This window comes from Cydia strobilella, chromosome 2 (genome assembly GCF_947568885.1).
Source record: "Cydia strobilella chromosome 2, ilCydStro3.1, whole genome shotgun sequence".
Lineage (NCBI taxonomy): Eukaryota > Metazoa > Arthropoda > Insecta > Lepidoptera > Tortricidae > Cydia > Cydia strobilella.
The window spans coordinates 29,782,401-30,001,777 of NC_086042.1; the positions used below are offsets into that span (position 1 = coordinate 29,782,401).

General features: G+C 38.8%; 4 protein-coding genes, 1 long non-coding RNA gene and 7 other non-coding genes across 16 annotated transcripts; 3 read left to right on the plus strand and 9 right to left on the minus strand.

The window, feature by feature from the left end:
• The first annotated feature begins 29,171 nt into the window (after positions 1-29,171).
• On the plus strand, positions 29,172-48,175 carry LOC134754711 (uncharacterized). 2 transcript variants are annotated; one of them, XM_063691048.1, is made up of 15 exons: positions 29,172-29,325; positions 30,355-30,505; positions 32,304-32,391; positions 36,366-36,547; positions 37,287-37,639; positions 38,075-38,190; positions 38,619-38,787; positions 39,548-39,858; positions 42,364-42,492; positions 43,401-43,515; positions 44,225-44,343; positions 44,697-44,926; positions 45,631-45,726; positions 46,552-46,639; positions 47,573-48,174. In XM_063691048.1, exons 1-15 carry the CDS (start codon positions 29,211-29,213, stop codon positions 47,717-47,719), a joined length of 2,409 nt encoding a protein of 802 aa, XP_063547118.1. In that variant the 5' UTR covers positions 29,172-29,210; the 3' UTR covers positions 47,720-48,174. The 2 variants fall into 2 exon arrangements, with proteins under 2 accessions (XP_063547118.1, XP_063547122.1); XM_063691052.1 differs by lacking the exons at positions 29,172-29,325; positions 30,355-30,505 and adding an exon at positions 30,536-30,644 and having other exon boundaries at positions 47,573-48,175.
• Positions 48,176-57,466: 9,291 nt separating this feature from the next.
• On the minus strand, positions 57,467-61,218 carry LOC134754721 (ovalbumin-related protein X-like). Its single transcript, XM_063691057.1, has one exon. It carries the CDS (start codon positions 60,778-60,780, stop codon positions 59,602-59,604), a length of 1,179 nt encoding a protein of 392 aa, XP_063547127.1. The 5' UTR covers positions 60,781-61,218; the 3' UTR covers positions 57,467-59,601.
• Positions 61,219-64,982: 3,764 nt separating this feature from the next.
• On the plus strand, positions 64,983-75,640 carry LOC134754729 (serpin B3-like). Its single transcript, XM_063691071.1, has 9 exons — positions 64,983-66,203; positions 66,319-66,320; positions 70,018-70,137; positions 70,411-70,522; positions 70,941-71,096; positions 72,434-72,580; positions 73,081-73,224; positions 74,685-74,810; positions 75,492-75,640. The coding sequence occupies exons 1-9, from the start codon at positions 65,013-65,015 to the stop codon at positions 75,540-75,542; spliced, it is 2,049 nt and encodes a 682-aa protein (XP_063547141.1). The 5' UTR covers positions 64,983-65,012; the 3' UTR covers positions 75,543-75,640.
• Positions 75,641-78,652: 3,012 nt separating this feature from the next.
• LOC134754755 (uncharacterized) lies at positions 78,653-183,339 on the minus strand. 4 transcript variants are annotated; one of them, XM_063691104.1, is made up of 25 exons: positions 183,023-183,332; positions 147,553-147,583; positions 109,851-110,117; positions 103,517-103,587; positions 103,238-103,335; positions 102,795-102,928; positions 100,533-100,754; positions 99,253-99,396; positions 98,047-98,124; positions 97,389-97,733; positions 96,926-96,955; positions 94,828-95,829; positions 92,704-92,827; positions 92,163-92,271; positions 91,420-91,624; positions 90,731-90,957; positions 90,187-90,378; positions 89,759-89,906; positions 88,906-89,122; positions 87,639-87,862; positions 85,627-85,799; positions 84,619-84,793; positions 84,077-84,257; positions 80,659-80,771; positions 78,653-78,986 (listed from the first exon to the last, which is right to left on the minus strand). In XM_063691104.1, the coding sequence occupies exons 3-25, from the start codon at positions 109,996-109,998 to the stop codon at positions 78,979-78,981; spliced, it is 4,368 nt and encodes a 1,455-aa protein (XP_063547174.1). In that variant the 5' UTR covers positions 109,999-110,117; positions 147,553-147,583; positions 183,023-183,332; the 3' UTR covers positions 78,653-78,978. The 4 variants fall into 4 exon arrangements, with proteins under 4 accessions (XP_063547174.1, XP_063547182.1, XP_063547167.1 ...); XM_063691112.1 differs by lacking the exon at positions 80,659-80,771 and having other exon boundaries at positions 78,655-78,986; positions 183,023-183,331; XM_063691097.1 differs by lacking the exon at positions 78,653-78,986 and having other exon boundaries at positions 80,615-80,771.
• Trnar-ucg (transfer RNA arginine (anticodon UCG)) lies at positions 82,182-82,254 on the minus strand. Its single transcript has one exon. It is a non-coding gene; the product is annotated as a tRNA-Arg (tRNA).
• On the minus strand, positions 103,409-103,481 carry Trnak-cuu (transfer RNA lysine (anticodon CUU)). The gene has a single exon. It is a non-coding gene; the product is annotated as a tRNA-Lys (tRNA).
• Trnar-ucg (transfer RNA arginine (anticodon UCG)) lies at positions 104,073-104,145 on the minus strand. The gene has a single exon. It is a non-coding gene; the product is annotated as a tRNA-Arg (tRNA).
• On the minus strand, positions 105,830-105,911 carry Trnas-cga (transfer RNA serine (anticodon CGA)). Its single transcript has one exon. It is a non-coding gene; the product is annotated as a tRNA-Ser (tRNA).
• Trnae-cuc (transfer RNA glutamic acid (anticodon CUC)) lies at positions 115,869-115,940 on the plus strand. Its single transcript has one exon. It is a non-coding gene; the product is annotated as a tRNA-Glu (tRNA).
• Trnam-cau (transfer RNA methionine (anticodon CAU)) lies at positions 147,945-148,017 on the minus strand. The gene has a single exon. It is a non-coding gene; the product is annotated as a tRNA-Met (tRNA).
• Positions 183,340-185,916: 2,577 nt separating the features above from the next.
• Positions 185,917-186,035, minus strand: LOC134755517 (5S ribosomal RNA). The gene has a single exon (XR_010129063.1). It is a non-coding gene; the product is annotated as a 5S ribosomal RNA (ribosomal RNA).
• A 551-nt stretch (positions 186,036-186,586) lies between these two features.
• Positions 186,587-189,169, minus strand: LOC134755247 (uncharacterized). The gene is made up of 2 exons (XR_010129023.1): positions 188,637-189,169; positions 186,587-188,427 (listed from the first exon to the last, which is right to left on the minus strand). It is a non-coding gene; the product is annotated as an uncharacterized LOC134755247 (long non-coding RNA).
• Between the last annotated feature and the right edge of the window lie 30,208 nt (positions 189,170-219,377).

The window sequence follows — 219,377 nt, forward strand, 5'->3', positions numbered from 1 at the left end:
ATTTGCTTCTTTTTAAGAATAAAAGAATGTTTCCTTTAAGTAAAATGAGCTAATTTAAGGGGATCCCTTGCCCCAATGACCTTCGATTTGAATCCCTTAGTTTTCTAATGTTTTTTGTAGCTTATCATATTAACAGCAACGAATTTTAGCAATATAGTATCCCATATTTACTTCAAAGTTCATTGTTTTCGAAATATTTGGCATCAAAGTTCAACAATTTTAGGCCAAAAAACTGGTTTTCTGGCCATAGCTTTTGTGTTAATTAGTTTAAAATTAAAACCTTAGACAAACTTTTAGAGACGTCTAAGACGAACCCAAATATGTAGATTTCGTATAAGTAAGATCTTTCACAGCAATCGAGATACGAAAAAAGTGTTTTTTTAGACAATGTTTAAAACAATCATAAATAAATAAGTATTCATTTTTTTCACAAACCGGTAGACAAAAATGGAGATAAAAGATTGAAGAACCGATAGCCGCTTGTCTTATAATTCTATATGTAGTGCAAAAGTAGGAGATACGATTCAAAACTTGTTAAAAATCGATGAAAACCTCAGGTAGCCCCTTAAGGTTCTTTCCCTCCAGGGCCCATTAATTTTTTTCACACCGTATATATTAACAATGACACAGTCGTTCTTCTAATCGCACGATAAGATTATTTCAAACAGGCTATTTACAGGCTAGATAATATATTTCTAATTCTTTGTGCTAATTCGTGCAGTCACTCGTCATTCAGATCTGTCATTAGGAAAACTGTCTTAGCGCCACTTGCACCAATTCACTAACCCGGGGTTAACCGGTTAAACCTGGGGTTACCATGGTTACCAGTATAATTTGACACTGAGTTAACGATTAAAACGGTTAACCCCGGATATCGGATGTCGGAAGGAAGTAAAATGTAAGATATAAGTGTTTCTCTCTATTTATTTATACTAAGTACATTTATAAATAATTATGACTAAAAAACTAATAACGCAAAAAGGCGGACTTAATGCCAATGGCACTCTCCTGCAGCTGTTTTTGTCATAGGCGCCTTCCGACATCTGATATCGGAAAGGCGCTTCCGATAAATTCAGCCATGTCGGAGCCCCCCGTCAGCTGTCGGACCGATAATATTTGTTTGTGTGTGTATGTGTAAGCATAATGCTTGTTGTAGTGTGCTTGACCGCTATAGAAGGCGCCCGGGCGCGCCCCCGCGGCCTGACTACGCGGATGTCGGATCCTACATCCGATATCGGATCGGACAATGTGAAAACGCTCTAAGGTTCAAGGAACATTTTTAACTCCTATGGGCCGATATTAATTTCTTGTCACTTTTTTCATGTTTTGATACAATTTGGTAAGTTTGGAGAGCTCCTTGTTCTGATCAAAACAAACACCGGACCCGGGTATGTCCTTAAACTGCGTCCGGACCCGGATATGTCCTTAAACTACGTCCAAAAGAGAGGTATGGGCACTGTGAATGACATCTCGCTTTGTGTGGTAGGGCACAGGACAGCGGATGTCATTCCAGATCTAGAGCAGACCCCAACTGGGGAAGGACCTCCACCTTACAGAAAACCGCAGCCAAATAACACTAGACCCTACTCATAGTGTTGTGTTCCTGCCGGTAAGTAAGGTTGCCAAAGCTCAACGAGGGAGAGGAGTGTTAGGGTCGGCAACGCGCGTGTAATATCTCCGGTGTTGCAGGCGTCCATAGGCTACGGTAACTGCTTACCATCAGGCGGGCCGTATGCTTGATTGCCACCGACGTGGTATAAAAAAAACACGAAATCACAATTTGGGACAAAAAAATGTATGTATATAAAATATCCTTTGAGTTACGAAAATTCGATACGCTTTCGTAACTCAGTGGATGATTTTATTGCTAAGCTTGTGGTACAATTACTTATTACTTACTCGGATATCAATATGTGACGTTTTCAACCAAAAGGTACCACATTGTCGCTCGTCGATAAGGTTGATTTCGAATTGAAACTATATGGAAATAGCGCCTTATTGACAACCGACAATACACATACATATGAACTTAATTATTTTATTATCAATTGCTGGGACTGTATTGTAATTTGTATTGAATTGTAAAGTTAACTTAAATAGTGCATCCTATTCTAGTTTAATTTAAGTTAATGTAGTTAGTAATTAATTAAGTTAATTTAAGGTAGTCTTCTGCTGGACATAGGCCTCCCCCAAGGCTCGCCACTCCGACCGATCCTGTGCCGCTCGCAACCACCGAATTCCCGCGACCTTCACCAGGTCGTTGCTCCACCTCGTTGGAGGCCTACCGGCAGTTCGTCTTCCGGTACGCGGACGCCACTCCAGAACCTTCCGGCCCCACCGGCCATCAGTTCTGCGAGCAATGTGCCCCGCCCACTGCCACTTAAGGTTCTAGTTTAATTTAAGTTAATGTAGTTAGTAATTAATTAAGTTAATTTAAGGTAGTCTTCTGCTGGACATAGGCCTCCCCCAAGGCTCGCCACTCCGACCGATCCTGTGCCGCTCGCAACCACCGAATTCCCGCGACCTTCACCAGGTCGTCGCTCCACCTCGTTGGAGGCCTACCGGCAGTTCGTCTTCCGGTACGCGGACGCCACTCCAGAACCTTCCGGCCCCACCGGCCATCAGTTCTGCGAGCAATGTGCCCCGCCCACTGCCACTTAAGGTTCTAGTTTAATTTAAGTTAATGTAGTTAGTAATTAATTAAGTTAATTTAAGGTAGTCTTATGTAATACAAATTTAATGTATTATAAGGACCCATTTGCATGCTGCCAAATAAAAACAGCTAAAAACACGACTGCAGTTTAAAAGCGAACTGAAAAGCTAAAAAATATTTTGTAAATTCTTACTTTCTCAAAATTAGACTTAAGGTGACAGTCCATTTCTGACCGCAGCTGCGCGACTGCACCGACACTACTGCAGCGGCCTGAACGCGTCGGTGTTATTGTCAATTTCCATAGTAAAATGAATGACGATATCGACTGCACGTAATATGGTGATTTTAACGTTTTCCCGACCGCAGCTGCACTACTGCTCCGACACGTCGGTGTTATTGTCAATTTCCATAGTAAAATGAATGACAAGACCGACCGCACGTAGCATGGCCATTTTTGCGTATTTGGTGTATTATTGCAACTGCGGCTGCAGACCGCACGTCAAATCTATCACCTGCACTGAAATGTCTTTGGTCACAGATATTAGTAGTTCTAAGCAAAGAGGATATAACCACTACGTTCTAAGGAGCTTATTACACCCACGGACAAAGAATCCCGATGGTACAGTCGCCATATATCGCAGATATATCGGGGCGGCCAAGGAGGTCACACATATCTAAACACGCCTTTATTGTCAAGGCGCTAGAGTGCATGTTCAGATATTTTTAGCACCTCGGTCGCTCCGATATATCCGATGGCGACTGTACCTACTGTAAACTTTTTTGCTAATCTATATTGAGCCCTAGGAGGATATAACAAAACGGAGTAGCCATTGGCATTCCCCTCTGTCGAAAATAGTCGGCCAATGGTCATACACAATGTATGGACTGACGTTTATCTGACATGGCTATTTTGACGTTACGTATACATTTGACGTTCCCCTCCCCCGCAAAAATTGGCAGACGTTTTTGTACCGCAAATTACAGACGTGGCGGCTCCGTTTGGTAGTATCCTCCTAGATTGAGCCATGTCACAGAGCCAGTCAGGAAACTATAATGATAGGTCCGAAAAGAGAGCGTCAAATTCAGAAGTTAACTATAGTCTGGCAAACACTTCGAGCAACACCGGCTTCCGACACGTCGGAAGGGAGGAGCCCAAGCGATATCTTACCGTACAAATCGTTCTGCCATTTTTTACGGAGGAAAACGTGCACACAGTCGCACTTCTCACTCACTACTTACAAAATCCAATCTCTAATGATGACACAAATACATAGAAAATGACACACGTCAAAGACAAGTCTTGCACACCTCGATCTCTTTATAATAAAGAGCGCATTACACAATTATTGTGTGCAACACGAGGTGTGTGTTGTACGTACCGCGCTGGTTGTATGCATGCACAATTGATCTTGTACCTCGACAGAGGGGAAATAGTGCGAATGCCGACTCCCTTCCGTGTTGCTCGAAGGGCAAACCAAATCTGTCAGTAAATAAGAACAACCAAAAATCTACTCATCCATTTCCTTTGGGTGCTATAGTATACTAGCCCAAGACAAAGATAGTATATGATTCTCTCTGTCTGTTTCAATTGAGACAGTCCCTATATTTTCCTATGTGATTTTTTTAACATTTCATGATAAATTCATTATATAAACTGTTCTTATATTTTTTCGTAGTTTTGCGAAGATAGCCATAAGGCCTATAAGCTCGACAGGGCACGAGCGATAGAGAGGCAAATAGAATACCGAATATTCGGCAAAGTGGCCGAATAGGCCGAATACCGAATAGTTGCGAATATTCCTGGCAACTCTAGTCGTAATATCATAGTATAGTTGGTCATCTAATGTTTGAAATGAGACAGTCCTTTGACAAACTATAATTATATAATGTCGTTTATGGTGACACTTTCTCATTTTGTCATTGCAAAGCCATTCCTGAGCTAAATAAAAGAAGCAATCATTAATTTTTATTACAAGGGGCAAAGATGTTGTTTAATATCTCATGGTATTGATACCCAAACGTACGAAAGGATACAAAATTGAACTACGAGAGAAGCGAATGCTTTAAAATTTAGAATATTGACAGTTGCGGGGATCTCAAGGCATGAGGGTTAAACAAACTTTGTTACAGTGCAACACGTAATTTTTCATTACACCAACACGAGGAAACCATTTATTATTCAAATTAATTTATTTAAAGTTCTTTCTATCGGCCAAGGTGAGGGAAATAGCTTAAGGATTTCTTGTCTCGCCCGTCAAGTTTTATATGGATGGTGCGGTCATATCATGAAGAGTGGGACACCTGCAACACGAGAGGAATTATAAGATTTAAATTTGTGTTTCAGTTTGAAATACGAAACTGGACAATATGAAGTGTAAATTGCGCAATTACTTATAGCTCTTACAAATTATTTTATTCATCATACTTCATTGTTAGGTACCTAAAGAAAGTAAAATTGGCTTAATATGAATACTTAGAAAGATAAATCTGTAATACTTTGCTAATACGGAACGACTGTCTGCCCACCATTGGATAATTTATTGTTACGTGTCGCATCGCCATCTCCGGAACCCACGAATCACTGCAGAAATCAATGAAAGACCTGATAAAGAGCCTACCTGGCATGGTTTTGAGGGGACGTTTATCACAGACTTCTAAATCCAGCCGCACGTTTCTGACGGCCGAGTAGGTACCTATACTTGATGCAGGTGGATTAAGTAGTATATATCACGAACTACATGAGTCCCGTTTGCGTCGGCTTGCTGTGTGCGGTGGTCACGCATTCAGGCAAGAGGATGGGGAAGAAAATTTCACAATGTGATCTTACCTTAATGTTAAGAATAATATTTTTCTTCTGCATTAATTTCATTTGAGGAATTTGGTTGTATTTCGTCAATTATTAAGTCTCATTCAATGTTGAATTGCTTTTCATTTAATCGGCAATATTCCCTGAATAAACGATCACCATTAAATATCAGATTTTATATTAATATTGCGTAGCTGCCTTCGTCGGACTCTGACTATTGTACTATTGTAGAAAGGCAAACTGGTCTTCTTTTTCATGTAACATGTAGCATTATCGTCACTCGCTTCTTCTCGTAAAAAATACAAAACTAAAATAAGTATTTTATTTGTACGTCTGACATTATATGACTTGACATTGACAAGCCATCAACGAACGCTGTCGCGACTGCACGCCGCAACAGCAGCAGTCGTGCTGCTACAGTAGTGCTGGACCGCGTAACGTCGCAACTGCAGTGCAGCGGCAGTCACAAATGGACAGTCACCTTTCGTCTCCATTTTCCGAAACAGCTAAGTTAGTATGTCTCACGATAGTTTAAATTCGATTGCTACAATCTACTTAAATATTTCATGTTTAATATTTTTGCTAGATTCAACATTTTTTCTAGATTTTATTGTCAATGCATCCCTTTGTGTGTACTTGTCTTAAAGAAGCAGTAGCGCGATGCGTCAGAATCTGCTTTACTGTTTCAATTTGTCGGAGTGAGGGGTACGGCGCCGCAAGCCAGGGATACAAACAGTTTTGCCAAATTTAGGTTATCGGGGTTTGCTTCTTCTAAAAGAATGGGAATGTGGTCAGTTATTTATGTCGATGTTGCTTGGAAATGTTTGGTTTTATTGAGAACTATTATTGTTTGTACACCACACATCTTTTTTTAATTAATTTGGATTTTTAACTTCATCTCTACTTAGAATCACAAGCTTTTCCTATCTTAAGAGAAAGAAATAATAAGAGAAAGAAAGTTTTCCAAGTCATAATTTCTATTCCGTCACTATTTTTCATAGACTTTGTATGATAAGGAACGAAAAATGTATGGATATGTATGACAGGTTTTTTCTCCTATTAAGATTGATGGCGTTTTGGGTAAAAATAACAAAATAAAACGTAATTCTAAAAATGTATAATGTACATAACTTTTAATAAAATAACCCATTATGTTGTGAACGAACTTTATTAGAAATCAGTGTCGAACATGTCTACATTATCTACAACAATATGAACGATAAGTGTTTCATCGTTCATATTGTTGTAGATAATCCATATTAATATTATAAATGCGAAATAGTGTCGTTCTGTCTGTCTGTTACCTGTTTACGCTTAAACCGCTGAACCGATTCAGTTGAAATTTGGTATAGAGATAGTTTAAGTCCCGGGGCCTTACATAGGATAGTTTTTATCCCAGAAGTCATCCTTTAAGGGGGTGAAAAGGGGGGTGGAGTGGAAGTTTGTATAGGGAATCGGTAAAAAGCAGATTGGATAAAAATTAAGCTACCCAAATTACTCACTTCACGCAGACGAAGACGCGGGCAAAAGCTAGTGTGATAATTCAAGAATTAAAATAAGATTATAAAAAATATTCCGTATCAAAATAAGACCAAAACCGTAACAAGTTGTTTAATCTGAATCGGGCACCTTGTATTGCATCGGTTATTTAAATTTTAATTCGGGTTTATTCTACAGTATATTTGCACATTTTAGGACATAAAAAGGCAGATACGGCTATGTCCAAAAAAAGCAATCGAAATTAAAAATTACAGACAAAACCAAACTGCGCAGTGTGGGCCCAGTTGCAAAATAAAACTACACCAGTAAGTTAGTAAAGTCTTCCAAAATACAGTGAGTTCACTTAAAAATTACACACTCATATTTAAACTTCGCGGGTGATGCAATATTGTAGACGCGTGCGGAATGACAAATGATAGTTATGCGGGGAAGTCACCAAACATTTAAGAGATGATGAATCTTAAACTATTTCGGTACATATTCAACATTCAACACAAAGGCGAACTTATTATAATTGAAGGATTTTTCCCTAACTATTAAACCACAGATAGGAACTTGCCATGCCTAAAATGCAAGCAAGAATAACTAACTACATTGATTTTTGCCTGTGAAAGAAAAAAAGAGCTTGAAAACGGCTCTGTGGTCTGCCTACAGAGTGACGACCGCCATACGGAGGACAAGATAAGATTCCTCACAAGTTGGATCGATGGTCTGGTAAACATCACAGGGATCCTTTGATAGCAACACATGTGGTTAATCTATGTAACTTAAGAAACTAAAGCGACTGACATTTTACTCAAAATCCAGAAGAGAATAGGGCTTGTGAATTAGTCTTCCCTCACGATATCGAGCGAGACTACAAAAATGTATCGGACACGGCGTAATTTCAACAAGTGCTCCTTCTTCCCCTACACTCTCCCCGTATCTGGGCGCATGCCAACATTTGGGAATAACACTGTCGTTTAGATTGATAAAGCCTGGAACAATGGAGGGACACAAGCGGAACTGGAAAAATTGCGACTCTCCGACGTTGACACTGAAATTTTTGTCCGTAATCGAGATAGGAGCGTTTATGTAGCCATATTGCTTTTTCTGTTTCGCTATTCTTTCTGTGTATTATTTTGGAGTTTTATTTATGGGACGTTTTGTATGGGAAAGTGGGGTAAAACCGGGATCTTAACGGAAATGTTAAATAAAAAATATGTTTTCATTAAAATCTACGAACTTTACTAGTAACATACTATTAAATAATAAATAATAAAATTAAAATTAAAAGCCTTTTATTTCCTACATAAGTATGTAACATGGATTTGTGTTTGGTTAGTTAGATATTAGCTTTTAATTAATTTGTTTTTTTTTTAAATTGTAATAGAAATTCAAAATATTTAATAAAATAATTTAATTTGTTCCCAAACTTGTTGTTCCGAAACAGGAAACACGCATGACCTATAAATGGGCCTAAGGCTGATTTTCAATTATATATCTTTAAGGGGGAAGAAATGTAGGGTATGCTTGTAACTAAGATGAGGGTAGCTTTAAGTTATTATTAAGTTGTACCCAACTAATGTGTTAGGTAGGTACCTATAGGTATAATTTGTTTTGAGTATGTATATTATCTAAGGTGAAGGGTTTTCTTATTATAAGTTAGGTGAAGGCCTTAGGTGAAGGAAGATTTTTTCCTGTAATTTCTAAGAACTTTTCTAACTAATTTATAATCCGTTTTCATAGTTTTATTTCATGAGTAACTATCGCGGTAACCGAAGACAATATTTTCTAACTTCGTTAGTTATTTTTTCGTCTGCTATTTTGACTCCTACATATATCATAAAAAAAATTTTTAAAACTTCCCGTAACTTGCATCTTTGTACCTATGGTGTAGGCAATCAAGTTTTGAAAATAAAATTAAAAAATTAGTTGCAGTTTTGAGATCATTTCACTATCCTGCGACCCATTCTTGTGAGTTTTTTTCTTCTTCTTTCATTATTCATTCATGCCATGAAAATATAATCTAGTGCTACATTTCGACGCTTATCAGTCCACCTCCGTGCCTGCGTTGCTACCTGCGTTCGGAGCGCTTACCGCCGGTCGAACGGATAATTAAGTGTCTTTTTGCGGATTCCCAAGTTTTAGTTAGGCTGTTCAATACTGTTGCGAACGCAACCTTTATTTGTATAATGCAGTAGCTAAACGCAGCCGTCGGGCTCGCTTACTATGCGGAGGCTTTTTTTAAAGCACCAATAGGAGCGCTCCACATAACTTATATCGCGGCCAATTAGAGGCACCTAAATTTAGACTACCTTTTTACCATTCAAAATTAGCTTAATCACTCTTGCATCAGCCTCCATACTATTACCACCACTTCTACACCTTTAACCGTTTTCGTCAACGGTACCTTGTTGTAACGTAACCAGCACCTATTAATTATAAGTTTACTTCAAATCGAAGTCTTTTTATTTGTCGTCGAGACCTGCACGGCGGCTACAAATACGAATTTAGTAGACTCGCGATCCGTAGTTTTTTTTATATTATTGATAATAAACGTAGGTAATGTTTAAAGTTAATGTTGTTTTTAATTAATCCGTTATACTAAGAAAAGTAATAACGCGACAGTGGCGCCCAACGTGGGGCCCGATACTTTCTCGCAAATAAATTCCGCATTGCCATATGGAAAACCGCAGAACAAGCATTCAAATTTGAAAATCAATTCAATAGACAAATCCTAGTGCCACTGATTCAGCTGCGGCTAAAAAAATATATATTCCACACATTTTCGCGAGCTCTCAAATTAGAGCTCCGTTAGTTTAGTTCGCGATTAAAACCCGTTAAATTAATCCGTTATACTAAGAAAAGTAATAACGCGACAGTGGCGCCCAACGTGGGGCCCGATACTTTCTCGCATATAAATTCCGAATTGCCATGTGGAAAACCGCAGAATAAGCATTCAAATTTGAAAATCAATTCAATAGACAAATCCTAGTGCCACTGATTCAGCTGCGGCCAAAAAAATATATATTCCACACATTTTCGCGAGCTCTCAAATTAGAGCTCCGTTAGTTTAGTTCGCGATTAAAACCCGTTAAATTAATCCGTTATACTAAGAAAAGTAATAACGCGACAGTGGCGCCCAACGTGGGGCCCGATACTTTCTTGCAAATAAATTCCGCATTGCCATATGGAAAACCGCAGAACAAGCATTCAAATTTGAAAATCAATTCAATAGACAAATCCTAGTGCCACTGATTCAGCTGCGGCTAAAAAAATATATATTCCACACATTTTCGCGAGCTCTCAAATTAGAGCTCCGTTAGTTTAGTTCGCGATGCAAGGCATGAGATGATAGCGGTTTTGTTACAATGCCATCCTACCTACTCTGCTGTCGCAGTGACCCAAAATGAGACTTGGCCTCCGACACAAGACAGCTTTTCTCCGTCCTGCGCTACTTCTCGCCAATTGTTGACTCGGAGTTGGGAGACTAAGACCCACAGTAAGCTCAATAAGGCCTGTCTTATCGATACGTAGACAACGACATACATAATAATTATAATAAATGTCCGGTTTTATATCCCATAGACCAGAATTTAGTTTATCGCTTTCACACAAACGGCCTAGTTCATTTTAGATTCCATCACCTCCCAATATAGATTCTGTATAAATCTTTACACCCTGCGTATCCTATGACACGGGTAAGGGCAGCATCCGCTTGATGTACCCCTTACATTTCATTAAAGTGTCAAAAGGGCCTCTATATCTTTGCTTTGGCTCCGCGCACGCCTCCCAAAGGTCCGGAACACCACTGTTCCGTGATGGGAAAGACATATAAGATAAGATTTCTTTATTGTAAAGCTGTGTTGGTACATAGGTATAATAAATATTATGTACCTATAATATTGTCTTCGGTTACCGCGATAGTTACTCATGAAATAAAACTATGACATAGACTGTGAGACCTTAGTGTTGGATGATGCTGGACATTCTGATGTTTTGAAAAGATGTGTCCCGCCGAGTTTGTTGCCGGTCCCATATTGGGATACCCTCCTACAATTTAGGAGGGAATTAAATCTTCTCGGGTCCGTGGTGTAGGGTTGGAGCCGGCGTAGTTTTTATCGCGTATATATATATCTACTTGAAAATAATTGTAGTGTATAACTAGCCTTATGAACCGATTTTGCATGTACAACCAGCCTTAAAGTTTGTAGTCTATGATTGTTCATTATTTTAGTATGTGGGTATTTTTGCACTTTGTAATTTTTTCCTCAGTCACCCGTTGACCACGAACGCTGTAAAGGGTTCGAAACGTCGGGATGTATTATAAATTCAATATACGCGATATAATCCGTTTTCATAGTTTTATTTATTATGTACCTATTTAACATAGAATCGGCTAGGCTTATTACTTAATACTATATTAATGGCTTCCATGCCATCAGACGCAAGAGGGTAGCCTCTTTCAGTGGCGGATTTCCAGTGTTGGCCGCCCTAGGCCCCAAGCCTTGTAGTAACTACTAGCCGCCCCTTTCTCAGCACGCATCATATAGACTGCCGCCTTGCTGCCGCCCCTAATGTCTTGCCGCCCTAGGGCCGGGCTTACTGGGCCTTAGGGCAAAACCGCCACTGGCCTCTTTGCTGAGATGAGTGTGCAGACAGTGATATCAATATCCTGAGGATGGTGGCTTGAAACCTTGACTATCCAATTGAGTCAGTATTGTGACGCGTAGGGAAGTGTAGTACCTAAATTGTTATCCCTTTTTCTTTTTCGTTTAAATTATGTATTTACACATGTACTAACATCTAGTTTTTTAAGTTTCGATATAAGTAAACTAATAAACTGATTACCAGTCCACTGGACGATATCGGCCTGTCAGTTATTCGGAACTGTCAAATTTTTAATCTGACAGGCTGATTATCGTCCGGCGGACTGATAACCAGTAGGCCCCTTAACACAACTATGGATTTTTAGATGTGAAATAATCCGTTATTTTACTATGGACTAGGCTAGAAAAGTTATAGAATATCCTATAACTTGCACTTCACATTTAGACAGTGAGAGCAATGCCGCCTGATACAAGACTTGGATGCTGGACCACCGCCAATCCACATAAACTGTTATTTTGTTACGTACAGTCGGAAAAATACGCGGCTATTAAAACAAAAGGACATATTTAATATGGTACTAAGCTAATGAGGACAAATGATATGTCTAATTGCTGTTCATGTTACTTATGCGGCGAATAAATATTAAAGAGATGCTTTGTTTCATGCTTATTGTATGTCATAATAGGAATATGGTTATTAAAATAGAAAAGATACACGATCGATTTAGCCTTAATGTCATAATATTTATTTATTTATTAATATTTGTTTAAGAAGTAAAAGAATCGCAGCGAAATTCTAATAGCCACGCGTACTCACTCGTTTTGTGAATAAAACTACCTATCTGCATTTACTTATTGATTCAGATTCATACGTAAATAAATATTTATCGACCGAATCAAAGTGCAAAAAAAAAAGATATTATCTAAGTAGGAAAGATTTCATGTAAGATGTGTTTTGTATTCATCCGAAACACGTTTTAAATTCTGAACAGGTGTTGGAGAGCACATTGTTTCCCAGGAGGAGTTCCACACAAAAAGCCTACTGAACTTTCGAATATTCTTACCTCGTGGCAAAACTAATGTATAATGTAAATAATACTTATACCATAACTACATTAGTATAGCACGTACTTGGTACGGTGACTTATACGAACGTCGTGAATCTCATAAAATAACTAAAAACCGGCCAAGTGCGAGTCAAACTCGCGCACGAAGGGTTCCTTACGTAAATTAAATTCGTTACCCCTCGTCCAGGCTCAGATCTTCGCTCTTCCCATAGCCTAAAGCTCATTGTCCCCCAACGTCGAACGGGTTTCATGTCCAATTATTTCACTGTCCAGGCTATCAGACTTTGGAACGATCTCCAACTCTCTATCAGACAAGCGCAGACCAAATTCACATTCAAGCGCATGTTGCGCAAGTATTTCCTTGGCAAACTTTCTTCTTTGTCAACTTAATGATTCACACTAGGTATATAAATAATTATGAATGTATGTTTATTTGTAAGTATATGTGTAAGTTTATCAACATAGTTTATATTCATTTATATAGTCTTGGTTACAAATTCATTTACTTTAAAAGACACTGCACAAACAAACAATAAATTAAATAAACAATACTTATTTAATTAAACTAATTTATATTGTAATTTAATATGAGAATAACAACCAAAATCTCCGGTGGCGGTGGAGACTGCAGGATCTTGGGGTGCGGAGGCTAAGGAGTTTGTGTGGCAATTGGGTCGGCGACTGAGGGAAAGGGGTTGCGATCCTCGCTCCGGATCGTATCTGGTCCAACAGATCTCCTTGGCAATTCAACGGGGCAACGCTGCCAGTGTCATGGGGACTTTTGGACTGCCTACGGTCCGAAGTGGGGACTTGGCCTAGTTTAATTTAGTGTTTAAGATTGACAAAGCCTGTTGCGGATTATATCATTTGTTAGTAGGTGACGAAGCCTGTAGCTGATTTATTGTTGTAAGCACTTGACGAAGCCTGCGTTGCTGATCATGAACTATGTATTGTATATAATAAAAATTTCACACCAAAATCTACATTTTACAAATCAATATCACCAGCACAATATAAGTTGTATTATATTGTAACCAATTGTAGCTACTATACAAATAATACAAACCTTTTCCCCGCTTGAATTTACCGATAAACAAGCTAAGAAACTGGTGAACAATTAACTCCTCGCCTAACAGCCATAAAACAATGTGCCTAAACTTTTTCAATAAGTCCGCCGAAAGGTAAATAGTTCGGAGACGCCGGTTGAAACATTCTAGCTTTTTGGTACAGCGGAGAAAACAGTATGGCGTAAAAAAAACACGAACAACGGACATGTATTGCGTCGCGAAGTGTGCCATGTGGCTCATACCGTGACACCAAGCTGAGTAATAATGACCATTTAGCGCAACTTCATTATATTTATGTAATTATTTTTAGTTTTAGTTTTATGTAATATGTTGTGCTAATAAATGCTTTTTTTTTTTTTTTTTTAATACCACGTCGGTGGCAATCAAGCATACGGCCCGCCTGATGGTAAGCATATGCTTATGGTAAGCATATATATGGTATGCTTTTCCTTTCTTTTTTTTTCTTTTTTTCTTTCTATTGTGTGATATTCATTAATTTTCAGTTGTATAAGTAGGTTAGTTAGTTAGTTTTGCTGGGCATTTTCCGCAACTCGACATCCAGTGTGCCTATTTTGCGTGAAACGAGGTAGCGCTACTCTAACCACCCCAGCTCCTCCACGAAGCCTAGCAAGGTCTTCAGGTTGCTAGTTGCCTCCTTTAGTGTGCATGGATTCCCTAGGTATTTGCTCCTATATACTTCTGTATAAGTAGGTATCGTTACCCTGCATATTATAGCAGTATAATTTTAGTACGTACTTAACGTCCCTTTCTTAATACAAGATAATACCTGTGGTAAAAAATAAAACCTCAAAAAATCATCACCTCACCTCACCTCACCTCACCTCATTTTTACAAAAAATACTTTTACTTACATCTGTAAAGGTTCAACCAGATGACCTCAAAGTTGAAGCAACGCGTTTAATTACTTTTCCCAATTATTTGTTCCTCGATATCAATCCTTCTGGATTTTCTCCCCTACAGACGAGAAGCAGGCATGTAATTATTTCTGTAAATGTGAAAACTTGGGCGCGGAAGAGTCGTGCAGATTAGCAGCAAGTTCGAGATAATTGCCGATACTCCCTTCGTTATTCAGTCGATTTAGGAAATTATTTTAAATTATCATAGACACTCATCTTAAAATATATTATGCATTTAACAGGTTTCCCTGCTAATTTCTAACGATTTGTTAAAGTTAAAAGTTTTGTGACATACGTGACCAGGATGAAACTATGACAGTTGTCACTGTCATATTGCGTAGTAAAATTTATGATTGAAGTCACTTAATTTAAAAGAATTGGTCGCTATTAGTCAGACCAAGCTAACTCTATTAGTACAAACTAAAATTCACAAAAAATACTTTACGTCCAAAAATATTACCACACTTTTTTTTACAAAAACTGACTCTAAAGGTCGAGTTCAGCCTACACCAGCATTATATAGTAATGTCGCGCTGCAATACTGCTGCAGTAATGCTGGTGTAGTCTGAATTCGAACAGTACCTTATGCCTTAAGGTCCTTACCACGCAGCGTCTTACGTAAGCGAACAACTTTACTCGCGAACGCGAAGCGAAGCGGCGCGGCGCGGCGGGCCCACGGCGTTCGCGTTCGCAACGAGGTCGCCCACGTAGGACACTTCTAAAGGTATCAAAGGATTGATTCACCCCGCGCCGCATCGCTTCGCTTCGCGTTCGCGTGTTATTCGCCTACGTAGTACGCTGCGTAAGGAAGGAAGCTCAGCGTAATGCCGCGCTATAGTGTGATATAGTGGCGCTACCACAAGTCCATCACAGGCCAATTTGAGTTTTAGTTATTCGATAGGTATGTTTCCGATATGATACTGATCGGCCAGTGTTAAAAGTGACATTTTTCTCAAACAAAAACGTCTCTTTTGACACTGACCGATCAGTATGATATCGGAAATAGATCGAATAACTAAAACTCGGATTGGCCTGTCAGTCAAGGATAGTATAGAATTAGAAAAATAATTAAAAACCCATCGCATGAAAATCACAGTTTTTATTGTTGTGTAAGACAATATTAAATGAAGGGGCCCTGGTCCTGACTGTGTCTCCACATGAAAACAACTCACTGCAACTCTTAATAAATTTATTTTATCTCCACAAAAACTAATACATATCTTCCATCTTGACGACTCAAATCCCTTCTACTGTTTTATTCACATGTTTCTACCATAGACAAAAGTATAACAAAAAACCTAGAGTTTTGATAACTTGTGTTCGGTTATGAACAATTGTCATACCTGAGCTTGTATCCATACTTTTGGCCTGGAGTGTAACACAAAATATTACCTACGTAAATCATTTTAATTCAGTGCAAAACATCTTATAAATTACACTTTTTGTGCCGTGGCACAAACTGCACATAATTGTTGCGCTCAAGTGCACGAAGTTTCATAATGGGAAGAAATTGCAAATTAAAACATGAAATTGCACTAGAATTAAGTTCTAGCAGTTAAACGTATACTACACGCAATTTTCAATTTAAGGTTAATGCGTGATTAACCAACAGTCAGCCATTTATCGTGGCGACCCAAATAGTCAACAGTATGTTAGGTGAATAAAATTACAGTATACACACTACACAGTCGTTTCTTACCCAGCGCCCAGCGTACTACGTAGGCGAACAACAGGCGAACGCGAAGCGAAGTGATGCGGCGCGGGGTGAATGAATCCTTTGATACCTATAGATAGAAGTGTCCTACGTCCTACATTTTGATATCAAAGTGATATCTAAATGATGTAAGTCGCGCGTGCATTTCATTCGCACTTTCTCGTACATGTATTGGCGCGAGCGAGACGCACGGGCGCCTGACATCGTTTAGATATCATTTTGATGTCACGATGTATGTTTGAATTGACCTCCATATTAAATTAAGGGTGTAATGTGTGTCTATCGTGCCACCATGCAATTTTGTAACCAAACCCATAAACGATGTGAAGTACCTACTTGAAACCATTTTTGATATACTGTTACCTATTTCCGTGGTTATTATAATGGATCACGTGAAACAGTTATTATTACTAGGAAAAAATGAAATATAATATTTGTTTTTTTTTTTTTTACCACGACGGTGGCAAACAAGCATACGGCCCGCCTGATGGTAAGCAGTCACCGTAGCCTATGGACGCCTGCGACACCAGAGATATTACATGCGCGTTGCCGACCCTTTAAAAACCTTGACACTCCTTTTTTGAAGAACCCCATACTGTAGCCCCTCGGGAAATCCTCGGCAGGGAGCTCATTCCACAGCCGAAGCGTACGCGGGAGGAAATTCCTCTTAAACCGCACAGTACGTGACCATTTAGGTGCTAGGGTGTGTGGATGAACGAACTGCCGATGGCGAGCGGTGCGGTGATAGAAAGCGGCCGTTGGCATCATGTCAAACAATTCTTCAGACCACAGCCCATTGTACAGGCGGTAGAAAACACACGAGGAGGCAAAGTCTCTCCTTAGACTTAAAGGTTCAATACCGCTTGTGAGTTTGGGATCGTCGACATGGATTTGTGTTATGGAACTTTTAATTTCATTTTCTGCCAAATAAACACCACTCGGTGAGACGCTTTTTTTTTCTTTTTCTTTGTGTCTTTTTATGAAATTGGTGTTTTAGTTTATCTGTTATTTTATTTTTCTAATATTTGGACTAAAATTGGATGAGATTGAAGATCTGGGGTAGATACCTGGTGTAGGTAGGAAAATATGTAGATTAAAAAGAAAAAACCATTCTGCACAACTTAACTAGACGGAGCTCCGCGAAGCGGGGCTCCTGTTTCAGATGCCTGAAGGGCGGCTTGCCCTTCAGGCATCTAAAGCTACCTAACAAAACTAACCTACCTACCTACCTACCTAATTAAGTTTTACATTTATATTTTAGTTTTTTCTCTACATATTTAAAAGAAGCTTTATTCAAAGGAGCCTTTCCGTCTAAGTTAAGTTGTGAAGGAAATGTTTTTTGAAAATAAACAGTCCGACGAACTCCAGATTTGATGAACACCCCAGCGTTTTTCATAGTTTTGATGTGCAGCGCCACGCGTGGTAAATTAATGAACTAATTTGACCAAAATGCCGCGGCAAAATGCAAACGGCGCCGTTAATGCCATAATGTATTTTACATGCCGACTTTTTATAAACTGCCTTCGGCAATTTGCAAACCGCTTCGTGTTTATAAAATGACGGCGCCGTTTGTAAACAGCGGATTCTTACAAAATGCCTGCGACATATACATAGTACACATACCATGATTTAACTTGGTCATTACTCCTAGTAGGTACTATATTAGTAATAATAACGAAAAAGAGTATCTGGTTACAGTTGATCGGTTCATTCGGACCTACACAATACACTTACAAACATTAGGTACATACTAAATTCTAAACCCTCCACCGCACTAGCCAAAACGATAAAAAGAAAACTAAACCTTTTATTTACCGCTTGCATCCACAAACTCGCTAAACGTTCACTTCAAGAAACCACAACGTACAAGTTTTCACTGCTGTATCTCGTATCCACCCAGGCATTCCTTTTTGTAGAAAATTTTTGGCAAAACAAGAGCCACATGTGACATAAATATTCGTAATGTCTAAAGGTGACTGTCCATTTTCAACCGCAGCTGCGTTACTGCTCCGACACTACTGCAGCGGCCTGGACGCGTCGGTGTTATTGTCAATTTCCATAGTAAAATGAATGACGATATCGACTGCACGTAATATGGTGATTTTAACGTTTTCACGTAGCATGGCCATTTTTGCGTATTTAGTGTATTATTGCAACTGCGGCTGCAGACCGCACGTCAAATCTGTCACCTGCACTGAAATGTCTTTGGGTCACAGATATGAGTAGTTCTAAGCAAAGAGGATATAACCACTACGTTCTAATAAGGAGCTTATTACACCCAAGGATATACAACCCCGATGGTACAGTCGCCATATATCGCAGATATATCGGGTCGGCCCAGGAGCTCACAAATATCTGAACACACCTTTATTGTCAAGGCGCTAGTGTTCAGATATTTTTAGCACCTCGGTCGCTCCGATATATCAGATGGCGACTGTCCCTACTGTAAACTTTTTTGCTAATCTATATTGAGCCATATCACAGAGCCAGTCAGGAACAATAATTGTGTACAACACGCACCGCGCTAGTTGTATGCATGCACAATTAGGATTGTTCATTTTTTTTTAAATGTTCTATTTCGAAAACCATTTCGAGATATGAGGTTTTTAAACAGTTTCCGACATTTGCTGCGATATAATAATCGAAGATTGAAGATATTTCAACAAATATACTGATGACCTTAGTTTGACCTTCTCGCGAGGCTGAATATAATAAAGTCATCGTATAATAAAAGTTATCGAACCATAGTAAATAAATCCATCACTCACGTCAAAGTTGTCATTGTCATCAATTGTCATAATGAAAATTTTCAGTTAAACCGCTAGTTTTTTACGATTTGATTTATAATTTTGATACCTAAACCACCCTAAACAGTAGATTCTGATTGTTTAATATATCAAAAACGTTGTTCCCATTCGTGGGAATCATTTACAAAAATAATAGTCCGCGAAGACCTACGTGAAAGACGGTGTTGTCGTTAAGTAAATGTGGAATGGAATACTTCAAGTTGTTACCACATTATTGCTGTGAGGATCACGTCGATGTAAGTATAAAATTAATATTATTTTACTACGAATATTTAAAAGTCCATTTTTGTGGTCGGATCACTATTACCTATTTATTTTCTGTGATGATGTGGCCAGAATATCTAAAGACAAACCGTTTAACACAGCTTGTGCCCTACTAGCTCCGTTTTACTGCTTTGAAGTTAAATTCAATAAACAGACATACATATACGAGTATGTAACTTATTTGATGAAACTGAAAAGATAATTTCTAATTTCCAGGTACAAGTTGCAGTTCAAGGTTCAAGCTGCTGATATCATGATCATGGCGGACAAAACTAAAGTTAATAAAGAGTTGTGAAAAATAAAACAGTCTTATTTTTTACTTTTTTATTAATTTAGGAAAAACCTGTTTCCCAAAAAAGTGTATACAACATGTTAAACATGGGTTAAACAAACTTTGTTACAGTGCAACACGCAATTTTTCATCACACCAACACGAGGAAACCATTTATTATTCAAATTAATTTATTTGAAGTTCTTTCTATCGGCCAAGGTGAGGGCAATAGCTTTCTTCATAAAGGATTTCTTGTCTCGCCCGTCAAGTTTTATATGGATGCACGGTCATATCATAAAGAGTGCCGTGCCGCCCATGGACACCTGCAACACAAGAGGGATTTTAATTTGTGTTTCAGTTTCAAATAGGAAACTTGACAATATGAAGTGTAAATTGCGCAATTACTTATAGCTCTTACAAATAATTTTATTTATCGCATCGGATTGTTGTGTGCGGTGGTCACCTGGTGGTCACGCATTTAGGCAAGAGGATGGGGAAGAAAATTTCACATTGTGAACTTACCTTAATGTTAAGAATAATTTTTCCTCTGCATTAATTTTATTTGAGTAATTTGGTTGTATTTCGTCAATTATTAAGTCTCATTCAATGTTGAATTGCTTTTCATTTAATCGGCAATATTATCTGAATAAAGGATCACCATTAAATATCAGATTTTTTATTAATATTGCGTAGCTGCCTTCGTCGGACTCTGACTATTGTAGAAAGGCAAACTGGTCTTCTTTTTCATGTAGCATGTAGCATTATCGTCACTCGCTTCTTCACGTAAAAAATACAAAAGTAAATTAGTATTTTATTTGTACGTCTGACATTATATGACTTGACATTGACAAGCCATCAACGAACGCTGTCGCGACTGCACGCCGCAACAGCCGCAGTCGTGCTGCTACAGTAGTGCGGCACCGCGTAACGTCGCAACTGCAGTGCAGCGGCAGTTACAATTGGACAGTCACCTTTAAACCCACATGTTGCATATATATTATTAATCGTCTTTCAAAGCTCTTCATTTTGATATCCCACTCGATAGGGTTTCAAGATATTTTTTTCTAAAGGTGGCGTAATATGGCGTATTAAGTCCGCCATGTTGTTTATATAATGACGTCACATAGCCTATGTCACCCGGGATGACGTAAGGATTCCAATGATATATCATACATCTAAATCGGTTAAGGCATTCAGAAGTTATGGTGGAATAAAGAAACTCACATACATACAAACATGAACGCTGAAAACAATACACTCCTTTTTTGGGCAGTCGTGTAAAAAGGCTAGACCGTGTAACTTGTATAATATCTATATAAAACCCTTTTTATGTGTAAATAAATGATTATGATTATGAATAAGTACCCTTTTGGTTGAAAATGGCACATAAATATAAGCACGAGCGGTAGAACAACAATTTTGCCCCTTGGCCCCATGTAAAATAAATAACAATTTTCTTAATCTGTTCAATAATGGTAGATAGTTTTGCCGCGTACTCTGATCCGCTACTTTTGGGACTACTTTTCAAGTAAACAGTGATATTAATAATATTGAAACGTACAAAGCAAATCCGTATTAAAACGCCTGCAACATAGGTACGTAATATATAGGGCATTTTCTATGAAAAGGGACCTTATTGTCGATGGCGCTTACACCGCACAGCATCGCGCGGCATTGTATTTATATCGGAGCATCGTTTATAATGGCGTAAGCGCCATCGACAATAAGGTCCCTTTTTATAGATAATACCACAATAGGCAAAATATCGAATAAATTCACAAATGATTGAAACATTTCTAAAATGATTTATTGAACTGCTAACCGCAAGCCGCATGTGGCTCTTTTGAAGTAGAATTTCAGCTATTATTAAATTAAAATGATTTAAAACAGCCAATGATTATGTATTTGAAATTTAATATTTGAATGTCAAAAGAAAGCAGAATAAAATCGCTTTAAGTTAACTAATTTACTTAAATCAATATCGTTTAAAAATTGTTGTATTGTAATATATATTTTTTTATTAATAATAATTTCAGCTCTTTCGTAGGCACAATAGGCAAAATATCGAATAAATTCACAAATGATTGAAACATTTCAAAAATGATTTATTGAACTGCTAACCGCAAGCCGCATGTGGCTCTTTTGAAGTAGAATTTCAGCTATTATTAAATTAAAATGATTTAAAACAGCCAATGATTATGTATTTGAAATTTAATATTTGAATGTCAAAAGAAAGCAGAATAAAATCGCTTTAAGTTAACTAATTTACTTAAATCAATATCGTTTAAAAATTGTTGTATTGTAATATATATTTTTTTATTAATAATAATTTCAGCTCTTTCGTAGGCACAATAGGCAAAATATCGAATAAATTCACAAATGATTGAAACATTTCAAAAATGATTTATTGAACTGCTAACCGCAAGCCGCATGTGGCTCTTTTGAAGTAGAATTTCAGCTATTATTAAATTAAAATGATTTCAAATAGCCAATGATTATGTATTTGAAATTTAATATTTGAATGTCAAAAGAAAGCAGAATAAAATCGCTTTAAGTTAACTAATATACTTAAATCAATATCGTTTAAAAATTGTTGTATTGTAATAATAATTTTTTTTTATTAATTCCAGTTCTTTCGTAAATTTTTAAATTTTTAGTGTCTGGAATTGTTTATACTTAACTAGTCGTGCCGTTCTCGAGAACGTTCTACGTTTCCTATGGGACCTATTTTCGAGCTAGAACATTTCTCATAAAAACCAGAGAACATAACATTTAAAACTTTCGCGGTTTAAACACATATTAAATCAGTAACTGAGGCAGTTAGCCGCGACCACGACCACCAGTGAAACCTGTGTCGAAACGTCGCGTCGGTAAATAAAGGTAACAAAATAAATTCGCGAATTTCGCGATCCGTTTCTAAATGTGATTTAAACCAGAGAAAGTTCTCGAGAAAGGAACTCTATGTGTACCTAACTACCTAAGTTTACTCAGTGTTAATTACTTTTAAATCTTTAAACGCGAACGCGAGAACGCGAATAATATTTGTAATGTCTATTTACATTACGCCGCTTACTTACTCAACCTCGTATCTGCAATACTCATTTGATGACAAAAACACCCGTATTCCGAATGAAAGAAAAGCGACATTTCCATCAAATGATTGTTGCAGATATGAGGTTGAGTAAGTATAGCGACGATTACTCCTAATAGTCCTAATGTTAAGATAAAATTATCATCGTCGATTCGATAGCGAGTAGTTGCCCCCAAACCGCCGACAGAGTCAGTCAATTCTTTTCGAAGTTTGTTAATATGAACTCTATTATAACTGAATAAGGTGTATAATCCGTGTTACAACTTGAGATTGTGTAGTGAGTTCCCGTGAACGAAAATAATCGGTAAAAAGGGATTTTAATCGCTATTTCGTGTGAGCAAAGCTGGGATTTGAATGGTTTTTGTTTTTATTTGTGTTTATTTACATTCGATTGCCGCGTGTTTCGGATACGAGTTTATTTTTGTGAGAAACGTCGTTTTGTACGTGGTTTTGTATTTGTATACAAATTATATATGCGTAGTAATTCGGTGTGTATGTTTAATTCTTGAGCACATTTATAAGTAATCATATAAAAGACAGTATAAATAATGGAAGAAACCATTAGAATACAATGTTATATTGATTACTCATTAAAAATAAATTGAAAAGAATGTTTATTCATCTCAATCATTCTTAAACAAACGCCACAGTTATGTACTTTGACCAAATATTTAAATAACAAATGAATAACAGATTTTAAAATTTGAACGACACTCTTTTTCTTACTATCAAACAGTCCCTAATAATTTAGAAGTCTACAAATGTCTGAAATAAAATAGTTGTAAGTACTTTTTGATACGGAAGTTGTTTCTTGCTTTTCATTAATTAAATTAAAATAAATAATATGGGGCATTTTCTGAAAAGGGACCTAATTGTCGATGGCGCTTACGCCACACAGCTTCGCGCGGCATTGTGTCTATATCGGAGCATCGTTAATAATGGCGTAAGCGCCATCGACAACAAGGTCCCTTTTTATAGAAAATACCACATATTAATGACCCAATTAGCTATTTCTTAACAAGCCTATGTACTAAACACTTACAAGGAAAACACTTCAAAACCGGTTTATTATTCGAGATTAAGGTTTTATCTTTCACTCTATTAAGTGTCACTTTGTACACCATATTACAAAGATAGGTCCGCCAATGGCCGAATTAAGTTGCTGTTGGTACAGCTTGGCAAAAAAGAGTAGAAACTAGAAAATAATAGGGGCGCCACTGTCTACGTAAAACGTCTTGCATATGGCAACTATTGAGTCAATTTGACGTCTCTTTTATATGAAAACAGTAAATGTTGCTATGATAAAAAAATTAGTTCCATTTCTACTCTTTTTTGCCAAGCTGTACATAAAGGTATTGTAAACCCACTCAAGTATACCTAGCCCAAAATGCTCTCAGAATCCCTAGTGTATAGCGTAGCATATCATTCTATAGCGTCACAAGCGTTCGCGTTTGCGTTATGTTTTTGTATGGGTTTTTGAACAGCGCACCAAGCGGGACGTTTTGGAAACTCAAAATCCCATACAAAATGACACTTAATACGGAAACGTCACGTCACGTTGTCGAATGAAATTTACACTAGCTGTGGTCCAAAATTAACTCGATAATTCACACATTTGAATGAATGAAGATAGGAAGAAAAAACTCAAGTCGTAGTAGGTATATACTGGACTGTTGGGTGGGTTTACGTATATGTTGCTTTCCATTTGTGAAGACCTTTATGCTTCATCTACAATAGGGGCCTTTTTATCAGAATTTCTATTGGAATTTCAGATAGAAACGCCCTTATTACACTTGGAGCACAAGGACCCTTTCGAAAGACATATAAGGAGACAACAAACATTCTGGATGCTGTTGATGTTTTGAGTTCAAAGTTTATCGACTTTATCGTATCAAAAACGTCTCGACACAACAGACTCTCTACATAGTGTCCAGTGTCCACATATCACATCTACTTTCAAATAATTCATAACTATAAACACAATTACTACATCTTCATGTAGATTTTATCAGCGAACGTAGTATCTCTATAGCTATTTGTGCAACAAGAGAGGAAAGTTGGTTTTTCTTGCGAGTGTTCATTTTGAGTCCCGAGAACGCGAAAAATTAGAATCTTGGGCATAGCGAGGGACGTAGGAAGTCAAAAACACGAGATGTAAAATAACTTTGCTCTCTTGTTGCACATATAATTTTTCACCTCAGTAGTAAAAACATATTAAGGTTTAAAACGTATTTCGAATTACACAGAATAATACAGAAACAAAAAAAAAGAATTTGTAATAGAAGTATATGAAGTGGCAGTTCATGGCCTTCATTAAATTAAAAAGCTACCTTGTTTCACTCCAGGGAGTGAGGAAAGTAGGCTTGTTCGAGCTGCTGAGGTGAAAAAATATGTTACACTACACAAAACACGACTTTCGTCGCAAACAATGCACGACATCGCGTCGCGTCGTGTGTGTCGGCTCATATTGGTTGTTTGCTTGAAATTGGCTCCCCTATAGCGGCTATGAGCATTTTTCTTGGCCGCTGCCAAGTAGTATAAACAGGGGCGTAACTAGAGGGTATGGCGCCCGGGGCAGTCACCAAATTTGCGCCCCCTGACGACTGGCAAAAGTTTCCCTGCTGCTGCCTTTTTCCCATTTTGGCGCCCCCCCTTGGATGGCGCCCGGGGCACTTGCCCCCTCTGCCCCCCCCCCCCCCACCCTAGTTACGCCACTGAGTATAAACATTGGGGACCGGAACCTCGAAAAATATCATTTTCGCAATGTCAAGCGCAATCACTTTTAATTGCTCTAATAAAGTTAATACAACATTGCACTTAAAATAATGAACAAACTTATCTAAGGCCGAGTTCTCACTGTCAAGTTTTAGCAACTTACTAGTTAGAGTATTATATAATCTGTGGTATCAGATATATATATATTATATATGTAGGTATGTTATGTAAAATGTTCATATTATCAAAGAGGATATAATAGGATAGAGCGGTACTGTCATAGTAAATTTTGTAACCACAGTAAATTCACTGCCATCTATCGACACGCTTTAAAACTAAAAATGAAGATTTATAAAAATACTATAAAATGTATTAAAATATGGATAAATGTTTTTTTTTTAATTTGCATTAATTATTTTTATGATTTTACCCATGTTCTTTCACTGATATGCGTTAAAATTGTTAAATAACAAACGAAACCGTCAACGCCCTCTATACGAGAGTAGGCCAAAGGTAGTGGCGCCATCTGAACGAGAATTAAATTTTCGTGATTTTCGAGGCATGTTTTTTCCTTAGACTGTATCCATCTATTACGGAGTTATCTTTAATATTATTCATGCCAAGTTTAATGTAATTTAAGCATGTCGTTTTCGATTGTATGGTGGCGACGTAGTTCGTGTGCACGGACACAAAACCTTGACAAATTATACACTAAACCTTCCTAAAGAATCACTATAGACAAGTGAAAACCGCATGAAAATCCGTTCAGTACTTTTTGAGATTATCTCCAACATACATACAAGCGAGCGTGTATGATGTATGAGGACTGTTATGAAAGTGAAGGAAGCGAAAGAGGTGTCAGGATCGTAGCAAGTGGAAATCCGTGGTAACTGCCTACCCCTCCGGGAAATAGGCTTGATGTATGTACATAAAAACACACAGACGCGGTGGGTGACTTTGTTTTATAATTGATATTCTATTGTATTCTATAAGGTGTAGTGATAGACAACCACACACATATCACGCACCCAGACACCGGCCTCTTTTACTTATCGTGTCAGATACGATGTTTAAACATCAAGAACCTAATCACAAACCACTCCAGTTGACATATAATCAGACCACATATCACACTAGTATCAAACATTTCAAACTGCTTGGATGCACTTTGATATCGCCTATAGGTACCGTTCTGATTCAGACTGCACCAGCGACTGCTGCAGTACTACGGCGCGACGTTGCGGCCGCAAATATCAATAAAAATCAGCCAAGTGCGAGTCGGACTCGCGCACCGAGGCTTCCGTACCATCTATTGTCTAACTGCCTATACAATTTTACAACAAATTTAACTGTCTAGCTATCACAGTTCATGAGATACAGCCTGGTAACAGACAGACGGACAGCGGAGTCTTAGTAATAGGGTCCCGTTTTTACCCTTTGGGTACGGAAGCCTAAAAATCCGGGCTGCAACATCGATTGTAACATTTGAGGCCGCAATGCAGTCGGCAGTATCCGCAGTGCCTGTGGTAATGCCGCTGACTGCATTACTGTAGGAAACGTCAAATTAAATGTCTCGATAAAATGACCTTTTAAAAAGAAAGGAAATGCCAAAAAATCTCTGACATATAATCCACGATGACATTCATCATCATAACTCTTAAGAGCCTGGCTCTTGTCGGTGGAGTTGCCGCCGCTCCGTTCTTCTTTCTGCCACTGTTTTGAGCTCCTGATAGGTCACTACGTTGATTTTCTCTTTGGCTTGGTCCAAAAACGCACGTCTCGGTCTTCCTCCGCCTCTCCTTTCTTCTATTCTTCCATTATAGACTTTATGTAAGCATAGAGTAACTTATACTAGAGCGGTAACTACTGTCATAGTAAATTTTGTAACCCCAGTAAATTCACTGCCATCTGTCGACACACTTTAAAACTAAAAATGAAGATTTATAAAAATACGACAGAATGTATTTAAATATGGATAAATGATTTTTTTTATTTGCATTAATTATTTTTATGATTTTGACCCATGTTCTTTCACTGATATGCGTTAAAATTGTTAAATAACAAACGAAACCGTCAACGCCATCTATACGCCTGTAGGCCAAAACTAGTAGCGCCCTCTGAACGAGAATCAAATTTTCTTGATTTTCGAGGCACGTTTTTTCCTTAGACTGTATCCATCTATTACGGAGTTATATCTATCTTTGATGTAAGTATCGTGCCGTATCAAGTGCCCCAACGTTGCGCTCCCGGGTCGGCCGTAGCAAGAACATGGTGAAGTAGGGCGCCCTAAGCGGCTCAGACACCCAATGCTCATATGGGACGGCTCCACAAACGATGGAGCACATGATATCCTGTCCAGCGTGCCCGCAGGCCTGCTCTGAGCGGGACCTCCGTGATGACCTTCTGGTCCCGCACAGTCTGAAACCATCGACACGAGAAGAAGAAGAATTGCCCCAACATGTTTCCCCTATGGGTACGGACTACGGAACCCTAAAAAGCGATCACCTTATCGCCTTAGCTTGCAACTCTAGAGATGTCGCGTGTTATATATTATATATAGGTAAATGGGCTTAAACAAATTTTCGCTACTATTCAGTCCTAAAAGCTATCCGTAGAAGGAACTGTTTTTGTTCCTAAAAAACTTTTACAAAAAAGTATTTTTGCTACAAAACATCCTCTACCGGTTGACCTTAGACAAATCGGATCCACGGAAACAGTCGTCTAACGATACGATAAATAAATAGATCATTACATCATCATTAACTAATGTGACGCATTATCTGTCTACTCCAGATCCCTCTCTATACACGCTTCATATAAACAAAATAAACATTTGAGAACGTAAACAGTGCTTGTATGTAATTTAAATAGATACTAATATTCCGTTTGTAGGAAAACAAATTATATTTTATACTAGCTTTTGCCCGCGACTTCGTCTGCGTGGACTTAGTAACCCCAGCTAGAGTAAGAATAGCGCCTGGAGAAAATCTTATAGCAATTATTCAATTTGAGCATATTATGCACACAAATTAGCAGACACTTCATTAATTATCTCAATTCCATCCCGCTTTTTACTTTCTTAAGGGATGACTTTCGGGATAAAAACTATCCTATGTCCTTCTCAGGGACTCAACCTATCTCTATGCCAAATTTTATCTAAATCGATTCAGCGGTTTAAGCGTGAAGAGGGAACACACAGACAGACAGACTTTCGCATTTATAATATTAGTATGGATTAGGTAACTGACCAGTCAAAGTAATCGAAATGAGAACACGAATTCACGATGATACGATCTTGATGGGATTCCTAGTGCATCTCACGCGCATCTACCTATAGGTATAGGTATAGGAGCGAGATGTTTAATGACTTTCTCATTGCATTTATCGCGCACCAATCATCGTGAATAATTGTCAAGATCGTGTCATAACAAGATCGAAACCTCCTCAGTCACCCGTTGACCACGAACGCTGTAAAGGGTTCGAAACGTCAGGATGAATTATAAATTCAATATACGCGATATAATCCGTTTTCATAGTTTTATTTCATGAGTAACTATCGCGGTAACCGAAGACAATATTAAGATCAAAGCCTTAAAAAATAGTTAATCATAATCGGCCTTCGGAATAAAATTCATAATTTATTTGTCTTCTTAGAAATAGACCAAGAGTTAGAAATATGTTATTTTAAAAACAAATAAGTGATTATGTGATTTGTGTATAATTTACCCGTAATTAGTGAAAACAAAATGCATCGTCAAACTACAGTAACAAGCGACTCAAGTGAGAAAGACAGTGCCAGTTCTGTGGTTGTGAGTGACAGTGATGTTATAATGGATCTGCCCGAGTTGGAGCCCTTGGAAGGTAAGTTTCCATTATTCTACATCTATAGAACAATAAACTTATTGTATGAGTAGGTTTTGCCCGCGACTTCGTCTGCGTGGAATTAGTTCCATAGACATAGTATATACAAGTAGTTATAGACATGAAACCGAGCGACCAGGGGTAAGAGAAAGACGTTGTATTGACAGTTTCATGTATGTCAGCATAATCCTTTTTCTCTTTCACTTATAAATTTCGGTATTTCGCCATCGCCTTGCTATGATGCCAAAACCCGACCATGACAAAATGCCCGGTCGGTGATAAAGACAAAGCATGGCACTATTTTTTCTTTCCTCTTATAAGAATCGCAATAAGACTATCTTTCTTTATCAAAGAGTTCAGGCCTTTGGTTCCAGCAGTTAGAGTAAGTATAGCGCCTGGATAAAATGTAGGCAATAATGTTGAGCATACGCGTTCACCCTCTTTAGGGAGGACTTCCGACATAAAAACTATCCTATGTCCTTCCCCGCCCGGGACTCAAACTATCTCTATGCCAAATTTTAAGCGTGAAGAGGTAACAGACAGACAGACAGACACTTTCGCATTTATAATATTAGTATGGATGTTAGTATGGATTTGTGTTATTTTGAGTAGAAAAAAAGTTGTAAAAGTTGTCGAAAATCTCTGGAAAATCGGAAAATAAAAGGAGTTTCCAATTTACAAATAGAATTGATCATTCCTCTTAGAAAACATTGAGAAGTCTCCCATGCTTCATGTGTATTATCCAGCAATTTTGGAAACTTTCCTAGGCGATATAATATGCACTTATGCAGCCACTTTCTAGCTAGACCATGACCCACGATCCAAGTCACAAAAGTTTGCCGCAATTTCAAAAAGCCGTACCGTGCCTGGGAATATACATATGTATTGTAATTACTATGAAATAAAATGGTCGCTTATTTTGATAAGCAAAACTATTGCCATATTTAAAAGATTAAAAAAAACTTTTGACGCCATTCGCTGACCACTTAAGTTCTCCACTTTTAGTAAACCTCCATTTCTTTATTCCAGCGGGCGTCCCCCCTCGCCCCTACAAACCCACTCGGTACTGCAGCAACCTCGCCAGCAGAGGTTTCTTCAGAGGCCCACTCCGCATTTGCAAACTACTGGCCTTCCTGATCTTGTTGCCTAGCTTGTTCATCTTTATACCTCTTTACATGAGGTAAGTTTATTACAATCTATCTTCACTGCAGTAATTTTGCCGGTAGATGTTTCTGCAGAGGCCCACACCGCATCTGCAAACTGCTGGCCTTTCTGATCTTACTGCCTAGCTTGTTCATCTTTATACCTCTTTACATGAGGTAAGTTTATTACAATCTATCTTCACTGCAGTAATTTTGCCGGTAGATGTTTCTGCAGAGGCCCACACCGCATCTGCAAACTGCTGGCCTTTCTGATCTTACTGCCTAGCCTGCTCATCTTTATACCAATTTACATGAGGCTAGTTTCTAAATGAATTACCTTCAGCAGTCTTATCAATGGAGATTTCTTCAGAGGCCCTCCCCGCATCTACAAACGACTGGCCTTCCTGGTCCTATTGCCTAGATTGTTCATCTTCATACCGCTTTATATAAGGTAAGGTTCTGAACAAATATTATTAATTTCATACTGCAACAATCTTGCCAGGAAATTTTCTTCCGAGAGATTCGCGTTTGTAAGGTGTTTGCTTAGGTACCTCACGTATATACCTAGCCTGTTCGTCTTCTAGGTGTGATTTGAATGGCGACTATTGCAGTGCTACTGCTGCAGCGTTGTTACAGTCAATTTCTTTAATAAATTGAGTGATGGATTGAACAATTGCGACAGCCATGCGGCAACGGCTGCGACACAACTTATCTGGGAAATTGATTGTAACAATATCTCGCTTCCCGCTACTGCAACGCTCCCAGCGACACTACTGCAGTCGCCCTCATAAAGATAACTTTATATCACTTTATATCACTTATCATCATAAACTTAAGATCTGTGCTCTAATGGTCTTGTCTGTGAAACAATCTCTATGCAGTTATATCCTTAGCATTTTCCTTAACAGCCTCATCGACACAACGTTCACTTTTTCCTTCACTTGATCCATGTATGTTCTTGACTTCCCTGAATTCATCGTGTCGTAACATATTTATGTCCCAACACATTCCCTCTTCTATCTTCGATAGTTCTTAAGCAACGCTTTTCTTGGACTCTCTATTTAAGACCTCCTCGTTAGTTACTTTTTCTGTCCAACCTACCATCTACTAAATTAATCAGCATATATTGACTACTGCCGTCTACTTAGTCGCCAGCTTTTATACCTCTTTCTCTCTCAACGTTTACCTTTCCATTTCCATTAATAAGGCCCACTGCTACCATCGCGCAGCCATACTGGCGACATCGACATGGGTAGGGTAGATGATAAGAAGATGTAGATAAAATCACAGTGTTATTCTCCTTATCATAATCTCGTAGCATGATTATTAGAAAACGTATTATTTCATAGATAATTGATGAATACACTAGATATGTCTCTTGAGGGTCCGGTAAGCAACGTTTAAAATATGCTCTAAAAACTCGGTGCCAACGAGACATTTAAGTAATCGCATGTGTTGCTGAAATGAAAAGCCTTTGCTGACTTGGCAGTAAATAATCAGTTGGATATCACTGGTAAAAGACTGGCGAGGGAGGTTTACTCCTATCCCGCGCCTTTGCGAACATCATGAAGAAATACCGCTTGCTGCATCGATTCAGCACCTCAAACAGATCTCCGTCAGACATCTAATTCCCACCACACTTCTACAAGACAAAACAGACGGACTAATCTAAGGACCTACCACGAAAAACGAAAATAGAGATTTCTTTATCTGCCTCTATCGTTCGAATATGCAGAGCGCTAGAGAGACAGATTGACATTTCGATTTTCGCTCTTCGCGGTAGGCCCGCTTGAGTCTGGACGTATATACTTAGCTAGTAAAGCCCTCATGTTTCAGATATCGAGTGTTCCAGGCACAGATGTATCCCATGAGCATGACGGACATGAGGCTGATCGACAGCAAGATTTCGCCTACGTGGTGCCAGGTAACAACTTATGTAGTTATGTATACAAGGTTTTTGTCTGAAATTTTTTTGTTTGTTGGTTTTGGCAAATGAAACACCATTTGCTTGATTTTAATTTATTTTATTTGTATAACCGTAATCTCTGATTTTGCAAATTTTTGATAAAGGCAATAAAGTTTGAACAAAAGCACAACGGTTAAATTCAGTTGAATTTTCTACCATTCTAAAAGTTTGATAGCTTTTAAAAAATAATGAATTTTGACAAATCTAATATTGTCTTCGGTTACCGCGATAGTTACTCATGAAATAAAACTATGAAAACGGATTATATCGCGTATATTGAATTTATAATACATCCCGACGTTTCGATCATAGTTTTAAATAAAGATAATATTTACTTTACTTGAAAATAATTGTAGTGTATAACTGGCCTTATGAACCGATTTTGCATGTACAACCAGCCTTAAAGTTTGTAGTCTATGATTGTTCATTATTTTAGTATGTGGGTATTTTTGCACTTTGTAATTTTTCCTCAGTCACCCGTTGACCACGAACGCTGTAAAGAGTTCGAAACGTCGGGATGTATTATAAATTCAATATACGCGATATAATCCGTTTTCATAGTTTTATTTCATGAGTAACTATCGCGGTAACCGAAGACAATATTATTAAATAAAGATCTCATAAAAAAAACCACAGGTACCTAATAGCATTTTAACATCATATATATAATACTAATATTGCAACTAGAGTCAACAGACGCTGTTTCTTGACAACCTTGAATTAGGGCAGTCTTATAAAATGATAAGTTTAAAACCGATCTTCGTTAGGGTAAAGCACTCAGTTTGTGACTATTGCCGCGACTATTGACATTTACATGACCGAATAACTAATAACACTTAATTTGGAGTTGAAACTCTAGGTCCATGGGGTCCCAGCGCGCATAAGTTGTTTGCAGAAATCGCGAAGCGTCTGGTTGACGTAACTGGTGACCGAAGAGCTGGCGGCTTTCTCGCACAACGTATCAGCATTGCGATACAGCGGGGAAATGCCGCCAGCATCCTTGGTATAATGCCTCAAGGGCCTATTTTAGATTTAAGCTAGTTATTAATTTCGTTTACGTAGTACCACTGTATATATCTTGTATGTAAATAAATGTTTATAAGGATAACACTTAATAGATAAGTTTGTATAGGTAATGAAAGTTTATTATATAAATTTTCCCATAAAATACATACGTAAAAAAATGCAACCCAAATATCTTAAGATCTGATGGGGGATATAGGAATAACACAAATCAATTAGATTATTCTGTACATCTATGGAATCATCCTTTCAAAAACTTTGATAATATAGTTTAGGTAGATTGTTAATAGGTAAGTAGAGGTACCATCGGAGTGTTGCTGTTTGTACATAAACATAATATATTTAAATTTAACTCTATTTTCTTGCTGAAAATAATTGTACATACATACATATAATCACGCCTATTTCCCGGAGGGGTAGGCAGAGACCACGGATTTCCACTTGCTACGATCCTGACATACCTCTTTCGCTTCCTTCACTTTCATAACATTCCTCATAAACGCTCGCCGGTTTAGGGTGCTCTTGACCTGGCCTTTCTTCAGGATTTCCCCGATCTGATCAGAGAAAGTCCGCCGAGGTCTGCCCCTTCCAACTCCCGTTTCTACCTCTCCCTTATACACTCTCTTTGTTAGCCTTCTTTCACTCATTCTTTCCACGTGTCCAAACCATCTCAACATACCTTTCTCAATTTTTGTCACTACATCTTCAAAATAATTGTATTGTAGGTAATTGTTTTATTTTCGAAAGTATAGCTGCATTACGTTCAACTGTCATACTCATATTAAAATACGAAAATTTGGGTAAATACAGTCGTATGTATATGTATTCAATTCAATTCAATTTATTTATTTCGCTTGAACATACACAGTTGTTATGGTTACATGTCATTGGGATGTTATAGGTACATAGTGTAGTTATTAAGTGTTACATGCATGTATGGTCTACCACAATATGGCATGCAAAATCTTAGACTAACTTAAAATAATAATCTTAATAATCTAATGTTGCTACTATTGGACTACTTGTGATATTTATCGACAAATTATTAAAAGGGGCAATAACTGTGAAATTTACCCTACCCTAACAAGCCATACAATCCATACATTACACAAGTCAGCTATCTGTCGTTATCGCCATGTCTGGCATTACATATTGTATAAGATAAAAACGTGTACATAATATAATATTATATTATTTATATTAGACATGAGTCAAGATTATAGGGGGCCCACTGATTACCAGTCCGCCGGACGATATTGGCCTGTCAGTTGTTCGGAACTGTCAAATTGTTGTTCTAACTGACAGGCCGATATCGTCCGGCGGACTGATAATCAGTGAGCCCCTTTAAGTGGCACATGTAATTTTGATATGTTTTCATACACCATACGATAAAATTTACTGGTTACATAGTGATTGTTTTTTTTAATATTTTATATACTTAAAATGTATTATGTATACTGAAATAGATTTTTGTTTTTATACTTACCAATGTCAATAACTGTAAATGAAGAATTTAAATAACATTTTAAATAAGCAAATAAGAGAGAGAGAAGACACGCAAAAAAGGCGCCAGTCGTCGAGTTGCGGAAAATCGCCCGAACTACAATACAATACAATAGGCAAATAAGAACAATCCCGATCTTTAAATTAAACAGCACTTAAAACCTGTTTGGTTTTTTTTACTTGAAACATATCAGTTACTAGCACATATAAAAGGGAGGAGGGATGGGCAGGGGGGAGTGGTATTTTATTTATCGTTTTCGTAGTCGGTTTTTCTTTTTTTTAACAAACATTTTTTTGCGCATAATGGCGTGGAAGGGTGTCGGCGAACATGCCAGACGCACTGCAGAATCTAGGGAGCCCCATCAGCACACTAAACATGTCATTATAGAGGACTCTCTGAGTATAACTAATCCACAGGCCGCTGGTGGAGAACGATTGAGAGAAGGACTTGAACAAGCGATTTACTTACCCTGTACAATGCGCGAACCTGCGAGCCAGCATATTCCCCCAAACCGCCAACGCCCTACGTTCCCTCTCAATATCACTGTCGTCCTTTAGGTCACTCGTGATAATTTATTTATTTATTTATTTTATTTTATTTATGCTACATAAGCGTTTAAAAAAACATTTATTTACATACAAGATATATACAGTGGTACTACGTAAACGAAATTAATAACTAGCTTTAATCTAAAATAGGCCCTTGAGGCATTGTACCAAGGATGCTGGCGGCATTTCCCCGCTGTATCGCAATGCTGATACGTTGTGCGAGAAAGCCGCCAGCTCTTCGGTCACCTGACCAGTTACGTCAACCAGACGCTTCGCGATTTCTGCAACTTATGCGCGCTGGGACCCCATGGACCTAGAGTTTCAACTCCAAATGGAACGAAATGATACTGTCTTTTATTTATTAAATAGAGCAACTATTTTTACAGGTAAATCCTAATACAATAGTGCCTTAAATGAACCTTATTACTACTTACTTAACTAAATTATGTCAATTTTAATTTCAATATATTTACACAATCATTCCAATCTATTTAATTACACAATAGTCAAAAAAAATTATTTACCTATATATATTTCAATATTACCTTTCTTATAGATTACACAATTATTTAAATTAAATTTCAATATTTTATATTACACATACACAATACATACAAACATGTTTTTGATAATTCCCACATAGGACAATAAAAAAGGTTTGTTTTGTCGGCCACGAGATTCAGTATGTGCAAGGCACGGCTGATATTGTGACCTAAATATTTGAACTGGTCAACCTTCTCCAGCTCCTTTTCATACAGCTTGATGAGCGGCATAAAATAATTACCTGCGATACAGTTTTAAGCATTGTTTTGATTACATCGCTTTACCGTGATTGAATTGACATTTGTTTGTTACAGCGACAAGTAGTAAAGTCCAACACGACCTTCAACGCCTTCGTGATGCCTGGACACCCGGAGATTTCTGAAGAGCTGGTGCCAGTCTCTATGACCAGAGAACTGGAGCTGGAAGACGACATGAAGGAGTACTGGGGGTTCTATCTACTCAAAGGGTCTACGGTCACCGTTTCAGCTTGTGTCAAGTAAAAATACTTTTGATTTTATCATTATACCAGCTTTTGTCGCGACTTCGTTTGCGTGGAGTTAGTAATTAGGGTAGCTTATTTTTTATCCAATCTGCTGTTTATCGATTCCCCATTCAAACTTCCACCTCCTTTTCACCCCCTTAAAGGATGACTTCTGGGATAAAAACTACCCTATGTCCTTCCCCGGGACTCAAACTATCTCTATACCAAATTTCAACTAAATCGGTTCAGCGGTTTAAGCGTGAAGAGGTAACAGACAGACAGACAGACACATTTTCGCATTTATAATATTAGTATGGATTTAATTAAGTCTCAAACAGATATAGGTAGATCTGCTTCGTAATTTCTGAAAAAACTCCAAACATGTTCTTAAGACACATTTGACTGTTGCATTAATTTGTTTTGGGAATTAACTCCAATCGGTGTCACGCTTACGAAAACGAACGATACTCTTTCTGAGAATGGAGGGCTCAACTTTGTTATCTTTAAAGCCACTGAAACTATATATACTTAAATTTAGTTTATATTAGGCTGTACCTCTAAACTTAAATTTTGATAACAAACATGCATCTCCAATATACTCGTATCTTTCACGAAGATTCACGAAAACATATTTGACGCAATTTTACTTATAAAGCCATAACAGCGTGTGATACATGTATTTTTCCACGCAAGATTATTACGTAAATAGCACAACTTCTTCAGAAACAATTTTAACAGACAATATCTTCCTCAGCCACCCCGGAGCCTCTCTCATCATGATCAAAGGCTACAAGCACCTAAAAGACTGCGCGTACATCGGTGACGACTCGTCAGAAGAAGTAGACGAACTTCTAGAAGCAAACAAGCTAGGCCTACTGCCAGACTCCATTCTGGCTGAGAAAATACTGAAGTTACTTGATAAAGACCTCCCGATGACCGGAACACGTTTGCCTAGGAAGATTCAAGAAGACCTAAAACTGTCTAACACAAACTTGCTTGAGAAGATTCTAGAGCTGCTGGAAGCCAAAAAGTCAGGACAACTTTCTGATAAGATTTTGGTGGAGAGGATGCAGGAGTTGACAAGTAATGGAAAAACTAATCATCCTGGTAAATATAATCGTTATTAGGTACCAAAAAATTGCCTCAGTTCATTCAAATAAACATATAAATGTTGAGTTTGAGACCAAACTTGTCGTTGATAGTTTCTAATCTAAATACAGACGCAAATAAAATAAAAGTAAAGACAAATACATTTTTAAACTATAAGAACCAGAGAGTGGAGTCATGAGTTTGAGCTTTACCAGAGTTTTTTTTTAATTTTACTTTGATTTCCTGATTTAGTTTAGCAGCTGCTCAGAAAGTCAGAACACATTTAATGTACCTAACTATTTCTGGGTCTCCCGACACAAGAACCTTTATACTTAATGGGAGATTTCAGCCTTTAATGTTTTCTGCATACATACTATTTTGTATACCTACGTAAGTAAACATTTGTGGGCTACCTACCTATATACCTACTTAAAAATTCCCTCTACCGACCAGGCACAATGAAGCGCCACAAGGCAGGCGTCAGCTTCCTGGACCGCGATCGACACACCAATAACGTGACATCATCCGAATCCGTGCCCGCTGCCGACGTTACTGACCACGATCCCAAGGTAGTGTCCTATCCTCTTACACTTGAACATTGCAGTGTCCTCACCTCTTATACATTTAAAACATTTATAATTGAGCAGGCTCTCACAAGACTAAAATGCGAATCATGATCCCGAGATGCAGTGTCATATCTTCTTCCATTTGTAACACAACTGACCATCAGGAATGACGTTAATGACAAATTCACATCCGCAACGCAAACTTCGTCAAGAGGGTACAACCATAAATCAGGCGTCGTCATTGCACACAAACAATAAAGCTATCGTAGAAAATGGTTGTAATAAGCTGCTTTACAACACTCGTGTGTATTTATTGATCGTGGTTGCATCGAGAAAACCCTCTACTTCTGTAATCCTGCTACCCCTGTGCCCATCCAACTCCCATTTTCTCCAACTTCCAAGTCTAAAAAATTATTACTTTTAACCTCCAGGAACTCCGTGAAATCCTGGAAAGTCTGCACGCACAACGCCAAGCAGCGAAAACGGAATCGTTCAAGAACTACCGGCCTCCGGATAATCTGATATCGCTGAAGACTGCGAAACAACGGCATCGGGACACCAACGTTGATAAGGAGGAGAGAAAATGGATTTCATTCAATGGTATGTAAACCGGCATCTTTCCTTATACACCACAATGCTATACAATGCTGCTTACAACCCCTCTGGTGTTGCGGGTGTGCATGTGGTGATCGCTTACCATCAGGTGATCCGTCTGCTTGTTTGCCTCCTATATCATAAAAGTGTTATTTACCTACTCTTCTCCATGTTGGTATGAAAAGGCACAGAATTTAGAAGTACCTTAAGTACTTTTACAGAGGTCCTGTTACTCCAAGTAATCAAAATCCTAGCTATCATGCTCAAGAAACAAAATGTTCAACGTAGAATTTATTTATTTTATGGGTATTCGAGTGAATTGAATAATTTTATTTTTATACCAAAAGACTAAAGGGCCTCCGGCAAGCTCGGTTCTCTATACAAACGTAGTTCCGCTCTCATTTTAAAACGACTAGCTAGATTGCTCTGAAACTTTGTACTTACAATAGGATAAGGTATATCTATGTCTGTTATTAGTTTATGTAGCATCAGATACCATAGTTAAAAAAATACAGCGAATATAAGTTTTTCATACAAAACTTGTTTTTGCTCTATTTCGTTTGTTTTAACTTATTTCAGGCCTAGTTATAGCTCATGTCATTGTATGTGCAAAGTTTCATTACAATCCAACACGTAGTTTTAAAATGAGAGCGGAACTACGTTTGTATGGGAAGGTGCAATTCGGCCGAGCTTGCCGGGGACTCTTAAACCAATACAAAAACATATAGTGAACATTAATCAACACATTTTGTAACACGCGTTTCAGATCTCAATGCAAACATCAGCGACCAGAACTCTAACATTACAAATACAAAAACAGAAAGCAAAACATCTAGAATTGGTGAAACGACCCCACAAAAATCTACCACGCCATATTTAATAAACACACCCACTAAGAAAGAAGTAATCGAAGTAACAACAACAGAAGAGTATACAGAGGACAAAAATACATTTCAAACAGAAACAAAGAATGTGGTAACAACAAATCAGCCTTATGTAAGAGTTGATAATACAATTGAAGTGAAAAATGGAGAATATTTGAAAGATGGTGCAAACATTGACGTGGAACATACAGCCGTAAGTAAATATGTATAGGTATTAGAATACTCGTTTAAATGTTTGCATTTAGAGTGCAAAATATATGAAAGTTGATGGTAGCAACATTGTCGTGGAACGCACCGCTGTAAGTAAACAGGTATTATAAATGTTTAATTAGCTTTGAAAATTTAACGACCCTTATTTGCATTATCCGTTATCTAGTAAATGTAATTGTATCACATGACTAAACAATAATTAAAGTTGTCTTTGTAAGGCAGGTAATACATATGTGTGATGTGTTTAAAATTTTATGACATTGTATAAAAAACAAAAAAAAACTGATTAATAAGTAAAACGGGGTAAATCAACAAGGATATAGTACACCCCAACCTAAGTTAACCCAAGACTAAGTTAACATTAAAAAAATGAAAAATGAAAAAATATTTATTTAAGATAAGTAAGTACAATAAACTTATTAAGTAACCTATATTTACAAACTTATTCACTAATTTACTATGTAAGAAACTTATCTTAACATGCGATGCAAACTCGGTATCGGTGGTCCCCGCACTAGGCAAGCCTGTATTGCGGAGGCCAGTACTCGGTGTGGTACAGATAGGGTAAGGTTGGTTGACACAACAGTCAAGTAAAAAAAAAACTAGTATTTTGGAAAACATGTAGGAGAAAAACAAAAATTATAAAACAAATAGAAATAATTAAATGTGGGCTACGAAATACTTACGGCAAAATACTAAACATGTTACTATTAACTTTTAACTACAAACAAAAGGTTAAAGAAGCATAGGGGAATTAAAATTAAAGTAGATAATTGATAACCAAGTTCCAATTTAGTAATAGTAGATTGTTAACCAAGGGATGAAAGGCACTCATTCCTGCCGAGGTATTTTGGCGCTCGAACGCAGAGAGTAGTCCGAGGCTGAAATGATGCGTTTCACCCGAGTTAAACACTCTACTTTTCATTTCGAATACGAGGAAAGTAAAATGCATTTTTTTTTTTAAACATGACCAAGTATAAACTTTCATAGTACTTTTTAAGTGTATTTTCAGTTAACAATTTAGCCTAAAGTGTCGTAATTTATGTAATAGAGAGTCAAATATCAAAATGGAAATTGTACAACAAATCCATTTGAACTCAAATTTCAATTGCTTATCGTAAAAAAAAATTAAAAATCGTACTTCGAACGTAAAATGCTCTAGTGCAGACACGTATCATTTTCTGCACACCTTTTAGAACAACTATGATCCTTTTTCAGAGCATGAGATGTGAAAAATTACTTTAGTGACTCCTCCGTTTCGTCGTACGACAATCCATTTGACATAACATTGTTAAATATTTAGTAAAGCTAGTTAGATAATAATTTATTTCCAAAATTATGCGAACATTATTTGCACGATGTAGGCGTGATTTTATTAAAAACAAACTTCATTATATAGTCTTATCTTGTGCAAATTCAGCTAAAATAAATATTACTAAACTGAAATAGTTTTAAAACATCATAAGAGAAGAACAAACGTAGCGCAGCAGAACGTACTTAATGTACTGGAAGATTCCTTGAACCTTATCTTTGAGATTATTGTGTACTTGGTAACTTGTCAGCTATGTATAGTATGTATGAATGGGGTTAGTGCATATACGAGTACGAGTATATATGGAACAAAGTGTAGAGGCATTATCCTCTTCAAAATCAGTAATAAAGCAGAGCGAGAATAAGTAATAAGGCTATCTTAAGCGGTTGTTAGATCTTTCTGCTTTATTTCTACTAAGATCGACAGGGAAATAGCATATACTTTTCTCTATTCCTCTGAGAAGGAAGTTTGCGGCGACCGAATAGATTTATTTAACCCTTTAGAATATAAAATAAAAAAATAAATCATTTATTCTGGCGAAATAAACCCTATTTTTACATTAATTCTTCTGCCAAACCGCAAGACAGTTTGTTGGCAGAGAGGACTCCCTTAAAACACAAATGGGTAGTCTTAGCTAATTAGTTTAGTTGCCTAGTTAATTATTAAGTACATAGCCTACTTGCGTACATCTTATTGCTTACGGTGGTAACTTTAATTTAATTTTGTTTAATAGAAACATTTTCATTTTAAACTTACCGTCCTAAATGATTTATATTCAGTAAACGGAAATAAAATGTTTACATTCCCTTTCATCATTATCAAATATGTAAGTTGTGACTTTTTAATTGACTTCAAATTCAAAAAGGAGATCAGTTCCGGATCATCATCGCGGGTCGGTTCATTTTCATGTCCTCGGTCATTCTCAAAAAATATGTCTGCGGTCTTATTGCCGAGACCCATGCAAAATGTATGAAAAAAGTCGTGGCAATTAGAGGCAACCGCAGATATATTCTCAGAGAATGACCCTCCTATGCGTTTGCGACCATTGCATCTCCCCTCTCACCTCTCTCCAGGGCCTCCATAGAATTTGGGTGATTCTTGGTTAATCCGGCTAGAGATAGAGATAGATTTACTACGATTTTACCTTAAAACTTAGAAAGTGTGTTTAAATTCCAGGACACTCAAGAGCCTAGTTCTCGGGAAGTATTCGAGAACATTCTGCATCAGCTTCAGGGCCTGGGTTCGCGAGGCACCAGGGTCCTTAAACGGCTCCACAAAACCATGGGCGTGGATTATCCGCAACAGGTATGTTGAACTAAAGTAACCATACATCATCATCATCATCATCATATCAGCCTTTTATCGCCCACAGCTGAGCTTAGGCCTCTCTTAGAGTACGCCACTTATCCCGGTCCTGAGCCAATCTCATCCAGAAGTGACTTTCGAATGTCGTCCACCCAACGAGCCAACGGACGCCAGGCACTCCTTTAGTCTGAAAGCGGCCACCATTCCGTTAACATTTTGGCCCACCTGCCATCACTCTGTCTGGCAACATGTCCCGCCCAGCTCAATTTAAGTTTGGTAATGACGTATCCGACGTCTTGCACCTTGGTGCGGCGTCGGATCTCGACATTTCTCACTCGGTCTTGAAGTTTGATACCGAGCATGGCGCGCTCCATGGCTCTATACATACATACTATACATAAATACAAGATATATACAGTGGTACTACGTAAACGAAATTAATAACTAGCTTAAATCTAAAATAGGCCCTTGAGGCATTGTACCAAGGATGCTGGCGGCATTTCCTCGATGTATCGCAATGATGAATACGTCGTGCGAGGAAGCCGCCAGCTCTCTGGTCACCAGTTACATAAAATATAGCTTGAAAAGACCCTGGCACCTTATTGAGTCTCATGAGTGTCACCAAGAAGGAAAGAGGGAAGGGTAACGGATTGAATAAAAATGTATTTTATGGACTTTTGTTCGAAATAAATGATTATTGATACGCTTACAGACTGCTTGGCAGTAAGCGTCTTCCCCAAAGAAACCACAAGCGCGATTGATATGTTATATTTTTGAAAAACCTCCTCCTCCTCCGCAGGGAGTTCATTACACAGCCAAAGCGTTCGCAGGAGAAAGTTAGTAGACCATTGATAACCAAAATCAGTTAAAAGGTTAATACCTTTTTAATACGTTTAATTGTTTTCTAGGGTCATGTGGCCAATATAATGGGGGCTGTGAAAGGCAGCGACGAGGAGCTGGACCATCTCAGGAAGGTGCTGGTGGAAGCAATTGATGAGGAGAATACGCGACCTCAGAGACGGCGTAAGTACCCTTTTTATACATCATTAAAAAACACAAAACAACACCGGACTGTACTAACTACTTAGAACAAATTATTAGAATAGAATTGTTTATTGTTTTTAGAATAGAATTGAATAGAATAGAATTGTATTACATCGCAGTGTAAAGAATTTTCTCTAAATTAGTACGTCTACGAACGGTGCTATTAAGCTTTGAATAGATTTAAAAGTGGATAAATTACTTGGGTGAGACTTGAACTCGAGAGACCCAAAATAAAAGAACCACTACCAACTGTAATAACTCCCACTTTTGACTTGTTATGTGGTATAGTGGTGGTAGGTATTAAGTTGCTTGTATTGAGGTTTATCTATTCGAATACAAATTGTTTTTTATTACAAATTTATTTACATACAAGATATATACAGTGGTACTACGTAAACGAAATTAATAACTAGCTTAAATCTCTAGCCCTTGAGGCATTGTACCAAGGATGCTGGCGGCATTTCCCCGCTGTATCGCAATGCTGATACGTTGTGCGAGAAAGCCGCCAGCTCTTCGGTAACCAGTTACGTCAACCAGACGCTTCGCGATTTCTGCAAACAACTTATGCGCGCTGGGACCCCATGGACCTAGAGTTTCAACTCCAAATGGAACGAAATGATACTCTCTACCGAGGCTCTTATATTTATTACGTTTTAAAATATTTATTAAATTGTTTTTAATTTTTCAGAAAAGAGGCATAACGCGAGAGAAGAGGCTCGAGCGAAGCGAGATCTCATGTTGGGGCAGATCGAAATACAGAAGGAATTCAACGAGGATGATGAAGCACGAAACAATGCTGCTGAGGAGGTATGATTACGTTATTAGTATTATACTCATCTGCGCATATGGTGTGTTAGTGAAAAGCAACTGGCAAGGATCGAGCAACTGTTTTTGGGGGTCTTCTATGCGTCAGTGTTTTGATTAGTGGAGAGGGTTTGCAATCCCGATCGAAAAGCCACGAAATATGGAATGATCTGGATATTTCCTACATAGTTCCGCGACTTCCGCTACTTACCGGCTCCTTAGCTCGATTTAGAATGGAGCTATGGTCCCATCCGGCAGAAAGCACGAAACTTGGCTTGCATACAGCTTTCAGGTTTATAAGAATAAACAGAAGTAGAAACATGCCGAGAAATTATAGTCGCTTACAAAATTTCCAGGACGTACAACCAGACGGGTACGCGGACCACCACGAGGTCATCAACGAGACGACTCCCTTCGACATGAGCAACTCTGAGTACTGGTCCTCGTTCTCCAGCTCCGAGGAACGGCTGCTGCAGTGCGACGGCCTGATCCTGAACCTGCCCATGACTCCTCATAGATCCTGCATGAAGAATGCTGATGAGACGCAGAGCGCGACTGCTGCTAAAGCTAACGCGCTTACATACAGGTAAACATTTTTATTTAGTCGCACTCATCTTCCATTTTTCTTGATCACGTGCATACATTTTTACGCTTTGATAGTAAGTAGGTACATACATGAGATATTGTATAAGATGATCATGAGATGTGAGAAGTTGGTATAAAACTGGTCTTTCCGCCAGGTAGCAAAGTGACGTCAGCGACGTACAAGTGACGTCATTTATAGGTCATAATGACGTAACGGACGTCATAATGACGTATAAATGCTACCAGGGCACCTTTATAGCACTTCACCTATTGGTGAAGGCAGGTAGCTTGGATGGAGTGAAAACGCTCCAAGTGAATCAGTTAATAAGTAAGCGCTTGATGTATGTTAACTCAGTTTTGCTTCAGGCTCAGAATACTAAAAGGCAGTCAAGTAAGAGCTTCCCTAAGTGTCCCGAGCTACTCAAAAATCTCCCTACTATTTGTCCTTTTCTATTCGTACCAAAAGGCATCGAGGTAATCTCACCGTCAGCCCGTAACGGTTTTCCGTGAGGCTGGATTCAATTTTGTGAGGCCTGAGTTGTTGCCGGACAGAACATGTCTGCCGTAAGTGCTTGTACGTATGGGCAAAAACAAACACTGATTTACGAAAAAACTTCCGATAAATAGTTCAAATTGGGAATAAGAAGTTTGTAAAAATTTTCGTAATAAAACATCAACTATAAACCAGTTCTTTTGATTATTCAGGGTGCCAGCTAATGGCTACTACTTTTTCGTGTTTAACTCCGAGAACGAGCGGCAGAAGAACTTCATCCGAGCCAAATTTGACCTGCAGAAGACCAGGTGAGTCATATATACTCGTACATGCGGATAAAAATATGTTTAATCCCAACTTATTTCTGCTTCTGACTCAATATTGCCTACAATGCCTAAATCTGGTCCCGGTTTAGGACTGAATACTGTGAACACTTGTACATCCATATTTGTATCCATCAAAATCTTTGCTCGGTGTTTTAGGTTTTAATTCTTTAGAAGTGAGGCGTAACTTTGAGCTGTTGACTGCTGCTAGTGCTGCTTGTTCCATTTTGCGAGGAAACTCGGACTGCCCTGAACTAACTGCACAGCTTTAACGCCTGTTCGCCCCGCCAATGTCTAAGGCTAAATTTAATTTCCGACCAAAAAGTCATCAACTTGTCGCGATTCCTAAAATTCGTACCGCCCCCCACGTCCCCCACAGTAAATCACCTTTCATTCGCGCTCTTCAATATCGTAACGCGCTCTGCGTATTATCAGCACCGGAATGCGATGTATTTCTATGCAGCTGGATGAAAGAAGAGTGTATGAGGTTCTGTGAGGCGATGGATAAACGGGACTAGTGGTACTTTGTGTATACTTTAATTGAACTTCACAGTGAATTAATACTAACTGTATAGGTAATGCTGTGTAAATTTTGAAAAATAATAATAAATAAAATCAACAATGGTCACACCACACCACTTGCCGTCACCGAACGCTCCGGCAGTGGAACCTTGAGTGAAACCTGCCGAGGTTTTCTCTAAGCTCCACAGTATGGGCATCTTCAAAAAACGGGTTTTAAGGTTTCGAAAAGGTCTGCAATAAATAAATTTTAGGAACAGCATAAACTAAAATCTTAACGCTGTGATCCAGGTACGAGGTGGCGCAGACGGCGCTGCGGGAGTGCCGAAACAGCACGCAGCGCTGCGACCTGCTGCTCGATATCTTCTCCAGCCAGAAGGTACGTTCTACAATTTTTATATTAAAGAAAAAATGAAAAAATTCACCGCTTCGGGCAAGAATTGCGACCTTTCTGAACACCGGTAAGATCGCTCTTAACCAACTGAGCTACGGAAGCTTATCAGAAGCGTGCGAATCTTTCCATTCCTTCCTGTTTTCAGGGTTTCGTACCCAAAGGGTAAAAAAAACGGGACCCTATTACTAAGACTCCGCTGTCCGTCTGTCTGTCCGTTTGTCCGTCTGTCTGTCCATCTGTCTGTCACCAGGCTGTATCTCATGAACCGTGATAGCTAGACAGTTGAAATTTTCACAGATGATGTATTTCTGTTGCCGCGATAACAACAAATACTAAAAAGTACGGAGCCGTCGGTGGGCGACTCCGACTCGCACTTGTCCACTTGTTACATGCCATAGGGAGGCACATAGCGACATCTACCATCAGAATGTGTCCCGTCGTCTTGATCGAAACGGTGAATTTGTTCTTTAATTTAAGAATTTAGACGCAAACGTATTTACTTGATAAAAAGTTAGTTTAGCTATGTTCTAGATGCCATTTAGAGAACATAAAAAATGTATATGTACCTAGAGCAATGAAATCCCATTTAGTTGCCATACTCTACTTAAATTACAAGATCTGGGCACCTGGCATCTGTTTATCAATGGCTTTTAAATAGATGCTTGAGGCCATGAACTTCATACTACGGTACGGTACGGTACGGTACGGTACGCTTTCTCGGGACTCAAAATAAACACTCGCAAGAAAAACCAACTTTCCTCTCTTGTTGCACAAATAACTATTGCACTTTTCTGTGTTCTTTGTCTATTATTTGATAGGTATTTCTTTTGTGTCCAATTTCAATAAAAGCCAGTCTTTAAAAAATGCAAATTGAAGAAAACCTTTAACTATTTAACAAGCATCTATTTCTACTTCCAGGTAGTTCTAGAAGTCCCCCTACGCAACAACGACTCCCTCTGGAACGAGCAATTTGTGATTGTGTCAGAATGCGAACCCCGGACCTCCATATACCTGGCCTGCGTCGTAGCGGTGCCTCTGCTTTTCATGATATTTGCCTTCCAATGAGGCCAAGAAATAAAAGTTAAGAAGTCTGTGATCTGTGATGTTGTCCGGATGTGAACCTCGCTTGGTCTCTGTTTGTGGTTTTCCAATGACTGGGTTCATATATCAGTTGGTTAAAATTTGTGATCATGTGAGGATGTGAACACCTCACATGGTCACCTCATCTTGGCCTGCGTCGTAGCTATCCCTCTGGTTATTTGTATGATGTTATTCTTATATAATATGATCTTTATTGCCTTAAAATGACTGTACCCTCTGCACAAGTTCTGAAGAATTTTAAAGAAGCCCTGCTTCTTTCGATCGAAATTGCACGTAATTAGAGCTAAGATTTCTTAATTACCCAAAATTCAGATCGTCTGATATGTCTATATTGTATATCAAATCAAATATCAATTGCGATGATCAGATTCAAACTTTTGTACTATTTTGTTGAACCTAAACATTTAAAAAACTGCAATTCAGGACACCAGGATTATTTAAATTTTTTGTACTGGTCGAAAAAAATTGAGGTCATAATTTTAAATGTTTCAGCCAAGGGGCGATACGGTACTGTTTATTGATTGTTAACTATGTGTATGGTACATTCGTTAGATACATTAACTATCTATTCTGCTTTTACTTCATTATCATATACTTTGACATTCATTATTGTAACCAGCTGACCGGACACGATGCAACGGAAATTAATATCCTCAATAACTTATATTATATAAAGAACGTGAAGTTCAAGCGAAAATGTGATAATTGTTTATTCGTAATAATTTCAAATTTCAAGGTTGTCTGTTGATAAGGAATTTGTGTCAAAATCCATATTTTTGTGACTTTTATCTATCTTAAATCACATTTACAAACGGGTCTATCGCGAATTTATTTTGTTACCTTTATTTACCGACGTTTCGACACAGGTTTCACTGGTCGTGGTCGAGTCACTCGCGCCTATTTTATCTATCTGAAATTGATAATTATTGTTTTTTTTTCTAATTTGATAATTGTTTTTTTATAGTTTAATAAGAAAGATCACAGACCACTATGGAACGAACATAAATAAGCGTCAAATTTTATTGTTTTTATTTTATTATTGAGCAAATTAAATGGTGCTATTAAAATATATTAGTCAGTTATAGAAACAACTGTATATTGAAATATATTTTAAGGATTATTTGATATAATTGAATTGTTGATTATTAATATAACTAGTACGTTAAGTTTTTTTTTTGCATTATTATCAAACATGTTATAAATTTTAATCCTTACTTTTTTTTTATATACAGTGGTACTACGTAAACGAAATTAATAACTAGCTTAAATCTAAAATAGGCCCTTGAGGCATTGTACCAAGGATGCTGGCGGCATTTCCCCGCTGTATCGCAATGCTGATACGTTGTGCGAGAAAGCCGCCAGCTCTTCGGTCACCAGTTACGTCAACCAGACGCTTCGCGATTTCTGCAAACAACTTATGCGCGCTGGGACCCCATGGACCTAGAGTTTCAACTCCAAATGGAATGAAATGATACTCTCTACCGAGGCTCTTATATTTATTACGTTTTAAAATTTCGGCGCTTTCCGCCGCTCCGCCCGCTTTTACATTAGTCCGTTGGAGGTGGGACGGTGCCAGTGTGTCTACGCAGGTAGCATCCCACACCAACATCCGTCCCAAGCTCCAAGGAACCAAGGACATCCCATCGGGCCTCTTGCCATCATCTCTGTTAATGCCAGTCGGCTCAAGAAGAGCGGGAATCCTTACTTAGTTTAAATCATTTACGAGTTGTAACATGTAGGTATTCGATGCTATATACCCATGCATATGTTTACTTTATTAATTATATCACAATTATAATAAATCAAAACCAATTAGTTTTAATAACATACCTATTGTGTTTCCACTATTAAGTTATTTTTATAACATCTATTCTGTTTTATGTTAACACATATTTCATTTAATAATGTTACCCTCGTGTTTTTTTAATATGCCCGTTATACATACATAATTATAATATGCCTGCAGCTTGGATGATATAACCAAATGGAGACGCCATGTCTGTAATTTTCTGTACAAAACAGTCTGCCGATTTTTGCGGGGGAGCGGCACGTCAAATGTATACGTAACGTAAAAATAGCCATGTCAGATAAACGTCAGTCCATACAATGTGTATGATAAAAAAACCATGGTCATAGAGTTTCGAAAGAGGGGAACGCCTGTTAATGACTATTCCGTTTATAACGAAATATCAGGGACAGGGAATTTTTTAATACCCGACTGCATGGCGCAAAGTAGCGCAATGTGTTTATATAATTGTTTTATGTAGAGGCTACTACTGTGATACTAGTCGTAAGGCAACTGTATACTTTACAAGTATTCATACTGTTAAACAAATAAAGTTATCATTAACAAATGTATTTTATTTTTTACATTCATACCTAGTACCTAGGTCAATACCCACTGCCCACCGGCACTGCTTACTATAGTTTGCAACTTTGCACCATTCCACTATCCCGGGGTTAACCGGTTAAACTTGGAGTTACACCTGGAGGAATAACACCTGCACTGCGTGTGCTGTCAAAGTCTCTGCAGACTTTTAGAAGCGGGTATTTAGGGTTCTCAAGGGTCGGCAATGCTTAAGTGGCTCCTGTGATGTTGCTTACGTCCATGGGCGACGATGACTGCTTCCCATCAGGCGGCTCGTTTGCTGAACATCACATAAAAAAAAAAAAAAAAAAAAAAACTTTTCTTAGTCCAACTCTAGGAGGATATTCCAAACGGAGACGCCATGTCTGTAATTTTCTGTACAAAAAAGTCTACCGATTTTTGCGGGGGAGAGGAACGTCAAATGTATACGTAACGTAAAAGCCATGGAGACTGTATAAAGGAGCCAAATATCTATGTATAAAAAGTGTCCATCAAAAAACAGTAATTAGGCGGCGCCACCATGCACCGAAATACTACCAAAAACAACCTACGTAATTTGGTCGGGTTATTTGTTGCCTTATATGGTTCATGTTATAATCATGTCCCAGAGCCTAACTAGCGCCACCGGAGAGATTAGGAACTATTATTTAAAGCTTAACGCAGTCGCTTTTACAACAATTCTGCCATAAGAGATTGCGATCCTTTCTATACCATCCATAGTAAAAGCCATAGCCATGTCAGATAGACCTCAGTCCATACATTGTGTATGACTATTGGCAGACTATTTTCAACAGAGGGGAACGCCTGTTAATGGCTACTCCGTTTGGTTATATCCTCTATAAATCTTTCGCATTTACCATAATAAAGTGAATGAGCCTTTCTAAGCTTTCTTTTTACATACGTTTACTACATGCGTTTACTCGTACTCAAAGTAGTAAAGTTGTACATAAATACTACTGCACGTAATTACAGGGCGGACACGCTATACATCAAGAATCACTTGATGTATAGCGGCAAACGGCCGTCAATCTGCTGTCGCGGGGCGAGGTAATTCGAGTCATTGCGGGGCGGTGCGTGGCCGTTCTGTGTGATAATACTATTATTTATTCTGTGACGTAATTACGTAGTAACATACATAGATGCATACAAAGCCCATTGAATTAACATAGACTTCTCTATAATCTCCGATTACATAGTGAGCTATAATTAAATGTGTCAGACATGTTGGTATCGTAGCGAATCAATCTGTATGCTCGATGTACCTAGTAAATGAGTCTCTGTTACAAGTATTCTACGAACTGTGAATCACAAGTCGAAGGTTTGTTTCCATCAGAGCTGAGCTGTGTTTTCGGTCCTTAGCTCTCTTCGATTACTTGGAATTGGCACTAGAAAAGTGATATTTTCATAGAAATTTGTCGAAACTGTGTACACACCAATGTCAATCACACGAACGCCGCCAAAAAGCCGCTCCAATACAATCGAAGTCAAGCTCGCATTTTAAAACTGTATGCTTAAATTATAACCTGAATAGATATCATATACTAAAAAAAAAACCGGTCAAGTGCGAGTCGGACTCGCGCACGAAGGGTTCCGTACCATTACGGAAAAAAAAACAGCAAAAAAAATCACGTTTATTGTATGGGAGCCCCATTTAAATATTTATATTATTCTGTTTTTAGTATTTGTTGTTATAGCGGCAACAGAAATACATCATCTGTGAAAATTTCAACTGTCTAGCTATCACGGTTCATGAGATACAGCCTGGTGACAGACAGACAGACGGACAGCGGAGTCTTAGTAATAGGGTCCCGTTTTTACCCTTTGGGTACGGAACCTTAAAAAATGTGACCAAGTTTTTAATTATTTATATTGTATAGTAGTGTGTAGTCGGTGAAGGCAAACATCGTGAGGAAACCGGACTAATCCCAACAAGGCCTAGTTTCCCCTCTGGGTTGGAAGGTCAGATGGCAGTCGCTTTCGTAAAAACTAGTGCCTACGCCAATTCTTGGGATTAGTTGCCAAGCGGACCCCAGGCTCCCATGAGCCGTGGCAAAAATGCCGGGACAACGCGAGGAAGATGATGATGATATTGTATAGTAGTGTGACTACTTAAAAAATATACGCCACTGCCTTCGAGAAAAGAGCGTACGCACTTGTAACCCCCTCTGGTGTTGCAGGTGTTCGTTGACGACGGTAATTATTTACCGACAGGCAATTCGACTGCTCGTTTGCCACCTATATCATCCATACTTAATATTATAAATGCGAAAGTCTGTCTGTCTGTCTGTTTGTTACCTCTTCACGCTTATACCGATGAACCGATTTAGTTGAAATTTGGCATAGAGATAGTTTGAGTCCCGGAGAAGGACATAGGATAGTTTTAATACCGAAAATCATCCTTTAAGAGTCAAAAGCGGGGTGGAATTGAGATAATTAATACAAATAGTTTATTTCCAGAAACATTAGAGCATATACAATTTATACTGACCCCCACACTAGGCAAAGCCTGTCCCGTAAGGGAAATCATGCGATTTACTTAAAGATATACAATATACATAAGCGGCTATACCAACCATGTAGAACAGAAAAATTAATGAATTGCCTGATAATTTGTGTCAGCAATTAAGCATATGCTCAAATTGAATGATTGCCATTAGACTTTATCCAGGCGCTATTCTTTAGCTGCGGTTACTAAGTCCACGCAGACAGGCAAAGGCAAAAGCTAGTAAAAAATAGATAGAAGATAGAATAGAGACCGTTAGATGGGCGTAAGTTAAATGAACGTTGTTTTGTCAGTCATAATGAACATTGCTAAAATAGTGCCAATGACCTGAAGAAGTAGCATAGCGGCAAATAGTTCTATTGGCATAAAGTCCGTTATTTTCTCGCACAGAAACGATCACTACGTACACAGCGGCAGAGTCTCTGATGTTTAATGACCGAGCGTGTGCATGCGAAAATAATACGTGAGAGAAGCGTCTCGGTTTAAAAAATATCATATGCAATGTAACGACTCAATAATTACCCAAATACATTGTAGTTAATTAACAAGTAAATATTATTTATTATAGAGCAATTTAAGATAAATCAACCTATAAGGCCTGTGTTGTAACTTGGTTGAACAATATATCGATAAATACTAAGCTTAGAACCCACTGCGGTTTTTTCAAAAGCGGTTCCGCAACCTCAAAAAATGTAACGTACGGCATGCTTTATAAGCGCACGCACTTAAAATACTGAAACCGCAAGAAATTAGACTGAAACCGCAAGACAAGTGAGTCTGATATTTACCTATATTCTATTTTTTAGGGATCGAATAAGACCCAAATTGAGCTTATTCAATCCAGTATCTAATGTTAAAACATCAGTTGAAATCGTCTTTTTTCCCACGTAAATAACGCCTTTGTCATGCAATGAATCCAATGCAACTGCCTGACTATTGGACCCGGCTATGTCCTTAAACTACGTCCAAAAGAGAGGTATGGGCACTGTGAATGACATCTCACTTTGTGTGGTAGGGCATAGGACAACGGATGTCATTCCAGATCTAGAGCAGAGCCCAACTGGGGAGGTACCTCCACCTTACAGAAAACCGCAGCCCCCGCAGCCAAATAACACTAGACCCTACTAATAGTAATAGTAGTATTTATATAAGTCACATGGTTTTCATACTATTTTTTAGGAAACTGTAGGTCTATAAGTCTATTACCCTATATTGTAACAACTTATTAATATAAGAGACTGTTTGTTTCTAAATAAACAAAAAAAATAATAATAGTGTTGTGTACCTGCCGGTGAGTAAGGTTGCCAGAGCTCGAGGGAGAGGAGTGTTAGGGTCGGCAACGCGCATGTAACTCCTCTGGAGTTGCAGGCGTACATAGGCTACGGAGACTGCTTAACATAAGGCGGGCCGTATGCTTGTTTGCCACCGACGTAGTATAAAAAAAAATTCACAAAACGTTATATTGACTGGCTCATCTTTTATAGGTCTCGGCGGTCGGATTGTCTAGTAGGTGAGATTTGGGACAAAAACTTCATTTATTACACCTTTTCTTACCTACACATAACCACAGGGCGGACACGCTATACATCAAAAATCACTTGCGTTTCTATAAGTGTGAACGGCACGTCTGTACACGCGTCATGCGTCATTGTGTAAGTTGCTTAAAAATAGTACTGAGCGGCGGCAAACGGCCGTCAATCTGCTGTCGCGGGGAGGTAACTCGAGTCGGGGCGGGGCGGTGCGTGGCCATTCTGTATGATAATACCACAGATAATATTACTTATTCTGTGACATAACACAATCAGCTTCGTGCCCTAAAAGGTATATATTATAGGACCTTTTAATAATAATAAAGTATATTTACAGTACAGAATTGAATTGATTCAGATAAAGTTGGTAAATAGCCGTGAACAATAGGTAGACTTTTATGAGCCGTGACGAGGCCTGGCCTTAGTACCAACAGCACTATAACTGACCATATTGAAAGCTTACCTCATTGCAATAAGGTCGTTAAATGGTCTAATTGATTTAGAACAATGATACCTATCGCAATAAAGTCAGACAAGTAACGAGAATGCATTCTTGCACCGTGATCTCAGCCCGCAATTCTACCGTCCAGAAAAATGGACATAAAGGTCTCTGCCTACTACACCGTATCATCCATGATCATAGTAGGTAGGATTACATTTGGGGTCTCTATTGTTTGACATAATTATTGAAACATCAAACACCAAACATTTATTCAGCAAATAGGCCACAGGGGCACTTTTACATGTCAATTTTTACAAACAATAAGTTAGCGTAAGAAAGTCATAATGTGTAAAAGTAATAATTTGTTTTTTCTCAGAATCGCGTAACTTTTCAGGATTGCCATAAAACAAACCTAACCTAACCTAAGCTGTCTATAGGATAACCCGAGGAAAATCCTGAAAAGTTAACGGTTTCAGAATTATGACTAATGGTAATATGACAATCATTACATTATGACTTTCAATAATTATGTCAAACAAAGGGACCCCATTACATTTGATTTTTAGCTAAAGATTAGAATGGACTGTCGCCCCCTATATCAACCTTTACCTTCAAGAAAAGAGCATACCTCTGCCAGTGCCCTCTGGTATTGCATTGTCCATGGGCGGTTAATAAGGCAATTTGTCTCCTCGTTTGCCTCCTAAAATATAAAAATTGTTCGATACTGCAAGCATGAACCTAGGTTTTTATATAGGTATATAGATCTTGAGCTTGACCCAGGAGACGTGACTAATGACGTGCGGCCATTCTTTGCGTTAATACTCATCAAAGATACATTGATTGAGTAAGATGCGTAAAATCTAAGACAATTTCGTGATTCGAACTTGACAGGTGAACGAGATGGCGCTGTACAGCTACATACATTTTACGGTAACAGATTGTTAAAATTTATGAATACAACGAGAATTGACTGTAATATAAAAATACGTGCCCCTTAGTTTGCCCCATATGTTTTGCGGTAGTACCAACTCGTATCGAACATACAGTTAATAATATCAAAGATAGATATAACTCCGTAATAGATAGATACAGTCTAAGGAAAAAACGTGCCTCGAAAATCAAGAAAATTTGATTCTCGTTCAGAGGGCGCTACTAGTTTTGGCCTACAGTCGAATAGATGGCGTTGACTGGCGTTAGTTAACAATTTTAACGCATATCAGTAAAAGAACATGGGTCAAAATCATAAAAATAATTAATGCAAATAAAAAAAATCATTTATCTATATTTAAATACATTCTATCGTATTTTTATAAATCTTCATTTTTAGTTTTAAAGTGTGTCGACAGATGGCAGTGAATTTACTGTGGTTACAAAATTTACTATGACAGTACCGCTCTAGTATAAGTTACTCTATGATAATATTTAATACAATTTTGCTTGCAACAACCGTCGGGTCGACCTCGACGTGTCCTTTTGACACAAAGGCCTCCTCCATTGCCTCCCATGCCTCTGTCTCTGGCTATAGTCGTGTCCATAGTAGACCAGCAGATTCATCATCATCTGACCATCTTTTGTATTGTCTGCCTCTTTTTCTTTTTTGTGTTGTAGCGTGGGGTCCACTCAGTCAGTATGTTGGACCACTTCTGCTTTTCCCTGAGCATGTGGCCCGCCCACTTCCATTTTAGTTTTTGATTTTAGAGTAACATCTTCTAATTTTGTGACTTCTTATTTCCGTCGCCCGTTTTCTGTCTCTTAGGTATATTGATATTCAAATGGATTATAAACAGTGTCGCTGACATCAGCCATCAGGTTTATGTCTATTTGATTACCTGCACCGCACACTATTAATATGTATATTTAAGACTGAATCTGAATAACATGTTTAGCATAATTACATACTTCTATCGTAGCAGTCTTTTATTTACGTAACTATACGAGTAGTATCTGAATATAAGTTTTTTTATTTCCTTTATAAGACTTTTAACAAAATATAACATGATTTTACTATGTAGTTAAAAGTGTCATGTTTTGCTTTTGATTTATTCATCACGAATTACTATATAAAACACCAAAATCACTTTAAAAGGTGTGCAGAAAATGATACGTTTCTGCTTTAGAGCACTGTAGTAGGTACGTACTAAGTACGTTTTCTTTTCTCTTTTTTTACGATAAGCAATTTAAATTTTGGTTGTGAATTGATTTGTTGTACAATTTCCATTCTGACCGTTAACTTCCCATTCCTCAAGAAACACCAAAGAAGTTTTTTTTTTATTTTTTATTAGCCTATTTTGGTGTCCCACTGCTGGGCAAAGGCCTCCCCTCGTTTTCTCCACTCGACCCTGTCATCGCCATTTTCCCACCATTTGGGGTAGAATGCGTCCAAGTCGTCCCGCCATCTTCTTTTTGGTCTGCCTGAACCCCGGCCTGCACCGTCTATGGTGCTCCGTGGGTCCCACTCAGTAACCATTTTGGCCCATCTTTCCGGGTGCATGCGACAGACATGTCCCGCCCAGTCCCACTTAAGCTTAGCGGTCTTGACGCCTACATCTGCAACTAGTTCTGGAGCGTAGTTCCGTGTTTCTGATTCGATCAGTTCTACGAACACCTAATATACTACGCTCCATAGCTCGCTGGCAAACCTTGAGTTTCGATTTTAGGGCCTCAGTTAATGACCAAGTTTGTGCACCGTAAGTTAGGATGGGCAGGATGCACATGTCAAGAAGTTTATAACATGTCTTTAAATGCACATGTATTTTACTTTCCTCGTATTCGAAATGAAAAGTAGAGCGCCAAACTACCTCGAGTAAATAAAATAAAACAATTTAACTACATTTATTTTATTTAGATTTTTACGAAAAATACAGCTATAATAAATAAGCGTTATTGTAACTAAAATTACTTAAACTATTAGCGTTGGTAACATGTAGTGATTTTATTTACTAATAAGTGATTTGATTGAGGTGATGTTAACCAAGGTAATATTCATATACCACAATATTTTCTATCATAAATGGGACAATAGTTATTTGTGCAACAAGAGAGGAAAGTTGGTTTTTCTTGCGAGTGTTTATTTCGAGTCCCGAGAAAGTGAAAGATCCTATAATTGAGTCACGAGCGAAGCGAGTGATTCTAAGGTAGAATCTTGAGCGTAGCGAGGGACTCAAAAACACGAGATGTAAAATAACTTTGCTCTCGTGTTGCACACATAATTTTTCACCTTAGTAATGAGAACATATTAAAGGTTAAATTGTATTTCGAATTACACAGAATAAACAGAAAAAAAAAGTATTATAATATGTACGATACAATAAGATACGATACGATACGAGACGAGACCGGACCGGACCGCACCGGACCGGACTCCAGGGAGTGACGAAAGTAGGCTTGTTCGAGCTGCTGAGGTGAAAAATTATTATTTATCGTTGTCTTGTTACGTATGTCTTTCTAGCTACAGATTACATTTTACATGAGAAAAATTATAATCTAAATTTTGTCTCATCTCATGCAAAAACCGGCCAAGTGCGAGTCGGACTCGCGCACCAAGGGTTCCGTACCATTACGCAAAAAACGGCAAAAAAAATCACGTTTGTTGTATGGGCGCCCCACTTAAATATTAATTTTGTTCTGTTTTTAGTATTTTTTGTTATAGCGGCAACAGAAATACATCATCTGTGAAAATTTCGACTGTCTAGCTATCACGGTTCATGAGATACGGCCTGGTGACAGACGGACAGACAGACAGCGGAGTTAGGTTTTCGCGGGCTTGGTTTGATTCAATTACACATAAAATATTTTTAATATTTAGACAAAAACGTGTACAGATGTAGTGCAGAATTATTTTCTATCGTATTCTCACGGAAACGTACGAGGACGTTTTCTAAAATAAATACTGAAAACCTTTTTTTTTATGATGAATAGGCAGGCGTTTGACCACGATCCCACCTGATGGTGGTCTACGGTGGAGCACGCTTACCTATGAGATACCTATTAACTCTTGCCTTAAAGAGCCCCAAATTGTACTCATGCGGAAACACAGACTCGGGCAGGGCGTTCCACTCCTTGGCAGTTCGCATAAGAAATGTGGAAGCAAAACGCTTCGCGTATTTTTGGACCTGATTGTTTCAAATCTGGAAATTCTTGGGCTCATGGGAAATGTTGTGATTTCTTATTTATTACGCCCAGAATGAGCTCTTCAACCAGCCAAAGTTTATGCAAACGTAACGAAAAAATAAAAAATAAATAAAATATCTGCCCAAAATTTTGGATGAAAGCACCTAATCATAAAAATGCAAATTTTCTGTACCTATTTCGTTATATTTTACACCGTAAGGTAAATAAATACTATTAACATAGAGATTCACTGGTAAATACCTGCTCAAGGTAAAGTTGTAGCCTAAAAACAAGACCTGAATAGTAAAGTAATAAACTTTTAGGTCATTACAAAGACCTTGAAGTGTCGTCGGAACACGACATTAACTTCACACGACTAGGAAATTAACGTTCCATATTGTAACACACTCGAAAATCACACATTATTTGCGTCGTTCTCAAGTAAAAGGTACCACATTGTCGCTTGCCATAAGGGTTAAATTTGCTTGCATCTACGAATAACCTGTCAGAGCGACAATGTGGTACCTTCGACTTGAGAACGACACATTTCTCTACAGTCTACACACATTATCATTAAACTCTATGACCTGTTTAAAACCCGCAAATTTCTGCCAGCGTGAAAATACTGTTATAATACAACAAAATGTATCTGTGAAAATGTTGTTATTGCGTAATAATAACGTCGATATCAATATAATGACGTTTTATTCGAAATTAAATATCAATTTCAAAATGTGATCAAAATGCCGTAATGGTGGTCGTAACATGCGTCTTCATAATGTATTATAGAGAGCTTATAATATGTGTATAAATAAAGCAGTGTATGTACACAATTAGACATTAAAACACTTGTGTGATGTTTTTTATGAAACGGCCGCAGTCACAAACTACTAATTAGAACACTGAGGGGATAGAGTATACTCCAGCAAATAATACAATTTCTGTCGGTTTATCTACCAACATAAAGGCAAACGGTCTGTCCGCCGCAAACTTAATCGGTTCCACTTCTGGATCAATTAGATTTTGAACTATCTCAGCGGCAACACCCTCCTCCGTCACCTCTATCTCCACCACTTGCTTCATCCTATTCACTCGTATCGGAAAATCACTTATACCCTTAAGATTACCGTTAGACTTGAAAATATATGACACACCCATATCGCTGATCAGTTCTGGTAAGTTCACAATTTCACTGCTTATCTTAAACCTAGGCAATCTTAAGACGACCAGTTTGTTTTTGGATTTCTTAAAAAGGTTGAAGATAGTCGGTATCCTTATTCGTTTCATGTGGAAAAATAAATCTTTGATAGTCCCGTTTGTTGGCAGAAATATGAGCATAGAACGCCTTTCGTCAATGCATGGAAGCTCCAAAACTTCGGCATTAATAGCTGTTAAGTTAATGTAGTTGAAGTATCCTATGCTGGACATCATATTAACTTCACCCGCTTTTCTGCTTCCGTGATAGAAATAGAAAGGCTCTCGAGCGGTGAATCCAGGATCGAAAGGTTGCCGCCAAGCTGCTTTGAATGTTGCCACATCAGCCAACATCAGAGAGGTCAGCATAAACTCGAACGGGTCTATACTATTCCGAATTCCAGTAGCTCTTTTTATAATCTCACTGGCTTGATCTGCAGACTCATAAGCAGTATCCCTGTCTAACGATACCACTTTAACTGTTTTCGATCGTTCAACTCTTCTTTTAAAATTCTTTTTCACTGCTAAATATTTATCCACTATCACTAAACTCTGGCTTTTATAGTTCTTCACATTCCCGTAAAAGCTGTTGAGGGTTTTTCTTAAAGTCCGTTGCATACAGGGCTTCCCATGTCCGGTCACCTTCCAGATCTGCTTCAGGGTAGCTCCATGGGCGCCTTGTGCTAGGTTCACGAGCTGCATCCACGAATTTATCGGTGAACAGACGAAATGACCATCAGTTTCTTGGGAAACTCTATCTAAAAGCCCGGTTGAAAACTCATAGATAGGTTTTTTGTAGTACGCGGTAACGGATCTCTCGTCGCAGTTCTTCGCTAACGAATAACAGCAAAAACTTAGCAAAAAAACGGCGCGTCTCATTTTTGACCGCTGCAGTGAAGGCACCGTTGTTGACTGACTCGAGCACTGTTGTTATTGTGTTTTATATCAGGATGCGATAACGTTATTAGAAGCTCTACGCACAGTGAATTCTTTCGCCGCTTGTTTGCTTGTTGCTTAATTTTCTGTGATAAACTTGTCCTTTGGTTTATTAGTGGAGATTAGATAGTGTCTGTTGCAAGGAGCCAGCAGCAAACTGGTCGTAAAGACGAGAGTAAACAGTTAGATACTGTAGGACGTTTCTGTGTCGAGGCGTGGGGCAGACTGGAATAGCAAGTAGCTCTGAAGCGCGCCCCGTTAGCCGCACGTCTAATCAATTTCACAGCTCGGTGCGGCTGAGAGACACCACGCCCTGAGATGGCTGCGATTGTTGATGTTTGGCTCCTGATATGCTAAACGATTGAGAGGTTATCACAGGGCTGCCATCCGTCCGGCTTTCTACGGATTGTCCTAGTTTGGAGCTTTTCGGGTTTTACCCACAAGCACATTTTGTGTTAAGTAGTTATCTTAATTGTGACTAATATTAAATAGAGACACTATTTAGTATGTAATATAAACCGATTCTAACTAAACATGGAATAAAATATTCCGACTGGAAGGGTTGGATGTAATCAGCAGCAGAAGCTGAGCAGACGAGGTGTTCAAAATGATCTACACTCGCTCTTTTCTCCCTGAACAATGAAGGTATATAATTTAAGTCATTTTGTATATCAGGCTCACATAAGTTCCTCGCCAAGCTCGGTTCTCCATACAAACGTAGTTCCGCTCTCATTTTTAAACGACTAGCTAGATTGCTCCAAAACTTTGTACTAACAATAGGATAAGGTATATCTATGTCTGTAATTAGTTTATGTAGCTTCAGATACCATAGTTAAAAAAATAACAGCGAATGTTAGGTAAACTTGTTTTTGCTCTATTTCGTTTGCTTTATGAACTGGAGCAATATAAACTAATTACAGACCTAGATGTACCTCATGTCATTGTATGTGCAAAGTTTCATTATAATCCAACACGTAGTTTTAAAATGAGAGCGGAACTACGTTTGTATGAAAAGGTGCAATTTGGCCAAGCTTGCCGGGGACTCTTAACTATATCTGATGCTGATTGTAATACATAAATAAGAATACATTCCAAAGAAACTCCTAATTTAAAAATCGCAGTGCGTGATGGCAGTAGCAACCCGGTTTATTGACACATGAATGCTAATAACTTTAAATGACAGATCAATTCGACAGAACTTATTCGCGAATACATTTTACAATCATACACTCAATAACAAATCGTGACCCCCAGACATAAGGTTCAAATTTATAATTCACACTGACATCACATATGATCTAATGAATACAATTTCAGCACCAAACAAAGCAATAGAATTTGAAAACAGAACATGATATCCGATTACAATTTAACAAAGAACTATCGTATGACTATTTACAATAAAGTTAATTTCAGATTGCATAATAATATTGAAACTTCGTAGGACCTTGTCAAAATGAACAACTTTATGCACTAACGCTTGCACCATCCCACTAACCCGGGGTTAAGCGGTTAAACCGTTAACCTAGTGTCAAATTGTGCTGGTAACCATGGTAACTCCAGGTTACCATCTCGTGTAAAATTTTAATTCTTTCGCCAGATCTTAAATATTTTGATAATGCCTACATTTGAACAAAATTTCGCGCGAGTCCATATATGAAGTCGCGCTAGATGTATGGAGTGTAGTCTTAAATATTTTGATAATGCCTACATTTGAACAAAATTTCGCGCGAGTCCATATATGAAGTCGCGCTAGATGTATGGAGTGTAGTCTTAAATATTTTGATAATACCTACATTTGAACAAAATTTCGCGCGAGTCCATATTTGAAGTCGCGCTAGATGTATGGAGTGTAGTCGCGCGCGAAAACGCAACTCATGCTAGCGTCTGATAGTTATAACACTCGTGTTTCAATGATAAGTTTGGCGATATAAAGTTTAAAGAAAAAAAAACTGTTATTTGGTAGTTTAAAGAAATTAGACTTATATTGACCGGGATATAGACCGTGATTACCTTTTGTATTATTTGTGAGCTCCCGATATTTCGACGCAGTTACATGCATTATGTACATCACAAATAATACAAAAGGTAATCACGGTCTATATCCCGGTCAATATAAGTCTAGAGAAACTAACCGTGAATCATTCAAAACTTTAAAGAAATTTATTATATTTGCCACTATCCGTGTTTGATGTGTATTAAATGAAAGGGTAGCTAGGGCTATTATTATTATTATTGATTTATATTTAGAACAATGGTATAATCGTATTATATAATCTGTGGTATAATGCAATGCTCTGCTTTTCTCGGATTACGATACCTACTTGGAAATAATGTACAATACATATAATAATAAATAACATAGCGAAGTCTCGACCAACACCTTGAGAGACTCGCTAGGTGGTTGGATCAGGGGTCAGATGCAGAAGGCGGTGATCTCGGACACGGCGCGGATAGTCCGCCGGTTCCTCTCTCTGCGGCCCTGACCACCGGCAGCTTGGGCCCTGCCCCGCTGCTGGCGGCACACTAGGTTAGGTTTTTAGGGTTCCGTACCCAAAGGGTAAAAACGGGACCCTATTACTAAGACTCCGCTGTCCGTCTGTCCGTCTGCCACTACTATGGATATCAGCAATCAATCTGAATGTGACATGGTTCAAACCATTGTTTCCTGTAGCATCTTCCGTTTTATGTCCAGTACCCCTAGTGTAAATTTCATTCGATTAGTGTGTCATTTGGTACGGGATTTTGACTTTCCAAGATGTCCCGCTTGGCGCGTTGTTCAAAATCCTATACTTACAAAAATAGACATAACGTGGACATAACGTCACGCTATTTAATGAAATTTACACTAGGAGTTCTGGACTTTCCAGCGTTGAATTTAGTATGAGCTCATATGAATTAACAACGATTTTTTCACGAGTCATAGCTTGTTCCATATAATTAAATATCTTATCTGTTTACAATTAAATTCTGGCATTCCTAGAACTGTTTACGTTCCTCATCTGGTTTTATGTAAATATTTCTTTCTTTTAAAACAGCTGTTTCGCGAAAATCAGGTCTTGTATAACATAGTGCTTTTAGAAATTACTCATTCGCTGTAAAATTTGATATTTTCAACATTTGCTACTACTGCTACGAGTTAACAACAATAAACTAATTTCAGCTGGACCATTTACAAGAATAACTAGGAATCAAAATATTTTTCCCCTCACTAGCTCGGAAAGTTGTCTTTTATCCTTTAAAACAAGCGGGGAAAAACGCATTTTATCCACTAGTGGGGAAAGTAATTTGAACTTGGATGGAGCGTGTTTAAGTAGCTTGACAGATAACAAAACCTAAAACGCTCATAATAATGATTCGTTTGATATTAATTATCATTAAACAAATGGTTTGAGAATCTAATAAAAAATACCAAATTTAGCTTTATTTAATGTTTTTATGTCATAAACCTTAAAGTTCCATAAGAAACGTTTGTTTTTTAATAATGATGTTAAATATAATTCTGAACGCACAAGTTGAGTCGATGCAATTTCAAAACGCATCATTGACATTTCATACGTCAGAAATGTCAACATTGTCAACAAAATTTTTACTTAAAATTTCTCACGTAAAAATAGAGAATTTCCAGAGTTTTTTGTTATAATATCGTAAAAAATGAGTGATTTCAGTGATGAAGATGATCTAACGCCTGTGGATGTGGCACTTTCCTCGCTATAGTGAGGTGAAAAGTTTTGTGTTACACACGGGTGCAAATGTATTTTACTTCTCGTGTGTTGAAACACTTGCTGCGCTTAGGATTCTATTTTAGAACTCATTTCAACTATAGAATCCTTTCGCTTGCCCGTGTTTCAATTCCACACTCGCAGGTAAAATACAACTTTGCACCCTTGTATAACAAATAACTATTCCTGTCGTAAAGCTGAACACAGGTAATAAGTATTGCTAACTGTACCTTACCTTACTTTTTAATATGCATCAAAATCGGCCTGTTCCTAGATTCCTAAATCCAAGTTTTGACCCACATTAAAAATAATGCAAAAGTAAGATAAAGATAAAAAAACATCTCGCGCACAAACACTGCACAATCGGAATTCATGCCAAACTCCGTGACCTTTTATCAAAGTTCACCAGATAAAAACATTGTAGTTCCATTCATTCGTCCGCTGCCGACCAAAATGGCCACTTATTTATACTTGCTGGCCATCTTTCTGCCATCGATATTAGGGCAGTGTACGGTAGAAAAGGCCGGTCCTAGTTTCAGCCGCGCGGTTTACGAGTTTTCTCTGGATTTAATACAAAGAGTGGGGCAAGAAAACGACAACCACTTCGTGACGTCACCATTCTCGCTATGGACTGTTCTAACAACAGCATCTTTAGGAGCAGACGACGAGACCCTTGCAGAAATGAAACGAGTACTCCATCTTCACCATTACCCGTGCTTCAACGACAGGTACTTAGAAATCGTGAAAGGGATCACAGTGTCCAACTCCAAGACCACACTGGAGAGAAGTTCTGCTCTCTTCGTTGACAAGACTGTTTCTCTTCTCGAATCTTTCCATAGAAAACTGTCCGGAACCGGCGTGTGCGACGTCATGATCTTGCCTTTCGATAACTACAACCACGTAGCTGCGACTATAAATAATTACGTGAGCCAAGCGACCCACAACACTATTCAAGAAATCGTGAGCTCAAATGATATCGAAGGAGTCTATCTGCTTCTGCTTGACGCTGTGTACTTTAAAGGAATGTGGAATATTCCCTTTGAGCCCTCAGAAACTGAGATCACCTCTTTCTACGACGAGAAAAACAACCCCGCTGGAGATGTAAACATGATGTTCTCCATGATGCAATATAATTTAGCATCCATTGATCAGCTACAAGCGAAAGTCTTAGAACTGCCATATGGAGATGGAGACCGTTTTTCTATGCTCATATTCCTTCCCTACCAGTCAAGTTCTGTAGCTAAAGTCACAGATCAGCTAAAGAGAGTGACTTTAAAGTCCATATTTTACATTTTCCAGCGTAATGGACGCGACACAGTTCAAGTTCAGATCCCGAGATTCAAGATAACTTCCCAACTGGACAACCTGAAGGAACTTTTAATGGACATGGGTTTGAAGTTGATGTTCGACAGCAGTGCTCAGTTCCCGCATATATCCGACTACAGTTTCTACATATCGAATGTGGTGCAGAAGGCTGATGTGGAGGTGACAGAGGAAGGGACGGTGGCGGCGGCGGCGTCGGCGGCGGAGTTTGAGGCAAGACGGTTACCTGACTCCTTCCAAGCTAACAGGCCATTCGTGTTCATGATTGTGGATAAGTTAAACTATATTCCGCTGTTCACTGGAGCGTATTCAAAGCCGTCCGTCTTTTAAATAAATTGATGGACGTATTTTATGTTTTTCTTTCTATCTGTGTATTGTTATTGGGCTTTCCTCCCTCCGTATGTTTTAGATATATATATAACTACAATATGTACAGCTGTCAAAAAGACATATTTATTTATTTAAATATTGTAAGCTTAAGTCCGCCTTTGTACCTTTATTTCTTAAGAATATATTATTTATTACAACTGAAGCTATTGTGTGCAATAAAGTGCTTATTACTACAAATAATTTAAACACATACAACTTTATAGACCAATAAAACACGATTTTCATAAATTCCAAGTATGGATATTTGCATAGCAATTAAACTGTTGGTGACTACATTTTGCTTACTATAACATAACCTGCTCAGAATCAAAATGTCCTAATCCCTCTTTAAGTTCCATTCTCATATGACTTTTTTCTTGAAACACCAAAACATTTGTATTCAGTTCCGACGTACAAACGTATTGAACAATGTCCTTTTGTAAATAACTTGATAGCCTTAAAGATTGACTTGACAAAGTATAATTAGACATGAGGTCATGTCCTGAATTAATCAATCCAATCAAACCTTACTTTTACTATTGAACTCTGCTTCCTTACTTTATTACGGTTCCGTACCCACAGGGTAAAAACGGGACCCTATTACTAAGACTCCACTGTCCGTCTGTCCGTCTGTCCGCCTATCCGTCTGTCTGTCTATCCGTCTGTCTGTCACCAGGCTGTCTCATGAACCGTAATAGCTAGACGGTTTAAATTTTCACAGATGATAATGTATTTCTGTTGCCGCTATAACAAATACTAAAAAGTACGGAACCCTCGGTGGGCGAGTCCGACTCGCACTTGGCCGGTTTTTGAGTAATACAACACTGTAGATAAAAAATAGAATTGTCAGGTACCTGGTTACCTATCGGTCACTGGGTGTCACTACGTTAGTATACCTACACCAAAAACCTAGTTACATGAAGCCGAATCCATAATTAACACCCCTCGAGTTGCAGGCGTTAATTTACTATTCTATTACCTATTAATAGGCTATTGTGGCCGCTTACTATCAAACGGGCCGTTGGCTTGTTTGCCAGCGACGTGATAAAAAAATACTGAAGTGTCCAATTGAAATGTATCTTATGGACATTTAAAATCCTGTACACTTGAAGAATCCCTTACTGTAGTCACAGGCGGCACACGCCATACATCAAAAATCATTTCCGTTTCTATGTGTGAACGGCACATCTGTATAGTTAACGCTGTCTTTACTGAGCTCGTTCACTTACCTGTACTAACAATGGCATTCTGTTAAACAAAAGCCATTAATTCTTCTGTGTGAGCGCGTGGCCTTTGTGCCTGAGGCTCACACACAATGGCCACGCGCTCAGGCACAAAGGCCACGCGCTCTCCCAAAAGAAATAATGGCTTTTGTTTAACAGAATGCTATTGTTAGTACAGGTAAGTGAACGAGCTCAGTAGAGATAGCGTTAACTATACTATACACGCGTCATGCGTCATTGTGTAAGTTGCTTCTGAGCGGTCGGCAAACGGCCGTCAATCTGCTGTCGCGGGGCGCGGTAATTCGCATCGGGGCGGGGCGGTGCATGGCCGTTCTGTATGATAATTATTATTATAAACCTACTTTATTCCTTAAGTAAACTTAGTCTATTTGTTACATATTGTTATATCTTTTATAATACTTTCATAACCAGTTGTTATTAAAGTTTGTTGAAGATAATAGTTGTTTTTTATTTTATTTAAGGCCCTTTTCGGGTAAAGGTCTCCTCCTACTTTATCCAGCAACTTCGGTCTTTGGCTGTCTCCATCCAGTTTTTACCGGCCTTCGATATTTCGTCTGCCCACCGTTCTTTTGGTCTTCCTGCTTCCCTTTTGCCTACTGGGCCTTTTCAAGTTGTACCTTTTATTGTCCACCTATTGTCTGTGTAGAGGGCTATGTGGCCTGCCCATTTCCATTTTAGGCGTTTGGCATATTGTAGAGCGTCTATAATATTCGTTTTTTTTCAAATATCAGTGTTTCTTCTGTATAATAATACTATTACTTATTTATATTTGTGCTGTAGTTCCACATGTTTCAAATATCTTCGAAACGACTGACGGTGGTGGTCGGATCCTTTCGCATTCCTTGAAGTTGATGTAACTGACAGTTATACCGTATTATTAGGGTCGTAAAGTTATCATTACACCGCCGGGATCGCGTATAAAAAACAAAAGTGAAACCGGTTGAGCGATTATTTTTACTACCGCTGTTTGTAGTAGACACAACACAAAGAACATGTTCTTATTTCCTAGTTTTTTAGGGTTCCGTACCCAAAGGGTAAAAACGGGACCCTATTACTAAGACTCCGCTGTCCGTCTGTCTGTCTGTCTGTCACCAAGCTGTATACCATAAACCGTGATAGCTAGACAGTTGAAATTTTCACAGACGATGTATTTCTGTTGCCGCTATAACAACAAATACTAAAAACAGAATAAAATAAATATTTAAGGGGGGCTCTCATACAACAAACGTGATTTTTTTGCCGTTTTTTGCGTAATGGTACGAAACTCTTCGTGCGCGAGTCCGACTAGCACTTGCCCGGTTTTTTTTTTAAGTAACTACCTATCTAAATTGGTTGTTCAATACTTGCTCTATAGGAAGTCCAGTTTAGCTAGAGCCCTAAATGGCTCAACCATCACGGAGCGTGGCTGTACCTACATAAATATTAATTAAACTACAGTCTGGCAAAAAGGAGTAGATATTAAAAAGTGGGAACACTGTAGTGTCGTCCCTTTCAAATCAATCTAAGAAAAACGGGACGACACTACAGTGTTGCCACTTTTTAATTTCTACTTTTTTTTGCCAGACTATAGTGTCTCTGTGAGCTGCAGACCTCGCGACCATAGCTTATAAGTTTTTCCGCAGACTCCGCCATGCCATTTAGAAAAAAATATAAAAAGATCTTGATCAAAAAATATATATTTGATCATCGAACCGGCTCCCAAAATTTTACGAGTCGGTTGTCAATTATAACCGGTAGAGATACCTGTCAATAACAATTTTCGCGAGAAAATCATTTGAATCTACAGTTTGGAAGCACGTCTTACTAAATATTTACCATTCACCAATTCTATTTCCTATTGTGTTCTTCAAAATGCGATATTTATACGATAGTCTCAAAAAAAATTGTAATTTTGGAACGCTACCGTGTATAAAATTATCGTACAAAATTTACTATTTCCGAACGTACCCGCGCAGGCGCAGCCAAACGTCAACGTCAAATTGTAAACGTCAAGTTTGTTTTGCGAATTCTGGTTTTTACTCTGCTTGCAAAATAATTGTCCCTGTCACATATATATTTTGTGTTAAATGTTCAATAGATAATTTATTTGTTTTGATAACAATGATAACAGTGTATTAATAAGTAATTTACACAAAGAACTGATTAGTGGAAGAACCCTTTGCAAAACTTCTGATTGAGACGGAGACTGCTTGAGAAAGTGCGAAGTTTTGAATTTTTGGAGAATATTGCAAAATGATCATTTGATTATAAGCTTGCAATAATATGGAATATACAAGAGCTCATTCAAAAGTTATCCCAAAGAAGTGAGTAGCAAATTCTTCGTTACTTTTCTTTGATTATGTTTATTTTCATTTTTCTGTTTCTCAAATCTCAGGGCTCTTTTTTTCCGTACATTTAATCTTTAAAATTAATCTATTTAGAGAACAGTAGTAAACGCTAATTGACTGTAAAATTTCTTAACAATAGTCGAAACTAAGAAATTCTCATGTATTTCTAAGTTTTCTATTTGCCTATTTTTACAGTGTACTTGCGGAACTTCCAGAAACTTACACATTGTCAGAGGAAGAAAAGAGCTATTTATCTAAACATGGCTTCCTTGTGATAAAGGGACTAATTGATTTCACTACATTGTACAGTTGCAAGTAAGTATACTAATGATTACTGTAAACTCAGGTAACTTTATTTGAATAAATATTTATTTGACGAATCCTTCATATATTTAACCAAAGAATATGCACCTTATTACATAGACAAGAGGGGTTATTTTTCAATAGCCTCTATATTTCCACATTCTTTGGGAGCTTTCATGAATACAACTCTTTTAACAATGCCTGCCTGAAAATGCTAGATAGTAGATTTTTGTATAAGTCACTGGTATTTTATAAACAGGATTTAATAACTTGTATGAATCACAGACAGCAGTTCTCGAAGATCTGCAAAGGGCTGCAAGATCCCGGCAACATCATGGTGGTGAAGGAACCCTCGCTGGTCAACACCGGAGCCAAGGGTGAGGACCTCATCAACAAGGTATGAAGACTGCAGCTATAATCACAGTCAAATTATAACTTGGAAGGATTTGTAACAACCTTTACGTAGTAATTCAAGTTATGATAACTGTCCGAAATGGGCATCTGGGACTTTGTTTGAATTTTGAATACTTGTATGACTACAATAAGTAATGAGGTAGTTTTAATACTTTTAATACAATTCAATTCACAATCACCCATTTGTAAGCTGATGTGAAAAAAGAAGGGAAACATTTATTGGTCATATTTTTTTGTCAATACTGTACCATTTAGGTTCAATAACGAGAACTGTTTAAATTAGTTTCTCATATCGATTATAATTCAGTTACGCAAAAAAATCTTATTGGATTCGGATTAAATTCAGTAGTACACAGATAGTTTTTAACTTAAGTTAATATGGGAGAAACGCCTCCCTACAGCTGCAAGAAATCCACCACGACGAAGTGTTCATCAACTACACGGAGCACCCGCGTCTCCTCCATGTCGTCTCACAGCTGATCGGAGCTGACATGTCGGTGATGCACAGCATGCTTATCAACAAACCACCGGGCACGTCGCGCCACCCGCCGCACCAGGTACCACTTATTATGCTTACTTATTTCTTTTTACTGCTTTAGTTGGGAACCAACATTTAAGAAAAGTTAACCTTTATTATCTTGGATAATTACGATGACGTGGATATTAAATGAATGGTGGTTAGAGCTAGTCAGGTATTAATTCAGCAAGTCATTTACCTAGTTCAGTGAGAAAAAGCAATGTCATTCATTGTCATACATTGTTCTTAAACGATCACATGACCAATTTAAAGAAATGAAGACGTTCGTATTCAATTGGTTAAATACATACACAGTTAATTAAAAGACTATTAGAGCCCATGGTTACTAAATAATCAATTTTTCTTTTGATATTTTCTTCTTTTTTATTGTTCTTTGATATTGGTAATTTAAAACAGGAAACTTAGTATAACTACGATATGACGGCACATATATACGAGTATCTATATCCCAACATCATCATCATATCAGCCCTTTATCGCCCACTGCTGAGCATAGGCCTCTCTTCCAGTACGCCACTTGTCCCGGTCCTGAGCTAATCTCATCCAGAAGTGACCCGCAATCTTCCGGATGTCGTCCACCCAACGAGCCGATGGACGCCAGGGGCTTCTTTCATTTGAAAGCGGCCACCATTCCGTTAACATTTTAGTCCGCCTGCCATCACTCTGCCTAGCAACATATGGGATATAAATTGTATAGAAGCAGTTTAAGTAGTGGTATTACTTACTAAACTGTTTCTATAGGTATCTTAGATACTTATCTATCATAAATAGTTATCTTTTTGTCACCATACAAATTTTAGTCAGGACAGTCGTTACTATAGGTACACACCTTTGTTACCATAGAAATAAGGATGTGTTTCGACATACAAGGTAGCCCTAAAAGACGTAGATAGAAAATTAATATCTGGGAGACCGAGCTTTGCTCGGAAAACATATAAAAATGCGCGTTTTCCCAGAGATAAGACCTAGATCGATTTTTCGCCCCCGAAAACCCCCATATAGCAAATTTCATCGAAATCGTTAGAGCCATTTCCGAGATCCCCGAAATATATATACAAGAATTGCTCGTTTAAAGGTATAAGATTAAGAATATTTTTCTTACATGTATTTCACAAAATATCATTAAAAATTTAAACTATAATCAGTTAACTAAAGTAAAACGTTTTATGCTCAAAAACGAGCTTTCCGTTAGCTTCGATACACAAACCCAAAACTTTGTTAAAATTATCAACAATAAGCCACAGTATTTTTTTTAACAACATACCTATTTTTGGGCCATCCTGTAATTGAACACATTGGTCCTCACTATTTGGTGCTGACTGTACAGTAACCAACTTAATGACATTTGTTTTCAAGGACCTGTTCTACTTCCCATTCCGTCCTGTAGAGTGGATCATGGCGGCCTGGACGGCTATAGATGACGTCAATGTCGAGAACGGCTGTCTGTACGTAATACCCGGCTCACACTTGAAGAACAAGCTACATGACCACGGGACTGTGCCGGTAAGTAACCATGGATAAATACTTACTAACTTACTGCTGTGGCGCGACGATCGGAAGTGGATCTTGGCCTCCGACACCAAAGACCGCCATGATACTCTGTCCAAAGCCGTTTCTGTCCAGTCAACGGCGCCGAGTTCGCTGAGGTCTTCTGCACTTCGTCTCTCCAGCGGATGGATAAATATTTATCTCTATCTATTTGCCTATATATCCACAATTCCACATCAGTGTGGTAACCGCCTTAGAGTGTTTTGACATTGTGCGACCCAATATCGGATGTAGGACCATTCACTTCCGCAGTATCGGATCCTACATCCGATAATGTCGGTCCAACAGCTGACGGGGGTCTGACATGGCTGAAATTATCGGAAGTTACTCTCTGATATCAGATGTCGGATTCGGATGGTGCCTATGAGAAAAACATCTGCCAGTGTGTATCAGATCAGATATGATCAGCCGTAAAAGTTGTTGTAGTCGTTAATTTAGCAAAATTAATGTTTCAGAACTCCAACCGTCTGTACCACGGTATCTTGGATGAGGCAGGCACTGCTCCAGAACAGAAGCGGGTCTATTTAGAAATGAGTCCCGGCGACACGGTGTTCTTCCATCCTCTACTAGTTCACGGCTCAGGGCCAAATGTTTCTAAGGTACTTGTCAAACCTTAACAGTGTTACAACCATACAGCTGAGAACATTGTATCTGGGATCAGGGAGGCACCGCTCCAAAGCAGAAGCGGGTCTATTTGGAAATGAGTCCCGGCGACACGGTGTTCTTCCATCTCTACTAGTTCACGGCTCAGGGCCAAATGTTTCTAAGGTACTTGTCAAACCTTAACAGTGTTACAACCATACAGCTGAGAACATTGTATCTGGGATCAGGGAGGCACCGCTCCAAAACAGAAGCGGGTCTATTTGGAAATGAGTCCCGGCGACACGGTGTTCTTCCATCTCTACTAGTTCACGGTTCAGGGCCTAATGTTTCTAAGGTACTTGTCAAACCTACGCGCAAAAATCGCACAAGTTTTAGCATAGAGAGAGAAAAAACAGTTTCTAACTCCACTATCCCACCCGGGGCAGTAGTCAATCCAACTGCCAACGATAACAATGATAATCAGGAAAGAAGTGTACGGATTGTGGCCTTCCTGGTTAGGGTGGGTAATTAAATCTCTTCGGCGAAGACAGGATAATTATGATCGAACTTCACTTCAGGTAAGTTCCTTTGATCTTAACAGTGTTACAACCATACAGCTGAGAACGATGTATCTTGACAGGGAAATGAGTCCCGGCGACACGGTGTTTTTCCATCCTGAACTAGTCCACGGCTCAGGGCCTAATGTGTTCAAGGTAATTGATCATTTCAGACAGTATAATGAAGGATTTGGTGATCGAAAAATATAATATTCAATGCGCAACGATTTACAAAACTATGATAATTATTATGCAACATGTATTACCTGTATAATATAGAGTGTAACAAAAATAGTGGGGATCCGAATATTTTTTACAGCTTGAATGTAAACAAATTAACGACATCAACGCTCTTCTCAACTCTTCAAACTGCAAGCTCCAATTTTATTTCGAATCTCGTACCTTTTTTAGGCCGCTCATAAAATAGCATGGCATAAACTTAAAAGCTCTTTATTATGCCACGATTGCATAAAATTCTAATTCCTTCGCCATGTTCCGAATTAAGCCCACAGCGTTCACAACGCTTACAGTGCTGGCTGCCGGTCCAAATCAGTTAGCGCGCTCAAGGCCGCGTGAGTGGAGTTTTGTTTCGGACCGGTCATGAGCGTGTTTACTGTCATGTTTATGTCAAAGTCAACTGAATTTGAATTTTGTTCGTTAATCGTAGTAGTGCTATGTTCCGAATTACGATTACAGCGCTCGTAGCACGCTCGCGATCGGACCGATTCACTCATTCAGTCATTGTCAAACGTCACCTTGACGTTTGCGCTCAAGGTGCTTACGCCTGGGAGTGTAAGCGCCGTCCATTGACGTCATCAATGTCGTCACGATATCTGATGTAAGCGCTATGAGCGTGAATCGGTCCCATCGTGAGCGTGCTATGTAATTCGGAACATAGCCCTTATCTAATCCTGTTGCAGAGGTACCGCAAAGCGATCACAGCTCACTACGCTAACAGCGGTTGTCATTTCCATGACGAGAAAGGAGAATTGGCGAAACAGGTTGAAGCTGAGGCTAAGAAGAAGGGATACACGCTCTCTTACACGGTAACTATAGGCACAGGGCGGACACGTTATACATCAAAAATCACTTGCGTTTATATGTGTGAACGGTACGTCTGTACACGCGTCATGCGTCATTGTGTAAGTTGCTTCTGAGCGGCTGGCAAACGGCCGTCAATCTGGTGTCGCGGGGCGAGGGCACTCGAGTAGGGGCGGGGCGGTGCGTGGCCGTTCTGTATGATAATACTGTTACTTATTCTGTGCTATGGGTGTCAGAAATTTGGCACAAATTTTACCCTATCACATTGTAACAAAGTTCAAAATCATGTGGGAAATATAATATATTCCCTCTGCCTTTTATCGACCAGCGTTAATCTCCTATCATTAGTTTCTTGATATTTCCCGCAATTAATAAAATAATAAACAATTAAATCTAAAACAGAAAATATCGCACCTAAATGAGGGCTAACGCGTATGAATTCGCCGCTAGGGGCGCTAGTGTAGATGGTGGTCTTTTCCATAGTTCGAAATGTCAAATGTCACTTGTCACTTCAATGACTGACAGCTGTTCTTTAGTGTTTTGGACCACCATCAACAGAGGCGCCAACTGGTGAGCAAAAAAACGATAGCCCTCATTATTTTATTTTATTTAAAATTAGTTTAAGATATCTACCTAAGACCTAAGTATGTACTTACCCTTTAATGTAATGATTTTTTTGTTTACAGGACGTGTGGAAATTTAAAAGCAAGCAAATAACTATTAAGAGTCGTCTGTAAGAAACTTGCAGTTTATTACAGGAGAGGGTTCTACCATAGAGTAACTTATACTAGAGCGGTACTGTCATAGTAAATTTTGTAACCCCAGTAAATTCACTGCCATCTGTCGACACACTTTAAAACTAAAAATGAAGATTTATAAAAATACGATAGAATGTATTTAAATATAGCTAAATGATTTTTTTTATTTGCATTAATTATTTTTTATGATTTTGACCCATGTTCTTTCACTGATATGCGTTAAAATTGTTAAATAACAAACGAAACCGTCAACGCCATCTATACGACTGTAGGCCAAAACTAGTAGCGCCCTCTGAACGAGAATCAAATTTTCTTGATTTTCGAGGCACGTTTTTTCCTTAGACTGTATCCATCTATTACGGAGTTATATCTATCTTTGGTTATATCTATCTATGGAACTAGGTACCTGGGTATGGTGAATGTTATTATAAGGCTATATGAAATGTGATATATTATTGATTGACATTATAAATTGTATTATATTGAATATATTTAATAGTTACACAGTTTGTCTTCTTATTATAATTATGAATCTACCTGGAGTCTAACTTGAGTCAGAAATCCAACTAACGTAGGACTTAGAGGTATCTATCTACTGGTACTTACCTTGTCAATTGTCACAATTATTGAGTAAACTGACAGCAGTTAAAATATAGTTATTTGTTATACAAGGGTGCAAAGTTGTATTTTACCCGCGAGTGTAGAATTACTCGCTACGCTCAGGATTCTATTTTAGAACCACTCGCTTTGCTCGTGGTTCAATTATAGAATCCTTTCGCTTGCTCGTGTTTCAAGACACGAGAAGTAAAATACATTTGCACCCGTGTGTAACACAAAACTTTTCACCTCACTATAGCGAGGAAAGTGCAACATCCACAGGCGTTAGATCATCTTCATCACTGGAATCACTAATTTTTTTACGATATTATAACAGAAAAGTCTGAAGTTGTGTATTTTTACGCGAGTCGGTGAGAAAAGTTTTTAAGTAAAAAATTTGTTGACTGTTGACATTTCTGACGTATGAAATGTCAACGATGCGTTTTAAAATTGCATCGACTCAACTTGTGCGTTCAGAATTATATTTAACATCATTATAAAAAAAAACACCGTTTCTTATGAAATTTTAAGGTGTATGACTTAAAATCATTAAATAAAGCTAAATCTGGTATTTTTTATTAGATTCTCAAACCATTTATTTAATGATAATTAATATCGAACGAACCATTATCATGAGCGTTTTACGTTTTGTTATCTGTCAAGCTACTTAAACACGCTCCATCCAAGGTCAAATTACTTTCCCCACTAGTGGATAAAACGCGTTTTTCCCCGCTTGTTTTGAAGGATAAAAGACAACTTTCCGAGCTAGTGAGGGGAAAAATGCTTTTTAGGGTTCCGTACCCAAAGGAAAACGGGACCCTATTACTAAGACTCCGCTGTCCGTCTGTCTGTCACCAGGCTGTATCTCATTCATGAACCGTGATAGCTAGACAGTTGAAATTTGTAATGTATTTCTGTTGCCGCTATATAATATATACTAAAACAGAATAAAATAAATATTTAACTGGGGCTCCCATACACCAAACGTGATTTTTTTGCCGTTTTTGCGTAATGGTACGGAACCCTTTGGCCGGTTTTTTGTAAACTTACGAAAAAATTGTCAAGTGTTTAATCCTCAGAATAGGTTTCAGAAGCTATAAAACCTCCGAAAATAAAAAAGAATTATAATAAAATACATAATATCACGCCCGGTATATGAATTTTTAGAAGCTAACTTGGTTTCCTTATTCTTCCAAATAAAACATAATATTATGTTCTATAGACAACGAATTTATTCCAATGTTATAATCTTAGGTCCAGTATATCTTTAAACATTGTGAACAAAAATGCTTTTTACACGTTATTCAACCTAAAGATTGATTTCATGTCAAATTAGAGATTCACCAATAATATCAATAATCTGTTCCTTGTAATGAGTAGTTGTGAACTCAATAATGGCATACAGTACAATCTCACTAATCAGGCACTAATGCTGACACGAGAGAGCCGGATTACTGGAAGTAAGAGCAAATCTGCATATTATTGATGTTTTATAGTAATGCCGTAGAAATACATTTTACTAAAATACTAAATTAAAGAAAATTCCACTCTTATCTGGTACTTAACCATTTATAAAGATTGAAGAGAGAAAATGTAAGCGCACAATGGCGCACATAGTAAATTAGGACATAAAGTGATCATTTGTTCGTAATTTTAGTGCCGGATTATTGGGTATCCATCGAAGTGCCGGATTATCGAGATTACACTCTAATTGTAAGCAAATCGCAATAATGTAATTAATACACATATAATGGAAAATTCATCAATTGTTGTTGTTTAGTACTACGAGCGCAGTGATACTATTTCATAACATAAGATTCTTTTTTATTAGGTTAAATCTGTGAATAAAACCTTTGTAAACAATTCATTAGTTACACAAATAATAGTTTCCGTAATAAATGTGAGCAGTTTTAATTTTCTGATTACTAATCTAGAATCTCTTTGTAAAACACTTATCTAGTTTACATTTATATTAGTTAATTTATTATTTAAAAAAATATTATTTTTAAACGCTATATGTACAAAACTTATTATATAATCTTACAAAAACACTTATTAATATTTTTAAGTACAAATTTGAATTATATTCATTGAACCTTTTAACCTCATGCTCATGTTCTGTGAATCCTCAAAAATTATAATTAAAATAACACAATCACAAAATATTCGTCAATAATGTAATGATAACGTCACGTCTTATAAATTGTCAATTTTCTTAAGATTTCCGAAATTATAAATTACTCTCAAGTTACGAAAACGGGTAACTTTGTATAGAGATTACACAGTAACCTGTTTCCACTGTTTTTAGGGTCCTTTAAGTTGACATTTCAATCTTAACTTTAATTACTGGTTAATTAACCTGGTTAATTTTATAATTTGTATATTTTTGAAGAGAAAATGAATAATGTATATAAATTAAGATTATTCTTTAAAACATTTGATCGAAGTCCTAAGTTAAAATCAGCAATACGGTCCAGTATTATTTCAACATTTATATAAGTACTAATATAATAAACATAACATTTTATAATATTACTTTTTATCGAAGGTACATTCATGTTAAAATTAATTATATTTAAAGAACCCGCCACTTGCTCCGTATATATATATATATAGATATATCGCAATATACAGCAATTATTTACAATATGTCGCCTTAAGAGTAAAGAGGTGAATAAAATAACTTATTTTAAAACTGTGACACGAGACTAGATCTGGTTTGGGAGTAATAAAAAAAAGTGGGAATGTCCTAATGTAACATAAAAAGTTCGGTGCAAAAGAATTATTGGTAACTAGAAATTATCGCCCGTCAACTCCGTCAAAAATCTGGAAAAAATAAATAGTTCAAATAAATATCGAGATTTTTTTTACAGAAAGTTATTTTTGTTAATGTTAAAGATGTGTGCTGATTTTAAAGGATTTAAATGTATTATTATTATTTTATGTGCAATACACCAAACCATTTTCTACTCAAAATTAGCTACTTTTTAAAGCATTAGTTAGTAATATTCACTGTTAAAATAAGAAGATACGTTATTAAAATCATATTATATTTTTAACAATAAAAAGTACTCTAGTTTCTTGCTCTGTAATTTCATAATAAGTTATTATAAAATAACATGCCAAATAATATGTACAATTACATATTCTAGTGCAAAAATAAAATTAGTGCATTGCTATAAAACTTCTAAGAAAGCCACATTAACAACCAAAATCACAATTCCTTACTTGCCATTAATTTGATGTTTATAAAAAATATACACGCAAATATTTAAAATACAATATGAATACATACTCGTATACTTATAGTATGTAACAATACACGCATTATAATATTGGAATTTTTGTTTTGTTTGTCTCAACGTTCAAATTTATATATTTTCATGCAATTTAGATTTTTTTTATACATAAATAACGGAGATATTTTTCCATGCAATATTAAAGCTCTTTAAGACGCATATACTCTCTATTATGTTAGCAAGCATTATCATACGTATAATATAAGTTTATTAAACATAAGTACAATATCAGCAGATTTTAATATTATTTTACTCCGAGCAATACAAATTAAAATATTATGTGTTTATACTACATTATTTAAACATCTAGATTTATTTTTCGTTACTAGATAAATTTTTGATAAAAGAAAAAATGCTACAAAAATAATATAGTATTTACACAACCCCAACTACTAAATACACTGGCACATTTTTAAATACAACCAACTAAATAAACTACACTACACTACCTATACATTAAAGCTGTTCACCTGTCTAAAACTTAAAATAATAATATTGCTAAGTAGTCTAAGTACGTAACCAGAAACCAAAATGTGATGCTCAGTAGAAAACGGGATCTTATCAAAAGCATAGACAATTTTTTTTTCGTTCAACTAGACAAATGTAATTAAATCCAATCAATTTTCCCACATATATGTAACTACTTACTTCAAAAAAGAATCTAGAATTATCAAATAAAATGCAAGTTCTTTACTTTTAGTCGAAATCCGTAGTTATGTGAAAAAGTATTATGTCGTATTTGAATAAAGAGGTATCGTTTAATGTTTAATACTAATACCCCGTCCCTCTATTTTTATCATCCTTCAAGTACTATGCATGTTAAGCTAGTATACCCATAAGGCATTATCTTATGGAGTACTACTTATCCCTCGTTTTGATATAAATACATATTGTATATGACATCATTGTGCGGTATAACTGCGCCTCTGTGTTCGTTATATTAAGCATAGGATTTTTTTTTATAAGGGCCTAATATTAAAGAGACTACCCTATACTGCCCTGTCCCTATACTCAATTGTAACAACCTTCAAATACTATGCATATGTTAGATTTGCCTACCCGTACGGCATTGCTCTATGGGGCAATACTACTACCTCATTTTCGTTAAGCATTATGATATTTGCTACAGGGGTACAATATTAAAGCATAGTTAAGTTATTCCCTGTCCCTATAGTCGACGTAGACCCTAACGACTTCACCTTCGTACTTGCGCTGCGACGGCATGAAGTAGAAGTCCGGCTGCGCCGCGTCGCGCCCGCGCGGCAGCGAGTACGTCGCGCGCGAGCGCGAGCGGTCCGCCCCACTAGAGTACCTGCACGAGGAAACAATACCATAACAACACTTACGAACCTTAGCTTTGTTATAAACATTGCTAGAGAAATTAATGTGGTGGGCTTATTTATTAAAAAAATACAGCCGTAATATACAGTCATTACGGTTACAATATACATAATTATAAATATAGCGCTAAAATTTGTGACACCTCGACGCGAAGACGACCACGGTTGCAATTCCCAAAGCATCGACTCGCTAAGTCTCGACAATCGCTCGACGTCATGGGACCGATTGCCTACAACTCCGTACCTAATGTCATTAAAGACTCGACTAGCGATGCGATATTCAAAAAGAAACTTAAATCATTTCTTATAGATCAGGCATACTATCGTATTGCTGACTTTACGAGTGCGCCGGTAAGTAATTGACCCAGCACCGTTCGAAAACAGGTTCTAGTACCTACCTACCTACTAATAATGTTAGAATGTTACTTGTTTGTTACTTATATCTAATGATAAGGTTATAATTAAGTACTCAATAGTGTTTATGACGTGTAAAATGTACTGTTTATATTTACCAATAAAGTCTGTATTTCTGGTTATAGAGTCCTTCTAAACAAGCCAAACTCAAAGTTCGGCCCGCCGGGTTTACGTGGCCCGCCAGGTAATCCTGGTACTAATTATTGTAAGACCTTGCCGATCTTGCCATCCGAACGTCACCTTTAAGCAAATTCATCTTGCGGCCCGGGGCTACAACGAGACAAAACCGTTTCGTCTTTGTGGCCCTCATAAAAAAGGTTGAGTATGGCACTGGTTTAAATTAACTCTGCACCGACTTTGACAGAACAAAGTGCGATTAAAAACTTCATATTTTCATGTGAAATTTTATTATTTTCTTTAGTTGCCTGGTTCCCACTTGAGACATGGACATGACCAATGGACAATTCATAAAAAAAGTTATAGCTATAGCACTGTATAGTTGTCGTTCTCGACTTCTCGCTCGTTGAGAAATACACGATTTATTAGACTTTACATTATCGCTCCCTAAAAATAAAATAAATTCATTTATTTCAGATAAACTGCAGCAAATTTTAAATAATTAAGTTTGCATAATTTGCCGTAAAAAATTCTTTATAATCAGTATAATCACCATTCACTATGTTTTTAATCACCTTTTTTTTATTATAAGAGTTTAATTATTCTTTTCTCTATCATATTCATGGGATGACGCCGGGTCCCGAAGGGACATCCCGGGGTTTTAATCGCCGTAATTATTATTAGTGTCAGTACAGAAAATAAAACGAACGCGTGTATAAAAAAATAAGCTACCGATAAAACTTATGCTCAATTTACGTCATATTTTTAATGTGCCAAATCAGACCAAAAATTACACAACTAAAATAAACAACAGCTTTAAATAAAAACTAAAAAACACAAAAAGAATCATTCGACCGTGACAGGACTCGAACCTGCAATCTTCGGATCCGAAGTCCGACGCCTTATCCATTAGGCCACACGGTCGCACAGAAAACCTGGTGAAATTCCTTGCTGCTTGGCAAACCGCTTTTTTACCCCAATTGATCCACCCTTATTGACTTTGACACTATAAAAATAAGGGTGGAAATATAATGGGTTGTTACCCACTGTGGCTTTGGAAACAAAAATTATTGATTTTTAGGGTTCGTTCATTCCTTTATTGCCGTACCCAAAGGGTAGACGGGACCCTATTACTAAGTAAGACTCCGGTGCCCGTCCGTCCGTCTGTCTGTCTTTCTGTCCGTCTGTCACCAGGCCGTATCTCATGAACCGTGATAGCTAGACAGTCGAAATTTTCACAGAAGATGTATTTCTGTTTGCCGATATAACAACAAATACTAAAAACGGAATAAAATAAATATTTAAGTGGGGCTCTCATACAACAAACGAGATTTTTTGCCGTTTTTGCGTAATGGTACGGAAACCTTCGTGTGCGAGTCCGACTCGCACTTGACCGATTTTAATTTATTAAATTATTTAGGTAGGTACGTTTAAAAAGCTTTAGACTGTGATTTGATTGTTTTAGGTTAGAATATTAGATCGACATTGTGACTTTAACAACTGGTTTTAACCTAAATAGTTTATTTATTAGGTTTTACTTGGTTTTACCATATTTACCCCGACGCAAAATTCGCAAAAAGAGGGGTGTTATAACTGTTATATGTTTGACGCTAATATCTGTCTGTCTGTCTGTGTCAAGGTAGCTCTCCGAAGGACCGATTTCGATGCGGTTTTTTTTACGTGAAAGCGAGTTTTCTTGCGATGCTTCTTAGCTATGTTTGATAAAAATCGATGCAGCAGTTTGAAGAGTATCCGCTCTTTTCCAAAATGATGATTTTTGACAAAATTTATTTTTTTGCCATAATAAATAAATAAATAAATAAATTTTATTTATTTCAAGTAACATGACTCATAAAATTTGTTAGTTTACAATATTAATTCTTATCCCTAATGTTAGTACATAATTAATAAGTTACACAAAATATGGGCTGCAAGAAACATGCATCTCACAGCAGTGCCTCAAGTATGGACAGTCAAACCTGTCCGCAATAGAGCGCAGGATGGGGTTGGGGCTGGCCCGCACCCGGCGCACCAGGGATGAGCATCGCTTGCGTATGGTCGCGTAAAAGCAATCCATACGCGCCATCGCAAACATCCCAGATGCGCTACAGAAGCGGGGCAGCCCCACCAGCACCCGGAACGCGTTGTTATATTGGACCCGGAGGGCTCCATAGGCTCTCTGCGTATAGCACACCCATAAGCTGCACGTGTACAAAGATGTACAATAGGCAATAATGCGTAGGTATTTTTTTTTAATTTGTAATTTTTTTTTTTTTTTTTTTTTTTCGTTTTGATTTTCTCTACCGGTCTTTTGTCCTCAAATAGTGTTAAAAAGGTACACTACGTCGTATATCAATATCACAGAATATTTTTGATGACTAACAACTAACGCGGTTTCACACTTATCTAATGCGAATCCGTATGCCACTGGTGTGCGAGTGGGACATTATATATACGTGAATAGCGCTGTCTCACGCAATTGAGCGGAGCGGAAGGTACAGATGTATAGTGCATATTTGTTTTCCATCGTATTTTCTCGGAATTCGTATTTGTCATGCTACTTCAGTAACCTCAGTACTTTTTGTACCGAGACTGATTGAAACAGCAAGACATGTTCGTACGTTTCCGTGAAAACACTGTTCGAGTGCTTGGGCGCCACCTTGTCGTTTCCGTTGGCGGCCATCTTGTTTCCTTAGCCGTTGGCGGCCATCTTGTTCAGCTACAAGCTGCAGTACACAGCACTCACCCGTATTGTGGTTGCGGCGGCCGGGGCCGCTGCAGCGAGCGCGTCTCGTGGTAATATTGCGCGGCGCTGTTCGGGTGCTTGGGCTTAACGTTTCCGTTTCCGTTGGCAGCCATCTTGTTTCCGTTGCCGTTGACCGCCATTTTGCCGTTCTTGCCGTTGGGCGCCATTTTGTTGTTGCTTCCTGAAATGTTTACATTAACAGTAAAATAAATGGAACAAGTTAGGCAATAACTACTTATAACGTTTTTGATGGGATTTGCACGTTATATTATTTTTCAAACACTATACGGTGACATTTCAATAAAAAAATTCAAGACTGCGTTTTAGGGTTATAAATTGTGTAACTATAATTGAGTGACATCGTTAATACGAAAACTTTAAGCCAAAATAATCAATGGCAAATTAATAGGATGAAATTAAGTTACAATCGAAAAGCCAGTAAAAGACCCACAGAATACCTAGGTAACCTAACAATTTGGAATAGATGAATTGTGCTGTAGGTGTAGACAAGGTACTGTTGTAATTTTCAAAGTGTTAGTTACCTGGCCTCGGTGGAGGTGGGTTCGTAGGCCTCAAAGGAGCGGACGTAGGCCTCTCTCTCAGCGGAGCGGTAGATGTGGTACTGTTGTATTTGTCGTCGTTTTCAAACGGCTCGAATGCGTAGTTGGTGTTGGCCGTGGAATAGTCCTTCCAGGCTGCGTTCGGGATCAGTTGCTCCTGAAAAACATATAAAATTACAAATATTAGCTTTTTTTCATAATAATTACATATTATAGGACAATCTTCCAAAAAACAACTTGGCTAGGACAGCTCATACGAGTATGACTATAATTGTGGATACTAGGCGAGGATATATAGGTGGCTAAAAAATAAGTGCATTCCCGTTGCCTGGGAGGTTTTGGGATTATACTGAGCAACTTTTACTATGGGACCAACCAAGAAATCGCGAAAAAAAAATTATACAAATAGGTATTTGCGAGGCCTACGAATAAACCATCATACTCACTTTCCGTTTCCCACTGCTGCTCCTATACAAGGTGCACCCGGCTTGTAATAACGCTACTAATATAAGCGCTACTACACAACCCACTTATACAAATAGGTCTTTACGAGGCCTACGAATAAAAACCATCATACTCACTTTCCGTTTCCCACTGCTGCTCCTATACAAGGTGCACCCGGCTTGTAATAACGCTACTAATATAAGCGCTACTACACAACCCACTTATACAAAAATAGGTCTTTACGAGGCCTACGAATAAAAACCATCATACTCACTTTCCGTTTCCCACTGCTGCTTCTATACAAGGTGCACCCGGCTTGTAATAACGCTACTAATAGAAGCGCTACTACACAACCCACTTATACAAATAGGTCTTTACGAGGCCTACGAATAAAAACCATCATACTCACTTTCCGTTTCCCACTGCTGCTTCTATACAAGGTGCACCCGGCTTGTAATAACGCTACTAATATAAGCGCTACTACACAACCCACTTATACAAAAATAGGTCTTTACGAGGCCTACGAATAAAAACCATCATACTCACTTTCCGTTTCCCACTGCTGCTCCTATACAAGGTGCACCCGGCTTGTAATAACGCTACTAATATAAGCGCTACTAAACAACCGACGACGACGTATAGTTTGGTCTCGGCGAGGCCGAAGAATGAGCGAGCGTTGTCGCTTTCGTCCTCGTCGGGGATGGACTGGGTTGATAGTACTGGAAATAAAAAATACAAGTGTCATATGACACCTGTATAACATTTATTTTCTGTATGTATATACATACAGGAAATAAATGTTATACATAAAAAAAAGAACTCAGCCTATATACATGCGTCCCACTGCTGGGCACAGGGCTCCTCTCATGAAGGCTTGGGTTATGGTCCCCACGCTGGCCCAATGCGGGTTGGGGACTACACATACCTTTACCACCTACCTACCTTTACCTTTCTACATACCTTTGAATTTTTTCGCAGATGTATGCAGGTTTCCTCACGATGTTTTCCTTCACCGAAAAGCTAGTGGTAAATGTCAAATGATATTTCGTACATAAGTTCCGAAAAACACATTGGTACGAGCCGGGGTTTGAACCCGCGACCTCCGAAATGAAAGTCGGCCGTCAGATCCACTGGGCTGCCAATGCTTGTAAATTTTGTATCAAAAATAGTAGATTGTGTCACAAGGGAGCAAAATTACATATTTACGGCGAGGGCATACATTGAATCCTACACGAAGCGATGGATATTCTATAATAAAATCCCGAGAGTAGCGAGGGATTCTAAAGTAGAACCCTGAGCGTAGTGAGGGATTCAAGTGTGTTACGACCAAGATGGAAATAATTTTGCTATAATGTGACACATACTGCATTTTACATCATTTGAGGTAATTATGTTTTAAAATATTATTTAAGCTAAAAAATAATATGCATAAAATGTAAAAATAGTGTCCTAGAACAGAAAAGTGTTGCTCTGATTCCTCCTATAATCCCTTTCAAACAGCTTGAGCTCTGTGACACATGTCATTTAACAATCAAAGGGTTGTGACAATGTTAAGTCGAATCGATTTTTTACGATTTTCGATTAAATGTGCTAAGGGAACGTAATCGGTTGATATATTTTTTAAACAAACATTACAGGCAGGGGTCGGAAACCGGTATTTGCTCCATACAAAAATACCGGTATTATTACGTTCTTTTTCGTTCTTTTGTTTATAATTTAATTTTTAATGGGACGTTTTAATAATGCAAAATTGTTTCCTAAATACATGATTCAGTCCTACGTAATGAGCATAAAAAAATTCAAAATATTGGGCTATTTCGGGGTTTAAAAAAAATACCGGTTCCGAGCCCTGATTACAGGAGATGACGCGAGCTAAACGATTTGACAAGATGGCGGAATCGATTCGGTCGATAGACAAAGTAAAGCTCTATTGTAATTGAGTTTCGTTTTACACAATGAGACTTGACGATATTAAAATTTATCTTTTTAGTTTTGTAACATAATCATATGTTTTAAATGATTTGTATTTATTTTTACGAAATATTTTAAACTATGGTAATATACATTTTTATTTGTTTTTTGCGATTCAATTATATTTTTTTATGACCTGAAACGTTCATGGCGTGGAGTGGAATAAGCTCAAGTGTCACAGAGCTCAAGCTATTTGAAAAGGATTATAGCAGGCATGGAGACTATATATAGGAGCCAAATCTCTATGTATGAAAAGTGTCCATCAAAAAACAGTAATTAGGCGGCGCCACCATACACCGAAATACTACCAAAAACAACCTACGTAATTTGGTCGGGTTATTTGTTGCCTTATATGGGTCATGTTATACTCATGTCCCAGAGTCTAACTAGCGCCACCGGAGAGATTAGGAACTATTATTTAAAGCTGAAAGCGGTCACTTTTGCAACAATTCTGCCATAAGAGATTGGCATCCTTTCTGTACCATCCATAATAGCAGGGAAGAAAAGTGCCACTTTGATCCCTACTAGCACTACTAGCAGGGAAGAAAACGGCCTTTTTCGAATTGGCGATTTGAAAAAGTACTTACGACTCTGCGGCACCAGCACCAAGAACTCTGGGTCCACGTTAAGGTTCCCAACCTTCCCCGGCGCCAGCGTATCTCTAACAGCCCTCTCCCACCGTTGTCTATCGCCGTCCTTGTCGCTCTCATTGCGCGGCGCCGCGCCGAGCGAGCGCGCGCTAGAGCCCTCGATAAAGTTGCTTTCCATCGATTTTAGGGTCAGCTCTGCTATTATGGCTTTGGTTTCGTTCCTGAAAAAAAATACATAACCTTGATTTTCCATTCGTATGAGAATTGAAATATTTAAATAAGAATTCGAACTTATCGCTGGAGGAAACCGAACTAATAAAAAAAGGCCTAGTTTACCCTCTGGGTTGGTAGTTCAGATCGCTCTCGTAAAAACTAGTGCCTACGCCAATTCTTGGAATTAGTTGCCAAGCAGACCCCGGCCGTCAAAAAGACGGGACAACTCGAGAAAGAAGAAAGAAAGAATTAAACTCAATTTAGTTCAAAATTCTTAAAGAGAACCATAACAAATTTCTAAAGGTAAAGTAACTTTTCTTCACTGCGAACATCAAAAAGCAATGTAACCTTTTGTGCTCAGTTTAAAACTTGTTTCTAGATATATGAGGCATTTTCTATGAAAAGGGACCTTATTGTCGATGGCGCTTACGCCGCACAGCGTCGCGCAGCGTTGTATTTATATCGGAGCATCGTTAATAATGGCGTAAGCGCCATCGACAACAAGGTCCCTTTTCATAGAAAATACCACATATTATTACACTTCCTGTTAGGTCACAAGCTAGGCCTGTGATGCTGATCACAATGGAATGAATTAAACTACTTTCTACGTTCACTTACTGAGTCTTACTGCATAAATACATTTAGTTGCGGCCCCTGAAGGGCCTAAACGGTATCCTTTATTCTTGGAGACCTACCGTTTTTGTGCTCAACTGTTGGCGCCACTGTAAAATGAGGTCCAAAAAAACAGATCTCAAAATTCTGCTGCTTATTATAAAAAAAACTATACGTTATAATACACTAAAAGGTATTTTAACGTCTAAATTTGGCATTTTTTAAATTTTGTACATATTTTAGTTGGCACTTTTTTAAAACCTTTACCATGATTAATCAAAGATGGAAAAAGATTTACCACAATTATGAATGAGGAGTGAAAATTCGCGATAAAAAAGCTTGTAACCCCCAAAAATTCTATGCATTTGACATTTTGAAAGACCTTCGTCTACACTACAAATTAAACGCGATAGCCCTCATTTCTAGGATTTTTACTTACTGCATAAATCCATTGAGCTGCAGACCCCGGTACCCCTTATTCTTGGAGACCTCTCGAATAAGGCTGTCCTCGACCTGTCTCTTCAGTTCTGCGAACTCCTGGGACCCTTCGGCTGGTGGCTTGAAGCTGTCAGCTAAGCCTGTGATGCGGATCAGCATGGTGTATGCTGCTTGGCCGGGGATGATAGCTTCTGTTGTTACTTCGTCTTCGGCCGGTTCTGGAAACGAAAAAATAATAATAATAATAACGTCGGGATGTATTATAAATTCAATATACGCGATATAATCCGTTTTCATAGTTTTATTTCAATAATAATAAAATTAAATAAAATGGGCACTGTGATGGTGTACAATTTACATAAATAAACATAAACATCATCATTATTGTAACCCAATTTATTATCATGTAATCTGTTGGATATTGAGGCGAAATAACGAAATTTTAGAAACGAATGATTTGTATATACTGTTTTATTATGGCTCGCACTTTTTCTTAAAAGTTTGCCATCCTCCCACCATATCTACAGCATAATAAATACTATTCTGAGAATTCCGTGAACAAAATCTTAGCCGGCATCTAGGCTTTTTTAATCTGGGATCAGCTCTTTCGAATCGCTTAAACCAAATTATAATAAATTAAGACAATGAAGACAGTTCAAAAAGATTACATTATTATGGTATCTTGCTAGAACTTACATACAATGCTGCAACAATGGTTGTACCATACCGTCTGTCACCGTTAAAGCCTTTGCTTTCATAGTTCTCTGTTGAGTGATGTTGATCCGTCTGTTAAGTGTGGTTTATGCAACAGGCCCTAAGTATTTATCGGCTAGTTTCTTCGCTCGGAAACTCACCAGGTCCACACGGTTTGATGCAGACTCTGTTCTCAGAGACAATCGGAGTCTGCGCGTGCTTGCTTGTCCGCTTGTTGACGGGGTCGAAGCCGCCGCCGTGGGGGATGAACATCATGTAGAGGCACTGGCTATCGGTGAACGCCAAGTCCTAAAAAGTCAAGAAATGAATGTTAAATTAGGTCACTTTTCAAGAACGCGGGTTAACTAGATGATAATCGCTCCTACGAAGCTAAGAGTTGTGTTTAATGAACGATGACACTAAATCTTATGCAAACCCTTGAGGTCTTTTGCGTGTCAACACCTGGTAAGTTTTTATTATAACGAGTGTGTCGTAGTCCATCAATCTATAATAGCGTTCCAACATGCAACTACTTAGGTACGCGTTGTGTTTGACGCAACTAAGTAGTGACAGGTAAAGGAAGACCTACCTTAGAATCCTTAGTGTCCCGCTTCCTCACGAAGCTGAGGGTTGTCACTCCGTCCACGAGACTGCCGAACTCCTTGGTAATGTCCTGCTGAGTGTCAACCCTGGGAGCAGCATATCCGGACACCCAGGTGTCCATGATGAAGGGGCGCGTGGAGCGAGGGTCCACCCAACCAATGATGGCATCCGTCTGGGACTGACGAGGAAAACATGACATAAGTATTCATGAATAAAATCATCATCATTCAAGCGTCAAAAGAAAACGTATCTCAATGGGTTCCATACCAAGTCACCAACAAACCAACATACAATCATTCGCCAAACATTTAACAACCAACTAAACACCCTTCCTGCTTCCTAACGCTAACCTTTTTGCTTCAGTCCTGAAGCAAAATTATGATTGACAGATAGACTAATGAGATCGAGGAAAACATCGCATCATGAGAAAATCTTCATATATCTGCGAATAAATGAAAAGGTGTGATGTGTGCAATATCTTAGTCCGTGGAATATAGCCAAAACTCTTTTGCGACGCTTTGAAAACTTACCATTCTCTTGTCGTTGCTGAACCCAATGCCAGTCCAGAGCTTGCTCTCCTTGGTAACAATCGTAAACTTCACAGAGTCCTTCCCCCTCTTCTGTCCGAGGTACTCCCAACTGGCGTGGTAATCGCAAGTGCCGTTGGCGAGGGAACAGTCAGCCGGTAGCTTGAAGTAGCCCCCGCATTTGTTCGCGAGGGGTAGAATGCCGCCCAGTGCCGCAGATCTGGTCTCTTCTGCAAATATTACATATTATTATTTACAATTCTTTCTTTTTGTTAGAAAAAGATGGTAAATACAAAAATTTAAGTGTGTGAATTCTGTGCAATGAAAATGTATGACTAAATTTCAATTCGCATTCTTATATCTGCTTATAGCGCGTTTCGTTTTTGCACCGTAAGTAAGTATTTAATTTTACAATCATTTTTAATTAGATTTTTACTGCGTCACTTACCTGAATAAAATTCTCTTTTGTAGTTTATTTGTTTATTGCTTATTAATATAACTGTAGTTGATGAGTTAGTTATCTAATCGATTAAATTTCTCCGTCTCCTTTTCAAGTTCACCCAAAGAAAGAACTAATATCTCGATTTTGGAGTGGCAGTACTTTTCCCAGTTCTTGTCTAGAGAATGAAAAGGTGTATCGTAACTCACCCTTGCCTAGAGAATGAAGTAAAAAATTGTGTTTCGTCACTCACCGAAGAAGTTGAGTTTAGTAACGCCTCTCTGCCCCCCATGACCGTGATACTTCAATTCATCCTGTCTGTAGAAATCCTTGACGGACGCAGTTCCCTGTTCGATTCCTGAGGGTGGCGAGTGTCGGTATTTGCCGGGCTCTTGCCCGCGCGCCCATATCAAGTGCATTGCGTCGTCCACGATCGAGTGATCCGTGGGCTCTTTAGCCTGACAAATACATAATAACATCGTTTTCTAAAAGAATGCTTAAAAAATATCGTCGCTATACTTACTCAACCTCGTATCTGCAACAATAATTTGACGGAAATGTCGCTTTTCTTTCATTCGGAATACGGGTGTTTTTGTCATCAAATGAGTGTTGCAGATACGAGGTTGAGTAAGTATAGCGGCGATATTAAGTAAAATCTTCAGCTCGTTAATACTTTGAGGGTTGCTGCTTTAAGAAACATGCTTTGCAGGTTACGCAGAAATCAAAGTTTTGGTCGGGTTGTTTTTACATTTCGCATCTGTCCAATACTGCTGTAGCTTTTTTCTATCCAAATGGAAAATCTACATACGAATTAAAAAATAAAATAATTCATGCCCACGACTACGATACAACGACGACCAAGTTTGGTACGAGTAGGTATAGGAACTATTAGAAGAATCTGTTTTACAATCTGTTTTTATATAATTATTACATATTACTAAACAAACTTTCAGTTTCTAAGTAACGAATTGAATGAGCAACTGAATATCAAAGTACCTGAAGCTTCTTTCTAAACATGATGGTGGTGACGCCATTTTCCTCAAAGCCGGAAGACGCCGTGATGTCGTCGTGCCCGCCCCAGAACGTGTCCACGCGGGGAGTCGACCTGACAACCAATACATTTACATTCAAACATACTGTAATAATATTTTAAATGTAAAATAGTTCCGACGAATCCGAAAAATGTTGCCAAAAGCGATTAAAAACAATAGTGAGTGAAACCGTACTGATCGAAATATTTTGTAAAATTGTTGTTTACAATTTGGTGCCGTGACCAGGATTTATAAAACTTAGTGAACAAACGATTGATTTTATTTACATAAGTTTTATGGGTTGAAGACGTAGCCCAGCACGTAAGCGTGAGCGGGTAAGTAGCCTTTTTTTTGTTAACGGAGTGGGCGAATGCTGTTACGCACCGTCCCCCCGGCCGCGAGAAGGCCATTGATGGGGGGGGGGGGGTGTGGGACTCGCCGCTCCTGTCCCCTCTCAACTGGCGAGAGGGGAGGGAGAACGGTTAGTTTTGTCATTTTTGTCTTACCTGTCCCTAGTGTAATAGTCCAGAACTCTGTGGTAGTTGCCGCGCGCTGTGCCGATGACTATATCCGTGCAGTCCATGGGGTTGAAGTCGTAGCCCGGCACGTACTCGTGAGCGGGGAAATAACCTGAAAACGGTGTATTTTAAGAAAAAAATAGTCAATTTAATAAGCATAAACTGGAAATACAGGTCTGTGTCTCAAACGCCTGTCAAATGCATTTGATAATGTTGATTTACACTAAAAGAAAATCACTGTCAAAAAAAATTGTGACAACTTTTATTGCTGACTGTCTTTCATCTCATTTGCATGTATCTAAGGTTACCTTTTGTGTTTGTGTTTTCGCATCGAAGAGTTCCGTTGGCAACCTTCCGACTGCATCATCAGATCATCACCATTTTAGCGATTACATACATATATTTGGTCAAGCAAATCTTGTCAGTAAATAAGAACAAAAAATCTATACTTATCCTTTTCTTTTGGGTGCTAGTACTAGTGTAAGACAAAGATAGTATGATTCTCTCTCATCTCTCTGTCTATGTTTGAAATGAGACAGTCCTTTGACAAGTTTGCCAAACTATATATGCCACCATTGCCACCTACTAGTACTTCAGGATAATGAGATTTCTTTAGTAACAGGTAGGTAATATATCTTTAATCACATACGCTTCAAATTAAAATGATAAAAAATACGTACATCGCAACACAACTTGTACGAAAACGAATTTTTATACACAATCGAAATTAAAACAAACAAAAAATACATATTTAGTCATAACAAGTAAATACTTAAAGATAAACTTAATCCTAAAATACATGAATTATTTATAGAAATGTAAAAGATTAAGATAAAATAGAAGAAAATGGCCACATCCGTATTATTACCATCCACTTGTATTAGACACAAATCGTTAAAGATCACACCCGAGTAAGACTGAAAAGGTAAGAAAAGAGGTGAGAGGAGGGAGAGAAGAGGTAATAGGAAAAGCATAGGCCAAGCTCGGCAAAGCGAAGCACAAAAAAAGCTGACTAGAAGGTAACAAACTAACAGTTTTAAAATGCCGAATATCTGAATTTGTTATATCTGTTAAACATGTTTGGAAATTATGTATGTACCTACCCTAGTACCCTATAACTAGTTAGGTAGGTAAATATATAATCAGATCGAGCACATTGCATTAAAATATCTAAACACGACTCTGTTATTATCACGTTAGAGTTCATTTCATGTTCAATGTTTATAACATCTTAATTTCATGGTGACATATCAGTAAAGAAACAAATACGTACTCCATAAAGTTTAAAACTGGCAATCAAACAAGTAGAATTATATCGGCAATCCAAAACTGTTTGTTTGTTTGTTGGTTTGACTTTAAGAAAAATGTACTACCTAATGATGATAATACATACTTACACTTTGATGCCGACCGCATATGATGTGGCGTAGTTTTATATAAGAGGGATATATATAAAAAATCAATATTTTTTTGCATGACTGAAGCTTGAGGTATGCGATTTAAGAATACAAAAATGAATGCAGTTTAGTTACCTCCAACCAGTAATAATATGGTGATATTGGTGATAAATGCTGTACAAAAGAAACGCATTTAATAACAAATTTCTCCATTTACAACGCAAATTGGATTGTTTTTATCTTTCAAAAAATTATTTATTTTTGTGACCAAACTAGAATAGTTTATATCAAGACTTGGTAAAATAGGAAATTAGTTAACCTACCGTCAGTCAGAGTAAGTGCCTCCATAGGGTAACTTTGCTTAAACTAAAATACAAATTAATTAAGGCATTTTCTATGAAAAGGGACCTTATTGTCGATGGCGCTTACGCCGCACAGCGTCTCGCGGCATTGTATTTATATCGGAGCATCGTTAATAATGGAGTAAGCGCCATCGACAATAAGGTCCCTTTTTATAGAAAATACCACAATTATAGCGTAAAGGTCATCCCAATACCAAGGATGTCTGATCACGGTGGAAGGATCTAGCTCCTACACCATACTTGTATGCACGGGTAGGCTCATTAGTATTGGGCACTTGCCTCAACTGATTACTTTACTTTACATTATTTTGGTATTAAATGCGTTTTAAAAATGTGCAAAGCAAGTGCGTTACCTGTTTCTTCTTTAAGTCCTTTCACTAGCAAAGTCTCGCGTTCTGGTTCCGCTTTGGGTTCTGGGGAGGGTTCGGGTTCTGATTTAGGTTCAGGAGAAGGTTCAGGCTCTGATTTAGGTTCAGGGGAAGGTTCTGGTTCTGACTTAGGTTCAGGGGAAGGTTCGGGTTCTGACTTAGGTTCAGGGGAAGGTTCTGGTTCCGACTTAGGTTCGGGAGAAGGTTCAGGTTCCGATTTTGGCTCTGGGGACGGCTCAGGCTCAGATTTGGGTTCTGGTGATGGCTCAGGTTCTGATTTAGGTTCAGGCGAAGGTTCGGGTTCTGACTTAGGTTCGGGAGAAGGCTCCGGTTCTGACTTGGGTTCTGGGGAAGGCTCGGGTTCTGATTTAGGTTCAGAGGAAGGTTCGGGTTCTGACTTGGGTTCTGGAGTTGGCTCGGGTTCTGATTTTGGTTCTGGGGAAGGCTCAGGTTCCGACTTTGGTTCTGGAGTAGGTTCTGGCTCTGATTTAGGTTCAGGACTAGGTTTTGGCTTAGCTTTAAGTTTTGATAATGTTTTAGGACTAGGTACACGCTCTTTCGGTTTAGGTTCAGCAGTCGGTTCGGGTTCTGATTTAGGTTCTGGAGTTGGCTCTGGTTCAGCCTTCGGTTCCGCTGTAGGTTCAGGTTCAGATTTAGGTTCAGGCGAAGGTTCTGGTTCTGCTTTAGGCTCAGCAGTTGGTTCTGGGGTGGCATTTGGTTCAGGGGTGGGTTCAGTAGTTGGTTCCGGTTCAGAGGTAGGTTCTGCAGTAGGTTCCGGTTCAGATTTAGGTTCTGGGGTTGGTTCTGGGGTGGGTGGATCAGTAGGTACCGGTGTGGTTGGTACTGGAGTTGTAACAGTGGTAGTAGTAGTTCGTTTAGATTTAGGGACAAATTTAGTTCTAGACTTAGGTAATGGTTTGGGTTCTGAGGATGGTACGGAATGGTCATGGTTGTCATGGCTATGGTCATGGGTTGAGGTTTCCACATCTGTAAACATAAGTGACCATGCGGTATTGTGCGGGGCAGATAGCTTATTTTTACATACTTTTGGGAATTTTACTAAAAAGGGGAAAACTACCTAAATCAGGTTTTTTTTTATAATTCATTTCATCGCGGAAACTTATAGGTCCTTTATAGAGCACTATTAGTTTTTATACGGCAAAAATGACCAACCTCATAATTTTTTTTTTTTGGTATTTTTTTATAATGCAGAATTATTAGGTCTTTAAGAGGCGATGAGGCCTGAATCGTGTATTTTTCTGATCCGATAAAGAAATAAAGTCTAATGATATTTATGCTTTCATATTTTATATCGTTTTCTCTTCTTCCTCGCGACAAATAAAATATTAATCTGGTTTAAAAAAATGAATATAATTTAATTCTGAAACCAGTGAAAATTCCCAAAAGAATAAGAATAGGTATGTGCACGAGTTAAAACATTCAATGTTGTTTTCTTAAATTGAAATATGTACAGTAAATAGCGTATTTTAGTGAGTGCTTTGCGTGTGCTTGCACTGTGTTCTGTGCTGTGTCCAATTAAAATTTAGTTTTTATGTGTTTTCATGGGCAAGTAATTTTGTATAATGTTAAAAATGTGGCATTATATCGATTTATCGTATTAGGAATTCAATAATTATCGGATAGGGAATTCAAAATTTAAATGATTTGGCTTATGAATTTTTATAAGCACATTTTTAAATTAAATGGGTGAATTTAATTTTTTTTTTCTAGGATTCCGACACATTGTCTTATCTTTATAGTTTAATTATTTCTATATCTTTCGCAAGTTATAGGACCTTATTTAAAAAGAAACATATTTTAAAATAACAATTAAAATGACTATTTGACTATTATATCTTTACATTTCGATAGAACACCACAAGAACCATTATTTGTGAAGTTTTCAATCAAAAGGTACCACATTGTCGCTTAGCATAATGATGAAAATTGCTTGTATCTTTATACGAAAAACCTGTCACATTTTCCTTATGGCAAGCGACAATGTGGTACCTTTTGCTTGAAAATGACACATTTATTAATGTGTATTTTAGTCCATCAAGCCTTAACTAAACCAAATACTCACTTTCATTCGCAGCGGCTCGTTTCCGACGACCTTTAACATAATAAAAACATTATACTTAATACACACAATAATCTTGACAACGATTTTCATTCGGCAAAGTAAATTGTCCTAAATACTGTTCTATTTATTGACCCTTTAAATTTTTTGAGATTTAATTGATAGCAATGGAAGTGAAAAATCTAGAAGTAATTCCCGAAAATGAGAGTCATACCATCTTAAAAGTATCTATAGGACAAGATCTGTTTTTTTTTTAATGTAAAATTCTGTAGAAATTATTCCTAACAATCAGATAAAAAACGTCATAGTTGGTTGTAATAGTATAAAATTATAACACTTTAAACTCTCGCGTTTTGAACACATATCAACTCATTGTTTTTACATTTAATTCCGACGTTTCAGCTGAGTCAATGAAATTAAATCGCGGTAGACCCGTTCGTATAATTAATTATGATTTTAAAATTACCTTTAGAACTTGACACTTTATAAGACACGCTAGTCTTCACTTGAACATCATTTCCAAGATTCTTGAAGTCAATTCCATCCAACGAATGCATAGCAACTCTCTTATTCCTATTGTCATATTCCGATAACTTTGTCGTCGTTTCTGGCTCCGGTTCTGCCGTGGGTTCTGCGGACGGTTCTGGCTCTGAAGTGGGTTCTGGTGCGGGTTCTGCCTTCGGCTCGGCGGTGGGTTCTGGCTCCGCTTTCGGTTCTGCGCTCGGTTCGGGTTCTGGGCTCGGTTCTGGGGACGCCGCTGGTTCCGCTTCGGGTTCTGGTTTTGGTAATGGTTCCGGCTTTGGTGTGCTTGCTGAAAAGTGGATAAAATAATTTTAGTCCCCTGAGACTGAAATGTAATTGTTTTCGAATTTACAAATACGTGAGTGAAACCGCTAAGTTAGCTAAGTTTAATTGTTTTATTTTGAGAACCTTCTATTAGGTACGTAACGAATGTAAAGAATGTTGTTTTTGGAAAATATACAAAATTATGTACCTACTTTTACTTAATCTAGTCACAATATTAGAAATTTGTTGCGCAAGAGTAATGTTTACAATTTAATGAGTTTTCAAATGAATAGGTACTTACTTAATTTTGTTTAGATTTTTTAATGAAGATGACTTACTTTTATCAGCTAGCGGGGCTCCTATGACAGGGAAATTTTTGCATTCTTTTGTCAACCCGCTTGGCCTCCAACCGATTCCTGAAAAACATCAAGAAATGTAAGTTCTCATTGTCCTCACTTCTAAATGACAAGTATCATGATTTCTATGAAAGTCACGTCAATCCAAGGCTCGGAAACGGTTTTTTTAAAAAACCCTGAAATAAGCCAATATTTTGAATTATTTTATGCTCATTACGTAGGACTGAATCACGTATTTAGAAAACAATTTTGCATTATTAAAATGTCCCATTAAAGATGAAATTATAAACAAAAGAACGAAAAAGAACGTAATAATAACGGTATTTTTGTATGGAGCAAATACCGGTTTCCGACCCCTGCGTCAATCAAATAAGAGCAATTAACGAAACGGCAGATTTAACGCTTTATTCATTACATAACTTATATTATTACATTTTTAACCCTCTCAGAACGCACGAAGGTACCTATTGGGCTGTGGCCGCGCGCGTAAGTTGACGACTTTGGCGGTTAAAGTGTTAATAAAATGTGCCATTTTCAACCATAAGGGTACTTATTGTCGCTTGTCAGTAAGGCGCTATTTCCATATAGCTTCAATTAGAAATCAACCTTATCAACAAGCGACAATGTGGTACCTTTTGGTTGAAAACGTCACAAATACGCGCAAACAACACACCGTTCACAGCGGCAAATAGTGGTGACAGTGTTTGAATCGTTTTCTAATACGACCGACCTAGTAATTGACGACCGGTTTGGCCTAGTGGGTAGTGACCCTGCCTGTGAAGCCGATGGTCCTGGGTTCGAATCCCGGTAAGGGCATTTATTTGTGTGATGAGCACAGATATTTGTTCCTGAGTCATGGGTGTTTTCTATGTATTTAAGTATTTATATACTATATATGTCGTTGTCTGAGTACCCATAACACAAGCCTCCTTGGGCTTACCGTGGGACTTAGTCAATCTGTGTAAGAATGTCCTATAATATTTATATTTATTTTTTATTTATTTATACACCTCCGTCAAGAAGAGTTCTCCGTCAACAGAACGCAAGTACAACTAATGCACAATGCCTTTCTCACACTGAGCAATCTACGAATGACTAGTTATCAACTTTGACTGTGACGCAACTAAACGTTGGCACGCGTTGATCACGGGTTTATCCTTATGAGGAAGGGCTAAAAGATTTACTAACCAGCATAAGAGGTTCCGTTGACGATCATGACAACTTCCAGCTCTTGTTCATGTGGAATGACCCGCCAGTATAAGTTGAAGTCGGGCGAGAGCTCCCGGCGGCTGTACCGGTCCAGGCTCAGGTTCTTGTCCTTCCAGGGGGATTCTGGAATTATATAAAGAATAAATAATCTTTGCTATAGAACCCGTGCGGGCAATACCACATTTTGTTGGGGGACTTCGTGGCCCTGACATCCACGCACTGTCCTCGCAACCCGCAGTCTGTATATTTAGCACACTCATCACTAAACTTACAACGAATTTCTGAGGACATCTTATTGACCTTACATTATCGCCATATAGGCACACTTTCCAGGCATAACTACTCGTAATAAAACTAAACCTACTTTAATTACACCCTTTCCCATAGAACCCGTGCGGGCAATAGCATATCTTGCTGGGGTACTCCGTGGCCCTGACATCGACGCACTGTCCTACTCGCAGCCCGCAGTCCGTAACTTCAGCACACTCATCACTAAACTAACGATTTCCTGAGTACATTTCATTGGAGTTACAGTTCCCTTGGGTTTATACATATAGGCACACTGGCCCAAAGATAAGTAAAACTAAACTTACTTTTATTACATCCTTTCCCATAGAAACCGTGCGGGCAATAGCACATTTTGCTAGGGGACTCCGTGGCCCTGACTTCCACGCATTGCCCTCGCAACCCGCAGTCCGTATCTATAGCACACTCATCACTAAACTGACGAGTTCCTGAGTACATTTCATTGGAATTACAGTTCCCTTGGGTCTATATAGACACACTGACCCAAAGATAAGTAAAACTAAACTTACTTTTATTACACCCTTTCCCATAGAACCCGTGCGGGCAATAGCACATTTTGCTGGGGGACTCCGTGGCCCTGACTTCCACGCATTGCCCTCGCAACCCGCAGTCTGTATCTTTAGCACACTCATCACTAAACTGACGAGTTCCTGAGTACATTTCATTGGAATTGCAGTTCCCTTGGGTCTATATAGACACACTGACCCAAAGATAAGTAAAACTAAACTTACTTTTATTACACCCTTTCCCATAGAACCCGTGCGGGCAATAGCACATTTTGCTGGGGGACTCCGTGGCCCTGACTTCCACGCACTGCCCTCGCAGCCCGCAGTACGTATCTTCAGCACACTCATCACTAAACTGACGAGTTCCTGAGTACATTTCATTGGAATTACAGTTCCCTTGGGTCTATATAGGCACACTGGCCCAAAGATAAGTAAAACTAAACTTACTTTTATTACATCCTTTTCCGTAGAACCCGTGCGGGCAATAGCACATTTTGCTGGGGGACTCCGTGGCCCTCACATCGACGCACTGCCCTCGTAGCCCACAGTCTGTATCCTCAGCACACTCGTCGCTGAACTGACAGCGACTGCCTGAGTACATCTTGTTGCACTTGCAGCGACCGAGGATGTGGAAGCCGTGGCCGGAGCAGGTTTCGTGGTACTCTTTGCCTGGAAAAAAGTGTTATGGATATGAGTGCGTGATGAACAACTATTTAATGATAACAATAATGCTACCGCGCTAAGCATAAGAGCAGTAACTCATTTTGGAATCTCGTTCAAAATTGGCTGTTTCATACATTTTGGCTGGTCCATTTTCTATGAGAGGGTAAATTTTTTTTTCGCGATTTCGTGGTTGGTCCCATAGTAAAAGTTGCTCAGTATAATCCCAAAACCTCCCTGGCAACGGGAATGCACATATTTTTGGCCACCCTGTATATGTATTGAGCGCCGAGCCGGCTCGCTTAAAATGAGCGCATTTGCGCCCAACAATAAGTCCCGCAACAAGGTCGATTTCCGCATAATTTATACAATTACTGCATTACGATGCAATGCTCAGATGTTTATGTTAATGCCGGCTCAAGGCATCAAACAATGCCAGCTGTCAGCTGTCAAAACGTTTACATTTACATTATCTCTGAAACCGGCTACATTCTAAACACCGACCTTGGTATCGAGATAGTTGTAATCGATGCTTAATTATACCTATCCGGTCCATAAACGAGTTGTCACTACTGAGAACAATAGCTAGAAGCTTGTATTTAAATGATTAAAACCGGCCAAGTGCGAGTCGGACTCGCGCACCGAGGGTTCCGTACTTTTTAGTATTTGTTGTTATAGCGGCAACAGAAATACATCATCTGTGAAAATTTCAACTGTCTAGCTATCACGGTTCATGAGATACAGCCTGGTGACAGACAGACAGACGGAGAGACGGACGGACAGCGGAGTCTTAGTAATAGCATAGAGTAACTTATACTAGAGCGGTACTGTCATAGTAAATTTTGTAACCCCAGTAAATTCACTGCCATCTGTTGACACACTTTAAAACTAAAAATGAAGATTTATAAAAATACGATAGAATGTATTTTAATATAGATAAATGATTTTTTTTATTTGCATTAATTATTTTTATGATTTTGACCCATGTTCTTTCACTGATATGCGTTAAAATTGTTAAATAACAAACGAAACCGTCAACGCCATCTATACGACTGTAGGCCAAAACTAGTAGCGCCCTCTGAACGAGAATCAAATTTTCTTGATTTTCGAGGCACGTTTTTTCCTTAGACTGTATCCATCTATTACGGAGTTATATCTATCTTTGGTAATAGGGTCCCGTTTTTACCCTTTGGGTACGGAACCCTAATTACTAATTATTTTATCACATACCTACTCGTATGTTAATAGAGGAGTATCAAGTACAACGCATGTTGTTGTACAGTCGCCATCAGATATATCGGAGCGGCCGAGGTGCTCACAAATATCTGAACACGCCTCTATTGTCATGGCGCTAGGTGCGTGTTCAGATATTTTTGAGTCCCTCGGCCGCTCCGATATATCTGATGGCGACTGTACAACGCATGAGATTTGTCTGTCACAACCTACGAAGTTCTACGAAACCCCTAACTGAAAAAAATTGTTCTCGATATAATCTCTCTCAACCCCCCTTAGAAGATTTTCAAGTTAAAGATAAAAATATTAGCTCCCGATACAAACTTTCAACTCATTTTACTCCTTTAGGGAATAAATTTCTAAAAATTAGTTCTCCTCTTTTAATTAAAGACCTTTTTAAGAAAGTTTCAAGTTCCTAGGTGAAACTAAAATTTGATCTCCATACAAACTTTGAACCCCTTTTTTACCACCTTAGGGGATGAATTTTCAAAAACGTTGAAATTGTTTTTCTTTTCTTTCAATCAAATACCTTTCTAAATTGGACCCCATACAAACTTTCATCCCATTTTTAACCCCCTTAGGAGTGGAATTTCTTAAAATCGCTTCGTATCACTTGTACACATAGTATATATATATATACTATGTGGTATTTTCTATAAAATGGGACCTTATTGTCGATGGCGCTTACGCCATTATTAACGATGCTCCGATATAAATACAATGCCGCGCGACGCTATGCGGCGTAAGTGCCATCGACAATTAGGTCCTTTTTCATAGAAAACGCCCCATATGTCTACAATACATATGTCTACATACGTGGTAATATGTCGATGTCAGCACAGGACCAGAAGCGGTAACCGCTCCCCCATTCTCCCGCTTCCCTCTGGAGTTGAAGCGTGCAGTTTTCGCAGGTGAAGTCGCTCGGTAGCCGCACTTCATACTTCTGAGCACTGAAAATGTATTTCTTAATAACATAGTCTAGTCACCTTACAAAATAGACTACAAATACTTCAAGGTAAATACTTTAATTCTGTAAAATTAAAAATTATTTACAATGAATATGCCAAAAAAATAGCGTACCTATTGATCTCTGTTTGGCCCGAGGGTTAACTGGTAGAGAATGCCTTATAGCATTAAGTTCGCCTTTTGTACAATTTGTTACTGTGCAATAAATTTATTTAATAACTAATTGAGACTTGTAGCACGTTTCTGAATAACACCATTAATTATTCAAATATAAATATAAATAAAATACTTACGTAACGTCATCTCTAACCCACTCGGATCCTCCGGCTCTCGGAGTCAAGTCCAAAACGGGCCTTTCGAGGTAGTCCAAAATTCGTAAACTAAATCCTCCCTAAAATAAAATAAAAGGTATTATACTGAATCTTCACTAAAATAAAATCTAAAAATTAAATGCAAAAATATTTCGCCCAACGTGGGGCTCGAACCCACGACCCTGAGATTAAGAGTCTCATGCTCTACCGACTGAGCTAGCCGGGCTGGTGACAGAGCCATCCAAATTATGAGTCACTTACTCTGTGCGCGTAGGCCAAGTGCCAATGTACTGTAAAAGTTGAGCCCGCAAGGAATGAAGTCTTCGAAGAACCTGTAACAATAGATAAATACTTTTAACATTTCAAATCGCAGACAACAATCTTAATTACGTACTAATCTGCTTGTGATTAATTTTGATATCAGCGCCATCTGGCGTTGAGTAGTACGAACTATCAAAGTGTCGACATGTTTTGAGAGCTCGCGCATAGATGTCGCAACGCGTCGCAAAACATTATTTAATACGTGAGAACTTGTCTATCGGTTACCGGCGAAAACACAATTCCTTACATAATGAATTTATTCCCACAGTTGATTAGTATTTCGCTCTGGCAAATAAAGTTAGTGGCCAAATTAACTTGTTGTATAACAATGACCTATTTTAAGTTTTCTATGATTTAGCCTTTGATTTAGCGCATTCGATACAATCTTAAAAATCAATAAGAATATTGTTTCACTAACATTGGCTTTTATTTTACCTGTGGCCGCCAGCAAAAATAAAAATATTATTCTCCTATTGTTACCAAAAAGGAAATATTTCGACCGTGACAGGACTCGAACCTGCAATCTTCGGATCCGAAGTCCGACGCCTTATCCATTAGGCCACACGGTCTCATGACGTGGTGGGCGACAGAGCTCATGACTTGCTGTGAACGTATTGCGCGCGCAAGTTGCCATGATCAATAATGTTCTATGGGAGACCGTTGTTGCACAGATTTAATCGATCGATTTGGTTTCTAGGGCTGCGCTCCGGTTTTTTGACAAAACCGAATCATATTTTTGTGGCTTTAGCGAATGTGTTTTTATTTTGCTTCGTAAAGTCACCAACAGTCACCAATGTCACCATCAGATATATCGGAGCGGCCAAGGTGCTCACAAATATCTGAAAACGCCTCCAGGCGCCGCTCCGATATACTATATCAGATGGCGACTGTAGGTAAGTAGTGCAGGTACAATAAAAAAATCGTAAAACAAGCAAATATAATCATGTGGGCCACTATAATGGTCCATCGTGTAGAGGATTTGACTCGCCGCGCCGCGCCGCTTCGCGCGTGTTGTTCGCCTACGTAGGACCATGTAGTACGTAGTGGCAAAGATAGATATAACTCCGTAATAGATGGATACAGTCTAAGGAAAAAACGTGCCTCCAAAATCACGAAAATTTGATTCTCGATCAGATGGCACCACTACCTTTGGCCTACTCTCGTATAGAGGGCGTTGACGGTTTCGTTTGTTATTTAACAATTTTAACCACGATTTTAACGCATATCAGTGAAAGGACATGGGTCAAATCATATAAAAATAATTAATGCAAAGAAAGAAAAACATTTATCCATATTTAAATACATTTTATCGTATTTTTATAAATCTTAATTTTTAGTTTTAAAGGGTGTGGATAGATGACAGTGAATTTACTGTGGTTACAAAATTCTCTATGACAGTACCACTATCTTATTATATCCTCTTTGGTAGTGGTGGCTGATAATGAGGATGAGTCATCGGCCGCAAGCCGCAGGATCCGCCAACTTGTTTGGCTAATAGCTAAAACTAATTATGATTACAACCATAGTGATGCCATGATTGCCATGCCTTCCACAGTCTACAAGGTCGTTTGGAAGTGGAATTTGTTAACATTAAACATTACATTGAATGCCTACTTAATGCCTAATAATATATCGGCATTGGTACCTAAGTCAGATGTTTGAGGGGACAATAGCGACGACAAAGCACTAGTGTCCGATCGAAACTTGATTTTTTTACCGAAGGTTCGGTTTGTTCTAGTTTCGACCAAAAGCCGGCCGAAATATAACGTGATTTAATGCCGAGACCTGTCGAAACCGAAACCTACCTAAAGAGAATACAGTTTCGGTTCGGCAGTTTTTTGGCCGAAACCGAACCTTCGGCCGAGACATGATTTTTAAGCCGAAACCGAAACTTTACTCAAGAAAGTTAAAGTTTCGTGGAATACAATTTATTATACACTGTTAAGGCAGATTTGTCAAATGTGTTTCAAAGACGATAGCACAACACCACAGTCAAGGAAATACCCGAGTATAAGCCGTGTGGTGGTGATATTAGTTATTAGTATTACATAAGTAGGTACAAACTTTTTGTCAGAAGGTGGTATAGGTAGATAAACTATACAAAATACTAAACAAAACAAAATCATTAAACATTTTTTTAATTAAAATATTTCAATGATAAATAAAGTATCTTTATCTTTAGCTCCATAATACATCAAAGCTGTTTAATCAGCATAAAGATGATTTTAGTAAGATAAAAAAAAAAAAAAGATTCGCAGCCGGTAGGATTCGAACCTACGCTCCCAGAGGGAATCTGATTTCGAGTCAGACGCCTTAACCACTCGGCCACGACTGCCTTGCGAAATGCTGCGAAAATTGGGGTCCCCAGCCACAGTAAGCTTTTTGATTACTTAAGGGGTAGTTGTGCTTACAAAAGCTTAAGAACATGTTTCAGAAACTATCGATTAATTCCTAATTAACGATAATAGGTGCGTTACATTAGTGATGGTCGAGTTTGATGCACCATAAATCCATCCTAACATTAGTATGTTACATATTAGTATATGTAATGCGAAAGTGTGTCTGTCTGTCTGTCTGTCTGTCTGTCTGTCTGTCTGTCTGTCTGTCTGTTACCTCTTTACCTCTTCACGCTTAAACAGCTGAACCGATTTACATAGTTGAAATTTGGTGTAGAGAGAGTTCGAGTCCCGGGGAAGGACATAGGGTAGTTTTTATCCCAGAAGTCATCGTTTAAGGGGGTGAAGAGGGGGTGAAAGTTTTTATGGGGAATCGATAAAAAGCAAATTGGATAAAAAATAAGCTACCCAAATTACTAACTCCACGCAGACGAAGTCGCGGGCAAAAGCTGGTTCAACATAAAACGATTGTAGGTATCTTTTATGTTATATTATTTTTATGTCGTCATAAATTTTACTGGGATAATATCTGTGACGTCTGTGCAGTCAGTGTGCACCAATGAGAACATCAACATAAGAAGAACAAAAATTATTTAATGTGACAACAGAGAAATAAAAGATAAGCACCTATTGCATGGAAAGATAACTTCACCTTTGTACCAAAGATAGATATAACTCCGTAATAGATGGATACAGTCTAAGGAAAAAACGTGCCTCGTTTCGTTTGTTATTTAACAATTTTAACGCATATCAGTGAAAGAACATGGGTCAAAATCATAAAAATAATTAATGCAAATAAAAAAAAAAAACATTTATCTATATTTAAATACATTCTATCGTATTTTTATAAATCTTCATTTTTAGTTTTAAAGTGTGTCGACAGATGGCAGTGAATTTACTGGGGTTACAAAATTTACTATGATAGTACCGCTCTAGTATAAGTTACTCTATGTTTGTACAAAGGTTAGGTGTCTTAATTTTAAGATGTCGCGTTCTGTTTTCGATATTTGAACAATACAGTGTACCTACTACTTCTACTGCTACTAGTTGTGCCGTTCCCGGTAACATTCCTCATTTTGTATGGGGAATGTTACCAGGAGCGGCACAACTCTAACTGTTACACATAGAAAGATATAAAACCAGTGACAAAAAAATAGTATATTGTATAGTCTGCCTAGGGGTCCTATGATATGAATGAACCATGAACACCTTCATAGAATAGTCAAAGCCTAAGTAACCCTAGTGCAGTTGTACAGTTATTAGTCACCGCCGAGGTCAGTGCCCCCGCCGCAAGCGCATCATTATCTGCACTATCTCTGCTGTTTGTTTACAGGGCCTAATCTAATCCTAGTCTCTTGTCGAGTAAGAGTTAGGTGAACCATTTAAGCGTAATATTTAAGTAGACTAGTCGCTTATTGCTTTTTTTGTTTTCTATTTTATTTTATTTAGATAGGTATGCTTCTATTCACGTTTTAGTACTATTGGTTTACTTTGCTAGAACTATTATACAGCGTGACCTTAGCCATTGGACAAACCCTGAAATCCCACGTAGGGTTACTTCTCAGGAATGCTCTAACGTTAATATATTTTTAATTAGAACAAAAGATAATAAAATAAATTTTCAAACAAAAATTAATTCCAATGATCGACAACAAAAAGAAACATAGTGTATTGATCATTGGCAGTGTTTTTGACAATTTGTTCGAAAATGTGCGGCAATGGTGACATTTGTCAAAAGTCAGAATCTTATTAATGTCATAAATAAAAAAGATAATCAATAAGGTCGAAGAAGGTATCATACTTTTTATTACCCCAGAGGTACTAACACTGCGCTGCGCTCCTCCAAAGTAATAAATCGTAATTTGTTAATTTCTTCGTAACCACTACACCGGTTGTTATGATACTTTGTATACTGGTTCTAAATACCCTAATGCATATGTACGTTTCGGCCTTGATGTCTAATGGGTAAGGACACCATGTATAATCTGTGCTTGGTGAAATATCTTATTTTTCTTTGAGGCTGTGGCAAAGTAGGTAAGCATCAGCGCAAGTTGGTCATTGCAAATTTAAACCTATATTTGTACATATGTTACATGTATTCCTCATTACACTTCGACCGCATTTAGCAAGGCAAAAGTAAAACCCATGTGCAAATTGTGCATTTCATTCAGGTTGAATTACTTACAGAATTTACAGATGAAAAAGTAGACATATATTAAATCACATTTAAAATCGGGTTTATCGCGAATTTATTTTGTTACCTTTATTTACCGACGTTTCGACACAGGTTTCACTGGTCGTGGTCGCGGCTAACTGATGTCCCAGCAAAATGTCAAAACAGAGATTTGTGTGACTACCCAACGAAAAGTGTATTTAAAGTCGGTAAATAAAGGTAACAAAATAAATTCGCGATAGACCCGATTTTAAATATGATTTAATATATGTTCAAAACGCGATATATAAATAGGTAAGTTTTAAATGTTACATTGAAAGTAGACATTCCTTATAACGGAGTTCACAGTTACATCGTTTCACTAATCTAAACATCACATCACAATCACACTAGTTAGCAAAAGCTCTAGCGCAACCAATTCTGGTTTACAGTACCTGCGCCTGCGCTCTGTTTACAGTTGTACATTGTTACTTTTAATGTGATGACGGTACATAATTGCCTTTATTACACATGTTTGCTTAGCTGTAAACGGATAGTACTAAATCGTGGTAGCTTAAGTAAAATTTAATTGCCACCAGCCACTAGCCACCACTCAATATTCCTTCCTTCTTCCTTCCTTCTTCCTGCCCTTATCCCACGTTATGTGGGGTCGGCACAACAAGTTTTTCTCTTCCATTCTCCTCTATCTTTCGTCACCTCAGCACTCACTCCTTTCTTTCTCATATCCTCTTTCACACAATCCATCCATCGCTTTTTGGGTCTACCATACGCTCTCCGTCCATCAACATTCATCCCTAACATTCTTTTGCCTATATGGCATTCATCCCTCCTCATCACATGCCCATACCACGCTAACCTACTACTTCTTATCTTCTCCGTTACTGGTGCTACTTTCAAACTTCCCCTAATATACTCATTCTTGATCCGATCCTTTCTCGTCACTCCACACATCCATCTCAACATTCTCATTTCCGCTGCGTGCACTCTTCTTTCATCCGTCACTTTCATTTATTATTAGCACTTAACTATGCACGTACTTTTTGTGCCGCGTGCCGGATACATTAGCTCGAAATTTCTATTCATTGGGTACCTAGGTGCTCCTTTAATAATGTAACTAATTAGCAAAAAGGGTTAGTAAGATATACCTATAAACGCGATCATGACATAATATATTAAAGATAAAGATAAAAGATAAAAGACATTTATTCGTGACGAATACACTGGTTTTTGCTACGAATACACTATTTCTGTGTAGGTAGTTTAACAATTGAATTTGACAAAGACATTGTCAACCAAACATATTTTATACATTTTAAATAAGTCGAAGAAATTAGTGGTTTGGAAACCGCTGAATTCACGTTCAATGCATTTATGGCAACACTGGTGTGGCGACTGCAACATTCATAACATACTGCTGCAGTGTTTCAGCAGTGGAAAGCCGGCGATGGCACCAGCAAGTTCAGCAACGCTTTAAATACATAAGCAGTAACGCTGCTGCAGTCACCATCTGACTGTCATCTTTACTCTCGTATCTACGAAGCGGGCTCAATGCCCATAAATAGTGAAGAACTATGTCAAGCACTGGACTAAATAAAAAAAACCGGACTAGACAAGTGCGAGTCGGACTCGCCCACCGAGAGTTTTATACTTTTTAGTATTTGTTGTTATAGCTATAGAGGCAACAGAAATATATCAAGTACTTTACCTTTCGGCATCCCACATGGCGGCTTCGTCCTCGTATTATCCAAAAAGTCCAGATCATACCGCCTCGCCGGCGGGAACGTCAGGGCCACGTGCGCCCACGCGCTCCCCAAGCCACACAACACACACAACAATGTCACTAACGACGCCATCTTGGATTTATGCACTTTTCACGTCACTCATTTTTGTTCACACTAACTTGGGGTTTCTTCACTTTCACTGACTGGTTTTTACGTCATTTTGGTCGATATTTGGTTTCGTTGAAGCGTATCTGTAACAAAAGGAGACATTTGTTATAATAAGAATCATGAAATGTTCATTTTTATCGCAAAAATTGTGCCATTTTCAACCAAAAGGGTACTTATTGTCGCTTGTCAGTAAGACGCTATTTCCTATTAGAAATCAACCTTATCGACAAGCGACAATGTGGTACTTTTTGGTTGAAAACGTCACAATTATACAAAAGTAATGTTTTATAATAGATAAATTAACTTAATATAGCCCAATAATCTCATTACCATTAATGACATTTTTATATACGACAACTTATACGAAATGCTTGAACAAAAGAAGTCCGTGTAAGCTAACTTTGCACCGACATGGACAGAACAAAGTGAGGTAGTGTTTTGTTATATAAACGGCATATTTTCGTAGAAATTTGACATTATTAATGACATTCCCACACTTGGCATTGCAAAAGTTATGCATAGTTAGCCTGGTCCGATTTGAGCGCCTTTTCGTCTATATATTTTAATTTTTTTAATTTAATTTTTTTATTCATAGACCAACTGAGATCATTGTTGTTAGTACACATAAAGCTTAAATATATGGTTAGTATTATACACTATATAACGAATGTCAATAAACTAAATAATAAATTAATTAATTAAAAATTGAAAAGAAGTGAAATTAAATCAAACGAAATACAATAAAAATAAAATTCAATAAAATTAATATCAATGTCACTAAAATTTGTTTAAAAATTAAAATTTAAAAAAGTATAATAGGTATTATCATTAAGTAATTAGAATTATATAGAACACTTCACTAATCTTATATCAAATCTTGCAAAATTCAACCTAAAATACATGTAAATGAGTCTAGCTCTAACCTAATCTACTTACATAGAAATATTCACAAGTGGGCTTACTATATTTCCTATTTAGTCCATAGCAAAGATAGATATAACTCCGTAATAGATATTTACAGTCTAAGGAAAAAACGTGCCTCGAAAATCAAGAAAATTTGATTCTCGTTCAGAGGGCGTCACTAGTTTTGGCCCACTGTCGTATAGATGGCGTTGACTGTTTCGTTTGTTATTTAACAATTTTAACGCATATCAGTGAAAGAACATGGGTCAAAATCATATAAAAATAATTAATGCAAATAAAAAAATCATTTATCTATATTTAAATACATTCTATCGCATTTTTATAAATCTTCATTTTTAGTTTTAAAGTGTGTCGACAGATGGCAGTGAATTTACTAGGGTTACAAAATTTACTATGACAGTACCGCTCTAGTATAAGTTACTCTATGGTCCATAGTAATGAACTAGAATTATAGCGCTAACCATATCGCTTTAGAAATAGCAATAACATTTTAAGATCCAATAAATAGTTCCTATATATCCCAGGGGTTTCCAGATCATAGATCATTAACTTGTAGCAAACTTTCTAAGAAAGTCCAAACAATTTGTTGTAACATTGTATGTAGTAAGATTGAATTGGACCAATTTTCCAACGACAGGTTGTTAGACTTGTTAAAACAACCCGCCAATCTCCGTCAATCACAGCGGCTAATTTGAGGTTGACGACGTTAAAGAAAAGGGAAACGGAAATGCGAGTGACAGAGTAACATGTCCGTATAAAAAAATGATTAAGGTATCATCAATGAGGATATAATAAGAACTGTAAATTCACTGCCATCTATCGACATACTTTAAAACTAAAAATGAAGATTTATAAAAAATACGTTAAAATGTATTTAAATATGGATAAAAAAAAAATTATTTGCATTAATTATTTTTATATGATTTTGACCCATGTTCTTTCACTGGTATGCGTTAAAATTATAAATATCAAACGAATCAGTCAACGCCCTCTATACGAGAGTAGGCCAAAACTAGTGGCGCCATCTGATCGAGAATCAAATTTTCGTGATTTTCGAGGCACGTTTTTTCCTTAGACTGTATCCATCTATTACGGAGTTATATCTATCTTTGGTTTCATATAACACTTTAAACTCTCGCGTTTTGTGCTCACATAGAGTAACTTATACTAGAGCGGTACTGTCATAGTAAATTTTGTAACCCCAGTAAATTCACTGCCATCTGTCGACACACTTTAAAACTAAAAATGAAGATTTATAAAAATACGATAGAATGTATTTAAATATAGCTAAATGATTTTTTTTATTTGCATTAATTATTTTTTTATGATTTTGACCCATGTTCTTTCACTGATATGCGTTAAAATTGTTAAATAACAAACGAAACCGTCAACGCCATCTATACGACTGTAGGCCAAAACTAGTAGCGCCCTCTGAACGAGAATCAAATTTTCGTGATTTTCGAGGCACGTTTTTTCCTTAGACTGTATCCATCTATTACGGAGTTATATCTATCTTTGGTGCTCATAATTAATGTCCTTACCGGGTCTCGCGATTAAATTTCATTATTTTACTTTTTCCCGACGTTTCAGCTAGGTTGCACTAGCTGTGGTCACGGGGAAGACTGACGTCCCACAGCTAGTGCAACCTAGCTGAAACGTCGGAAAAAGGTAATATAATAAAATTTTATCGCGTTAGACATTCATGAAATTATTAAGTTTTTGCATAAATATTGAAGGAACAAACGGACGAACAGTCAAGACAGCGTTAAAGTAATCCATAATCCGTTTGTAAAGTTGGTCGGGTGAATACAAATAAGTATAAATCACCTCTAATATGGCTTTGTCTTAAACCAACCAATCGTGAATTCCATTAACAGGCCTTATGGATTTTAGGACCTGTTTTTATGTTCCATCCAGGTACTACAATGATACTATAACCGTTGTATTGGCCAATTGAGTCATCCTGATTTTGTACAAAATGTGTACAACTTTTCAATAGAACCGTTGTTTTAGGCTTTGAAATATGAACGTTTTAATTCAAACAATCGCCTATCGCCTAAACTCGCCTATCCACAGTCTGTCAGCAGCGCATATTGTCCTACTTCGGCCACATAATGAGGAGGGGAGATGAAAGCCTTGAAAAGCTGATCATCGTTGGAAACACGGAGGGCAAACGAGGCCGGGGACGGTCTCCAACTAGATGGAGCGATCAAGTAAAAGGGGCCCCATCCTCAACCAGTTTTTGCTCGGTCGTCAGAGACGCGATGGACAGGCACCGATGGAGGCAGATTAAAAGAACCAGGTGTGGAGCATCCACATCCACTGATGACCACGATCCTCAGTCATGAGGGAGCGACCACAGAGAGAGAGAGAATTCAAACAAATCATAAGTCTACATGTTATAAGTGTTATAACAATGGCCAATTCACTATTCAATCATCGATCGTTCGGTTTTCGGTTACTTCGGTTGGACAAATTAGTGCAATCAATCATTTCACATTCATTTAAAATTCTGATCATACGTTGCATAAACTTGGCAGTAAAAATGCACATGTCGTGGCCAGATAATTCTAAAATGGCATTCCATGAAATAATCAGTCTATGAACTGACCATGACACATAAGTACATGTCCCGATAAGCTCCATATTTGACGTAACACTTGGCATGAAAACTTAGCGTAGTCCGACTCTACCATTTTTCTCTTCAGCGCAAATGCCTAAACTGGTAACCATTGTCTAGTTCAGCCATTCACAAAGTGTGATCCGTGGACCCCTAGGGCTCCGCAAAGCGTCTGGGGGCTTCGCGAGAAAAAGCGAAAACAAATCAATAACCAGCTCATGTTAGAGATACCAGAGGGTCCACAGTTAAATAGTGACGATTTTTTCTTTTATTTAGGGCTCCGTCAAATATTTCTCTTTTGAGAACCGCTGGTCTAGTTATTTGGTTGAAAATAAAAATCCAACTATACCCTAATAAGGTGTTCCAGCTAAACAGCTAACACTCGGCAAGCCGCAAGCTATCTTTGCAAGCTATAACATAATGGCGCAAGTATCATGGCAATGGCAATGTAGCTGATTATCTGTCCATCACTTTCATCACTTTCTCTGCACAATGGCGTTTGTAAGTATATAATGATTGTAATGTGTATCATTACGACTTATCTTATTGTTTTCTGTTAGTCTTAAATGGTTAGAAATTTAATAATTCGTTACGATTTGTCATTGACACAGTAGCATATGATTTAGTTATTGTAGGACACAGATTTGTACGAAAATGTCTCTTAAGAGATTTGAAATAAAACTATTTGAACGGATTATATCGCGTGTGATGCTTTTAAAAGGATTTTTAAATGTTTTGAGTTCATGAAACATAATTTAAATTTAGTATTAGTTCAGTTTCTCGGAAACTATAGGTCTACATTGTAAGAAATTTTAACTGTGAGCTTATTTACCTACATGTTTTATAAGACTGTTTGTTTCTATATAAATAAAAAAAAATGAAAAAAGTTTCATTTTACATTAAAGTGAAGTATGAAGGTTGGTACTAAGGAATGTTCCTAATTTTAACGCAAAATTATGTTTAATTTGATTACATGACTTCAATCATTAGCAGTTTAATTTATCTATATGGATATAGCGAATTAGCAATATAATCCAACATCCCGACTACCTCCACTTTCGCAATTGAGTTGCTATTTCTAATGAGGCTAAAAACCTACTGATTATTTTTAACCAATCTAGTCTGTAGATTATAATATATCTTTCGCTCAGGTCGTTTTTTAGGGTTCCGTACCCGGGTAAAAACGGGACCGTATTACTAAGACTCCTCTGTCCGCCTGTCCGTCTGTCTGTCTGTCCGTCTGTCTGTCACCAGGCTGTATATCATCATTATCATCAACTGTGATAGACAGTTGAAATTTTAACAGATGATGTATTTCTGTTGCCACTATAACAACAAATACTAAAAAGTACGGAACCCTCGGTGCGCGAGTCCGACTCGCACTTGGCCGGTTTTTTATTATTATTTTATTAGATTAATTCTTTGCAACATTGATTACGCTCGGGAGACGCTGTGGGGGGGTCTCTCTAAAACTAAATATAAACTTTTCTTTGGTTCCAATTTGGACCCAATTTATAATCTGTAGGTTTTTAACTCATTATTTTTCTCCGATTACAGCGCCATCTGAGCCAAGTTTTGCGCTATCCTCATTGGCCATCCCGGGCGTCGACCGGCCGAGGCCGACCGCTCGCGTGCGCGTACGCCGCGTACAGGTGGACACTTTCCCCGCATTCCGCGCACGCGCCATCGCCGCCATCGGCCACTAATACGGTACGTAATACTCGTAATAGTATGTCCAGTGTATACAATGACGATGACAGTGCAAATTTTTACGCACTGGAATTTAAAATTGATTCAAACAGTCTGTCTAAGCCAAAGAGGATATAATAGAATAGAGCGGTACTGTCATAGTAAATTTTGTAGCCCCACTAGCCCCAGTAAATTCACTGCCATCTATCGACACACGATTAAAACTAAAAATTAAAAAATATATATTTATATATGGTATGGATAAATGTTTTTTTTTATTTGCAATATTTGCATTAATTATTTTTATATTATTTTTACCCATGTTCTTTCACTGATATGCGTTAAAATTGTTAAATAACAAACGAAACCGTCAACGCCATCTATATGACAGTAAGCCAAAGCTAGTAGCGCCCTCTGAACGAGAATCAAATTTTCTTGATTTTCGAGGCACGTTTTTTCCTTAGACTGTATCCATCTATTACGGAGTTATATCTATCTTTGATTATGTACATATTTTACCAAATAAAAGACCCCGCCTTAACTTATTAATAATCCTACCGAATTATCCATCGGTACAAGTATTTCGCCAAGACAACTAATATCCGATATGGTCTAGTGGCTAGGATACCTGGCTCTCACCCAGGAGGCTCGGGTTCGATTCCCGGTATCGGAATATCTTTTTGCATTTTTATTTTTATTTACGAAATGACTACACTACTTTCATAGAATTTTTTAACTCGATTATGGTTTCCGCTTACAACAGAGCAAGAAAAATAAAAAGTACACCTTTTTATTCGCTTTTAACGGTATCATGTTCATTCGCTTCTTCTTATACCTGACATAACCACTCTATTACAAGAATGTAACTAACAACCGATTATTAAACATTATTCAATCAAGTCGCCACGCTCTATAAGCAAATTAATAACTTTTCATAATGAGCTAAGGAAGGACGCCATCTAGCGGATCAACTTCCCAACCCCATTATTTAAATAACAACCTAATTACGCAAGGAATAAAAACCAAAATTAATCGTTCAAGTTCTTAAATTGCTATGTCATTGAAATGTCAACGTAATTACCATAAGCATACGACTTGAAATCGATTATAGCATGACATTGCGCCACCTAGCGTGGAGTAGCGGGACTTAATTAGGGCTTATCGAACTAAATCTGGTTGAGATTGCAATTGCATGGGAATCTTTGCAATGCACGTTTATTGTTAGTGCAATGGCGTTTTCTGTTGAAACAGTGGTGTTATTGTTTAGTTTTTGTTATGAACATAGTATTTGGTATTTGGAATAGATGCCATAACAGTAATTTTTAATGCCAATCAGCAATGTATACCATAGAGTAACTTATACTAGAGCGGTACTGACATAGCAAAGATAGATATAACTCCGTAATAGATGGATACAGTCTAAGGAAAAAACGTGCCTTGAAAATCAAGAAAATTTGATTCTCGTTCAGAGGGCGCTACTAGTTTTGGCCTACAGTCGTATAGATGGCGTTGACGGTTTCGTTTGTTATTTAACAATTTTAACGCATATCAGTGAAAGAACATGGGTCAAAATCATAAAAATAATTAATGCAAATAAAAACTATCATTTATCTATATTTAAATACATTCTATCGTATTTTTATAAATCTTCATTTTTAGTTTTAAAGTGTGTCGACAGATGGCAGTGAATTTACTGGGGTTACAAAATTTACTATGACAGTACCGCTCTAGTATAAGTTACTCTATGGTCATAGTAAATTTTGTAACCCCAGTAAATTCACTGCCATCTGTCGACACACTTTAAAACTAAAAATAAATATTTATAAAAATACGATAAAATGTTTTTAAATATGGATAAATGATTTTTTTATTTGCAGTAATTATTTTTATATGATTTTGACCCATGTTCTTTCACTGGTATGCGTTAAAATTATAAATAACACCCTAAATTAGGCTTTTCATAATTATGTTTACATCAAGTTTACATACCTGTAGGTATTATCAGTTTGTATGTGCCTTTGTATTTTATGTACATATATATATGGGTATATTATACATATCGCCTAACAATATAAATAAATAAAAGATAGATTAAATAGGTAAATATGATTGATCATTAATTCAGAATAATAAACTTATTTACAACAGAATAAGGAAGAGGAATATTTTAAGAAGGAGGTAAAGGAAAATTTCAAATCAACAAAAATAAATATGTTCTTGGTGTTGTGGTTATTTTTATGTCTTAAGACTGGTTCTAAACTGAAAGTATTGTTCAAATTTTATATTTTATTGCTATTTATTCCGTAACCTTACTTTTCTCAGGCAACCTCAAATCACCGATAACATCCATTTCCTACTAATTAAATAAATTCCGTAAACCAAGACAATTACGGAAGCAGTTGGTTCCAAGTGTTCCAACTCATAATAAACAAAATTAACACTAAATCATTATTAGCCAAAGTAAACTTTATTATCATAGCAATAAGACGACATTGGCACACAAAAGCTAATTCTGTGAGAACTTTTCGAATACCCAATACTAGCTTATTTGTATTCGAATTTAACCCTTATTATAATAGAGTAAAGTTGATACAAACTGTATTTTTATATTGGTTTTGTATAATTTTTTTAAACAAACTTGCAGATCTACAAATCATTAGAATATAGTTCTTATAGTTAAAGAGTTAAAGTTGAAAGGGAGTGCAGGTTTAATGTAAAAGTAACAACCATGAAGCCGGCAGATAATGACGAATCGGTTGGCGACGTTTCACAGCTGTTACGGTTTACGGTCATTTTATGCAATTTTCGAACTGCATCAGCAATATCAGCATCTGCTTTTGTGCTTGTTTACCTTTTGCTTGCATTTTTCCTGACGAGGTTAAATTAAATACATACATTTTTAATGCATAATTATGTGAAGTAAATGCTATTGTACCTAACACTTTCGTGGGCTATATTTACACTCAAGCAAAGAACAAATTTCGTTATCGACCGCTCTATTACATATTCCATTGATAGAGAGGAGGGAAGTAGATAACGAAATTACGTATTTTTTTGTCAGTAGGTCGTTAGTGTCGTTACGTCGTTAGCTTTGTCGTCAGTAGGTAAAACATTGGTACTTACTAAATCAAATAGAATTTACCAGTAAATTGGCCAATCGAACTGTTCATTTAGTCAAAAGTAAAAACCTGGAAATGACGAATGATGGAATGGTTAATGACGCATCATAAAATTAAAAGAATTGTGTAAAAACAATCGTTTATGCCCTGACTCTAATTTAGAAATGCCAATAAAAAGTCCATTGTTTCACAAAACCTTAGCCATTCGCAGAGCAATTGATAAACCAGCAGTTACTGAAAAATAATCATAGAAAGTATTAACGCAAAAACAGTCATTATGTAATTGTCATTGTGTAGGGCCGTGGAAGACAACTGGGCTATAACCTCATTCGTTCTTGCCTCTATCAATCGAAGCAAGAGCGATAGAGACAGATAACGAAATTTCGATTTTCGGTAGGCCCTGTTCCAATAATGGAATAGTTATCGCAATAGGTCAGTCACCGGAGTTTTTGTGGACACTACATTCTGTGGTTAAAAATAAAAAGACGGTAGTGAATTTGGCTTCTGTTATACTTTAGGACCTTTTAAAATGATTGGCTTGCTTGTGGTTGGGCCAGTTATTATGGTGTCACGGTTAAGTGCTTGTGATCAAAACAAAAGGCAGATAACTTAACGTTTTGTTTATGGAGAACGGACAAAAATTTTGGACTTTCGTGTCAACGGATTACATTAGATTTTTTTTTTTTTTTTAATAACCTGTAGTATCCCACTGCTGGGCAAAGTTGTTGAGCTGTTTCCGGCCAGTTATTAGTGAAGGTGTCTAAGTCGTCCCGCCATCTCCGCCTGGGCCTGCCACGTCCGCGCTTCTTTTGCGGCATCCACTTACATTAGATTAGTAAAGTTTATATTTCCTCTTTTATTATTAGTTTATAACATACAATCAGAACTTCATAATACGTATCTCAATCCAGTCAAGCTTCACATTGAACCCATGAAGGAACTAGAATCACCTTTCCCACGCAATTGATTCTTCAAATACATGCCACTGCAGTCTCACGAAGAATTTGCATTTTACAATGTTATTCAATACTTGTCACTGTTACAAAACGCTTCAATTACTTACTTCGTTAAATTATTACTTATAATGGACAAAAGGCACGCACTTCCTAAAACAGCGGAATTGATTATTGCAATGAAATGGGGACATTTCTACAACATCGTCCGAAACCTCTCGATTATCAATTTGCATATAACGTAATCTATTGGTCAATGGATTCGTAAAGAAGTTTTTTTCAGTTATATCATCACAAATCACAAGTTGCGGTGATCATTTTCGCCAAGGAGCAACTAATACAGTGAAAGCTTAAGAAGATTCTGAAGCACTAAGTGAAAAGTTGTATGAAAACCACACACATAGAGAGAAGCACCGATAATTAAGTTTATGGATATAGGAACTTCCTACCTGTCGATAAATTCTGCCCCATAGAATCCGATGTCTGCACAAGTGCGGAAATGGTGTTTTAGATGAGAAATAGTATTAAACATGATGACGTAATCGTATTAAGTGCCAGTTGCACCATCCGCAGTTAAGATAATATGTACATATTATTCACCATTCAAAAGTGCTTGCTGCTAGGCCTACATGAATAAAGTATATTTTGAACTTTGAATTTGATAGACTGATCAACGTCACCCAGCGCGCCGCGGCGGTTTACTATGAAACTTTCCGTACAATAAAAAGCGAACTCTTTAGCGATGACAAACAGTTTGGTGCAACCGACCCTAAGCAGGCCCTCAGGTTCTACTGTAGATCCCCTTCACATGACTAAGCTTGTGATTAACTAGTTATTCTCTTATCAGAAATAAAATCATCAACCCGACGAGACGATTATCTGAGACCATTAATCAGTTGTCGTGGTCGTAGTTAATTAAGAAGCTGATTGGCGAGATTGATGAAGATTACAAAACATTTATAAATTCTTAAAACCGGTCCTTCATAAGATAAACGATATACGAAGCTGGACATTTGCAAAGGAAAATCCAATCTTTCTGAAACAATTTTGTTAGGTTTTTTCACCGTACAATGAATATTTAATAATCTTCACTTACGTATACCTTGTCAGGCGGAAGTGGAACTCGTCAATCCCAGCCCATAGACACAGATATTCATAATTTTTACATTTATGTGCCAGTGGAGGTTAAAGTTATATTGAAGAGTAGATAAATAACTGCACATTTCATTATTCCTAATTAAACGTTCTCTTCCGGAGAGACAATCAAATCTTCCAAATAATTGAATGTGGCATAACATTGCAAAAACTGGCGAAATCAGATTTGTTCTAGTCTTGAGCAAAGGATGATATCGTTACAACATGAAGAAACAGAGCTGTAACGATGCAAATAATTGCAGTCTTTGTTCATCTTCGGAAATATAAGACGTGTATCAATTTTGAAACGTATAATTCCAATGTTACGGCTACCTGCCGAAGTAGTATATAAGTTTGATTTTAGACTTAAATACAGCACCAAAAGTAGACGTTAATTAAGCTTTAATACACGAGGTATAATCTTTAATTAGTTGTGAAGACCTTTATTAACAAAATTATTACAGTTACAGTTAAATGGCAAGCAAGATTAAAATAAAATATTCACAGATCTAATGTTAAGACAATAATTAAAACATTCAATGATAAAAGAAAAAGACGGAACGGTAAGAAATTGATCAATTCCTAAGATAATAAATCATTAAATACATTTTCTTATTTCAATTTAGTATATTATGACACTAACGGTCCAGTTTGCAAGCTTATTAACATGAAAATTGAAGAGCCAAACGATATATCGCAACACGTAGCCCTATACATACAAGAATATACAAGAATTCAGTTGCCGCGAGATTACCAATACCAACTCGTGATAAAGTTGGTCAACACCGAATCAGTAATGATCGGTATTAATAACCGTTTCACGGTAATTGGTTTTAGCAACGAGCTAATGTGGTTGGGTAACGGTATGAAATTGATATAGAGTGATTAATCAAAAGCTGAAATTCTTGTGTTATTTACTGAAGATTGTAATTTATGAAAAAAAATACAATCAAAGATTATAATACTATAATGATAATAGAACTAGATTTGTTTGAATCTCGTATCTAATAATGAAGGTTTAAGAATACTACCTATAAGGTGCTACGCTTTTTCCTACTATTGATTCCTACTATAAAGCAATGTGATGAGAGAGATCTGTTTAAGAAGAATTTGTACTTTCTTTCCATGCTAATTAAGGTTCATTTGCCAGTTAAAATAGCTTGCGATTATTAAGTAAAAGTTGATCAATTTATAAATTTTAATAAGATGTTTATTATTCCATTAATAAATAGACTGAACAAATGATTGTTGAAAACAAACGAGTTGACTAAACAACTAATGATTCATGATTAAATTGTATCGCCATATTAAGAGCCCGGTTACGATTTTAGTCGCAAAAATGTAAAGTTGATAGATTTCTTCTGTGAAATTGTACACCTTTTGTTACCTAATTAAAATAACAAGTACTGGTTTCTATTAGCACGACTTCTTATCTCTAGGTTTATCAGATCAATTTTTTGAAAAAAGGCTTACTAAATTAGTAATGAATTTTTTTCTGATGGACGTTTAGGTAAACGCGTGTAAAGCACTGATTTTGATGCTCTTATTTGTAAATTTCGTAAAGTTTGGACTGCTAAAAATGGTAAATTTGTATTACACATATTCTGTACTCTAGGTTTATCAGATTACATTGTTGTTATATGACTTAGAGTTCGAGGAAATGAAAGTTAAACGAATTCAATTTTCTCCAGAAATTACCTTAAAACAAGTGACAATTTCTCCGAAAATCTACTTATTTTCGACGTAGATTGCATACTCAAATAATCTGCAATGTTTACTTAAACTGTTGCTGTACTTCATTTTATTTAAATTGCAACTTTTATTTTCTGACGATTTTTTAAAAACTTCCCCTTTTACTGGTATAACATCGGTGACACGCGCTTGCGGCCTCAGTCCCGCGCGGGAGCTGGTAGAGGCAGGACGTTTGTTGATCGGCTCCGCACGTTGCATCGACGACGACGAAGTTATTTATCATTGTGTGCGTCGCTCGCCGTGTAAAAAGTTATATTTGTTTGCGTGTTTGGCTGTACTGTGTGCGTGTAAACTGCGACCAGAAACTTTAATCCTTGGGTTGTAAGTACTTGTTTATTAACCGCCTTCAAAAAAAAAGGAGGTTCTCAGTTTGATCCGTATGTTTGTATATGTATGTATGTATGTTTGTTCGCGATTATCTCGCATTTGGCTGAACCGATTTTGATGCGGTTTTTAGAAAAGTGTTTGTTACATTCTGGAGAAGGTTTTAGTATACATAGAGCTGAGCTGATGCTGAACCCTGGCTGTACCTAGTGGAACGCAGGTTTAGTGCAACATAGGCACACGCTGTTTTGGTCTGTCTTGATGAGCAATTAGGAGAGCAGTACCCAAGATGGAGCTGATGCTGAACCCTGGCTGTACTAGTGGAAATCAGGTTTCGTGCAACATAGGCACACGCTGTTTTGGTCTTCCGACACGTCTTGATGAGCACTTGGGAGAGCAGTACCCAAGATAGAGCTGATGCTGAACCCCGGCTGTACCCAATGGAACGCAGGTTTGGTGCAACATAGGCACACGCTGGTTTGGTCTTCCGACACGTCTTGATGAGCAATTAGGAGAGCAGTACCCAAGATGAATCTGATGCTGAACCCTGGCTGTACCTAGTGGAAATCAGGTTTCGTGCAACATAGGCACACGCTGTTTTGGTTATTCGACACGTCTTGATGAGCAATTAGGAGAGCAGTACCCAAGATGGAGCTGATGCTGAACCCTGGCTGTACCTAGTGGAACGCAGGTTTGGTGCAACATAGGCACACGTTGTTTTGGTCTGCCGACACGTCTTGATGAGCAAGTAGGAGAGCAGTACCCAAGATGGAGCTGATGCTGAACCCTGGCTGTACCTAGTGGAAATCAGGTTTCGTGCAACATAGGCACACGCTGTTTTGGTTATTCGACACGTCTTGATGAGCAATTAGGAGAGCAGTACCCAAGATGGAGCTGATGCTGAACCCTGGCTGTACCTAGTGGAACGCAGGTTTGGTGCAACATAGGCACACGCTGTTTTGGTCTTCCGACACGTCTTGATGAGCAATTAGGAGAGCAGTACCCAAGATGGAGCTGATGCTGAACCCTGGCTGTACCTAGTGGAAATCAGGTTTCGTGCAACATAGGCACACGGTGTTTTGGTCTTCCGACACGTCTTGATGAGCACTTGGGAGAGCAGTACCCAAGATAGAGCTGATGCTGAACCCTGGCTGTACCTAATGGAACGCAGGTTTGGTGCAACATAGGCACACGCTGTTTTGGTCTTCCGACACGTCTTGATGAGCAATTAGCAGAGCAGTACCCAAGATGGAGCTGATGCTGAACCCTGGCTGTACCTAGTGGAAATCAGGTTTCGTGCAACATAGGCACACGCTGTTTTGGTTATTCGACACGTCTTGATGAGCAATTAGGAGAGCAGTACCCAAGATGGAGCTGATGCTGAACCCTGGCGGTACCTAGTGGAACGCAGGTTTGGTGCAACATAGGCACACGTTGTTTTGGTCTTCCGACACGTCTTGATAAGCAATTAGGAGAGCAGTACCCAAGATGGAGCTGATGCTGAACCCTGGCTGTACCTAGTGGAAATCAGGTTTCGTGCAACATAGGCACACGCTGTTTTGGTTATTCGACACGTCTTGATGAGCAATTAGGAGAGCAGTACCCAAGATGGAGCTGATGCTGAACCCTGGCTGTACCTAGTGGAACGCAGGTTTGGTGCAACATAGGCACACGCTGTTTTGGTCTTCCGACACGTCTTGATGAGCAATTAGGAGAGCAGTACCCAAGATGGAGCTGATGCTGAACCCTGGCTGTACCTAGTGGAACTCAGGTTTCGTGCAACATAGGCACACGCTGTTTTGGTCTTCCGACACGTCTTGATGAGCAATTAGGAGAGCAGTACCCAAGATGGAGCTGATGCTGAACCCTGGCTGTACCTAGTGGAACTCAGGTTTCGTGCAACATAGGCACACGCTGTTTTGGTCCTCCGACACGTCTTGATGAACACTTGGGAGAGCAGTACCCAAGATAGAGCTGATGCTGAACCCTGGCTGTACCTAGTGGAACTCAGGTTTGGTGCAATATAGGCACACGCTGTTTTGGTCTTCTGACACGTCTTGATGAGCAAATGGGAGAGCAGTACCCAAGATAGAGCTGATGATGAACCCTGGCTGTACTTAGTGGAACTCAGGTTCATTTATTGTTATCAGAACTTCCACCCCCTTTTAACCCCCAGTACCTACTGCATGTTAAACGTGTAGTAGCTCTGGTCAGGTGCCTGCTTCATCTGGCAGCCCTCCAGGTGTTCCAGGTCTTGAAGAACTTAACCTGCCTACAGCATACTCTACCAACTTCAGATTAAAAGAGTTTTACCCCTGATCCGATGCGTCCAGCAGCACTCCAGGTGTTCCAGGTTTTGAGCTGTCTCCGTCATACACTACCCACAACACGTTGAGCGAGTGTTACCCACCTTTTGCCCTTGACCCTTTGCACTCAGCAGCACTCCAGGTGTTTCAGATCTGGAGCTTTCCCCATCATACACTACCAGCGGCACGTTGAGCGAGTGTTACCCGTTACCCCTGACCCTTTCTACCCAGCAGCACTCCAGGTGTTCCAGGTCTGGAGCTTTCCCTATCATACACTACCAGCAGCACGTTGAGCGAGTGTTACCCCTGACTCTTTGCACCCAGAAGCATTCCAGGTGTTCCAGGTCTTGAGCTGTATCCATCGTACACTACACACTACCAGCGGCATGTTGAGCGAGTGTTACCCCTGACCCTTTGCACCCAGCAGCACTTCAGGTGTTCCAGGTCTTGAGTTTTCCCCATCATACTCTACCAGCGGCACGTTGAGCGTGTGTTACCCCTGACCCTTTGCACCCAGAAGCACTCCAGGTGTTCCAGGTCTTGAGCAGTATTCATCGTACAACCAACAACACGTTGAGCGAGTGTTAGAAGAGTGGAGAAGAGAAGAGGATGACTTTGGAAATAAAAATTATTATACACCCTTCCCAACGATTAAGACTATCTCCATAATATCAAATTCCATCCAAATCGGTTTTATTGGATCCCATACAAATTTCCATTACCCCCCCCCCCCGTTTCTGGGGTAAAACCTATCCTATGTCCTTCCCCAGGACTCAAACTATGTCCATACCTCATTTCATCTTAATCGGTTCAGCGTTTATTGATTCCCCATACAAATTTCCACCCCCTTAAAGGGTGAGTTCTTGAATAAAAAGTATTCTATGTCCTTCCCCGGGATTCAAACTATCTGTATACCAAATTTCAACAAAAGGCTAGTTTCCGCTCTGGGTTGGAACGTTGGAAAGTCAGATGGCAGTCGCTTTCGTAAAAACTAGTGCCTACGCCAATTCTTGGGATTAGTTGCCAAGCGGACCCCAGCAGACTTCCATGAGCCGTGGCAAAAAGGCTGGGATAACGCGAGTAAGATGATTATATATATATAAGATATTGCCTTAGTGCAAATCATTATCATCATGCTATATAATTTGTATGTATTATATGAATACATAGGAAAATTGTTAAGAGTAATAAACGTTTATATCAAATTTACCGAAAGTTTTATTTTAACCTAATTAAAGTTATAGTGACGCATAGTGCGCATAATGTTGCGAAAGTATCAATATTGTTTAGGCGGTCGCGTTATTTCAAGCAGCGGCCGGCGTTCGGTTACTGTGTAAAAGTCGTATCTTCGCGCGTTTTCAAATCGACTACGGGCTCTTAAACCCGGTTGAACAGCTGTTGAGACATCTGTAGGTCAAAATTGCGGTCATTACAGTTAAAAAGATAACCACAGATTCTCACATTCCATCACGCGAACGTCCAATTTTCTCAAAACAAATATAATAACCCCTTTTCTAAAGTAACCGAATCAAATCCAGCCATATTCTTCATTAAAACTTGCACTTGTGAAAAGTAAAAGTGGTCATCCCGTCACGCTCGCGAGCAAGTGAATGCTCGAAGTTTGTTTATGAACGAACGGTTAATACTCGTAAGTCGTAAAAAAGATTGAGATATGTTTGGAAAAAAGGTGAAGACGTAAGGCGCAGGGGCGTAGCTAGAGGATATGGCGCCCGGGGCAGTCACCAAATTTGCGCCCCCTGACGACTGACAAAAGTTTCCCTGCTGCTGCCTTTTGCCTATTTCCCCCCCATTAACGCCACTGGTAAGGCGGAGCAAGAAAATGTGTTGACGCCGCAATTAACAGTAGTAATCTTTAACCGATTGAAGAAATCATGTACATATAATATGGTAGCAGTTGGCTACGTTGTAATGACAATGTTTGTTTTGCGTCTTTCAATCGCGTGGTGGTAACGAGTGATGTTTATTTTTACCACATGGAGAATGACATCCATCATTCGCCTGATGATGATTAAAGAGAGTAAAAAAACGATGACACTAAAGCAACATTTGAATAATTACATAAAATATTAATACTAAAAGATTGTCATCTGAACTATCAGAATCAGAGGGCCTACCGCGAACTACGTTCGACGTGTTGCCTCTCTGTCGCACTTGTAGATTCATACGTAAGTGTGACAGGGAGGCAACACGTCGAACGTGACTTCGTGGTAGGCCCTTAGAACCCCTAGTGTAAATTTCATTCGATAGCGTGACGTGACGTACTCGTTTGCGTTAAGTGTCATTTTGTATGGGATTTTGAACTGCGCGCCAAGCGGGACGTTTAGGAAACTCAAAATCCCATACAAAATGACACTTAATTTTATAGACACCTATCTAACTAATGATTGACAATTAAAATAAAATAAAATAAAAAAGCCGTTTATTCACACTAAGTTTAGGTTACATTTGTAGGTTGAATCTATCTTAATTTGCTTAGTGGTGAACCCCTCTTTGGGTGAAGGCCTCCTCCAACTCAATCCATTTGCTTCTGTTTGAAGCTATTGCCATCCATTGCTTTCCCACAGCCTGGGATAGGTCATCAGCCCAACGCTGCTGCGGCCGGCCAGCGCGCCGCCCTCCTGGTGGTCCTCTCCATTTTGTTGTTTCTATGGTCCACCTCTTGTCAGTATAGCGTGATATGTGGCCAGCCCAGCGCCATTTTAGGGATAAAGCTTGTGTGAGAGCATCGACTACTCTGGTCTTTTGCCTAATTTTTTTGCTGTTAATTTTATGTATCTTCCTTATTTTAAGGATACTTCTCTCCATTGCTCTTTGGGTTCTTATGATCCTAAGTTGGATTGTTTTTGTGTATGTCCATGTTTGGCAGCCGTAAAGCAGGCATGGCAAGAGGCAGGTGTCCATGACAATTTTCTTCATATGTAGACTGTAGTTGCCCTTCAGAACCTTCTAGATCCTTAGCAGTCTCAGCTAGTATGGCAATGTCATCTGCGAATCTCAAATGGCTCAAATTATTGACAATTACTATGATATTACTTAAGTTTAATATGGCTCATGCGCTGACCTCAAGTCAAGTCATTGCTAATATTGTGTCATTCATTCTTTATCGTCGAATGCCTGTAGATTAGTGTAGATAAATACCCGAAATATTTGTTTTATACTATATAAATCGTGTTTTTATATGACCAGTTTAGTTATATAACGAAGTGAATACTACTAGTGTAGTATGTGGTAATTGTAAGTATTTGTTAAATAACGTTAGTTTGAAGGTTAATCGCAGTTTAAAACGTAGCGGAGGTCATAGTCATAACGCGTGTAATTGATCTATAAAGACCAATTGGATTAATATTCTAGTGAAAAAAGTTAACCTTAGATCAAGAACGATGTAAATACGAATCCATGTTTACAACAGTATATAGTAGACAGTATTTATACACGAAACATTTACTATTGACAATATTGACTATAGCAATAATTAATATGATTGCATGCAAATATAAAAGACTTGACTACGATTTACCTTTGTATATCTGACTTGAAATATGTAGGTATGTACTTGCATAGAGTAACTTATACAGAGCGGTACTGTCATAGTAAATTTTGTAACCCCAGTAAATTCACTGCCATCTGTCGACACACTTTAAAACTAAAAAAGAAGCTATTTATAAAAATACGATAGAATGTATTTAAATATAGATAAATGATTTTTTTTATTTGCATTAATTATTTTTATGATTTTGACCCATGTTCTTTCACTGATATGCGTTAAAATTGTTAAATAACAAACGAAACCGTTAACGCCATTTATACGAGAGTAGGCCAAAGGTAGCCATTTGATCGAGAATCAAATTTTCTTCATTTTCGAAGCACGTTTTTTCCTTAGACTGTATCCATCTATTACGGAGTTATATCTATCTTTGGTACTTGTATACATGTTAACATTTATTAGTCCTGGCGGAATTTAATTAGGATTGGCATAGAACCTTTTCAGCAAATTAGGAAGGTTGCATCAAAATATTTAAACTTAGGTATTCCGTATACCGCGTTCAAACTGTTGCTGTTGCTATTGAAATAATAAAACCGGCCAAGTGCGAGTCGGACTCGCGCACGAAGGGTTCCGTACCATTACGAAAAAAACAGCAAAAAAATCACGTTTGTTGTATGGGAGCCCCATTTAAATATTTATATTATTCTGTTTTTAGTATTTGATGTTATAGCGGCAACAGAAATACATCATCTGTGAAAATTTCAACTGTCTAGCTATCACGGTTCATGAGATACAGCCTGGTGACAGACGGACAGACGGACAGCGGAGTCTTAGTAATAGGGTCCCGTTTTTACCCTTTTGGGAACGGAACCCTAAAAACCGAAAAAAAAATCAAAGAACGAACAGCTTGCGACGCGACGTAATAATGCGATAATACGCATACCATTAAAAGGTTAATAGGTCCATTAAATACAGCAACAAAATATGATCCACATTCACAAATATGGTGTTGAATAGTTGAGCGAATTTAAAACAGCACAACCAAAGATAGATATAACTCCGTAATAGATGGATACAGTCTAAGGAAAAAACGTGCCTCGAAAATCAAGAAAATTTGATTCTCGTTCAGAGGGCGCTACTAGTTTTGGCCTACAGTCGTATAGATGGCGTTGACGGTTTCGTTTGTTATTTAACAATTTTAACGCATATCAGTGAAAGAACATGGGTCAAAATCATCAAAATAATTAATGCAAATTATAAAAAAAATCATTTATCTATATTTAAATACATTATATCCTATTTTTACAAATCTTCAATTTTAGTTTTAAAGTGTGTCGACAGATGGCAGTGAATTTACTGGGGTTACAAAATTACTATGACAGTACCGCTCTAGTATAAGTTACTCTATGGCACAACTAATGTTATCTTAAAGGATCCAATAGCAACTTTTGTAGCCATTTAGTATCCAAATTTACTCCGTTTTTAACTTTTTATGTCCCAGGGGGGCCGAAAAATAACGGTATCGTACAGCAACTTAAAATTCCACGCTAGCAACTCTGCACGACAGGTGGCAGCCCTATCGGTGCGTAGATCGTGACTTGCGCAAACGCAGTAATCGCAATAATTGGCGCTGTACATCGATAGTTTGTCATCGTGTGGTCGTGAGATCTTCGCTAACCCACCGGCGGGTGAAGTTACGTAAAATTATGTATTTATGTACTATTGTTAGAATTTTAAAACAGAAGTTTATAGATAGATGTTACATTTAGTTTTTAGGGTTCCGTACCCAAAGGGTAAAAACGGGACCCTATTACTAAGACTTCGCTGTCCGTCTGCCTGACACCAGGCTGTATATCATGAACCGTGATAGCTAGACAGTTGAAGTTTTCACAGATGATGTATTTCTGATGCCGCTATAACAATAAATACTATAAAGTACGGAACCCTCGGTGCGCGAGTCCGACTGGCACTTGGCCGGTTTTTTTTAAATATATAATCAGTTTACTTGTAAAATAAAGTCAAAGGTGTATCTCCAATCCGCATCGGGCTAACATAAGGCTTAAATAGCTTATCTTATCTTAGCTTATCTTTGAAATGTAAATTGTACCACATGCCCAGGGGGCCGATTCTTGAATAACGATCGCTCGATTTCGTGTCCCCCCTTTAATAATATCTCTACTACTAAGCATTTAAATTTTATTAGTAGAAATGAAAACGAATGGTTAATACCACTAGATTCCCAATTTCTATCGCTCGTACTTCAAAAATTGCATTGCGCCGTTTTCCACAGATTTTCGAGTGACGAATTAGAGCGCTCGAAATTCAAAAATCACCCAGCAGTCGGATGTAATGTATGTATGATGTTTTATTTTTGTTAAAATATAAAAGTTTAAATGAACACCGGAACCGGATAAAATTACTTACAATGATTTTTATTTATCAAAATATATTTACGAGAAATTTGTGGTAATATAAATCTCGCCATCTCAACAATTATTTCTGTAACATCAGTTTAATCAAAGATAGATATAACTTAGTAATAGATGGGTACAGTCTAAGGAAAAAACGTGCCTCGAAAATCAAGAAAACTTTATTCTCGTTCAGAGGGCGCTACTAGTTTTGGCCTACAGTCGTATAGATGGCGTTGACGGTTTCGTTTGTTATTTAACAATTTTAACGCATATCAGTGAAAGAACATGTGTCAAAATCATAAAAATAATTAATGTAAATAAAAAAAATCGTTTATCTATATTTAAATATATTCTATCGTATTTTTATAAATCTTCATTTTTAGTTTTAAAGTGTGTCGACAGATGGCAGTGAATTTACTGGGGTTACAAAATTTACTATGACAGTACCGCTCTAGTATAAGTTACTCTATGGTTTAATTCATCTTTCCGTAATATCCGTATTGAGATTTTAAGTCATAGACCTAGCATTACATAGACCAGCTATACGCGTGCGCCCGTAAGGGATAGACATAGATGACGTCATAAACGTGGGGATACCATATTGGTAAAAATTACCCCAATATTTGATATCACGTTGGGGCGATTACCCTGGAGGCAAAGTTAGCTTGTTTGACGGTATTAAAAAAATGTTAAATAAAATGTCAATGGGCCGTTCTTTTTAGGCGTATAAACAATGAAATACCTCCTATAATTCGCGCAGGTGGTACAAAACTAAACATGTTTAGTAAATAAAATGTATTATGGGTTTTAATTTAAAGAAATCACAAATCGCAATCACACCAATTAATGTACACCACATTTAATCTTCACAACATTTGTTTATTTATTTTTTGGAATTAGAAGTACGAAAAATCTTCGAGGTCAAAATTACCCATAAAATTATGATATTTTCATCTGGTATCCCTAACATGATTGTTATGCAGCTAAATTAAGAAGAAGTTTAAAAATGGCTGACCTCAGACTCCTACCTACCTACGTAATTTGGGCGGATAATTTTACAAGTAATGTTTTGTTAATTTGCGTAAATAATTGTGATATTTTTATTGAAATCGTTTGATTCTACATTGCTTTGAGTGTAACGTAATTTTACGATGTTATTCTCACATATTGCGTTAGGAGAAAGGTGTAAAATACCGTACTTACGTGTGAAAGGTTATGATCTCATATTTTTGCTCAGAGCAGCTATTACAGCCGATTACAGAACAATTCACCAGTATTTTATCATAGTTCAAGCATTCAAAACGCTAACCATCACTATATTTCATAAGAGAAAGCACAATTTCATACAAAACAACGATAATTAAACAAGCAACGAACAAACATGACATGTCACGTACTTATTTGTTTGCCACAACCTCGGTTGTGGCAGCGGTGGAAAAGTGAAACTATGACAAGGACAAACAATAACAGCACTTTCTCTGCTACTCCTACTGAAAGATACATAAGACTATCCCGTTCGGTCATTTTCCCCCACCCCTCATGACCGATCCAGTTATACTAGATTCATGTTTTAAGTAAATGTAAATAAAACATCAGCATCACACATCTACTCAACGATAGATGGCGCTAAAATCAATTTTCATCCTGTTCAAAATTCGCATTGGAAAGCGCTCCACCCGAACTAGGACGTACGTGAGTTTGCCCGCGGGGAAATTGCTCACCTCACAGACTAATGAAAGTGTTTGTTAGTTTTTGTTTGCGAGAATTGTATCGAAAGTTTTGCTCTGTGCATTTCGTAACCGAAATAAACGTGAAAACTATTTCTTAAGGTTGATAGGGTCAATTTTCAATAATGAAAATACATTGTTTCAAAGAAAGGAAAAGTTACGTTCCTATAAAAATACTTGAATTAATTCTTAAAGGCTTGTTTTTCAAGAACAAACCGGCAATTTTCCTTGTGAGACGTAAACTTGACCTATAAGTTGTCACGTATCGTGTAAGGTTGGATTTTATTTGCACTGTTTGGCCTACAATTTTATTTGCACAATATATTTTAAATGTAGCACATGGCATTCAACATCCCTTACCTACAGTTTACATAATTTCTTTAAATTTGGCACACATAATTATTAATCTTATTGATAATATGTATAACGTAAAACTGACTAAATTTACTTAATGTATTTTACATATTCAAGCTACGACTATAAAATAAATAAAAAGTCTTTTGAAATTGTGTTCTTACCTACCTATAAAAAGTATTCTTTGTGAATGTTATATTTAAGTGTATCTAAAAAAAACTGAAGTACCTATGTTTTTTTTAGGGTTCCGTACCCAAAGGGTAAAAACGGGACCCTATTACTAAGACTCCTCTGTCCGTCTGTCCGTTTGTCCGTCTGTCTGTCTGTCCGTCCGTCTGTCACCAGGCTGTATCTCATTAACCGTGATAGCTAGACAGTTGAAATTTTCACAGATGATGTATTTCTGTTGCCGCTATAACAAAAAATACTAAAAACAGAATAAAATTTATATTTAAGTGGGGCTCCCATACAATAAACGTGATTTTTTGCCGTTTTTTTGCGCAATGGTACGGAACCCTTCGTGCGCGAGTCCGACTCGTATTTGGCCGGTTTTTTTTTTCACTTGCTAACGAAATTGGCTCATTTAGTTATCAAAGAGAAGGAGTTACGTATATGACATATATCTTTGGTTGAATTTTAACTTTACTACCCATTTGAATTTATCAATAAAAGCATTAATATTTTGTTACAACATTCAATGTCAATTACCAATTGTATTGATTGATAATGGATTGTTACGAATATTATGTGCAGTGTGCCAGCAGTGTCATATATCATATCATAACTATAACCTGTCTTCCTCATACCACGCCGTCAGTCAAGCCCTCCACAGGGACGGAACTAGAAATGGAAAGTGACACTTATCAGTAGGTGTTACATTACATGCTAATAGCGACATTATACCTTACCAATCGAACAAAGTCATATGCGCCTTAGAAAGTTGACACGTTTATGTCTTTTGTCATTTGGAATTATTACTGTTACGTGAATATAATTTTTTTTTTAAAAGGTTGTAAGTTAAACTTAAGATGGAGATGTGATGCTTTGGTTTTGAGTGTATGACAAACACGCATGAGGTGTGTCAAGATGCTGCAAGTTATGTTAAGTGAGAAAGAATTATATCGATATTGTTAGGTTAGGTTATCAAATTCATCTCTCTAGCTATAAATTTATTTTAAAGAAAATCAAATGAGTATTACAGAGAACCTCTGTTTAAAGGTACATTAAATTTACTACTTAACGAACGTATTCTGTTTTTATTATTATTCTACTTCGAAAGTTTTCTCAGAACGATAACAAATAATATTTTTTTTATATTACCTACTTTGATTCGTGTTACTAGTATGAATATGGCATCAACCGCGAATGCTGAAGACGCTGGTTCCAATTCAGCCTCGGCTATTAAAGGCTTTTATTATGCTTAGTGTATGACATCTAATGTTAATTATATATCTTAAAACTTTTTTTTAGATAAATCGCAGTTAACATTAACAATGAGATAGAGAGATAAATTCACGGTCATAAAATGCCGTCACCAATTAAACATAAAAGATAAAAGTGAAAGATTCTCAGCATCTAACAAACTTAGATATGGCAAAGATCGATTCCAAGTAAAACCATAAAACAGTATGCTTTCTACAGATCTCAGATTAGGAGACAATGGTGGTCGATAGCATCGTTCAATTAAACCATTGTTGCTGGAATGGCAGGATGCGGCCGAGATGTAAAGACACTTGTTCGTTTCTATAACAAGAAAACTGGTGATATTTTTATTTCCACTGATGGTCCAATGATGAAATAAGTTATTGAGAGTTGTAAATTAGCTTTTATTGTAATTGTAATTAATTAAAAACATAATAATAAAAATATCGTATTGAATAAAATATAGTTACATCAATGAGCTATTTTTACTATTTCATAAATAAAAAGCACATATTTTGGCTGGTTTCATTTATTTCGCAAATACACTTAAAATAAAGTGGCGCACATGAAAGTTCTAACTAACAACAACGTCATTTAAAACGAACTAATTGACCTTGCATTTGCACCCAACCGTATGATTACATAAAAAATCTAGCAAACAATCTATTTTTACACTTTCAGTACCACAGTCACAGGCGTTAAAACAAATAGCACGAACAAGTGTTAACTTTCATATCAATCACTTAACGTTAAACCTATTAAATAATATTTAACGAGCATTAGAAATTCACTCTTACCTGTCATGTAAGAAATTAATTTATTATTCTCACATTTTCTACAAATTAGAAGTAAATGAGAACTCGCGCATTTATTATTAATACATTTAATAATGCTTTAAACCTATTTTACTTGACAGTGAGAGAGTGATATTCAGCTTAACATACACATAACAGTGTGTTCAACATTAATTATTAAAATAAAGGACATCTTGAGAGAGAAAATAATAAAATAAAACGATATATTCATTTCAAAAACTAAAGTGTAATAGATAGAACGTCGGAGAAAAGGTAAAATAATGAAATTTAATCGCGTTAGACCCGGTAATGACATTAATTATGTAATAGATTAATTAACATATAAACTTGAACTAACTTTGGAACAATAATGTTTTCATATACACATATCTGATATCAAAATGCACAACACATTGACAGATGGTTCATTGTTCTTATACCTACGCGGCGGCGGAAAAAATTAATCAAATATGCCCTAAGGAGAAAGTATGTCACGGTTGCTACTTAACGTAAAACAAAAATATAGTAAATTTATTTATTAAAGACCATCTTTAGAAATAAATTGCGGTGTCTTAGACAATGATTTATTATCTAATAGAGCCGCCGCAATGTTTTATAGTTTATGATATTGTTAAAGCATTTACAGTAAACGGTACTTAACTGGAAATTACTTTAGAATATGTTATAGTTATAACATAATGACGTATTATATACTCTATTATACATTATGTATGATACATGGCATAGTATACTTCTCAGCTGACTTCTTTTCTTAATTAATGGTTTAATGAGTTGTTTTAACAAATAGTGATTCTGAAAATAAAGTTTACAAAGTTTTTAGATTGGAAGCCAACCGATCCAACTGTGTAATTGAAATCCGCGAACTGCAGTAGTTGCAGTACCGACTAAACTTATTTATTTTCTTAATTATCAAAATTGACAAAAACAGAAAAAACCACTACGCTTGGCGTCCTATGGTTTGATTGTTATTTTCCCAAACGACTTAAACCTTTTCTTTCATAACAATAGTGTCGTTTTCCGCGTAACAAAAGGTTGTGTAACGAACGAAAGTGCCGCGCCCTGTGAGAGCGACTCACAATGAATGAAGTATGGACTCGCATCGACAGCCATGTCCGTGATCGGCGTGCTAAAAGTATTTGACTGACCATCGATGGACCTCATGTATTTGCAATAAGGTTTATGTCAGTTAACTGTGGACAGTGGTACAAGTGATTTGGTTCAATGTGGTTCAATACAACCGGACAAGTTGATTCATAAGTTTCATAATCCACTTTAACATCTGAATCGCGTGGCATTTCTTCACATTCCGACTGCGAATTGTGTTTTGATTACGCGCTTTTTATTTAACATGGCATGTTTGTGTAACGTTATTACAAGTTTGGCTGACAGTCAGCCAAACTTGCTGAATCAATGCTGTCCGTTGTACAGTCAGCCGCTGACTGTACAACGGACAGCATCGATTTAAAATATGTACTCTAGTATTTTAAATCGATGACGGATTGGACGATGATAAGGCCTAGTTTGCCCTCTGGGTTGGAAGGTCTGATGGCATTCGCTTTCGTAAAACTAGTGCCTACGCCAGTTCTTGGGTCTAGTTGTCAAGCAGACCCCAGACTCCCAGGAGCCGTGGCTAAAGTGCCGGGATAACGCGAGGAAGATGAAGATGATGATGGAGAGTTGAATTGCAAATGTATATTTAAATGCACCCAAATGCTAAGATCAGTCCACATTTTTGTCATCATAATATAATAAGTAAGCTACTATTTATAGAGAAGATTTCGTAAACTCATTCATAAGTAGGTAGACCCGGAAGAGTGCATGCTTTATCTGCTTGCACTGACTTTGCAAGCGGCAGTTTGGAAGCGCCCACTACAAACGTCAAAATTCTTTGAATGTCGTTTTCTGTGTGTGCAGCCCAGCAGCCGAAGGGACAAGGCAGGCAGGCCACCTTCTACATGGTGGTCCAACGTGCAAAGAGAGATCCAGAAGCAGAACATTAACACAGACAACCCGAAATAAAATTCTTTGAAAGACCCTTACCCCAAACAAACAAAGAAGAAGACTGTGTGTACACTTTGCCGCAATCGACCAAGTCGGTGCAAATGCAAAGTAAACTCGGACGGACTCTCTGATTTGAAATCTTGGTAATGTTGGCTTGGCACACAGCACAATTTCAAGCATTGACCTCTTTCATTTATATTCAAATTCAAATTCCTAATAATTGCTAGCTGCTTATGTTAGCCATGTGCGAAATAGTGGGCGTATAATTACTACCAATGAGATGCGACCTACGCCACGCTGTCAAGGTCGCGTTTCGCAAATGCAGGCAAAGCCGTGACGCAACGCTAGTCTAAAACGTGTTAATGATGCTTGGCTTGATGCTTCGCGGATTCAATATTTAGAAAACATTGCTTTTGTTTGGAGATGATAAAAGGAGGAAGAATTAGCAGTTTTAATTAAACAATGTATATGTCGTTCAAAATTGATAGGATAAGTGATCTTGATCTTACAGATTCTACAGTAAATAAAACTGCATGTGATTATGTTTTGTGATATTTTTAAGTGAAAATAACATGTAATTTTCAATTAGAAATAAATAGAAGAGATACTCAATTTTCCTGTTATTGTGAGTTCTACAAAAACATCGTTATTTACAAAATAACGTTATCTTAAATTAGCCAATTCTTTTAAATTACGTTGAAAAAAAACCTTCCGTTTGGCAATGTTGACTAAGTATTAACATATATTCCAAATGATTATGAAATTTACAAAGTCAAACAACATTAGTTATAAATATTTGATGACAAGTACAAGAAAGTAAATTGAAATGTCGCCTCGCCTCAACATTTAAAAAAACCACTCTCATCTCCGTTTCGTCACCTTTATGGTTTTATAGCTTGTACCTGTAGTACCAGCTCCATATTAAGACTTGATGGTATTCAAGCTGAACACGAAAGAAATTATACATAATTGTAACCCGCTTGACGAGGCAGTGGAAAGGCGATTTCGCCAAAACTCCGGTCTTATAGTTGGAAACTGTTTACAGTCCATTGATTGAGAAAACCTTAAATTTCATAGATAAGTAATATGTTGTTAAGAATTTGGATCCACCTGTTCCTTTTTAAAATGAGCGTAAGTGAAATTCTTTAACTTTTCCTTCGATATGCATGGACATGATGGACAGAAAAACACATTTCTAATTTTTGACTCGGTAAAATTCTTTATTTCAAAAATTCAATAATTTTCTGCTGGATTAATAAAATATAAATTAGAGCGTTTGAATTGACTTATCCTTAAAATTGGGTAATTATTACTACCCAATCGGGGAAACTACCTCAACATAATTGCTTATTAGGTTTCCGTTGCTAATTTATGACCTAAGTACGTAGTACCAAGTTACCAACCACCTACATAAGTGTACCTACCACACTTAACATGAAAGTACGGAACTCTTGATTACATGCGGTCGGCACTCTCACTTGTGTGGATTTTTAATTTTCAACGGAAAGTACGGCAATTACGCCAATGTTGAATATGGTGATAATTCCAGTGATGGCAGAACGTTAATTGCAATTAACCATTAACCATATTATAATATTTTCAATCAATTCAATTCAATTTCACTGGTTCAATTTTTACTGGTTAATGGTTAATTACATTAACGTTTCGGCCAACACTGGATAATTCATATAAAAAGTTATATTGATTCATGAGAAACTGTTAAATTATTTTTAAAGTTCTATCGGTTTCTTCTATGGGTTGGTTTGGTTCATATAACGTAAAAGATTTGATCGGTGAATACATATTCCCTTTCCCTTTGGATAGAGTAATTAATATACGGGCAACCATAAAGTCAAGTTCAAGCTAATCTAATTTAAATATGGCCAAGATCTGTAAAAATAAAGGTAATATTCATCGTGCTATCGAAATAACTACGACCAACAACAAGATCAACAAGATCGACCAACAAGAAGATACAAAAGGGGCCCACTGACTATCAGTCCGCCGGACCATATCGGCCTGTCAGTTGTATGGAACTGTCAAATTTTTGTTCTAACTGACAGGCCGATATCGTCCGGCGGACTGATAGGCAGTGGGCCCCTTTTGTATCTTAACCAAGGTTTGAAAGACCTTTAAGACATTTATCGGAGACATGCGAACAGTTGGTAGGTACGAATGTTGTACGAAACAGATCAAGTCGGCACTTTAGTCACGCACTTGTCAGTGTCGTGCCTCTGTTATGTAGGTAAGTAGGTATGTCAGTTAATATGTGAATTAATTGAGCATACCAAAGCATACCAAGATTTTGAATACACAATTAAAATTTCGGCAACTAAATAGGTAACTAAACTATTTTAATTTAATGCGTGTTTATTTCAAACTTCAATAGTTTCAATACAATGTAATTACTTTAAAATGATTGTCCTTAGGATATAAGTACGGTAATAGAGTCCTTTCAAGTATTATTGTTAATACCGTTACAAAGTATTACAGGAATATATTTATTTTGACGGACTAGCTACCGCCTTTTTCTTGTAAACAACAACGCCTTTATTAAATCTTACTTTCTTCAAGAAACGAGACGTGTGTTTCTATGGGTAACATTTGACGACCGGTCTGGCCTAGTGGGTAGTGACCTAGTGACCCTGCCTGTGAAGCCGATGGTCCTGGGTTCGAATCCCGGTAAGGCCATTTATTTGTGTGATGAACGCAGATATTTGTTCCTGAGTCATGGATGTTTTCTATGTATTTAAGTATTTGTATAGGTATTATATATATCGTTGTCTGAGTACCCACAACACAAGCCTTCTTGAGCTTACCGTGGGACTTAGCCAATTTGTGTAAGAATGTCCCTATTTGTAGCTTATGCAATTTAATCATGAAGAAATAATTATAATTATATAGTAAGAATCCAAATTTTATAACTTTTTATTATTTTATAACGTTACGTAAACTTTACCACGGAAAAACTATTCTTACGCATCTTGTTACTTGCTGATTCACGAAGAAATTAATATTTATGAAAAGCTAGCCTGCAGCATTTAAAAGGGAATCCAGTCGGTGCATAAATGCATACCTACATCCTACATAACCCATAGAAGTCACATACGGGCGTATTCGAATATTGCAAAATGTCACAACGATACGATAACGATACTGATCAGTCAGTGTTAAAAGTGACGTTTTTGGTTGAAGAAATGTCGCTTTAGACACGGACAAATCGGTATCGTATCGCTCTGACATCTTATAAGCATTGTTCGAATACGGCCGATACTTGAAAACTTAGCTTCGACGGACGTCGGACTCTACTTGGAAAATGGGATTATATATATATATATATATATATATATATATATAGCCGTGTGGTGCCGGGTAAGAATAGCACCACCCCCCCCCCTCTCTTTCCGTGGGTGTCGTAAGAGGCGACTGAAGGAAATCCGGTGGATGGGCAGCAGCGTCCTCCGAGAACTACCTCTATCAAACTGCGGTCGCCAACCCGCCTGCCAAGCGTGGCGACTACGGCAATCCCCCCCAAGGGATAAAAACAAAAAACAAAATAATGCAGACACAAATAAAACCCAGACCCCTAGTCCCCGGCAGCCCCGCTATTCCTGGCTCCGGTAGCGGCCAGGGTAATGGCGGGGCAGGGGGTGCTACAGTGAATCACCGGCAGAGGCCCGGCTACCATAACCGACGACCCTTGGCCCTGGCAACATACAACTGCCGTACGCTGCGGACCGACGAAAAGTTATTAGAACTGGAGGAAGAATTAAGCAGGTTACGTTGGGGAATCATAGGGTTATCGGAAGTCCGTAGAGAGGGGGAGGACATGATAACTCTGAATTCCGGCAACTTGCTCTATTTCCGGGAGGGCGAACAACGGTCCCAGGGAGGTGTCGGGTTTATCGTCCACAAGTCCCTCGTAAACAACGTGGTGAAGATCGAGAGTGTGTCGAACAGGGTAGCGTGCCTTGTACTCAGAATGACCCAACGTTATTCGTTGAAGGTCATACAAGTCTACGCACCGACCTCGACACACTCCGACGATGAGGTGGAGGCTATGTATGAGGATATCTCCAGAGCCATGCATAGCTCCAAAACTCACTTCACAGTTGTTATGGGGGACTTCAACGCTAAGCTGGGCAAACGAGACGGTGAAGAGCTGAGAGTGGGGCAATTTGGAGTGGGGCGTAGGAATCACCGGGGCCACCTACTGGCTGGTTTCATGGAGAAGGAAGGACTCTATATGATGAACTCCTTCTTCAGGAAACGTGAGCACAGGAAGTGGACCTGGGTGAGCCCTGACGGTGCAACAAGGAATGAGATCGACTTTATCATGTCGACGAAGAAGCAAATATTCAGTGATGTTTCTGTGATCAATTCGGTCAAAACCGGGAGCGATCACCGTATGGTAAGAGGCACACTGAATATTCAATTTAGGCTTGAGAGATCTCGACTGATAAAGTCTACGCTCCGCCCGGCACCGGCCCAGCTCCAAAACCCCGAGAGCTTTCAGCTCGAACTTCAAAACCGGTTCGAATGCCTAGCTAGCGACCTGGACGATTACAACGACGGGTTTGTGGAAGCTGTTCATACGGTCGGGTCCAAGTTCTTCAAGACTCGTCGTACAAGAACCAAGAAACTCTCGGACTCCACTCTCAAGCTCATGGAGGTGAGGCGTGAGATGATTCTGCAGTCGTCAGGTGACGTTTGTCGTTATAGGCAGCTCAACAGACGGATCTCGAAGTCTCTGAAGCGAGATATACGCCGATTCAATACTAACAGTATTGAAGAGGCTATCAAGCGCAACAGAGGCTCGAAGGTGTTTGCCAGAGATCTGTCTATTGGCCAAAGCCAACTGACAAAACTGAAGACCGACGACGGCAGGATCATCTCATCCAAACCTGAGCTCTTGGGAGAAGTCGAGAAGTTCTATGGACAGTTATACACAACAACCCGAGCACCCGTCGTGGATCTAGCTAGAGACCCTAGAGCTAGACTAACTCGACACTATACCGAAGATATCCCGGACGTCAGCCTGTACGAGATTAGTATGGCTCTCAAACAACTTAAGAATGGCAAAGCCCCAGGTGATGACGGAATTACGGCCGAACTCCTGAAGGCGGGTGGTAAACCAGTCCTTAAGGCCCTTCAGACGCTGTTTAGTTCCGTCATGCGCGAAGGAAAAACGCCGCAAGCGTGGAACAGAAGTGTGGTGGTGCTCTTCTTCAAAAAAGGTGATAACACCTTGCTGAAGAATTATAGACCCATCTCACTTCTGAGCCATGTCTACAAGCTGTTTTCGAGAGTCATCACGAACCGTCTCGCACGCAGGTTTGACGACTTCCAGCCTCCCGAACAAGCAGGTTTCCGTAAAGGCTATAGTACCGTAGACCACATACATGCGTTGCGGCAGGTTATACAGAAGACTGAGGAATATAACCTCCCCCTTTGCCTTGCATTTGTGGACTACGAGAAAGCCTTCGATTCGATCGAGACTTGGGCTGTGCTGCAGTCTCTCCAAAGGTGCCAAATCGACTACCGGTATATCGAAGTGCTGAAGTGTCTGTACGAAAACGCCACCATGTCCGTCCGACTACAGGGCCAGAGCTCGAAGCCTATTCCATTGCAGCGGGGAGTCAGACAAGGAGATGTAATCTCCCCAAAGCTGTTCACCGCTGCATTGGAGGATGCCTTTAAGGTTCTGGACTGGAAAGGACGAGGCATCTATGTAAATGGCGAGTACATCACTCACCTTCGGTTTGCCGATGATATCGTAGTCATGGCTGAGACCATGGAGGACCTCAGTGCGATGCTCGCTGATCTCAGCAGAGTATCTGAACGAGTTGGTCTGAAAATGAACATGGACAAGACGAAGATCATGTCTAACGTCCATGTTGTGCCAACTCCCGTATTAATCGGAGGCTCTGCGCTCGAAGTTGTTGACGATTATGTATACCTAGGACAAACAGTCCAGTTAGGTAGGTCCAACTTCGAGAAAGAGGTCACTCGTCGAATCCGACTCGGTTGGGCAGCGTTCGGGAAGCTCCACAGTATCGTTTCGTCCAAATTGCCGCAGTGTCTTAAGTCAAAAGTCTTTGACCAGTGTGTGTTGCCAGTGATGACATACGGATCTGAGACGTGGGCGCTAACGATGGGCCTCATAAGAAGGCTCAAGGTCACGCAAAGGGCAATGGAGAGAGCTATGCTCGGGGTTTCTCTGCGTGATAGAGTCAGAAATGATGATATCCGCAGTAGAACTAGGGTCACCGATATAGCTCGCAGAATTGCAAACCTTAAGTGGCAGTGGGCGGGGCACATTGCTCGCAGAACTGATGGCCGGTGGGGCCGGAAGGTTCTGGAGTGGCGTCCGCGTACCGGAAGACGAACTGCCGGTAGGCCTCCAACGAGATGGAGCGACGACCTGGTGAAAGTCGCGGGAATTCGGTGGTTGCGAGCGGCACAGGATCGGTCGGAGTGGCGAGCCTTGGGGGAGGCCTATGTCCAGCAGTGGACGTCTATCGGCTGACATGATGATGATGATGATGATATATATATATATATCTAAAACTCGTCTATTTACGATTAATTTTTAAAACTAATTTAGTCATTGACCTCAGTTAGTGATGCCATAGAGTAACTTATACTAGAGCGGTACTGTCATAGTAAATTTTGTAACCCCAGTAAATTCACTGCCATCTGTCGACACACTTTAAAACTAAAGTTGAAGAATTGTAAAAATACGATAAAATGTATTTAAATATAGATAAATGATTTTTTTTATTTGCATTAATTATTTTTATGATTTTGACCCATGTTCTTTCACTGATATGCGTTAAAATTGTTAAATAACAAACAAAACCGTCAACGCCATCTATACGACTGTAGGCCAAAACTAGTACCGCCCTCTGAACGAGAATCAAATTTTCTTGACTTTCGAGGCACGTTTTTTCCTTAGACTGTACTGTATCCATCTATTACGGAGTTTTATCTATTTTTGGTGATGCGTATGAAAAATTACGTAATTCCGGTTCTGTAATCGCAATAAGAAGCCTAACTAATAGCTGTTTATTCTTACATGAAGTCTGTGTTTACTTGCAATCTTATTTAACAAAGAAAGTTGTTCACCACGGAACACGTGTGAGCGAGACGGCGCTATGCAATATAGCGATGTCCCGGTCGCACACCTCTCGCTCGCATCCAATGTGAAGACTTAAAAATCGAATATCCAAAGCACAACCTGCACGGCCTTACGATGACCTTAGATAGTTTACATAATGGCGTCATTGTTTGACCGCCGCCATCTTGGCTTGCACCTGTGCAATGAAACACACGCCATTCTGAACCCTAATTACATACAAATAAGATACAACGATATGCATACTACAGAAAAAGCTTAGCCGGTAAAGTTATTACTAAACAAGTATCGCCATCCGCTTATTAAGGCGCTTCGCGCAGTTTTTGGCCAAAAACTGTTACTTTTTAGAGCTTATAACTTCTAAATGAGTCAACCAAAAATTATGAAAAAAATATATATGCATCTTCACTCTATGGACAACAATCGCAACATTTGACTTTTTTCCTGAAATTTGTAGTTTCACCGAAAAAAAAATAACACGACAGGCCGTTTTGCGGCTAACTTTGCTTATAACTTCTAAACGGCTTAATCGATTAAAATTATTTTCAAACTAACAAATATGTTTTAACAGGTTCTACAAATGCAACATAGCTTTTCTTAATCAAAAAATATTTTCTTAAGAAAACGAACGTTTTTCCACATTTCATGCGTATGCAGCCTGAAAATGGCGTGGCCGGCAGTCGTGTGCCAGCTTTGAGACGAGGAGGCTGTGTCGCTCGTCGCTCCGTGCCTTCCTTGCACTATGTTCGCTTATGCACAAGCAAAGTGCTATAATATCGGAGTTATTGTGGCCAAAGAATAAATAACTGCAGAGCGCTGATTTGGTTGCGACGCGCATTAGCGAGCGCAACACGGTATTTTGCGGTCTATTACAATGAATGTAATGATAATATCCGTATATAATATACTATGATATACGTATGTTTGAGAAAACTTCATTTGAAATAAATAAATAAATGTTTTCTAACCGACATATTATAATGTCATTCAAGTTTTACGTTTTGAATAATGTTCCATTCCATCTCGAAACAATAAATAATTGATTTAACATATTTAAGCTACCTATTACCTATTACGTTGTATGTATGAATAGTACCTTTTAAAAAACATTGTTTTTGTAGTTTCAAAATAATTTTAATCGATTAAGAACTAGCAAAACGGCCTATCGTATTTTTATTTACGGAAAAACTTACTATTATGTTTATTGTAGGTTTAGTTAAGTAGTAATTAGTGTTAAATAGTGTAATTGTAGTTATGTCTGTAAATTTTTCATGGGTGATCCTTGCCTGTTAATAAACGTTTTATTATTTTATTATTATTTGTATCTCCTTCTGGATTTCAGTAATTATTTCATTGGGTCAACTTGGTGTATTATGTCTTCTAAATGGGTAAACAAAAAATTATGAAAAAAATATATATGAATCTTCATTTATTGTTCAACAATTATAAAATTAAACTTATTTCCGGATATTTATAGTTTTACCGTAATAAAAATAATAAAACAGGCCATTTTGCGGCTAACTGGTTATTTTTACTAAACGGCTAAATCAATTAAAATTATTTTTAAACTAACAATAATGTTTTAATAGCTGACGGTCTTTCCACAGCGATACAACCGGCCGACGATTTGTTTTATTAACAATATCATCTAAACTACCATCTGACAAAGTATGAAATGGGATGCGATGACTGAAAAGATTTTTTTACATGTTCATGTGACCAGCTGACGGTCCACCGAGATACAACCGGCTGACCATTTTTTTTATTCACAATAGCATCTAAACTATCATCTGACAAAGTATCAAGCGGGAGGCGATAACAATTTTTTTTGCGTGTTGCGGTGGCTGCCATTCCTCAACCCATCAACGGAGCGGCGGCTGACGTCCACAGGGGTTCATCATACATAGCCGTTAACCACTAAAAAAAATGACTGCAAAGCGCTGATTTGGTTGTGGCGCGCTTGTAATAAAAACCGGCCAAGTGCGAGTCGGAGTCGCGTTCCAAGGGTTCCGTACATTACTCAAATTAAACAATTTATTTTTTATGTGAAGCGTGCGTGAAATGTCTTTAATAAACCCGTAGGGGTTGGATCAAAAACTAAATAATTATGTCCGACTCACGCTTGTCTGCTCATTTCTAATAAGTTTTCCTGTGATCTATAGGTAAAGATCTATTTTGTGTATTTTTTTCAAAATTTTATACTTAGTAGTTACGGAGATAAAGGGGGGAATGCTCATTTTTTGCCTATTTTCGTGAATAACTTCTAAACAATTTAAAAGTGCTTGTTGCTAGGCCTATTTGAGTGAAGAATATATTGAATTGAATTGAATTGAATTGACTGTTTATCCTAAAATTATAAAAAATATACATTTGAGATTCTCACAATGAGCTCTTTCATTTGATATGTAACACGATATAGTTTGAAAAACTTTTTTTTTTTATTTTCTCTTTTACCCCCCAAAACTGGCCCCCGTGTTTAAAATTAATTTGTTTACTTTACATGTCCGTCTTTGGGTCACAAACTTACATATATACACCAAATTTCAACTTAATTGGTTCAGTCGTTTCCGAGAAAATAGGCTGTGACAGACGGACAGACAGACAGACAGACGCACGAGTGATCCTATAAGGGTTCCGTTTTTTTCTTTTGAGGTACGGAACCCTAATAATGATGATATTCCCACGTAATGATTGAGAAAACTTCGAACTTCGAAAAATAACACATTTGTATTAGTATATGAAGCTAGTAGGTACTTTAATTTTATAAGTTAACTATTAATGGCATTATTTATATTTATTTATTACGGATAAAAAAAACTGTATAAAATAAACGCACTGTACGCCTCAATTTAGTACATACCAAGCTTTAGCTATAAATCTTAATCCGTCGATTTGACTTAGGTATTTATTTGTAAGAAACAGATAAAACACAAATTAACTAATTGAGGCTTGTAAAGTATAATGCATAAGGGAATATATTTTTATTATAATTTACGACCACTACACGCATAATCTACTCATACTCAAACAACAAAATATCTGCAAAAGATACACAAATACGAGGTATGGCGCCAAATGCCGCGCGCCTCTGGGCTGTAGGTTATTCTTTGAACCTCGTTCCGCCGCAGTCGCCGCACCGAGACGAAATTCACGTACGATCGCAGTGAGCGGGGTGCGGGTACAGAGACGCTGAGACGCTCAAGGCCAAATCAGCGAGAATCGTCTTAATTTCATTGAAGATGGCCTATCGATAGCAAAATAGCTTGTTTATGTAAACATTACGTAATTTTATTCAAGAAAAAAAAAAACATAAATTCCACTTACGTTGTTATGAATGTCACTAGTCAATGTGAACCTGAAACAAAAATGAGTCATCAGAAATAGTTCATCTATCCGCCGATAGGTGGCGCTGTAATCAATCTGTTAAAAACTCCTTTCACTATGAGCTGTGTGGTGTGCTCATTATTTGTGCGTAGCAATTAGGCACGTTTAGTTTGAAATGTGGGTAGACTGGAATAGCAGGTACGCATTGTTTAGAAGACGCCGGATTAACATAATTGCGTGTTCTTTCATAATAACCGCCTAGTGCGTATAGATTGATAGTTGCGACAATTGGTAGCGAAACAAGTTCTGTGACCTTGTTTTGTTGTAATTAATACGGGGAAGGTTTAAAAAAATATAATGGTAAGGAATGAAGAAAAAAATGCAAAAAGATATGCCCCGGGTGAGGATCGAACTCACGACCTTAAGATTATGAGACTTACGCGCTGCCTACTGCGCTACCGAGGCTGGTGAATCACCGAGCGAAATAGGTCACCACTATCGAATTATTAGGAATCTGTAAGAGGAAAGAGGACGAACTTCTCCATACAAACGTAGTCCTCATTTTCCTCTCTGGATATTGATATTGGCATTATGGAAAATATTATTATATAATTTGATGTATATTAACCATAGCTATGCCCTTTCGTTTGACTTTTTTATTATTATTATAAGAATTGGGACTTGGGAGATTTAGGAGCGTAAAACAAATTACATACAATTTTTTTTTCTTTTTTTTTAGTGAGTTTAAAAAGACTAAGGCCCACTTGCACCATTCCACTAACCCGGGTTAACCGGTTAAACCTGGAGTTACCATGGTTACCAGTACAATTTGACATTAACGGTTTAACCGCTTAACCCCGGGTTAGTGGGATGGTGCAAGTGAGTCTAGTAATCTTCTCTAATTGTCAGTGTTTCCTTAATATTCATACCGTGTACGGCGTGTAGTACTAATACCATGAATAACCAATAGTTTAAGAGTTACCTCAGAGCAAGACAAACAGACAACGCAACAACTTTCACTTAATTACTTTGCTGTTATCGCCTGTGAAGCTGCGACATACAGACAAACAATGAAATTGTCTATGTAGGTAGTTTGGTAAAAAAAAATCAGACTAAATTTCTGACATAGTGCACTAGAAAGATAATTATGTTTTTTGACAGTTTGGAAGGAAATAGGTAAATCTATAAATTTTTATTTAGGCTCAAATGGCTCAATATATTGAGTCGCGATTAATGTCGGGAGCTGCAATAGCTTTCTGGCTGCTCCTCTCTGTCAGACTCCGCCATGGCGCTACTGCAGCTTGTACGAAAGGCTGTTAATTGTAAGAACATTGTTTTTTTTATTTTTTATGATGAATAGGCAGGCGTTTGACCACGATCCCACCTGATGGTAAGTGATGATGTGGTCTACGGTGGAGCACGCTTACCTATGAGATACCTATTAACTCTTGCCTTGAAGAGCTCCAAATTGTACTCATGCGGAAACACAGACTCGGGCAGGGCGTTCCACTCCTTGGCAGTTCGCATAAGAAATGTGGAAGCAAAACGCTTCGTGCGTATTTTTGGAATTCCTACCATGAAGCGATGCCGGAGTGCCGTTTGTCGTGTGGTCCGATGGTAAAAATGGGACGGAGGAATAAGGTTGTGCAGTTCCTCGGCACACTCTCCGAAATGTATCCTATAAAAGATCGACAGGCTGGCAACCTTGCGACGATGCTCCAGACTTTTTGTATTGCTGTTTTCTATGGAGCGACATGTTCACCTCGGTGACAAGCTCTTAAATAAAGAGAAAAAAAAATTTTTTTTTCAACATATAATATCTGTCACTTTGGCACTTGTCACAAAATATAAATTAACTAGGCTTGCAGTTTTGTAAATAAGGTCAAAAATCTTAGATTAAATTTCTAACATAACTTAAAAAGTATTAGGATTACCTATGCTTGCTTTTTATTGACCGTTTACTAAAAGCAAAGAGGATAATACGGAGTTATATCTATCTTTGCTTAAAGCATTTTCTTTTCCACGAGTCAAATACCTTAAACCATACAAAGTCCCAACAACTGTGACCATAGAAGTAAAATAAGGCCGAATGACCTTATGCGAAGCCTTGCCTTTAAGGCACTAGGCCTACTAGGCTCTTAATATCGCTAGTAGAAATGACTGGCATGCTTAAAGTTACTAAGGATTGGAAAACTTAGCTGATAGAAACTAATTGATTTACGTCTAGGGTTGCCATACGTCCGGATTTTTGAACCTCTGTCCGGATTGCGGCCGGACTTGGCAAGTGTCCGGATTTTTAGGGAAAGACCTCACGATACATAGACCTGTACCGCTGGCTATATTTTGACCCCTAGGTTATAAAAATATTAAAGTCAATTCTGTTTTCGCTTATGAATACTTTGTTAAGATGTAAATCTTACATTTTGTTTTGTGTCATATATATAATTTGCTTTTTTAGTAATTTGTTAATTTGTGGTAATTATTTTTTATTTTGAATTATTTCGGAGAAAAAAATATTCGAGAGAAAACATGTAACTGTGTTGCATTTAGGATAGTGTTTTTAGTGTGAAAACACAGTTTGTGTCAATTACGTCCAATGCAATCTGATACTATGTCATAATTTTCTAAATGACACAAAAAAAATTTAGAGTAAAAAAAAAATACTTAGGTCGAATTTAATCGTTTAAATAGGTCCATTAAATGATTTTGTGTCTTATTAAGGCATAGCTTCATAAGATATTTGATGATTTTGTTATAATTTGACAGTACACCGCAGAGCGCAGCGCGTCGCCGGGGCATCGTTCAAGCTACACCAAATCTCTGTTATAAGAAATGTCCGGATTTTTAGGGTGATGTCAGGATTTTTATCAGGACATTTAATTCTTCCATATGGCAACCCTATATACGTCATAATTTCGTAGCATTTATGTTTGTGTTTGTTTCACAACACAGTTTCACGAGTTAATAGCCATACTTGTTATGAACAAAATGCTGCACTTCATGATAAAAGCAAGCCGCTTTGCACAGTGATAGTAGGGACCAAACTAAGCGATTTGACCCGCAGCAGCGGCAGTTTCACCCCTTAGGAACAGAGATGGCGCCACTTCTTTAAAAAATATTTCAAAAAATTCTACAAACTAAACCAATGAACCGATTTAAATATTTAATATCTCAAATGAAAGCTCATGATATACATTACATTTAAAAAAATACATAAAAAATATATACTGAATACTTTTGACAAAAAACGGCATCTTAAGTTTTTTTTTTTCTCGATTGATAGTTTTTACTTGATTTCTCAAAAAAAATGTATGGAACATGAATAGTTTAATGCATGTATATATTACTGAATAAATATTAAGTATTATAAAAAAAACTCGACACCGATACCTCTCATACTTCACGAAATATGAATGTTTGAATGTGAGTGTAAATTTCTTCAAAATATATTTCAAAAAATTCTACAAGGTAAACTACTTGACCGATTTCAATATTTAATATCTAAAATAAAAGCTCATTATATACATTACTTATAAAAAAATACTCAAAAAACATATTCTGAATACTTTTGGCAAAAAACGGCATCTTAAGTTTTTTTTTCTTACTCGATCGATAGTTTTTACTTAATTTCTTCAAAAAAAATTATGGAACATGAATAGTTTAATACATGTATATATTACTGAATAAATAACAAGTATTATAAAATAAACCTGACACCGATACCTTTTATTCTTCACGAAATATTTAAGTTCAATTATGCACGCTCTTACAAATAAATTTATTTATTAGAAATCTTCAACCGCAGTAAGTGCACTGATTTTAATATGAAATGTGTCATATGAAAAGAAATCACCCAATTTAGTTTACTAAATAAAAAATAAATAAATAAAACCTGAATAAAGTTTTTTCCTGGTGCTGAATTACAAAAAAAAATATAACAAAATAGAAATTATTTTTATTTAAAGTGACTACATTCGTAAAAAAAAAACAAATGTCCTCTTCGGGTTCACCGGTAGATGTAGAACTGAAAAAGAAAAGTCGTTTTGAAGGACTCGTACCATTCCAATACTACAAAATCACCGATCATACATGAACTGGTTGCTGTAGATTACTGTTGAATTATTTTTGTGCCTAGCTGATTACCATTAAACCTATAATTTTGTGCCAAACCTATAATCAGTGGTCAGCAACTCAGCATGCAAAATATAACCCTGGATTGAAAATTACATTAACTTAATTTTGATTTGTACAGCCACCTTTGCATGATTTACACTGGGCTGTGCATGGTAAGCTGACGCGACGACAGTCGACACCCACAACGCATAGTTTAGCAGCCAGATTGGGAGCCACAATGGTCCAAGAGGCTTAATTGCGACCAAATCGCTGTAACTGCAGACAATTCTGCAGTGCAACTCTCTTTTTCCTTAGTCCATCCCTAAGAAGATGTACATGGTATGGAAACTTCTGGTTCCAGAGGAGCGTTTCCCCATATATGGCCCGCTTGATAAGCTGCTCGAAGTGCATGTTTATAGAGAGCAGCTGATGTAGGTGGCAGGCTTGTAACAAGCTTGTTTTTTGAAATTGTAACTATAGCAAAACAATAACACAAATCTAGGGTTACTTTATACTAAAATTAAAATATGTAGGTACACACCTAACAACTGACAAAATCAAAAACTTAAAAGTTGACGTACTCCTATTTTCCCGTCTTTTTATAGTGGCCAGAGAAAGGCAGCTTGATCTGAACGAATTCTTCCAGTACGAAAACCAAATTTGTCCACGTTCGTTGTCAGTTAATGGAGGGCTTCGTTCAGGGAACAAATCTCTCGGCCAATTTTAAAGCAGATGATTTGGCCGAAAAATTGGAACCTGCCTACCCTGCCACCTACATCATGCACTTCGAGCAGCTTACCAAGCGGGCAATATATGGGGAAACGCTCTGAAACCAGAAGTTTCCATACCATGTCCATCTTCTTGGGGATGGATTAAGGAAAAAGAGAGTTGGACTCCAGAATAGTCGGCAGTTACAGCGATTTGGTCGCAATTAAGATTCTTGGACCATTGTGGCTGTAAATCTGGCTGCGAAACTATGCGTTATGGGTGTCATCGCGTCAGCATACCATGTACGGCCCAGTGTAAATCATGCAAAGGTGGCTGTACAAATCAAAAGTAAGTTAATGTAGTTCTCAATCCAGGGTTATTTTGCATGCTGACCACTGATTATAGGTCTGGCACAAAATTATAGGTTTAATGGTAATCAGCTAGGCACAAATATAATTCAACAGTAATCTACAGCAACCAGTTCATGTATGATCGGTGATTTTGAGTATTGAAATGGTACGAGTGCTTCAAAACTACTTTTCTTTTTCAGTTCTACATCTACCGAAGAGGACATTTAAGTTTTTTGTTTACAAATGTAGTCACTTTAAATAAAAATAATCTCTATTTTGTTAATATTGTCTTCGGTTACCGCGATAGTTACTCATGAAATAAAACTATGAAAACGGATTATATCGCGTATATTGAATTTATAATACATCCCGACGTTTCGAAACGTCGGGATGTATTATAAATTCAATATACGCGATATAATCCGTTTTCATAGTTTTATCTCTATTTTGTTATTTTTTTTGTAATTCAGCACCAGGAAAAAACTTTATTCAGTTTTAATTTTTTTATTTTTTATTTATTAAAATAAATTGGGTGATTTCTTTTCATATGACACATTTCATATTAAAATCAGTGCACTTACTGCAGTTGAAGATTTCTTTTAAATAAATTTATTTGTAAGAGCATGCATAATTGAACTTAAATATTTCGTGAAGAATAAAAGGTATCGATGTCGGGTTTTTTTTATAATACTTGTAATTTATTCAGTAATATATACATGTATTAAACTATTCATGTTGCATAATTTTTTTTAAGAAATCAAGTAAAAACTATCAATTGAGTAAGAAAAAAAAACTTAAGATGCCGTTTTTTGCCAAAAGTATTCAGTATATGTTTTTTGAGTATTTTTTTATAAGTAATGTATATAATGAGCTTTTATTTTAGATATTAAATATTGAAATCGGTCAAATAGTTTAGCTTGTAGAATTTTTTGAAATATATTTTGAAGAAATTTACACTCACATTCAAACCTTCATATTTCGTGAAGTATGAGAGGTATCGGTGTCAAGTTTTTTGTATAATACTTGTTGTTTATTCAGTAATATGCACATGTATTAAACTATTCATGTTCCATACATTTTTTTTAAGAAATCAAGTAAAAACTATCAATCTAGTAAAAAAAAACTTAAGATGCCGTTTTTTGTCAAAAGTATTCAGTATATATTTTTTGAGTATTTTTTTAAAAGTAACGTATATAATAAGCTTTCATTTGAGATATTAAACATTTAGATCGGTTCATTGGTTTAGCTTGTAGAATTTTTTGAAATATTTTTAAAGAAGTGGCGCCATCTCTGTTCCTAAGGGGTGAAACTTGCGCTGCTGCGGGTCAAATCACTCAGTTTGGTCCCTCCTTTCGCTGTGCAAAGCGGCTTGCTTTTATCATGAAGTGCAGCATCCGGGCAAAAAATGGCCATAACAAGTATGACATAATTGCTAACCACGCGAATGAAAGCGAGAATTCCCAAATATTAGGTGGCGTTTTGTTTTCTCTCGAAAGCATAAAATCGATGGCGCACGCACATGATACGTTTCATTTCATCCTCCACGGTCCGTGAGAGTGTTGTGTGCTCAATACTCTCAATAAACTCTGCGTAGGGGGCGCCACTACCATAATCTGAGGGTATATCGTGAAACAAGAAAATTTCTTTATCTAACATCTCTGTCACTTGCATATTCGAGCGATAAAAAGGCAGATAGCGAATTTTCGGATTCGCGTTTTCCGGTAGGTCCTCTTTAAACCGCCTTGATGCATCAATGTCATATTTTATTATCTCTGAAAACTTGTCAAAAACCTGTTAAAGGTTAGTCTATGGATAAAACCGGCCAAGTGCGAGTCGGACTCGCGCACCGAGGGTTCCGTACTTTTTAGTATTTGTTGTTAAAGCGGCAATAGAAATACACATCATTTGTGAAAAATTCAACTGTCTAGCTATCACGGTTCATGGGATACAGCCTGGTGACAGACAGACAAGACAGACGGACATACGGCCAGACGTTAGATAACGAAATTTCGATTTTCTTGTTTCGCGTTTGTGCCGTCATCTCTTGACGGGCCCCAAAATGGCTAATAGTATAGGTATTTTTGTAATTAAAAATCTAGTGTTTCCGCTTGCAAAATGATGTCCAATTATAAGTTAGGAATAAAACCATAACAACAACATGTTTGTGGTATTTTCTATAAAAAGGGACCTTATTGTCGACGGCGCTTACGCCATTATAAACGATGCTCCGATATAAATACAATGACGCGCGACGCTGTGCGGCGTAAGCGCCATCGACAATAAGTTCCCTTTTCATAGAAAATGCCCCATTTAAAGTGATTAGTGTTTATTATTATATCCTACGCATGAATATAACAAGACATCCCGGCCATTAAAGTGGTCACGCTTCTTTTATCCCGACAAAAAGCCGCAAAAAATTGATGAGCCAAACCTACGCCATGTTTTTGTTACTGGTTCACAAAACTCGTCTCCCTATTATATCCGCCTAATATAATTTGTGCTTGGAATTCATTACACTTATGTGTAAATGTGGTATTTTCTATAAAAAGGGACCTTATTGTCGACGGCGCTTACGCCATTATAAACGATGCTCCGATATAAATACAATGCCGCGTGACGCTGTGCGGCGTAAGCGCCATCGACAATAAGGTTCCTTTTAATAGAAAATGCCCCAAATTTTCTGTGCACAAAATGAGTTTCCTCAATTTCCTATGAAATTTCCACCTTTTTTTAAAACTTTCCGTAACTTTTGAACTGTAACGGAATTAACGCCTGACGGAAAAAAAATGTAAGAAACATTTGGGACACTATTCTTGTATCAGCACAAAATTTATTTATCATATTATCTTTTAGAATTACACAGTTACATATACTATAAATGCGCCAAAATAGAGTAACCAGTTTTTTGGCGCGCCGAAACCGGCCAAGTGCGAGTCGGGCTCGCGCACGAAGGGTTCTGTACCATTACGCAACAAAACGGAAAAAAAAATCACGTTTGTTGTATTTTTTACTATTTGTTGTTATAGCGGCAACATAAATACATCATCTGTGAAAATTTCAACTGTCTAGCTATCACGGTTCGTGAGATACAGCCTGGTCACAGACGGACAGACGAACGGACAGACAGACAGGGTCCCGTTTTTACCCTTTGGGTACGGAACCCTAAAAAGTGGTGTTCCTACGTAGCTTTCAATAAAATGGCCCAATCTCAGGTCAGACTTATCGGTCTCGCATTAGGAACATTGTATATCCATACTAATATTATAAATGCGAAAGTCTGTCTGTCTGTCTGTCTTTCTGTCTTTCTGTATGTGTGTTCCCTCTTCACGCTTAAACCGCTGAACCGATGTAGATGAAATTTGGCATAGAGATAGGTTGAGTCCCTGAGAAGGACATAGGATAGTTTTTGTCCCGAAAATCATCTCTTAAGAAAGTAAAAAGCGGGGTGGAATTGAGATAATTAACGAAGTGCCTGCTAATTTGCTCAAACTAGCTTTTGCCCGCGACTTCGTCTGCGCGGACTTAGTAACAGCAGCTAAAGTATAGCGCCTGGAAAAAATCTCATAGCAATCTAAATTTGAGCATATTATGCACTAATTAGCAGGCACTTCCTTAATTAACTCAATTCCACCGCGCTTTTTACTTTCTTAAGGGATGATTTTCGGGATAAAAACTATCCTATGTCCTTCTCAGGGACTCAACTTATCTCTATGCCAAATTTCATCTAAATCGGTTCAGCGGTTTAAGCGTGAAGAGGGAACACACAGACAGACAGACTTTCGCATTTATAATATTAATATGGATTTAGATTGCTATGAGATTTTTTCCAGGCGCTATTCTTACTCTAGCTGCGGTTACTAAGTCCACGCAGACGAAGTCGCGGGCAAAAGCTAGTAATATATGTACTTAACTTGTAAGAACCACAGATCTGATGTCATCGCCAAGGTCGAAGCGATCATCCTCAGCTTATACCTACTACACAATTGATACACACATAAAAAGTTCATAAAGTATAATGATAGGATTAAACGAACTTACCTGAAGTGAAGTTCAATCCTGATTATATGAAGTATTTAGTCCTGGATAATTTTAACAGTGTAGTAGTCACGATCGCTGGCCAATCTGACGCGAATTTAGAGTCGCCGAGATGAAAGAAAAAATTACCAACTGTCACGATGACATCCATATCTTTTTCGCGCGCCATATAACGCACATGTCGCTTTATGAACAATTTATGTTTTATTGAGTAATTCTTCGTTTTTCCCGTAATAATCAATGCAGTTATACCTAAAAAGACGATATGCGGTGCAAAGTGCACATGGAAAGTGAAAGTTATAAAATATCGGAACGTAAGTACATTATCATCAGGAGATAATTGAAGCAGTCTTCATTTTCCAAATTCTTGCTACTATAAGGTGCTAAAAGTGTTCCCGTGGGGAAACTTGGAGGTGTGATACAATAGTTTATGTACTTATCCTCACTTTATTATAAAATACCTATACAATTTTGTATCTAGTTCTTCAAACGAGCAGACGAGCCGCCTGATGGGAAGCAGTCATCGTCGCCCATGGACATAAGCAACATCACAGTTGGCGTTGTTTGACGCTGTGTTACCACCACCACTACCTTTAAGGATTTTTTATGCCCTCCGGCCGGAAAGCGCAGTTGCCGCTTTACGGCTCAGGGGGCCTATCGCGAAAACCGAAATTCGCAAATTGCGGGGATCTTTCTCTTTTACTCCAATGAAGGCGTAATTAGTGACAGAAAGGAAGAAAAAATTGCGATCGTCGATTTACGCGGTTATATTCCGGCTCCGTCGAGCAGAAAAATAGTATACATTAAATTCTGTTTTTTTATTCCGTAGACTAAAATGACATTTCATGTGGTACTAAGAAATGTCATGTCTTATACATGAATCGTCATTTTAGTCTACGGAATAAAATACCTCGGGCAGTTGAAAGAAATAAAAGTCTCAGATCACGTGTATTTTTAGTCGAGGCGAAGCCGAGATTTCTTACTTACTGCCCCAGGTAAGTAATAAACCAACAAAAGAAGTTGAGTAAATATTATTTATATTTTTCATACGTTATATTTAGCGACCATGAATTTTTAAAAAATAGGACAAAAAAACCGGCCAAGTGCGAGTCGGACTCGCCCACCGAGGGTTCCGTACTTTTTAGTATTTGTTGTTATAGCGGCAACAGATCTGTGAAAATTTCAACTGTCTAGCTATCACGGTTCATGTGATACAGCCTGGTGACAGACAGACGGACAGCGGAGTCTTAGTAATAGGGCCCCGTTTTTACCCTTTGGGTACGGAACCCGAAACAAAGAAAAAAGAAATCAGTTGACTAGATTAAAGTAAAATAACACTACTGTGGTAATAGTAATAGTTAGTAAAATAACACTACTGTGGTAATAGTAATAGTTAGTAAAATAACACTACTGTGGTAATAGTAATAGTTAGTAAATTATTGAGTTACCACTAAAACTGATAAATTTTGCAGCTACAAATGATTCAATCCTTTTCTTTACACGTTTTTCTGTGATATTAGGTACCAATCTTTGAACACGTGAAACACGTTTCTAAGATCCATAAGGGTAATAAGGGCAGTGGCGTAACTAGGGGGGGGGGGGCAGATGGGGCAAGTGCCCCGGGCGCCATCCAAGGGGGGGCGCCAAATGGGCAAAAGCCAGCAGCAGGGAAACTTGTCAGCCGTCAGGGGGCGCAAATTTGGTGACTGCCCCGGGTGCCATATCCTCTAGCTACGCCCCTGAATAAGGGTGACCATGTATGTTGATTCATAGCAAAGATAGATATAACTCCGTAATAGATGGATACAGTCTAAGGAAAAAACGTGCCTCGAAATCACGAAAATTTGACTCTCGATCAGATGGCGCCACTAGTTTTGGCCTACACTCGTAATTAATGCAAATAAAAAAATAATTTATTCATATTTAAATACATTTTAACGTATTATTTTAAATCTTCATTTTTAGTTTTAAAGTATGTCGATAGATGGCAGTGAATTTACAGTGGTTACAAAATTTACTATGACGGTACCGCTCTATCTTATTATATCCTCATTGTTCATAGGGACAAAATTGATTTTCTAATGGATAATTATTTCAGAAGCTTAAATTGTGCTGTTAGGAAGCTTCATCGGAAGATATAAAATCACGTATGTTTAATAATTATACTAACAAAAAGTTATGCTTAGGTATTTTCCGCGTTATCTTTAATCATCCTTGCATAAGCAACTTGCATAATATTATAAGTATTACAACCTAGTAAACCCCCCTCTGAATCCAACCTTATTCCCTCGTCACACAGTCCAAAATCCTTCACCATAACTTTTAGGTGTAAAAATTGTGGTGTAAATACATTGGCACTTAGGAAGGTTATAATTGCGAGAAAGTTTCTATAAAAATATCGATTTTATATTTGTTACAATAAGGTTCAAATTCAAACAACATAATTAACATATACAACTATTTAATGAGTTTGGTACATGGCCATGACCACATACGCAAGGGATTGCGAAGAAGGGCAATGGTATTCATTTTATGGGGGTCAGCTATTCTCATAAATAATACTAATTTGCAACTGTACATAAAAAAACCGGCTAAGTGCGAGTCGGACTCGCGCACGAAGGGTTCCGTACCACCACGGAAAAAAAACAGCAAAAAAATCACGTTTGTTGTATGGGAGCCCCATCTAAATATTTATATTATTCTTTTTTAGTATTTGTTGTTATAGCGGTAACAGAAATACATCATCTGTGAAAATTTCAACTGACAGACGGACATACAGACGGACAGCGGAGTCTTAGTAATAGGGTCCCGTTTTTACCCTTTACGTACGGAACCCTAAAAAGGTTAGTTATTTTCAATATATTTAGTATAGTGGTCGGAAAACCCATCGATCAAACACATTAGATGACGCACATAACACAGATATGTTAAGTCATCTGATTCTGTGAAACCAAAACGAATGGGCCAATTTTTATAGTTTTTTTTTTTCATTCAGGTTTTGATAAAAATTTGGTGAGTTTCCTATTCTGTAGCATGTACTATTTTGACAACCAAGCCTAGTTAGTTACTCTAACATACGATGGAGTTAACTAAAAACTACTGAAACCACACGTGTCAGTTTAGAGATATTTAGAGTCATTCAGGGTAATGAGGTTGCGAGATGTCATGGTGTATGGCTGTACTGTGTTGTAACAGTTACAAAGTTACAACCTGTTAAAGATGTTAAACGTTTAAAACTTACGACACGAGCTAATGCTTACATGTGAATAGACAAATTAACACCAAATAAGTAGTAGTAGTAGTAGTATATAGTAAACTCTTTATTGTACAAATATACATATTAAAAATTACATGGTACAAATAATAAGATGTACAAAGGCGAACTTATCCCTTTGAGGGATCTCTTCCAGTTAACCTTTGAGTAGATGAGAGGAGAAAGTGAAAAGAGGAAGTGAGAATAAATATGCGAGTCGAGTGTCTGTCACTACAGATTGCGAATAGACTAGAAAAGGTTGGCATTTTAACCGGCATTAGGTTTTGGTTTTGCAAATAAACAAAAGTTTTATCTTCGGAAACAATGTTTATCAAACGCGTAAAATAATGTTGTTACTATTCTCAACGTTTTCCATAATCGACACGCGACCATCGGGTCGCACAGCAATTTCCTTGGGCAAATAATTTATTTTTCCCCTCACTAGCTCGGAAAGCCGTCTTTTATCCTTTAAAACAAGCGGGGAAAAACGCATTTTATCCACTAGTGGGGAAAGTAATTTGACCTTGGATGGAGCGTGTTTAAGAAGCTTTTGACAGATAACAAAACGTAAAAACTCATAATAATGGTTCGTTCGATATTAATTTGTAATTTTTTTTTTTTTTTTATAAACAGTTTAAAAAAAAAACATTAAATAATTGGTTTGAAATTCTAATAAAAATACCAAATTTAGCTTTATTTAATGATTTGAAGTCATAAACATTAAATTCCAAAAGAAACATTTGTTTTTTTATTTTATTTAAATGATGTTGAATGTAATTCTGAACGCACAAGTTGAGTCGATGCAATTTCAAAACGCATCGTCAGAAATGTTAACAATGTCAACAAAATTTTTCTCACCGACTCCGACACGTAAAAATACACAACTTACAGTTATTTTGCACCCGTGTGTAGCACAAAACTTTTCCCCTCACTATAGCGAGGAAAGTGCAACATCCACAGGCGTTAGATCATCTTCATCACTGGAATCACTATTTTTTTTACGATAATAGGATATTATAACAGAAAAATGTATTTTACTTCTCGTGTGTTGAAACACTCACTACGCTCAGGATTCTATAGTTGAACCACGAGCTTCCTCTTGTTTCAATTCCACACTCGCGGGTAAAATACAACTTTGCACCCTTGTATAACAAATAACTATTTTCACGATCCCCCTGTCCTCCGAAGTTTGCAACCTGTTTTTTAGGGAACGGGACCCTATTACTAAGACTCCGCTGTCCGTCTGTCTGTCACCAGGCTGTATCTCATGAACCGTGATAGCTAGACAGTTGAAATTTTCACAGATGATGTATTTCTGTTGCCGCTATAACAACAAATACAAAAAAGTACGGAACCCTCAGTGCGCGAGTCCGACTCGCACTTGGCCGTTTTTTTTTACTTTGGCTGTGTATACCCCCGCAACTCCCTTTGTGCTTGCAGGTTGTAAAACACAGAGCCTCTACCGCGAACATTTGATACCTAAAATCGAAATTTCGTTGTCTGCGTCACTATAGAATATAATAGATGTTCGCAGTAGGCTATGCCTAGCTAACTGAAGATGCCTTACCTACATAAGTACAAGCAGATCGTGCGGAGGGCATAAGGCCAAGCGTAATTACACGTATCTAATGATTACACCTGGCCCTATAGTGTCGCAATCGGCCTTGTGGAGCACCGCTAAACTGTCGCGGAAAAAGACCTTAAAAGAATACGTATAAAGTTTCATTTTGAACGGTTGTTGAAGCCGTGTGATCTTAGAAGCCCTTGTGGATTGAGGATGTTGTCTTAAAAATCAACTACTAGGATGTTATTTGTATTTCCTGTCAAAATTGAACATCCCTACTAATCGCACTTAAACTATCGTGAGACATATTTCAAAATATTTATCAGTACGGTTTTTACTCACTATTATTTTTAGTCGCTTTTGGCGACATGTTTCGGATTCTTTGGGAATCCATCCTCAGGCACGAGTGTCCGCGGCGGTTGTACGTCGTGCACTGCCCGCGCCGCCCGCCTCGTCGCTCGTTGCGCACGCGCTGATGAGGCGGGCGGCGCGGGCAGTGCACGACGTACAACCGCCGCGGACACTCGTGCCTGAGGATGGATTCCCAAAGAATCCGAAACATGTCGCCAAAAGCGACTAAAAATAATAGTGAGTAAAAACCGTACTGATAAATATTTTGATCCCTACTAATATTATAAATGCGAATGTAACTCTGTCTGCCTGTTTGTCACTTCGTCACGCTTAAACCGCAGCTGGCTTAATTTTAATCGCCTGTCACCATGCCTGTCATGTTCTAATAAGTATGTAAGTACAAAAGTGACAGGCATAGTGACAGGTGATAAAAATGCGACCATGCTGACACCGCTGAAGCCATTCAGATAAAAAATATAGTATGGAGATGGAGAAAGTTTCATCATCGTCCCACGCAGACGAAATCGCGGGCAGAAGAAGATTTGTATATTATAAACACAAATTCAATTTTATAATTCTTACTTTCATATCAAAAATATGTCGAATAGGGTAACCATGTACTTTTATTCTCAAATCCAGGACTTTCCTTATTTCAGAGTTATTCATAATAAAATGTGCCATTTTCAACTAAAAGTGTCGGTTGTCAATAAGGCGCTATTTCCATATAGCTTCAATTCGAAATCAACCTTATCGACAAGAACCCACAGATGATGACCCCACAGTCAAACTCTTTATTGAGTTTTGCGGGGCTATGATTTTTTGTAAGAATACTCTGTATTTTATTAAATAAATAAATAATAAAATAAGCGACAATGTGGTTAGTACCTTTCGGTTGAAAACGTCACAAATACGTATAGGTATATTTGCAACTTAGGCAGGCAGGACATTCCATGCAGGTTTTTAAATCCATATAAACAGATTCATTTAACTAGTGTAATTTGATTTTAAGTGCCATAATTATTCTAAGAAACGCAAAAATTGCTGATTTAACTGCCACCATCGCGATTTTTTAATGTTAACCAGTTAACCTGAAATTTGAATTATTCGAATTATATATTTATGTGTCAATACAAACATATATAGTTGTAGAAGGTTGCCTCTTATCTCCTCTAATAGATCGTGTGTCCTCAATCCAGTATTTTAATGTGCACATACATATATAGTATAATGCCAATTGGACACCTTAGAAGTGTAGTTGAAACTGATTTTAATACAATTTGAATCTTATTCTTATATTTTTTATATCTAAAAAATAGTTTTATAGGTTATAAAATTAATGTAATTGATATAAATCTTGGTTTTTAAATTATCGGAGTAACATCTAAGACACATACGGCCGTACTGAAGTATACAGTAATTAAAATGTAGTTTTTCCGATTTCATATATGTATATTTTGATTGCTATTGCGAATCGGGTATCTAGTTTAATCGGTTGGTTGCGTTATTTTGAATTGGTCTGTGTTATATCATTTCAATTGCGAAATACCTACCAAAAGTTTGATAAACCTGGTATGGAACGTGAGCAAGATATAATGAAAAAAATGTTAAACTACTGAGATAGGCGTCCGAGTATTTAAACTATTGTCATTAGAGTGTTCAAGGTTTTTAAAAATGTATATGTATGTTAATTTATAAGTTAATATGGGCCTTGTTGCTTGATTTAAACATTAAATAAATAAATAAAAAGAGGTGACAACAGGGTGTCATTTATTGGGCAGTTTTATATCGAGCACTAGGACTTTTAGTTTATTAATATTAGTATTAAAATCTTATGCACAATATGTTGATAAACATGGTAGTTCCATTAGTTACCAACTATGCTTCTCTGTTTGGCCTAGAGGTTGACTGGTAGAGAACTAGAGAATGCCGTGTAGCATTAAGTCCGCCTTTTGTTACTGTATATTTTTACTGTGCAATAAAGTTAAAAATAAAATAAATAAATAAATAGTTGATGATAGTTGAGCTTTTGGATAGCGTTTCAAAGTTTTCAAACGTTTACGTAGGCTAGGAATTTACTTTGATTTCATCCGCCCGTAAAAAATACGATCAACATCATTAGCATCATTCTACAAACTACATAACTTATACAAACATAAACTTTTTGTTTAGAAATATATTTAACATCCGCCTTTGTAACATGAAAATCAATCATTTACTTTAATTATCAATCAAAGCCTCATTTATACATAAGCAAAAAAACTACAAAGTTATTTCTGCAGTTACCAAACACACCACCATAAAAGATTTGCGTATGATTATTACAGGACTAACTTAGTTTTATATTCTACCACCTGCTCATATAAGTTTGTCAAATACATTATTGGCACAATTCAGCCGTTCACTATGTTTCCACACTGTCAGAAAAAGTGGATCAATCAAATTAAGACTTTGTACCCTTGATTTAGAGCCTGAATTGGCGCAATGTATACGATGTGGCAATGTGCGGAATGTTGCTAAGAAAGAACCTATATAATCATAGTGTTTGATTAAGTACAAGTGTGTTGGGCAATTTGAAAGAATTTGTTACACCTTGTATATAAAAAGTTTGTGTTTCGTATCGAGATATACCTATATTATGTTAAATTATTTACAAAAAAACAGAGCAAAGGAAGGAAACTACTAGTAATGCAGATTGCAGATTGAAGTTTAAGACAAATTAGTACAAAATAGGTAATGTAATAGGAAAAAAACTAATTCAAACGCAGCGCGTATTTCTATTATTTTGTAATTTCTTTTTAACCTCAGCAGCTCGAACAAGCCCACTTTCCTCACTCCAGGGAGTGAAACAATATAGCTTTTTAATTTAGTGAAGGCCATGAACTTCATACTTTTATTACATTTTTTTTATGGTACGGTACGGTACGGTCCTGTCCGGTCCGGTCCGGTCCGGTCCGGTCCGGTATCGTATCGTATCGTATCGTATTGTATCGTATCGTATCGTACATATTATAATACTTTTTTTTCTGTTTATTCTATGTAATTACAAATACATTTTAACCTTTAATATGTTCTCACTACTGAGGTGAAAAATTATGTGTGCAACACAAGAGCAAAGTTATTTTACATCTCGTGTTTTTGAGTCCCTCGCTACGCTCAAGATTCTACCTTAGAATTGCCCGTTTCGCTCGTGATTCAATTATAGAATCTTTCGCTTTCTCGGGACTCAAAATAAACACTCGCAAGAAAAACTAACTTTCCTCTCTTGTTGCACAAATAACTATAGTATAAACCTGTAATCTGTGACAAAACAGTTTTTTTTTACAAAAACAAATTAAATTAAAACTAAACATAATATGGCTGTTTGCAAAAGCCAGAAATTGTAAAAAAAAAGAAAATGATATGGCCACAAGCCCACAAATAGCTAGAGTGACCACGCGGTTAGATTCCGCAAACCGGTCTCCGCGCATACCTGGCCGTTGCGTCATGCGCGAGCAGAAAAAGTTATGTACCTTTGATAAGTGGGTTCCGTAATTATTTATAACTAATAATTTTTGTTTAAAAACATAAAAAATTGCGTTTATAAATAAAAATCTATTTTTGGCTAAAAAATAACCTTAGGGCCATTTGCGTTCCAGGCTTCCAGGGTTAGCCAACTAACTCGGAGTTAATCGTACAGTTTAACCCTGTAACGGTTAACTCCGAGTTAGTTGGTTAACCCTGGAACGCGCTGGAACCCGTGGAATTTTCAGCCAAACACTGTTTTTTTTATATCATAAATATGTTTTTATGTTATAACGCGGTAGTCGCGGTACGTTGTGTATGTGAGTTAGTTCTTTATGTAAAAAATGTCATTGATAATTGATCACTGGCACTTGAAACTTGCCACTCTTTATTGTAAATCAAAGTAAATTTTATGAATCTCTACCGGCCGTTACCAAAACATATCGAAATATATTTACAGGTTTATTTTGAAATGAAATTAAATGAAATGAAAGATGCTTTATTGCCACAAAAAAGTAGGTACAGAATATTAAATATACCTTATAATATTAAATATACCTTATAAATCTTTAATATATATATTTTTCTAAATAATGTGGCAAACGGTTTTGGCGTCAGCATGATGCTGAAAACGCCCGCCCATATGGGTGACACTTCAGCGCTGTTTTTCAGCCAGAACCAGATTTCCTACGCACCTCCACAATTAATTAAATATGTACACCGCGTTTCACCATTAAATTATAATAAATTAAATTAAATTAACTAAAAAAGAGGAAAAGATAGTCCTTACTTCTTAAACCGGATAATTTAATCATCATCATTTTGATAGAATAAGTACAACAAAAATAGCCAAAATAGAGTCATTCCTATTTATGTTTTGGGACTGAGACTATAGACTTTTATGTGGGGATCTCTAAAAAACAGCGGAGGTGTTGTAAACGCCTAATGGTTGTATTTGTCGCCATGTGTGGCGTTGGGTAATTGCTAAATACTCATAAAAAGTTAGCTTATTAGTTGGAGGTAGCGTATTTAAGCTTCTTTTTAGCTTTACACGGATTTTATATACATTTTTAGTTTCCTACAGTGTTACGCTCAGAAAACATGTAGGCTAGTTAAGAAGTAAACTTCACTGAGTTCTTTTCTTGATGGACTTGAGGGCGGTGTTGCCCGTAGCCAATGTCACGTAAAAGGGTAGGAACAAAATAAATGCTCTTAGAGCACGACGCTGTTCGGTGGTTGTTGTAGTTGTCTCGTAAAACCGATAGCTGGATTTTACGAGAAGCACGTGGACTACCGGCCTTTGACCCCAAAATGGTGGTTAAACACGCTTTGAGATTAATTCTCCATTCACTGCACACTACCACATTAGATTATTGTATAATAGAGCTATCGATATTACACTTTAAACAATATTAATGAGCAAAAAACAAAGGAATTAATCACGAGGCTACTATCAAGATGGCGTTCGAACCGGAAGTCCTTCGCTGAGTTGTTTATTAAGACATTTAAGACAGTGCAGGGCTTCGATGGGTAACATTTGCATAAAAAATATCCATGATAGATAATTACAATTCTAAATTCAAATTTTAAACATTTATGTATTTTGTAAGTACTCCTCAAGTGCTCTTTTACAAGTCATTACAATATTAGCAGCGATATCAAAAAGCAACATTTATAAATACAACAGCCAATACCCAGGTATATTTATGTTTACCCAGGTAAACATTACATTAAAATAATCTTAAGACAAATTATTACTACAATATAACAGAGATGTATAATATAATCCTAGCCTATATTATAAGACTTGCACAGAAGCACTAGAATAATAGAAATAGCTTATTTATAAACGTGTTATGTTTATACTTAAGGTGGTTCGACTAGGTAACCCAAAGCTTAAACCCCGCTAGATGGCGTCACTTTCGCAAATTTTCAGGTTTTATTTTTTTGTGGAATAGTGTTGGTATCTGTATACTTAAAAGTATGTTTAGCGCACTCTTTACATAAATATTGAACTATTATAATAAACATTGAATACTTCATTAGTGCAAAAAACACTTTTAAAGTCGACAGAGTGTTTCTGTCATGCTATTTCCTACTATTACTCACACTTGCAAACAGTGTTTCCGTGATGCTTGTAGTAGACAATTTCATGCAGTGTAAGTATGCTGCAATGGCGTTGCGGTATGTTCGTGGAAATACGTGCAAGAGGATTCGGGTTCGAGACTGGTACTTTTTTTTGTCCTTTTTGTGTTATCTTATGTTTCTTATACCTTTTATTCTTCGAATTCTTGTCCGATTCCGATATAACCGAAATATATTTCAGTGATATCGGAAACGGCTCTAACGATTTCGATGAAATTTGCTGTAAGGGGTTCGATCTAGCTAGGTCTTATCTCTGGGAAAACGAGCATTTTTGAGTTCTTACTTATGTTTTCTTTTTCTCCCAGATATTCAGTATTATTAATAAATTAGTTTATAACGTTTTATAAAAATATGTGACGTTTTGAACTAAAGGGTACCACATTGTCGGTTGTCGATTAGGTTGATTTCATTTTGAAGCTTTATGGAAATATGACAACAATAAGTAGGTACCCGTTTAGTTGAAAACGCCACATATATTGAAAACCTGACTTTCACAAATCTCACCTTTTTGGGTTCTTCCAACTCAGAAAGGATGGAGAATACTGACGATTCTTAGTAGCACTAGCCCAAGGAAGTCCAGGTTTGTAAGTGTCAGGTATCAGTTTTTTTTTAAAGCGCTAAATATAGTTCTACAAGTAAAGCAATCCCTTACTGCCCAGCCTCTATAGTATTTTTCAAACTGGAAGGGTACGATGATAGATTTCATCTCCATACAATTTATAACCTAATAATGCCAAATGTTGCAAAATTATATTGAATTGAGATCTATCATCGTACCCTTGCAGTTTGAAATAGTTATTTACGATACAAGTGCGGAAAAGAGAAAATTCGAAACGAGTGGCGACAGATTAAAACACGACCGCAGAGTGTTTTAAATCGACACGAGTTGCGAATTACCTATTCGCACGTGTATCGTACAACGTTTTACACTACATATGGCCCTTTAAACTTTCGACATATGCATGAAAAGTGCTCTTTACGCACTAGGGCGAGAAAGTTGCACCATATGTACTGTAAAATACTTTTTAGTACATATGGTGCTACATATACGTTACCGCCCTAGTGCGGTAATTAGTACAATACGTGCATATGTCGAAAATGTAAAGGGCCATAATTATGTACTGTAAAACGTTGTACAATACACGTGCGAAAAGGTAATTCGCAACTCGTGTCGATTAAAACACTTCCTTCGGTCGTGTTTCAATTTATCGCCACTCGTTGCCAATTTCCTACTTTTCGCACTTGTATCGTAATGTACTAATAATAAAGTAGTAATTGTAAAATAAAATTAAAACTTTTTTTTTATTTTATTTTTTGGATTCAAGTAGGTACAGTGAGTAGCAACATTGCATGGCCTTCTAATTATAACTATTATAGAAAACGGGATATTTATCATGTTTATTTATATTATTTATTTCTCGATATTTTGGCCGGTCTTGCAAGACCAGTCGTTGTGGAGATCCCTGGGGAGGCCTATGTCCAGCAGTGGATGTCTTGTTGGTGTAGATGGATTCACACAACAAATGAAATAACATTTTTTCATATTTGTTATCCGTAGTTGTCCCTGTACCTGAAAGAAAAATAATATCATGATAGCACAAAATCTCTAATGTTATAGGAAGAAAGATGATGCAACAATATGGATTCTAATAAAGTTATCATTTACTTACCTAGTAATAATTGTGTTTTTCATTCATATACAAAATTCCATAATTTTCAACCCTAGGAAATGTTTCATTTTACTTTATTGCTGTGAGGATGTCCTGTTTTTTTCTGGCTAATGAAGGAAAACATTCAATTTCCAAGATTGCCTCTTCATTTTACACAATACCTGAAAAAACCTAGAGTTAGTGACACATTGACTATTCGGCAACCAAAACAGTAATAATTACATGATATGGGTATTGTTCACTGCTTATTATCCTACCATTACGGAAGAAGTGAATTATTTTCTAAAAAGATCGGCACGAGAAAATTACAATGTACAATAAAGGAGTGAAACTGTACCTTACGAAACTTTACCATCATGAATTCCGCTTCATTTGAGTGAATTTTCCTGGATTTTCGCGGACCAGAACACCGATGATTTTTGTAACTTGATTTAGACGTTGCTATCATTTTCAATTTATACAAACAAATTGATAAGTCAAAATAAACATGACCCTATGTGTCAGTGTCAACACTGTCAAACACTGTCAACAAAAAATGCACTAAACATGACGGCACTGCAAATCCTGCCAGGTCGGCCAGGCAACGTCGCCAACGTCATAGAGTGGCAACGCCGCACGCAACGTATTTGTACACGACATTTGTGACACACACATACGTAAAATTGATGAAAAAATTACGTTGATTTATGTATGATTTCTGTATGAAACAAAGTTTTTCTATTAATTTAGCGCAAACGAATATTCGAAAGTAGATAAATGAGCAAATATTTGTGTAGTAATAGTGTGTAGTGCCTTAATTAAAGCAGATTGAATTTTGTATTAAGAGGCCGTAGTCGATTTTGGAGCAAAAATGTAAAATTGATAGATTTAGTCGTTGAAATTATACACGTTTTGTTACGTAATATCTAAATAACAAGTATTGATTTCTATTAGCACGTCTTCTCATCTTGCCTTTTAATAATGAGGCCGCGAGCGTGCGTCACCGGTAATGCATGAAGAGAAGGGGCAGTTTTTAAAAATTCATCAAAAAATCATGGTGGTAAATTATACAAATTGATGTATAAGAATAGTTTCAGCAAATGTTGTAGATTGTTTTAAGTATCAAAATTACGTTGAAATTAAGTCGATTTTTAGAGAAATTGTCACTTGTTTTGAAGTAATTTCTGGAGAAAATTGATTTCGTCTAACTTTCATTTACACTACTTCAGAGTCATAATAATAAAAATGTAGTCTGATAAACGTCAAGTACAGGATATGTGTAATACAAAATTACCATGTTTAGCAGTCCAAACATTACGAAATTTACAAATAAGAGCGACAAAATCACTGCTTTACGCGCGTTTACCTAAACGTCCATCAGAAAAGCAAACATTACTAATTTAGTGAGTCTGTTTTCAAAAAATTGATCTGATAAAAGGTAAGATAAGAAGACGTGCTAATAGAAACCAGTACTTGTTATTTGAATTAGGTAACAAAAGGTGTAAAATTTCACGGACTAAATCTATCAATTTCACATTTTTGCGACTAAAATCGACACCGGCCTCTTAACGAGTGTAACGAGCTAACGAGTTCCTCCATCCAGCTGAGGTCATTAGAATTGCAAAGGATGTACCAAGGTCGGTAAATCATCTGCCAATTCAATTCAATTACTTTTTACATAGGTATATCTACATACAAATTGGCAAATTGTAATATCTTCTACACTTAAGTATACATTCTGAGTCGCTTTTCTTACTATGAAATCAACTGAGCGCAGCGAGTTCTTAGGATCAACTAGGGGCTGTTTTTAGATGGTAACTTAAAGTAGGTATTTTAGGTGTGTAGGTATACTAATGTAACTTACGTAACTAACTACGTAAGTTACATCAGACTATAGAGTAACTTATACTAGAGCGATACTGTCATAGTAAATTTTGTAACCCCAGTAAATTCACTGCCATCTGTCGACACACTTTAAAACTAAAAATAAATATTTATAAAAATACGATAAAATGTATTTAAATATGGATAATTGATTTTTTTATTTGCATTAATTATTTTTATATGATTTTGACCCATGTTCTTTCACTGGTATGCGTTAAAATTATAAATAACAAACGAAATAGTCAACGCCCTCTATACGAGTGTAGGCCAAAACTAGTGGCGCCATCTGATCGAGAATCAAATTTTCGTGATTTTCGAGGCACGTTTTTTCCTTAGACTGTATCCATCTATTACGGAGTTATATCTATCTTTGATCAGACTAAACAAAAACCTAATTAACCTAACCTATGATGATTAATCTGTTTGAGACAAACTACTAATTTACAGTGTTTGACAGACAGACAAATCATAACAAAAATAGGACAATGGGCATCATTTTTCATTTTAATTGTATCGAGAATTAGATGATGTAGGTACTTTTTCTTGTTTTGAATCCATTTTCATAAAACTAATATTCTTAAGTATCCTTTATTAGCAAATTATACAATACTTCTAATATTTTATCAACTATGTTTTTCAGTTTAATATTTCTTCTATGAAAGCTCTGTTGGAGCAAATACTAAGAGACCTTTAGAAAAGTAACAGTAATAGAAATCGTGAGGCACATAATTTAATAATCCAGCTCTGCCCATGAAATAATAATGAGAGAAACTTTAATTATTAAGGCCATGTGCCATACGATACGAATAAAGAAAATTAAGAGACACGATTTCCGAAGCGAATACTTTCTTCCTCCATCTACATATATTGTAGGAATTTGATTTCTGTACATTTTTGTACCTAGTCACAGCAACAATCATTTGAAAACCGCTAAGGTACTCATATTATTATTATTTTTATTTATTTATTTATTTAATAAAATACAGAGTATTCATACAATAATCATAGCCCCGCAAAACTCAATAATGAGTTTGACTGTGGGGTCATCAGTCTCTAGTTACATATGTACTTAACTTAATTTTAGTAGTGAATTTTTTTTTTTAATAGTGCAATTTTGTAGTGCAATTACTACAAAATATTGAGGTAGTGTATTTTTAACATAGATTTAAATTTAGACTTCTTATTTTCACCTTATGGCTTCGGGCAAACTATTAAGCAAATATGGAATTCTTTTCCTAAGGGTTCTATCCCCGTAGTAGTTATTAATTGTCACTGTGATAAGGTATAAAATGGTACAGGAATGAAATAATTTTGCCATGGGACTTCATTCTTTCTTCTACTGATACGAGTGTGCCATTTTCAACCAAAAGGGTACTTATTGTCGGTTGTCAATAAGGCGCTATTTCAATATAGCTCTTGAAATCAACCTTATCGGTAAGTGACAATGTTGTACCTTTTGAAATAAAACTATGAAAACGGATTATATCGCGTATATTGAATTTATAATACATCCCGACGTTTCGAACTCTTTACAGCGTTCGTGGTCAACGGGTGATATAATCCGTTTTCATAGTTTTATTTCATGAGTAACTATCGCGGTAACCGAAGACAATATGTTGTACCTTTTGGTTAAAAACGTCACATATGTAGACCGTTCTAAAACTTACTAGTTATCAGAAACACTAACAGAATAAGTAGGTCCCTATAAGCAAAGATAGATATAACTCCGTAATAGATGGATACAGTCTAAGGAAAAAACGTGCCTCGAAAATCACGAAAATTTGATTCTCGATCAGATGGCGCCACTAGTTTTGGCCTACACTCATATAGAGGGCGTTGACTGTTTTGTTTGTTATTTATTATTTTAACGCATACCAGTTAAAGAACATGGGTCAAAATCATATAAAAATAATTAATGCAAATAAAAAAAATCATTTATCCATATTTAAATACATTTTATCGTATTTTTATAAATATTTATTTTTAGTTTTAAAGTGTGTCGACAGATGGCAGTGAATTTACTGGGGTTACAAAATTTACTATGACAGTACCGCTTAAGTATAAGTTACTCTATGCTATTAGTATTTAAATGTTTGTGAAGTGAACTGCTAACATTAGTTACATTTTGACGCCTTATCATAGAAACTCCTTCGAAACTGCAGCTTTTTAGTTTAGAATTTAATCGTAAGAGCACGTTTCTTATTATACTGCAAGTATGTGACTATGGGAAAGTCTAAAATCTAAATTTCTGCATGTTTTCATAGATATAAATTATGTGTACATAGATCTCACGTTTTATGACGAGTCTGAGATACGGTGCGTATTTTTTGCGTGTACGTTTAGTTTAGATGTGTCATCATTTTTTAGATTATGATTACTGATTGTGATATTTATGATACATTTAAAATATATTATTGTAAAGCTTTATGTGCGTGAGAATATGAAAATTCTCGCATTATTGTAAAAAGATAAGACGTGTTTAGTGAAATCACGTACTTATTGTGATATTGAGCGTAGAAAAATTTACATTTTCTTAGCAATATTTTCAAAATATTTCTACAATTTTATTACAAATTATTAATTAATACACACTGTCAATTAATACAAACAGAGTCATAATGTAACGAATTACAAACATTAATACATTGCCATGGTCCAATTAATTACTAAAACAATAGGTATTCGTTTTACAAGTGGGCAAAGTTGTTGTTTAACCTCTCGTGCTATTATTGATACCAGAGCAAGCGAAATATTCCAAAATTGAAACGCGAGCGCAGCGAGTGGTTCGAAGAATGGAATCTTGAGCGTTACGAGGGTTTCAAGGCACGAAGGTTAAACAAATTTTGCCACCAAAATATTTATCAGTACGGTTTTTACTCACTATTATTTTTAGTCGCTTTTGGCGACATGTTTCGGATTCTTTGGGAATCCATCCTCAGGCACGAGTGTCCGCGGCGGTTGTACGTCGTGCACACACACACTCACGCGAACACTCGTGCCTGAGGATGGATTCCCGAAGAATCCGAAACATGTCGCCAAAAGCGACTAAAAATAATAGTGAGTAAAAACCGTACTGATAAATATTTTGAAATATGTCTCACGATAGTTTAAGTGCGAAATTTTGCCACCGTGAGAAACACAAAAATTTTCACCACACACACACAAGGAAAATACTAACTGTAAAATATTAAACAAAATTAAAGCAAATGGATTCAAATTGAATGTTATTAAACATTTATCATTCAAAATCATCATTTTATAGTCAATTCTACCAGCAAACAAAAGCGAAACAACTCATAACTTGCATTTGATTACTTTGCCTCACATGTGGATAAAATACAACTTTCTTATCAGTTTTTGAACAATCAAGAGAGCCTTTACCTGCTGGTGTGGTGAAAAATACCTTGTTATTGCTAATACCAAGCCCAAATAACTCCTATAATATTTCAGATACCTGTTCGATACAGATATGAAGTAAAAACGACAAACTACATAATAGGCTCCAAATACGCCATACTGGACATCTATGGTCATACCAAAGCCAAAGATAGATATAACTCCGTAATAGATGGATACAGTTTAAGGAAAAAACGTGCCTCGAAAATCACCACAGGCACCACTGCCTTTGGCCTACTCTCGTATAGATGTCGCTGATGGTTTCGTTTGTTAACAATTTTAACCCATATCAGTGAAAGAACATGAGTCAAAATAATATAAAAATAATTAATGAAAATAAAAAAAAATCATTTATCTATATTTAAATACATTTTATCGTATTTTTATAAATCTTCATTTTTAGTTTTAAAGTGTGTCGACAGATGGCAGTGAATTAAAAGTGGGTACAAAATGTACTATGACAGTACCGTACCGCTCTATTGGTCATACCAAAGATAGATGTAACTCCGTAATAGATGGATACAGTCTAAGGAAAAAACGTGCCTCGAAAATCAAGAAAATTTGATTCTCGATCAGGGGGCGCCACTAGCTTTGGCCTACTGTCGTATAGACGGCGTTGACGGTTTCGTTTGTTATTTAACAATTTTAACGCATATCAGTGAAAGAACATGGGTCAAAACCATAAAAATAATTAATGCAAATAAAAAAATCATTTATCCATATTTAAATACATTTTATCGTATTTTTATAAATCTTCATTTTTAGTTTTAAAGTGTGTCGACAGATGGCAGTGAATTTACTGGGGTTACAAAATTTACTATGACAGTACCGCTCTATTGGTCATACTAAACATAACTGTGAATGAGCTACATTTCGCCGCGTGCCCGACCAAATGCGGCAGGTGGCTGCTGACTGGTCATACTAAGTAATGCAACGGAAAGGCCAAGTTTTTGCCCGGCTAGTTTCTAGAGGTTTCGAAATACATAGGTATGCTGATTTGAAACTAAACTTTGCTACATTGCCATATTTTATGCGGCAGTAGGTTTCTTAGTTCGGAAGTGGTCTCTTATGTCTTTTAAGGCCGTTCCATTGGTTTGCCGCTGTCTCAGTCACATTTCGCAAGAAAGAACGGGAAAGATCATGCGCGCCAAGTGTCAATTTTGATCGAATTTTGTCGATTTTTATTTATTTTAAAAACGTTACCCTAGAATATCGAAATTCGAAAGCTATGAAATTATTATTTAAATTAAGATTGTTTTTTCTTCTTTTTTTGTTTATAGTATCACATAATAAATAACCGAGTAAAGTTGGATTAAAAGTCCGAGTTAGAGGTTACTTTGGGAAATAATTGTATCGAGCGAAGTGTCATAATTCGTGTATCGGAAGCTATGATATTAAACTACATATACTACATATAAGAACTACATATATTTTTTCCACGTCTACGAATATCAACGCCTCTTAGAAAAACAGGATCATATAAGGAGATTTTTCGCCTTCTGGCTCAGGGAACCGCCTTAAGATTTTAAAGTTAGACTCTTTCAAGCCAAAGGGTACGGCTAGCTCGGTTCTACATACAAACCACACGCTCTCATTTTAAAAGGAGTAGCGAGTTTGCTCTGAAACTTTGTAATTATAATAGGATTTTTTCTATTTTTTTTATTACAAAAAGGCAAGCATTTGACCGCAATCTCACCTGATGGTAAGTGCCGATGCAGTCTAGGATGGATCATGCTTACCTAAAAGATGTCTATTCACTCTCGATTTAAAAAGATCTAAGTTATAGTGGACTGGGAATATATTTGCAGGAAGTGAATTCCACTCCTTAGCCGTTCGCATGATAAAGCTGGATGCATAGCGCTTAGTACGAATCAGTGGCAGAGTAACGACGTAAGGGTGAAACGCAAGTCCGCGTCTAGTCCCACGGTGGCAGAATGGAGATGGGGGGATTAAATTATGTAATCCCATCGCACACTCCCCGAAATGTATCCTGTAGAACACCGATAAACAAGCTACCTTTCTACGGTGTTCAAGGCTCTGCAGTCTAGCCTCTACTAATCCCGCATCTCCAATAAGCTTCCTTTCCTAGCGCGTTTGTCTATGGAATCTAAGGCGGCTAACTGATATTTGGCGGATCCATCCCAAAGGTGGCTGCAGTACTCCATACACGACCGGACTTGAGCTACGTAAAGCTGAAGAAGCTGCCCCGGTGTTAAGTACCGCTTGACCTTAGAGAGGACGCCCAATCGTCTAGCTGCAGATTTGGCCAGAGATTCAATATACGCCCCAAAGGATTAGATATATATATGTCTGTAATTAGTTTATGTAGCTTCAGATACCATAATTAAAAAAATACAGCCAATTTAAGTTTTTCATACAAAACTTGTTTTTGCTCTATTTCGTTTGTTTTATAAACTGGAGCTATACAAACTAAGATAAGATATCTTTATTTCATTATAAAATACATTATAAATTTGCCTTCAATCAAACCTAAAACGCATTACTATAATGATCGTCAGAGATTATGTTCATAGGAATACAATTTTGTATTATTATTATTATAGTACAGTATATTACAATTTTTATTAAGATTATTATTTTTAAATTACAGACCTAGCTATATCTCATGTCATTGTAGGTATGTGCAAAGTATCATTACAATCCAACAGGTTTTAAAATGAGAACGAAACTCCGTTTGTATGGGAAGGTGAAATTCGGCCGAGCTTGCCGGGGGCGGGGACTCTTAATACAAATAATACAGCGCTAAAACGACTAGGTAATATAATATTCCCTTTGAAATTCCTAAAACTGATTATTTTTAAAATGAATGGCTCTTCATTCGTAAAAGTTTGCCGGACCCAGGAAGAATTCAATCTTAATCCATTTCCAATGCTACAGATATCATGATTAGGTATCTTTAACATGACCTTACCTTGCTCCCCTGTCATAATAATAAGTCTTTAAAATGATTTAACGTTTAATAATTCATAACTTTCTACATTTGGAGCAAAGTAGGACCATTTTACGGTATATTACACATCACACCTCGTTTTCTCATCCCGCTCACAAGCCTCAACCCATTTAAACAAGACTCACAGGGCACAATGATCAGATCGGATTGTGTAACCTATGATTCTACTCCAAGTCTGTAAAATGATTTAACGTATAATAATTCATAATTTTCTTCATTTAGATTAGAGCAAAGAAGGACCATTTTACGGTACATTACACATCACACCTCGTTTTCTCATCCCGCTCACAAGCCTCAACCCATTTAAACAAGACTCGCAGGGCACAATGATCAGATCGGATTGTGTAACCTACGATTCTACTCCAAGTCTGTAAAATGATTTAACGTATAATAATTCATAATTTTCTTCATTTGGAGCAAAGTAGGACCATTTTACGGTACATTACACATCACACCTCGTTTTCTCATCCCGCTCACAAGCCTCAACCCATTTAAACAAGACTCACAGGGCACAATGATCAGATCGGATTGTGTAACCTACGATTGTTCCGAGTTTCACTATGAGGCCATTACTCATAGGCTAGTCTAAACGTATGTGATTACAGTTACGCCATTTTTAGGAAGTACACAGGTCATTTACAATGGTGTTTGCAAACAGTAAGATGATGGGATGTAAAGATAAGTTTTTTTGTGAAATTAGATATAGAGGTTATAATATAAATTATAATGGATTGTGGGATACGTGGGATATTTGTTTTGAGATGGACTGGTGGCTTCGCTTGATAAGTGCTGAAAGAGAATGGCCGTAGCTTAGATCCACCGTATGGGAGATCGAGAGAGCTGGGTGCATCTTCAAGCACTATATAAGTATATATACACACACTGCTCGATCGAAGACTGTGTTAGTGTATATTATAATAGGGAATATTACGCGAAACTCTGCGTAGGGCGCGCCAGGGCGCCCCTACCACAATCTGAGGGTCTATCGTGAAACAAGAAAATTTCTTTATCGAACATCTCTGTCGTTCTTGCATATTCGAGCGATAAAGAGAAAGATAGCGAATTTTCGGATTGGCGTTTCCCGGTAGGTCCTCTGTAAGCAAACCGCCTTGATGCATCAATGTCATATTTTATTATCTCTGAAAACTTGTCAAAAACCTGTTAAAGGTACAGTTATGGATGGTATAGAAAGGATCGCAATCTCTTATGGCAGAATTGTTGTAAAAGTGACCGCGTTAAGCTTTAAATAATAGTTCCTAATCTCTCCGGTGGCGCTAGTTAGGCTCTGGGACATGAGTATAACATGAACCATATAAGGCAACAAATAACCCGGCCAAATTACGTAGGTTGTTTTTGGTAGTATTTCGGTGTATGGTGGCGCCGCCTAATTACTGTTTTTTGATGGACACTTTTCATACATAGAGATTTGGCTCCTTTATACAGTCTCCATGGGTACAGTAGTAGTAGTTACCTATGGTTTACTAAAAAGGCTAGTCCTGCACTCTGGTGGCAGAACATTGCAGTAATATCCCCTATTAATGATTCGGTGTTTAAAATGCTGTCATTATGTCATTGTTGTTATGTTTAAGATTAGTATATATAAACATTAGCTCATCATTAAGCTATATCAGGTACTTACATATTAACAACTATTGAACTATTGTCATCACATTTCATTCAATTTTATGCTAAAATAAATTTGCTTTACTCGAAAATTTCTTATACGGAGTATAATCGCCAAAGAATAGCCCGGAAGAAATAGTACAATCAAGAGTTGCTTATTCAAGGTACTCCCCTTCACAGACAAGCAATAGACCGGGTTCAATTTTATTTCCCACGAACTGACAAAAGGGCTCCATCAAAAACAAAACACTTTCGGACCGTAGGCGGAGTCCTTTGACCTCGCAACCAGAGCAATTGTACCGTGTCAGTTATAAATTCCTGGTATCTCTATCTTTGAATAGCTATTGTGAGGCTGGGAGCCGTGGGAGAGCGTGTAAACATTGCAGAGGTATTTAGTGAGCAATCGGCTGTTAACGACGCATTAAAATGTTTTGTGACAGCTTCTTAATTGTTTCTGTCTTGTTGCAAAAAGAAATACAGCAGTATTTTTATTTATTAACATGCTTTGTTTAAAAAGATCTCATTCACTATTAACAGCAACAGATAATTATTATAAACAAAATAATAATTAATTTGGCAATATGGTTACCCTACTGTCACAAAAATTAAGGATCCATCTATCAATCAACGCGTGTTTGTAATCTGTATAGATTACAGACACGCGACGCACGAAGCATACTCGTAATATAATAACGGGGCCCACTGACTATCAGTCCGCCGGACGATATCGGCCTGTCAGTTAGAACAAAAACTTTAAGGGGCCCACTGACTATCAGTCCACCGGACGATATCGGCCTGTCACTTAGAAGTTAGAACACGAATTTACTTAATCGGTCTATAGTTATATTATATCAATAAAAGTTAAGTATGCAATGAATTAATTGCATGCGAAATAATTTTGGTTTGGCTGCGTAACCAAAAAAATAATACCGTAATAAATTTGTTTAATATTTAATTAAAACTTTCTATTAGAAAATAAAGGAAACGTAATTACAACAACTTAATTAATCCGACAACAAAATATTTTAGCATGTTTTATTAACGCGATTCACGCAGTAAAAAATATTAAATTAATATAAAATCATCTACTAGATAAGTATGTAGTAGATAGATAAGTTACTTTTCAAAGCCCACCAATTAAGCTTCGGCAAATTAAAAGAAGACTTGTCAATGAATTGCAGAATTTGGGAGCGGCGAAGATGTGCCGAGATAATCGCTGATTAGCATATGTACGTGAATTTATTTAAGGAGTTATGCAAGGGAAAGTTGTTTGAGCTAAGCCGAGCCTTGCAAAATATATTGTTTAACGTTGCGTGCCGGCGTGACTACCTATTTGTTAGGGTTTTATTTTACATGATTTTACTACCGTTGTGTAAGTGTTAACATAATATTGTGATAACAAAGTCATGGTAGTTTTATGTTCGACACGTAGCTTTTAGAAAAGTTATGAGGTTATGCCAGTGTGAAAGTTTTTCACTAGCATTTAATAAATATTTTAAAATTCTTTGCATTAGGCTTACAAAATGATGATTTGATGATGAAATGAAATAAATAAATAAAAGAAAATGCTATAAAACTCCCGTGAGACTCAAACATATTAGATTATTTTAAACCGGGTCACTCACGTATTATTAAGTCGAATAGCTCGACATGTTTCGGTCCAATTTACGAGGACCGTCCTCGTAATTCGACTTAATAATACGTGAGTGACCCGGTTTAAAATAATCTAAAAAAAAAACCTTATAAAATTGACTACCTTACCTACTATAACAGAGCCCTGTCATGTACAAAGACCCTTTTGATCGACGTTTCTCTAATTATGAACAAAATTATTAATATAATATTTGATTAGCCAATCCATATAAGTCAGCTGCAACCTGCTACAGTTACAATTCCCTTTTAATTAATTAACAAATTACCAATTAAATACCTTGACAGACCCATACAAACTCCAACTCCATTCAGTTTCATTATGACACTTGACATTTGTTGACGCAACGCTGACCTTAATCTACCTGTAATGGACACCGTTCTTCAAGAACACCTGTTCCATTGATAAACACTAAACAGATTCGTAAGCTATTTTTAATTGGCAATTGTATTTTAATAATAATGAAATGTCTGCATATTCTTTTACATTAGTATTTAACATGGATGAATCATTGTCTAACTAAAGTAGGTATGGTAAGTGTTAGTATGTGTATATAGTAGATGGTATGGCCACATAATGAGACGTTTCGAAGATCACGTGGTCAGGAAGACGCTGGCAATACCATGCACCAGAAAAGGTAGTGGAAGACCCAAAACCACTTGGCTGGCTACTATCCCAGGTAGCATTTATACGTCATTATGACGTCGCTGGCGTCTCTTTGCTACCAGGAAACCCGCAACTTGGAGCGAGCCCAACTTACAGATGCGACAACCCAGGACGGTCTGTCCTGTGACAAAAAGTAAACAAACTATACCAACTGATGAAAAGGCGCAGTTAAAGGGTTAAATAGGTATTTTCCGTTGGATATATGGATATTACGTATCATTTTATGATTAATATGTACCGTTTCTGCAGTACAGTTCCATAAGTCTCGTAAAATAGGTATTGAAGTAGAACTGCGTTACTTTGTAAAATTGAAAAATTAAAAAAAAATGTTAATTAAATTAAATTAAATAATTATTTATTTCAGAAATTCAATTTCCATAATATATTGGTAACTTATTCTATTAACTCTTAACCTATGGTTAGTGATAATATCTATGTATGTAATCTAATGATATTATTTTCAAAATTGCTTTTTTGGGGTTATATATGAGGATACCACGTATCATTTGTGGTATATTGTGCAAAAAAAAAAAATCTGCCACATCGTACCTGGGGGAGTCCAAACTGGGTATGTTTTGAAAATTTTCATTTCATTTATTCCTTTATAAAACATAGTTTTACATGTCAAATACAGTATTTCATATTTACAACTATTTACATCTAAGTTACATAGCAAAACACATCAGTATGAATATAATATTAGGTATAAGATAATTATGTCAGGTAGGTACAATTATTATTTAAAATTTATTATTTATTCTTTTTGTTTTTATTATACCGTTATGGATCAATGCAGATCTGAAATAAACGATTTTTATTTATTTTATTTATTTAATAGAAATGGCTGAAATGGAATGATGAGGTATATTTTTAGAATCGCCTCAAAAGCCCTTTCGTATGATACTACATACGATAGGTTTTTGAAAAATATTTTTTTTTCCATACAAAAAATAAATGTTTTAGCACTCCCCTCCTACACATCACGCAAAATAGGCACATTGGATGTCGAGTTGCGGAAAATGCCCAGCAAAACTAACTAACTAACTACTCCCCTCCTAAGGGATTTTTTTTAGGAACTGCAGGTCAAAAATCTTGTTTTGACCTCTAGTATGCGTGTGCCAAGCCGCTAACCTGTACATCGAATTGCGGTTTTTATATGCGAACGGCTAACACTACTACTTCTCGTCTACTGAACAATTGAAATTATTATAGAAAAACTCAAGATTTATCTCTTTGGAAAACTACGAAGGTGGCACATACTTTTTTCAGGCGCGTTGTTTCATACGCTACTATTGATGCTGACTCCCCATTCGAGACTGTCCTTGTTTTTGAGAATTTTGAGAAGCCGTTATGGTCACCCTATCTATTGATCACGTATCAGTCGTATCATTTTGAAGATCACGTTTCTTTCTGTTTCCGCTTTTCATAACAAACGTGATTCTAATTTAAAATGAGTTTAGTGTTTTGAAGTTTTGAGCCTTTTAAAAAGTTTATTATTATTATTAAGGTTCTATAAACCTCTACGGCTGACTTTGAAATCTCAGGTAGGTAGGTAGTTGGTATTTTATTTTAAGTTAAAGTTTCTTAAAATACTTAATCATAATTCTTACCTTTCCAATTGGAATCCAATAAGGCACGAACAAATATGTAAATTATAACTCACTAGACCAGTTCCTAATGCAGGTAAACAATCAGAAAATTATGCAAGTTACAAAATATCCAGTCGATGGGACCGAAACCCGTTTCCGTGGTAAATTCCAATACACTTGGCAGAACAACAACAAATCCACACACTAAAGTTTAAAAAAAAGTTAATTTAAAAACTCAAAACGTCAACGTTTTTGATGGTTCACGAGAAACACCGTTCTATTTTCAAAAACATCCACAATATTGCCTTTCTACGCGCATGCGCTGTGCGTTCGCGGCTTTCGTCGGCGAAGGAGCGACTGTCGGTTGAGAACCAATCGGCGCGTTGCATTCTCCGAAGATCGGTGTAAGAAAACAAACTTTGATTTTACAACTGAACAAATAGAAACCAAGCCAACTTAAACCTTATTTCCTCGTCATAAAGGTGCTAGATCAGTTGGTGAACAGCAAATAAGTATTTGCTTTAAAGTACTATACAAACGAGTTTGAATGGTCGTCGGCTAACGTAAATAAGTATTCTCAAGCTATACATTCTCGTAAAACCGGCTTATACTTACCTTTACGGTTGTCGCGCTATTTTCACATCAATTTACAAGTGCATAAATATGATATTGGCGTGAATAACGTCCATTAAGGAGGCATCTACTTGACTTTTAAGCTACCTTACTGCGTTTGTCATAGAGTGGTTTTTTGCGTAATAGTTACTTAAGTGAATGGGGGACATGATTTTTCAAAAATGCACTTTACGGCTTTATATTTTAGGTTGAAATTACTTTGGAGTTTTTGAAGAAGTTGATCACCTCAGAAGAAATGCTATGGCCTCGCGTGGTATGCGAGGGTTGGGTCGAAATTCGAATGCAGAATTTTAACAGCTACAGGTACCTATTTTCGAATGACGTAATTGTTATTTTCACGCTTATTCCCAGACCTCAAATATCTATTCCATCATTTCCATCTATTCTAAAGTTATAGACAAGCATAGGAAAAACTGCTACTGCTGTCTGTACCTCTCCCCGCTACCAACTTAAAAATGCGGTTGAAAAACTGCGAAACTAACGCATTCCCATACAAATTGTTCCAGGAATCACTCTAGTGGCGCCCTGGATGGGTGAATAAATAACTTTGTCGGGCTATAGTATGACGTGACTTCCTTTATAGGGTGTAAAAATTGGGTGTCGCTAGCTGAATGCTAATGAGGGGAAAGGGTGTTAAAAGTATCAATATTGGTACAATGCGCTATAATGATAACTATTAAATTAGACATCATAAAACAAAACAGGTATCCAATCCAAATCCAATCAATCGTGCCAAAGTAGGTTCCGTTGATAGATCTGAGAACAGGTGAGGAAACCTGCATAAATCTTCGAAGAATTTTAATGCCGCCGTTGATTATCCCATGAAGCCATCATGAAGCACATCGAATTAACGCGTTACCCGGCGTTTCCCGTTTAGTGTGGCCCCGGCATTGGCGTTAAGGCGGTTCCCTGAGCCAGAAGGCGAAAAATCTCATTATATGATCATGTTTTTCTAAGAGGCGTTGATATTCGTAGACGTGGAAAAAATATATGTAGTTCTTGACTATATTATCTTTAACAACATAGCTTCCCATACACGAATTATGAAACTTCGCTCGATACAATTAATTCCCAAAGTAACCTCTAACTCTGACTTTTAATCCTACTTTACTCGGTTATTTATTATGTGATACTATAAACAAAAAAAAGAAGAAAAAACAATCTTAACATAAATAGTAATTTCATAGCTTTAGAATTTCGATATTGCAAGGTAACGTTTTTAAAATAAATAAAAACCGACAAAATTCGATCAAAATTGACACTTGGCGTGTATGTTCTTTCCCGTTCTTTCTTGCGAAATGTGACAAAGACAGCGGCAAACCGATGAAACGGCCTTAAGGGTTCCGTACCCAAAGGGTAAAAACGGGACCCTATTACTAAGACTCCGCTGTTCGTCTCTGTATGTCACCAGGCTGTATCTCATGAACCGTGACAGCTAGACAGTTGAAATTTTCACAACTGATGTATTTCTGTTGCCGCTATAACAACAAATACTAAAAAGTACGGAACGCTCGGTGCGCGAGTCCGACTCAACTCGCACGCGTTACTGGCCTGAATTAGCTATGAATCGTTTGTCTTTATCTGTCATTTTTAATTGTGTATTTGTAATAATGGGATAAAACATAATTTAACTATCAGGCCGAAGTTTTTATGGTTTTTTATTCTAGTTCTTATGCCGGGGCCACACTAACCGGAAAGGCCGATAATCAACGGCCTATACCGTTCCCGGCGTTTCCTGTTCGTGTGGCCCCGGCATAAGAATGTGTTCGAAACCCGAAAGCAGCACCGCCACCGGGCTAACGTGTAAATGGAGAGGCCAGAGCCTACAGTAGGTACTTATAAATCTTAATTATATTATACGTAGATAGGAAAATGATGATGATAGCCAAGTACTATTGATAATTGAGAAGTAATGTGTAATGGCGAGACGTAATCCTTAATCTAAGGATAACTTATAACTCCCGAAATAAATAAATAGTATTTTCCGCACCAACGCAAGGGAAATATCATCAACTGTAAAATTACAAACGAAAACAAACCAAATCAAAATTCAAAATCATCATTTAAAAGCTAAAAGCACTTTAAAAGTCATAAGGAAACAACTCAAAATTTTCATTAGATTAATTACTTTGCCTCACATGTGGATTAAATGCAACTTTCTCATCAGTTTTTGACTAATCAAGAGAGCCTTACCAGCTGGTGTGGTGAAAATAATAATTAAGGCATCCAGTAGCAAAAAAGTGGAACTAAAATAATTTAGTATTCAGTAGCAAAAGCAAAAAAGCCAACGACACGAGGTGTTCCCAGGCGGTCACCCATCCAAGTACTGACCTCGCCCGACGTTGCTTAACTTCGGTGATCGGACGAGAACCGGTGTATTCAACGTGGTATGGACGTTGGCGACAGAAAATGCAAATATTCCGTACACTATACTACATTCAGACTTCAGAGCTAAATACATAGTACTTTAAAGAGTGACTAGATGGCGCTGTCGACCAGTGGAGATTTGCGCCTCTTCCGCGGCGCCTAAAACAAAATAATTTCACTAGATGGCGATGGCGATGGCGATGGCGATGAGAAGAAAAATACGATGAAGTCTTTTTGGCTCTTTGACGCCATAAACACCTAAAGACGTAAGTAGTTATGCCCACAGCGCCAAGAACGCTTATAAGTTATATCGTGCAAGAGAGACCAAGGCCTAAAGTTTACACATTGGCTCTCATAGTTTTGTTATGAAAGTGATATTTTTAGGCCGGTTGGAGACGTCCGGTGACGATGTCTTATCTTGGGATTACGTCAAAGTAGTGTCACCTAGACTAGGTCACGTTAGGTGACCTAGGACCTAGCCGAACTGAGAATATATACACGATTTCTAAAAATTAAATTTAACTACTAACGAGATGTGGTGTCGCTGTCATTACAATGCATCTAAATCTTATAAATAAAACAAACTTTTTATTTCATAATAGTATAATTCATCCAAATGTAAAACTAATATAAGCGCCATCTACATCCCACCACGCAAATAAATTGAGATCAATCCAATATACAACTACACCTAACAATATCTATACATTAAATATATAAAAACGCTATAATTTGTACTAAAACTATTCAATAAATACATTTATATGATAATATTAATAATACTTCAGTTACAATCAGAATTTTCATACAATTTTGTTTATATCTGTCCACATTTCAAAATATAATTCAAAACGATCAGAATGGTTAAAGAATCTTAATGTTAGAATTAGAAACTTAAGGCCTTAAGTTTGTGTATTGCATAAAATAAAGGTATTTTGTGGACAGACAATCTTTGGAGACTAGGCGTTAAGTTTTTAAGTACACTTTCACAAGATGGCGCTTTTATCAATAATGGAGCAGGTGCTTAACATTATTTGAGGCAGTTGAAATAAAGTCAAGTTGAAATATTCATATTTTACAAAAGCGCCAAGGTACGAAAGCGAATACCAATTTTCATGTACAAAACAAAGAGGTTTATTAAAAAAAATGGAAAACGCCCTCTACATGTGTCTTACATACAACTTTATTAATAGTTTTCTACGCACGTTCGAGCGTTATAGATAATATATCACCAGAATGCTCTCAAAATTCACTTGCTGTGGCGATAATTTTTACATCCGAATAAATATTGTCATAAGAGAAAAGAATTTTAAGAAGCACAAATGGGGCATTTTCTATGAAAAGGGACCTTATTGTCGATGGCGCTTACGCCGCACAGCGTCGCGTTGTATTTATATCGGAGCATCGTTTATAATGGCGTAAGCGCCATCGACAATAAGGTCCCTCTTTATAGAAAATACCACATATATTGTTATTGTTAAGCGCTACATTTTGCAAGTATACAGTATTTGACTACTTTCTTTTCTTGATGGACTTGAGGGCGGTGTTGCCCGTAGCCAATGTCACGTAAAAGGGTAGGAACAAAATAAATGCTCTTAGAGCACGACGCTGTTCGGTGGTTGTTGTAGTTGTCTCGTAAAACCGATAGCTGGATTTTACGAGAAGCACGTGGACTACCGGCCGTTGACTCCAAAATGGTGGTTAAACACGCTTTGAGATTAATTCTCCATTCACTGCACACTACCACATTAGATTATTGTATAATAAAGCTATCGATATTACACTTCAAACAATATGAATGAGCAAAAAACAAAGGAATTAATCACGAGGCTACTATCAAGATGGCGTTCGAACCGGAAGTCCTATTTGACTACTAATCAAACCAGTTTCTGTTTTCGAACTGTCAAAACGATTTTGATACTATGGAATTTATATGAAATACTAGCATGTGACGTCACGATCAAATTACCTACTCTTTATAGTTTTATACGGGGTTTAAAATAGAAATTGTGTCTTAACATAACTGCTGTCTACGTTTCTCTATTCATCTTCTGGTGCTTTATTTCATGCGTGGTGTATAATTATTTATTTTAAATACTGATAGATACCTACCCTATTATGTGAATGCCTGAAAAGGTAGTATATGGCGACAATTGAATCTTTTTACACAATAAATGTGCCATTTTCAACCAAAAGGGTACTTATTGTCGCTTGTCAGTAAGGCGCTATTTCCAAGATTCAATTAGAAATCAACCGTATCAACAAGCGACAATGTGGTACCTTTTGGTTGAAAACGTCACAAATGATTACGATATAGACTATAGCGTTTTTTTACAAGTGAATTTTGAGAGCAGACTAAACCTAAACACTAATAAATTCATGTCATTATAGATTAAAATTTAATACGTATGCGGCTATAAACATACCTTAAGATTCGCACTTAAACTATCGTGAGACATATTTCAAAATATTTATCAGTACGGTTTTTACTCACTATTATTTTTAGTCGCGTCGCAGTGCACGACGAACAACCGCCGCGGACACTCGTGCCTGAGGATGGATTCCCAAAGAATCCGAAACATGTCGCCAAAAGCGACTAAATAATAGTGAGTAAAAACCGTACTGATAAATATACCTTAAGATTATAAAGAATATCGAATCTGGACAATTTTAACCACCAAAGGAACCTAACTACTGTACTCAAAACACTAGGTATGATTATATAACATATATATTTGGACCAATTATTTAAGGCTCAATATACTAAAAGGTGCCATTTTCAACCAAAAGGGTACTTATTGTCGCTTTTCAGTAAGGCGCTATTTCCAAGATTCAATTAGAAATCAACCTTATCAACAAACGACAATGTGGTACCTTTTGGTTGAAAACGTTAATCACGGTAAGAGATTACCGCCGCCCATGGACACCCGCAACAGAGGGGCAAAGGTACAAAACTCAAAAATAGGTACCTAACTTGAAATTTTTGCCTTTTGCATGACGCGCATATAAACATATCAGTAAAAAATTAATAAAGAAAAAATCCAAATAAATATTTCTCAAAATTAATTAACAATTCAAGAGATTCGTTTTCGCATAACTGATTTCGCATTCGAAGGAACTGATAGATACATCTGTTATTTTTTTAATATTTTCCATTATAATAGCTTCTCCAATTGTCCACCATTGCCAGGCTTATGGTCACAACTTAAGACTGTGGTCACAAAATGTAAAGCTACATATGTCACGACCATGTTCAGTTCATTCTATTGTCAGAAAAAAAGATGTCCCAAAATGTCCGTTCCATTACGTCACGTTTTAGTGTGAAAAAAAATTTCACTTGTATGTGCGTGACGTAATGGAATGTACCTAGAATTTTTGGGACACTTTTTTTATCATCAGGATTGAATATGCTAGTCAGGTTTTCAATATTTATTTTAAAAAACACCCCCAGTCTATGTGTCGGAAGTATGGGTGTTGTTTGACTAATAGTCACAGCCGTGACATATCACGACCATGTTCAGCCGGGTACCCTCCAATCATTCCGTACTAGTGTCCAGTCTATGTCTCAGGAGTATGGGTGTAGTTTGACTAATTGACACAGCTGTGACATGTCACGACCATATTCAGCCGGGTACCCTCCAATCATTCTGTACTAGTGTCCCGTCTACGTGTCGGGAGTGGGTGTAGTTTGACTAATTGACACAGCTGTGACATGTCACGACCATGTTCAGCCGGGTACCCCCCAATCGTTCTGTACTAGTGACCAGTCTATGTCTCGGGAGTATGGGTGTAGTTTGACTAATTGACACAGCTGTGACATGTCACGACCATATTCAGCCGGGTACCCTCCAATCATTCTATACTAGTGTCCAGTCTACGTGTCGGGAGTATGGTTGTAGTTTGACTAATTGACACAGCTGTGACATGTCACGACCATGTTCAGCCGGGTACCCTCCAATCATTCTGTACTAGTGTCCCGTCTACGTGTCGGGAGTATGGGTGTTGTTTGACTAATAGTCACAGCCGTGACATGTCACGACCATGTTCAGCTGGATACCCTCCAATCATTTTGTACTAGTGTCCAGTCTATGTGTCGGAAGTATGGGTGTTGTTTGACTAATAGTCACAGCTGTGACATGTCACGACCATGTTCAGCCGGGTACCCTCCAATCATTCTGTACTAGTGTCCAGTCTACGTGTCGGAAGTATGGGTGTTGTTTGATCTCGTCGACGCCGTCACGGCCGAGACGTTCTGACGGATCGTATGTGAGTAGCTGTAAAAAAAATATGATAGTAAATTTATGTTAGAAACATTACATCTTTCTTAAGGTGAAGTGCATTTAGTGACTAACAAGAGGGACGCCGCTATACGTGAGACGCGATAAGAGAGATACATCCTATCGTTTCTCAAGTATAGCGTTGTCCCTCTTGTTAGTCACTAAATTAGGATAGTATAAAAAGCTCTTTAGAGAAGTTCAGCAAGAAGTTAAAATAAAAAATATGGCATTGTAGAAAATGTCTACTTTTCAAAAATCGTTAGTTTCAATCACAAGTTTGTGCATAATTCGTAACAGGATGTATGTATAATTGAATTTATCGTATGACATATACAGGGTGGATTTTCTTATTGGGTCAGTAAGGGCAGATAACAGATCCCGTGCTGCTACGCGAAAACGGTCTTAGAACACCTTCCCTCGATTTCAATTTTTTTTATTTTATTTTTTATTTTTTTTATTTAAAAGGCACACTAAACAGACAACATTCAACATAGTTACAAAGAGTACATGAGTGGTAGGTATCGCATAAGAATGCCATCCAAAGCAAGCATGCACAGCAAGAAAGAAATATAAGGAGCAAAAACTATCCTAAAACTATAAAAAAGTATCCTAAAACTGCTCAAAATTATACTAAATTACAAATTACAACATTTCGCAAATACTTAATAATTACATGTCAAATTGCGTACTATTATTGAGAAGTGTGATGATGGCCGAGAACCCTAAGAACCTGCCTCCTAAATACTGCCTGCCGTGAGTCGAAAATGTCAATATCTTTGTGTTTAAATACCAATTCATTATACTGGCGACACATTCTGACGATTGGATTGTAAAAAGAGGTATTATTTCTGTAGACCTGAAGGGCGAAAGTCTTAGGAGCACGGGATCTAAATCGAGGAGTATTGAACGTAACTAGGGATAGTAGGCTTGGCGAGTCAATTTTGTGATGTAGAAGTTTGTGAAGGAATAATAAGTCCTGTGAGAGACGACGAGATTCAAGAGAGGAGATGTCAAGTGTTTGTAGTCTCTGTTCATAACTATGACGCAGGAGATCACGTCTGTAACGATAGGACAAGAGCCTGATGCATTTTTTCTGAACTCGCTCAATGTTGTTAGAGTGTACTGAGTAATTAATGAAGATTGGCGTTAGATTTTGGAAAAAACATACAGGGTAAGGTAATTGTTGACAAACTTTTTTTTTATACCAATCGATCCCATTTATATCCAATTATAAGCTTGTATGGGACCAGTGGCGTAACTAGGGGGGGGCAGAGGGGGCAAGTGCCCCGGGCGCCATCCAAGGGGGGCGCCAAAATGGGCAAAAGGCAGCAGCAGGGAAACTTTTGTCAGTCGTCAGGGGGCGCAAATTTGGTGACTGCCCCGGGCGCCATTTCCTCTAGCTACGCCCAAAAATTAAAATTTTTAAATTGGCTACAAAAGCCACAAATCGAGGAAAGCTTTCCCCATGCAATTTGTATGAAAATGTAAGATGTATATGTACATGTCACTGGATTACACATCAAAAGAATAACGTATAATAGTTTCGCCTTTCGCCCTTCCCTAGTACGCGACTGTTTCTTCTGAAAGGATAAATTCTGTTATTACTTGTTGTATATACTAATACCAAAGATAGATATAACTCCGTAATAGATGGATACAGTCTAAGGAAAAAACGTGCCTCGAAAATCACGAAAATTTGATTCTCGATCAGATGGCGCCACTAGTTTTGGCCTACTCTCGTATAGAGGGCGTTGACTGTTTCGTTTGTTATTTATCATTTTAACGCATACCAGTGAAAGAACATGGGTCAAAATCATATAAAAATAATTAATGCAAATAAAAAAATCATTTATCCATATTTAAATACATTTTATCGTATTTTTATAAATATTTATTTTTAGTTTTAAAGTGTGTCGACAGATGGCAGTGAATTTACTGGGCTTACAAAATGTACTATGACAGTACCGCTCGAGTATAAGTTACTCTATGCTAATACAGACTTACCAACAACATTTTTATGGGCCCCAGGCCCGAAATAAATTAATATTTAATTTAATTTAATAATACGATAAATTGTACAAAATGACCTGTGTAAGCAGAGAGTCCTCTTCGACAGGTAACTCCTCCGGCAAACACAGCACGGTGTGGCTCGTGAACACGCTCTTGTGGTAGTACGACAGAGGCTGTAAATAACATTAGCGTGTTGGTGTTATACCATTTGTGGTATTTTCTATAAAAAGGGACCTTATTTTCGATGGCGCTTACGCCATTATAAACGATGCTCCGATATAAATACAATGCCGCGCGACGCTGTGCGGCGTAAGCGCCATCGACAATAAGGTCCCTTTTCATAGAAAATGCCCCATTTTAATAATTGTTTCCCATTAAGTTTTAAGGCATGTATTGTTTGTCCACATTTTCGTTAGTCATAATTTGGTTTTTCTCGGAAACGCGTAACTTTCAGGATTGCCATAAAACAAACCTAACCTAACCTATCTATAGGATAACCCGAGGAAAATCCTGAAAAGTTAACGGTTTCAGAATTATGGCTAATGATAGTCTGACAATCATTACATTATTATGAAATAAAACTATGAAAAACGGATTATATCGCGTCGCGCGTTTATCATCTCAAGATGATAAAGGAGCAAGCGAGACATAGACTGTTAGACCTTAGTGTTGGATGATGCTGGACATTCTGATGTTTTGAAAAGATGTGTCCCGCCGAGTTTGTTGCCGGTCCCATATTGGGATACCCTCCTACAATTTAGGAGGGAATTAAATCTTCTCGGGTCCGTGGTGTAGGGTTGGAGCCGGCGTAGTTTTTATCGCGTATATATATATAGGTATCTTTACTTGAAAATAATTATAGTGTATAACTAGCCTTATGAACCGATTTTGCATGTACAACCAGCCTTAAAGTTTGTAGTCTATGATTGTTCATTATTTTAGTATGTGGGTATTTTTGCACTTTGTAATTTTTCCTCAGTCACCCGTTGACCACGAACGCTGTAAAGGGTTCGAAACGTCGGGATGTATTATAAATTCAATATACGCGATATAATCCGTTTTTCATTACATTATTACTTTAAATAATTATGTCAAACAAAGGGACCCCTTTTAATAAAGAATCTTAATAAAAATGAGAGTCAGAGAGTTATGGCGTCAAACGCGTTGTCAGTTTTAACAAACTTGTGCCATTTTCAATTAAAAGGGTACTTATTGTCGCTTGTCAGTAAGGCGCTATTTCCATATAGCTTCAATTAGAAATCAATTTTACCGACAACCGACAATGTGGTACCTTTTGGTTGAAAACGCCACAGTTGGTAGTCGTATCCCTATCCGACATGTTGACATTTCTGTTTCTTAGAAAAAGATAAAATTTAACAGAGGTTTGCGATCCTTGTGGTAGGGAGGGACACGTCTAGTGCAGGGGTCGGTAAGCCGCGGCTCGCGAGCACGCGGCTCTTTAGAGGTACAATTTCGGCTCTTCAAGTGACCCAAAATTTAACACTTGAGACTTCTTACATCGTTGAAATCAACATTTGCGGCTCTTTTAGCTTCCTAAAATTGGTGATTTCTACTGTTGCTGGCTCCTTTGCTCAAAAGTTTGCCGACCCCTGGTCTAGTGAGCCAGCGAAGTATGTTAAAATTATATATTGTGAGTTATAGTATAATATGTGACGATGTCGATAAGATTGATTTCTAATTGAAGCTATATGGAAATAGCGCCTTACTGACAAGCGACAATAAGTACCCTTTACATACATAATGACCAGAAACTCCACAAATCACACAATCTCTCGTCTTCCCTCCCCTTCCGTCTCCCGTCCCCGTCTCGTCTCGGCGAAGTAGGTGAGGACAGGTGATAATGTTTTTATATGCAAGAATTGCAAGATACTAAAATGACCATTTAATTGGGCAATTGGGTAGGAACCCAATCATGCTTCTAAGCCATTTTGTTCTAAATAAATGACAGTTTAGTGAGATAAATTGGGGCAATCTAATAGTCATGCTTCTAAGCCATTTTGTTCTAAAATGACAGTTCAGTGAGATAAATTGGGGCAATCTAGTCGGCATGCTTCTAAGCCATTTTGTTCTAAAATGACAGTTCAGTGAGATAAATTGGGGCAATCTAGTCGGCATGCTTCTAAGCCATTTTGTTCTAAAATGACAGTTCAGTGAGATAAATTGGGGCAATCTAGTCGGCATGCTTCTAAGCCATTTTGTTCTAAAATGACAGTTCAGTGAGATAAATTGGGGCAATCTAGTCGGCATGCTTCTAAGCCATTTTGTTCTAAAATGACAGTTCAGTGAGATAAATTGGGGCAATCTAGTCGGCATGCTTCTAAGCCATTTTGTTCTAAAATGACAGTTCAGTGAGATAAATTGGGGCAATCTAGTCGGCATGCTTCTAAGCCATTTTGTTCTAAAATGACAGTTCAGTGAGATAAATTGGGGCAATCTAGTCGGCATGCTTCTAAGCCATTTTGTTCTAAAATGACAGTTTAGTGAGATAAATTGGGGCAATCTAGTCGTCATTCTGCTATGTGAGATATAAAAACAAGGTTTATAGAAATGTTACTTACAACTCCACACAGCAGCTCATACATAATGACCCCAAAACTCCAGAAATCGCACAATCTCTCGTCCCCTATTTCCGCACAGACGTTATACAACTCCGGAGCCACGAACAGGTCGATCCGACCCGACGATACGGACAGTGACCGTTGTGGGAGGGACACTTCTAGTGGGTAGCCCGCGAAGTAGGTGAAGACGAGATGATAATGTTTTTATTATGCAAGATATTAAAATGACACTTTATTTGGACAATTGGGTAAGAACCCAATCATGTTTAAGCCAATTTTGTTCTAAAATGACAGTTTAGTGAGATAAATTGGGGCAATCTAGTCGTCATTCTGCTATGTGAGATATAAAAACAAGGTTTATAGAAATGTTACTTACAACTCCACACAGCAGCTCATACATAATGACCCCAAAACTCCAGAAATCGCACAATCTCTCGTCCCCAATCTCCGCACAGACGTTATACAACTCCGGAGCCACGAACAGGTCGATCCGACCCGACGATACGGACAGTGACCGTTGTGGGAGGGACACTTCTAGTGGGTAGCCCGCGAAGTAGGTGAAGACGAGAGATGATAATGTTTTTATTATGCAAGATATTAAAATGACACTTTAATTGGACAATTGGGTAGTAACCCAATCATGTTTAAGCCAATTTTGTTCTAAAATGACAGTTTAGTGAGATAAATTGGGGCAATCTAGTCGTCATTCTGCTATGTGAGATATAAAAACAAGGTTTATAGAAATGTTACTTACAACTCCACACAGCAGCTCATACATAATGACCCCAAAACTCCAGAAATCGCACAATCTCTCATCCCCAATCTCCGCACAGACGTTATACAACTCCGGAGCCACGAACAGGTCGACCCGACCCGACGATACGGACAGTGACCGTCGTGGGAGGGACACGTCTAGCGGGTAGCCCGCGAAGTAGGTGAGGATGACATGTCCACCGTCCCCTAGGAGGATGTTTGACGGGTTCAGGTCTCTGGAATGTTAATTAATGTCCCTTAAAAAGTGTAAATGGGCATTTTCTAAAATAAATATTGAAAACCTGATTCTTACAGATCCTGGTGTTTTTGGGTTCTTTCAACTCAAAATCACTGGCATATTAAATCCTGATGATAAAAAAAATGTCCCAAAAATTGTACATTATACTACGCCACGCAAATGAAAAAAAAAAACACACAAAAACATGACGTAATGTAATGGACATTTTGGGACATCTTTTTTTAATGGCAGGATGGAGAATGCTGTCGATTCTGAGTAGAATGAGCCCAATAATGTCCAGATTTGAAAGAATCAGGTTTTTAATATTTCTTTTAGAAAACGCCCAAATGGCTTGTAAATAAGTTTCAGGATCTATCGATCGCGAACATCGAAAGCCGAATCGAAAAATCGAGCTGAGTTGATACAATAAAGAATTTAAAAAAATAAATTTATTAGCGATCCCTCTTAGGGATAAGTTCGCCTTTGTACTACTTTTATCTGATGTAACCTTGATTTCTTTCTTTTTCGTGCAATAAAGTGTTTAATTACTTACGATATGGGAAATTCAAAATTAATTTAGCATCGTATAGGTGATAGTTGTTTTGCAAAGAGAAAGTTTATATCAAGGTTAATCGCTTGGCACGTCAGGTGTCGGCAAACCGCTGCTCGCGAGCCGCATGCGGCTCTTTGGAGGTACAATTTCGGCTCTTCAAGTGACACAAAATTTTACACTTGAGACTTCTTAGACTCTTGAAATCAACTTTTTGTATCAACAGATTATGTATCTCTGTTGCCGATAGAACTTTTTTTTTTTTTAAATAGCCTATATAAGTGTCCCACTGCTGGGCAAAGGCCTCTCCCCTTGATTTTGCCGATATAACAAATACTAAAAAGTACGGAACCCTCGGGGGGCAAGTCTGACTCGCACTTGTCCGGTTTTTCCTTCTATGATGTATGATTTAGCTAGAAAATTAGAAAATCTAAAAAACCTGCAAATAACTCCAGCGTTGTGTAGACTTTCCAATGCAGTGAGAATCTGCGCCCCCCAGCCCCGCACGGCGGAGGGGGGGAGCGGGGGCGGGGCGCGGGCGAGGGGGCGGGGGGGTAACTGGAATTATTCCTATGTTAGTTTTCTTTTCTCATGCTCTGAAAGAGGGTCATTGTTGTTCTAAACGGTGTGCAGAAAATGATACGTGTCTGCACTAGAGAATTTTACGTACGAAGTAAGTTTTTTTTTTCGATAAGTAATTGAAATTTGAGTTTAAATGGATTTGTTATATAATTTTCATAATACTATTACTTATTCTGTGATTTCCATTTTGATATTTGACTCTTAATTCCATAAATAACGATACTTTTGCCTGAATTGTTAATTAAAAGTACCCTCAAGAAATACTATAAAAATGTATACATGAAAAGTAGAATGTTTAACTCGGGTGAAAGGCATAATTTCAACCTCGGACTACAATTGGCGCTCTCACTGCGTTCGAGCGTCAAACTAACTCGGCAGAAATGACTGCTTTTCATCCCTTGGTTAACAATCTACTATTTCAAAACGGGAAAGCCAAAAACAAGAATTATTACTTAAAAATTTAATCAGATCAAATAATCCGCTCTATTTTATATGCGTATTTACCCAATAAAAAACATCAACTTTAAAACATTAATAAGTGATAAGCAGATTTTTACGATGCCTGATTTTGAGAGATAGCATCTTGAACATATACGCAATCCAGTAGAAACGACATAAAGGGGCCCACTGACTACGTCCGCCGGACGACAGTCCTGTCAGTTGTTCGTCGGAACTATCAAATTCTTGTTCCAACTGACAGGCCGATATCGTCCGGCGGACTGATAATCAGTGGCCCCTTTTAGATTTGCTTAAGGATACCCGCATCATAATTATCACGTTATCTTGTGGCAGGGGTGTTGGAGGTTCGTTAACATCACCAAATATCACCAAGGGAGAGGGGGAGGGCAAAAATAGACCAAATATGATCACATGATTTCTGGACGACCTCCTATCCCTGTCATTTGTATACAATATCAGTTATCAACTCAATCTTACTCACTCTAAAATCGGAAGGCGACTCCTGTCCCCCATTCTCCTCCTCAACCTCCGCCTCCTCACGCAACGCTCTATCCACATTCTTCAGCAGCGTCTGGGAATTCCTCACCAGCTCCTCAAATTCATCACCCTCCTTCTCCTCTTTCTTCGGTTCACTGAACACATTCTCTAGATTCACTTTCGCCGGCGTAGTTGGTACAGATTTGACATAGTTTTTTATATAGTCTAGTAATTTCTCGCCCGGAGCGTATGTTAGTATGAGAAATATGAGTGAATTGGTTTCGATGAAGGCGTGGAGTGGGACCATGTATGGGATGCTGGTGGGTAAGACCGGTTGGCGGGTCTCGTTGGTTCGCTGGAGGAAATATTCGTCGAATTCCGTTAGGTTGTTGGGGATTTTTTGGATCACCTGAAAAAAAAAAAATAAGGGTGGCAATAGTTATTTGTTATACAAGGGTGCAAAGTTGTATTTTACCCGCGAGTGTAGAATTGAAACACGAGCAAGCGAAAGGATTCTATAGGTGAAATAAAATAGAATCCTGAGCGTAGCGAGTGGTTCAACACACGAGAAGTAAAATACATTTGCGCCCGTGTGTAACACAAAACTTTTCACCTCACTATAGCGAGGAAAGTGCGACATCCACAGGCGTTAGATCATCTTCATCACTGGAATCACTCATTACTTTACGATATTATAACAGAAAACTCTGGAAGTTATGTATTTTTACGCGAGTCGGTGAGAAAAGGTTTTAAGTAAAAAAAAATTGTTGACAATGTTGACATTTCTGATGTACGAAATGTCAACGATGCGTTTTGAAATTGCATCGACTCAACTTGTGCGTTCAGAATTATATTTAACATCATTATAAAAAAACAAACGTTTCTTATGGAATTTTAAGGTTTATGACTTAAAATCATTAAATAAAGCTAAATTTGGTATTTTTTATTAGATTCTCAAACCATTTTTTTAATGATAATTAATATCGAACGAACCATTATCATGAGCGTTTTACGTTTTGTTATTTGTCAAGCTACTTAAACACGCTCCATCCAAGGTCAAATTACTTTCCCCACTAGTGGATAAAACGCGTTTTTCCCAATCCCAATAAGTGCAAGTTGCCAGGGAGGGAGGTTTGGATTATACTGAGCAACTTTTACTATGGGACCAACCACGAAAACGCGAAAAAAATTTGGCTATTTCATACATTTCGGCTGGTCCATTTTCTGTGGGAGGGTAAATTTATCATTCGCGATTTCGTGGTTGGTCCCATAGTAAAAGTTGCTCAGTATATATAATCCGAAAACCTCCCTGGCAACGGAAATGCACTTATTTTTTAGCCACCGTGTATATGGAATATGGACAAATTATTTTTTAATTTGTATTTATTATTTTTATATGATTTTGACCGGTGTTCTTTCTCTGATATGTGTTAAAATTGTTAAATAATTGTAAGCATGCACTTACTTTTTAGCCACCGTATATATATAATTTTTTAGGTATTTTTATACATTTGAATTTTTAGTTTCAATCGTGTGTCGATAGATGGCAGTAAATCTACTGTGACTACAAAATTTACTATGAAAGTAACCTTCTATCCTATATGTGTCGTTTTCAAGCAAAATGTACCACATTGTCGCTTGCCATAAGGACGCTCTGGCAGGTTTTTCGTATTAAGATTTAAGATACAAGCAATTTTCGTCCTCATGGTAACCGACAATGTGGTACCTTTTGATTGAAAACGTCACATATTTTCTATTATAACATACCTTCATAGCATAGCAGGCCTGTTCGGCCTTGTGTAGGACCAGCATCATGGTATCAGCTACCACAGCCAGGACCCGGTACAAAGCTAAATCTTCGTATGGTCTCCGGAGCATTGATAGTGGTACCGGGCAGTTCATAGGTGTGGGTGCAGGTTCTGGTATCAGCTGAAAAGAAAAAGCATAAGTAGGTAACTTTTTTTAATAATGATAGTGATAATAGCAAAACGCTCAAAAATTCTGATTTTTAAGGTTCCGTACCCAAAGGGTAAAACGGGACCGTAAACCGTGATAGACAGTTAAAATTTTCACAGATGATGTATTTCTGTTGCCGCTATAACAACAAATACTAAAAACAGAATAAAATAAATATAAATAAATATTTAAGTTTCATGATAATTTTTTTTAATACCACGTCGCTGGCAATCAAGCACACGGCCCGCCTGATGGTAAGCAGTCACCATAGCTTATGGACGCCTGCAACACCGGAGATATTACATGCGCGTTGCCGACCCTTTAAAAACCTGTACACTCCTTTTTTGAAGAACCCCATACTGTAGCCCCTCGGGAAAACCTCGGCAGGGAGCTCATTCCACAGCCGGAGCGTACGCGGGAGGAAATTCCTCTTAAACCGCACAGTACGCGACTATTTAGGTGCTAGGGTGTGAGGATGAACGAACTGCCGATGGCGAGCGGTGCGGTGATAAAAAGCGGCCGTTGGCATCATGTCAAACAGTTCTTCAGAGCACAGCCCATTGTACAAGCGGTATAAGAGGCCGTAGTCGATTTTGGAGCAAAAATTTAAAATTGATAGATTTAGTTGCTGAAATTATACACGTTTTGTTACGTAATATCAAAATAACAAGTATTGGTTTCTATTAGCACGTCTTCTCATCTTGCCTTTTAATAATGGGGTCGCGAGCGTGCGTCACCGGTAATATATGAAAAGAAGGGGCAATTTTTAAAAATTCATCAAAAATTTATGGTGGTAAATTATACAAATTCATGTATATGAATAGTTTCAGCAAATGCTGCAGATTGTTTAAGTATCAAAATTACGTTGAAATTAAGTCGATTTTCAGAGAAATTGTCACTTGTTTTGAAGTAATATCTGGAGAAAATTGATTTCGTCTAACTTTCATTTACACTACTTCAAAGTCATAATAATAAAAATGTAGTCTGATAAACGTCAAGTACAGGATATGTGTAATACAAAATTACCATGTTTAGCCGTCCACACTTTACGAAATTTACAAATAAGAGCGACAAAATCAGTGTTTTACGCGCGTTTACCTAAACGTCCATCAGAAAAGCAAACATTACTAATTTTGTGTCTGTTTTCAAAAAAATTGATTTGATAAAAGGTAAGATAAGAAGACGTGCTAATAAAAACCAGTACTTGTTATTTCAATTAGGTAACAAAAGGTGTACAATTTCACCGACGAAATCTATCAATTTTACATTTTTGCGACTAAAATCGACACCGGCCTCAGGCGAAGTCTCTCCTTAGACTTAAAGGTTCAATACCGCTTGTGAGTTTAGGATCATGTTGTTTATAGGTGGGTGGATAACTTACACTTTCATTAACTTCGCATAGATGGTTCTTGTAGATCTCCTCGGCATAGGAGAGGTATTTATTTGTCTTCTCCTTGATGAGGGCTCGCCTCTGCGGGTCCGAGTCGGCTGCAAACATACAATAACAATACTCATTTCAATTAACATATGTGCCATTTTCAACCAAAAGGGTACTTTTTTTTTATACTACGTCGGTGGCAAACAAGCATACGGCCCGCCTGATGTTAAGCAGTCTCCGTAGGCTATGTACGCCTGCAACTCCAGAGGAGTTACATGCGCGTTGCCGACCCTAACACTCCTCTCCCTCGAGCTCTGGCAACCTTACTCACCGGCAGGAACACAACACTATGAGTAGGGTCTAGTGTTATTTGGCTGCGGTTTTCTGTAAGGTGGAGGTACCTCCCCAGTTGGGCTCTGCTCTAGATCTGGAATGACATCCGCTGTCCTGTGCTCTACCACACAAAGCGAGATGTCATTCACAGTGCCCATACCTCTCTTTTGGACGTAGTTTAAGGACATACCCGGCTCCGGGACTTATTGTCGCTTGTCAGTAAGGCGCTATTTCCATATAGCTTCAATTAGAAATCAACCATATCGACAAGCGACAATGTGGTACCTTTTGGTTGAAAACGTCACATATTACCTTTCCTTTGCAATGCGCAGTCGGATAAGATAAAGAAATAAAATATATAAATGTGACGTTTTCAACCAAAAGGTACCACCTTGTCGCCTGTCGATAAGGTTGATTTAAAATTGAAGCTATATGGAAATAGCGCCTTATTGACAACCGACAATAAGTACCCTTTTGGTTGAAAATGGCACAAATATGAATGACAGACGAGAGGACATACTTTGAAGCTTACACGGACGCAGAGTAGTAGCAAGTGTATCAACCCAAACCGACACATCCTGTGTAACCGCGTAGTGAAAGTGTGGAACAGTTTGCCAGAATCCGTAATCAGTGCACCTTCAGTGAACTATTTTTTAATTTTTTTTTATTCAATAACCAAACAGTTATTTACAATGTGCAGGTTGGTGTCTCTTTTTAAGTATCAAGATACTTGTATCAAAGATAGATATAACTCCGTAATAGATGGATACAGTCTAAGGAAAAAACGTGCCTCGAAAATCAAGAAAATTTGATTCTCGTTCAGGGGGCGCTACTAGTTTTGGCCTACAGTCGTATAGATGGCGTTGACGGTTTCGTTTGTTATTTAACAATTTTAACGCATATCAGTGAAAGAACATGGGTCATAATCATAAAAATAATTAATAAAAAAAAAAATTATTTATCTATATTTAAATACATTCTATCGTATTTTTATAAATCAACATTTTTAGTTTTAAAGTGTGTCGACAGATGGCAGTGAATTTACTGGGGTTACAAAATTTACTATGACAGTACCGCTCTAGTATAAGTTACTCTATGATATAATAAATCAAAGAACCAGGATCTTAAACTGCACCCACATCTTACAAATCGGTCTGTCACATTGATGAAGTGTTCTTTGTGCTGATGTCACAAAGAACGGCAATCAGTCTGGAAAATAATCTCTCTTTATCATGCATATCACTAATTGCTCCGAGCGTCACGTGCGTGAAAGAACCAGGTGAAAATTAAAAAAACCGGCCAAGTGCGAGTCGGACTCGCGCACCGAGGGTTCCGTACTTTTTAGTTTTTGTTGTTGTAGCGGCAACAGAAATACATCATCTGTGAAAATTTCAACTGTCTAGCTATCACGGTTCGTGAGATACAGCCTGGTGACAGACAGACGGCAGACGGACAGCGGAGTCTTAGTAATAGCATAGAGTAACTTATACTAGAGCGGTACTGTCATAGTAAATTTTGTAACCCCAGTAAATTCACTGCCATCTATCGACATACTTTAAAACTAAAAATGAAGATTTATAAAAATACGTTAAAATGTATTTAAATATGGATAAATGTTTTTTTTATTTGCATTAATTATTTTTATAATTTTGACCCATGTTCTTTCACTGATATGCGTTAAAATTGTTAAGTAACAAACGAAACCGTCAACGCCATCTATACGACTGTAGGCCAAAACTAGTAGCGCCCTCTGAACGAGAATCAAATTTTCTTGATTTTCGAGGCACGTTTTTTCCTTAGACTGTATCCATCTATTACGGAGTTATATCTATCTTTGGTAATAGGGTCCCGTTTTTACCATTTAGGTAAGGAACCCTAAAAAATCGACAGAAAGTGCACATGGTACAGTACAAGTAAAACGACGGGTGTTTGTTTGTCCTTTTATAATAACCATTTTTGCTAGATAGAGAAACAAACAGTGCAGATCTTATATAATACATTCTTATCTTACATAATTTTTATTAATGCGGCCCTTTTTTGAGTAGGTACCGTAAAATGGGGCGAGTAGGGACAAAACTGACATTCAAACCTCGATTACATTTTATTTTTACATATGCAAACTGAATTAAATCATTTTACGGTTTAGACTCACTTGTTTTAGTTACTCGCGCGACATGTTTCGGAGAGCCTACACAATACAACAACAGTTTAAATTCGATGATTGCAAACTGAATGGTGTATAATGTAGATAATAAGTGTTCCGGACGTTTGTATTTTAGTTTTTATTTTATTTTGGGTAGTTCCATTTCATAACTTTGACGATAAACAGGAAATCCCACCTCACCCCGTAGTCCCTCGTAATTGGGGTGAGATGGGATTTCATACAAAGGTGATTTTGGAAGATTGTTGGATCGATTTTTTTGTATTATGAGTATTATTATAGCTCCATTTTAAATTGGAATACAATATTTTGTAGCAGTTGCCTTAAAATCCCATCTCACCCTTCTTACATCCTTTCTCTCCCCATTCACAACCCAACTCTCCCCGCGAACCCTACTCACCCCATTTTACGATACTGTATGTTCAAGTCGAGTGAAACATTTCTACAGTTACAAAATAATTTGTATTGTTGTTGGTGTTATAAATAACTTAGTAAGAATGAGAAGTATTGTTTTTAGGGTTCCGTACCCAAAGGGTAAAAAACGGGACCCTATTACTAAGGCTCTGCTGTCTGTCTGTCTGTCCGTCGGTCACCAGGCTTTATCTCACGAACCGTGACAGCTAGACAGTTGTCACAGTTGAAATTTTCACAGATGATGTATTTCTGTTGCTGCTATAACAATAAATACTAAAATCAGAATAAAGTAATATTTTGGTGGGGCTCCCATACAACAAACGTGATTTTTTGTGGCTTTTTTTTTGCGTAATGGTACGGAACCCTTCGTGCGCGAGCCCGACTCGCACTTGGCCGGTTTTTTTTAAATACATAGTAAAATATAGGTAATTTACGAACAGGTAATCTTTGCACCATTTTATTACGCTCTTACTTATTTCAAACTCGATGTTTTCACAATTGTACTTCTGCACATATTCACACAAGAACAGGAAATTCATTTTAATAACTTGTCACTAAATAATAATCACTAAATCACTTATGATATTCCACTATTGAGTGACATGGATATAATAAGCACAAGCGCTTATCCGCGAGTTTGTATGTATACTAAGGAATCTAAGGATTACTCTTATCAGTACTGATAAAAAAGTTGATTCATTGTTAATTTTAAATAAACAGTTGGAAAGAGTAAATAATTCATTCAAAATACGACGACCGGTCTGGCCTAGTGGGTAGTGACCCTGCCTGTGAAGCCGACGGTCCTGGGTTCAAATCCCAGTAAGGACATGAAATAAAACTATGAAAACGGATTATATCGCGTATATTGAATTTATAATACATCCCGACGTTTCTAACTCTTTACAGCGTTCGTGGTCAACGGGTGACTGAGGAAAAAATTACAAAGTGCAAAAATACCCACATACTAAAATAATGAACAATCATAGACTACAAACTTTAAGGCTGGTTGTACATGCAAAATCGGTTCATAAGGCTAGTTATACACTATAATTATTTTTTAAGCAAAGATATATATATATACGCGATAAAAAAAAAATGAATGTATGGATGTATTATAAATTCAATATACGCGATATAATCCGTTTTCATAGTTTTATATCATGAGTAACTATCGCGGTAACCGAAGACAATATTATCCCAGTAAGGACATTTATTTGTGGTATTTTCTATAAAAAGGGACCTTATTGTCGATGGCGCTTACGCCATTATAAACGATGCTGCGATATAAATACAATACCGCGCGACGCTGTGCGGCGTAAGCGCCATCGACAATAAGGTCCCTTTTCATAGAAAATGCCCCATTTGTGCGTTGAGCACAGATATTTGTTCCTGAGTCTTGGGTGTTTTCTATGTATTTAAGTATTTGTATATTGTATATCGTTGTATAATGAATGATTATTGATATGATAATTTGATGGTTGCACCAAAGAGAATTGATTGTAATTAACGTACAACGTTTTACAGTACACATGGCCCTTTAAATTTTCGACATAGTTACGTAATGTGCTAATTATCGCACTAGTGCGGCAAAGTAGCACCATATGTAAATAGTAAAAGTAATATAAGAACTACTCACTCTGAACCTGGGAGTTAATTACAGCCCTTGGTCGAAATTTTGGATTTACGGACCGCATCGCCTACGCGTAATAACCTTTTACGAGCAAGTGTGATGGAAATACATTACAGCCCTATGTGAAAATTTAGGATTTACGGACCGCATCGCCTACGCGTAATAAACTTTTACGAGAAGTGTGATGGAAAATACATTACAGCCCTATGTGGAAATTTAGGATTTACGGACCGCATCGCCTATGTGTAATAAACTTCAAGTGTAATGAAAAAATACATTACAAAATTAAAGATTTACGGACCGCATCGCCTACGCGTAATAAACTTTTACGAGCAAGTGTGATGAAAAAGTAAAACAAGTAATACTCACTCTGAACCCCAACCAGCATCTTCTCAATCCCCGACTTGTAGAAATCAAACGCCCTCTGATACTCCCTCATGTCCTCACACCGCGCCGCCATGTTCAACAAATACCCCGCCTCGAACACGTAACTATCCTCCGTCCTTGTCTTACTGTCCACGTTAGACAAGGACGTCTTACTGTACAACGACATTCGACTGTTACTTCGACTCGAAAGCGTGGAATTTAATGATGAAGTTTCCGATTGTTTCGGTACGTAGTTCTCCGTACGCGAGCTAGATGGCGCGTCGAAATTAATCAAATCTGGTAGCTTATTTTTGACGGCGCTTTTGTTTCGTACGGTGAGCTTAGAGAGTTGGTCGTATAAGTCGTCGTTGAGGCTTTCTAGGGAGTTGAGGGATTCGTTGGAGGAGTGGGGTTTGATTTCGACGAGGGCCGCCTCGTAGATGGGGATTTGAGGGATCGATGCGAAATCTGTTTCGTCACGGGTTTCTGGTTGCTCTGAAAACAAAGTAGGTACAGTCAAAAGCAGTTGCTAAGCGGGCGAGGAAATGATCTTGATGCGACTTTTTTGTTAAGAGAATAAGAGCGTGTCAAGGTAATATTTAGAGATGCACCGGATATTCGGTTACTATCCGGTATCCGGCCGGAGACCTCGTCCGGTTTTTATTAAAGTTTATATCTCCGGATCAATAGTAGGTAACATTATGTCTCCCGGAACATGATGGACCCACCCACAGATTTAATATAAACGCAAATATCACGATTTGTATTGAGGCCAAGTGTGCCGACTATTTCATACAAAATTTACGCATAATATAATTTTAAAATTACTTATTCGTGATAGGAATTATGTTCTCGCCTTTGGGTGCTCGCAATTTTTGGGCTGGTGCAGTTAATTATCACGCAACGAAGCATTTTTTAAGTTTTCACGGACGTCCGGCTGCGGCCACTGACGCGCTGGGACTGTAAAGAGCGACGGTCAACCTCGACGCTCGGTCGGGGTTCGGACAAGCGAAGTAGATGCATTTGCGTCTATGGTATATTTATTTCTGTGGAGCCACCTGTGCTGTGCGGACTCTGTTCCCGCTCGAGCGGGTGCGGCGGCGCGGGCGCGAGGCGCAGCGCGGCGCGGATGGACGCGATGGCGCCGTGCGGAGGGGACGAGGACGAGGACGAGGACGGCTCCGGGTAGCCGCTCTACAACAACGGTTACATGATGGACCCACCTGTGCTGTGCGGACTCTGTTCCCGCTCGAGCGGGTGCGGCGGCGCGGGCGCGAGGCGCAGCGCGGCGCGGATGGACGCGATGGCGCCGTGCGGAGGGGACGAGGACGAGGACGAGGACGGCTCCGGGTAGCCGCTCTACAACAACGGTTACATGATGGACCCACCTGTGCTGTGCGGACTCTGTTCCCGCTCGAGCGGGTGCGGCGGCGCGGGCGCGAGGCGCAGCGCGGCGCGGATGGACGCGATGGCGCCGTGCGGAGGGGACGAGGACGAGGACGAGGACGGCTCCGGGTAGCCGCTCTACAACAACGGTTACATGATGGACCCACCTGTGCTGTGCGGACTCTGTTCCCGCTCGAGCGGGTGCGGCGGCGCGGGCGCGAGGCGCAGCGCGGCGCGGATGGACGCGATGGCGCCGTGCGGAGGGGACGAGGACGAGGACGAGGACGGCTCCGGGTAGCCGCTCTACAACAACGGTTACATGATGGACCCACCTGTGCTGTGCGGACTCTGTTCCCGCTCGAGCGGGTGCGGCGGCGCGGGCGCGAGGCGCAGCGCGGCGCGGATGGACGCGATGGCGCCGTGCGGAGGGGACGAGGACGAGGACGAGGACGGCTCCGGGTAGCCGCTCTACAACAACGGTTACATGATGGACCCACCTGTGCTGTGCGGACTCTGTTCCCGCTCGAGCGGGTGCGGCGGCGCGGGCGCGAGGCGCAGCGCGGCGCGGATGGACGCGATGGCGCCGTGCGGAGGGGACGAGGACGAGGACGAGGACGGCTCCGGGTAGCCGCTCTACAACAACGGTTACATGATGGACCCACCTGTGCTGTGCGGACTCTGTTCCCGCTCGAGCGGGTGCGGCGGCGCGGGCGCGAGGCGCAGCGCGGCGCGGATGGACGCGATGGCGCCGTGCGGAGGGGACGAGGACGAGGACGAGGACGGCTCCGGGTAGCCGCTCTACAACAACGGTTACATGATGGACCCACCTGTGCTGTGCGGACTCTGTTCCCGCTCGAGCGGGTGCGGCGGCGCGGGCGCGAGGCGCAGCGCGGCGCGGATGGACGCGATGGCGCCGTGCGGAGGGGACGAGGACGAGGACGAGGACGGCTCCGGGTAGCCGCTCTACAACAACGGTTACATGATGGACCCACCTGTGCTGTGCGGACTCTGTTCCCGCTCGAGCGGGTGCGGCGGCGCGGGCGCGAGGCGCAGCGCGGCGCGGATGGACGCGATGGCGCCGTGCGGAGGGGACGAGGACGAGGACGAGGACGGCTCCGGGTAGCCGCTCTACAACAACGGTTACATGATGGACCCACCTGTGCTGTGCGGACTCTGTTCCCGCTCGAGCGGGTGCGGCGGCGCGGGCGCGAGGCGCAGCGCGGCGCGGATGGACGCGATGGCGCCGTGCGGAGGGGACGAGGACGAGGACGAGGACGGCTCCGGGTAGCCGCTCTACAACAACGGTTACATGATGGACCCACCTGTGCTGTGCGGACTCTGTTCCCGCTCGAGCGGGTGCGGCGGCGCGGGCGCGAGGCGCAGCGCGGCGCGGATGGACGCGATGGCGCCGTGCGGAGGGGACGAGGACGAGGACGAGGACGGCTCCGGGTAGCCGCTCTACAACAACGGTTACATGATGGACCCACCTGTGCTGTGCGGACTCTGTTCCCGCTCGAGCGGGTGCGGCGGCGCGGGCGCGAGGCGCAGCGCGGCGCGGATGGACGCGATGGCGCCGTGCGGAGGGGACGAGGACGAGGACGAGGACGGCTCCGGGTAGCCGCTCTACAACAACGGTTACATGATGGACCCACCTGTGCTGTGCGGACTCTGTTCCCGCTCGAGCGGGTGCGGCGGCGCGGGCGCGAGGCGCAGCGCGGCGCGGATGGACGCGATGGCGCCGTGCGGAGGGGACGAGGACGAGGACGAGGACGGCTCCGGGTAGCCGCTCTACAACAACGGTTACATGATGGACCCACCTGTGCTGTGCGGACTCTGTTCCCGCTCGAGCGGGTGCGGCGGCGCGGGCGCGAGGCGCAGCGCGGCGCGGATGGACGCGATGGCGCCGTGCGGAGGGGACGAGGACGAGGACGAGGACGGCTCCGGGTAGCCGCTCTACAACAACGGTTACATGATGGACCCACCTGTGCTGTGCGGACTCTGTTCCCGCTCGAGCGGGTGCGGCGGCGCGGGCGCGAGGCGCAGCGCGGCGCGGATGGACGCGATGGCGCCGTGCGGAGGGGACGAGGACGAGGACGAGGACGGCTCCGGGTAGCCGCTCTACAACAACGGTTACATGATGGACCCACCTGTGCTGTGCGGACTCTGTTCCCGCTCGAGCGGGTGCGGCGGCGCGGGCGCGAGGCGCAGCGCGGCGCGGATGGACGCGATGGCGCCGTGCGGAGGGGACGAGGACGAGGACGAGGACGGCTCCGGGTAGCCGCTCTACAACAACGGTTACATGATGGACCCACCTGTGCTGTGCGGACTCTGTTCCCGCTCGAGCGGGTGCGGCGGCGCGGGCGCGAGGCGCAGCGCGGCGCGGATGGACGCGATGGCGCCGTGCGGAGGGGACGAGGACGAGGACGAGGACGGCTCCGGGTAGCCGCTCTACAACAACGGTTACATGATGGACCCACCTGTGCTGTGCGGACTCTGTTCCCGCTCGAGCGGGTGCGGCGGCGCGGGCGCGAGGCGCAGCGCGGCGCGGATGGACGCGATGGCGCCGTGCGGAGGGGACGAGGACGAGGACGAGGACGGCTCCGGGTAGCCGCTCTACAACAACGGTTACATGATGGACCCACCTGTGCTGTGCGGACTCTGTTCCCGCTCGAGCGGGTGCGGCGGCGCGGATGGACGCGATGGCGCCGTGCGGAGGGGACGAGGACGAGGACGAGGACGGCTCCGGGTAGCCGCTCTACAACAACGGTTACATGATGGACCCACCTGTGCTGTGCGGACTCTGTTCCCGCTCGAGCGGGTGCGGCGGCGCGGGCGCGAGGCGCAGCGCGGCGCGGATGGACGCGATGGCGCCGTGCGGAGGGGACGAGGACGAGGACGAGGACGGCTCCGGGTAGCCGCTCTACAACAACGGTTACATGATGGACCCACCTGTGCTGTGCGGACTCTGTTCCCGCTCGAGCGGGTGCGGCGGCGCGGATGGACGCGATGGCGCCGTGCGGAGGGGACGAGGACGAGGACGAGGACGGCTCCGGGTAGCCGCTCTACAACAACGGTTACATGATGGACCCACCTGTGCTGTGCGGACTCTGTTCCCGCTCGAGCGGGTGCGGCGGCGCGGGCGCGAGGCGCAGCGCGGCGCGGATGGACGCGATGGCGCCGTGCGGAGGGGACGAGGACGAGGACGAGGACGGCTCCGGGTAGCCGCTCTACAACAACGGTTACATGATGGACCCACCTGTGCTGTGCGGACTCTGTTCCCGCTCGAGCGGGTGCGGCGGCGCGGGCGCGAGGCGCAGCGCGGCGCGGATGGACGCGATGGCGCCGTGCGGAGGGGACGAGGACGAGGACGGCTCCGGGTAGCCGCTCTACAACAACGGTTACATGATGGACCCACCTGTGCTGTGCGGACTCTGTTCCCGCTCGAGCGGGTGCGGCGGCGCGGATGGACGCGATGGCGCCGTGCGGAGGGGACGAGGACGAGGACGAGGACGGCTCCGGGTAGCCGCTCTACAACAACGGTTACATGATGGACCCACCTGTGCTGTGCGGACTCTGTTCCCGCTCGAGCGGGTGCGGCGGCGCGGGCGCGAGGCGCAGCGCGGCGCGGATGGACGCGATGGCGCCGTGCGGAGGGGACGAGGACGAGGACGAGGACGGCTCCGGGTAGCCGCTCTACAACAACGGTTACATGATGGACCCACCTGTGCTGTGCGGACTCTGTTCCCGCTCGAGCGGGTGCGGCGGCGCGGGCGCGAGGCGCAGCGCGGCGCGGATGGACGCGATGGCGCCGTGCGGAGGGGACGAGGACGAGGACGAGGACGGCTCCGGGTAGCCGCTCTACAACAACGGTTACATGATGGACCCACCTGTGCTGTGCGGACTCTGTTCCCGCTCGAGCGGGTGCGGCGGCGCGGGCGCGAGGCGCAGCGCGGCGCGGATGGACGCGATGGCGCCGTGCGGAGGGGACGAGGACGAGGACGAGGACGGCTCCGGGTAGCCGCTCTACAACAACGGTTACATGATGGACCCACCTGTGCTGTGCGGACTCTGTTCCCGCTCGAGCGGGTGCGGCGGCGCGGGCGCGAGGCGCAGCGCGGCGCGGATGGACGCGATGGCGCCGTGCGGAGGGGACGAGGACGAGGACGAGGACGGCTCCGGGTAGCCGCTCTACAACAACGGTTACATGATGGACCCACCTGTGCTGTGCGGACTCTGTTCCCGCTCGAGCGGGTGCGGCGGCGCGGGCGCGAGGCGCAGCGCGGCGCGGATGGACGCGATGGCGCCGTGCGGAGGGGACGAGGACGAGGACGAGGACGGCTCCGGGTAGCCGCTCTACAACAACGGTTACATGATGGACCCACCTGTGCTGTGCGGACTCTGTTCCCGCTCGAGCGGGTGCGGCGGCGCGGGCGCGAGGCGCAGCGCGGCGCGGATGGACGCGATGGCGCCGTGCGGAGGGGACGAGGACGAGGACGAGGACGGCTCCGGGTAGCCGCTCTACAACAACGGTTACATGATGGACCCACCTGTGCTGTGCGGACTCTGTTCCCGCTCGAGCGGGTGCGGCGGCGCGGGCGCGAGGCGCAGCGCGGCGCGGATGGACGCGATGGCGCCGTGCGGAGGGGACGAGGACGAGGACGAGGACGGCTCCGGGTAGCCGCTCTACAACAACGGTTACATGATGGACCCACCTGTGCTGTGCGGACTCTGTTCCCGCTCGAGCGGGTGCGGCGGCGCGGGCGCGAGGCGCAGCGCGGCGCGGATGGACGCGATGGCGCCGTGCGGAGGGGACGAGGACGAGGACGAGGACGGCTCCGGGTAGCCGCTCTACAACAACGGTTACATGATGGACCCACCTGTGCTGTGCGGACTCTGTTCCCGCTCGAGCGGGTGCGGCGGCGCGGGCGCGAGGCGCAGCGCGGCGCGGATGGACGCGATGGCGCCGTGCGGAGGGGACGAGGACGAGGACGAGGACGGCTCCGGGTAGCCGCTCTACAACAACGGTTACATGATGGACCCACCTGTGCTGTGCGGACTCTGTTCCCGCTCGAGCGGGTGCGGCGGCGCGGGCGCGAGGCGCAGCGCGGCGCGGATGGACGCGATGGCGCCGTGCGGAGGGGACGAGGACGAGGACGAGGACGGCTCCGGGTAGCCGCTCTACAACAACGGTTACATGATGGACCCACCTGTGCTGTGCGGACTCTGTTCCCGCTCGAGCGGGTGCGGCGGCGCGGGCGCGAGGCGCAGCGCGGCGCGGATGGACGCGATGGCGCCGTGCGGAGGGGACGAGGACGAGGACGAGGACGGCTCCGGGTAGCCGCTCTACAACAACGGTTACATGATGGACCCACCTGTGCTGTGCGGACTCTGTTCCCGCTCGAGCGGGTGCGGCGGCGCGGGCGCGAGGCGCAGCGCGGCGCGGATGGACGCGATGGCGCCGTGCGGAGGGGACGAGGACGAGGACGAGGACGGCTCCGGGTAGCCGCTCTACAACAACGGTTACATGATGGACCCACCTGTGCTGTGCGGACTCTGTTCCCGCTCGAGCGGGTGCGGCGGCGCGGGCGCGAGGCGCAGCGCGGCGCGGATGGACGCGATGGCGCCGTGCGGAGGGGACGAGGACGAGGACGAGGACGGCTCCGGGTAGCCGCTCTACAACAACGGTTACATGATGGACCCACCTGTGCTGTGCGGACTCTGTTCCCGCTCGAGCGGGTGCGGCGGCGCGGGCGCGAGGCGCAGCGCGGCGCGGATGGACGCGATGGCGCCGTGCGGAGGGGACGAGGACGAGGACGAGGACGGCTCCGGGTAGCCGCTCTACAACAACGGTTACATGATGGACCCACCTGTGCTGTGCGGACTCTGTTCCCGCTCGAGCGGGTGCGGCGGCGCGGGCGCGAGGCGCAGCGCGGCGCGGATGGACGCGATGGCGCCGTGCGGAGGGGACGAGGACGAGGACGAGGACGGCTCCGGGTAGCCGCTCTACAACAACGGTTACATGATGGACCCACCTGTGCTGTGCGGACTCTGTTCCCGCTCGAGCGGGTGCGGCGGCGCGGGCGCGAGGCGCAGCGCGGCGCGGATGGACGCGATGGCGCCGTGCGGAGGGGACGAGGACGAGGACGAGGACGGCTCCGGGTAGCCGCTCTACAACAACGGTTACATGATGGACCCACCTGTGCTGTGCGGACTCTGTTCCCGCTCGAGCGGGTGCGGCGGCGCGGGCGCGAGGCGCAGCGCGGCGCGGATGGACGCGATGGCGCCGTGCGGAGGGGACGAGGACGAGGACGAGGACGGCTCCGGGTAGCCGCTCTACAACAACGGTTACATGATGGACCCACCTGTGCTGTGCGGACTCTGTTCCCGCTCGAGCGGGTGCGGCGGCGCGGGCGCGAGGCGCAGCGCGGCGCGGATGGACGCGATGGCGCCGTGCGGAGGGGACGAGGACGAGGACGAGGACGGCTCCGGGTAGCCGCTCTACAACAACGGTTACATGATGGACCCACCTGTGCTGTGCGGACTCTGTTCCCGCTCGAGCGGGTGCGGCGGCGCGGGCGCGAGGCGCAGCGCGGCGCGGATGGACGCGATGGCGCCGTGCGGAGGGGACGAGGACGAGGACGAGGACGGCTCCGGGTAGCCGCTCTACAACAACGGTTACATGATGGACCCACCTGTGCTGTGCGGACTCTGTTCCCGCTCGAGCGGGTGCGGCGGCGCGGGCGCGAGGCGCAGCGCGGCGCGGATGGACGCGATGGCGCCGTGCGGAGGGGACGAGGACGAGGACGAGGACGGCTCCGGGTAGCCGCTCTACAACAACGGTTACATGATGGACCCACCTGTGCTGTGCGGACTCTGTTCCCGCTCGAGCGGGTGCGGCGGCGCGGGCGCGAGGCGCAGCGCGGCGCGGATGGACGCGATGGCGCCGTGCGGAGGGGACGAGGACGAGGACGAGGACGGCTCCGGGTAGCCGCTCTACAACAACGGTTACAACACTTACAACCACTGACATATACAGGATGGCCAAAAATATGTGCATTCCCGTTGCCAGTGGGATTTTGGGATTATACTGAGCGACTTTTACTATGGGACCGACCCTGAAATCGCGAAAAAAATTTTGCCCGTTTAATACATTTTGGCCGATCGGGCTGGTCCATTTTTTATGAGAGGGTAAAAATTTTTTTTCGCGATTTCGTGGTTAGTCCCATAGTAAAAGTTCCCAAAACTTCCCTGGCGACGGGAATGCACATATTTTTTGGCCACTCTGTATATATACACGAGCTGTCCAGAACAAATTGTGTCCGCGAGGTGTCTCTAATAACGCGAACAAAAACGTCTACAACATTGAAATTCTTGCGTAATAATATTGACATACTTTAACGAGTTGTACGATACACAATTAGCCTGATACATGAAGTTTATATTTGAACGAAATATTTTTTATTCGGATGTCTGTTACCGTTATATCATATTACATATGCATTTCCGTTATTAAATTTTCATTTAATTGTTTAAAATAATAAATGAAAAGTACAAAAATTTGCCCGTCTACAAAAAAGCTAGTGAACGAAACGAACGAAACCATTCGACAGACTAGTTCACATAAGTGTCATTAGTAGCAAACGTCAGTTGGACCGTCCAACGTGTGACGTCATCACGCTCTGTCGACTTCGCGCCAAAAATTTCATTTCATTTTCAACATTTAAATATTTTTTTAATAAAATAATGTGAAGGTTTACAAAAGTATTTTTATGTATCCGGTATTCAAACGATATAAATTGTAATTACAAAAAAAAAACATGCATGGAGCTAACTCTACTTCTCCGTCTAAAACGACGTCATCAATAATGATAATAAAATAATTACCTGCAGGAAATTAACGAATTCGGTGCTCGTGAACAGGAGCCGATGCTCGGCAACAAATTCTAGAACTCTTTTGATGGCCTTCGCGCGTTCCTCGATCACCTGCAATTAGAGATGGGTAGTGAGTAAATACTCAAGAGTAAATACCGAGTAAATACTTAGTATTTACTCAATTTACCCGTATTTACTCGTTTATACTCAATTTGGTGGGTATAAACTATTTAGAGTGCTGACACTGCTGACAGGGTATAGAAATCTGAATTAAAGGTGTATTTTGTACTGGATTTAGTAGTCCAATTAGTAAAAAATATATTTTAAGAGGGGCGTTCCATACATGTAACTAAGTGTCACAATAAAAACATCTGAAACCACCATCGTGTGGCACATCATTAAATTGGTCTTTAAAAATAACTTCAAAGTTATTATGCACTTTTTTCGATAAATTTAATATTTTTGGGATAAAACCGTTTCCAAAGGCCAAAATAATGTTCATCCCTCTATAACTTTTGGAACGAAGTTTAATAAAATATGAAAAAATATCGGGAGAGTAGACCCTAGAAAATACTTTGAGAAACAAAAACTTTGAACATGATCGGTTGGGTCATTTTTGAGATTTCATTAAAAAACTCTTTATAAAAGGACGTAAGTGCCGCGTCAACACGTACTTTTGCGTGTACGGGGATTCAGGATTCTAAAAGGCGGACCTATGGATTCTATTCTAGTCCTCAGTCACTAATTTTAATGGGAGAGTGGAACCCAGCGTGGAACGACGCTTTCTAAGCAGCAGTTGACCGCAACTAGAGGGTAGTTAGTAAAAACCCACCAAATATTTACCTAAAAACCAGTATTTGCCGTATACCGTAACTATGTAGTTAGTGTGGTTAAGATATGATTTTACTATAGTCGTTAGTTTTCAGGCTGGCCCTTTTGGTTAACTCTTTGTCTATTGTAAGTAAAACCGCACGTGCTACTTACTACCTGCAAAACAAGATTCGTAACTTTGACCGCGTATACTATACGGCTATACTATGTATAGTCGTTAATTTTCAAGCTGGCCCTTGCAGCTAACTCATTGTCTATTGTAAGTAAAACCGCACGTGCTACCCACTCAATAAAAAACGGTTCGGTCAATTTAACCGGTTATTGAATTACAATTTCTATGGAGCTTGCAATAAGATTCAAAATTAACTACAGAAAAATTGCGAGGCTGTGTGGGGTCCCTCTACGGTTACTGAGTTTCGGCGAGTCGAACGCTACAGAACCAATCTAAAATATGTCAACGAGATGCGTAACAAAGGCGCACACAAAGACGCGTAGACAGGCGTAGACGCGGTGGGAGCTCTGAGGGAATTCGGAGTGGCAGCGGAGGGTAAGGGAGAGGGAGTGGTGGCAGTGTCGCTGGACATGCCAACGCGTTCGGCTCCCTCCCCTACACGGTAATCGCGGAGGCACTCCGCTACCATGGAGTGCCGCATTACCTAAGGCGCATACACTACCTGACGGGGCGGGTGGTGTACTACGAGCGGAGGGGGGTTAGGGGTGTGAGGGCCATGGAGTGAGGGGTTCCGCAGGGGTCTGTCCTTGGGCCCCTCCTGTGGAACCTCGGATACGATTGGGTAATCCGGGGGGGTCCAGCTTCCGCGCATAGTCACCATGTGTCATGCGGGTGGCCGTGCGAGGAAAGGAGCTGGAGGAGGTGCTCAGGCGGGCGGCGGTAGCGACCGAGCTCACGGTCCACCGCATAGGCCTCCTCGGGCTACAGGTCTCACTGCCGAAAACCGAGGCCATGGTCCTCGGGGGACCAAGGGGCTGGGGGCGGCTGCCGGCAAGCACCGCTGTAAGGGTTAGGGGCGAATATGTCCAGATCAGGACCCACTTTAAGTACTTGGGACTTGTCCTGGACAGAAGGTGGACCTTTAAGGAGCACTTCACGAGAATGGCTCCTCGTCCCGTGGGTGCTGCCTCGGCTCTGGGCCGCCTACTACCCAACCTAGGGGGGCCGAATGCCCCATGCAGACGGCTGCATGCGGAGGTCGTCCGGAGTACGACGCTCTACGGAGCCCCAATCTGGGCCGGACGACTCACGGAGGCCACGAAGGCGCTGCTCCGCCAGCCGCAGAGGATGGTGGCCCAGAGGATGGTGAGGGCCTACCGCACCACCTCTCACGCAGCGGCGTGCCTCCTTGCCGGCACGCCGCCGTGGGCGTGGGTGAGCTGGAAGCGGAGGTGTTGGCGGAGAGGCACGAGCTGAGGGCGGAGGCCAGGAGGCGTGACGAGCCCCCAGACACGGAGGAGGCCGAAAGGATGGCGCAGGCAGCCGCGGAGCGCCTACGAGCGCGATGGAGGGATGCCTTGGAGGATAGCCACTATGGAACCCGAACCATAGGGGCTATCCTCCCGGTGATGAATGAGTGGGTGGACAGGAGGAGGGGGGCCCTGACCTATAGGGTGACGCAGGTAGTGTCGGGACACGGCTGCTTCGGACACTACCTGTTTAGAATTAAGAGGGAGCCGCGGCCCCAGCGCCACGAATGTGGCACGGTGGACGACACGGCCCAGCACACTCTGGAAGAGTGCAATCGCTGGGCCGTGGAAAGAGCTGCCCTCAGGGCGGCAACAGGGGTGGTGGACCTGTCGCTGCACAGCATCATAGCGGCGATGCTGAGCAGCGATAGGAATTGGGAAGCGGTGGCCTCCTTCTGCGAACAAGTCATGTTGCAGTAGGAGGAGGCGGAGAGGGGGCGCGAAGCTGATCCTGACGCGCTGCCTCTCCGACGCAGGCGGCGGGGTCGAGGGCAAAGAGCGTATGTTCGCCTCGACAGCAAAATCGTTTTGACAGTTCGAAAAAAGAAACTGATTTGACAAGTAATCAAATACGCTACAATTATATGCCAATGACCGAACCTTTTTTTGCAGGTAGTAGCACGTGCGGTTTTACTTACAATAGACAAAGAGTTAGCCGTAAGAACTACTATACATACTATGTAACAATCGCCGCGCTATCTGGTAAGAGCTATAATATTGTAAAGTATTTTCGTCGCAGTTTTATTTTAATAAACAACTGGTTAAAAACTGTATAATATGTGATTCAGCTTGCAACATGCACTTATCTAGAACGCAAGTAATTAAGTAACTTTGTAAGTAATTAAGTATCTTCTTATTTAAAACAAAATTGTTAACTATACTTTATTACGTCTATATCCGCTAAATTCCAAATGACCTCTCACTGATAATCACCTTTTTGCCGAAAACTAAGCGTAATAAGCTTCTTATAACATAAATATCATTAATACACGTTAACACAATTAAATAAAAACCAATGTAGTACTTAAATCTCACCAACATATTGAAATTTTGTTAATAATCGTTTTTACTCACCAAAATGAGTAAATACGAGTATTTACTGTATGCTTTGAGTAAATACCGAGTAAATACTCAGTATTTACTCACCCCTACCCATCTCTACCTGCAATGAAAACTTTGTGAAACCAAAAAGAATAGATTAGAGCAGGGATCTTTATTGTCATAGTAAATTTTGTAGCCACCAAGGGCCTGACACTATTTGATAGAGAAAGATAGTCTTATTGCGATTCCTATAAAAATTAAACTTAGTTTCTAATCTAAAGTACCTATCTTACCTTATATTAAGTATAAGCTTAAGATTTAAGATAATTTTGGTAAACCATGTAATGAGGGCTAACGCGTATGAATTCGCCGCTAGGGGCGCTAGTGTAGATGGTGGTCTTTTCCATAGTTCGAAATGTCAAATGTCACTTCAATGACTGACAGCTGTTCTTTAGTCTTTTGGACCACCATCAACAGAGGCGCCAACTGGTGAGCAAAAAAACGATATCCCTCATTAATGGAAGAGCGGAGCCTTCTGGCACAAGTATTTGAAGTATTTCTTTACTTAAAAGAAGGTTCTTGTTTTGATTCTAGTTAAAAC

Bases quoted from the DNA above. Each gene is read 5' to 3' on its own strand.
- LOC134754755 (XM_063691097.1), bottom strand. From the start codon at position 109,998: ATGGCGTCGTTAGTGACATTGTTGTGTGTGTTGTGTGGCTTGGGGAGC. The intron at 99,397-100,532 runs GTAAGTTTAGTT...ATATAATTCCAG, and splicing joins CGGAAAAGGATGTAATAAAA to AATCCCCCTGGAAGGACAAG. The intron at 80,772-84,076 runs GTGAGTGCTGTG...TTCCTCGTGCAG, and splicing joins CCGCCGCAACCACAATACGG to GTACTCTAGTGGGGCGGACC.
- LOC134754711 (XM_063691048.1), top strand. From the start codon at position 29,211: ATGCATCGTCAAACTACAGTAACAAGCGACTCAAGTGAGAAAGACAGT. The intron at 44,344-44,696 runs GTATGATTACGT...CAAAATTTCCAG, and splicing joins GAAACAATGCTGCTGAGGAG to GACGTACAACCAGACGGGTA. The intron at 46,640-47,572 runs GTACGTTCTACA...TTCTACTTCCAG, and splicing joins ATATCTTCTCCAGCCAGAAG to GTAGTTCTAGAAGTCCCCCT.
- LOC134754729 (XM_063691071.1), top strand. From the start codon at position 65,013: ATGGCCACTTATTTATACTTGCTGGCCATCTTTCTGCCATCGATATTA. The intron at 70,523-70,940 runs GTATGAAGACTG...GCCTCCCTACAG, and splicing joins GTGAGGACCTCATCAACAAG to CTGCAAGAAATCCACCACGA. The intron at 73,225-74,684 runs GTACTTGTCAAA...ATCCTGTTGCAG, and splicing joins CAGGGCCAAATGTTTCTAAG to AGGTACCGCAAAGCGATCAC.
- LOC134754721 (XM_063691057.1), bottom strand. From the start codon at position 60,780: ATGAGACGCGCCGTTTTTTTGCTAAGTTTTTGCTGTTATTCGTTAGCG.